This window comes from Podarcis raffonei, chromosome 6 (assembly GCF_027172205.1).
Source record: "Podarcis raffonei isolate rPodRaf1 chromosome 6, rPodRaf1.pri, whole genome shotgun sequence".
NCBI classification, from domain to species: Eukaryota; Metazoa; Chordata; class Lepidosauria; order Squamata; family Lacertidae; genus Podarcis; species Podarcis raffonei.
In genome coordinates this window covers 94,874,666-95,163,023 of record NC_070607.1, presented here as the reverse complement: position 1 = coordinate 95,163,023, position 288,358 = coordinate 94,874,666, and the positions used below count along the sequence as shown (strand labels likewise).

The following is a 288,358-nucleotide window of genomic DNA, read 5'->3' as shown; positions in this document are numbered from 1 at the left end:
GCAGTCCATGGGACTCTCAAGAGTCTCCTCCAGCACCAGAATTCAAAAGCATCAATTCTTCGGCAATCAGCCTTCTTTATGGTCCAGCTCTCACTTCCATACATCACTACTGGGAAAACCATAGCTTTAACCATACGGACCTTTGTTGGCAAGGTGATGTCGCTGCTTTTTAAGATGCTGTCTAGGTTTGTCATTGCTTTTCTCCCAAGAAGCAGGCGTCTTTTAATTTCGTGACTGCTGTCATATATATTAATAGTTTTTTTAACATATCATTTCCAACAATCATTTGACATAATTTCTTATCTTATACAATATTTTAGACCTCCGTCAACAACCTCTGATGATTTTCCGTTCTTTATCACTTATTCTGTATTTCTTAATTTCTCTATTACTCTTAATTATCCTTAACTAATCATTCTCCTCATAGTCTTTCTTGAAATACTTCAAATAGTCCTCCTTACAGAACTTCTTGCAACCCGACTAACGTAATCTGTTCATTACAATTGCTTTTCAAATAATTCATATATTTACTCAGAGTAGCCTTTCACCTCTCAGTCTCCTCTTCCTCAGGCTAAACATACCCAGCTCCCTCAACTGTTCCTCATAAGGCTTGGCTTCCAAACCCTTGATCATCTTAGCTGCCCTCCTTTGCACATCTCCCAGCTTGTGAAGATCTTCCTGGACACCACAGTTGTGGGAGGATTTTGACAAGCTGTAATGTGTGCAGAGGATTACAGATTACCAAGATTACAAATTCCCTGGCCCAGAATTTGTATGCAAGTCAACATGCAGCTATCAATTGGATTGGGTTGTTCATCTCGATTCCTGCATTGTAGGGTGTGCTGGTCCAGGGGGCTAACCGAGAGGCGAGGTCCGAGTCCAGTCCGAGGTTGAGGGTGCGGTATGGAGGCTGTCCATCAAAGCTGTAGCTGGGTCCAAGGCAGGGAGTTGGGTTTGGTCAGGAACTCTGGCAGAAGAGCAGGACAGGGTGCAGGCAGGAACAGGCTACCAACAATGTTGCTCCCGCAACCTGGGACTGGGGCTGGCCGGCTTTTTTTTTTTTAAAAAAAAAGATATTTATTGAAGTTTTACAAAAAGAAGAAAATTACAAAATAAAAAGAAAGCAGAAAAAAGAAAAAAAAATACATAGAAAAAAGATAAAAAATACAAAAATACATAGAAAAAAAGATAAAAAATACAGAAAAAGTAGATAAAAAAATAATTAAAAACAAATCAATTTTTTCGTATCTTAGATTTCGTTTGCTTATTTCCCTGACCTCCTCACACCTCCCTTTTTTGTATTCCCGTTCACATGGTTAATTCAGCAAATCCTTACCCTCTTTCTTTTATCTTAACTCTATATCTCAACATATTATAACTTTATATTTTCATCCGTTATCAATCCATTTTTACATATTCTTATTAACCTTGTTGCTAAGGCCGCTTGATTTCAATCCAACATCATTTTAACATTCATTAATTTTACAATGTTTCTGTAAATAGTCTTTAAATTTCTTCCAATCTTCTTCCACCGACTCTTCTCCCTGGTCTCGGATTCTGCCAGTCATTTCCGCCAGTTCCATATAGTCCATCACTTTCATCTGCCATTCTTCCAGGGTGGGTAAATCTTGTGTCTTCCAATACCTTGCGATGAGTATTCTTGCTGCTGTTGTAGCGTACATAAAGAAAGTTCTATCCTTCTTTGACACCAATTGGCTGACCATGCCCAGGAGAAAGGCCTCTGGTTTCTTCAAGAAGGTATATTTAAATACCTTTTTCATCTCATTATATATCATCTCCCAGAAAGCCTTTATCCTTGGGCATGTCCACCAAAGGTGAAAGAATGTACCTTCATTTTCTTTGCATTTCCAACATTTATTATCGGGCAAATGATGGATTTTTGCAAGCTTGACTGGTGTCATGTACCACCTGTATATCATTTTCATAATATTCTCTCTTAAGGCATTACATGCCGTAAATTTCATACCTGTGGTCCACAACTCTTCCCAGTCAGCAAACATAATGTTATGTCCAACATCTTGTGCCCATTTAATCATAGCAGATTTAACCGTTTCATCCTGAGTATTCCATTTCAACAGCAAGTTATACATTCTTGAAAGTATCTTTGTTTTGGGATCTAACAGTTCTGTTTCCAATTTTGATTTTTCCACCTGGAAGCCAATTTTTTTGTCCAAATTGTAAGCCTCCCTTATTTGATAATAGTGAAGCCAGTCTCGCACTTTATCTTTTAATTTCTCAAAACTCTGCAATTTCAATTTGTCTCCTTCTTGTTCCAAAATTTCCCAATATTTCAGCCATTTGGCCTCCATATTGAGCTTTTTCTGAGCCTTTGCTTCCATCGGTGACAACCACCTTGGGGTTTTATTTTCAAGTAAGTCCTTATATCTTATCCAGACATTAAACAATGCTTTCCTGACAATATGATTTTTAAATGCTTTGTGTGCTTTAACCTTGTCATACCACAAATATGCATGCCACCCAAAAACATTATTAAAACCTTCTAAATCCAAAATGTCTGTGTTCTCAAGAAGCAGCCATTCTTTCAACCAGCAGAATGCTGCTGATTCATAATAGAGTTTAAGGTCTGGCAGGGCAAATCCGCCTCTTTCCTTTACATCAGTTAGTATTTTAAATTTTATTCTGGGCTTCTTGCCCTGCCAAACAAATCTAGAAATGTCTCTCTGCCACTTCTTGAAACAGTCCATTTTGTCCAAAATTTGCAATGATTGAAACAAAAATAACATTCTTGGCAATACATTCATCTTTATAACAGCAATTCGACCTAACAAGGAAAGCTTCAAATTTGACCATATTTCTAGATCCTTTTTCACTTCTGACCAACATTTCTCATAATTGTCTTTAAATAGGTTTAAGTTCTTAGCGGTCATATTAACCCACAGGTATTTTACTTTCTTAACCAATGTTAAACCTGTCTCCTTCTGAAACCTCTCTTTCTCAATCAGTGTTAAGTTTTTCTCAAGAACTTTAGTTTTTAACTTGTTTAACTTAAATCCTGCCACATGACCAAATTCTTGAATCAGTTCTAATACTCTTTTAGTACTAGATTCTGGCTCCTGTAACGTCAGCACTAAGTCATCTGCAAAAGCTTTCAATTTGTACTGTTTAGCTCCGACCTGTATACCTTTAATCAAACGGTCCCTTCTGATCATATTTAGCAAAACCTCCAGGACCGAAATAAAAAGCAATGGGGAAATTGGGCAGCCTTGTCGTGTCCCTTTCTCTATCTTAAATTCCTCTGTCACCACGTTATTAACTATTAGTTTAGCCTTTTGTTCTGAATAAATTGCACTTATACCATTTTCAAACCCTTGACCAACCCCCATCCCCTGAAGATTTTTCTTCATAAAACTCCAAGAAATATTATCAAAGGCTTTCTCCACATCTACAAAGATTAAAACTGCTTTAGTATTAATGTTCACTTGCAACTTCTCCAAAATGTTAATTATATTCCTCGTATTGTCAGACAAGTGTCTACCCGGGAGAAAGCCAGCTTGGTCTTTATGTATCTCCTCCACTAATACTTTTTTTAGCCTTTTAGCCAAAATATCTGCAAAAATTTTATAATCCACATTAAGCAGGGATATGGGGCGGTAGTTCTTAAGTTGTGTCTTTTCAGACTCATTTTTCAGTATAAGTGTAATATAAGCTTCCTTCCACGACTCTGGCGCTTTTCCCCCCTCCAAAATTTCATTGCAGACCTCCTTTAGTGGTTGAATTATCCAATCTTTCAAAGATCTATAATATTTTGAGGTTAAACCATCCGGCCCTGGAGATTTGCCCAACTGCATATTCTGGATGGCACCTTCCACCTCCTGTTCTGTTATTTTATAGTTCAACATTAACTTATTTTCTTGAGAGATTTTTTGTAGTCCATTTGTTTTCAAGGGGCTGGCCGGCTTTTATCTGCCTCGAGGCATAGGGCGCCCTGGTCCACAGGTGACTCGCTTCTCCTGGCCTGGAGGTGAGCACTCCTCCTGCGGGAACTTAGTTCCCTCCGCTTCTCTGCCCTGAGCCTCTGCAGCTCAGGAGAGGCTGGAGGGTTACTGGACCCAGAGGCAACCTCAGCTTCCCCTGACGGGGCTGAGAGTGGAGCACCTGCAGGCAATGGGTCCTCCATCACCTCAGGGGCCAGAGCAGACTCAGGTGGTGCCTGCACCTGAGGACCCGGCACAGGTGAGGACCCTTCAGCTCATGCCCCAGCCCCGGCTCAGCTGGTTCTGGAGGCGGGGACTCCTGTGCAGGCTGGGATTCTTCAGGTTCAGCCTCTGAGTCCGAATCCCAGGCCATCACACAGGGGGTTGGACTAGATGACTCTGGGGGAGCCTTGCAACTCTACAGCTCTAGGATTCTATGATCTCCAGGTTATGCAATGCCGTTTGGTAAACACACAGAAAATGCATACAAAGATGTGTATTTTAGGGGACGAATGTGCACTCCGCGTCTTTAACCAAAATGCATTGATTTCAAATCAAATTTTATTAAACGGTCACAGACCAGATTAACTCGTACAGCTAGTCAGCAAAGCATAACACCGGAAAAATATGCAAAGCTGATGCAGAGTGGAAACAGACCGGTCCATCCATCCCCTAACTCTGCCGCGTTACCATGACAGAACTTGGGGCGAGGGATGCAATATCCACCGTGTCTGCGCTCAGCTTCGCGGGTCGCAATTTGTGCTGGCCTGCATGAGGAGGTGGGCTGACCTGTCCCACATATTATTAAGCCATTCCGCACCATATAGCAAGCAGGTACGCTTTCTAATTAAAGCAGATCTTGTTCCCTCTTCACCTACTGACCCTCTTTCTTCCAGGAGCTGATTGGAATCCCGGTTTCATTAGCCACGCTTGTAGTGATTAAAAAATAAATAAAGATCAAGCGCGTATTGAGCGGTATTATTTCTTGGATGGAAATATCATCCTCCGTGGGTGATGGGCTTTTCAAGTCCAAAAATACCTGCCGAACAGTATGACTCTTACCTTTTCTCTTTGGCTGCCTGTTCCATACAATTATTTTAAAAAGAGCCATCGGAGGACAATGGCTTCAGTTCACCTTCCTTAAGCCCCATCGCCTTCCTTTATTTTTACCAATCCCCTATGAAGTCAAGGCCTTTGGTGACAGCCCTGAGTGTGACCCTTCCACCCTTTTTTAAAAAAAATGTACTGATTTAATTAGACCCACTACCTGGAATTTTGCACCTTGTGTATCAGTTCCTCCTGACAGGTGAATGGTCTGGTTGCAGCACCTGAAACTGCACACTGTTCTTAATATGAAATCAGGGGAAAGCCAGAAAAGGACAATTCCCAGCTGCTGCCTTCCTGCCCACCAGGAAGCATCGTGTACTCCGGAAACAGAAAGACAGCTCCCATTTGCTCCAGTGTTTCCTGAGTGCTCAGGAAACAATGGAATCTGGGGACAAACCATCGCTCAGTGGTGGAGCATCTGCTGTAAATGCAGAAAATCTCATGTTCAATCCCCAAATTCTCCAGGTAGCGTGGGAATGTTAAGGATAGTAGGGAAGGATATATTGAATAAGTGTTATCCTTCCTTCACTCACGCTAGCGAGTGACGTAGCAGAGCAAATGCCCCTCAATATAGCTGGAAGCTAGTTTGCAGATTCGTTTGAATCTCTTAATTAAGATTATTTCCTGGTGTCTCCTTTGATCCCTCTTAAAAGAATAAGGACACAAGAGCCTTTCTGAGCAAAGTAACAAAAAGTTTACTCACATTTCACTTCACAATATGATTCCTGAAAGGCAGGCTTTTCTTAATACAGTGGTACCTCGGGTTAAGAACTTAATTCGTTCTGGAGGTCCATTCTTAACCTGAAACTGTTCTTAACCTGAGGTACCACTTTAGATAATGGGGCCTCCTGCTGCCACCGCGCCATTGCTGCACAATTTCTGTTCTCATCCTGAAGCAAAGTTCTTAACCTGAGGTAATATTTCTGGGTTAGCGGAGTCTGTAACCTGAAGTGTATGTAACCCGAGGTACCACTGTATTTCTGGGTTAGCGGAGTCTGTAACCTGAAGCGTATGTAACCCGAGGTACCACTGTATTTCTGGGTTAGCGGAGTCTGTAACCTGAAGTGTATGTAACCCGAGGTACCACTGTATTTCTGGGTTAGCGGAGTCTGTAACCTGAAGTGTATGTAACCCGAGGTACCACTGTATTTCTGGGTTAGCAGAGTCTGTAACCTGAAGCGTATGTAACCCGAGGTACCACTGTATTTCTGGGTTAGCGGAGTCTGTAACCTGAAGTGTATGTAACCCGAGGTACCACTGTATTTCTGGGTTAGCGGAGTCTGTAACCTGAAGCGTATGTAACCCGAGGTACCACTGTAGTTGCACAATAAACCGTGAGTTCATCTGATAGGGAGACTGAACTCATGAGCTGATGGCCGAGAGCCAGCAGACAGCAAAATTACATTAAGGCAACAAAATGGCGGGAGGAGAACAGCATGGCAGCAAAAGAACGACAACAAGACAGTATGGAGAAGACAGACGAACTGAGAACATGGCTTTGTGACGTGGCTCTTTTGTGGAGCCTGCCAGAGCCACGCTCATCTCCCAGGTCACATGCAGGGTGAGGAAGCTAAGAGGAAGTTACCCTGACTAGATGTCCCCCTGCCTGTGCCCACTCTAGGGAAAGAAGGAATGCTGCATCTGACTGCACCAAAGCCACTTCCAGGCCTGCCCCAGGAGGTGGGGTTGCGGGTATCACGCCCTCCCCACGTGAGCGGGGGCTGGTTTCAACCCCCGCGAGAACAGGGGAATCCCAACCGTCCACGCCTCCCAGCCAGCCAATCGGCTGGCTGGGGGGCGTGGCTTGCCCTATTTAGGGCCGGAGCGGAGGGGGCTCGCCCTCTCTTCTCCGGCTAGCCCCCACGTTTTCCCACCCTCCCTCCCTTTAGTTGGGCTTTAGGTAGGTCTGACTTTGCTATGGACTTCGGTCTGTCGCCGCAAGGGGCATGGTAGGAATTTTTCCCAATTGGCAATTTACAGCCTTTTGGTTTTTCGCCTACCTCGTAGCAACTCGTCACAACTCTTCGGCATTGGCGGTAGGCATTGGTAAGAAGGGGTTAAGAGGATGTGGGGGGGGGAGGAACGCCATCACCTCCCCCCAGTGAACGAAGGGTGGTCCATTAAAGGACTCCGGGGGGCGTGGCCCTGTCCGAAGCCTATGGAGGTGTGGGCCAAAGGCACGCCCCAGAGCGGTGACCCGGGGGAGCTCCTAGTCGACGTGCCTCGGCGGGAGACTCCCCCGATTAGTGTTAACCCTTCCCCGTGTCTCCAGCAAATGGGCTGGAGCCGGATAGTCGATAGGACCAATGCCTAAGCCAATGCCTCTCATTCCTGAATTCAATAAAGTTGTGGCCTAATTCACCCAATTAACCTTAATTATGGTGTCTCGTGTGTTTATTTATCTTGGTGGGGGGCGGGAACTCGCCACGCAATGGATTACATCCCACAAGTTGGACTTGGAGAGCTGAAATCCAGAAGAGCTGCTTCCAGTCATAGAAGAGTTGGCAGGGACCCTGAGGGTCTTCTAGTACAACCCCCTGCAATGCAGGGATCAATTTCCACTTTTTTTTAAAAGAGACAATTGCAACCTCCCTCGGCATATTGCATCCTGGAGCAGATGGGAGCTGGTAGTTCTGCAGAGTCTGGCTGGTTAATAGTTCCCCACACTCTTCCTGGAGCATCAACACTCAGATAATTGAGGTGCGGTTAGTGTGGGCTGCTCAGAGGCAATACCTGGACTTGACAAAGGAGCGTTAATAGCCTGGTGTTTCCATGGGAACGAACTGTTAGGCCATTTCCATGAATGGCTAGGAAATACCTGAAAGGGGGCCAAAACAAAGACCTCTCCCCTCTCCCCCCCCCTCACTGCCCAGATAAGGATGCAATCCAGGTTTCTCTGCATTAAAAAAGATGGCAGCTTGAGAGGCTGACTGAGAGAGGCACCAATAACTGAACCTGGGCTCTGTAAACATTTCAGGGACCCTCAAGATCTGAAGTAGGGCCAGGAGACTTTGGCTGATCATTGGAGTGTTTAAGCTGCACTTCTGCATAGGTTCAATAGGTACAAATATGTTGTTTAGTCGTTTAGTCGTGTCCAACTCTTCATGACCCCATGGACCAGAGCATGCCAGGCACTCCTGTCTTCCACTGCTTCCCGCACTTTGGTCAAACTCATGCTGGTACCTTCGAGAACATGGTCCAACCATCTTGTCCTCTGTTGTCCCCTTCTCCTTGTGCCCTCCATCTTTCCCAACATCAGGGTCTTTTCCAGGGAGTCTTCTCTTCTCATGAGGTGGCCAAAGTCTTGGAGTCTCAGCTTCAGGATCTGTCCTTCCAGTGAACACTCAGGGCTGATTTCCTTCAGAATGGAGAGGTTTGATCTTCTTGCAGCCCATGGGACTCCAGCACCATAATTCAAAAGCATCAATTCTTCGGCGATCAGCCTTCTTTATGGTCCAGCTCTCACTTCCCTACATCACTACTGGGAAAACCATAGCTTTAACTATACGGACCTTTGTCGGCAAGGTGATGTCTCTGCTTTTTAAGATGCTGTCTAGGTTTGTCATTGCTTTTCTCCCAAGAAGCAGGCGTGTTTTAATTTCCTGACTGCTGTCACCATCTGCAGTGATCATGGAGCCCAAGAAAGTAAAATCTCTCACTGCCTCCAGTACATACGTATGTACATATGCCTCCAGTACATATGTTCATATGTATATGTACAACATACAAGTAAACACAAATATTACCAAACACCAGTAGCAGACCCTCCAAATGTCCCTATTTTTTAGGGACAGTCCTAGATTTACAGAAGCCGTCCCGGTTTCTGATTTACTAATCCTGGAATGTCCCACTTTTCCTTAGGACGTCCCTATTTTCATTGGAGAAATGTTGGAAGTTATGGAGTTGTGCAACCCCTGAGGCAAAGAGATTAGTAACTATACAACCTTTAGAAGACATCTGAAGGCAGCACTGTAAAAGGAAGTTTAATGTTGTTGTTGTTGTTGTTGTTGTTGTTGTTATATGTTGGAAGCTGCTCAGAGTGTCTGAGACACCCAGAGTCAGATGGGTGGGGTATAAATATTTGTTGTTGTTGTTGTTGTTGTTGTTGTTGTTGTTGTTGTTGTTGTTGTTGTTGTTATTGAACAGGACATCTCTATTTTCACTGGAGAAGCAGTGGAGGGTATGCAACAGGCCACCCATGATGTGCTTCCAAAAGGAAAAGAAAGTCTAAGCCAGATCTGCACCCTTGGAACTGTTTTCCAGTTATCCTGTCTTAATGACAGTTAAACCTCTAGGAAGGAGTGGAGCCACTGTAAAACACTGCTTCCAATACCCATCCCACAGAGTTGGTCTAGGAGGACACCACGGTCTATGGCACTGGTTCCCAATCTTTTTGGTATGGTGACCCACAAGTCCAAATTCACTTGTGTTGATGACCCATCAGTTTATCATCACATGAAATTTGGACCTTGGGTCTTTGGCAGTCATCAACTGCATGGAAGTTTACCTGTTTTTTAACCATTACTTCAGGTATCAAAGCAAAAAATTACCTAACACCCCTATTAATGTGGGATTTGTTGGAATATTTATAGTGCTTACAAAATTATTTAGCGGGTTTTTTTACGGGAATGCAAGAACACCAGTCATCTGATTGCAAGATGTGTGTTTCATAAACTATAAAAAGTATTCTAAAAATACATGGCTACACAACCGCCATAGCTGTCAACGTTTTCCTTTTTTAAAGGGAAATTCCCTTATTCCGATTGGATTCCTCACAAGAAAATGGAAAAGTTGACAGCTATGCAACCCATGTAAGATATAACTAAATATTTTTAATAGTTGTATTTGTGATAAGGCGATTGATAGGGTGGCATGGTCAAGGAGTTCATAAATGATACAAATTACCTCCATCTATTTCAGTCTGGGTTCAGCTGTGCTTCTGGGACTGAATCAGCCTTGGTCATCCTAATGGATGGTGGCAGATAACTCAATGAAGATGGCAATCCATTGTGTGGCAGCCGTAAAAAAAAAGGCGAATTCCATCCTTGGGATCATTAGGAAAGTAACTGAGAAGAGCACTGCCAATATTGTAATATCATTTACAAATTTATGGTGGGTTGGCAGTTGGCATATTCTGTACCTTTCTGGTAACCTCACCACAAAAATGATATTGCAGAGTTGGGAAAGGTTCGGGAAATGGGCACCCAAATGCTAGTGTATGAAGTCATTGACGTTACATGTCCTGGTCTGAGCAAAGCAAATTAATTTTGTCCTATTCGCATATGTCAGCTGTGATGTGATGCTGAGCAAAGTCTGAGAACACAGAATCATGGAATCATAGAGTTGGAAGGTACCTAAGGGTCTAGTCCAGCCCCCTGCAATGCAGGAATCTCAACTAAAGCATCCAAGACAGATGGCCATCCAACTTCTGCTTAAAAATCTCCAAGGAAGGAGAGTTCACCACCTCCTGAGGGAGACCATTTCACTGTCAAACAGCTCCTTTTCAGAAAGTTCTTCCTGATGCTTAGTCGGACTCTCCATTCTTGCAACTTGAAGCCATTGCTTCAAGTCCTATCCTTCAGAGCAGGAGAAAACAAGCCTGTTCCCTCTTCCATGTGACAGCCCTTGAGATATTTAAAGATGGCTCTCATATTTCCTCTTAGTCTCCTCTTTCCCAGGCTAAACGTACCCAGCTCCTTCGATTGTTCCCCATAAAGCTTGGTTTCCAGATCCTTGATCATCTTCATTGTCCTCCAATGCACATGTTATGGCTTATCGGCATCCTTCTTAAATTGTGGTGCCAAGAACTGGACACAGTATTCCAGGTGTGGTCTGACCAAGGCAGAACTGAGTGGTACTATTACGATTACAGTCATACCTCATGTTACGTTCTTTCAGGTTACGTCCCGTGGTGACCCGGAAGTACCGGAAAGATTACTTCCAGGTTTCACCGCTCACTCATGCACAGAAGTGCTAAATCGCGCTTCGTGCATGCGCACAAGCGCCAAATTGCGCCGCGCACCTGATACGGCGCTTCAGGTTGCGCTCGTTTCATGTTGCGAACGGGCCTCTGGAACGGATCTCATTCGCAACCAGAGGTACCACTGTACTTCCCTTGTTCTGGACACTAGACTTCTGTTGATGCAGCCTAGAATAGCATCTGCCTTAGGAGACTTATCTGTAGCAAGTGTATGTGTGAGTGGGTGTGTAATCACTCAATATTAATCAACGGGTGACCCTCGTGCATTTGAAGCACGAGGAAAAATGGTGCCTTGTTGATCTTTTGAAAGAGGATTTCCACAAGGAAGAAAATGAAGGCTTTACCTGCTCCGACTGCCTGATGCCACTATGAACATGTCCGCGGCTTTTGAAAGCCATTGCTCGACCCCCTGCCACCTCATTAGCTCACCCACCTACCTGAGGGGGTCAACATCCATGGAATTGTCTTCTGCAAACCACTCTGCCTGGAGTTGCTTGGCATGTGTCAAAGGCTAGCCATGCGGAGGAGCAAAGTGGTGCAGTTCAGAGCTGCCACCCCTCGCCTTTCTTGATGGGTTTCATGTGACGAGAGAGAGAGAGAGAGAGAGAGAGAGAGAGAGAAACACGTCGGATCTAACTCTCCAATTTGATCATAGGGGAATCTGACGGCACGCCGACGCTCTCCACGTTGCAAACAAGCCCAGCTGTCACTTGTACTGCTTCTCCCAGAGACGCCCCAGTTACTGCATAATTGCATTCTTAACAACACCGTATTAGATACGGAGGCTGAGCACCCAACGTCTGCGACTGTTATCTCTGCCAGTAATAGAGTTGCCGTCCCCTGCTAATATCATCCCGCCGCACGACACAGTGACAAAACACCCCGTGCCAATCCCGGGTTCACTCAAGCGTCGGCCATGTCATTTGATGGTCAGGCGGAAGTTGGAAGTGAAATGATACACTCTTCAGAGTGGGGTGGGGAGAAATTGCTGGGTTTCATTTGCCTCCGTTGTGATGGCAGGAGAGAAGTGAGGGTGAAAAGGAAAGGGACTGGTCTTCCTCTCTTCACCCCAGTACCTCCCCACCCTCCAGAATTTCACGTGGGCATCTGGGCAGGGTTACTATTAGGCTATAAAGCCCTTAACAACTTGGGACCCTAGAATCCTAGAGTTGGAAGCGAAACCCAAGGATCATCTAGTCTGAAATATACTCAGAGTCAAGAGTGGATTTCATGCTCTTTATTCTGCTCATATTGGTAAGGAGGAATGGAAGTTCCCCCAGAATGTCTGCTTTATATACATTATTTACACAATGGGCCCCATGTGATTGGCTAATTCTGGGATTCACTTGTAGGCCAATCAGGTTGCGGATTCACTTCCACCTGGAGCTGGATGGGGTGGCTCCTGTGGACCAATCAAACTGCTGCATTCTGAATCGTATTGTTCTAGGACCAATCAGACTGCTGCCTTTTGGGTCCTATTCAACTCAGTACATAACATAGTCCAACCCCCTTGCAATGCAGCGAGGGACTAGTTCACCAATAAGATCGTCTTACCCATATGCGCCCACTTAACTGCTTCAGTTGTTGGAACTGGCACTGTTACAGCTTCTGCATAATGCCCGTTCTGCATTTGAACTTTTAGTGTGTCAGCACCAGAGGCAGATATTAGGGTGACACAGCAGGATGCTGAGCCGGGGGGGGGGCTGCTGTCCCCCTCCTACCCAAACCCTGATAAGCCCAGCTTCAGGAAGGAAACGGGAGGGCTCTAGGACCCTGCCAGAGCCCTTGTGCCTTCTTCCCAAAGCCCGAGGGCTGGGATGTGTGTCAAATTTTGGCCTTGTTCTGGGCACCGTATTACCAAGGTCTGCCCCATGCCAGCACCTACATGCTGGAACTCCTACTGATACCAGGCAGGCACATTCATTGTCCTCTTTTCAGTGCCTGCTGAAACCATTTGCCTCCTCAGATGCTTAGGAAGTTGGTGTGAGTTTTAATCTGTTTGTAGTTGTTATTCTATGGGACACGGGTGGTGCTGTGGGTTAAACTACTGTACCGCTTGGGCTTGCCAATCAGAAGGTGGGCAGTTCGAATCCCCGCGACAGGGTGAGCTCCCGTTGCTCGGTCCCTGCCCCTGCCAACCTAGCAGTTCGAAAGCACGTCAAAGTGCAAGTAGATAAATAGGTACCGCTCCGGCGGGAAGGTAAACGGCATTTCCGTGCGCTGCTCTGGTTCGCCAGAAGCAGCTTAGTTTTGCTGGCCACATGACCCGGAAGCTGTACGCCAGCTCCCTCAGCCAATAAAGCGAGATGAGCGCCGCAACCCCAGAGTCGGTCACGACTGGACCTAATGGTCAGGGGTCACTTTACCTTTACCTTTAGTTGTTATTCTAACTTTTTAAAGGTTTAAATCAGTCTTACTGATACAGTGATACCTCGGGTTAAGAACCTAATTCGTTCTGGAGGTCTATTCTTAACCTGAAACTGTTCTTAACCTGAGGTACAGCTTTAGCTAATGGGGCCTCCTCCTCCTGCTGCTGCTGCTGCCGCTGCGCCACCGCCACACGATTTCTGTTCTCATCCTGGAGTTCTTAACCCGAGGTACTATTTCTGGGTTAGCGGAGTGTATAACCTGAAGCGTATGTGTCAGGGGCTCAGGAGCAGAAGCACAGGGGAGAGAGGAAATGGAGAGCGAAGGGGAGGAATCCGAGGGCAGCGTAGGGGAGTATGACAGTGACCCGAGAGATTCCATGAGCTTCTCCAGCGAATCAGAAGATTCCCAGAAGGGGGCGCCGATGGTGAGGGCAAGGGGGGTCCCAGGGGGGATGCACCAGAAGCAAGGGGCCAGCGGGGACTCCCAAAGCAGCAGTGGGAGATCAGGACCAGTTTCCCCACCAGAGCGTAGTGGGGGGGAAGAGTCCCATGTGTCAGGACCAGCGTCTCCTCCAGCGGGGAGAGAAGATGAGTCAGGGCTGACCACGCCTCCATCGGAGAGTGGGGGAACGGAGGGGAGGTCAGTTCCAGCTAGCCTCCCCGAGGGGGGAAGCAGTGACAGCAGCAGTGTAACGGTCAGGAGGAAGGTTGCCGGCTGGGCGCGCGCGCCAAGTTCGAATGTACAGGCGCGCGGGACAGCAGGAAACCCGGATTGGGAACCAGGTCCTAAAGCCCGCCGGAGGCAGGGGGAAGACTCAGGGGACTCAGCGTCAGAAGAGTCTAGGAAGGGCGAGACCCCGACGGACAGGTGGAAGCAGAGGAGGAGAGAGCAAAGGAAGAGGTGGAGCAAGGCTAGAGTCTTAAACTGGTGTCTGGGGGGAGGAGATTCAGACGGAGCTTCAGCGGTCTAGAGTTTGAGACGTAGAGCTGCACGCTGCGGCTGTGAAAGCGAAACTGAACTTCAATAAAGACTTTCGTACTTAACAACGAACCGGCGTTGGTCCTTTGTGAGCTGGGACCTCGGGCAGCTCTGACAGTATGTAACCCAAGGTACCACTGTACTTCTTACTGATAATATTACTGTATTCGTAAACCGTTCTGAGTGTTTTTTGTCTTACAATCAAGTGTGGTGTGCATTTTATGAAACAGACAAACAAATTTCTATATCCTTGGTCACCTTGCCAGCTTGACTGTGTGGAAAGAAGGTGCGAGGTTCGATCCCAGCTGAGGACCTCCAGTAGCAAGGGCTTCCAAAATTGTCTCAGCCAGTGGCGGTGCTGGAGTCAGGCATAGGTCCGCAGTAAAACACTAAAACACCCAAGACCAGTGAAGTTAACGCTTAATTGAAGGAAACAAAGCACAGCTCAGGAACTCTTCCCAGGAGGTCTTGCTCCAATTAAGCAGTTTCAAGGACTGAAGGCCCCCACCTTCCTTCTGCCCAGGACAGAAGCTTGCAACATCCCATTTTTCCCCAGGATGATGGGCATCAGGATGCTGTCAGCGGCTCCCGGCTGGTTGCCCAGGAAAGTATAATAATAATAATAATAATAATAATAATAATAATAATAATAAAAATTCCCGGTTCAAAAAACAGGCTCAGGGCGGCTAACAACAAATTTAAAACACTTAATTGTAAAAGCAGCATAAAATACAGTATAAAAACACGAATAACAATAAATTCAAAGTTCAGAAATCAATTTAGGGAAAATCCATCTAATAAGCATTAGATAATCACCAGGGCTCGCTGGCTGAATTGGTCCTACTTGGGCCAGCGAGGAGGCCAGGGGAGAATTAGCTGTGGGGTCTCAGAGCGGGTAATGTTCATAAAAGGGGAGGGGGAGGGAAGAGAAGGGAAATAAAAGATCAGGCTGAATTCAAATTAAAGACCAGGCGGAACAGCTCTGTCTTACAGGCCCGACAGAAGGAGGTTAAATCCTGAAGGGTCCTAGTCTCATGCGACAGAGCATTCCACCAGGTCAGAGCCATCACTGAGAAGGCCCTGGCCCTGGTGGAGGATAGTCTGACTTCCTTAGGGCCCGGGACCTCTAAATTATGGTTATTCGTTAAGGTCCTCTGTGGGGCATACCAGGAGAGGCGGTCCCATAAATACGAGGGCCCTAAGCCACAAAGGGCTTTAAAGGTCAAGACCAGCACCTTGAACCTGACCGATACTCCACTGGGAGCCAGTGCAACTGGTAAAGACAAGGGAAAGTTTCTTACCATCCTTTTTTATTTCAGTCTTTACAGAGAGAGGCTATAGAACCCAGCCTCTTAGATAATGTCATTATCCTGAGTGAATCTCCACCCCTCCCCATCTCTCCCACTTCCTTGTTCATCATTGTCATCGTCTCTTCTACGGGTCCTGCTGCATGCCCTCTGTCTTTGAGCTCGTTGCTCTCCTACTTTCAAGGCTCGCCAGGTTCTGGGAGATGGAGGGTCTGGAATGCTTTCTAATGACAGTGTGTCAGCTGTCTGTTGTTCTGGCTGTCTCATGATTTCCCAGCTTTTCCCCTCTGAGCTGCTACCTCCCTCAAACCCCTGCTATAAATCTATACAGTGGTACCTTGGGTTAAGAAGTTAATTCGTTCTGGAGGTCTGTTCTTAACCTGAAACTGTTCTTAACCCGAGGTACCACTTTAGCTAATGGGGCCTCCCGCTGCCGCCGCGCGATTTCTGTTCTCATCCTGAAGCAAATTTCTTAACCCGAGGTACTATTTCGGGGTTAGAGGAGTCTGTAACCTGAAGCATCTGTAACCTGAGGTACCACTGTACTGTCTTCCTCTTCTTCCTCTCTGAAAGGGTCAGAATGGGGAGGCAGTCTCCACCATTCCTCCTCTGCCCAGTCCCTGACAACGAGGAACCATTGGTGAGCACTCTTTGGGTTTGGTCAATCCACCAGCTTGAAATCCACCCAACAGCCTCTTCATTTAGACCACATTTTACCAGCTTTTCCACAAGAATGTCACAAGGAACTTTGTCAAAAGCCTTCCTGAAATCAAGACGCACCACATTCACAGCAATTCCCTGATCCACGAAGCTTGTAACTCTATCAAAAAAAGAAATGAGATGCGTCTGGCATAACTCGTTTTTGAGAAATCCATGCTGGTTCTTAGGAATCACAGCAACCTTTCTTTAATGCTCCCAGACTGACTGTTTAATTATCGGTTCTGAGACCTTTCCTGGTATCAATGTCAGGCTGACTGGTTGGTAGCTACCTGGTCTTATTTTCCCTGTTTTTGAAGATGGGGACCATCTTTGCCCCCCGGCAGTTGATCAATCCATTAACAACCTTGTGTCCTTGAAGATTGTCTGACTATTTGATATTTCCTCCTCCCCTTGATCCAAATTTATTTATTCATTTAGAAACTTTTCTGGTATCTAACTAGTTACAAATCTGAGATCATTATAAGCTATTAATAAGCCTGGCAATCTCTTCGGTGAAGTTCCGCAGGATTACGGTTTTCATATTTGGGGAATAAAGGATTCAGAGAACTGATTAAAGATTACTCAATTTCCAGTAGTCGAAGAAGCAATGCAGAATGATAAGATACGTTGTTGTGAATATTTACAAGTCTGAAATATAATATTAACTTTTATAAGGAAGAATAGGGTGCTGAGAAAATCACCAGACTTTGAAAATGTAATCGTAAAGAAATTACCTAAGATGTGTTGTTAAAGTTCATCGCAAATGGGAATGAGCAAAGGATTCTATGATAAATTGGTCTCAGAACATAGGAAATAAGCATGGGCATGTGTGAGAAATTATGGAGAAAATATCATACATTTTCTCTGAACACAAATATAAGACAAAATTGTTTCACAGTTATGGTACGATGGCATCTGACTCCTGTAATTATTGGAGCAATAAATAAATTGCATTCAAAAATACGTTGGAGGTGCAAAAAGCAGAACGGAACACTTTGCCATATGTGGTGGACATAGAGTTACACAAAGAAATCCTGGAAGGTTATTATTTTTAATTTTTTAAGGAAAATATATCATCTGCTACACCAAAGAGCTCCCTAAGCCTTGTATAGAATAAAACCTGTAGATAAAACTCATCTTAAATCCACAACACTATTTTTTTAAAAGCCTATGCATTAAATAATTATCCTTCACAGATAAAATAAGTAAACCTTTCTAAGCAAATATAACTTTTTAAATGAATATATTTTATATAATATGCCTAAATTAATTGTCTCAGTAGGCATGCTGAAATAAGCAAGTTTTCAGCAGGTGTCTAATACAATTTAGCAAGGGCACCTGCCTAAGATTATTACAGAAGCTGTCACAAATTGAGAGCAATGAAGGGGCATGATAAAAGTAACAAAATCCTAATAAATGTATTCGTGATTCCCCATTTGCTAATATGCTTAATAATTTGTCTCCTATCTCTGTATGTTAACTCATGTAAAGCTTTATTGTGAGGTCTGTTGGTTGAATCAATTGATTGATTGATTGATGGATTGATTGATTAAAGTGCCTGGATTCTTTCGTCTGAATCTCTGCTTTGGGTCCCTCAGTCTTGTTAATCAGGTGAGAAATAGAAAGAGATGGGAGCAGATTGCCACAGGCAGGATCCAGTAAGAATGTGTCTTAATTAAGGTAAGAACAAGACCTCGTCAATTGTCCCGGTGCTGTTGACCTTCCTGGACTAGAAGGCCAGAAGGCAGAAGCAGAATAATTGAGCAATCTAGTGGAATTCCACCTATGCAGAACAGCTGTGTTAGACAGAAATCCAACCGATGCAGTTTTCGCTGTGACACCAGAAAAGTGAAGGATACTGAATTTCTGCCAGCTGCATGAATGAGGAGGGGGAACAGAATGATGCCATGGGGGTGGGTGGGCCTGAGGCTGGATAAAGAGGATTCCCATTTCTCCTATTTGCTCCCAGGGGAGACAACACAGCAACAGAATCTAGGAAGGGAGTCAGCCTAGCTACAAGTGCAGCTTTCTCCCAATTGAAGCATATGTTTGAGGACCAGGACATTCGCAGGGAAGCAAAAATGCTTGTTTACAAAGCTGTTGTATTACTAGCTTTACTGTATGCTTGCGAAACATGGAACACTTATAAACGCCATCTCCAACTCCTCAAAAGATTCCATCATCGGTGTCTCCGAAAAATTGTATACATCACTTGGGAAGACAGGCAAACTAATACCCGTGTACTGGAAGAAGCAAAGATCACCAGTGTTGAAGCAATGAGCCTTCAACGTCAACTTTGTTGGACTGGTCATGTTGTGCTGATGCCTGATTATCGTCTTCTAAAGCAACTACTCTATTCCGAACTTAAAAATGGAAAGTGTAAAGCTGGTGGTCAACAAAAGAGGTTTAAAGACTGTCTAAAGGCAAATCTTTAAAAAGGTAGTATAAAAACCGACAACTGGGAAACACTGGCCTGCAAGTGCTCCAATTGGAGAACAGCCTTTACTAAAGGTGTCATGGACTTTGAAAAAGCACGAACTCAGGACACATGGGAGAAACGCGCTAGGAGGAAGGCACGTTTGGCAAGCCCTCACCATGATCAACTCCCGCCCGGAAACCTATGTCCCTGCTGTGGAAGGACGTGTGGATCCAGAATTGGCCTCCACAGTCACTTACGGACACACCGCTAAGACTGTGCTCATAGAAGACAATCTTACAAAGCTACGAGGGATCGTCAAAGAAGAGATGAGAAGAAGTGCAGGAGCCAGAGAAAATGAGAAGGCACAGCCTGGCCATCCAGGACCTATCAAGGTCCCCGTTGCTGGAAACAGATGCATTATTATTACTGTTATTATTATTATTATCATCATCCATATCCCACCTTTCTCTCAGACCAGGACTCAAGACAGCTTCCACAAATTAAAACAACACAGATAATATGCAAAAGCTAAACTTATTCATTCATTCATTCAATATGCAAAAGCTAAAAACATATAACAGATAATTTTTAAAAAGCAATTAAACTCAAACAGAATTAAAGCAATATACAGTAAAGAAAACTAAATCTAAGCTAATAAAAAGAACACAGCCTTCTCCTTGAAATACACTCAGTTCCTAAGGGCCTGGTGGAACGAGAAAGTCTTCTCTGAATAGCAGAAGGATAGCAAGGAGGGAGCCAGTCTGGCTTCTCTAGGGAAGGAGTTCCAAAGTCTGGGAGCAGCCGCTGAGAAGGCCCTCTCCTGTATCCTCACCAAGGATACAGACACACACACCTTGCCCGCCCACAATACAGTGAGCATCTGCAGACTTGGCAATCTCAAGAGGCAAGGGAATCTTGTGAGTAAGCACATCTTGCCCTGTCTTTAAAAGCTTGGCGAGTGGATATGCCTCACCCATTGGGACAGCTCCATTGCTTCTGTGCAGATCTGAACATCCTTTGGACCACTGCCCTCAGCCCGGCTGGCCTCACTTTTCTTGCGGGGGGGGGGGTTGGTCTAGATGGCCTTTGGTGATCCCTTCCAACCGCACAGTTCCATAGTTCAATGATCTTGCCTGAGCGTAGCAGCTGCTTTGACTCATTACCTGTCTCCAAGCCTGTAAGTCTCCTCTGCCCCTACAAAGACCTCTTCCTTATTCTCGGGGAAAGGCCTCTTTTCACCATGGTCTGGGCAGCTGCTGTTAAAAGGCAGGGAAATAAATATATCAGCCCTGATTGACTGGGGACCAACTTGGCTCTTGTTGGAAGTGCCCAATTGAACAGCTGGGCGAAAGGTTGCGCTGCTGTGCAGGCGCCCCGGAAGAGCCACTTGGGGACAAAATAATTTCACCGCTCTCACTTGTCATGGACCAATCAACAGCTGTCATCTGCAGATCCAAGCTGCTGCTACTGCCTATACCAAGCAGCGAATTTGCTTTCCAAGATACCTCCCTGTCGCCACTAGCAGAAAAAGCGTCCCTGTGTAGGTGGTGGCGAGACATTGATAATTCTGTGCAATCAACATCAGCCAGCAAAGGGCCGTGGCTCAGCGGTGGAGCATCTGTTTCACACGCAGAGGGTCCCTGATTTAATCCCCAGCATCTCCAGGAAGGGCTGGCATGAGACTCCCTGATTTATCTGCTGCCCATCCTTGCAAATTGGCCGATGGCCTGACTCAGGCAGGTTCCTATGTTCCTAGGTAACTGCAGCAGAATTGGGAATTAGCTGAAAACCTTTATTGCTAAAACCTGGCGGGAGTAAGTTAAAACTGGCCAAGTCAAGGGGGAGTTAGAAAAGAGCATTATCTGCAAAGTTGATAATGGAAGCACTTTCGAGATAACACTTTGCAATTCAGGATAAATTCAGCGCGCAGAGAGGAAAAGGGAATCAAGGTGTTACACACAGACAAGGCACTGGGCTTCCCTTGGTGCAGCACAGCTTCAGTTGACAGACAGATGGATGCATAGTTCCAGGAATGGAGGAGGAAGTGGGTTTGGTTTGCATTCTGCTGCCAACCCACTGAACCAATGCATCTCAAAACAATAAGCCAACCAAAATAAGCAGCAACCCTTCAAAATCCAGATTTCCCTGGATTTTGGGATTCAGTTTTCCAGCCGAATAACACGTGCAACAATGAGTGATTGGGGGAAAGGGAAAAATGCATTGCATTTGGAGAAATTGTTAAGCAAATATGCAAACAAAAATGTGCAGATTAAGAGAAATGTGCTCTGCAAGACTGAAGAATTTTCACAATGGGTGGATCTACACACGGGGGGGGGGGGGGACGACGCGATAAATAAGTCAGAAATTAAATTGCTATAACACAAGAAAAAATGCTTTGGAAAATCACAATGAATTTTTCTTTGCTCTCCAGCGCCATCTGGTGTTGAATATAAAACTTTCAAAACACGGTTTTTTGACTAATGTAATTAAATAATTATAAATAATTATAAATAAAACAAGTTCTGTTTACAAACAAAACATTTAAATAGTTATCTTTCTACCACTAGGAGAGGGGCATGGGCGTAGCCAGGATTTTTGTTAGGGGGCAGGCTTTTAAATAATAATAATAATAATAATAATAATAATAATAATAATAATTTATTTATACCCCGCCCATCTGGCTGGGTTTCCCCAGCCACTCTCGGCAGCTTCCAACTGAATATTAAAAACAATACAGTCAGACATTAAAAACTTCCCTAAACAGGGCCGCCTTCAGTTGTCTTTTAAAAGTAAAATAGTTGTTTATTGCCTTGACATCTGCTGGGAGGGTGTTCCACAGGGTGGGCGCCACCACCGAGAAGGCCCTCTGCCTGGTTCCCTGTAACCTCACTTCTCGCAGCGAGGGAACCACCAGAAGGCCCTCGGCGCTGGACCTCAGCTTCCGGGCAGAACGATGGGGGGGGCAGAACCTTAGATTTGTATTTATTTTTATTTATTTGGGAGGGCAGCTGCCCCCCCCACCTTGCCTACGTCCAGGGGCGGGGGGTGAGCACAGGAAGGAAACGAGGTCGGAAGGGGGCCACGATCGGAAAAAGGTTGGGAAACACTGGACTAGCGAAGAGCGGAGCAAGTTAAAAGTTCCAGAGGATGGATGGGGATATTGAATTGAGATGAATCCCCCTCCCAATCACTTCCAGTTCTCCTCTGCAAATATTGATAGACATATTCCCCCAAGTGTGCGAATACCTGCCAAACATCTGATAGTCACCTTTGGCACGGAACGCTCGGTGCTTTTGCAATAGCAGCCAAGGGTCTCTGACAACTGAGGCGAAGGCACAATCAAGACCTGATTGACAGCATCTGACAACTGATGCACAACAGCAACAAAGAGCGCAGAGGGCAATTGGCAGACTGGGTGGCCGGCCGGCCGGCCAGTGGGAGAGCCTTGTTGCTTTCCAGAGCAACAAGCTGACCCCTGTTGAAGTTATGGATCTATTGAATGCAAGGCAGGTAGGGTGTGCGGCTTTCTGGCATCACCTTTCTTCCCAGGGGTCTCCTAGCCTTCAGTGTTACTGTCTCAGCAGTTTGCAGCACTGTTATGGAAAATCTAGGTGTGAGGCTGCTCAGTCACCCAGCTCATCAGGCAGAACCCGCGGGTCCTTGCGGAATAAAGGAAGGAGCCCAGCCACCAACCGGAGCAAATAGCTGTAGACCAAAGTTTATTGCGCAACAGGTTCAAAGAGCAAATTTGAACCCCGAGGATGGGGTGACAAAGACTTTTAAAACTTTCCCACCATATCCCAGAATACAGTTCATACAGCATCATTGCTACATCATTGCTACATTGCTGACATGTCACAAAAGGGGAGGGGTTAACCTTGACAAACATGTCCAGACAAGTCCTTGGTACAAGATTAGCATAAGCAGACATGGTAGGGCAAGACTCAGGTATAAGATTAGCATAGACAAATATGTCTTAAGTACCCACCACCCAAAAGTACAATAGAAGTTCCTTTGCATGTCTGGAGCCTGAGGCGAGTCAGGTGATGAGATTTGGCTTCCCTTGGCTAACAATGAGCCCAGCAATTGTCACCTCTGGGAACTTCCTGGAGTCCTTTTTCAAGGGGAAAATAGCTTTGGAATGGAGGAAACTGGGAAAGGAGATGATTTTATATTATTTTTAAGGCTAGGTAACTTCCCTGAGCTGTCAAGTTGAAAGGATACATTCAGGCATAATATCTGTAACATTTAACTTTAAAGATGTGCCCCCCCCCCCGGTAATTTCCGTAACAAGCACAAAACCAGCAGCCCTGTTTGCACGGGGAACTGGGGCCTGGTCTGCAGGGCTGTTTGTTCAGCGCTGTATCTGCTTCTTGAAATTTCGCATCCATATACAGCACTGATTGGTTCAAAATTGGGAAAGGAGTACGACAAGGCTGTATAATGTCTCCCTGCTTATTTAACTTATATGCAGAATTCAACATGCGAAAGGCTGGGCTGGATGAATCCGAAGCCGGAATTAAGATTGCCAGAAGAAATATCAACAACTTCAGATATGCAGATGACACAACCTTGATGGCAGAAAGTGAGGAGGAATTAAAGAACCTTTTATTGAGGGTGAAAGAGGAGAGCGCAAAATATGGTCTGAAGCTCAACATCAAAAAAACGAAGATCATGGCCACTGGTCCCATCACCTCCTGGAAAATAGAAAGGGAAAAAATGGAGGCAGTAAGAGATTTTACTTTCTTGGGCTCCATGATCACTGCAGATGGTGACAGCAGTCACGAAATTAAAAGACGCCTGCTTCTTGGGAGAAAAGCAATGACAAACCTAGACAGCATCTTAAAAAGTAGAGACATCACCTTGCCAACAAAGGTCCGTATAGTTAAAGCTATGGTTTTCCCAGTAGTGATGTATGGAAGTGAGAGCTGGACCATAAAGAAGGCTGATCGCCGAAGAATTGATGCTTTTGAATTCTGGTGCTGGAGGAGACTCTTGAGAGTCCCATGGACTGCAAGAAGATCAAACGTATCCATTCTTAAGGAAATCAGCCCTGAGTGCTCACTGGAAGGACAGATCCTGAAGCTGAGGCTCCAATACTTTGGCCACCTCATGAGAAGAGAAGACTCCCTGGAAAAGACCCTGATGTTGGGGAAGATGGAGGGCACAAGGAGAAGGGGACGACAGAGGATGAGATGGTTGGATGGTGTTCTTGAAGCTACCAGCATGAGTTTGATCAAACTGCGGGAGGCAGTGGAGGACAGAAGTGCCTGGCGTGCTCTGGTCCATGGGGTCACGAAGAGTCGGACACGACTAAACGACTAAACAACAACAACAACATACAGCACTGAACATTGTGTCTGGGAGAAATCCGAAGGGTGAAAGGTGTCCTGCATCAGCGCGTCCACGGGGGCGTCATCGCTTTTCCATCATGTATCTGCACGGCAGGAGAGAGAGAGAGCAAGCGCATGATTTCAGCATTCCCTCCCACCTCCGCCCCCTCTCTGTGGACACGGCTCCGAGGGTCTCAGCTGCAGCTGCCGGAGAGATCGTGATAAATATGTCAGGCGTCCCTGGCAGTACAGCCATCCTCTTATTAGCACCTGTAAAACAAAGGAGAGGGACGTGACAGGACTGAGGATTTGGCGTCTGGCTGTGCATTGTGGGCTCCAGCTGGGGCTCTGGGAAGAGAGCAGAGAGCAGCCCATGATCGCCACACGCACGAAAGTCTGTTTTCTTGTTCGTTGTTCTGGTCCAGCCGCTTACATCACGTTGTGTTTACTGGTTGTGTTTTTCATCTCACGCTTTTCTCTCTATTCTTTTTCTCTTTTTAAAGCCAAAGCCAGCTTTGGATACCCAGCTAGAGAGAGACGTATATTCACAGTTTGCACCCAGAATCAAGTAAAACAGGCAACGCAGAGGGGAGAAACTGAAACAGAGCCCCGTCTGCAGGGTTTGAAATCCCTCTTGGGATTGGCAGGCAGGGCTTCAGATGGACTGAAAAGAGTTTGCCCAAGCAATGGGCTCAGTCCATGACGTGTTATTGCAGGGTCAGGTACCTGCGGCCTTCCAGATTCAGAAAAGGGCAACCAGGGATATATGATAAAGGAGGAGGAGGAGGAGTTTGGATTTGATATCCCGCCTTTCACTCCCTTTAAGGAATCTCAAAGCGGCTCACATTCTCCTTTCCCTTCCTCCCCCACAACAAACACTCTGTGAGGTGAGTGGGGCTGAGAGACTTCACAGAAGTGTGACTGGCCCAAGGTCACCCAGCAGCTGCATGTGGAGGAGCGGAGACACGAACCCGGTTCACCAGATTACGAGTCCACCGCTTTTGACCACTACACCACACTGGCTCTATATATATATGATAAATGGGGTGGAGCGACTCCACTATATTTGCAGCATTCAGAATTTTTTAATTTAGAGAAAAGAAGAGCAAGGGCTCGTCCACACCTCTGTCCGCCCCTGGGAAGACCCAGTTTAAAGGTAAAGGGACGCCTTGTGAGTATGCGCAATGTAAAGAAGACGACACAAAATGATTAATTTAAAAGACTGTTTCATTTTTGTACATTTTACTTTTTATTCTTTATGTTTTTTCTTTTTTTTTGTTTATGAAAAATCAATAAAAAGCATTAAAAAAATAAATAAAGGTAAAGGGACCCCTGACCATTAGGTCCAGTCGTGGCCGACTCTGGGGTTGCGGTGCTCATCTCGCTTTATTGGCCGAGGGAGCCGGCGTACAGCTTCTGGGTCATGTGGCCAGCATGACTAAGCCGCTTCTGGTGAACCAGAGCAGCGCACGGAAATGCCATTTACCTTCCCGCCAGAGTGGTACCTATTTATCTATTTGCACTTTGACGTGCTTTCAAACTGCTAGGTGGGCAGGAGCAGGGACTGAGCAACGGGAGCTCACCCCGTCGCGGGGATTCGAACCGCCAACCTTCTGATCGGCAAGTCCTAGGCTCTGTGGTTTAACCCACAGCGCCACCTGCGTCCCATAAGACCCAGTTTACCACAGACTAAATGACAACTGGGTTCTCCGCAGACTGCCATTTGTTCCGATTCAGCTGAAAAGAGTGTGTTTTCCAGGGGGAAGCTGTGAGGCAAATGCAAAGCCGGCCCCTCAGGCCTGTGTTTCCTAGGCACAGGACAAGTAAGAACAAGCCCTAAAAAGTGGCATGATAGAGGTTTATGAAAAGCATGCATGGCGTGAAGAAAGTGGACAGAGGAACGTTTTTCTCGCTCAGTTCTAGAACACCTGGGCATCTAACGAAACTGGATGTTGGAGGTAAAATGTATTCCTTCTACACAGCGGCAGAACATATGCTGCTCAGTGCAGGCGTGCTACTGAGGGGCACAGAGGGTGCCCTCCCATGTGCCACCATTCAGGGTAGGAGAGGGTCGGGCAAGCTGATTCTCACGCACCTCCTGCTCTCTGCAGCCTGCTCAGACATGACCCGGCAACGTAGCTGCTGCAGCCGGGTGCACCTCGCCACGGCTGAGGAAGGTTGCTCTCTGCCGCCAGGTCAGAAGAGCTGCTGCTGGCGCCGGGCGCGAGGTGTGCTGCTCACTTGTCTGCCATTTTGTCACCCTCCCCTCGGTCATGATACCCAGGGTGGGCCACACCCACCACACACCCCTTCCTACGCCTCTCTTCACACAGTGCGTTTTTTAAAAAAATATTTTTATTAAAGATTTTCTTGATTTACAAAAGTGTGTGTAATGCCTCTCTCTTGTGTTTTTACTATGTAACGTTTTTACAAATCAGTTTCATTTGTTGAGACATTAGGAAGAAAAGGGGGAAAGAGGTGGAGGGGGGGAAAGATGGGTGGGGGTGGGGTCAGGTGGCGATGTTTCTATTTCACTTACTACATGTAGGGTTTGGTGTCAGCGTTGCTTGTGCACGTCCTTTGCTGTTCACTTGTGTTCCTTTGGTGGTGAGAGAGGTTGGGGTTGGCCTGGGGTGTGGTTGTTCATTTGTGGTTGGCTGTGGTGGTCTTTGTTTTCGTGTGTGAGTGGGGTGGGTGGGTGTTTTGGATCAGGTTAGCCATATTGATTTGTATGCTGTCGGTGGATTTTTGTCATTGTCTTGTTGGGCTGTGCATGTGATAAAGGGGAGCCATACCGGGGTGAAGGCGTCTTCTTCTGTTTGTCCCCATGTCAGTTTCAGTTTATTGGTTAATTTTTCTAGTCAGGCTGTTTCCCATACTATTTGCTACCATTGGTCCATGCTTACTCCTGACAGGTCTCTCCAGTGTCTGGTTATGATGTTTCTGGCTGCTGAAAGTAGGTGGGTTATGAGTTCTTTGTGGTGTAAATGGGCATTATTGTCTTGGAAGATGTTTAGTAGGGCCAATTCTGGGGTGATTTCAGGTTACAGACACTTGAGGTTACAGACTCCGCTAACCCAGAAATATTACCTCGGGTAAGAACTTTGCTTCATGATGAGAACAGAAATCGTGCTCCGGCGGCGTGGCGGCAGCAGGAGGCCCCATTAGCTAAAGTGGTGCTTCAGGTTAAGAACAGTTTCAGGTTAAGAATGGACCTCCGGAACGAAATGAGTACTTAACCCGAGGTACCACTTCATTCTGCAGGGCTCTTCTTATTTTTCAGATGTTTTGGGGACTCCAACTGCCACCACCGCTAATTGGCCATGCTAGCGAGAGCTGATTGGAGCAACAACCCCCCAAACACATTCTGCATTTGAATTCACATATTAATCATAACCATCAATATTTAGGATTCCCTGAATCTTTAGACTTCCCACCACCCTTTCATAAAGTCTATCATCAAACTTTTCCCGCTGCATCACATAATTCCTCATTTTTCTTTAAATAGTCCATTTTTATCTTCATTTTTAATACATCACAAGCGTTACGCAAATCCTGCCAAAAATGTTAGTTGCTTACAGTGTTCTCTTAGATAAATAATAATTTTAAAATTCCCATTCCTTCTTAAAATTTCTATCTTCCTGGTTTCCGATTTCCCCAGTCATTTTTGCCATTTCAGCATAGTCCATCATCTTCATCAGCCATTTCTCTCTGGTTGGGACTTTATCTTCTTTCCATCTCTGGGCCTATTCTCAAAAAACAGAGGCACCATTGAGTTCTTGGTGATGGGTGTTAGAATTCCTGCTCCGTGATTGCAGTCATGGCATTGTTGTCTTTCACATGACGGTGTATGTTTTGACTCCACAGAGTGGAAAGTCACAGAGACAGGATGTGTGTGTTACTGTGTTCCATGAAGTGGGACTATTGTCCTTTGTTCTTTCTCTCTTTGCTGTCTGATGTTAGAGAGAGAGGGAGCCATGTTGCAGTGCTCCGTGTGTATTTATATGTAAATAAAGTAGATTAGCCAAAATGCTGAGTTGCTGAGGTCTGTTACGCAAACTGTGAACACTGCGGATCCCTAAGTGTGCCGGTGTCAGTTGTCATCGGTCGCTGTGATGTTCGGGCTGAAGAAAGCTTTTGAAGCTCCTGAACGATCAACCAGGAGGGAGGGAACATGCCAGTCGGGCATATGTCTCTGCCAGGGTCCTACTCGAGTGTAGGCTGAACTCCTGACAATGGGATGGAGGTCAGTCCCCTCTGGCTTCTCCATCACCTCCAGCTGTTGAGTCTCTCTTCCTGGCTGATCAATGCATTATTCCCTCATGGTTAGGGTACCTCTCCGCTCCATGGTTACAGCCAGACAGGGAGACAGCAGGACTGTCTTCCCTACCCAAACTGCTGGTGGCACAGGGGCAGGGGCCAATGGCATCCTCCAGGCCCTCATCATCATCATCTGGCAGCAACACCAGACCCAGTGGCAACTTCTGTCTCCATCTGCTTGAGCATATTATACCTTCCTCTTTCTTTTCTTCGGCAATCACTCGTAGCCAAGTAAGATGGTCTTCCATGACCACGGTCTTAACAGTGAGTCCGTAAGTGATGGTGGAGGCCAATTCTGGACCCACACGTCCTTCCACAGTGGGGACATTGGTTTCTGGGAGGGAGTTGATCATGGTGAGGGTTTGCCAAGCGTGCCTTCCTCATAGCACGTTTCTCCCTTTCGTCCTGAGTTCGAGTGTCTTCAAAGCCCATAACACCTTTGGTAAAGGCTGCTCTCCAATTGGAACGCTCATAGGCAAGTGTTTCCCAGTTGTCAGTGTTTATACTACATTTTTTAAAGATTTGCCTTGAGACAGTCTTTAAACCTCTTTTGTCGACCACCAGCATTACGCTTTTCATTTTTAAGTTTGGAATAGAGAAGTTGCTTTGGAAGGTGATAATCAGACACAACATGACCAGCTGGAAGAAGTCCTACTTTTTGTGTGTCCTGAATCTTTTGTCGGGTGGGCTCAGGTTTTACTAGTATGAGAGAGGGAGAGAGAAAAAGCTCCTCTCTGTCCACTTCCTTTACTCCATGCCCAATTTTACATACCTCTACCCTTCTGCCCCCTTCTCACTCTTTTTCTAAACTAAAAGGCTATTTTGCTGCCTGCCTGAAAAATCCACACCATTAAAGACCTTGCACTTCTGAGGCTACTCATGGACAATTACCTAATCATTCCATTAAAAAACAACAACACAGTCTGGCTCCTCAGTTATCCAGGGCACTAAAAACAGAGGCTCAGACCTGGAAAGTCCTTGGGTGATGAGGGCAGATGAGATTGACTAACACACCAGTCCTACAGATATAGGAGCAGGAAGGGTGTGGGACTGGAGTGCGTGCTTTGCATGCAGAATGTCCCCGGTTGGGTCTCTGGCATCTCCAGGTAAAAGCATCTCACATGGCAGATGATGTGGAAGATCTCAGAAAGCCGCCTCCCAGAACAGGCATCACTAGACTAGCTTTAATAGTGGTCTGGTTATGACAACCACATTTGATTGATTGATTTGATTTATAAACCACCCTTCATCATAACATCTCAGGGCAGTTGACAGGGTGGATCTACACACGGGGGGGGGGGGAAACCCTATAAATAAGTCAGAAATTAAATTGTTATAACAAAAGGGGGGAAATGCTATGGAAAATCGTAAAGATTTTTTTTTGCTCTCCAGCGCCATCTGCTGTTGCATGTGTGTGCATAGAAATGCATATAAGTGAAAATAACATAGAAGGATGAATTAGAAGGGTCCCTGTGGAACGCCCTCCCATCAGATGTCACAAAGATTAAGAACTACAAAACTTTTAGAAGACATCAGAAGGCAGCCCTGTACAGGGAAGTTTTTAATGTTTGATGTTTTGTTTTTGCTGGAAGCTGCCCAGAATGACTGGGGAAATATTATTATTATTATTATTATTATTATTATTATTATTATTATTATTATTATCATTATCATCATTCTTATTAGGGAAATGGCTTTGCAAAACTGTGCAGAATTTAACACCAAAACACCAAGCTTTCACTCAAAAAGTTTTCACAAGGACTTTAAAAAACAATGCAGAGAGCTAGATTTAAGATGGGGAAAGTGAGAAACTGGCAGAAACTGAAAATGACAGATTTGTCCATTCCTGAAAGTGAGAGAGGAGGCCGCCTGTGGCTTCTCCCTCCAAACCCCTTCTCAGTCTTTTTATCTTCTGTTTGTTATAGCAACCACGACTCTCAACAGGTGGGAGAGGGGCAGATTACAAAATCTGGGTGGAAACCTGCTGGTTCAATTGTGAATTTAAAAGGTACAAAAGGTTGCAACTTAACAACTCTACAAAGGGCCTTTTCCCTCGCATCTTCTTTCTGGAACATTAACCTGACAAGCAGCAATAATGATGGTGATTTCCCTGGGCATTTTGGACAGTATTATCAGTTTTATAATGGCTGTTTCTGGTGTTCCTCCTAGCATTGGGTGGGGGCAAATATTCATGTCTTCCTTAATTTTGGATAAACACTTTAATTACAGTTTCATTATGTTTATGGATATTTTGGGACAAACACTTTTCTTCTATTTGTATTGCGTTGGTGGAAATTTTATTATGCACATCTCTCTTTTACATTTCTTGCAAATCCCTTTGGACCAACCCCTTTCCGAAGCTTAGAGCAATAAATAAATTTGATAGGTTGAATCCTGACAAGACAGAAGTACTGTTTTGGGGGACAGGGGGTGGGTGGGTGTGGAGGACTCCCTGGTCCTGAATGGGGTAACTGTGCCCCTGAAGGACCAGGTGTGCAGCCTGGGAGTCATTCTGGACTCACAGCTGTCCATGGAGGCGCAGGTCAATTCTGTGTCCAGGGCAGCTGTCTACCAGCTCCATCTGATACGCAGACTGAGACCCTACCTGCCCGCGGACTGTCTTCACAGAGTGGTGCATGCTCTGGTTATCTCTCGCTTGGACTACTGCAATGCGCTTTACGTGGGGCTACCTTTGAAGGTGACCTGGAAACTACAACTAATCCAGAATGCGGCAGCTAGACTGGTGACTGGGAGCAGCCACCGAGACCACATAACACCGGTCTTGACTTGGCTCCCAGTACATTTCTGAGCACAATTCAAAGTGTTGGTGCTGACTTTAAAGCCCTAAATGGCCTTGGTCCAGTATATCTGAAGGAGCATCTCCACCCCCATTGTTCTGCCTGGACACTGAGGTCCAGCGCTGAGGGCCTTCTGGCGGTTCCCTCACTGTGAGAAGCCAAGTTACAGGGAACCAGGCAGAGGGCCTTCTCGGTGGTGGCGCCCGCCCTGTGGAACGCCCTCCCACCAGATGTCAAAGAGATAAACAAGTACCAGACTTTTAGAAGACATCTGAAGGCAGCCCTGTTTAGGGAAGCTTTTAATGTTTGACAGATTCCTGTATATTAAGATATTGTTGGAAGCTGCACAGAGTGGCTGGGGAAGCCCAGTCAGATGGGTGGGGTATAAATAAATAAATAATAATAATAATAATAATAATAATAATAATAATAATAATAATAATAAATTTTATTTATATCCCGCCCTCCCCAGCCGAAGCCGGGCTCAGGGCGGCTAACAACATAAAATAGTGCAACATTATAAAAACATTATAAAAATTAATTATTATTATTATTATTATTATTATTATTATTATCAATTGAAACTCGGAGCAATGTGGCAGCAAGCCTTGACACACCTGGGGCTGAAAGGCAGAGGGTGGAGATTGCAGAAGGATCTGAGCCCCAGACCCGGTCCTTAATTTATTTATTTTTTAATGAACAGAGCTCCTAGGTTTGCATCGAAATCTCTCTCATAAAAGGCCTGTGTGCCGCACAAGGTCAAATACTTCTGCAGGAATCCTTTATGCATCTTTACGGCAGACGAGCCAAAGGGCTATTCATGTATGGATTGGTTAGTGTAATTGTCCCTGTGGTGTGGGTACAGGCAGCCTAGAATAGAAACTGCAAATTATACTGTTTCACAGCTCCCGTTTCTTTCAGGAGCAGGAAGCTTCAGGGATGGAGCAGGGAGCCTGCGCCGAGCCTGTACTGGCAGCTCTGCAATATGTGTTTGTGTGCAGATATGAAAGTTGAGCCTGGAAAGACAAACACTCGCTCTGACAGTGCTAGTCTTTAAAGAAACATCACTACCCTTGCCCCAGAGCAAGAACCATGTGGAGCTCTTCGCAGGGGCTGCCAAACTCAAGCTTAGCTGAATTTATTATATTTGTATCTTTATTTAAAGGAGCTCAAAGCGGTATGCACTGGGCTGTCCAAGAATGGAGCAGCTCCAAACCTGCTTAGCTCCTGCTGCCCTGGACTCAAAATATCCATCTCTATTTATCTCTAGCCCTCTGTGTCATAGCTAGTAGCCACCAGCCATCAGTGCTCATTGCAAGTAAGCATCTTCGAACCATCAGAGATTAATGGTAAAGAGCGTTTAGTAAACTAATCAAATAAATTCTAAAGGTCATTCTATATAGCTGATTACAATGTTTAAAACAATATTCGTGCACTGGGCCTTGGCGAATGTTTCTCTCAAGAAAAGCCTGTTTGTGGATTTTCCAGTCTGGTTCCTGTTGTGTAGAGACTATTGAGCTAGGCTTTGGCCCAGCTCCCCCATGGAAATGCTTGCATCCTTAAGGGTTGCCATATGCCCTCTTTTTCCAGGACATGTCCTCTTTTTTCATGTAAAATGAGAGCCATCATAGCAATCCATAGTTAAAAGTAAAGGTAAAGGGACCCCTGACCATTAGGTCCAGTCATGACCGACTCTGGGGTTGCGGCCCTCATCTCGCTTTATTGGCCGAGGGAGCCGGCGTACAGCTTCCAGTGCGTGTGGCCAGCATGACTAAGTTGCTTCTGGCAAACCAGAGCAGCGCACGGAAATGCCGTTTACCTTCCCGCCGGAGCGGTACCTATTGATCTACTTGCACTTTGATGTGCTTTCGAACTGCTAGGTTGGCAGGAGCAGGGACCAAGCAACGGGAGCTCACCCCGTCGCGGGGATTCAAACCGCTAACCTTCTAATCAGCAAGTCCTAGGCTCTGTGGTTTAACCCACAGCGCCACCCGTGTCCCTGTAGTTAAAAGTAGAAGTCGGCAAATGTGTCTTCTTTTTTGCTCTTCAGAATATGGTGACCCCAGATGCACACACAGACACGCACAAGTGTCTGCTGATTTTAACAAAAACAAACAATATACAGTGGTACCTCAGTTTTTGAACGTAATCCGTTCCGGAAGACCGTTCGAGTTCTGAAACGTTCAAAAACCGAAAACTCGATAGGTGACAGCTAGGCCTCAGGATATTGCACCCAGCAGAAGCTGCGTGGCATGTTCGACATCCGAGGCATGTTCGAAAACCAAAGCATTTACTTCCAGGTTTATGGCGTTCGAAAACCGAAATGTTCGTCAATGGAGGCGTTCGAAAACCGAGGTACCACTGTATATAATGAGACACACAGGATTAGCAGTGTCGGGATTCACAGAAAGCTGTGTGAGATAGTAAGTCTGCAGGCTTGAGTTTGCTAGCTGATGCAACTGGCTGGTACAATCAGCCTGCAATATTTTCTGTGGAAGTTCTGAGTCAGAAAGACTCAGCAGTAAAGTGCTGACAGTTGATGGGCGGTCATCGGTTTGAAAGGGAAACCTGTCCAGCAGTAAGTGTGGTGGCGCAGAAGAGTGTGGTCAGAGAAAGAGAGATAGAAAGGTCTTCCTATTTGCCTTAAGGTGCAGCCAGGTACTCTGTTTGGCTGTATGAACTGCTCGTGTATTATTATAGCCTGTAGATATTTGTATATATAGCTCACAATAAATATACTGCACAGAAGAACCTGGAAGAACCTGAGCATTTCTGCTAAAGCGCCGTGAAGAATTTGTGACAAGCAGACAATGCCATATGCTTGGAAGAATAGCATGACAACATGGAATATAATGAGATTCTATATGACTCAGATATACTGTCTTATTTATTTTATAGTACAGTACATTGATTATTGCTTTTATTTTATAGATCTCGTTAGATAGTAAAATTCATGCTAAATTGCTGTTTTAGGGGTTTTTAAAAGTCTGGAACGAATTAATCCGTTTTGCATTACTTTCTATGGGAAAGCATGCCTTGGTTTTGGAATGCTTTGGTTTTGGAACGGACTTCCAGAACGGATTAAGTTTGAGAAACAAGCTACCACCGTAAATAGTTTTCATTGGAGTTTGAATAAATGTGCAATTAATTGTTAATGTTTTGAATTTTACTGTTTTACTATTTTCCTTAGTGGACACTTAGCAAATTGCTATTCTGAATAATGATCTTTATATGGTACGGTAGCAGACATTGGGGGTGAGCTCATGAAACCAAGAGGGCAAAGGCCCTAAAATGTTGGAGAACCTGTGAGCTAGATTCGCTAATGCAAGGATCCTTAGCCACAAGAAGAATTATAAAGAACTTTCGGAAATCTTGTGTGTACATTCCAGTAGCATGTCTGACTCTTGTTTATGCTGAGTGGGACTCATATTTTCTCATCTCCCCCCCCCCTTTCTGGGTATGGGGGGGGGAGTTGTGGCCACTCCCGGGTCTCTCTTCAGCTGAATCAGAGTCTGGAAACTTGAATATTTCAACAGGAGATGTGCTTGTTGAACATCACTCTCTGAGAGGAACTTGCCTTTACCCTGCGCCAGCAGTCTAAAAGGGAATTCCCAACAGAAGGGGATTCTGGCCTGTTATGTACTGAGTTGAATAGGATCCAAACTGCAGCAGTCTGATTGGTCCTAGAACAATAGGATCCAAAAGGCAGCAGTCTGATTGGTCCTAGAACAATAGGATTCAGAATGCAGCAGTCTGATTGGTCCTAGAACAATGCAGCAGTATGATTGGTTGGCAGGAACTACCCAATCATGCTCCAGATAGAAGTGAATCCACAACCTGATTGGCTTACAGTAGAATTCCGGAATTAGCCAATCATGTGCAGCCCATTGTGTAAATAATGTATATAAAGCAGATACTTTGAGGGGACTTTCATTCATTCCTCCTCACCACTATGAGCTGAATAAAGAGCATGAAATCACTTTGCGACTCTGAGTATATTTCATGGCCTCTTTTAAAACTGCCTGAACGATAGGCAATCCCTCACTGTTTCAGGGCAAACTTCCTGGAAAACTTCTCTGTTTGCCTCCCCGTATTTCAATTCGCCAAAATTGCAGAGTGCCTTAAAGATGTGGTCTTTAATGCTCAAAATGTATGACAATGTCTGGGGGGAAATGGCCTCACTAGACCTGTGACTTTGTGCATCCTTTCAATATCCTCTGATAAGCTGTCCTGAGGTTCATGCTGTTAAGCCAACGGACAAAAATAGGTTCCTACTCCTCTTCCCCCAGGACTCTCCTCAAATGATTTATTTTGATCTTTGAGTTTTTAACTTCAGATTGCTGACCGCCATTTTCAGAAGTTCGACTTCAGACTGGAAGCCTGTGCCTAGCGCCATAGTTTCCTTGGCTGTCTTGGGCCATGTAGGAACATCAGAAGAGCACTGCTAGATCTGCCCAATAGCTCATCTAGTTCAGCATCCTGTTCAGCCAGATCCCTGGAAGAAACCCATGAGGATTCGAACACAAGAGCCCTCTCTCCTCCTGGGATTTCCAGCAGATAATGTACTGAAGCACTGCTGCCTCTGATCATCGGGGCAGACCATAGCCATCATGACTAGTCACTGATAGCAATATCCTTCGTGAATTTGTCTAACCCTCCTGAGTTCCATAGTTTAACTAAACGGCCTTGGCCCTGTATACCTGAAGGAGCGTCTCCACCCCCATCGTTCTGCCCGGATGCTGAGGTCCAGCTCCAAGGGCCTTCTGGCGGTTCCCTCCCTGCGAGAAGTGAGGTTACAGGGAATCAGGCAGAGGGCCTTCTCGGTCCTGGTGTCCACCCAATGCCCTCCCTTCAGATGTCAAGGAAATAAAAACCATATAACTTTCCAAAGACTTCTGAAGGAAGCTCTGTATTGGGATGTTTTTAAAGTTTGACGTTTGCTGTGTTTTTATTATGCTGGAAGCTGCCCAGAGAGGCTGGGGCAGCCCAGTCAGATGGGTAGCGTATAATAATAATAATAATAATAATAATAATAATAATAATAATAATATATTAGTATTACAGTGGACCCTCTGGATATGAATGTAATTTGCTCCAGGGGTCCGTACATACCCCCAAAAACCTGCAAGTTGAGGCGCCGCTTCTGCACAGTAGAGCGCTTCTGCGCATGCGCTAGTTGCGCAGAGTGCTTCTGTGCATGCGCACACGGCGAAACCTGGAAGAATGCACTTACTGGTTTGCTGCGTTCGCAACCCGAAAGTTATGTTATCCAAAGGTAACATAACCCGAGGGTCCACTGTATTATTATTATGTTAGCTCATAAAGTTTCAATCTTAGTTTCCAGAGGCTGTAACGCTGCCAAGCAGTCTGCCTCCAGAACTTGCTGGACTTTCAGAATGTAATTGTCACTTTCCTCAGGCTCTATGGACACATTAGTCAGCTTCACACCCTGACATACGCCCACCTCATGCCATTTTGACAGGAGCTTCATGGTCAGACGCTTCTGGGGGTCACTGGTCAGTGACCAGCCCTGGATTTCATCTTCGCTGTCCCCACATGCTTGTCTGCTTCCCTAGCAGTGGAGCATATGCCCTTGCTGCCCAGGGCAGGTGTGCTCCTGAGGGGGGCGAGGGGCAAAGGGTGCCGCCCACTCGCCTGCCATTTTGTCACCCCCCTCAGTCATGACACCTGAGGCGGGCTTCACCTACCACACCCCTCCTTCCTATGCCTCTTGTCCACCCCTTTTCTGCTCCCACAGATGTTATGTGGCGCTTTGCCTGCTCACAATTGCTTCGAAAGCTCGCGGTCGATGAAAAGAAATGATCAGGTGGCCTTGTTAGCCTTAATAACTTGGGACCAGTTTCCTCACGGGCTTGCCCCATCCCAAATGCGCCCATTTTGCCACTTCGATGAGCAGAACTGGCGCTACAAAGGGGTCACATAATAGTCGTACCTCGAGTTGAATGTGCTTCAGGTTGAGTGCTTTCGGGTTGCGCTCTGCGGCAACCCAGAAGTAACGCAGCACATTACTTCCAGGTTTCGCCACTCGCGCATGCAGATGCTTAAAATGACGTTGCGTGCATGAGCGGAAGCGGCAAATTGCGACCCGCGCATGCGCAGATGTGCAGTCGTGTCTTACGTTCTATTCAGGATGTGAACAGGGCTCCGGAACGGATCCCATTTGCATCCCAAGGTACCACCACTGTACCCGTAAAAACTCAGTCATTTCGTGCGGCAGCAGCGACACTTTGGAACTCCCTGCCGATTGAGATCAAGCAGGCCCCTTCGCTGGTCTCTTTTTGGTGCCTGCGAAAAGCATTGTTGTTTAGGCAAGCCTACCCCGTTGCTTGGAAATGCTGGCGTGAATTTTGACCTGCTTTCAGTACTTTCCGTACGTCTTAAAATACTGCGCATCTCTCTTGCTTTTCTTGCTTGATCTTCTTGTAAACCGCTTTGAGGAGGGGTGTCTGAATCTAGCAGTGCATAAATTTTATGAAATGAATGAATGAATGAATAGCAAGGCATGCCCCACCCCCAATCTCCTGGCATTGAGCCAATAACCTCCAGTCCTGTATCCTCCCAAATTCTAGAATCAGGATTCCTTCCTTGCCAAGACCTCAGAGGCAGCCCTGTGGTCTCTAAGCACATTGAGCAGCATGCCAGGAGTCACCCAACATGTCATATCAGCTGGCGCAAGCCCATGGGCAGACACTGGCATGCTCACCAGACATTATCTGTCTCCCGCTGCATCCTTGCTGTCGTCAGAGAGCTTGTGCCTTATTTTTGCAATTACCACCGGGGTTGATATTCCTCCTCTTCCTCTGTGTTTTTTGGGGTCACAGGATCTCATCTACCTTATAGTAGGATTTCCCTCCTCTTCTTCTTCAGCTTGGAAGAAGAGGAAAAAATCAAAGCACAGGGCGGCAGCTGCTGTTGCAGCAGCAGCAGCAAAGAAACACATTCCCGAGAAGGCAGGCTGGGCTCAGCGAGGCATCAGGAACAATTAAGAGCCGTTTGCGGGAGATGGGACTTGTGTGCGAGGCGAGAGCAGCTTGAAACCTGTGGCAAGTTCATCCGTCTGCGCCTCTTCGTCTCAGGAAGTGTCTCGCTGTCGGTGTTGGCAGGCGTGAGGTTCAACATCTGCCAAGGGCGCGCCAACCTTCTTCCAACTGTGCAAGAGAAATTACAGGAAGGGGAGAAGGGCTTGCATGCTCTGCAGAGCCGGAGTGTCTTGTTCCTCCCCGGGGTTGGCTTGCTAGGAAGGAACAGGAAGCAGTTCCTTGGGGCGGCAGTTCTCATTGCTGCCTCCATTACCCTGCCTCCAATCTCTATGTTGGAGTGTCATATGAGAACTGTTGTTGTTTTTGTTGTTGTTGTACTCCACCCATCTGGCTGGCTTTCCCCAGCCACTCTGGGCAGCTTCCAATAGAATATTAAAAATACTATAAGACACCAAACATTAAAAACTTGAGTGATGGGGAGCTGGTTGGAGGCAGGAGCTAGAGAGACAGAGCCATGCTTGATTTCTGCTTGATTCCAAGGCTGTGACTATGAAAGAAGCAAGTCCTTTTGGATGTTAATGCTGTGAGCCCCTCCATATTTCGTTCAGGTTGCATCTATGTGTAAATACAGTCAAACCTCGGTTGTCAAACATACAGTGGACGCTCAGGTTGTGAATGTGATCCATGCAGGATGCATGTTCACAACCCGCAGCATTTGCAATCCACGTGTGCACATCTGCACACGCGCGGGTTGCGATTTAGCACTTCTGTGCATGTGCGGCCACCGAAACCCGGAAGTAACCCGTTCCGGTACTTTTGGGTTTCAGCAGGCCACAACCCAAAGAAACGCAACCTGAAGCGGCTGTAATCCAAGGTATGACCATTCTGGAAGACAGTTCGGCTTCTGATATGATTGACAGCTGAAAACTGAAAGCGGAAGCCTCAATGCAATTGTTGTTGTTGTTGTTTAGTCGTTTAGTTGTGTCCGACTCTTTGTGACCCCATGGACCAGAGCACACCAGGCACTCCTGTCTTCCACTGCCTCCTGCAGCTTGGTCAGACTCATGCTGGTGGCTTCGAGAACACTGTCCAACCATCTCGTCCTCTGTTGTCCCCTTCTCCTTGTGCCCTCCATCTTTCCCAACATCAGGGTCTTTTCCAGGGAGTCTTCTCTTCTCATGAGGTGGCCAAAGTATTGGAGCCTCATCTTCACGATCTGTCCTTCCAGTGAGCACTCAGGACTGATTTCCTTAAGAATGGATCGGTTTGATCTTCTTGCAGTCCATGGGACTCTCCAGAGTCTCCGCCAGCACCATAATTCAAAAGCATCAATGCAATAGGGAAACTCAAAACGGAAACCGCGTAGCACATTCAGCTCCCGAAAATCATTCAGAAACCGGAGCAGTTACTTCGGGTTTTTGGCGTTGGGGAGCCGAAACATTCCAAAACGGAGGTGTTCAGGAACTGAAGTTTGACTGTAAAACCAAATACCATAAAGATGCCAGCTTCCACTGTCCGTCATTCCAAAGAAAACCGAACCCTGGGTAAGTGCCTGGGACCCCTGGACTTTCACACTCCTTGGAAGTTGGGGTGGTGTGTGTTTGTATGTGTGTCCCTTAAGCACACAGGTACAGAGTTAACATATAATCTACTTTGGGCTGACAATACCTGGAGGCGCCGGATTTATTTAGACTTCAGTAAAGGACATTCTCTTTCTCAGTTTCTGCAAAGCCTTCAAGTGACAAGCCATCGCATCTGACGATGTGGGCTGGGGCACATGAAAGGCAATGCCATAATAAGTCCTTTAGTCTTTATAAGGTGTTGCATGACTCCTTGTTGTTTTTGCTGCAGGAGGCTCGGCGCATATGCCCCTCTGGATGTTGAAGCAACAAGACAGTAGGAGGAAGATGTAAGGGAGATTCCCTGTGCAGTGGCACTATTTTAGAAACTGATGCAGTTTGCTCCGACCGGGATACATCAAATAGTCCCTGCTTCAAAAGCTTCTGAGAGAGTGTCATCCCCAAACTCGGGACAAATAGTTCAGAAAAGCCTGGTTTCACCACTAGGGATGAGGAACGAGATTGTGGGGGGAGTGGAGGGAATAAGACTGACACCTCATACCTTTAAAGGCTGTACTGAGCCTTGCTAACTGACAGAGAGAGATATATACACGCTGCTGGGTTTTGTGTGTGTGTGTGTGTTGCTATAATGAGCTTGACATAAATTGGAAGAGAATGGCCAGAGAAGCACTCCAGCAATGATTGTAAATATTTGCTTTGATGTGATGTCCAAAGGACTTAAATTCCCAGAGGCACCACACCTGGGCTTCGCGCAGAAGCACGGAAGGAGTTTCCTGAGATACAGGTGCCACAAGATGCCCACTCACGCCCACCTAGCTCTACAAAATCATGAAATATCTGCAGTTGGTCTTGCCACTTTTGTAGACTGTGTTCCAACCTGGTGCCTTTTGGACTACAACTCCCATCAGCCCAAGCCAATGCGCTGCTGCCCAGGCTAGCTGCACACCCTCCAACATTTCTCCAAGGAAAATCAGGGCATCCCAAGGAAAATCGGGACATTTTGAGATCAAATCAGAAACCGGGAAGGCTTCTGTGAATCTGGGACTGTCCCTGGAAAACAGAGACACTTGTGCGGGGGTCTGTAGCTGGGGCTGATGGGATTTGTGTGTTTGTGCATTTTGCAATTTAATCTTTATTGATTTTAAATATTGAATCCACTCAGCACAAAAAGAAAAAAAGAAACAAACAATTCACATCCTGTGCAAAGAAAATGTTGCTTATGAAATAAATTTCTTCCATGCGTTGAAACTTCCGTCTTCCTCAGTGTGGGTCCTTCGTTTCCTTGTTGACTGCGTAAAATAAATATATAAATAAATAAATAAATAAATAAATAAAGGTTTTATTATTTATACCCTGCCCATCTGGCTGGGTTTCCCCAGCCACTCTGGGCGGCTCCGAACAGAGGATGAAAAAAATATTATAGGGGCTGATGGGATTTGTATTCCAAAACAGCTGGAGGGCACCAGGTTGGGACAGGCTGCCTGCCGATTGTGAAAACATCTCTCTCCCCCCCCCCGGCACCCTCCTCTGTAACACACACCTGGATTTTCTTGCTCACGTCATTCTGAGTTATTTGTTCTCCGATTGTGGAAAGCGCTCTTGCCCAGATGGCTTAAGTTCACTTGCAAAGAACTGATTCTAGTGGACAGTTTGTCCCAGCAGGGGAACTGAACTTGGTCACCTTTGACTCCTTCGGGATCTACTGAGCTAGAATGGAAAGGGCTGTTGTGCTCATGTCTCCTTCATAGAGGATTCCCATAGGTATCTGGTGGGCTCGGTGAGAGCATGATGCTCGACTAGGTGGGCTCAGATCCAGGGCCGGATTTAGGTTTGATGAGGCCCTAAGCCACTGAAGGTAATGGGGCCCTTTATATGTCCAGCTGCCCTTTGTCCACAACAAATTGTCGCTGTTTTTTGTGTTGAATATATGCTATATGGTAATTTATGGACCTAATAGGTATCTCAAGCCATTTGCACATAACATAACATGTACAGTATTTTATCATAAAATACATATTTTATGGAGGCACCCTATATATAGAAATGAGCAAACCAGTGATATTTTAGGGAGCAGGCTAGCAGGCAGGGCCCATGACTTACATCATAGGAGCCTACACAACACAAAACACTGTTGCTGTATATAGGTTTTATTTTATTTGTTTTTTTATCTTATATTTTGGAAATGTACATCCAGGGTTTTTTTCCCTTTAAATTTTTGTTGGGGGCCCCAAAAGAGTGGGGCCCTAAGCTATAGCTAGTTTAAAGGTAAAGGGACCCCTGACCATTAGGTCCAGTCGTGGCTGACTCTGGGGTTGCGGCGCTCATCTCGCTTTATTGGCCGAGGGAGCCGGCGTACAGCTTCCGGGTCATGTGGCCAGCATGACTAAGCCGCTTCTGGCGAACCAGAGCAGCGCACAGAAACACCGTTTACCTTCCCACCGGAGTGGTACCTATTGATCTACTTGCACTTTGACATGCTTTCGAACTGCTAGGTTGGCAGGAGCTGGGACCGAGCAACAGGAGCTCACCCCGTTGCGGGGATTCGAACTGCCGACCTTCTGATCGGCAAGCCCAAGGCTCTGTGCTTTAGCTTATGCGTAAATCCGGCACTGCTCAGATACAAAAGGAATCGCAATAAGTTCTTAAAGCCTTGCTGGGGAGGGGGTGCTGAAGGACGAGGCCATGGTTCCTAGCATGCGCTGCATTTAGAGCATCCTTCGTATTTCAGAATGAGGCATGTGTCAATAAAGATGTGCTAATTGATGACAACCTAAATGTGAAAGTGTGTTTTTTACGGGCTGTGAAGGAGTGGAAGGGGCATCTAGTTCCCTCATTGGCTTGTTAGACAATAAACTGTTTTGGTCATTAAGCACCGAATGCAGATCTTTCCCCCCCCACAGAATGCCAAGAGGGTTACAAGTTGCAACCGGTCAATTCCCCCTGCAAATCGTTAAATCTGCTACTTAATTGGGAGACTCAGCATCGACAGCCATTTCCGTCCATGTCAGTCACCCAGTCTCCTCTGATGCTACAACTTAAACACAAGAACATAAAAACAGTTCAGGCCAAGGTCTCATTCACTCCAACATTCTGTCCTCATAGATCAGGGGTCGGAAAACTAAGGTCCGTGGGCCGAATCAGGCCCAATTGCCTTCAGGATCTGGCCCTCAGACTGTCTGTGGATCGGTGTTGGAATTGAATCTCTGCCAGGGTCCTACTGGAGTGTAGGCTGAACTCCTGACATATATTGGGCAATGGATCTCTTCCTCCCCACCTTGCTGCAGAAGAGAGCATTTCTCCCAGGGCTGTGCATGCAAATTTACCCTGCCCACGACCTCTTTTTCACAGGCTGGTTCAGCAGTTGCTCTTTCCTCCGCTTCTCTGTATGCAGCCTTGGCAGTTTCACTCTGAGCTGAGTTCTTCCCACCGGCATTGTTCTCAATGTTCGTTTTGGCACTTGAGCTGGGAGATGCCAACCATCTGGGAACCAGCTAATTCTGCAGGGAGTGCAAAGGGCGGGGTAGAATTATTTGTTGGGATGCTGTGAGTAGGGTTGCATTCTTGCATGGACAACCTCCCAAGAGCCATATTCCAGGGGCAAGCAGGGCCAGAGGGAGAAGTATGCATAGCGAGAGGCAAGAAATGGGTGAAGATGAACAGCCCTCTTTCAGGGATGATTTAGCTGAGATTCCTACATTGCAAGGGGTTGGACTAGATGACCCGTGCGTGGGTCTCTCCCAGCCCTACAGTTCTATGATTCCATGATGTCTGGATAACAGTGGAGGCTGGTGCCACCTGTCGAGACTGGATAAGGAGGCCACCAGTAGGGGGCACCAGTGAAACGAGTGAAACTCGGAGACAATAATTGGAATGGAGAGGCTGTGGCTCATCAAATGCTTTCTCCCATAATCCTTCACTGCTGGTCATAACGCTGGGGCTTATGGGAACTGGAGTTCAACAACACCCAGAGGGACTTGGATTTGCTCCTGTCTCTTTAACATAGCTTTGAGAACTACAGACACCAGCAAGTGAAACTTTTTTATAGCATGGAGTGAAACATGAGCCTTCTTTATGGTGAAAGCACTGGGGCACATCCATAAAAACACCTATTCTATCTGGGGATTATTTCACCAGCCACACTCCTCCACTGTTCATTGACTCTGCAGTGGCCTGCCTTCGACACTAAGAGGGCGATTGTTCTCTTAGTTAAAGATATACTAGGAAAACTTAATTGTCCTACAGCGGGTTACTGAGAGTTCAGAACGAACCCTGGCAGCTCCTGTGTGTCAAAGGACAGGCTGTGCACTGTGTGATCTGACCAGGGTCCTGGGCATGCGTTTCCATGCTTGTGCCCCGGACACAAGATGAAACGCAAAGAGGGATTTAACTTCCAGAGATCTGAAGGGTAAGTGGGCTAAACCCTGATGATGACGGACAGGAACTTGAGCAAATCACAGCAATGTTTCCAAAAGGCACCTGTCCTGAGACCAGAGGTCTCGTGATGAGGGCAAACAGGAGGGTGACTTAAAGGAAGAAGTTGAAAGCAAGGGACAGAAGCTGGGGAAAGTGAGTGCTTCGCCTTCTCAGGAGACAACTGCCCCAGCTGGGCAAGTAGGTCCCTCATCTCCCCTCCTGGGGAGAAAGAATACGGCAATTTATAGCACATGACTCAGACCCTCCAAGTGTCCCTATTTTCCAGGGACAGGTCTGGATTTACAAAAGCCACCCCAGTTCCTGATCTGATCCCGAAGTGTCCTGCTTTTCCTTAGGACATCCTTATTTTCATCGAAGAAACGTTTAGGGTATGGAGTTTTGCGACTCCCGAGCCATCAGAATAGGGAAGGTTTTTTTAATGCTTAATGTTTTATTATGTTTTTTATATACAGTGGTACTTCGGGTTAAGTACTCAATTCGTTCCGGAGGTCCGTTCTTAACCTGAAACTGTTCTTAACCTGAAGCACCACTTTAGCTAATGGAGCCTCCCGCCGCCGCTGCGCTGCCACCACGTGATTTCTGTTCTCATCCTGAAGCAAAGTTCTTAACCTGAGGTACTATTTCTGGGTTAGCAGAGTCTGTAACCTGAAGCGTCTGTAACCTGAAGCGTCTGTAACCCAAGGTACCACTGTATGTTGGAAGCTGCCCAGAGTACCTGGTGCAACCCTGTCAGTTGGGTGGGGTATTAATAGTAAAATTGTTGCTGTTGTTGAATAGGCCAATCCTATTTTCATCAGAGAAACGTTGGAGGATATGCATGCCCCCCCAAAAAAATCCTGGGAACTATAGTTACCCCTTACAGACCCAGCACCCACAACACAAACTACAGTTCCCAGCATTCTCTGGGGGAAGCCGTGGGCTTTAAATGTATGGTGTGCGTGTGACCTTCCTTCCGAGTAGACGTGTAGGAATGCGCTGTATGGTGTAGGCAGCCCTGTTCAGGGAAGTTTTTAATGTGTGACATTTTAATGTATTTCTAATCTTGGTTGGAAGCCGCCTGGAGTGGCTGGGGTAACCCAGCTAGATGGGCGGGGTAGAAATAATAATATATTATTATTATTATTATTATTATTATTATTATTATTATTATTATTATATAATTTTAATTAGTTTTTTTAACATATCATTTTCAACAGTAATTAAACATACTTTTACATCTTATTCAAATTTTTGACTTCCATCAATCCTGTCTGAAAATGTTCCAATCTAATCTCTCAGTATGCATTTCTTATCTTCCCTATTACATTTCAAACCCATAACCAATATCTCTATCTTCTTCTACTTTGTAACACTGCGTATATTTCCCCTTACAAAACTTCTTGTAGTCCTGCTAGCGTAATTTGTTGATTACAGTTGCACTTCAAATAATTCATATACTTCTTCCAATCTTCTGTAAATCTCTGGTCCCGCAGGCTTTGAATCCTTCCTGTCATTTTGTCCAGTTCTGCATAGTCCATTAATTAATTTAATTTAATTATTTTATATTAAATTAATAAATTATTATTATTATTATTATTATTATTATTATTATTATTACTGGGGGAAAGCTCTTGGCGATTGTGTGGAAATGCTCTGGACTCGCGGTTCCCTGCCGAAATTTCAAAAGGAGAAGGAATCAGCTGAGAAGCCCAGTTTGCAAAGGTTGCAGAACCTCCTCTTAGCAAATTTTCTGCTGACGGCTGTGGGATTCCCCTTTATTGTGTCTTTTCCCCCTGCCATGTATGGGTCAGGACGGAATGGCCTGCTGAGCACTGAGCAGGATATGCCCACCTTTCCTGCTGTGACAAGGGCCAAGAGGAATTCCCCTCGTGCCTGAGTCCAGGAAACAGAATCAAAAGGCAGTGGGGACTTTCTGGCTCCCAAGGAGTACATAGGGTGACTCAATTCATTGGGAGACTTTGCAATCTTACCCCACCCCTCTCCCTCTCCCCTCCTGCAGTTTCCAGCAACTCGTATTCAGAAGTGCTGCTGCCTCCAACTGCGAAGTAGAATATGCTCATCAGGATTAGCGGCCATGGATAACTCGTAAGTCCATGAATTTGTCCAATCCAAGGACAGGGCCTTTTCAGTACTGGCTCCGACTTGGTGGAATGCTCTGTCACAAGAGACTAGGGCCCTGTGGGACTTGACATCTTTCCGCAGGGCCTGCAAGACAGAGCTGTTCCGCCTGGCCTTTGGTTTGGACTCGGTCTGACCCTTATGTTTCCCTCCCCTTATGGTCTTGATTTACGGGCTACTTTTAAAATGAGGCTCCATTTTAAATTGCATTTTGACCTGTATTTTAAATTGTTGTTTCCCCCCTCCCCTATTATGTTTTTTACTGTAATTTTAATGATGTTAGTCGCCCTGCCCCCGGGGCCATCACTGCAGGAGGGAGTTCCAGTGTTCAGCTACGCGCCGCTTCTGGCTGGAAAAAGTTCCCCACCCTGCTTTAAATGAGCAGCGCAGGTGGTGCTGTGGTCTAAACCACCAAGCCTCTTGGGCTTGCCGATCAGAAGGTCGGTGGTTCGAATCCCTGCGACGGGGTGAGCTCCCGCTGCTCGGTCCCAGCTCCTGACAACCTAGCAGTTCGAAAGCACATCAAAGTGCAAGTAGATAAATAGGTACCACTCCTGCGGGAAGGTAAACAGCGTTTCCGTGTGCTGCTCTGGTTCGCCAGAAGCGGCTTAGTCATGCTGGCCACGTGACCCGGAAGCTGTATGCCGGCTCTCTCGGCTAATAAAGCGAGATGAGCACGACAACCCTAGAGTCGGCCACAACTGGACCTAATGGTCAGGGGTCCCTTTACCTTTACCTTTACCCAGATATTTAGAGAATTTGTGTGAGTTTTAATTTGTTTTGGTGTGGTTTCAACCTTTGGTATGTTTTAAATTATGGTTGTAGATTTATTAGTGATGATTTTATTGTTTTATCCTTTTCGAAAGCCTCTTTGAGGGTCCTGCCCCCATTATTTATTTATTATAATTAAAAAATTCTACGCTACCATTCATCTGAATATAAATCTGAATATATATATATATATATATATATATATATATATATATATATATATATATAAAATAGAAAAACACAAAATGTGTGCCATAATAACAAGCTAAACCATTTTAAAGGCCATAAAAATTAAAAGTTTAAAAGGTCATGAATTGTTTAAGACCTGGGAGAAGAGAAATGTTTTTGTCTGGTGCCTAAAGATATGTAAGGAAGGCCCCGGGTGCGAACATCCCACAAACGGAGCCACCATAGAAAAGGCCCCGTTCTCATGTTGCCACTCTATGAACCTCTCATGAAGGAGGCACATGAAGAAGAGCCTCAGATGATTATCACAGGGTCCAGGCCAGTTCATTTGGAGAGATATGGTCCTTGAGGTATTGTGGCCAAGTGTACAAATTTTATGAAATAACTAAAAAATAATGCCAGATCATGCAAAAGGCATTTTTGCTGCTTGCCAAAAAGCAAGGATTTGGGGCAGTGTGAGGAATAGGGGGGAGCAGGCTTTTCTAGGGAGAATGTCCTATGATTTAAATGTCCCCCACCTCAATTTATCACACTACATTGAGTATATTCAGGTTCCTTTACGTAAGAGAAGGTGGTGCTTTCAAAATTCTGGTCATGGAGGAACATTAGAGGGCTTTAAAGATCAATACCAGCACTCTGAAGTCAGCCTGGGAAGAAACAGGCGGCCTCAGAAGGTGGAAGAAAATTGGTTTTATGTGCTCCAGATGGTGCCCACCAGTTAACAATCTGGCCAATCGTTTCTGGACACTTTTCAGAGGTTGCTTCATGCAGAGCGCAGGGTGATAATCCGATTATTCATTACAGTGTTGCATTTCTCAAAGGCACAAGAGCAGCCCTGGCCATTTTTTTCCCTGGTCAGTTGGCAATGTCCGTTCTAATAATCAGAAAGCATTTCTGACGGCAGTTGCTTTATAAAATCACCACTTATTGCCCCACGAACAGATGCTAAGCAGGGTTTTGGTGCTCGCATAAGCTGACCTGAGCATCATTTGAATTGTGCCTCTTTGCATAGCCTGTGATAACCACTAATGGCTGGGTATCTAACCCAGGGGTAGGGAACTTGGGATAGGTGGGGCAGGTAAAATGAGGCCCCTGGGATTCTCTGACCAGCCCTTTGAACTTTTACCAAGCCAAATCTCCTCATTGGCACATCCTCCTTGAGCATTGGAAGATTCAAGACAGATAAAAGATAGTCCTTCTTCACGCAGTGCTGAGTTAAACTGTGGAACTCCTTCCCACAGGAGCCAGTGATGGCCAACAAATTGGCTGGCTTTAAAAGAAGATTTGAGAAATTTATGGAAGAGAGGACTATTGCATAGCCTCCAACATTTATCCGATGAAAATAGGGACGTCCCATTCCATAATGATAATTTTACTATTTATATCCCACACATCTTACTGGGTTGCCCCAGTTACAGGTAGGTAGCCGTGTTGGTCTGCCGTAGTCAAAACAAAATAATAATAAAAATTCCTTCCAGTAGCACCTTAGAGACCAACTAAGTTTGTTATTGATATGAGCTTTCGTATCTGAAGAAGTGTGCATGCACACGAAAGCTCACACCAATAACAAACTTAGTTGGCGCTACTGGAAGGAATTTTTTAATAATTATTTTGTTTGGGTTCCCCAGCCACTCTGGGCAGCTTCCAACATATATAAAAACAAAATAAAACATTAAACTTTTTTTTTTAAAAAAAAACCTTTCCTATACAGGATTGCCTTCAGACAGCTCGGGGGTCGGATAACTCCATTCTCTCCAACATTTCTCCAATGGAAATAGGGACATCCTAAGAAAAAGCAAGGGACACGGGTGGCGCTGTGGGTTAAACCACAGAGCCTAGCGATTGCCGATCGGAAGGTCGGCGTTTTGAATCCCCGCGACGGGGTGAGCTCCCATTGCTCGGTCCCTGCTCCTGCCAACCTAGCAGTTCAAAGCACGTCAAAGTGCAAGTAGATAAATAGGTACCGCTCCAGCGGGAAGGTAAACGGCGTTTCCGTGCGCTGCTCTGGTTCGCCAGAAGCGGCTTAGTCATGCTGGCCACATGACCCGGAAGCTGTACGCCGGCTCCCTTGGCCAGTAAAGCGAGATGAGCGCCGCAACCCCAGAGTCAGCCACGACTGGACCTGATGGTCAGGGGCCCCTTTACCTTTAAGAAAAAGCAGGACATTCTGGGATTAAATCAGAAACTGGGACGGCTTCTCTAAATCAGGGATGTCCCTGGAAAACAGGGACACTTGGAAAATCTGCTGTTGATGCACTGGCGGAGGAAAAGGGGAGGGGGAGGGAGGAGAAGGGAAATAAAAGATCCGGCTGAATTCAAATTAAAGGCCAGGCGGAATAGCTCTGCCTTACAGGCCCGGCGGAAGGAAGTTAAATCCTGCAGGGCCCTGGTCTCATGGGACAGAGCATTCCACCAGGTTGGAGCCATCACTGAGAAGGCCCTGGCCCTGATGGAGGATAGTCTGACTTCCTTAGGGCCCGGGACCTCTAAACTATGGTTATTCTGAATACCATTTGCTGGAAACCATAGGAGGTGAGAAGGCTGCTCATGTGCTTGAATCCTGCCTGCAGGTTTCCTACTGGGGTATCTGGTGGGCCACTGTGAGAACAGGATGCTGGACAGGATGGGCTATTGGCCTGATCCAGCCACCAAACCCTTCTTAAGTTCTTATGCTATGCCTGAACAGATCAAAGGATAGCTCCGTTGGTTCAAGCATGCACTGATACCGCCATGGTTGCAGGTCCGATCCCCATATGGGCTAGCTGTGTGCTCCTGCATTGCAGGGGCTGGACTAGATCAGGGTTCTCCAAACTTGGGTCTCCAGCTGTTTTTGGACTACAACTCCCATCACCCCAGTGGTCAGGGATGATGGAAGTTGTAGTCTGGTGGTTCCCTCGCTGTGAGAAGCCAAGTTACAGGGAACCAGGCAGAGGGCCTTCTCGGTAGTGGTACCTGCCCTGTGGAACTCCCTCCCACCAGATGCCAAAGAGAACAACAACTACCAGACTTTTAGAAGACATCTGAAGGCAGCCCTGTTCAGGGAAGCTTTTAATGTTTAATAGGTTTTTGTATTTTAATATTCTGTTGGAGGCCGCCCAGAGTGGCTGGGGAAACCCAGCCAGATGGGCGGGGTATAAATAATAACTTGTTGTTGTTGTTGTTGTCCAAAAACAGCTAGAAACCCAAGTTTGGGGAACCCTGGACTAGATGATCCTCAGGGTGCCTTCCAGCTCTACAGTTTTATGATTCTGTGAAAGGTGGTTTAAAATCAAGCATCCTTCTTCTCACAGTGGCCAGCCAGATGTCCCCAGGAAGCCACAAGCTGAGCAACTGAAATTCAGAGGCAGACTGCCTTCCAACACTGGATATAGAAGGTCACCATCGTAACTAGCAGCCGATAGCTTTAGGCCCCAGGAATACGCATAATCCTATTTGAAACCCATCCAATTTGGTGGCCATTGCCACCCCTGGGGGAATGAATCCCATAGTTTAATTATGGGCCATGTGACCTGGGTCTTCCAACCTTCAGCTTCATCAAATGGTCTCCTGGGCCCTTTTCAGCTGTCATTTGCCCTGCAGGGGAAAGGCATAATTTAGGCTTGCCATAGTCAGAATTCCTCACCTATCCTGGCTTTCAGGTGTAAAAATGGTGTTGGGGGAATTTTGCCGAATTGGCAAAATGTCAGGGGAAACCCGGATCTATGGCAACGCGATGGAAGAAGCTGGAAAAACTGGAAATCACTAGTTTGGGGTTGGGTTTGTTCCCAAAAAAAGCTTAACAATTCTGGTGGGTTTCTTTTAAAAGCCCAACAAATAAAGCTCAACAGCTCTGTGCGGGTGTCAGGAATTTCACTTTGTGAAATATGGCAACACTACATAATTATTTGTACCAGTCTATTTTCTCCTGCTGAGCAACAATAGTTTGCATCGCAGGGGATTTTAATTTAGGAAATGGCGAGTGAGGGGGTTAAACTCCCCTTGTTGCAGCGCTGCAGCTCGCATCCAAATTTCACCCCCCACGTGGCTGCATTTACTTTCTCGAAAACCCTCAGGAGGGCGTCGCTGATAGTCCACTTTAGCTCTCAGATTGGGGGGCTTTTGCAACTCTTTGGCAGAAAATCCATCTAGCAGGCAATGCTGAAGAGCAAACCCAGGACATTCTGTCTGCCAAGCAGCTGATCTGCCATTGTTTTCAGGGCCGTCTTACCCATAGGTGCTAGGGGTGCGGGGCATCTGGGCACCGGGCTCTCAGGGGCGCCAGGCCGAGAGTCCGGGGCCCGAGATTTGAGTCCGGGGAAGAGCCCGCCCGTCGGTCGGAGCGCCATGGCGGGCTCTTCTGCTACGGGTGGCTCTGCGCCGTGAGTTTGGGGGGGTGACTGAGCTAGTGAGATGCTAAGGCGGCTGGCTGGCTCCGCCCTCCTGCGCACCTGGGACTGGGCAACTTGGGGGGGGGGGCGCCAGGCGGATCTTTGCACCCTGGCGCCACATATGCTTAATATAGCCCTGGTTGTTTTACTGTTTTATATATGCTGTAAGCCACCCAGAGTGGCTGGGGAAGCCCAGCCAGATGGGTGGGGTATAAATAATAAAATTATTATTATTATTATTATTATTATTATTATTATTATTATTATTATCACCACTACCATCTTCCTTCTGCAGGCAGGCATCAGACACAGCCCTTGCTTAGAAAACACACACAAGACCCTTTAAAGGCAAATGGCTCATAAAGGCTTTGATGTTTTGTTGCAGATGTGTTTTGTAGCATGTTCTTAACACAATACAGTCATACCTCAGGTTATAGATGCTTCGGGTTGCGTTTTTTTGGGTTGTGGACGCACCGAAACCTGGAAGTACTGGAACAGGTTACTTCCGGGTTTTGGCGGTTGCACATGTGCAGAAGCGCTAAATTGCGCTTTGTGCATAAGCACCGAATTACAACCCGCGTGTGCGCACACGCGGCATTGCAGGTTGCAAAAGCTGCGGATTGCGAACGTGCCTCCCGCACGGATCACGTTCGCAACCCGAGTGTCCACTGTACTGTTATGAGTTTGTGGGGGGAGGGTCGTGATACCTTGTCTACCTTCCAATTCTTTGGGTCCTGTATCTGCGAGGGTAGAATGTATAAGAGCAAGCATGCCAAACCGGTCCCTTTGGCCAACTAGTTAACTACCATCATTTAGCATATCCAAAGAAGTTTCTCTGTGCCAAATGAGTCTGGTTTCCGCTGCCTCCCCTAGCTGCTATGTAGGAGAACGACAGCCAGAGTAGTTCGTGACCAATTAGAAAGCAGGCTGGAAGGTGGAGATACAGAAATATGCTTGCTCTGTACTGGATTCAAAGCGCTGGATAACAGAGAACCGAGATCCATTGGGGTGTTCATGCTGCAAGCCACTCTATCCTATGCTCAGGTTGTAAAGGTAAAGGGACCCCTGACTATTAGGTCCAGTCTTGGCCGACTCTGGGGTTGCAGCGCTCATCTCACTTTATTGGCCAAGGGAGCCGGCGTCAGTGGCGTAGCGTGGGTTGTCAGCACCCGGGGCAAGGCAAGTAATTTGCGCCCCCTAACCCGTGGATTTTAGCACTCGAGTGCGAACGCGCCCCCCCCAGATGTTGCGGCCGGTGCGGCCGGCCCCCCTGCACCCCCCACGCTACGCCACTGGGGCTGGGGGCGAGCGAAGGAGCCAAGGACCCCCCCAAAGGCTCAGCAGGAATTTATTAAATTTATTATTTGCGGAGCCCCCGCGGGCCGAGGCAGCCGAAGCCCCCTCCCCTCGGGCGCCTCCCCGCCCCCTCCTCTCCTTGGGCTGTAGGTGGAGCCCGCGCTCCGAGGCGCTCCAGATCCGGGCTTGGCAAGCGCCTCTCCTCCTCCCGGCCGGGTCCGGGGGCTTCCAACTGTGCTCCGTCCTCGCCCCCCCCCGCGGCTGAGACTTGCGCTGAGAGCCGGAGCCAGCTGCGCCCCCTTCCGCCGGGAGACCCTCGCCCGCCCGCTGGCTTCCTCTCGGAGGGTTTTGGGGAGGGCAGGGCGCGTCGAGGCCCCTCGGAGCTCTCCTCCCTTCCAGTCGGCAGAAGCAGCCGCCACCTGCGGCTGGGCCGAGGGGATGGCGTCGGCGTCGGCATCGGGGTGCGGAGGCTGCCCGTGCCCGGCCAGGCGTCGGTGGCGGCGGCGGCGCTGCTGCAGCGGCTGCTCCTCCTGCGAGCAGTGAGTGGAGTGCAGCCGCAGCGGCGGCTGGGGGCACGCGCGCGCTAGGGCGCAAGGCTGGCAGTGGCGGCAGGGAGCCCGGCAGAGGAAGGAACTTGTCCCTTCCCTCTGGACTCGCGCCCCCCCAGATGTTGCGCCCGGTGCGGCCGGCACCCCTGGCACCCCCCACGCTACGCCACTGGCCGGCGTACAGCTTCCAGGTCATGTGGCCAGCATGACTAAGCCGCTTCTGGCGAACCAGAGCAGTGCACGGAAACGCCGCTTACCTTCCCGCCGGAGCGGTACCTATTTATCTACTTGCACTTTGACGTGCTGTCGAACTGCTAGGTTGGCAGGAGCAGGGACCGAGCAACAGGAGCTCACCCGGATTCAAACCACTGACCTTCTGATCGGCAAGTGCTAGGCTCGTGATTTAACCCACAGCGCCATCCGTGTCGCATGCTCAGGTTGTATATTTGTGTAAATAAAAACATATCTCAGTAGTGACTCACCAAAGAGATACTCCTGGTTCCATCGCAACCAACCTTTACATAGCTGTCAACTTTCCCTTTTTTTGCAAGGAATCCTATTCAGAATAAGGGAATTTCCCTTAAAAAAAGGAACACATTGACAGCTATGAACCTTTAGGTGCCTGGTGTAGAAGAAGAAGAAGAGTTTGGATTTGATATCCCGCCTTTCACTCCCCTTCAGGAGTAGGAGTTCTTTTTTAGCCAGGGATTTGGCTCTCAGCTGGTGTCCATCTTTTAGTTGGCTGGCGTAGGATGTGTCACTTTTCTGTGATTGCAGGATAATCTCTCTTCATTAAATGATGCTTTTAAATCAGGCATCCCCAATCTGCGGCCCTCCAGATGTTTTGGACTACAATTCCCATCATCCCTGACCACTGGTCCTGTTAGCGAGGGATCATGGGAGTTGTAGGCCAAAACATCTGGAGGGTCGCAGGTTGGGGGTGCCTGTTTTAAATCTTTTGATGTATTTTAATTTGGTATTATATGTTTTTTTTTCTCAGAGACCAGAAGCCGATTTGAGACTTTTTTGTATTAAGTGACATATAAAGATAATTAATAATATTTAGAAATCATAAGATCGAGCAACCTGAACCAATGGATTCAAATGACAAGAAAGTCAATTCCGACTTAATATCAGGAAGAGCTTTCTGGCAGGAAAAGCATTTTGACAGCGATAGGGATTCCCTTGGAAGGTGCTGTTTTAAAGCAGGGGTTGGATGGCATGTGTTAGGGATTCCTTAACTGCAATTCCAGAAGAAGAGGAAGAAGAGGAGGAAGAAGAAGAAGAAGAAGAAGAAGAAGAAGAAGAAGAAGAAGAAGAAGAAGAAGAAGAAGAAGAAGAAGAATTTATAATTTATACCCCACCCATCTGGCTGGGTTTCCCCAGTCACTCTGGGCAGCTTCCAACAAAATATTAATATACAGTAATCTGTCAAACATTAAAAGCTTCCCTAAACAGGGCTGCCTTCAGATGTCTTCTAAATGTCAGGTAGTTGTTTATCTCTTTGACATCTGGTGGGAGGGCGTTCCACAGGGCGGGTGCCACTACCGAGAAGGCCCTCTGCCTGGTTCCCTGTAACTTTGCTTCTCGCAATGAGGGAACTGCCAGAAGGCCCTCGGAGCTGGACCTCAGTGTCCGGGCTGAACGATGGGGGTGGAGATGCTCCTTCTGGTATACTGGACCGAGGCTGTTTAGGGCTTTAAAGGTCAGCACCAACACTTTGAATTGTGCTCAGAAACGTACTGGGGGCCAATGTAGGTCTTTCAAGACCGGTGTTATGTGGTCTCGGCAGCCACTCCCAGTCACCAGTCCAGTTGCCGCATTCTGGATTAGTTGTAGTTTCCGGGTCATCTTCAAAGGTAGCCCCACATAGAATGCATTGCAGTAGCCCAAGCGGGAGATAACCAGAGCATGCACCACTCTGGCAAGACATTGCAGGGGGTTGGACTAGATGATCCTATGGAACCCCCACAACTCTGTGTTTCTGTGACAATACTCCTATCTTGCTTCTTTCCTGCAGGCGTCTGGTTGAGAGCTCAGAGATGGGCTTTTGGTCTCCTCCAGCAGGTTCTCATGTGGATTTTTGATCATCATGGCAACTCTGTGCAAAACTGTTTGTTCTGGCAAGCTTTTGTTGCACCAGGCAGATGAGATGTGAGACGGCAAAGCTTATTTCAGGCTCATTGTCTCCTGTTTCTCTATAATCTTGTTTGTTTATTTGTTTATTCATACATTCTTACAGCCCGCCCCTCCTGTGAGTGCTCCTGATGGGGGGGGGGAAGAAGTGTGACATAAAATCTCACCATTTAAAAACAATATTCAATTAATTAGCACTGTAAATTAAAACTACAAAGCTAAACAGCCACAGGAGCAGCAACAACACAGTGTGGCAATCCAGCAGTTGGGAAAAGACTAGGCATTGTTTGATTATGGAGAGGGATGCTTCAATTGTTGTAAGCTTCTCCGACTAACTAGGAAGGCGAGACAGCAGCCCTTTGAAATATAAATAAATTCATTTGTCTCCACCACTTGCATTCCTGCCTACTGGTAAATGTGCAGCAGCCAACGTAATTTGCATGCAGCACTGCTGTTTACAGGAAATAAGAGCTTTCTTCTTCTGTAACCAGACTCTCCTGTATATCAGTCCCAAATTCATTTAATGTAAATTGGTGCAGATTAGGGATGGGCTAGCCAGACTGTTTAAAATGTGGTAAGAGGAGCACTCAGCTTTCACCTTTCATCAATCCTGCATGTTTAGAGTGGGCAGGTGCAGAAGAGGACCGAGGGAGAATCCTGCACCTTTAATGATTGCATAGAAGAGGGAAAATCTCAGCAGGTGAAGCCCACCATGAAAGTGGACGTCTACTGAAATTCCCTCTTCTATGCAACTATTAAAGGGGCAGCAGCCCCACCCCACCCCGGCCCTCTTTCGCACCTGAGCATCCTATTCATAAGGGACGCGGGTGGTGCTGTGGGTTAAACCACAGAGCCTAGGACTTGCCGATCAGAAGGTCGGTGGTTCGAATCCCCACGACGGGGTGAGCTCCCGTTGCTCGGTCCCTGCTCCTGTCAACCTAGCAGTTCGAAAGTGCATCAAAGTGCAAGTAGATAAATAGGTACCGCTCTGGTGGGAAGGTAAACAGCGTTTCCGTGCGCTGTTCTGGTTTGCCAGAAGCAGCTTAGTCATGCTGGCCACATGACCCAGAAGCTGTACGCCGGCTCCCTCGGCCAATAAAGCGAGCTGAGCGCCGCAACCCCAGAGTCGGCCACGACTGGACCTAATGGTCAGGGGTCCCTTTACCTTTTTATCCTATTCATGGTTGTTGTTTTTCCTTTTAAATATTTGCATGCCGCCCTTTCAGGTGTTAATTAAATAATTTAATAGATATTAAGCTCAGGGTTGCCAAGTTTGCACCTTTAAACAGAAGTCTGATATGCAGAAATGTCCCTAGCAAAATAATAATAATAAGGATAACAATAACAATAGGGATGATGATAATGATAAAAATATCGCTGCGTACGTTTGTACATGCTAGGCTGCTCTTAAAGGCCCAGAAGCATCACCAGTGAGCAAACCTATACACTCGGTGGTTTTGTCTTTCCAAAAAAATGATTTGCCCTGTGATAATAATCCTGCCTTTACCTACGAGGACCCAGTAAAAGACAAGAAGCACCTAGCCCATGGGTAGGCAAACTAAGGCCTGGAGGAATCAGCGTGTTTTTACATGAGTAGAATGTGTCCTTTCATTTAAAACCCATCTCTGGGTTATTTGTGGGGCATAGGAATTCGTTCATTTTTTCCCCCAAAATATAGTCCGGCTCCCCACAAGGTCTGAGGGACAGTGAACCAGTTCCCTGCTGAAAATGTTTGCTGGCCCCTGATCTAACCTCTTCTGGATTCTCTTGCTCAGTTCTCTATGCTAATCGGTCACTAACCAAAGGAAAACTTTTTGAAGACTCGTTGCCACCCAGTTGCTTGCCAGAGGAAGAAGGACTGGTTGTTTTTCAAAAAATGTATTTTTTATTAAAGATTTCTTGGTTTACAAAAGTATGTGCAATGTCTCTTTTTTCAAGTTACATTTTCTACAGATCAGTTTGATTTGTTGAGACATTAGAGTTGCATTAGGAAGAAAGGGGGGGGAGAGGTGGGGTGGCGATGTTTCTATTTCACTTAATGTATCTGTGGGGTTTTGTGTCAGTGTCGCTTGTGCAGGTTCTCTTTGCTATTCGCTTGTGTTCCTTTGGTGGTGAGAGAGGTTGGGGTTGGGCTAGGCCCAGTGTGGTTGTTTGTTGACACCTCTTTCCTTGGCCCAACCCTATTCTTTTAATTATAATTTGCTTTTAAACTGGTTTTAATGTCGATGTGACTCACCTTGGGATTTTAGAGTGAAGGTCAGGTTGTTGTTGTTGTTGTTTTTGTTAATGCCCTGGTACCAGCAGATGTCAAGGCAATAAGCAACTATTTTACTTTTATTTATTTATTTTTATAAGATATTTATTATAGTTTTAAAGATTTGTATAAAATAGAAAAAACAAAAGAACATACAGAAACAACAAAAATACATACAAAACAACAACAAGTATAATTTCAATCCCCTATATTCATAAAACTTACTTTCCCGACCTTCTCATACCTCCCCTTTCTGTATTCCAATCTCTAATTAGTTCAATTCAGCAAATCCTTCCCCTAATTTCTATATAATTTTTGACCTTTCTTTTCTTAATTACATAATCATTACAGCTAAAAACCACTTAATTTCAAAATCAACATCGTTCTAACATTCAATAATTTTACAATGTTTCTTAAGATAGTCCTTAAATTTCTTCCAATCTTCGCAACTATTTTACTTTTAAAAGACAACTGAAGGCGGCCCTGTTTAGGGAAGTTTTCAATGTTTCATGCTGTATTATTTTTAATATTCAGTTGAAAGGCGCCCAGAGTGGCTGGAGAAACCCAGCCAGATGGGTGGGGTATAAATAAATTATTATTATTATTATTATTATTATTATTATTATTATTATTATTACACTAGCATATGACATCATTACTTCTGCTCTTAGGGAGAAGAAAGGGGAGCGGTGAAAGTCCAGTGGTACCCTCGCCCTCTTAGTCATCCTGGCCACATGACCTGGAAGCTGTACGTCAGCTCCCTCGGCCAGTAAAGCGAGATGAGCGTTACAACCCCAGAGTTGTCCGCGACTGGACCTAACGGTCAGGGGTAAAGGTAAAGGGACCCCTGACCACTAGGTCCAGTCACGGTCAACTCTGGGGTTGCGGCACTCATCTCGCTTTATTGGCCGAGGGAGCCGGCGTACAGCTTCCGGGTCATGTGGCCAGCATGACTAAGCTGCTTCTGGCGAACCAGAGCAGCGCACGGAAATGCCGTCTACCTTCCCGCCGGAGCGGTACCTATTTATCTACTTGCACTTTGACATACTTTCGAACTGCTAGGTTGCCAGGAGCTGGGACCGAGCAACGGGATCTAACCCCATTGCGGGGATTCGAACTGCCGACCTTCTGATCTGCAAGCCCTAGGCTCTGTGGTTTAGACCACAGCGCCACCCACATCCCTAACAGTCAGGGGTACCTTTACCTTTTAAAACACAAAAAGCTCTTCTCATCTGCTAACTTTCCAATTTATGACCTGCCATTAAAGGCAGAGGAGCAGAGTGGGTAAAAAAAAAGTTGGCAACCCCAAGCATAACCCACACGCACCTGCTACGCATAATGCAGAACTCCCCCCCCCTGCAAGTACGCGAAGAAGTTTCTTTCAGAGTTTCCTTGCTAAGAGAACTGTCAGCCCAGAAACTTTGGCTCTACAGCGGCTTATGGTTTGTAAATATAGAAGGAGGAAGACCAGCGCTGAAATCCCCTATAGGGAGAGTGCTGCATTAAGAAAAAGCCCTATCTGAGCTAAGTCATAATCAAACGGATCTGACTGCTTTTGGCTCCAGGCTCCTGCAGAGCTGCCTTTAATAGGCAGGTGAGGCTTTGGGGTTGTATTTGATGAGAGACGCAGACGGCTGCCTCTCCTTGCAGTTGATTAACCCTATATGGCTCTCGGAGACGGCGGGCCATAAATAGATGCTGTCCGCCTCTCTCCTTCCTTGGGTTGCGCAAAGGGGGCTGGAAGTGGAGCCAGGAAGGCGCGCTGTGGGGTTTGTTAAAGAAATCCAGGCAAGTGTGATCAGCAGTAGCTATTTCTATTTTGTGGTTGCGAAGAAAGTATCTCGTCGTCTCCTCCCGCACCTGGGGGGCTGTGCGCATTTTCATTCCGAGATGGGGAGAGGAGTGCCAGACTTATTAAAAGAGAGGCGCTGACACACTCGAGCTTATTTCGGAGCTAGGCTTATTTCGGATGCGCAAGATTGGCAGGCAGACCTTCTGGGTGGTTTAAGCACTGGCTGGGCTTACTCGGTGGGGAGGAGGAGGAGGACTTTAGGAGATGAGGCCATTTCCCCAAGCAAGGTGGGGATCTTCGTTCACGCGCCAATAAGGGTTTGTTTGCTTTGGAAGGGGGACCTAAATCGCACTTTTTGAAACCGTAAGAGGATGGGAACGCAGCCGTTTGCACTTACCTGAATTAGGCGTTTGCACTTACCTGAATTTTCCTGTGCAACCCTCTGCCCAAGTAGTGTGAATGGAAATGCATTTGCCGGGGTAAAGTCTGCATAAAATTGCATATGTTTGTGAATGTAACGCACAAGAATGCATTTTATTAGGGGAAATTGGTTTGCAAAAAAAGGGTGCATTTTAGAAGAAATTAGTAGTAAAATGCTAATGTATTTCCATGAGGGGTTTTTTAGGAGGGCATGGAGGGGGGTGTTGCAAACTGATGTGGGCATAACTGAACTAAAGAACTAAAAAATGAGAAACTGAGAAAAGACAGTTGTTTGCCCATCCTGATTCTTATTATAACCCATGTGGGCAGGGTGCTTTTCTCAAAAGCCTACCTAGGACGGAATTTGCAGGTGCATGAAACATACGTGTGGCTCATACCCAATCTCCTGCCAGGGAATGAAATGTTATTTAATTATATTTGCACTGCTGAATGGGTTTTCTGTTGCGCAGTTGCTAAAGGCTCAGGAGCACCTATCCTACTAAAAAGTTGGCAACCCAAACTTTTGGCATGTAATTAAGTTCCTAAAATTTCAAAAATCTTAAACTGCTTTTGTCACGGGGTGTGTGCCAACCAAAAATGGGAAGATGGACTTCCTTGGGCAGGAGGAAATGTGTACTTTTGTGAATTTAATGAGCAGGCTGCCACTGGCTCACACAATTCTTGCAGCAAGTTACTACTGCTAATACTGCTAGTAGTAGTAGTAAAGAACAACCAGCAATAACTAAAAGTATAAAAAAGTTAAATGGCATATTGTCTTTCTGAAATGAAAAGAAGACTGAATTGCACTTGACCTGTTAATGACTGGGGGCAGGGATCTAGTCTCCTATGAACAGCAGCTTTCCTGCACAAAGAGCATTTGAAGTTTTTTGCAGCAGTTTCAGTGTATAAACTAATAAGGCATTCAATTCTCTCTGTGTTGCTCCTGATCTGGCCACAATGGCGCCATCCATGCACTAGAGGGAGCTCTCAGCAGGCTTGGGGAAAACCCCGAGTTTTGCAAGGACCAAAAAACTTGGTAAAATTCTTAAGTGGGTGAGAGAACAGCCCCGTGGGGACCAAGCTGGCTCAGTGGCCACAGAATAATGGCTGCCTGCTGGCAGGGAGGACAGAAGGCCCTGGTGATGGGGAGGGAATGGAGTATCGTGGAACAGGGCACAGATTGATGGCTGGCCACCTGAATGCGAGTGCCCTGCCTTGGAACGCTCTGTTGCACTTGCATTAAAATAATGTCGCTAGAGCCGTAGCTGTGCAAAGCTATGGCTACTTGCACACTCTCTGCTCTAAGATGGTGCCCTTTGCTGCCGGCGCCACATTCCCTGCTGCCTTCCTTGCTAATTGAAAGAGAATCATTGGAGAGGCAGCCACCGCCATTGTCATGTCATGCAGCCTTGTTTGTTGAATGTGCCTGTTTGTGTCTAAAACCTGGGGTGTGCGTCGGGAAAGAGTTCTGATTTTTCATGTCAAATGGGACATGCAACAGAGAAGACCATAGTTCCTTGCGGTTGCTTGCCTGAATTCTTCTTCCCCCGTTGCCAGGGCCGGCCCTAACATGCGACAGGGTGAGGCAACTGCCTCAGGTGGCAGATACTGAGGAGCAGGCTGAGATTCGTGTGCCATTTGGCCTGCCCTGTGCCTGCTACATTTGCCTACTACGCTTGGGCCCAGTGAACAATGCTGTCCCACAGCCAGCGTGGAAGTGAGATTCAGATACCAGCCTGCTTGGGTTTTGTATGTGGAATTGGTGGTGGAAGAGGAGGAGGTGCCATTTTGTCCTTTGCCTCAGGCAGCACAGTGAATTGGGTGGCCTTTCCAGCTCCATTCACAATGCAACTTGGGCTGAGTGCAAAAGGTGCCTGGCCTGGAGCGATGGATGCTGGAGAGGTCAGGTGTGGAATGGTTGGGTCTCCTTTACCTTGAACTCTCCATAGAATTGTAGAGCTGGAAGGGACTGCGGTGGTCATCTAGTCCTGCTGCAATGCAGGAATCTTTTTGCCCAACATGGGGCTTGAACCCACAATCCCAAAATTAAGAGTCTTGTGCTCTTACGGACTGAGCTATCCTCTGTCTATAGCAGGCTTCCTCAACCTCGGCCCTCCAGATGCTTTGAGACTATAATTCCCAGCATTCCAGACCTCTGGTCCTGCTAGCTAGGGATCATGGGAATTGTAGGCCAAAAACATCTGGAGGGCCGAGGTTGAGGAAGCCTGGTCTATATTGTTAGGAAACTAATGAACTGCTTTTGTTAGTTTGTTGTCGTTTAGTCGTGTCCGACTCTTCGTGACCCCCTGGACCAGAGCACGCCAGGCACTCCTGTCTTCCACTGCCTCCCGCAGTTTGGTCAAACTCATGCTGGTAGCTTCGAGAACACTGTCCCACCATCTCGTCCTCTGTCATCCCCTTCTCCTTGTGCCCTCCATCTTTCCCAACATCAGGGTCTTTTGCAGGGAGTCTTCTCTGCTCATGAGGTGGCCAAAGTCTTGGAGTCTCAGCTTCAGGATCTGTCCTTTCAGTGAGCACTCAGGGCTGATTTCCTTAAGAATGGAGAGGTTTGATCTTCTTGCAGTCCATGGGACTCTCAAGAGTCTCCTCCAGCACCATAATTCAAAAGCATCAATTCTTCGGCAATCAGCCTTCTTTATGGTCCAGCTCTCACTTCCATACATCACTACTGGGAAAACCATAGCTTTAACTATAAGGGCCTTTGTTGGCAAGGTGATGTCTCTGCTTTTGAAGATGCTGTCTAGGTTTGTCATTGCTTTTCTCCCAAGAAGCAGGCGTCTTTTAATTTCGTTACTTCTGTCACCATCTGCAGGGATCATGGAGCCCAAGAAAGTAAAATCTCTTTTGTTGGTTAGAAATAAATAAATCAACCTCCCATACAGATAGACTGACACATTCTTCTTGCTTTGCAAATGAATAGCAATAATATCCAAATGCAACACAATGACCAAGTAACACAATGCAATGTCAATATAAACTCTTTATATAATCTATACAGAACACTGAACAATATGAAATATATGAAATATGCACTCTTCAAAACCAAATAAACAGAAATCTTCTAAATCTCTGAAAGTCACAAAATATGCACTCTTGATGGATTCTCTTGAAAACATAGAACCAAACAAACATAAGACTTATAGGTCTCTGAAAGTCTTTGTGGGCTATGCAAGTCTCTGAAAGAAGCAGTGGTTCAGATTCTTATCAGGTGAAAACAAGCCTTAAAGCTTTGTTTTATGACGTCCAACGCTGCCGAAGTGGTCGCAAGCAGACGTATTGAACAGTGATTCCAGATATACCCAGTGTTTTGTGGAATTCTTCTTCATCACAGCAGAAGGATACAGAAATGCTTCACAAACCCATCTAGACAGTGAATGGAATTGTATAACAACAATTGCTACAGAGCAGTGGTCACGAAGTTAGGTAACCACTGCACATGAAGAGAGCAGAAATGAAAGCCACAAACATGGCCGCAGTGGAACATGTCTTGATGGCACCTGGAGTGGGCAGGTGGGCACAGGGTGGAGGGATGCACCAGCCCAGCCCTCGCCGTTGATGTGATGCCAGCCCTGATCTGCTTTGTGCAGCTGGAATGATCCCAGCCTTGTAGAGCGGCTCGGGGACACTGGTGTGAGGAGGATACAACAGTCGTGCACCCTTTTTTTCCAGCTTCGCCCTTGCTTTGTGAGGCAGGGGTCAAAGGGCACGTGGCTGTTGCATCCTCCTCGCGCCGCCCTGACAGCGTGGGCTGGAAGGGTGGACACAGCAGGGCAAGCAGGTGGCCTTCTATCAGTCCTCCTGGTGCCCTGCCAGCCCTGTCTGCTTGGTGCTGACCTTTAAAGCCCTAAACAGCCTCGGTCCAGGATACCTGAAGGAGCATCTCCACCCCATCGTTCAGCCCGGACACTGAGGTCCAGCTCTGAGGGCCTTCTGGCAGTTCCCTCATTGCGAGAAGCCAAGATACAGGGAACCAGGCAAAGGGCCTTCTCAGTAGTGGCACCTGCCCTGTGGAACGCCCTCCCATCAGATGTGAAGGAAACAAGCAGCTATCTTATTTTTAGAAGACATCTGAAGGCAGCCCTGTTTAGGGAAGTTTTTAATATTTAATGCTGTATTGTTTTTAACACTCGATCGGGAGCTGCCCAGAGTGGCTGGGGAAACTCAGCCATATGGGCGGGGTATAAATAATAAATAATAAATTATTATTATTATTATTATTATTATTATTATTATTATTATTATTATTTATTGTTGTTGTGAGGCTGGGATGTGGGATCTGACTCGCAAAATGGCACGGGGCTGGCAGGGGTGGCATGGAGAGCAAAATGCGCCCTTGAAAGAACTGTGCCCGGGACAATGGGCCCCCTTATATAATAATTATTTATTATTTATACCCCGCCCATCTGACTGGGTCTCCCCAGCCACTCTGGGCGACTTCCAACCAAATATCAAAAACAATACAACGTCAGACATTAAAAACTTCCCTAAACAGGGCTGCCTTCAGGTGTCTTTTAAAAGTAAAATAGTTGTTTATTGCCTTGAAATCTGCTGGGAGGGCATTTCACAGGACAGGTGCCACCACCAAGAAGGCCCTCTGCCTGGTTCCCTGTAACCTCACTTCTCACAGCGAGGGAACTGCCAGAAGGCCCTCGGTGCTGGACCTCAGTGTCCGGGCAGAACGATGGGGGTGGAGACGCTCCTTCAGGTATGCAGGACCGAGGCGGTTTAGGGCTTTAAAGGTCAGCACCAACACTTGCCCCACCCATGCGATGCCTCTGAACATGGTCATCTTCTTTGACAGAAAGACAGAGGACATTAAAGCTTCCTAGTCCTCAAGACAGTTTACTAATCTTTGTGGAAATTAGTGACACCAAATGGGCCTGATTTGGTGCACTCAGTTCTTCTGTTTAGGAACCTAAGCACATAAGTAGAGGAATGTTGGGTCGGATATAACAACAGAAGAGTTTCCAAGATGCTTCTAGGAAGGCTACAACTTGGACATGAAGGCAAAAGCCCTCTCCTGTACAGTGGTACCTTGGGTTATAGACGCTTCAGGTTACAGACCCTTCAGGTTACAGACGCTTCAGGTTACAGACCAGAAATAGTATCTCGGGTTAAGAACTTTGCTTCAGGATGAGAACAGAAATTGCACAGTGGCGGTGTGGCGGCAGTGGGAAGCCCTGTTAGCTAAAGTGGTACCTCAGGTGAAGAACAGTTTCAGGTTAAGAACGGACCTCCAGAACTAATTACGTTCTTAACCCAAGGTACCACTGTAGTTGCTCTCCTGCAACTCGTGTTTTGTGGCATACTGGGCCTAGAGTTTCCATACCATCATTTTGGCGAAGAGCTGTTAAACATGGACCTCTCCTCCATGAATGACCCATGTCAACTGTTCATAAGTGGTGACATCACAATGTGGTTACCGAGAGCAGCGAATCGGTGGGTCTGTTTCCTTCCCCCTCAGCCCTTGCCGTAGGGGATTCCGGTGCATCTTATTAAGCAGGGGAGGGTGTTGTTCTTTTGATGACTTAATTTGATACAAGGCTGGTTAGAAATGAGGTTACACTCCATAAAGTGAAAATACAACAAAAACTATAAAATCACCAAACTTGGCACTCCGCATAAAATTCAATCACTGCCTTATATCAAATTATCTCAGGGCGGGATACCATCCATAAAACAGCCATACAACCTAAACCCATAAAACCACAAAAATCAATACTACGCACAAAATCCAATCAATCTTCAAATCTTGCCTCCAGCTATGTGTTTGCTAGGTATAACCCAAAGAAGCCTGTGTTTGCTTTTGGCACCGGACCTCTCTTCCTCCAGGAGATATGGGGGTAATCTTGGCCTACATTCCAGGGTTATTGCAAAGATTATGGAGATAATGAATGCAAATTGCTTTGAACATTTGAAAACCGTCTGTGCTGGTCATTGTGAGCGTGGGAGAAAAGGATGAGGGTGATTTTGGATTCATAGAATCATGGAACTGTAGAGCTGGTCATCTGGTCCAACTCCCTACAATGCAGGAATCTCAGCTAAAGGATCCAAGACAGATGGCCATTCAACCTCTGTTTATAAACCTTGAAGGAAGGAGAGTCCACAACCTCCTGAGGGAGACTTTTCCACTGTCAAACAGCTCTTACTGTCAGAAAGTTCTTCCTGATGTTTATAGTTGGAAACTCATTTCTTGTAACTTGAAGCCATTGGTTTGAGTCCTACCTCCAGAGTAGGAGAAAACCTGTTTGTTCCCTCTTCCATGTGACAGCCATTGAGATAATTGAAAATGGCTGTCATATCTCCTCCCAGTCACCTCTTAACCAGGTTAACAAACCCAGCTCCTTCAACCATTCCTCATAAGGCTTGACTCCCAGACCCTTGATCATCTTGGTTTGTCCCCTTTTGCACACGTTCCAGCTTGTCAATATCTTTCTTAAATTGTGGTACCCAGAACTGAAACACAGTATTCCAGGTGTGGTCTGACCAAGGCAGAATAAAGCAGTACAGTGGTACCTCTGGTTACGTACTTAATTCGTTCTGGAGGTCCGTTCTTAACCTGAAACTGTTCTTAACCTGAAGCACCACTTTAGCTAATGGGGCCTCCTGCTGTCACCATGCCACCCCTGAGCGATTTCTGTTCTCATCCTGAAGCAAAGTTCTTAACCCGAGGTACTATTTCTGGGTTAGCGGAGTCTGTAAGATGAAGCGTATGTAACCTGAGGTACCACTGCACTGTTACTTCCCTTGGGACGCGGGTGGCACTGTGGGTTAAACCACAGAGCCTAGGACTTGCCAATCAGAAGGTTGGCGGTTTGAATCCCCGCGACGGGGTGAGCTCTTGTTGCTCGGTCCCTGCTCCTGCCAACCTAGCAGTTCGAAAGCACGTCAAAGTGCAAATAGATAAATAGGTACCGCTCCGGCGGGAAGGTAAACGGCGTTTCCGTGTGCTGCTCTTTTTCGCCAGAAGCGGCTTAGTCCTGCTGGCCACATGACCCAGAAGCTGTACGCTGGCTCCCTCGGCCAATAAAGCGAGATGAGCGCCGCAACCCCAGAGTCGGCCACGACTGGACCTAATGGTCAGGGGTCCCTTTACCTTTACCTATTACTTCCCTTGATCAGCACACTATACTTCTGTTGGTGCAGCCTAGAATAGCATTAGCTTTTTTTGCTGCTGCATCACACTGTTGACTCCTGTTAAGCTTGTGGTTTACTAAGATCCCTAGATCCAGGTGCCCACCACCTTAAATTTGTACAGCTGGTTCTGCCTGCCTAACTGTGGAACTTACATTGGTCCCTACTGAAATTCATGTTCTTAGATTGGGCACAATTCTCCAATCTGTTCAGGTCATCTTGAATTCTGATTCTCTCTTCTGAGGCAGCAGCTGCCCCTCCCTGTTTGGTGTTATCTGCTAATTGGATGATCATCCCCTCAGTTCCTTCATGCAAATTGTTTAGAAAGAGTTTCAACAACAAGAAGCCCAGGACCCTGTCACTTTTCTCCAAGATGATGAGGGACCATTAGTGAATACTCTATAGGTACAGTCAGTCAAGTAGCTACAAATCCACCTAACCGTTAGCTCGTCCAGCCTACATTTTACCAGCTTCTCTGCAAGATTAGCATGGGGAACTGCGTCAAAAACCTTCCCAAAATCAAGATACACTACATCCACAGCATTCCCCTGATCCATCAAGCTTCTATCAAAACAAGAAATTAGATTTGTCTTCCAGGACTTGTTTTTGAGAAACCCATGCTGGGTCTCAGTAATCACAGCATCCTCTTCTAGGTGCTTACAGACCAACTATTGAATTATATGTTCTACGACCTTTCCTGGTATGGTGTCAAATTGACCAGTCAGTAGTTAGACTCTGAAATTAGATCCACAAGCTCATTTAGATGAGCCCCTTGTTGCTTCTTCCACCTTTTACGAAATGAAATTGTCAGCAACGCAATGGAAAAATTTGTTGGACCTTACAATCTTGGCAGAGTTTGAGTTCCAACTACCCAGGGTAGTTGAAGTCTCCCATGACTGCTGTCTCTCTCCTTTTTGAATGTTTGGTAATCTGCTCTAGCAAGACATCATCCAAGTCTTCAATCCGGCTTAGAAGTCTATAGCAGACACCCACAGTAAGATCACTGTTTTTCTTTTTTTTTATAAATATAAATATTTATTGAAATTTTCAAAAAATAAAGAAAAAACAAACAAAAAAACAATTAAAAACACATAAAATTTACATTTCTTACTGTCAATAACCAATTTCCTTGACTTCCCCACACCTCCCCTTCTTGTATTCCAGTTCCAATTTTTAGCTCAGCAAGTTCTTGTCCCCAAACTTTACCTTATTTTCTCTAATTCATTTTAATTAACCAATTTTAACTTATAAACCTCAATCTTTATACATCAGTACTTATTCTTAAAAATCTTTTTCTAAGGTCGACCCCAATTCCCTTCCACGAATTCCCCATTTTTATGTTAGTAGCAAAACAAAATTAAATGAAACAGAATATAATTGTACACCCTTTGGATTCCCAAAGCCCCACCCCCCCTTTCCCGGTTTCGAACCCCAACAAAAGTCCATCTGCTGTCAGCCTGGTGACCTCACGTCTGAGGCTCTTAATTCTCTCTCAATTCCTCTCTGCCGGTTTTTTTGATAGTCCTTTATATTAAACACCAAATCTCGAAGAAGCTCTGTCCCAATAAGGTCCATATTTCTTCCAGCCAGGCCTCCATATTTAAAAGTGGAGCCAAAATCTTGTTTCTTGCTTCTCTTAAGTCCAAATGTCCCAAAAGCTCCAGTTTCCACTTTAGCCAGGTTTGTATTCCATAGGTCTTCAGATCTCCACATAAGGAGATCTCTCCATTCTCCATTCTTCAATTCAAACCAGATTTTCATCATCCTGATCTTATTTTCCTTTGTATCCATCTTAACCGGCCTCTGGCTCTCCTCAATCATCTGTGACATTATAGATCCTCCTTCCTTTTCCTTCAAATCATCATGTTTCTCTTTCATCACATTCTCAAATTTCTCCGATTTCTTTTCTTGTTCAGCTGCAGAAATTTTTAGTTCAACTGCAAAACTTTTTTGAGCTGCAAAGACTTGAGTCAAGTCCCTCCCAGGCTCAGTAACTTTATTTACTGTTCCATTCAATATTGTAACATTTGTAGCCAAAACATCGCTCTGTTCCTGCAACTTTCCCAAGAGAAAAAAAGTCCTCTCCAGTTCAGCCAGTGTTTTTCCACTTACAGCCATTTTTGTAATGTCCTGAACCCCCTCTAGAGGGATTCTGGTTTCTTAGAATCATAGAATCATAGAATCATAGAATCATAGAGTTGGAAGAGACCACAAGGGCCATCGAGTCCAACCCCCTGCCAAGCAGGAAACACCATCAGAGCACTCCTGACATATGGTTGTCAAGCCTCTGCTTAAAGACCTCCAAAGAAGGAGACTCCACCACACTCCTTGGCAGCAAATTCCACTGTCGAACAGCTCTTACTGTCGAACTCTTACTCTTACTCTTACCCCCTTAGTATCTTCCAGTTCCAACCCAAAAGTCAAGTTAGCCTTTTCTTCTTTATTTTTAACAATTTGTTACCAAATTGTAACAAATATAACCAGCAAAGACAACGGGAACAAAGTTCTCCTTTTTTCCCAACTTTGACAGCTAGTTTGACAGCTGTCAAAGTCTTCTATATCTCTTCCGCAGGCTCTCTCACCGATCGCTCCCGGGTCTGGGGGGAGGGGTGACAATTCCGCTCTCAATATTAGCTCTTATCCTCCAGCACAATCACTTATATTGCCAAAACGTGGAATTAATTGCTTTTATCCACAAAAGAGAAAGGTGTTCTCTCAACCTTAGTTATAAAATCCTTGCTTTAAGATGTTTACAAGGCGGGTAGGCGGACTTCCTCTTTGCACCTTACCCGGTCGTACCTAATTCCCCCCCCCCCAAAATTCTCTTTTTAAGTCCAATTTCCGTATTACTCACGGATTGTTACTTTTAGTCCAAATGTTCAGAGAAAGAAGTCAGCGCTCTCCGTCCATGGCATGCGGCTTCACTCAGTAGGGGAAGCAGTCGACTCACAGGACCGCACCGCTCTCCGTCCCCCATTCCGGAGCCTTTAAAAAGGCTCCTTCGTGGGTCGGGGGGGCGCAAATGGTGCCCGCCGAGTCACCAGGTCCACAGGCTTCAGCGCCTGTGGTTTCTGAGGGTCTCCGCGTCGCCGCCGCGGCAGGACCCGACCCCTACTAAGCCGATGCCCTCCGGAGCTCGGAGGGAATCCGCCATTAGGTGATGGCGCTAACCCAGAAGTCGATCACTGTTTCTCTTTCCTACAATTTTTACCTATATACTCTGTCTGCCTTCCATGCTCCCGGTCATGGATCTCTTCACTAGTGTACGCATCCTTTACATCTAACGCTATCCTCCCCTCCCCTGGCTGTTTGGTCTATTCCTTTTGAACAGGTTATACACCTCAATTTCTACATTTCTGTCATGAGTCTCATCCCACCAGCTTTCAGTAATGCCTATTAGGTCATGTGTATTAAGAGCTCAAATTTGTCTTGCTTGCTTCCCATACTCTGTGCATTAGTACAGAGACAACTGTTGCCATGAGTCATTCCCTCCAGCTGCCGCCTCCTTGTAGTTTTCGGCCCTTTAGCAGGTTTCAGTAGCACTACCTCAGTTTCCTGCGCATTAATGAAGCAATTATCCCTAGTACCAGGTGTTTCCATGTTGTCTGTAATGTTGTCTCCCGCCCCCGCAGGATTTAGTTTAATCCTGATCAGGATTAATGAGCATTGAATGATCTTGCATAGATAGTATATGAAAGGTCCCCAACTGCTCCTGCAAATGATGCTCTCCTCAACTCGAGGCTCCATCGTAATTGTCACCTCTCTCTCGTGCTTTCTAAATCTGGGAGAAGGGCAATTTTTCTCATCAAGTAACGTATTGTTTAGTACGTGCTCCCACCGCAGCAACTAATTTAAGCTGTGCACCTTCTGCACACCCCAAGCATCAGTTAGTTGAGCTTGGCAAGGTCCCTAATGAGGCTGGAGACGCATGCTTTCAACTCGTGTTCATGTGCGCGAAGAAGCTTGCCATGTGGAATATTTTAAGAGGCAGCTTCCACATAGCAACTGTATCTTTGCACCAGCTTGAAGAAAGATTTGCAACGAGTACAGTAGCACCTCAGCTTACCGTACATTACCCTCAGGTAACGTAAACTTCGGGTTGCAAAAGCGGCAAACCTGGAAGTGTTTCGCCGCACGCATGCGCAGAAGCAGTCCCTCCGGTTGCGGAAACCTCGGGATCCGACTGGAGCTCCGGAACGGATCCTGTCCGCAACTGGAGGTACCACTGTAGTTGCAAGTCTTCGCTAGGGCTATGTGCAAAAATGGCTTTCCAAAGCTCTCCATCCTATTTGTGGGTAGAGAAACTGGGAAGATAATTTCATGGAATTTCTCCAAGGGTTTCCTGGGGGTCATGGGTCACCATTAGCTGTGGCACAACACACACAGCTGCTATTAGTTACACAATAGTATAGTCATACCTCGGGTACAGTCATACCTCAGGTTACAGACACTTCAGGTTGCATTTTTTCGGTTTATGGACTGCCGAAACCCAGACGTACTGGAACGGGTACTTCTGGGTTTCGGCGGTCACGCATGTGCACAAGCGCTAAATCGCGCTTTGCGCATGCGCGGAAGCACTGGATCGCAACCTGCGCATGCGCAGACACACCGCTGTGGGTTGTGAATGTGCATCCCGCACAGATCACATTCGCAACCCGAGCGTTCACTGTCTTACCTTTACTGCAAATAATTATAGTCCTCAGAAAAATTCACCAGCATTTTAAAACAACTTCCCCATAATAGTATAATTATGTATTTATTTATACCCCTCCTTTTTCCCCTGATAAAAACAAAACTCACTAAAGACATAGAAAAATCAAAGATTAAAATGCAATTAAAGATTAATAGACTTAAAACTATAGACATAAAAAAATCTGTTTAAAATATACCAATAATTACATTGAAAACAGCATGGCACAGGCTTTTAATTAGTCGATTCTCAAAAGCATGTTGGAACAAGAAAGTCTTTTACCTGTCAGCAGATGGAGAGAAAGGATGGAGCCTGTCTAGCTTCTCTAAGAAGGGAGTTCCAAAGTCTGGAAGCCCACTTTTTGCAAGTAATTTCCCCTAATACAATGAATTTTTGCATGCTATTTTCACTAATATAGGCACAGATTTATGCACACTTTTCCTTGGTGCGCGCATTCCTGTACACATTGCTTGGCTGGAGAACTGCATTGCATAATTCAGAGAAGCGTAAACTTAAAAGGGCGGCTCCTCATCTATTCTTTTGGGAAGTGCAAATTTGGTTGGTTTGCCTTTAAATGCAAACTGAACTGAATTTCTCTCCAGTCCCAAGTGGCCACTTATGCATCACCGGAAAGTATGAAAGAAAATGCATCATTTGTTTGTAAAGGAGGAAAAAAACAACACACACACACACAGAGAGAGCAATAGAGATATGAAAATAATTGTTCTGACTTCTAGAAAAAATATAATTTAAAGCAGAAATGTACCACGTCTCATAATAGCGTGGAGGACTGCAACCAGATAATGTGGATACCTGCTCAATGTACAGTCCAGGTGTTCAATTTGGATGTGTGTCTTGCAGCCCACCACCCAACTCTCCTTCCTTTGTTCTTGTTGTTTAGTCGTTTAGTCGTGTCCGACTCTTCGTGACCCCCTGGACCAGAGCACGCCAGGCCCTCTTGTCTTCCACTGCCTCCCGCAGTTTGGTCAGACTCATGCTGGTAGCTTCGAGAACACTGTCCCACCACCTCGTCCTCTGTCATCCCCTTCTCCTTGTGCCCTCCATCTTTCCCAACATCAGGGTCTTTTCCAGGGAGTCTTCTCTTCTCATGAAGTGGCCAAAGTCTTGGAGCCTCAGCTTCAGGATCTGTCCTTCCAGTGAGCACTCAGGGCTGATTTCCTTCAGAATGGAGAGGTTGGATCTTCTTGCAGTCCATGGGACTCTCAAGAGTCTCCTCCAACACCATAATTCAAAAGCATCAATTCTTCAGCAATCAGCCTTCTTTATGGTCCAGCTCTCACTTCCATACATCACTACTGGGAAAACCATAGCTTTAACTATACAGGCCTTTGTTGGCAAGGTGATGCCTCTCCTTCCTTAGGGTTCATTATCTTTAACCTGGAGTTGGACCCAACATTCCTTCAAACAGAGGACTGTCCTCTGTAAAATAAGAGACATAGCTGCCTTGACACTGACTAGGATGCTTCCAGGTGGCCTGTTTCTGATTGATTGATTGATTGATTGATTGTGTTTAAATCCCACCTGATGAAAAACCCATCTTCCTCTGTTTGCAGGGAGATTAGATGACACTGCCTACTTAATGAGCCTTCCCGAAGATTTGTTTGCAGGAAGGTTAGATCAAGTTGCACTCAAGCCATTGTTATCCTAGTGCACTTTTCTGTCACCTTCCTTATATCGCAATAAGTCCAATCTTTGGCTTTGTTCTGCAAGATCCCCCAAAGAATTATGATTGTACAACCTTATATGTGGGGCCAGATTTTGGTTTATGAGGCCCTAAGCTACTGAAGGTAATGGGGACCTTTATATGTCCAGCTGTCCTTTGTCAACAACAAATGGTTGCTGTTTTTTGTGTTGAATATATGCTGTATGGTCATTTATAGACCTAATAGGTATCTCAAGCCAGTTGCACATGTTGCCGTGCAACCAGTCCATGCAGAATGTAGGTACCCTATATACAGAAATGAGCAAACCAGTGATATTTTAGGGAGCAGGCTAGCAGGCAGGGTCCATCACTTACAACATAGGAGCCTACACAACACAAAACACTGTTGCTGTATGTAGGTTTTATTTTATCCGTTTTTCTCTTGTATTTTGGAAATGTACATCCAGGTGTTTTTTCCTTTACATTTTTTAGGGGCCCCCAAGAGAGTGGGGCCATAAGCTGTAGCTTGTTTAGCTTATACATAAATCCGGCACTAAGGGACGCGGGTGGCGCTGTGGGTTAAACCACAGAGCCTAGGACTTGCCGATCAGAAGGTCAGCGGTTCGAATCCCCGTGACGGGTTGAGCTCCTGTTGCTCGGTCCCTGCTCCTGCCAACCTAGCAATTCGAAAGCACGTCAAAGTGCAAGTAGATAAATAGATACCTCTCCGGCGGGAAGGTAAACAGCGTTTCCGTGCGCTGCTCTGGTTCGCCAGAAGCAGCTTCGTCATGCTGGCCACATGACCCGGAAGCTGTACACCAGCTCCCTCGGCCAGTAAAGCGAGATGAGCGCCACAACCCTAGAGTCGGTCATGACTGGACCTAATGGTCAGGGGTCCCTTTACCTTTACCTTAAATCCGGCACTGCTTGTATGTTGCTTTGTGACAGAATCCCACCCAAAAATGGTGACAGACTGGAAGCGCCTTGCAGAAGGCAAGGAGTCCTAAAATGGACATGCAGTTTCACGTCCGTCCCCCCCCCCCGCCCCGTTGTTTTGCTTACTGCCTGGACACTAACTTTAGCCTGGCTTGGAAGTTGAAATGCATGTATATTTTTGCTTTGGGGTTGGGAATGTAAGTTCTGTAAGCAGGGAGTTAAACCCATGACAAGGGAGAGTTCAGAACTGTTTCATTTTCTGGAGAGTTTCTGCCACTTCAAGTGTGCTCGAACTTTGCCATAAATTATGCTCCTCGGGTCCTGCTGAGTGAGAATAGAAAGCTTCCACGAGTTCTTACTGTACGTGCCGTTTTAAATCTGTACGTCTGCAATGTGTGATTGCCTTTCAAGCTGAGGCTGGTGTGCCCCTGGCTGGCTGACTAGAGAATGATAATCAGAACCCCGCTTCAAAAGTTTAAGGCTTTCCAAATTTGACTCTTAACTTGTTTTTGTTGGTCTTCTATTTTCCCATTGTCTGAAATGGCCGAGAGGATCTGAAAGAGGAGGGTTTCTGCCACAAATACGGGATGAGGAACATCTGGTTGGACAGCAGCCCTTGTGAAAAGGATCCAGGGCTCTTTGTAGACGTGAGCCAACGGTGTGATGCAGCAGCGAAAAAGACTAATGCTCTTCTAGAGTTAATCAATGGAAGTATAGGATTAGTACCAGTCAACAGTACCACCTCCAAGCCTGCCTGGCCCAACTGTCAGGGATAACAGGTGATGCAGTTTAGGAACATCTGGAGGGCCACAGCTCCCTCAACCTTGCAATAGGCCCTTTTCCTGACCCAAATGAGCGCTTCTTATTCGCTTAAAACAAATGAAATACTGTGAAAATCCCTGAAACGAGATGTAATCGACTATAAATATTATCTTGTGGAAATCAACTAATTAATAAAAATCAAAAAGCTTAAGAGGGGGAAAAGAAAAACATAAAATCGAACAAAGCCTTAACGGGATGCCGGTTACAAACTTCGTTTCACTGAACTATTCAGTTTCCTCAGAAGGAAATAGAAAAATCATAAACTGTAAATGACCAAAATTCAAACAAGGGTGGAACCCCAAAAATTCTGATGTATTATAATCCTAGCTCAACCTTCTTATTCACTTAGCTGTGATTCCTTCATTGCAGGCGGGTTGGGCTAGATGAGCCTTTCGCTGCTTTCCAACTCTACACTTCTACGATTCCTAGGTAAAGTCTGGAAAGCTAGAAGATGCTTAAAGGCAGACCCATGCACACAGCTTGTCTGAGGCCTGGAGCGGGAGTCTTCTTCAGTTCCCTTAGAATGGCAGTGGCGCCCACTTGAGAGGAGCCGGAACTGAGTTCCAGCAAGTTCTGGCTGAAAAAAAGTCCTGAATAAAGTTATAAACCAAGGATCAGCAACCTTTTTCAGCCATGGGCTGGTCCACTGTCCCTCAGACAATGTGGTAGGCTGGGCTATATCTGGGGGGGGGGGGGTTGAATGAATTCCTATGCCCCACAAGTATAGTGGTACCTCGGGTTACAGATGCTTCAGGTTACAGACTCCGCTAACCCAAAAATAGTACCTCGAGTTAAGAACTTTGCTTCAGGATGAGAACAGAAATCACACGGCGGCAGCAGGAGGCTCCATTAGCTAAAGTGGTGTCTCAGGTTAAGAACAGTTTCAGGTTAAGAACGGACCTCCGGAACAAATTAAGTTCTTAACCCGCGGTACCACTGTAACCTAGAGATGCATTTTAAATAAAAGCACACATTCTACTCATGTAAAAACACGCTGATTCTTAGACCGTCCGTGGGCCGGATTGAGAAGGCGATTGGGCCGCATCCACCCACAGGCCTTAGTTTGCCTACCCATGTTATAAACGCAAGCAAAAGAAGCCAGTCCGGTTTAGCAAGGTAGCTCAGATAAACCTGGGATTTTTTAAAGAAAAATTGAAGTTCTAAAGAGCTACTGACAGTCTACTCTACACTGATTTATTGAGTTCCATGCAGTTTTCGACCTTGCTTGCAAAACTAATTCTGCACGCCTCATTCTTACCCAAGCTCTACTGACGCAAGATAACAGCGGCACCAGACTTGTGGCTCCGACAGACTCGCAGTGCGCGAGATGCGCCACCGTGGCGCTGCTGCCTAATCTGATCTGACACTATGTGCTAGTATGCAGTGACAGGAGTCCAGATTTTACGATCGAAGCCTTGCAGTGCATCTGGACAGGCATGGGAGTTTGCCCATGGCTGTTTCGCCCATTAAGTCCCCGGTCACCTGGGAAGCACGGGATCATTCTTGGCATGGTGCTGACCTTTAAAGCCCTAAACGGCCTCAGTCCAGTATACCTGAAGGAGCGTCTCCACCTCCATCGTTCTGCCCAGACACTGAGGTCCAGCACCGAGGGCCTTCTGGCGGTTCCCTCATTGCAAGAAGCCAAGTTACAGGGAACCAGGCAGAAGGCCTTCTTGGTAGTGGCACCCGCCCTGTGGAACGCCCTCCCACCAGATGTCAAAGAGAAAAATAATTACCAAACTTTTAGAAGACATCTGAAGGCAGCCCTGTTTAGGGAAGCGTTTAATGTTTAATAGGTTATTGTATTTTAGTGTTTTGTTGGAAGCCGCCCAGAGTGGCTGGGGAAACCCAGCCAGATCGGTGGGGTATAAATAATAAATTATTATTATTATTATTTATTATTATGACAGTGTAAGTCCGGCTTAGTGCTCTGAAGCCTGGGGAAAGTGTAACCGGCTGCCTCCTGCCACTCTGCGCAGGCCAACTTAAAAATATCTTATCTGAATTTTTTAGCCTAGCAGGGCACTGGCCTTCAGAGCTTAGAATCATAGAATTGTAGAGTTAGAAGGGGCTTGAGTCATCTAGTCCAACCACCTGCAATGCAGAAATCACTGCTAAAGAATCCCTAACAGATGGACACCCAACCTCTGTTTGAAAACTTCATATGAAGGAGAGCTCACTATCTCCCAGGAGTCTGTTCCACTACTGAATAGCTCTTGCTGTCAGAAAGTTCTTCCTAATGTTAAGTCGGAATCTCCTTTCTTGCAACTTGAAGCCATTGGTTCAGGTCCTTGTTTCCACAGCAGGAGAAAACCAGCTTGCTCCATCTTCCATGTGACAGCCCCTTAGGTACGTGAAAATGGCTATCGTATATCCTCTGAGTCTCCTCTTTTCCAAGCTAAACATACCCAGCTCCTTCAACCGTCTCTCATAAGTCTTCGTTTCCAGACCCTTGGCCATCTTGGTTGCCCTCCTCTGCACACGTTCCAGCTTGTCAACATTGTCCTTAAATTCTGGTGCCCAGAACTGGACATAGTATTCCAGGCGTGGTCTGACCAAGGCAGAATAGATTGGGACTATGACTTTCCTTGATGTGGACACTAGACTTCTGTTGATGCAACCTAGAATAGCATTAGCTCTTTTTACTGCTGCATCACCCTGTTGGCTCATGTTAAAGTTGTGGTCTACTAAGACCCCTAGATCCTTTTCACATGTAAATGCTAGTAACATGACAAGGAATGTTTAATTTGGGTGTCAGTGACCTTTAAAGCCCTATACGGCCAAGGACCCTCGTACCTACAGGACCGCCTCTCCTGGTATGTCCCATGGAGGACCTTACGGTCTTCAAACAAAAACATCTTGGAGATACCAGGCCACAGGGAGGTTAGGCTGGCCTCAACCAGAGCCAGGGCTTTTTCGGCTGTGGCTCCGATCTGGTGGAACGCTCTGTCCCACCCAAGAGACGAGGGCCCTGCGGGACTTGACAGAGCTGTTCCACCAGGCCTTTGGCCAAGGCACAGTCTGACCCCCTCCTTCGGTAATCCTCATAGAACTCTAGCCCAATGGTTGCCATTAATTTGATTCTGAATAGATTTTAGAATGAACTGATTTTAGAATGTATTTCTATTAGTTGATTGTGATTTTATGTAAACTGTGTTACTTTTACTGTTGTTAGCCGCTCTGAGCCCATAGCTGTCAACTTACAGATTTGAAAATAAGGGACCAGCAGCCAAAATAAGGGACCTGCAGCCTCACCTTTTCCAGGCACTCCAGTCTTCCTGTCCTCCTGCAGTCTGGTCAAATTCATGCTGGTAGCTTCGAGAACACTGTCCAACCAACTTTGTAACCAGAGGTTCAACTGAATAGAATCTGAATCACATGCACCACAAGGCCTATGCAGCCTCAACTTAAGATGGCTCCCCGGCCTGGCTTTGCACTGCAAAGTTTGCAGCAGCACGTGCAACAAAATGGCGTCCAGCATTCAAAAACTCCCTCAGCTTGCACTAACTAGCCACACACAAGGCATGCAAGCTCCACCCCCAGTCGTTCTTAGACTTCTTATTGGGTGAGCAACACAGCCAAGCAACACAGTTGGAGCCTCCCTCTTCCCTGGCCGGCAGGGAGGGAGGGAGAGGAGCTGCTTCCTTTGAAATTTAAGGGACATCATTTAAGGGACATCCATCAATAAGGGACAGCAGCGGGACATGGCGCTGGAATAAGGGACTGTCCCTTCAAATAAGGGACACTTGACAGCTATGTCTGAGCCTGGCTTCAGCTGGGGAGGGCGGGATATAAATAAAATATTATTTATTTATTTATTTATTTATTTATTTATTTATTTAGTCCTGCCTCTAGGAGAAGAGAAGGCAGAACTACCTGGAGCTCAGGCCCATAAGAATCTGCTTTGCACTGCATCAGACCATTGGTCCATCTACCTCTGTACTGTCTACACTGACTTGGCCGCGCTTCCCCAGGGTTTAATATGGGGGGGACAATTCCCACCCCCACCAAAATATGCCAGGGATTGGACCTGGGCTTACGAAGCAGATGTCCTACCACTGAGCTCTGGCCCTTTCTCCCCAGCTGGGTGTACAGATGGCGAAGACTATAGTCAGAAGGAGGAAGGCAGACACGGGCAGAAAATGCCTTTAAATAAATGGTTGCTCCATGCAGCCTGGGTAGGCCGATAACAGTATTTGATGTCTGGCAGGGCGAACCCACCCAGATGCTGAATGCAAGAGCAAGTCGCTTGAGAGCTGTGGGTGTTTGATTCCTGGGGGAAGGTACTAATTATGGCATTATATCTCCTGAAAGACGCCACACTCCTCTCTGGTGCAGCACCAAATAACTCTTGCTTTCATCTCGAACTGCTTATTAAGAAGGGGCAGAGAAACCTCCCAAACTGAGCAAGAGATCTTGAAATGAAGGCTTGAGTTCTGCCCTCTTAAGTCACGGGAGGAGCAGAGAGAGAATCGTCCCGCACTTGGCCTCTTCCACGAAGGCTCCCTGGGGCGCTGGGGGTGGGTTTTTCGCTTGCTGTTTTTTATTTATAAATGCAAAAGCGGGGCCCTTTTAGTCTTGATCCCACGGACGAGGGATAAAATGGGTTCGGTTCGCATTGAAGGGTGAACTCAACTCGTTTGTGCGCTTCCCAGAACTGTACAGAAACCAAAAGTCAGCCATCCTTCTAGGTCTCCACTTGTCTGCCTTTTGCCAAGTTACATGAGGAAGGATGCATATTCTGGAGTAAAGGGTGCAGGAAAATGCACATACAGTGGTACCTCGGGTTACATACGCTTCAGGTTACAGACTCCGCTAACCCAGAAATAGTGCTTCAGCTTAAGAACTTTGCTTCAGGATGAGAACAGAAATTGTGCAGCAGTGCAGCAGCAGCGGGAGACCCCATTAGCTAAAGTGGTGCTTCAGGTTAAGAAAAGTTTCAGATTAAGAACAGACCTCCAGACCGAATTAAGTTCTTAACCCGAGGTACCACTGTATTGGTGAAAACAGCATCCCAAAACACATTGCATGAAGGCAAGTTGCTTTTTAAAAATGCATATTTTAGGCAAAAGTGCATACAAAAATGTGCTTATTTGTTTTGAGGAATTCGCACTAACATGCTGATGGACTGTTCACGAGGGCTTTGAAAGAAGAACTGAACATAAGATGGGAAAATGAGAAACACGAATGTTGATGGTCAGGAGCGTAGGGTTAAAAATGCAGATGGGCTCAGCTATGGGAACCTGATAGTTAGCAGGATCACAGCAAGAGGATAAGTGGGGATTTAACCTGTTCCTTCCCTGCTGCAGCAGTGGGAGAGGGCTAATGCCAGGGCTGTCTGCAGGGTTGAAGGGCCCTGTGGCAGATATCTCAAATGCAATTGATGGTCTATTCAGTGGAAACGTAGATCTGAACCGAAAGCATGTTTTTTGGATATCTAAAAGGAGTTGGGAATGAGTGAAATTTAGAACACACGTTGGCATGATCAGTAGCAGCAAAGCCAGTAATAGCGTTAAGTACATTAAGTATCGAAGGCCAAGCTGATATATTTATTAGAATTTCAATAGAATTTGAAATTTCAAGGTAACATTTGAATATTTGGTTTAGTTCTAAACAATTAGAAGTGTTGGTATATACGGGTAGGGGTGTTTCTGTTTTTACTCATAACATGATGATTAATATACATGGCAGTATTTGCTGACAATATTTATGGATATAGTAGAGTTGTCATTGATGATGAAGATTATGGCGATAGGCCCGCTGGGAACGGAGGCTGATACTGGTTCTGGCTTCCATTAGGGTTTCAAAAAGTGAAAATCCAGACATAAAAGCTGTTGAGCTTTTTTGGCAAAATCTCAAAAAATGTTTTTGAAGGAAATTCACCAAAATCTACACTTCCGAAATGGGATGCCGTATGTCTGAATTTTCCGGGACATTTCGGCGATTTCCGCCTGGGCACTGTTTCTGACTGCTGAATCCCAGTTACGTCCAGGGAATTCAGGACGTAGGGAAAACCCTATTGTGGGATGTAAGAATCAGGTGCAGTCAAACACAACATGGCTAGAGTAGACATGAAGGTTGTCTCAGTGCTCCAGCCAGAACTTCCTGCTTTCCAGGACTGAGATGAAACTTCCTATGTGTAACTTGAGACGGGCGAGGCCTCTTCTGAAGTAAAAAGAAACCAGAACCACAGGCTGGCGACCATCTTGTCTCTCTTGTCTCTATTGATGCCATATCTGCTGTGTGTGTGTGTTTAAATAAAAGGGGAATGTTAACTCTGCTGATTTTGTTGAACTTGTAAAGACAAGTTGGGATAGGATATCTTAGACAATATATTCTCCCCCGCATCCCTAAACATTCCCACAAAGGGTTATGGGCCCAGTGATGCGTATTTTTGTGTATTTTTGTGTATTTTTGAAGGATTGCATCAGATTGTCATTTTGAGTTGAGTGGAATTTTCCTGGTGAGCACATGGCCCACTGTCTCCATTGTGCTGAAGGGGGATTAGCGACCCCCTCCCTCAGTGTTCACAGTACTTCCATTCCTCATGGTGTCCCAGGTCAACCCTATAGCCCCATGTGCACCAAGCATTTAAAAGAGTATCATATCACTTTAAAGAGTCACAGCCTCCTTCACGGAATCCGGGGAGCGCTTTAGATCCCTCTTCTCAGGAAACTCTGGGAATTGTAGCTCCGTGAGGGGGAATTGGGGGCGTCTCCTTACATCTCTCGGCACCTTGAACAAACCGCAGCTCCCAGAATCCTTTGAGGCAATGCGTGACTGGTCAAAGTGGTTTCATTGTGCATTAAATTTATGGTGTGGGTGTGGCTTATGTTGGAGGCAATGCACAGAATGCTAAAATGAGAGAGAGCCAGATTTAAGGGGAGGCAGGGTTGGAGTCAGAGGGACAGGGGTCTCAGCAGCTGCCCAAGGATCCTGGGTGCTGAGACCAGCCCTGGCTACTGCTCAGGGATAGCTATGGGGGGGGAGGCATGTGCCCCCTTCGAGATGAACCCTAATCCTCAAAGTTCCATCTTTCTTTCTGTTTTCAAAAAGCGAAATGTTTCTAGCAGGCATAGAACTTGGGATAGGGGGCAAAATGTGCAGTGGGGCATCGGGATGTGTGATAAACTGGAATGTGCCCCCTTCGGAAACAGGGGACTGAACTGATGGATGCCTTTGCTTTGCTTCCGCTGAGCTACTGGCTTCTGTTTCCTAAGCAGAGATCTCTGACCGAAGGCCCCCCATTTGTTTGGAGTGCTTTGAAGCTGCCAACAAAGTTACTGTGTGCGACTGAGTGTGTAAAATGTGTTCTTGTACTTGGTAACAGGCTTAGCGACAGTTGAAACTCCCAGACTTTTTAGCTGCCTGAGGCAAACTCTCTCCACGCCCAAGTCAAGATGCAACAGTACCAGAGGCTGATCCTTCGTGGCTTTTTTTCTTTTCTCTTTTTGGTTTTGTTACACCTGAATCAGAAAACTTCCGAAGCACCTTTCCCTCTCTGCAATGGTAAAAATACAGCGCCAATGGATTTAATAGCTAACAATTGCTGCGGTTTCATGACACTCAACTCGTTCTGTCCGAAGGTAGGGCCGGCCCTGAGACCTCACACACACATGCCATATGCCAGGTGTGGAGAACCTTTGCCTACAACTCCCATCAGCCCCAGCAAGCATTGGCAAGGGCCGGGGATGATGGGAGTCGAAGTTCAGCAACATCCAGCGGTCCAAAAGTTCCCACACCTGCTTATAGACTCTGCACTGTCAGATTTGATATCTTTCCCGACTCCCCAAATTAGTAAAATATTCACAAACTTCAAATGGAGGTGGATTATAATTGGGCGGACAGGGAGAGGGCGGGTATTTCCCGAGCTGAAAGTGTGTGTCCACGCATATGCACGCCATAATCAGTGGCGGCGAGCCAGCGTGGTGTAGTGGTTAAGAGCAGTAGACTTGTAATCTGGTGAACCGGGTTCGATTCCCCGCTCCTCCACATGCAGCTGCTGGGTGACCTTGGGTCAGTCACACTTCTCTGAAGTCTCTCAGCCTCACTCGCCTCACAGAGTGTTTGTTGTGGGGGAGGAAGGGAAAGGAGATTGTTAGCCGCTTTGGAACTCCTTTGGGTAGTGATAAAGCGGGATATCAAATCCAAATTCTTCAAGCTCCGGCGGGGGGGCGGAGAGCAGCTGACAGTGTGGCTGGCGCGCATCCTGGGGGCGTGGCGCCCAGCGCAGGGGGGCAGCTGTGATGGCACCCCACCGGGATCGTACCCTCCCCCGCACCCCTGTTCCTCCGCCGGTGGCCATAATGATCACATCTTATGTGGGGGTTAGATTTGAAGGGTTCTACATAGACATGAAAACCACGAGGCTGGTAGCTAGAGGGAGAGAGCTCTCATGTACCAAGTGGGCCTTTCCCTGTAAGCAAAGCAGAGAGCTTAAAAGCTCTTTTTGCACCAGGTAACCCAGAGCGGACCTGGCACAGAAAGAGCCAGTGTGGTGTAGTGGTTAAGAGTGGTAGACTCGTGATCTGGTGAACCGGGTTCGCTTCCCCGCTCCTCCACATGCAGCTGCTGGGTGACATTGGGCTAGTCACACTTCTTTGATGTCTCTCAGCCCCACTCACCTCAGAGTGTTTGTTGTGGGGGAGGAAGGGAAAGGAGAATGTTAGCTGCTCTGAGACTCCTTAGGGTTGTGATAAAGTGGGATATCAAATCCAAACTCCTCTTCTTCTTCTGCTGCTGCTGCTGCCTTGCCTTGGAATTAACCCGTGCAATTTCAGCCACATTATGTGATCATACTGTGTGTGTTTGGTGCAGTGTGGATATATATGAAAAATAGACACTTTCGTCCTGTGCAAAACAATTTCCTTTGCTTTTGCATTATTTTGATAGTCAGCAAAGCCCGTTTTGAGCAGGGATGAGAGTGGAATGAAAGGAAATGTGTGCACACTCCGGGTAGTGAAGACTCTCTCTCGGAACATTTCCAGTTCACTTTCAACTCCTGGATCACTTTCAACTCTCTTTGGCTAGAGACAGTTGTCTTAAATGCGTTTCCTATCTTGTCATCGCCTTTCCTTTCCACTCTCCCTAGCTGATGAGAATCTCTCCGCTAAGGTTTTCTCCTCAGAAGTGCTTTTGCACAAGCCTCCCTCCCTCCACCCACCCTATCTTGCAGGGTGTTAGCAAGCAATATTCCCTGGAGCTCACCCACCCTCCTGCGCTCAGTGAGATTCCGTTTCCAAATCGTCCTCTCCGCCAGCACCATCTTCCCGCTTTCTAATTGCTGCGGCGCAGGTTGTCTGAAACTTTCAGTGTGGCATGCAGGGAATGGCCCAGACATGCCGGAGTCAAACAGGCCTCTTGGAATTCTCAATTGAGCTCCCTTTCTATATATAACCCTGGGAGGGTTGGAGACAGCTGGTGTTCTGCTCCGATGGCACACCAACCCTTCCAGTTATGGCCAAATTGGGCCAAACTTGAGAAATCCATAATCGGACCTTCTCAGTCCTATTATTATTGCAGCGTGTGTGTGCAGTGGAGGGTGACCAGGATGAGAGAGGGCCTGGCAGATTTTATTTTATTTTACAGACCAGGTGCAAAGAATTGCATTTCAGTTCTAAAAACTGTGTGCACATTCACCCACTAAAATAGACGTATTTGTGTGCATCTTCTGAAAGGCAACTGCACAACCTGGAGATGAACCCGATCCAACTGATAGCTGCCCGCTGATCTGCTTACAAATCCTGGGCTGGGGAATTTATCATCTTGGTCGCCATCCTCTGCACACATTCCAGCTTGTCAAAATCCATCTTGAATTGTGTTCCCAGAAAAGCCTTATGAGGAATGGTTGAGGGAGATGGGTATGTTTAGCCAGAAGAAGAAGAAGAAGAAAAGAGGAGGAGGAGGAGGAAGAGGAGAAGAGAAGAGAAGAAGAGGAGAAGAAGAAATGAGGAAGAAGAAGAAAAGAAGAAGAAAGAGGAGGAGGAGGAGAAAAGAAGAAGAAGAAGAAGAAGAAGAAGAAGAAGAAGAAGAAGAAGAAGGAGGAGGAGGAGGAGGAGGAGGAGGAGGAGGAGGAGGAAGAAGAGGAGAAGAAAAGAAGGGGAGGAGAAGAAGAAATGAGGAAGAAGAAGAAAAGAAGAAAGAGGAGGAGGAGAATTATTTACATGATAGCCATCTTCAAATTTCTGAAGGAATGTTGCTCAGAAGACACAGCAAACTTGTTTTCTCCTGCTGCCTAGGGTAGGACCCAAGCCAATCGATTCAAATTCCAAGAAAGGAGATTCCATCTCTATATTAGGAAGAACTTTATAATGGTAAGAGCTGTTTGACAGTGGAACGGACTGCCTTGGGAGGTGGTGGACTCTCCTTCCTTGGAAGTTTTTTTAGCAGAGGTTGGATGGCCATCTGCCATAAATTCGTCAGCTGTGATTCCTGCATTGCAGGGAGTTGAACTAGATGACCTTTGGGGTCCTTCCAACTCTACAGTTCTCTGAGTTGCATAATATCAACCTCGGGGAGGGAGCAATTTGGACTGGTGTCAGGAAGGGAGGTGTTGATGAAACTTAGGTTCGTTTTGGCTTGCCTTCTCTCAAAATCCAACTTGGGTGGGGATGTAAGGAGGCAATAATTTCTCTCACATCCTGGATTCATCTCAATCAGTGCCGTTTCCATTCTGCAACAGTTCAGTTTCCACTAAAACCTGTGCTACATGCAATACCAGCCCAAAATATTATGGCACTTGAGTTGTTGTTGTTGTTTAGTCGTTTAGCCGTGTCCGACTCTTCGTGACCCCATGGACCAGAGCACGCCAGGCACTCCTGTCTTCCACTGCCTCCCGCAGTTTGGTCAAACTCATGCTGGTAGCTTCGAGAACACTGTCCAACCATCTGGTCCTCTGTCATCCCCTTCACCTTGTGCCCTCAATCTTTCCCAACATCAGGGTCTTTTCCAGGGAGTCTTCTCTTCTCATGAGGTGGCCAAAGTCTTGGAGCCTCAGCTTCAGGATCTGTCCTTCCAGTGAGCACTCAGGGCTGATTTCCTTCAGAATGGAATGGCACCTGAGGCAAACCACAAAATGGCATCCCCCTCGCCCTTGGGGAGGAAGGGGTGAATGAAGATCTACATAAGGAACAAGGGAGGAATAATGATCTGTATCAGGATCTGCTGCCTCTGTGGATTCTGCCACCTGAGGCAGTTTCCTCACCTTGCCTCATGGGTGAGCTTGCCCTGGTTACATGTCTTGTTATCTTGCTATGGCCGAAACAATGCATTTAAGTATAATAATAATAATAATAATAATAATTATTATTATTATTATTATTATTTATTTATTTATTTATTTATTTATTTATACCCCGCCCTTCCTGGTTCAAAAACGGGGCTCAGGGCGGCTAACAACAAATTTAAAACACTTTAAAACACTTAATTATAAAAGCAGCATAAAATACAGTATAAAAACATGAATAACAATAAAAATCAAAAATCAATTACTGGTAGATAGAAGGGAATATTCACAACCAGTGCAGAAAATAATTTGCATAATGTTTGCAGCCTAAAACAACGATGACTACCGCTCTTATTCTCTTGCATTTCCAATCTTGGCCTTGGACAAAGTGTAAATTGCAGGAATATCCTCCCCCGTTCTCATTCCTAGCAGAATTCTTTGACATCCCTATTATTATTATTATTTTTGAGGGACGGCTGAGAACATGCTGTACATACAAATGGTCCTGTACTCAATAATCCCTCCCCAGAATCTCCAGGTTATTATATTTTTTAAGAGATCAGGTAGCAAGCGATGGGGACAGACCTCTATCTGATCCCCTGGTGAACTACTGCTAACTGGAGCAGACAGTACTAATGTACCTGGCGGAATCACTGGGAGATTCACAGACTCTAATTTAAACTGGGAGGCACCATAGCGCAGTTCAGGAATGGAGCACTTGATCTGTGTGAAAAAGGTCCCTGGTTCTGTCACTTCTTCTCCTGCGGAAAGGGATTTAGGATTTATTGCAAGAGTCGGGCTAATATTGGTACCCACCAACTACTGTTCTGTAGCTAACCATCATTAGCCAATCCTTGAATAAGCCTATCCATTTCATTTTCTTTGATAACAAGACGACTTTGGTGGAGCAGACAAAAAGCCAATCTACTTCAGCATCCTATTCTTTCCGTGCCTATTGAAAGCTCGCAAGCAAGGCCTGAGAGCAGGAAAAAAACAAACCCATTCTCTTCATTCTCGTTCCCAGCAACAGGCATTGAAATGAATGCTGCCTCTGCCAGTTGAAATATTCAGAAGCGCAGTATTTCTGACAGGTTTCTGCCTAGATCAGGCAATACTGCAAAAGGAGGGCTTCACCCTAAAATTCTGATTTGCCTTCTCCACCCCCCCTTTTTTTTAGAGGATTGAGATCAGTGAAAAAGTTATATTCAGTAGTTTGCCCCTTGGGCTACCACAGAAATATCACCTGGCCAAAATGACACTTACAAATAGTTTGTGCCTTTGAGTCCAAATGGAAATCTGAAAATCTGCTTTTCAGAATCAATGTAAATTCATAAACTACATCCTGTATAGGTGGCTTATCCTACAGCAATACTAATTCAGGCTTACCTGCACTCGGTAAAGGGTTCCGGGTCAGAGCGCTCTAGCACTGCATTTTCACAAGCAGCTGAGAGAAATCTTTGTATGGCTGTTAATATAGCTCTGTGTTACCTGGCAACACCTGTTCCCATGGACAAGATCCCTTTATAACGTTTACTCAGAAGAGAGTCTCGTATAGCAAAGCCAAATGAACTAGTAGCTCTCTCCTTGTGGAGTTTGCCCCAGTAATTGCTTTCTGTTCAGTAGGAATGGGGCATTCCTAAATTGTCCTTTAATTAGTCAATTCCTGTACTGCTGGAAGGTCTTTATTATGTCTTTCCTTTCTTAAAAAAAAAATAGAAAAATAGGCCATGTCAGAATTTTTTTAAGCAGAGAGAATAACAAGATATTGCTTGTAATTAAAGGTTCCTCCTGGGAGCAGGAATTGGCTGTGTTCCTGCTAAACAAGAAAAAATTCAGAAAGCAGGAACTGCAAGAAGGAAGCTTCTAAGTAAAGGCACAGAAGCCCTGAATGCCTCACTAATGGCTGCAGAAGGACAGGGCTCCTGCTGCTGCTTTTTGGCTTTGCACCACAAGGAAATGGCAACAACAAGAAATCTGGATTCTCAGTAAACAGAAAGTAACTCCAGAATAAACAGCAGTATGGAATCAAACCTATTCTACGCACCGCAGCTCTGCACTCACTATCCAACCCGCCTCTATTAAATCTTTGGGTTAGTCACATTTTATTACGCTGAATTATGAGTGCTTTGAGTTCCCGGAGAATAGCAGTATAATTTCTTTTTTTTACATTAAAAAAATGTACAGGTTTCTTTTTGAATAACAATAACATTGAATAGTAATATGTGAAACAACAAAGGGGGGATGCTATGGGGGGAGCGTGAAGCTGGAAAATTACAGACAGAGGATGTCAAGGACTCGCGGCTCTATTCATATAGAGACGATACCAGCATCATTTTCTGAAATTTTCAATTGAGATGTTAATACCATCTTCCCGTATCAGGCAGAGCCTTGAAATGCTGCTTCAGTGGCAAATTGGTTTGAGGGTGATTTTGCAGATAGTGTTGGTCTTGATCTTATAGTGCCATCTCCTCCTCCAACCCTTCCCTCCCTCCCTCCCTCCCTCTTCTGCCTGACTTTTTGGCTATGCTTCTTTCTTGAAACGATGGAATTTGCTTCCAAACGATGAGGAGATGGACACTAGCTTGGCTGGCTTTTGGAGCCGTTTAGATGTGTCCATGGAACATCAGGCTGTAGAGCAACTGGCTACTAGCCAGAATGGCTGTGTGCTGCCCCCAGTTTTGGAGGGGCTGGGTCTCCGAATACCCCTCGCTGGGGACCAGAAGCAAGCAGAATGGCGACCCACCATGAGAACATTGTGCTGGAACAGATGGAACATGGGCTTGATCTAGCAAGGTTCTTCCAATGTGCTTTCCAATCAACAACTATCCTAGAAGAGTGTACCTCTGACCATGTGCAAAATGCCCACTGGCGGCCTGTCGCCACATGCTTTTTCAGCAAAGAGGAGGGCGATCTTCCAAAGCGCTGAGGGCAGGGTTCCCAGTCAACCTTTGGGCTCAGCTTCTCTTCTTAGAAATTGCTGCTCCCACCAGCTTATTTTCACCTTTGGACATTTCTTTTAGAAACGAGGGTAGCAAGAAACCCTGAGGTTCAGGCCAGAGAAGTTGCAGGGTGGAGTTCAGTATTGTCCACACAAAGCAGTGGCTCTCTGGGGTTTTAGACTAAGGTTACCAGATTTTTTTTCAAAGAATCCGGGGACACTTTTCTTTTTTTTTGAAAAGAGAAAAAAAAGTTATTAAAAAAGAAGTAGTATCTTCTCTTCTGTGCTCTCCTCTGTCGCACAGCCTTCCTCTGGGCACTGGCCTGCTCTCTTCGAGCGCTAGTCAGCGTGGAGTAGGTTTGGGTCGGGCCTGGGCTTGGCCACGTGTCCTTGCCCTCCTAGTGCTCTCCTACCTCTCCGCAGCGGCGTGGCAAGGTCAGGGCTCCCCTCTTTTTTCTCCTTCCTCTTTCTCTCTCTTCCTTCTCCTTCTCCGCTCCACCTTCTCCCTGCATTGGCTCCAGGGTTTTCCTGGCTCCAGAGCGCTGCTAGGCAGTTGGCCCGGTGGCTGGGTGCTCTCACTCCCAGCTTGATTTGGGTCATGGGGGGGTCATCAGTGGTTCCCCCAGTTGACGCGCTGGGTGCCCCTAGTTCCCTCCCAGCAGCAGCGGCGGCGGCAGCAGCAGCCTCAGCAGCCCAGAGCCAGCCTGATAGCGCAGTTGGCTCTGGCTGGCTTCAGGAGCTGCTCACTGCCGTGGCATCCGCCATTTTGCCTCGCCGGAAGTCCCCATATGATGTGTTTTGTGCCGTTGATCCAATCACACAACATTCATTCCCTACTAATAAATCTGCAACACTTAAAATATAAATCCAGAGACATTAAATGAAATCCGGGGACGGATTTTGTCCGGGAACGGATTTGTAAATCTGGGAACTGTCTCTGGGAAATGGGGACGTCAGGTAACCATATTTTAGACTGGGGATATTCTTAACCCTACCTGGGGAGTATGGGATGTTAGGGGAAGGGTTGGTGGCCGACACATTGTGATCCTTCTGGGGTAGTTTGTCCACCTTTGGTCCCCACCCTGCATTCACCTGTGGCTCCTAGAAGCTGTCAGCATGCGACACGGTTGAATGGAGCCTCGGATGTCTCCGTCCAGCAACTGCTGCAGCCAAGCTGGTGCCAAATGCATCACTCTGCTTTTCTTTGGGCCACTCCATTGTCTCTCAAGACAACCTGAAGATTGATCCCGGGACCTTCCGCTCTACCACTGGGCTATGCCATATCTACAGGACCGCCTCTCCTGGTCTGCCCCACAGAGAAGGTCCATGAATGACCATAGTTTAGAGGTCCTGGGCCCTAAGGAGATCAGATTATCCTCCACCAGGGCCAGGGTCACTTTTCAGTGATTGCTCCAACCTGGTGGAATGCTCTGTCCCAGGAGACCAGGCCCCTGCAGGATTTAACCTCCTTCCGTTGGGCCTGTAAGACAGAGCTATTCCACCTGGCCTTTAATTTGAATTCAGCCTGATCTTTTATTTCCCTTTTCTTCCCCTTTTATGAAGATCACCCGCTCTGAGACCCCACAGCTAATTCTCCCCTGGCCTCCTCGCTGGCCCAAGTAGGATCAATTCAGCCAGCTAGCCCTGGGGATTATCTAATGCTTACTAGATGGATTTCCTCTAAATTGATTTCTGAATTTTGAATTTTATTGTTATTCATATTTTTATACTGTATTTTATGCTGCTTTTACAATTAAGTGTTTTAAATTTGTTGTTAGCCGCCCTGAGCCCAGTTTTTGAACCGGGAAGGGCGGGGTATAAGTAAAATATTATTATTATTATTATTATTATTATTATTATTATTATTATTATTCCCTTCCCAAAGAAGGTGGGGAGGGCATAATTTCAAAGAGGAGACTTGTTTGGGAAATACCGCATTGGCCCGAATATAAGACGCACCTGCAAATAAGCCATGGATTTTTAAGGTGCCATTTATTTGCGGGTGCGTCTTATATTCGGGCAAATAAACGGCACCTTTAAAATCCATGGCTTATTTGCAGGTGCAGCCCGCGTCTTGGCACTACTGCCCTAAACAGGGGGCAGCCGGTGCCCACGCTTAGTGCCCCACTCCCCAACAAATTAAAACAACAAATTTTAAACACTTAATTGATGCAGCAAAAAAACAGCATAAAATACAGTATAAAATGTGATTGACAATAAATTCAGAATTCAAAAATCAATTTAGGGGGGAAATCCATCCAATTAACATTAGATGATCACCAGGGCTAGCTGGCTAAATTAGTCCTATTTGGTAGGTATGCTGGGGGAATAGTTCCCCGCTCTTGCTTCTCATTTCTCACTCTGAGATTTAATTCCTTTCCTCCGGAGAACCCCAGGAAAGGGGGCTTTGGGAAGGGTAGCCTCCTTGAGTCTGCAGCAAATGCAACAAAGGGGGACACCTTAAAGGCTCACAAGTTTATTATCTCATAAGACCTGGTAATCCTACTTAGGAAGAAAGCTCCCTGCCACTGCCTTGCGCTGAGCCTGTCATTTCAGCAGACCCTTAAACCATCCCCAACATATGCACCTCTGGTTTTCTCTTAAGTGTCTGCACAAGCACATGCTTCTCATGTTCATCCACTATACTCAGATGTGTGTTTTGCTTGGGAGGTACCGGAGACCATTTAGGAAAGCTTTTAATGTTTGACCGACTATTGTATTTTAATATTTTGTTGGGAGCCGCCCAGAGTGGCTGGGGAAACCCAGCCAGATGGGTGGGGTATGAATAAATTATTATATTATTATTATTATATTATTATATTATTATATCATTACAGTGGTACCTCGGGTTAAGTACTTAATTCATTCCAGAGGTCCGTTCTTAACCTGAAACTGTTCTTAACCTGAAGCACCACTTTAGCTAATGGGGCCTCCCGCTGCTGCCACGCCGCCGGAGCATGATTTCTGTTCTCATCCTGAAGCAAAGTTCTTAACCCGAGGTACTATTTCTGGGTTAGTGGAGTCTATAACCTGAAGCGTCTGTAAACTGAAGCATATGTAACTCGAGGTACCACTGTATTATTTTTATTTTTTCCGTGTATAAGATAAGGTTATTTTATTTAAAAATTTGGTTTAAAATTGGGGGTCGTCTTATACACGGATAGTGTATAGGGGGGATGTGGGATTGGTTGCTGTCACGAGCCGGAGATGGTCAGCGGCGATTCGGTGTGTTATTGGTGGCTGCGGCAAGGGCTGTTATTGATTGTCTGTCGCTGTGGCAATAGGGCAGGCGATTGCTGGCTTCTGCTGGTGTGGGGACAGATGATAGGTGGCTTTTTCTACATGTGTGAGTGGCAGCGTAGGTCAGGCGGGTGAGTGATATTCAGCCATGCCCCCTAAAACAACCCTGGTCTATTCTCCCCCAGAAAGCTCAAAAACTCTGGGCAATCTCCCCCCAATTTCTTAATTGGGAGTCCCCAAAATAGGGAATGTCTTATAGAAGGGGGTGTGCTATACACGGAAAAATACGGTATGTACTGTGTCCTCCTATATCCACCTTGCTCACAGGACTGATGCATCAAACAGGCCTTGCTTGGGCAATTAGTGGCCCCCCTTTAAACCACGCAGGGCAGCCATCTGGGGAATTAGCAAGCCTCCTTGCATTTGGTTGCTTGCCTGGAGATTGCAAAAGGAGGATATTTTTAAGCAACCGGTAGAAATATGATTGTCATCCATTAATGTTTGTTGCAAGCGGCACTGTTCCCTTACTGCTGCAGTTTGTCTTCTGCCCCAAACTAGGTCATTTGTCTGGCTTTCTGCTGCAGCAGAATCACACAATCACAATGTGATTATGTTATTGTGCCCCATTTGCTTCAGTGCAAAGGAAACACAGAGCTAATAAATTACAAGTCATCTGCAGACTGAAAGCAGCAACAGCAGCAAATACCGATCATATTTGCAGGATTGATTTCCGTAACAGACAGGTGTCAAATAACCGAGCATTGGCAATATCCTCTCCAGTTTCTGTTTTCATCAGAATCCTTTGACATCCCAAAATAGGTATGGCTGATGCACTGCAACACTGACTGCTTCCAGGCTGTCAGTATTTTACAGGAAAGGATTCCAATGCATAGTAGACTTTTCGGACTGTGTGATTAAAGTTAGTGAATGCTCCCTGTCTCCCTAGGGCAGTGTTTCTCAAACTTGGGTTCCCGGCTGGTGTTGAACTACAACTCCCATCATCCCTAGCTAGCCAGACCAGTGGCCAGGGGTGATGGGAGTTGTAGTCCAAAAACAGCTGGGAGGGAAACAGCACTGCTTTGAGGCTGCAAATCTTCTCTCTCTATATATATACAGACTTTTGCAGTTAAGAAAGTGATGGAGAAATGCATTGAAACTGTGCGATGGACAAATGTCCAACAGGAAGACATGTACATACCCTATAAGCAAATCAAGAGGAATATCCATTGCCATATGACTGCTCTGTTAACAAATCAGAGCAATTGTATGATAATGACAACAATAATGATAACAATACTTTATTATTTGTACCCTGCCCATCTGACTGGGTTGCCCCAGCCACTCTGGGCGGCTTCCAGCATATATAAAAACATAGTAAGGGCTGCCTTCAGATGTCTCCTAAAAGATATATAATTACTCATCTCTGTGACCTCTGATGGAAGGGCATTCCACAGGGTGGGTCAAATATAAGCCACATTCACAACATACATTTAAAACACTATACTACTTTAAACAGTCATGTAAACTCCAAATAATTGTGGCAACTGCAGTTTGTTGAAGGTGCTGACAGTTGTTCACTGTTCCCCACACAGAGTTACAACTCTGAGTGGTTTTACAATCAATCTCTCTTCACAGGGAATTCTGGGCTGCTGATGGCTACTAGCCGGGATTCCTGTTCTCTGCCTCCACACTGGGAGGCAGCAATGCCTAAAAGGTAAAGGTAAAGGACCCCTGACCATTAAGTCCAGTCGCAGACAACTCTGGGGTTGCGGCACTCATCTCGCTTTACAGGCCAAGGGAGCCAGCGTTTGTCTGCAGACAGTTTTCCCGGGTCATGTGGCCAGCATGACTAAGCCGCTTCTGGCAAAACCAATCTGGCACACAGAAACGCCATTTACCTTCCCGCTGGAGTGGTACCTATTTATCTACTGGGCTGCATCAATAGGAGTATAGCATCTAGATCAAGGGAAGTAATAGTGCCACTGTATTCTGCTCTGGTCAGACCTCACCTGGAGTACTGTGTCCAGTTCTGGGCACCACAGTTCAAGAAGGACATTGACAAACTGGAACGTGTCCAGAGGAGGGCAACCAAAATGGTCAAAGGCCTGGAAACGATGCCTTATGAGGAACGGCTAAGGGAGCTGGGCATGTTTAGCCTGGAGAAGAGGAGGTTAAGGGGTGATATGATAGCCATGTTCAAATATATAAAAGGATGTCACATAGAGGAGGGAGAAAGGTTGTTTTCTGCTGCTCCAGAGAAGCGGACACGGAGCAATGGATCCAAACTACAAGAAAGAAGATTCCACCTAAACATTAGGAAGAACTTCCTGACAGTAAGAGCTGTTCGACAGTGGAATTTGCTGCCAAGGAGTGTGGTGGAGTCTCCTTCTTTGGAGGTCTTTAAGCAGAGGCTTGACAACCATATGTCAGGAGTGCTCTGATGGTGTTTCCTGCTTGGCAGGGGGTTGGACTCGATGGCCCTTGTGGTCTCTTCCAACTCTAGGATTCTATGATTCTATTCTATGATTCTATACTTGCACTGGCGTGCTTTTGAACTGCTAGGTTGGCAGGAGCAGGGACCGAGCAACTGGAGCTCACCCTGTCACGGGGATTCGAACCGCCAACCTTCTGATTGGCAAGCCCAAGAGGTTCAGTGGTTTAGACCACAGCACCACCCACTTCCAGCAATGCGCATAGTTGCCATATGTCAAACAACCTAGGCAAAAACAGCGCGGTCGACATGGGCTGCCATGCATCCGGATTTTCCTGGATGCTTTCCCAATTTCCGCCCAGACACTGATGCAGACACCTGGATTCCGAATATGTCCCGGAAATCCTGGACATATGACAACCCTAGCAATGCCTCTGGATGCCAATTGGGGAGAGTGTTGCTCTTGTCTTGTGCTTGAATCCTGCTTGCTGGTTTCCCACAGGCATCTAGCTGGCCCCTGTGAGAACAGGATGCTGGCCCAGACCGGGGGGGGGGGGGCACTGGCCTGATCCTGCAGGCTCTTCTTGTGTTCTTGTGAATTGCAGCTCTCCAAGGGGGGGCAGAGGCCTCCTAACAGCTCTCAGCACCCTTAGCAAATGACAGCTCCTTGAATTACAATGGTACCTCGGGATGCAAACAGGATCCGTTCCGGAGCCCCATTCGCATCCTGAATAGAACGTAAGACACGCCTGCGCATGCGCGGGTCGCGTTTCGCTGCTTCCGTGCATGTGCGTGACGTCATTTTGACCATCTGCGCATGCGCGAGCGGCGGAACCCAGAAGTAACGCACTCCATTACTTCCAGGTCGCCAGGGAGCACAACCCGAAATTACTTATCCTGAAGCATACTTATCCCGAGGTATGGCTGTATTTGGGGGGAAACCACGGCTGTTAAATGGGTATTGCAGCTCTTCAGCTACCTAGTGTGAATGTGGCCTTTAGTCTGTTGAATCTTTGTTCAAGCGAAAATGAGGATAAGTGCTTGTTGGGTTGTCTGGAGGAGCCCCGAGTTTTCCTGGCTCCCCAGTGTTGCCACAATCTGAACACCAGGGAGCATCGAATGCTTCGCTCTTGCTTAAATGGAAATGGTGTCACGCTCTCATTCGCTGCTGCCTCCCTTCCAAGAGGAATAGGAGCATGACGAATGGACGGACACAAAGGAGCTGCGGGAAGGGGCTGGTGGAGGGAAGCAAGGTTTTTATTTTATTTTTGCAGTGGCCAAGTGGTACAATGGGAGGCGAGGCTTCAGAGAGGAAATCTGTTTCTGCACGGTGGCCAAACTCCGAGGCCTATGTTGATTTTATTTTAGTTTTCGCCTTGTTGGGACACTCTCTGCCGTTGTTGTGGCTTTTGCTCCTTCTGTCTCTCATCATTCACACGTAAGGACCATAGCTCAGAGCTAGAGCACCTCATTTGTATGCAGACGGCTCCGGGTTCAATCCCCAGGGGTACCGCCAGACAGGGCTAGGAGAAACCTCAGTCTCAAATTCTGGGAAGTCACTGGCATTCGGCATAAACAATACTGAGGTAGATGGATGCTGAAATATACCGTCTTTTTCGCTCTATAAGACGCACCAGACCACAAGACGCACCTGGTTTTTGGAAGAGGAAAACAAGAAAAGAAATGTTCTCAATCTCAGAAGCCAGAACAGCAAGAGGGATCGCTGCGCAGTGAAAGCAGCAATCCCTCTTGCTGTTCTGGCTTCTGTGATAGCTGCGCAGCCTGCATTCGCTCCATAAGACGCACACACATTTCCCCTTACTTTTTAGGAGGGAAAAAGTGAGTCTTATAGAGCAAAAAATATGGTACTCAGAGTCGAGTGTGGATTTCATGCTCTTTATTCAGCTCATAGTAGTGAGGAATGGAAGTTCCCCCAAAACGTCTGCTTTATATACATTATTTACACTATGGGCCCCATGTGATTGGCTAATTCCGGGATTCTCCTGTAGGCCAATCAGGTTGCAGATTCACTTCCACCTGGAGCTGGATTGGGTGGCTCCTGCGGACCAATCAGACTGCTGCATTCTGGATCCTATTGTTCTAGGACCAATCAGACTCCTGCATTTTGGATCCTATTCAACTCAGTACATAACAGATGCCTTGCTTAGCACTGTGTTGAATTCCACCCGAGGGATCTCAGAAGAGCTACCCTTCTAACAAGACAGGTACTAGGACTTGCCCCCTCTTGCCAGGAAGCGCCAAGCCCTGGCCTGGAGTCCCCTTCTATCAATAGCTGTGTGGGAGCAGGACCAGCCCTACCAGTTGGCAGAGTAAGGCGACTGCCTCGGGCGGCAAATGCCGTAGGAACAGTGGCAGCTCTACAACCATTTATCTCACTGTCTCTGAAGTCCAAAACTAAGCATCCCTCCCCTGTAGCCTGCCCTGCACCCCCTCCCCAAGCTGGCCAGCTCCCCTCAGGAGCAGCGGAGGCCACTTTCCCACGAGCAGTTTGAAATAAGCTTGCTAGTCCACCCAACTTTCGTAGGTGGCGGAAGGTACGTGAGTCACCTTCGCCTCAGGAAGAAAAATGTCCTGGGTTGGCTCTGGGCAGCTAGCTCTGGCTGTTCACTGACAGTGGAGCAAAATGCTCTTTGCACATGCTCAGATGCACGTTCATTTCCTAGCACTACTTGACATTCCTGCACACACGCACACCCCATACATTTAAAGCACATAGCTTCCTCCAAGGAATTTTGGGAACTGTAGTTTGTTTAGGGTGCAGGGAATTGTTGCTCTGGGGGGGGGGTAAACTCCAGTTCCCAGGGTTCCTTAGGGGAAAACAGTGTCCTTTAAACATACGGTTCAAAAACTGGGCACTTTTCCCCTTAAGATTTTGCCAGCTATTAATTCCATAATTTCTGCAGCCGCATCCTCGCTCGTGCCCTTCTTGCGATCAATAAGCACTCGCATCTCAACTTTCCTCCCTTCCCTTGGGCTTATTTGGTCTGTGTTGATCCTGCTCCTTGCCAGCTTCCACATGACCTCCAGGTAAAGCAGGGACGGCTGGTCTCTCTCCAGATGCATACATCAGAGTATCCCCAAAGTGGCTGCCTGCCGTTAGCCGCTCAATTAATTGATTTGCTGGCCGTCTCTTTTCCGGAATCAGATCTGTGACCGAGCCCTTGTTTGCAGCTCCTTTATCGCGAAAGGGCAGGGATAGAGCTCGCAAGTGTTTCTTTGTCCTTTCTCCCGAGGGGGGACCTGTTGTGTCTGGATGGAAGCACATCAGTATGCCGCGTGGAGGTTGCTGAGTCCCTGGTGCCGTCAGTCTGGTACCCAGAAAGAATCTCCACTCTGCTTAAACCGAAGACGTAAGAAAAGGTTGCAATAGGCAAAGAGGCCTTTTATCTTCTTGAAAACACCTGACTTCTTCTTTGGTGTCATTTTCCTCCGCTTTCTTCTCCTACGGCATCTTCAGCTTGTCTTGACTATAAAAAAAGAATAAAAAAAACCAGCTGGATCTCTTAAAGCTTTTAATTGCTTTGGCTTCTGTTCCATGTTGCAGGAAGCTCCCTGCTCCGATAGGGTTGGCAGCCACTCTTTGAAATGCTCGCTTCTCCAAATTTTGTGGTGTAGTTCTCCAGCTGAAAAATGTGTGGACTAGGGGAAAGGGTGCCTAAGAAGCGTACGTTTCTGAAAACAGAATATATACATGCATTATATTGGGGAAAACTGCTTACGGTTATGTGTATCGGGCTATATTGTATAGCAAAATACAGTGGTACCTTGGTTCCCTAATGGCTTGCCTCCCGAACAAGTTGGCCCCCGAACCCGGAAGTAACTGTTCTGGTTTGCAAATTTTTTTTGGAAGCCGAATGTTCATTTCGGCTGTCATTGTTTCCAGGGCCAATCAGCCAATTAGAAGCTGCACCTTGGTTTGCAAATGTTTTGGAAGTCGAACGGATGGTGCTGTGGATGACGCTGTGGTCTAGACCACTGAGCCTAGGGCTTGCCGATCGGAAGGTCGTAGTTCGAATCCCCGCGATGGGGTGAGCTCCCATTGCTCGGTCCCTGCTCCTGCCAACCTAGCAGTTCGAAAGCACATCAAAGTACAAGTAGATAAATAGGTACCACTCCGGCGGGAAGGTAAACGGTGTTTCCGTGCGCTGCTCTGGTTCGCCAGAAGCGGCTTAGTCATGCTGGCCACATGACCCGGAAAAACTGTCTGTGGACAAACATCGGCTCCCTCAGCCAGTAAAGCGAGATGAGCGCCGCAACCCCAGAGTCATTCATGACTGGACTTAACTGTCAGGGGTCCTTTGCCTTTACCTTTTTAGTCTAGAGAGCTCCACGTTTCCCCACTCCTGGTCTCATGTAACACACAGTCCCATGATCCCTGTCTTTTGCGCAAAACTCTTTCACCATGGGATAAATGCCAAAACAATACAGTGGTACCTCGGGTTACTTACGCTTCAGGTTACAGACTCCGCTAACCCAGAAATAATAGTTCGGGTTAAGAACTTTGCTTCAGGATGAGAACAGAAATCGCACGGCAGCAGTGGGAGGCCCCATTAGCTAAAGTGGTGCTTCAGGTTAAGAACAGTTTCAGGCTAAGAACGGACCTCCGGAACGAATTAAGTACTTAACCCGAGGTACCACTGTACATTGCGAGCATAAGATGTTTGCTGTGGCTGTGCCTCTGCGATGGATTGCCTCCTGCTAGGTCGTGCCCATTTGCACAATCGCTGGGCAGTCTGCGATGGAAATCACGTATCAGGGATGCTCTGCTGGGGGAAAATCTTTCTGCCTATTCCTCTAGCCAGACAAAGCTGCCTTCTTATCTCTACATAACCAAGGAGGGAGTTGGTACCACCCAGCAAACAAGCCCCTATTAAGGACCCGTGTTGTCAGATGAGCTTGAGAGATGTGTTGGCAGGATGAATGTGCCCTTTGCATCTGGGGAGGGGGGGGAGACTTTCTGTGCCAAACACTTGTCTCGGTTCTAAAGTAGCAATCTTTGGTCTAACTGCTCTGAAATCGCTTCTTAGATGGATCCTCAATTGTCATGTAATGCTTGCAGCACTGTCAGAACTTCAGCCAGCTTTGGGTATCAAACTTGGGACGCGGAGAGGATTCAGCCTGGGTGCCACAACCAACTCTGGGTGAAGGGCAGGAAGGGCAGCCAAGCCTACCAAAAAAGCATCATTGCACCAATAGGCTGGGGCTGGCCATGTGGTGTTCCTTAAAGGTAAAGGTAAAGGGACCCCTGACCATTAGGTCCAGTCATGACCGACTCTGGGGTTGCGGCGCTCGTCTCGCTTTATTGGCCGAGGGAGCCGGCGTACAGCTTCCGGGTCACGTGGCCAACATGACTAAGCCGCTTCTGGCGAACCAGAGCAGCGCATGGAAACGCCGTTTACCTTCCCGCTGGAGTGGTACCTATTTATCTACTTGCACTTTGACGTGCTTTTGAACTGCTAGGTTGGCAGGAGCAGGGACCGAGCAGCGGGAGCTCACCCCGTCGTGGGGATTCAAACCGCCGACCTTCTGATTGGCAAGTCCTAGGCTCTGTGGTTTAACCCACAGCACCACCACCCTTATAAAAGTTCCTGAGTTGGGCTAGATGGTCTGAGCAGAAATGATTTTCATCAATGTGCATTGCAGAGGTCTGTCTCTTGCCATATGGACCTAACAGGTCCCTATGGATGTCATCAGAGGCCCTTTTCCAGCTGCCTCTTCTAAGGAAAGTGCAAAAGATGGCAACAAGAGAACGGTCATTTTCCGTGGTGGCTCCCAGATTTAGGTGTGCTCTCTGCAGGGAAACGTACCTGCCACCAACATTGTTAGCCTTCAGCCGCCAGGTAGAATTAGTTAAGTTATAATATGGTATTATTCTAGCCTTTTAGTAGGTTGGGATTTGTCCTTTGTGTTGATGGATGAACAGTTTCACTATTCTTGTTCCTGTCTCTGTTGTGGATTATAAATGTCTCTTAGCTTGTTCTGAATTTTAGCACTTGCACTAGCTGCTTTGAGGCTTTTTTGTGTGTAAAAAGCAATGAACAAATATTATTGTAACAGCAAGTACCTTCAATGCGGGCTCTCTGCTGGATGGTGTTGCTGCAGCTGTTTTGAGTGGCAATGGATGGGGGGAAATGGCTCTAGGCGATCTGCTTGTTGTGAGGTCCTTTTAGCTGCAGAAGCTCTTCCTCCCATTTTATTATAGAAACATAGAACTGTAGAGGAATCTCCATGGCAGAAGGGCATCCAACCTCCATTTAAAAACCTCCAGTGAAGGTCCAGGACCTTCCATGGTTTTCTGTTCCACTGTCAGAAAGTTCACCCTAAAACATTTAGTTGGAACTTGAATCCATTAGTTCGGGTCCTACCCTCCAGAGCCGTAGAAAACAAGCTTGCACCCTCTTCCATGGGACAGCCCTTGTGAAATATACTTGGAGTCGAGAATGGATTTCATGCTCTTTATTCAGCTCATAGTGGTGAGGAGGAATGGAAGTTCCCCCAGAATGTCTGCTTTATATGCATTATTTACACAATGGGCCCCACATGATTGGCTAATTCCGGGATCCTCCTGTAGGCCAATCAGGTTGCGGATTCACTTCCACCTGGAGCTGGATTGGGTGGCTCCTGTGGACCAATCAGACTGCTGCATTCTGGATCCTATTGTTCTAGGACCAATCAGACTGCTGTATTCTGGATCCTATTGTTCTAGGACCAATCAGACTGCTGCATTCTGAATCCTATTGTTCTAGGACCAATCAGACTGCTTCATTTTGGATCCTATTCAATTCAGTACATAACACCTTGAGATATTTGAAGATGGATATCATATCTTCTCTCTAGGCTAAACATACCCAACTTCCTCAACCCTTCCTCATAATGCTAGCAGTGGACCCCGTCGCCCTCTGCTGCTGCCTCTTCATTTTCCTGTCTGTGGCTTTCAGACTTGAGACTAAGGGGCCACCTTCTCTATGGCTCTCATCATTACAACTCTCCCAATGAGGAACATCTTGAGAAATCTCAGGGGGCCTGGAGGGCTTTCTAAGAGGCACAAAGAGCAGCCCCATCTAGCACAAACCAAAGGGATGTTGTGAAATGTGCCGCTAGATCCCACTGGAATGCATGCAGGCTTCGTTACAGGGTTTCCCAGGTCCTGGAAGTGGATTTACGTGAATGTGGTATCATGACAGTGGACAAAGCTGTAGGATGGCTTTTGAATAAATGTGTTTAAAATAAAATTTTAAAGGAAGAAGAAGTGCGCTGTTGGGTCAGGCCAAAGTCCAGCTGCTTTCCCATCAGTTAACCCAATGCCAAGGGACGTGGGTGGCACTGTGGGTTAAACCACAGAGCCTAGGACTTGCCAATCAGAAGGTTGGCAGTTTGAATCCCTGTCACGGGCTGAGTTCCCATTGCTCAGTCCCTGCTCCTACCAACCTAGCATTTCAAAAGCACGAAGTGCAAGTAGATAAATAGGTACCACTCTGGCGGGAAGGTAAACGGCATTTCCGTGCCCTGCTCTGGTTCGCCAGAAGCGGCTTAGTCATGCTGGCCACATGACCCAGAAGCTGTACGCCGGCTCCCTTGGCCAGTAAAGCGAGATGAGTGCCGCAACCCCAGAGTCGTCCGTGACTGGACCTAACGGTCAGGGGACCTTTACTTTTAACCCAATGCCTCTGCAAAGTTTGCAGGCAGAGTCTACCTCATTTTCTGTGAGTTTGTCTAAGCCTCCTTAAACGCCACCCAAGTTGGGGGCCACCACTGGGTTTTGTGCAAGTTTCAGCTATGTGCTTTTTGGAGAACTTCATTCTGCCTGGTCCAAATCGTCCAACACTCAGCTTCATTGGACGGCTCCCAAATTCCAGCATCTTGCTTGATGGAATGATGGTCTGATGCCCCTGGACACATTTGAACACAAGGAGCGCGGTGTTTGCTGAATCGCCCCGTGCCCCATGCAGTCTGACATCCTGTTCTTGTGCTGGCAAACCACATTCCCCAGTGGGACACCACCCACAGACTTCTCAAGAGACAAGTGTCTGAAAGTGGTTTCTCAAAAGTTTTTTATTTTTTAATTTTTTTAAAAACCAACCCACTGGCAAGAAAGGGAAGAGGAAGAAGCAGAGGGGAAATGAGGGTAGCTCAGGCAGCCAGTGGTGGAGTGGCTGAGGGTGAACAAACTGAACTTGAATCCTGGAAAGATGAAGGCCTTGTGGGTGGGTGGTTCTTGTATCTTGGAGACAGGTCAACTGCCTGTTCTGGAAGGGGTTGAACTCTCCTCTGGTGGAGCAGCCATGCTGTTTGGAGGGTACTTATCATCTCTATGGCCTCTATGGAGCATCTCCACCCCCATCATTCTGCCCGGATACTGAGGTCCAGCTGCAAGGGCCTTCTGGCGGTTCCCTCGCTGCGAGAAGCCAAGCTACAGGGAACCAGGCACAGGGCCTTCTTGGTAGTGGCACCCGCCTTGTGGAACGCCCTCCCACCAGATGTCAAAGAGAACAACTACTACCAGACTTTTAGAAGACATCTGAAGGCAGCCCTGCTTAGGGAAGTTTTTAATGTTTGATGGACTATTGTATTTTAATATTCTGTTGGAAGCCACCCAGAGTGGCTGGGGAAACCCAGTCAGATTGGCAGGTTATAAATAATAAATTATTTTTTTATTATTATTGTTATTATTTGCAGCCAGGAGTGCCTTTTTACCAGCTCCAACCAGTACACTAGAGGTGACCATTCCTGGACCATGACAGCCTGACCACAGTGGCTCATGGACTGGCAACCCCAAGGCTTGATTACTGTTCCATGCTTTATAGGGGCTGCCCTTGTATCTGGTCCAGAAGCTTCCAACTAGTGCAGAATGCAGCAGCCAGGTGGCTCACAGGAGCAGATTCCTGGCAACGTGTTTCTATAGACTGTCTGATTCATGGTGCTCGACCTCGATCCCTGGGTAGTTCCACTTTGGTAGTTCCCCCTGTGGCTTGGTGGGCCTTCACCAGGGACGGAGCCCTTGGTGCAGCACGCCCTGCCCTGTGGAATTCCCTGCCAGTAGAGCATTTCAGCAGAAACCGCCCCTCCCTTCCCTCTGACAGTGTCTGAAAACTATATTGTTAGGCCTTTGCAACATGAATTTTCTCTTTGTAGCCATTTGGCGTTTATTGATGTTTTTACGAATGCTTTCTGCTGGTTTTATTCTTTCATGTTGCACAGTGCCTTGATATATATATTGTTTTGAAAGTGTAAATATGTAAATGCATAAATCTAGGTCAGTATTTTTACACTAACTGGCAGCGGCTCTCAGGCAAGGAGCCTAACAGGAGATGCTGGGGATCAGACCTGGGGTGCTCTGCTGCTGCTTTGAAGCAGTGTGTCTTACTAAGGAGGTTAGAGAGACCCACCAAGTGCCACTGACCTCCTTTGACTACTAGCTCTGTGCCTGGGGCAGAAGGAAGTGGGGGGGGGACAGGCTGACAGGAGGAAGTGATGTCAAAAATGAAAGTTGCAGGCCCCTAAGCTCATGAATGAAGTCTTGTGGGCAGAGCACAGGAGCAGAACTGTTTGCAGCCTTGGAAGCCGTTGTTGTTGTTGTTTAGTCGTTTAGTCGTGTCCGCCTCTTCGTGACCCCCTGGACCAGAGCATGCCAGGCACTCCTGTCTTCCACTGCCTCCCGCAGTTTGGTCAAACTCATGCTGGTAGCTTCGAGAACACTATCCAACCATCTCATCCTCCATCGTCCCCTTCTCCTTGTGCCCTCCATCTTTCCCAACATCAGGGTCTTTTCCAGGGGGTCTTCTCATGAGGTGGCTAAAGTCTTGGAGCCTCAGCTTCAGGATCTGTCCTTCCAGTGAGCACTCAGGGCTGATTTCCTTCAGAACGGAGAGGTTTGATCTTCTTGCATTCCATGGGACTCTCAAGAGTCTCCTCCAGCACCATAATTCAAGCCATAGGATGCTTCAAAAACCCCATCGCTCTGATCTTGGAAAGCGATGGAGATGTAAATTTGTACACTAAACTGCGTTAAGGAGCAGACTGATGTATGCAAGGAAGGGGCAAACATGTATGGCCTGGCACTGCATGGAGTGGGGACAGGGAGATGGTGCAAGGGCTGTGAATTTGGGGGGAGGCAGCTTCTCAGAGACAGGTGACTGGGAACTGTGGGTACAGAACTTAGAGGTTTTGGTCTGATCCACTAGGGTTCCTTTTATATTACTCTTGCAATAAAAATAGGTGTCGAAGGAAAAGGTTAGGAGGGCCCACTGGCTGGGTCCTTAAAGGTAAAGGGACCCCTGACCATTCGGTCCAGTCACAGATGACTCTGGGGTTGTGGCGCTCATCTCACTTTATTCGCCGAGGGAGCCGGCGTACAGCTTCCAGGTCATGTGGCCAGCATGACTAAGCTGCTTCTGGCAAACCAGAGCAGCGCATGGAAATGCCATTTACCTTCCCGCCAAAGTGGTACCTATTTATCTACTTGCACTTTGACTTGTTTTCAAACTGCTAGGTTGGCAGGAGCTGGGACTGAGCAACGTCGCAGGGATTCGAACCGCTGGCCTTCTGATCAGCAAGTCCTGATGATTTATTCGCCGGGAACCAAATTCCAAAAGTTGCATTTATTTGCTTTAAAGAAACACACTACTTTGGCTTTTGAATTTATTCTTGGACTTGTGATTCCTGATTCTCTGTTGAAACCAGCGTTGGGGGGAGGAGATGAAAGATGTTGGTCAGGTCAGCCTGGACAGTTTGGTCTCTACCCCCTCATCCTTTTCCAAGACGCATGAGGGTCTGGCTGCAGTTGCTTCTTTCCTATATTCTGTACATGCTCAGGTGCACTCTCCTCCCCAACCCCCGTTTCCAAGTCTGAAGCTTAGCATCTAAAGCAGATTCCTAAAAGTTTAGCTCAGTACTTGCAAGAAGAGAGGTACTGTTCTATGAAGACTATGGGTGTGGTGTTGCGCTACATTTTACTGAAATGAATAAGCATGACTTAATGGGGTCCCTTCATTTCCCTAGGTCTCCTCTGTGCAGTTGAATACCACCCTATGCCAGACACAGGCTCATAGCTGTCAACTTTTCCCTTTTCTTGCAAGGAATCCTATTCAGAATAAGGGAATTTCCCTTTTTAAAAAGGGGGAAAGTTGACAGCTATGCAGGCTGTACAGTCATACCAGGCTGCCTTAAGGTAAGGTAAGGTATGGTACCCCTGACCATTAGGTCCAGTCGTGGCCGACTCTGGGGTTGCGGCGCTCATCTCGCTTTATTGGCCGAGGGAGCCGGCGTACAGCTTCCGGGTCATGTGGCCAGCATGACTAAGCCGCTTCTGGCGAACCAGAGCAGGGCACGGAAATGCCGTTTACCTTCCCGCCGGAGCGGTACCTATTTATCTACTTGCACTTTTGACATGCTTTCGAACTGCTAGGTTGGCAGAAGCAGGGACCAAGCAACGGAAGCTCACCCCGTCGCGGGGATTCGAACCGCCGACCTTCTGATCAGCAAGTCCTAGGCTCTGTGGTTTAACCCATAGCGCGTCCCTTACCTTAGCTAAAAAGAGATGATACGCATTTTGCGAACAGAAGCCCCCAGATCCATTCCCCAGCACTTTCCAGCAGAAAGTAGCCTAGATATGGGAGGGCTGGTGGAGAGTTTTTCCTGCCTAAATCCTTGGGAGGCCCCTACCTCAGCGCAGTAGTAGACCCTACTAAGCTAGAGCTAGGTTCAGGACCCTATCTTCAAAGGTAGCTCCCTCTCTTCTTATTCAGGAATAAATATCTATTAGCCCCTCTCTCCTCCTCCTCCTCCCTGGAATGAAATCCTTCCTGATTTCTGTGCTTCCTGTTTATTTCCTGCCACCATCATCCGCTCACCTCCTTCCTGCATCCCTTGTCTGACAGTCCCATCCTAATTCCCCGGGCAGGCTTTCCATTCATTTCACCGAAGCTTTTATCAGCTTTCTCTCTCTCTCGTATTTTCCTTGGGGAAGAGTTGGAGTGGTAGCTGGGAATGCAAGAGGACCAGGGCGGGGGGGGGTGTAGGTTGGTGGGGGAGAGGAGAGAGAGTTCTCAGACGGAAGCACTTTGCAGAAGCCAGACTTTGTGCAACAGGGAGTCTCCAATTCTCCCCCTGACCCCTCCCTCTCGGTCTCATTTTCAGCCTTCTTTTGAAAGCCTGGGGAGAAGAACCCAGGAGTGTTTTTCAGGAGACAAAGCTGCCTCCCTTTGCAAAGGGAAGGGCAAGCAAAGGGAGGAAGTCTCTGAATTCTCCCAGCCCACCTTAAGAAAAACAATGTGTGGCTGATTCCAGGCAGGCAGGGGTGACCTTACAAAACACAAAAAAAGCAAGTTGGCTTGGAGCGAGGCAGGCAGGCAGTCGTAGTGGTACAGCCTCCCTTGTGCTCTTTCTACACCCCCCTCCAGCCTTTTCTTCCGATCGCCTCTGTCCAGCTTGCTTTGTGAAAAGCTAGCTGAGGGGAAAAGAGAACTAGGACTGCGTGGAGCCGTTCCCAAAAAGCTGGCTTGCCTACTAGAGAGAGAGAGAGAAGGGGGGGAGACGACTCTTTCTTTTCTCCTGAACTGGTACATTGTTGGGAAAAAAACAGAGCCCCATCAATGCTAGGCAACGGGAGGAGGGTGGGATGTCTCTGAACCACCAGCAGCAGAGAGCAAGAAGGCGCTGCAGAGAGACACAAGCAGACTGACAAGCGCAGCTAGGCAGGGTCCAAGGGCTGCAAAGGTGACACAGAAGAGACCACCTCCCTTGTGTCCGCAGGGGGGGGGGTCGTCTCCCTTCTCCCCTTTTCCTGCAGATTCTGTCGCCCCGTCTCCTCCTGGCATTGCTGCTTGGGGAGGCGTGCAAACCCCAGCCCCGTTCCGAGGAAATGTTTTTCCTCTGCAAAAAAGGGAAAAAAAACATCTCCCCTTCTTCTGGTTTCTTGTGACTCTTAAGGTTTCCTAGTGCGACTGGTGGAAAGGCCTGGAAGAGGAGGAGGAGGAACAGGGAAGGGAGGGGGGCACCCCAGCAGCCTTGGCATGTGACTGCCTGCCTGAGCAAAAAGTGGCGATTTTTTTTTCCGCCGGTCCCGGGGCGAGCGAGGAGCGAATTCTCGAGGTGCGCGCGTGTGTCGGTGTGTCTGGGGCGCTGCGCGCTGCAGCGGATGCTGGCCAGGTGAGTCTGTGCCCGGCTGCGTGGCTGTGTTTGCGTACGTGCTTTGCCAGGCACCCGGGAAAGGATGTTGTTGCACAGTCCCCCCCCCCCCCCATGCGCCTTCCTCCCGTCTCCCTGCCGCTTTCCCCGCCGCTGCCCTGATGTCCTCTCCGTAAAATATTAATCTCCCTTTAACCGTTTTTAGCTGGAGATGTTTCAGGAGGAAGGAGATGGAGGGAGGGGGGCATAGAACGACTGATTTCATCGGCTCTGGAAAATAGGTTGGGTTTGGGCTCTCCCCCACCCCCACCCTGCCGATGTCTGTAGACGAGGAAGTAAGGTTGGTTTCCTCATTTTGGGGATGGAGTGATGCGGGGGTTTGCTTTCTTCATCTTCCTTGGCTTCGCCTGCCCTTCTCTCAAAGAGAGAGAGAGACAGAGAGAGAAAGCCGCTAGAAGCACCCTCTGATTTCCTCTTCATGAAACTCTTTTTCTTTTTCCCCCTTCTTCCCTCCAGTAGCAAATGACCATGGACGCTCCCGGGCTTTCTTCCAGAGGTTTGCTGACCTGTCTCCTGCCTCCCCTGCTGCTGTTCTGTAGCTGGTCAGGTAAGAAGAGCTTCTTTCCTTTTCCATCCAGAGCATCTTCTGCTAAAGGACATGTCTGGGTTTTGACTTCGATCTGTTCGCCTCCCTCCCCCCCCCTTCTCCTTGCAAAAACCAGTTGTCTGGTCTTGGCATGGTCTTCGGTTGTCGCAGCTCCTTAACAGAGCAAAAGGACGGATTTGTGTTTTTGTTATTACTTGGTTTAAGGGAGCATTTGCAGGGCTGATGAGTTGGTTAGGAAAAAGACCTTGATCCCTCTCCTTCCTTGCAAGATCCCCCTCCCCCCCTCCAAACACCACCTACGTATGGTTTCTATCTACGGTTGTGCCAGGGCACGCTCAGGAAATGTTCCCTAAAAAGCCGGAGCTATGCAAAGGCTTCCGAATGATATAATGTTGAGCTCTGTTCGTGAAGGTGGTGGTACTGTTGCAGAAGGCGCTGAGTCCGCCTGGCATTTGGCTGGCATGCACAATGAGGTGCCAGAGGAGAGGAGAGCTTCGGAGATTAGATGGGCATCTTGTGACTTCACTGCCTGTCTGCTTGCGGAGTGAGGAGGTTGTGCTGCTGGTGATGTGATTTAGCACTTGTGTCGCTTTTTAAAGACTCGAAAGCACCTGCTGTCTCCTTACAACAGTCCTATAAGGCGGGGCAGCATTGTCCCAGTGTGGTTTATATGGACTGTGTTTAGCAACAAGTATGTGTGTGTGTGTATGCGTGCAAACAGTTCTACCTTCATAAATCCCTGAACTGCTCAAGTCTTTCATACTTCAAGAGATCATCTCTTATGTTTGCTGCAAACTTGGGTTCGTTGGCAATGCCCTCTCTGGAATGTGGCTTGACCTATTGCCAAAGGCAGAAGATGTTCCAGCGGTTTAGTCTTCGCTGAACCTCTTTTTCACCAGAGGGTCACCAAAGTCTGGGCTCGGGGGCATCTTTCTGGAGGCTGTGGGCAACTTGTCTGCTCCAGCAGGCGTTGAGTGATGGAGACAGCAGGAGCTCTGCGTGTTCGTGTATCTTTATCCCATTTATATTATTGACTGGCTGGCTGTTTTACCTGAAGGGATGGAAACTGTACGTTTCAAGGCACCGCTTCTCAGCTTGAACAGCTCTCTTTTGCTCTAGGAACTGTTCCTTGAAGTCCGTTGCTCTTCCCATTTTACAGATGGACACCGCTAGGTTGAGAAGGGTGTGTCGTGAACGCCCCACTGTCACCACTACCCTGGAACTGTGTATTCTCAGCTGAGCTGCCTTAGATCCTGTCCTGCCAATATTTTGGGGGCAACCCTGTATAATGCCAACAGCACATCCCTTTTTAGGTTTTGATTCTTAGAAAGAGATAGTTACAAAATACAGCCCTGCACCTTGAAGATGACCTCCAGCTCTTCTAGGAGAACCAAAATGCATTTGTGCCTGCTATCAAAACCTCTCTCCAAGTCTCAGCCTCTCATCCTCAAAATGGGAGTACTGGCCTGGCTTTGATGTGGCACTTGTAATGGCAGGTTAATTGGAGAGCTGGCTAGGATCCAGCTGGCTGTGTACTGCAACAATTGCCCGAAGGCAAGAGGATATCCTATACATCCCCAGCATGTCCTTGCCCAACCTTTTTCTTGGAAAGTTTTCAAAAAGGAGGTTCTGCTGCCTCCCTGGCTTCCTGATAGGTGCCTATCCAACCTTCGCTAATTGCCATCGTAGGCAGCTTCATTCTGTGGCTTAGATGCTGCTTAAAAGTTACGTTTTTGGTTAAACCGTAGGGAGGGAGAGAATATATAGAGACTTGCCTTATATGAAGATCATAGGTCCATAGCCTGCAGTATGGCAAGGCTGGTAGAGCAGAAGACTCTTAATGCCAGAGTTGTGGGTTTAAGCCCTGGCACAAAAGGATTCCTGTATTGTAGGGGGTTGGACTAGATGACCCTTGGAATCCCTTCCAACTCGACAGTTCTGTGATTCTATGAAGCTCAGTATCCTCTGACTGGCAGCCTCTTTCCGGGGTTTCAGACAAGAGACATTCCCAGCCCTAACTGCAGATGCCAGGGATCAAGACTGTTGTCCTCTGCATGCAAAGCAGATGCTATGCTGCCGAACCAAGGCCCTATGCAAACAGAGAAAGCAGCTTATGCAGAACGCTGCTTCGCGTAGCTCATTCAGTACGATCTATACTCTCCACGGTTTCAGGCAGAAGCCATTCCTGGCCCTACCGGGAGATGCCTGAAACCAAATATGAGACCGTCTGCTTGCAGATGTTCAAGTGCAAAGACAGCGCTGCGAATGAGTGTTCCTGCAGGAAATGTGTGTGCTTCAGCCAGTGTTTTCCACAGGACCCTCGCAAGCAGCGTATGACTGTAGCCCGACTGTGCATGTTTTCTGGGAAGCTTATTGAGGCAGCGTTCCCAAACGGGTGCTAAGTGCTAGGCTCTCTTTTGTGACTTCCACGGCACAGCCGAGCAAACAATGGTAACCTGTAAAGCAGAAAAGAGTTGGCATGTACGGTGAATGCACACAGCCTTTGCACACCTATGTACGTGAGAATTCAGACAGAGGTCGGGGTTCCCAGCTGCACTAATCTGCCCAGCCGCTTAAACATGTGAGTGTGTGTCATAAACGATGTCCACACTTCACAAGTATCCTGCATTGTAATGTGTGAGAACAATGCTCTGCATTTATTCACACTTCCAACTCCCCAAACTGCTTGTTGTTCCAAAATCCTTATGCCTTTTAATAGACCAGGCATCCCCAAACTCGGGCCTCCAGATCAGGCATAGGCAAACTCGGCCCTCCAGATGTTTTGGGACTACAACTCCCATGATCCCTAGCTAACAGGACCAGTGGTCAGGGATGATGTGAACTGTAGTCCCCAAACATCTGGAGGGCCAAGTTTGCCTATGCCTGCTCCAGATGTTTTGGGACTACAATTCCCATCATCCCTGACTACCGGTCCTGTTAGCTAGGGATGATGGGAGTTGTAGTCCCAAAAGATCTGGAGGGCTGAGTTTGCTGTGAATGTTTTTGGTTGTGCTGATGGAAAGCAGTGGCCTAATAAAGATTTTGGACTTTTCACACCATCCAGCAAAGCTGCTGTTTTACACCTTTTTCCTATACCTTCTCATTGTCAGCAGCAACCTGACAAAGGCGGCATAATGTGGGGAGGAGGCCATGAAAGAGGGGTTTGCTTAACCCTCCCCACTCCCCTTGGCCAATTCATAGTTGAGGTGAGTCATAAGAAGCGCTTGGCTGCAGGATCAGGCCAAAGGCCATCTGGTGCAATGTGGACATCCCATGAAGCTGAGTGTTGGTGGATCAAAGGAAGTCCTTCTTCAGGCAGTGTGTGGTTAATCTCTGGAACTCCCTGCCACAGTAGGGAATGCTGGCCACCAACCTAGGTGGCTTTTAAAGAGCATTCAGCCAATTCATGGAGGAGACGTTCTGCTCTGCCTCCACAGTTGGAGCAGCGATGCTTCTGAATACCATTTGCTGGAAACGACAGGAGGGGAGAGTCGCTCTGGTGCCCGGATCCTGCCTGCGGATTTCCCATAATGGGCATCTGGTTGGCCACTGTGGGACCAGAATCATTGGACTAGGGCAGGGGTAGGCAACCTAAGGCCTGGGGGCCGGATGCGGCCCAATCACCTTCTCAATCCGGCCCACGGACGGTCCGGGAATCAGCGTGTTTTTACATGAGTAGAATGTGTCCTTTTATTTAAAATGCATCTCTGGGTTATTTGTGGGGCATAGGAACTCATTCATTATTATTTTTTCCCAAAATTTAGTCCGGCCCACCACATGGTGTGAGGGACCGGCCAATGGCTAAAAAAGGTTGCTGACCCCTGGACTAGGGGGACTAGGCTAGTCCCTTAAATGTTCCCTTGGAGTCTCCAAACCCCAGGAAGCTTCTGTCTGGCTTAGGGAGGGAAGTGCGATGCTCTGATGGGTCCAGGAGCCCTCCTGCCACCTCCCCAAAGCCTGGGAAGCTTCGGCCCGGCTTACGGAGGAAGACAAGATGCTCACACACATGACGTCAGGACACCGTGACGTCAAACCCCTGCCCACCCCCCCCATCACCCTTGCAAGCTGGCACCTCTGGACCTAACTGTTTCCCCTTTGTAAAATTCACCGCACGCCCCTGGACCCGATGGGTCATTGGCCTGATCCAGCGGGCTCTCGTTATGTTCTTATGCCCAGGGGCTAAGCAGAGGCCGTAAGCAGGACCCGAGTGGAACAGCTCCCTCCATCACTCTGTGCCAGCCTTTGCCAGCCTAAATGCCATGCAGATCTTTTGTGCCCACAACCTGGGACTCAAAGGTGTTGCAGCTCAAAGCATCTGCCTGGCACACAGTTGATGAAGGGCTGATCTGCTCTCCGGCCTGCGAGGAGCCTGGAGAGAGTCGCTCTTGCTTTTCTCTCTTTCCTTCCTCCTCCTCCGTGACAGCCGCCCCTCCCCATCCCTTCCACGTCGCCACAAACTGTCAACATAATTTCTTTAATCTAGTCTCTCCGTCGGCTAAGCGCATCCACAGGCGTTCCTCGTATGATTTGCTCCATCATCCCCTCTGATTCACTCACACGCGCGTGTAAGCGACTCCCAGCCCAGTGTGCGATCTCGGTTGGAAAGGGAAGTTCTATGGGTGGGGCAAGGCTGAATCTCACCTCCCCCCCTTCACCCTTTGCCAGGCATCCAGTCGCCAACTGATGCTGTGGCAAAGGATGAGCATGTGGAATCAGCTCGTGGTTCGCATCGCCCGCACTCTGCAATTCTTGTCATTGCTGGCAACCGTCTGTCTCGTGCGCCTCCTGGGGTGAAGTCAACCCCCTGCGTTGGCAGCACAAAAGTGACTTCTCTGGGCCACAAGCCTGGGCAGTGTGTATGGAGGTTCTGGGCAGCCTGGGGAACAGTCAGGGTATAAATAAGTATAACGATGACCCTAATTACAGAGCTAAGGAGTAAATTCTACACAAACCCAGAGCAGAGTCCCTAAGGAAGTTGGATGGAGCCTTGTATGCCTCCTTCTGGGGGCAGGGGGCAGGCAGGTGTGGGGGTTTCCCTGGTCCTGAATGGGGTAACTGTGCCCCTGAAGGACCAGGTGCGCAGCCTGGGAGTCATTCTGGACTCACAGCTGTCCATGGAGGTGCAGGTCAATTCTGTGTCCGGGGCAGTTGTCTACCATCTCCATCTGGTACGCAGGCTGAGACCCTACCTGCCTGCAGACTGTCTCGCCAGAGTGGTGCATGTCTGGTTATCTCCCGCTTGGACTACTGCAATGCGCTCTACGTGGGGCTACCTTTGAAAGTGACCCGGAAACTGCAATTAATCCAGAATGCGGCAGCTAGACTGGTGACTGGGGGTGGCCGCTGGGACCACATAGACCGGTCCTGAGAGATCTGCATTGGCTCCCAGCACGTTTCCGAGCACAATTCAACTTGTTGGTGCTGACCTTTAAAGCCCTAAGCGGCCTCTGTCCTGTATACCTGAAGGAGCATCTCCACCCCATCGTTCAGCCCGGACACTGAGGTCCAGCTCTGAGGGCCTTCTGGCAGTTCCCTCATTGCGAGAAGCCAAGATACAGGGAACCAGGCAGAGGGCCTTCTCAGTAGTGGCGCCCGCCCTGTGGAACGCCCTCCCACCAGATGTGAAGGAAATAAGCAGCTATCTTCTCTTTAAAAGGCATCTGAAGGCAGCCCTGTTTAGGGAAGTTTTTAATATTTAATGCTGTATTGTTTTTAACACTTGATTGGGAGCCACCCAGAGTGGCTGGGGAGACTCAGCCAGATAGGCAGGGTATAAATAATAAAAATTATTATTATTATTATTATTATTATTATTATTATTATTATTACTGCTACTATTATTATGGCAACTGCTGCAGCCAAGCTGGTGCCAAACCGATTGCTCTGCTTGCCTTTGGACCACATTAGCCAGGCTGAAAAGGTGGGCAGGTTGTCACCTGGGCAGCCCAGGACCTCTAGACACACCGCCCAGGCTTGCTCCCTGGGGAGGTGACGTTCGTGCTGCTTACCCAGGGGTTTGACTTCACCCTTGGAGGAGCACTCCATTGTCTGTCGAGACAGATGGATGCCAACAGGTTTATCAGGCTGTAGAACAGGCATCCTTAACCTCGGCTCTCCAGATGTTTTTGGGCCTACAACTCCCATGATCCCTAGCTAGCAGGACCAGTGGTCAGGGATGATGGGGATTGTAGTCTCAAAACATCTGGAGGGGTGAGGTTGAGGAAGCCTGCTGTAGAAGCTGTGCACCCCTTGCAGTTCTAGTAGGCGAGGCCTAGCCACCCTTCAGATTTTCCCCAAGAACTCATTGCATGGAACTAAAAATGTGGCTAAAGCTACAGCAGCGGCAGCAGCTGAAGGATTCTGAGCTGGCCCTGAAAACACCAAGCAGAGAAAGGGTTAAGCACCCTTTCCTTTCTAGCCACAAGTAGTGCCAACACCCTCCCAGTGATGCTTCATTTTGGACCCTTCCCAGAGTGACAAATTGGTTAAGACTAGGAAATGAGATAAATGAGGGTTCCCTATTTGTTCCCTATTTGGCCCCTGAAGCTCACTGAGTGGCCTTGGGCCAGCTGCTTCCCCTTAGCCTACCTCGCAAGGTTGTTGTGAGGAATAACTGAGAAGGGGAGAAGAAGCATTTATTTCTTTAGCGTGTTTATATTTTGCCTTTCTCCCAAGCAACCATTTACACCACTTTGAGCTCCTTGGAGGAAAAGGTGAGATATAAATGCAATCAATAGAAGGCTTGCCTGGGTTTAAAAACATGTCTCTGTGAAAAGCAAGTCACTTCCCATCATTTCATGTTGTTGATTTGGGGGGGGGGGCCTTCTGTGAGGTGCAGAGCAGGTTAGCGTGAGTGACCTGGTGGACCTGTGTCAGAGTAGTACCATTTCAGACTGGGAAGGAGGAAAGGTTAGTAAAGCAGAATGTTCCCCCTGAATAAGGTGTTTCCAGACGACCAGGTTATGTAGCATTTTCCCTGGTCGGTTTGCAGGGAAATTAGACTGCACTATTTTCATGAATCTGTTTGCGGGGAGGTTAGATGGGTGGTTGCCAAACTTGTTTGGGGCACTGCCGCCCCCTTGGCTCCATACGTTCATCCCCAGCGCCTTCTACTCTATAAAAAACATCGTTCAGAATAGCACTTTCATGACCCACTAAGGAAGATAATAGCACCATAAAATTCAAAACTGTAACGATCAACTGCACATTTATCCCAAATCCAATTAAAACTATTTAGTTTAACGAATTAAACAAAATTGATGGACTTGATACCAGATTTCCAAAGCATGGTAGTCGTTTAGACCTCCAGTGTTCCTCTGAAACCCACTTGCCTCTTAGCATCCCACTACAATTCCCATCATCCCTGACCACTGGTCCTGCTAGCTAGGGATGATGGGAATTGTAGTCCCAAACATCTGGAGGGCCAGAGTTTGTCTATGCCTGGGATGTTGCATCAAAGCAAGTCTTATCTCACCTCACCTTCCTCATTGCAAGAAGTCTAGCCTTCGGGAGAAATTGGGTTTGTTGTTTAGGATCCTGCAAAGCACTCTAATTGCCCAATCTGACTATTGCAGCATGTGATTGAATCTTGCCCCCAAACAGCGGCAGGCTGGAAATTCCCTTATTTGCACATAGAAAACTACCATGTCAGGGAGGAGAAGGCTAGTCTAGTCTTCAGTGTGTGGTTCTCTGTCTGCAGGGATATCCGTGTGTTTTTCTTCCTATTTATCTTGCTTTTATAAACCACCTTTGAAGCTTTGTTCAAGGATAGTATATGAAAAAGGGAATAAATGAACAAGTGCCGTCCAGTTATAGGTTTATCCTGCCTCATCACCTGTTTTGTGAGAATCTTCATATCATATCTTCAGAATTAGGTCTTTAAAATGTTCACATCTTCCTCTGGCTTCTTGTTTCCTGTTTCCTCCTGTCCTCAAAATGCTGATAATCTGCCAGTCATGCTTTGATTGCACAACTGCCATTTCTGTGTAAAAACCGTTCTGCTTTACTTTTGGGCACTTCACATTTAACACATTCAAGGTTGTTAAAAGGAAGGAAAAAGGATTATGGAGAGCTCCAAAAAGGGTACAGTATCTCCAAACTGAGTGAAAGGACAGTAAAATGGCAAAGGCAGCTCCAAGTAAAATGTAAAGTAAACTTAAAGGACCTCTGGATGGTTAAGTCCAGTCAAAGGTGACTATGGGGTGTGGCACTCATCTCAAATTTTCAGGCAGAGGGAGCCGGCGTTTGTCTGCAGACAGCTTTCCGGGTCATGTGGCCAGCATGACTTCTGGTGCAACGGGACACCGTGGCGAGTGCCAGAGTGGTACCTATTTATCTATTTGCACTGGTGTGTTTTCAAACTGCTAGGTTGGCAGGAGCTGGGACAGAGCAATGGGAGCTCACCCTGACACGTGGATTTGAACCGGTGAGCTCCCAATAGGCAAGCCCAAGAGGCTCGGTGGTTTAGCAGCTCCAAGTAAACCAGTGTAAAGGGGTGCATGTCAGAATAAAAGTGTTTAACAGGTATGCTGGCGGGGTCTGAGCTGGTGGCAACTGACCAAGAATGAGATCTTGGAGTCACAGTGGGTATTGTAGAGCTGGAAAAGTCTCAAAAAGAGGGAAAGGGGGGTGTCGCAACTTCCCTATGAACAAAGGTTGCAGCATTTGGGACTCTTTTAATTTAGAGAAAAGACAATTAACAGCAGATGTGAGAGAGATGCATAGAATTATTCATGGTGTGAAGCAAGTGGCGAGGTCTCCGCTCTCTCAGTGCACCAGAACCTATGGACTTCCAATGAAGCTGGTTGGAAGATTCAGGAAAGGAAGGAAGACAAAGGAACTTCTACACACAGCCATAGTTAAACTATGGGACTCCCTTCTTGATGGCCACCAACTTCAACTTCTTCTTCTTCTAAACCACAGAGCCTAGGACTTGCTGATCAGAACGTCGGTGGTTCGAATCCCCACGACGGGGTGAGCTCCCATTGCTCAGTCCCTGCTCCTGCCAACCTAGCAGTTCAAAAGCATGTCAAAGTGCAAGTAGATAAGTAGGTACCGCTCCGGCGGGAAGGTAAACGGCGTTTCCGTATGCTGCTCTGGTTCGCCAGAAGCAGCTTAGTCATGCTGGCCACATGACCCAGAAGCTGTCTGCAGACAAACGCTGGCTCCTTCGGCCTATAGAGCAAGATGAGCGCGAAACCCCAGAGTCGGTCCCAACTGGACCTAATGGTCAGGGGTCCCTTTACCTTTACCTTATACCCGGGGGTCTCAGGGCAGTTCACAGAATAAAATCAAAATATAAAACCACAAAATACATACTCAAAAACAACCTAATAACCCCCCACCCACCCCCCCAAAACACATTTTTAAAGGGCATAGGGTCCTCACAACATTTAAAGTAAGACAATTTACAAACCTGGACAGGAGCCACTCATTGGAAACTTAGGTAAAGGTAAAGGGACCCCTGACTATTAGGTCCAGTCATGACTGACTCTGGGGTTGCGGAGCTCATCTCGCTTTACTGGCCGAGGGAGCCGGCGTACAGCTTCCGGGTCATGTGGCCAGCATGACTAAGCCGCTTCTGGCGAACCAGAGCAGTGCACAGAAACGCCGTTTACCCTCCCGCCAGAGCGGTACCAGTTTATCTACTTGCACTTTGATGTGCTTTTGAACTGTTAGGTTGGCAGGAGCAGGGACCGAGCAACGGGAGCTCACCCCGTCGTGGGGATTCGAACCAACGACCTTCTGATTGGCAAGTCCTAGGCTCTGTGGTTTAACCCACAGCACCACCCGAGTTGGAAACTTAGATGGCTTTAAAAGAGGATAGGAGAGGTTCATGGGGGATCCAGCTATCAGTGGCTGCTAACTATTGTTACAGGAATTTATGTATAGGTTGGGGGGGTTGCCCCTCCAGCAGATATCTTGCACATGAAGCCCACTACCAAAACTGGCACAATCACTTTTGTGACTTTTGTGATTCGTTCCCACAAAACACTTCATCAGTTTCTTCCTATCTATTCAAAGGGCCTTTGCTACACAATACCAAATGTAACAATTCACTGATAAATGTATCTATGTACTGGCTCACTGGGAAAACTTCAGAAATTCATATAGACATGTGAGCTCAGCTACTCAGCAGCCCCTCTGCCTGAGTGATAATTCCTGCCATCCTGATACCTGAGTGCCAGACAGGTAGCCATTCCAGAAATAACAAACCCAGATGAAGACAAAAGGGTGTGATTAGCTTGGCTGGGAAACAGGGAAATGTAAATATATTTTTTGTTACACTTGATGGGTGTTTGGTGGAGGGCAAGGGGAACCATGGGGCAGGGTCCAGGATGCTCAGATTACTGCCACCAGACCTCCCCTTTCATCATGTAACCATGATGTATGAGTGATGTAGTTTGGGGGGGTGTAACATGGGGATTAGCAGCTAATAACAGTTTGGGGGCTCTTTTGTTGGGGGCTTCCATCTTGTTCCACCTTGTGGCAGGTGGGAGTCCTGTCGCGACAGTCTTCAATAAAGACCGAGCCTACTGGCTGCTGTTTTGCTCTGGTATTCCTGGCTGGTGTCCTTGTTTTTTGTCCAAGGGAACCCTCAGATTTCTCCATTAACACTATGTTGGCTAGGTACTATCTTCCCTGTTGAGGGGAGTAATTCTTCTTAATCCCAGTTGCTCAGAGCTGCAGGAAGGGCTTGGATCCTGCTTGCACAGCCATCTGGTTGGCCAATATGAAGACAAGATTCTGGGCTAGATGGGCAATTGGCTTGATTGGCTTATGTTTTTAGCATGCAGTGGTGAAATTCAGACCGTGACACTTACTGGAGACGAGTGACTGCATGACTAATGCATGCGCCTCCTTTTTTCTTTTTTGCTGCAAGTGTTGGCAAAAACAAAGCACATGCTTCTTGCAGCAGGCAAAATGGAAAGCGGTCAATAACACTTGGAAATTCAGCTATTAAGTAAGAGTAATCAGGCAGGCACCTCCTGGTCCAGGGAATAGGCCTGGTCTTAAACGGTGCGCCTAATTGAACTGCTGGTGTCTGGTGGATACTCATGACAGCATCTTGGTTCTCCTGTGGAAGAAAATGGTGGGAATGACAAAGTCGAACATTACGGATGCAATCCTAAACTGTGGGATGCGTTCAGACAACCAGGATCAGGAGTAGTCCAGAAACGAAATCCTATAAGGAACAGTATAAAGAGCTGGGTTTGTTTAGCCTGCAGAGGACAGTGGTCTTCAAATATTGGAAAGGCTGACAGGTTGAAGATGGAGTGGACTGGTTTCTCTTTCTAGACAAGAACCAGCAGGCAGGAAAGCTGCAAAGAAACACATTTTGGTTAAATGCTAAGGAGAAACTTCCTAGCAGGAAGAGCTGTTCAGCAGCGAAGGGGGTTGTTCCAGAAAGGTGGTTAGTTCTCCATTACTGGAGGGTTAAGCAGAAATTGACCATCTCTGAGAGGCAGTGGGCTGTAGTGGTTAGAGCGGTGGACTTGGGAGAGACCAGGTTTCAAATAATAATAAATAAAACTTTATTTGCATTAGCCAATGGCCATAGCAATAGTAAAACATTACAGTATACGCAGAAATAGAAATTTGATATAAAAGCGCAATTTAAAGTCCTGAATCAGCAGTCAGTTAGCGGCCCTTATTCTGACTGCCCCCGCTGTGAACCTAACAACCTTTGCTGTTATCTGCTCATTTTGATCTGATAGAAGAAACGAGCTTGTGGCAGTGGTTGAGCGCCCTGGGATGGTTAGTACGAGTGGGGTGATGATCTCGTTCCTCGGGTCTTTGTAGAGAGTACAGGACAGGAGGACGTGTGCCGCTGCTTTGGTGCTGCCATCTCCACAGGGGCAAAGACGTTTCTCAGGCGGATTCTTTTGGAATCGACCCTCAAGTACCGCAGATGGCAAAACATCCAGTCTTGCAAGTGTAAAAGCACGTCTGTATTTTGGGATAATGTTTGTGCAGATATGGGGCCAGAGAATCAAAATGGAGAGGTGGAAACTGAACATACCAAGGGCAGAATTTCCTAAAAGTGGCCAGGTTGTTCTAGTGCTCGATATCTTTTAGACGTTTACCAATTAGTCTGTTTGCTTTGCTGTTGTTGTTTAGTCGTTTAGTTGTGTCCGACTCTTCGTGACCCCCTGGACCAGAGCACGCCAGGCACTCCTGTCTTCCCCTGCCTCCCGCAGTTTGATCAAACTCATGTTCATAGCTTTGAGAACTGTCCAGCCATCTCGTCCTCTGTCGTCCCGTTCTCCTTGTGCCCTCCATCTTTCCCAGCATCAGGGTCTTTTCCAGGGAGTCTTCTCTTCTCATGAGGTGGCCAAAGTCTTGGAGCCTCAGCTTCAGGATATGTCCTTCCTGTGAGCACTCAGGGCTGATTTCCTTCAGAATAGATCGGTTTGATCTTCTTTCAGTCCATGGGACTCTCAAGAGTCTCCTCCAGCACCAGAATTCAAAAGCATCAATTCTTCGGCGATCAGCCTTCTTTATGGTCCAGCTCTCACTTCCATACATCACTACTGGGAAAACCATGGATAGGTTTGATCTTTTGCAGTCCATGGGACTCTCAAGAGTCTCCTCCAGCACCATAATTCAAAAGCATCAGTTTGCTTTAGTGGGGCCCATAGTGAGTAGGTGTTTTGGGGATAGGCCATAAGAGGGAAGTTTTGGGTCGACAATTTTAAGCCAGGCACTTTTATGGGAGTCTTGCCAGGTTTCAAATCCTTACTCAGCCATGAAGCTTGGGCCAGTTTCTTACTCTCAGACTAGCCTACCTCACAAGGTTGTTGTGAGGTCAAAATGGGGAAGAGGGTGAAACATGCATGCTTCTTGGCGGAGATGTGAACTGTAATAATCATCTTTCAGGAGTTGCAAGATTCCTGCCTTGAGCAAGAGCTGGTCTGCGTGACCATCTGTGTCCCATAGAACCCTGGAACTGTGTGATTCTGTTAGGGAGCAAGCCCCATTCTACTAAGCAGGAGCCTTACTCAAACATGCTTGCAGAAGAGGGTGTTTAGGCAAGCACGCATGTATCAAGGTGAACCCAGCGTGCCTGGGGAAGGAGCTAATTGCTGGCTTGTTGTTATTATATTTGAGCAAAAATTATATTATGTTTAACTTTATGTATGGGATTTAGAGTGTCTTCAGACTGCCAGTGTTTTGTGAGAGGGATTCGAGCGAATACCAGAACTTTAGCTTTTCACACTTAAAGTGGATTAAAGAGCTCTGTCGCTCTAGTGCAACAAATCCTCACTAAAAAAGCCAACAGACTTTTCCGTGCTTTGACAGGGACAAGGGAATGCCTTGGAAAATGTGGGATGAATGAATGATTAAGTGGAACACATGTAAACCCCCCGCAAGCAAATTGGAATGAAGGCTCATTCTCACATAACCGCCCTGTAAACAAATCGGAACTAAGGTTCAATAAAGACCAGATACAGTTTTAAGTTCCGCATAAGCTTTGCGCAAGCAAATCAGGAGGAATGCTCAACAAACAATTCATCTGCAGGAGCCCTTAATGACAATTTTACTTGTACACTTCATTGACCTTTAAGGAAGAAAAATAGAATAGTATAAGTAGCAGAAATTGGTGCAATCAATTTCATAACAGATGAAGGATTTTTTCTTTTTATAAGAAAATAATATGTCCTTTCCCCCCAAGCCTTAGTGGTTGGGCATTCTACATCATGACAAGTGTGGGGTGATCAGGATTTAGTGCTTAACAGTCCCAGGGTCTGTTTGAGAGGGAAGGAAAGAAGAGTTACTTTCCCAAATTCCAGCTGTTGCCTCTTTCCCCAGTCACGAAAACGCTAGTCCATGGAGAGAGGGCTTTGGCTAAATTCTTGGGCTCTGAGCAATGGGTTTGGGGAGCATGTTTAGGGCCTGATCCTGCACTTGGAAATATCTATGTGTGTCCCCTAAAGGTAGCTGTAGATTGTGTTGCCAGGTCTGTCAGAAAGGCAGTATCGACCTCACAAATGATCGGTTCCTCCATAGCTATTAACTAGTGAAAAATCCAGAGGCAGGGGCACTGGACCTCTCAACACCAGTTGTTAGGGGAGGGTTGATTTCTCTGTGATTGTGGGTTTCCCAGAAGCATCCACCTGTCCACTGTTAGAAATGAGGTGCTAGGCTAGATGGACCCTTCCGGTGAAGCACCAATGTCATTTGCAATGTTCTAATGGACTCAATGTATGGAAATGAGAGCTGGACCATAAAGAAGGTTGATCGCCAAAGAATTGATGCTTTTGAATTATGGTGCTGGAGGAGACTCTTGAGAGTCCCTTGGACTGCAAGAAGATCTAACCGATCCATTCTGAAGGAAATCAGCCCTGAGTGCTCACTGGAAGAACAGATCCTGAAGCTGAGGCTCCAAGACTTTGGCCACCTCATAAGAAGAGAAGACCCCCTGGAAAAGACCCTGATGTTGGGAAAGATGGAGGGCACAAGGAGAAGGGGATGACAGAGGACGAGATGGTTGGACCACTTTCTCGAGGCTACCAGCATGAGTTTGACCAAACTGCGGGAGGCAGTGGAAGACAGGAGTGCCTGGCGTGCTCTGGTCCAGGGGGTCATGAAGAGTCGGACACGACTAAATGACTAAACAACAACAGTGGACTCAATCTAATGGATTCCAAAACTTTCATTCCTGGGCTAGATTTGCAGGCTGCAGAGGAGGCTGACGAAAAAAGGATTTTTGGCTGAAGCTCGCCAATGTTTTATGGCAGCCATCGCCAGCCTGATGCTTTCCAGATGTGGTTGAGTTGCAACTACCATTAGCCCAAGCCAGCATCAGTTGTAAGCCAATGATATCTGGAGGATACAGCTTGACGAAGGTTGCTGTTTTGATCTCCCTTCCCCCCCCCCCCCGGTTCCCACATCCATCCCTCTCCAAACTTTAGCCCCTAACAATTCCTCTTCTCTTCCCAAGGATCTATTTATGTAGTTGTGATTTGCAGATCTGCTTTCCTCCCCCCCCCCTTCCCTCTGTAGCATTTTAATGTGGTGTGTTCCTATTAAATGATGATGCATTAGCTCAGCTCCCCCAAATCAATTTGGAGCCACCTGCAAGAGCAGAGGTCTGTGCCCTCGGGATTCTATTCTGAGCTGTCTCGTGACTGCAGAACCGAGATCAAGTTGGCGGGGGAGGCGTCTGCCAAGGGGTGGAGGCGGCTGGCATCTGCAGGAGTGAGGTGTCTGCTTTCGAAGTTGGCAGCGTTCTGTAAAAACAAAGTGAGACTGTGGATCGGGCAGAACAAAGGCAGAACAATTTTTTTAAGAATTTCCCTGTTGTTCTGTTAAATTACCATGCCACAAAATAAAGGGTGTGTTGTTGTTCTGCTAAATGGCTTCTGCTTCTGCTGTTGCTGCTGCAGGATAATGTCTGTGGTTTGGGCTTTGAGGGTGGAACAGGGCTGAAAATGCAATCAGCTGGTTGCAGTATGCTGTAGTTAGTTTTTAAGCTGTTCCCCGCCGTGGCGTTATTAAAGTTGGCAATATAGAGATTTGTGCGGAGAAATAAAGTGGGGAATGCAAGGAGTGGGGTTGCGGCGCTGGGCCAAAACCAACACCACACATCTCAATTCATTTGCATCCAAGGAGCTCTGAATAGTGTGCATAGAGCTGCCCTTCTCCTTCTCACCACCCTGAGAGTAAAGATGGGGTAAAGGTAAAGGTAAAGTGACCCCTGACCGTTAGGTCCAGTCGTGGCTGACTCTGCGGTTGCGGCACTCATCTCGCTTTATTGGCTGAGGGAGCCGGCGTACAGCTTCTGGGTCATGTGGCCAGCATGACTAAGCCGCTTCTGGCGAACCAGAGCAGCGCACGGAAACGCCGTTTACCTTCCCGCCAGAGTGGTACCTATTTATCTACTTGCACTTTGGCGTGCTTTTGAACCGCTAGGTTGGCAGGAGCAGGGACCGAGCAATGGGAGCTCACCCTATCGCGGGGATTTGAACTGCCGACCTTCTGATCGGCAAGTCCTAGGCTCTGTGGTTTAGACCACAGCACCACCCGCGTCTCTCAAAAAGCCCTAAATGCTGCAACAAAAACTAATTTTTTAAAAAATGCAGCAAACTTTCCTCCCATGGGGAGTTGCTGCTTCCCCTTGTTCATTTGGCCTGTCCTTTTCTGAAATTTCTCCAACCCTGCAATGTCCTTTTTGAGGTGAAGAAACCAGGACTTGTTCACTGTATTCCAAACGCAGTCATGCCGTAGATCTATGTTCCCTTCCTTTCCTAATGATCCCTATCATGGACTTTTTCCTGTTTCACAGCTGCTGCACGCTGCGTTGACATCCTTCCAGATGTCAGAAGTGCACACAGGGTCGCCATACCTGCCTCCGAACCTCGCAAATGTCAACCCGCCTCATTCCTCATCGTAGCTGCAGCCCCTCGCAGAATTGCTAAAAATGTTTTGACTGGGTTTTGACTGCAACAGAGGCAGAGATGGACACTTAACTTTAAACGTAGCACTCTGGTTAACACCAGGGATACTTCACAGATGATTCTGGGCAGGGGCTCAGTAATTTATGCTGCTCAAGACAGTTTTCTCCTGTAGGCTTCCTTTCCTGTCAATCAACGCCAGATGTCCCATCACCAGATGCCCACCGCATGCTGATAGCCAGACACAGGTCTTCTCTCCTTAGCCAGACGCCATCGCCAGTCAGTCAACCATATGATTAAAAAAGTGCACTGGTATTCAGTGTATCATTGAAACATAAACTAATAGCATAATCCATTGCAATATTCCTCAGAGAGCACGGCGGTATTTTTTGAACTATTTATAGGCTGGCTGTTATCTTTGTGGATCCCAAGGAGGGGGTGGGGGCTACACATAAAATAAACAAAATCATATAATACAGAATGATAAAAGAACACTTAAATCGGAATGGGACTCTCATAGGCCTCAAGCCAGCATTGTCACAGGTCAGGGTTGATGGGATTTGTAGTCTTATTGCCCATTCATTCAGTTTGGAGAGGTCCTTTTCAAGCTCTTGACGATCTCTCGTAGTTTTAATGCCCCTGAAGAACGTTGCATGCTTAGCAAATGGGGCCACCTCCCTGTTTAACCCTAGCACAAGATCATTTATGGAAAAATTAAAAAGCACAGGTCCCAGTACCAATCGTTGGGGGGAAACTCTACTTTTTACATCTTTTCATACAGAGAACTGGCCATTTATTCCTGCTCTCTACTTCCTGCCTAACCAATTCCTGATCAACAAGAGGACCTCTTCTCTTATTCCATGAAAGGGGAGTTCGCGTAAGAGTCATCAGTGAGATGCCTTGTTGAAAGCTTTTTCATGATGTGTATCTCAATGCTTGTTGACACACTCAAAGATAGTGTCCATGACACAGGATGTCCTTTGCAGATGCCATGATAGCTCTCCTTCAGCAAAGCTCTTCTGTATCCACGGTTATTTTATCATTAGCAATGGCTTCCGCCAGTTTTTCCAGGACAGACCCAACGCTAACCAGCCTGCAATTTCCAGGATCCCCATGATCCCATTAAAAAATAAAAGGTGTTACATTGGCTGCACTCCAGTCTTCAGGTATGGAAGCTGATCTGAGGGACACGTTACATAATTTTGTTAGAAAATCAGCAAATTCACATTTGAGTTCTTTGAGAAGTCTTGGGTAGATACCATCTGGACCCAATGATTTGTCAGCTTTAATTTTTTTCTTTTATTAGGCTTAAAACTTTATCTCTCATAATCACTATCTGCCTCTGTTGCTCAGACCTCCCTTCCTACAAAAGTTAGCTCTGGTGCTGGGGTCTGCCGTATATCATCAACCATGAAGACTAATGCAAAGAATCATCCAGCTCATCTGCAATTTCCTTATCCTCCCTTAGCACCAGTGCCAGATTTACGTATAAGCTAAACAAGTTATAGCTTAGGGCCCCACTCTCTTTAAAAAAATTTAAAGGGGGGAAAAAACTGGATGTATATTTCCAAAATATAAGATAAAAAACACTATTAATATACTTCTTCTTAATTGTATTTCACTATTAATATACTTCTTCTTAATTGTATTTCACTATTAATATACTTCTTAAATGTATTTCAGTTCAAAAAATACATATTTTATTATGTGCAAATGGCTTTAGATACCTATTAGGCCCATAAATTACCATATAGCATACATTCAACACAAAAAATAGTGACAATTTGTTGTTGACAAAGGACAGCTGGACATTTAAAGGGCCCCATTACCTTCAGTAGCTTAGGGCCTCATCCAGCCTAAATCCCGCCCTGCTTAGCACCTTTGACTCCTTTATCATCCCAGTGTCCAACCGCCTCTATAGACGGACTCCTGCAACTAACATGTTTGAAGAAGTTATTATTCTTGGGTTTGATGTTTTTAGCAATGTGCTCCTTACATTCTTTTTTGCATGCCTTATGTCTGCTTCCTTTTTCTTTTGCCAAAGTTCCTATTTTTATCTCTTCATTTGGACAAGACTTGCATTAGCGAAAGCACGCCTCTAGTTAAGAACAGTTTCAGGTTAAGAACGGACCTCCAGAATGAATTAAGTTCGTAACTAGAGGTACCACTGTGCTTTAATACCATCATGGTCACAGCTCCCAACTGACTCAGGAACACTCAAGATTAAGTCTAGCGTCACCATCTCTCTGGTTGATTCCAACTATTCTAAGGCACAGTCATTGAGGATACAGCCGTACCTTGGAAGTCGGACGGAATCCGTTCTGGAAGTATGTTTGACTTCCAAAACATTCGAAAGCCAAATCATGGCTTCTGATTGGGTGCAGGAAGCTCCTGCAGCCAATCAGAAGCCCCGGAAGCCCCGTCGGATGTTCGGGTTCCAAAATAACGTTCAAAAACTGGAACAATCTCTTCCAGGTTTGTGATGTTCAGGAGCCAAAACGTCCAAGTTCTGGGGCATTCAGGATCCAAGTTACGACTGTATCTAGAAATTTTACCTCTTTGTTATGTCCAGACTGAGGAAAGTTGAGCTCACCCTTTATTACAAAATTTATTTGGTGTTCCTCCTTGTTTTCATTCTTCACGTTAAGATCTCCCTGAACATTTTTGATCAGGGGGTGATAGCATGTCCCAAGTACATGGATCCTAATATCGCTAGCCACAACAATTCTGTGGCAGAGTCTGCACATTTTGGGGATTCATAACTAGTTGGATCAATGCTCTTTGATGTACAGAGCAACACCACTTCCAGTATCCTCTCCCATCCTTCCTGGTCAGGTTATAGAGTAATGCAGTTTTCCAACCAAATAATGTGTACAAAAACATGTGTATTGGTGGGAAAGCATACATAAAAAGGCATATGTTTCTGAGACATACAGTGTATATTATATTGGAGAAAATTGCTTCTAAAAATGTGCTTATCAGGAAAATTTGCATACAAAGCTGTGTATATTCAAAGAAATTTGAATTAAAAGTCGGACATATTTTTGTGCTAACTTCTTTTTTCTTTAAGGCATTGGTATCATGCAGGGGGGATGGGACGTGGGTGGCGCTGTGGTCTAAACCACAGAGCCTAAGCCTTGCTGATCAGAAGGTCGGTGGTTCGAATCCCCACCACGGGGTGAGCTCCCGTTGCTCGGTCCCTGCTCCTGCCAACCTAGCAGTTCGAAAGCACCTCAAAGTGCAAGTAGATAAATAGGTACCTCTCCAGCGGGAAGGTAAACGGCATTTCTGTGTGCTGCTCTGGTTCGCCAGAAGCGGCTTAGTCATGCTGGCCACATGACCCAGAAGTTGTACGCTGGCTCCCTTGGCCAATAAAGCGAGATGAGCGCCACAACCCCAGATTCGGCCACGACTGGACCTAATGGTCAGGGGTCCCTTTACCTTTACCTTTACCTTACCATGCAGGGGTGGGTGGGTATCTTTGGCAGTGAGTTTCATCCTGCTGTGACTCCTGAATAACCCTGCCCCCCCTCCAGTTTCTGAAATGCCCTGTTAAATGGGTCAGTGAAAGGGGTGGATGTGTCATTTTGCTTCAGAAATCTTTGCCTACAAGGTATCAGGTATTTTCCACCCTACCTTTGCTAATGGCTATTCAAGGCTGCATGTTCGGCTTTTAAATGCTCTTGGGGCATATAATACACTGAAAGGTCTATCAATTTTGTACTGGGTTAATGACTGTAGCTTCCCCCAAAGACTCCTGGGAGTTTCAGGTTTTTGTGAACCCTCTGTTGGAAATCTCTACTCCTATAGAACTAGAGTTCCCCAGGATTCACTCTAAAGATCATTTATCTATAGTGTAGACTACAACTTCCCAGGTAACTGGGTAAAGACTTGCAGTCTTATACTGCAATCCTAAGCATTTTACTCTGAAGTAAGTCTCACTTAGTCAAATATGATTATCCTCTGCAGGGTCAGATTTAGGTTTTATATGTCCAGCTGTCCTTTGTCAACAACAAATTGTTGCTGGGTTTTTTTGTGTTGAATATATGTTATTTGGTAATTTATGGACCTAATAGGTAGCTAAAGTCATTTGCACGAAACAAAATATGTATTTTATCGTAAAATATATATTTTATGTAGGCACCCTATACAGTGGTACCTTGGGTTACATACGCTTCAGGTTACATACGCTTCAGGTTACAGACTCCGCTAACCCAGAAATAGTGCTTCAGGATGAGAACAGAAATCGTGCTCCAGCGGCGCGGCGGCAGCAGGAGGCCCTATAGGCTAAAGTGGTACTTGAGGTTAAGAACAGTTTCAGGTTAAGAACAGATCTCCAGAACGAATTAAGTACTTAACCTGAGGTACCACTGTATATAGAAATGAACAAACCAGTGATATTTTAGGGAGCAGGCTAGCAGACGGGGCCCATTACTTATATCATAGGAGCCTACGCAACACAAAACACAGTTGCTGTATGTGGGTTTTATTTTATTTGTTTTTTATCTTACATTTTGGAAATGTACATCCATTTTTTTTTCTTTATATTTTTTTGGGAGCCCCAAGAGAGTGGGGCCCTAAGCTATAGCTTTCTTAGCTTATACGTAAATCCTCTGGTATGTTCCTGATTGTTCTCACAGTTTCCATTATGATGATTATTTCTTGCCTTTTTTCCTATCAAGGACTCAAGGCAGCTTACAGCTAAAATTTTATTTCTTTCCATTTATCTGCACACGATCCCTTCCGTTGCACTTTTTTTCCCCTTTACAACAACCTTGCGAGGTAGGTTTGGCAGAGAGGTTGTCCTTGGCTCAAGGTGACGTATCTGTGTACAGCGATATCAAACACAGGAGAAGCTTCCTGGTATATGATGTCCATGTTTTCATCTGAGGAATGTTATCTGAGGCTGCCCTAAATTAGGCAGCTTTTCCTAATATCTATCCTAAATCTGCCTTCCTGTCCAAGCCATTTATTCTTGCTTGCTTGCTTGCTTGCTTTGTCCTTGGTGAATACATTCCTTCCCCCTCCTCCCACATTCTTTTGCATATATTAAAAAGTGGCAGTAAATTTCCCTTTTTTATATATACCTCGTTTTCTGTGGGCCAAATACATCCTGTTTCTTCAGAGTTCTCTCACAGAAGTTTGTCTCCTGGATATATTGTACTCTCCTTCGTCTAAACAATTTCCAGGCTTGTCAACAACGTTGAAATGTGGCTCCCACTTAAGTATTCCAGAGCAACGACTTAGATAATGCTTTGCTGAATATCTCCGGTTTTGGTTTGATTGGTGCAGAAACTCTCTTTCTCTCCCCACACAAATCTTACATTATCCGATATAAACCTTTCTTTCCCCCAATTATCTTTGGAGCAATTTTTAACCCTGCCCTGTCTCTGCTTCCTCTCTCTTGAATTATTCAGAAACACACACATAAAAGAGTGAGCGTTCGTTTCATGGAATAAAAAGTGTTTCCTCCACCACCCCGACTGTTACTTTTGCTCCCCAAATCAAAACGGGAAAACATCTGATGCAGATCTCGCATTACAAAGCATTTCACATACTTTATTCTGGTAATCCTTGCAGTAATTGCGTAAGGTGCACCAACAATATTATCTCCACGACTCTGAGAAAAGGGACTTGTCAAAGGCCACCTAGCTACTTACGATCTGAGACAGGATTTGAACTTGAATTTTTGAGGGCTTGGCTTCTGTGACCCCTGTGCCGTATCTGTTCAGGAAAAGCACGTTGGCATCCAGCCACTGTTGCTGGCTTGAGTTCCCTTCCTTGTCTCTTGGGAGCTGCTTTTACACATTAAAAAGGGTAAAGGGACCCCTGACCATTTGGTCCAGTCTCGAACGATTCTGGGGTTGTGGTGCTCATCTCGCTTTATTGGCCGAGGGAGCCGGCGTACAGCTTCCGGGTCATGTGGCTAGCATGACTAAGCTGCTTCTGGTGAACCAGAGCAGCACACGGAAATGCTGTTTACCTTCCCGCCAGAGTGGTACCTATTGATCTACTTGCACTTTGACATACTTTCAAACTGCTAGGTTGGCAGGAGAAGGGACTGAGCAACGGGAGCTCACCCCGTCGTGGGGATTCGAACCGCTGACCTTCTGATTGGCAAGTCCTAGGCTCTGTGGTTTAACCCACAGCGCCACCTGCACGGAAAACCCCAGTTAGCTTGTGTGTGCATGTCACAGTCCCAAGCCTTATGGACTTGCTGTTTGCTCCAGTTGAGCACTAAAGCACAATTTTCCCCAGAAGAAAGCACTGGGGCAAGAGGAAGTGTAAAGGAACCCACAGTCAGGGGCGGAGGAAGGGGGTTCCAGTGGGGGCAGGCCGCCCCGGGTGTCACCACTGAGGGGGTGACAAAATGCCATGCTGCACTCACCGTGGGGCCTGCAGCATGCCTGAGCCACGTGTCTCTCCTGGGAGTGACACGGTGGCTTGGGCGCCCGCAGGCTCCATGCTGCCCCAAATTGGCTCCAATCAAATTGACTCCAAGCCAAAGGAAATCAAATTGGCTCCAAGCCAAAGGCAAGGCGGAACAACTCTGTCTTACAGGCCCTGCGGAAATAAATCAGATCCTGCAGGGCCCTGGTCTCATGAGGCAGAGTGTTCCACCAGGCCGGAGCCAGTGTTGAAAAGGCCCTGGCTCTGGTTGAAGCTAATCTAACTTCCTTAGGGCCAGGACCTCTAGGGTGTTGCTATTTATGGACCTTGAGGCTCTCTGTGGGGCAGACCAGGAGAGGCAGTCCCGTATGTACGAGGGTCCTAGGCCATGAAGGGCTTTAAAGGTCAAAACCAGCACCTTAAATCTGACCCTGTACTCCACCGGGAGCCAGTGCAGCTGGAAAAGCACTGGGTGAATATGCTCCCATGGCAGAGACCCCGTGAGGAGCCTCGCTGCAGCATTCTGCACCCACTGGAGTTTCTGGGACAGCTTCAAGGGCAGCCCCGTGTAGAGCTAATTACAGTAGTCAAGCCTGGAGGTGACCGTCACATGGATCACTGTGGCCAGGTCGGGGTGGGAAAGGTAAGGGTGCTTTCACTGACATGAATTTGTGTTAGGGGCACCAGGCACCCCTTCCTCTATTCAGAGATAAGATTCAGGGGCCCTGGGAAGACTCTGAAGAATGACAAGTTGAACACACTAGCACAGTTTTTAACAAGACACCCCCCCCCCCAAACAAAAAGGAGACAATGGCGAAGAAAGGAAATGGGAACTGCCCTCAGTACTGGAGCATATTCTGGTTTGGGCCTGCAAGACAGCCCTCTATGATGCTAAAGGAAGGTCACAGAAACACAGAATTGTGAAGTGTAGAATTATTAAGGTCATCCTTCCGACCCACGAGGAGGGAAGTAGAGCCACTGGCCAATCATACAGCAGCCCTGATCACACACCAGAAGTGGTGCTCAGGTTGAGGAAAATAAGAAATTCTCCGCTGCTGAAATTTTGCATGCACTTAAAGCAGTTGCAAATAAGTTGAACTTCTAGATGATTGGTATGTTTCACTCGTAAGACGTGATGCATTGAACAGCCAGGGTTATAGGCTGTGCTGTAATGACCCAAGATTATACGTCTCCAAAATGGGGAAAACATTCTGTAAGTACTAGGCTGCTACCTACGTAAATTGACAGAGGGAAATTGCTTTTGTAAATGGGAGCTGGATCTTTTTGAAGCTAAGGAACAGCTTTCTTCATTTTCCTCCGACTGATGATGAAAGAGGTCTATCAGCTATGGGGTTGTGCATTTTTTTGATTGGCGTGATACAGTCCTGCAGGAACAGTGACCTTTAAATGGCAAGTGAAAATGCCCCACCAACCATGTACACATAGACCATCCTTGGGGACCCATCTTTAAGAAGATGCAATATATAGTAAACAGTGAGGAAGCAAATTATTTGGCTGCAAATACTTTTTGGTTGTGCCTCTGCCCTATCAAGTTTGAAGGGTGGTAGCATATGATAGGGCCCATTCATTGGAGACCCCTAGACTTTGGATTTCTTTCCCCTAATGAAATGCATTTGACACCATTACTGTATACCTTCCACTGGCAGGTCAAACACACCTCCTTCCCCAGACCTCTCTTTATTTGTTGGCTGGGTGTGTTAAATATAGTAATTTAAGTTGCTGAAATTGTAAATGCTTGTACGTATTGCTGTGTGCTTAAATCTGATGGGTTGGTAGCTGAATTCTAGAGAGAGCTCTAGTAGTTCTCATGTTCTTGGCTATTGTTAGTCACATGGGAGGTGTCTAATGAAGGAGAGACTCCATTTTTTGTGAAGCAAGATGACTGTGTTTTAGAATCCACTGTGAACACTGCTAAGTTGAATAGAGTGTTGGAGTGCTTCTTCTCTGCTCAAGAAGAGAGCAAAGCTGCAGGAGAAGAGGAAAGTGGGAATCTCTCCTAGGAGCTGCAAGGCATGGCCTAATGGAGACATAGAAGGCTGAGTGCTGAGCTCTGCAAAGAGAGGAAAATGCAGTTGTTTGGAAGTTAGAATAAGAGACTGCAACCCCATGCTCGGAGAAGCATGGGACTGTAAATATTATATTTTAATTCATCTATAACTAAGTTTCTGCAAGTAAAGTTTTTGAATGTTAAAAGTCTGGACATTGGTTTAGTTTTAAAAAAAAGGTGTCAGTCATATATACCGTATTTTTCCGTGTATAAGACGATGCTTTTGCTAACAAAAAATAGGTAAAATTGGGTGTTGTCTTATAGACGGATAGTGAATGCAGAGAGGGGACACGTGATTAATGGCAGCAGCAAGCAGGAGATTGGCAGCGGTGATTGGGCGGGTGATTGGTGGCTGCGGTAAGGCCTGCTGGCAATTGGCTGCGGCAGTTTGGCAGGCGATTGGCGGCAAGTGGGCAGGTGGGCTTTTGGTAGCGGCAAGCGGACAGACAATTGGCAGCTGCAGAGAGGTGTGCGATTGGCAGTGGCTGTGGCAAGCGATCGGTAGTGGCGGGCAGGCGGGTGAGCGATTGGTGGAAGTGACCTCCCCCCCCCAAAAAAAGCTAAACAACTTAATTTCTTAATTTTAGGTTATAAAAAATAGGGGTCATCTTATACATGGAGGCGTCTTAAACACAGAAAAATACAGTATATATTTGAGCTTCTTGGCTGCGATTTTGCAACTTTTACTTCAAAGAAGGGGTGTTGAATATGTAAGATCATATAACTCCTTCTGCAGAGAAATGGAAGTCTGATGGCGGTGTTTTTCTTGCTGTCCTTGTTTATTATTTAACCGAAGCTTTAATGTAATGGATTCATGTTAGCAGAAAGGAGACTCTAACTAAACATTAGGAAGAACTTTCTGATCGTAAGAGCAACTCGGAAGGTGGTGGAGTCTCCTTCCTCAGAGCTTTTTAAACAGGTTGGACATCTGTCAGGAATCCTTTAGCTGCAATTCCTGCCTTGCAGGGGGTTGGACTAGATGCCCTTGGGATCCCTCCCAATTCTATAATTCTATGATTCTATTATCATTTTTTAATAATAATAATAATTTATTATTTATACGCCGCCCATCTGGCTGGGTTTCCCCAGCCACTCTGGGCGGCTTCCAACAAAATATTAAAATACAGTAATGCCTCAAACATTAAAAGCATTCAGATGTCTTCTAAAAGTCTGGTAGTTGTTCTTCTCTTTGACATTGGTGGGAGGGCGTTCCACAGGGCGGGCGCCACTACCAAGAAGGTCCTCTGCCTGGTTCCCTGTAACTTTGCTTCTTGCAGTGAGGGAACCGCTAGAAGGCCCTTGGCACTGGACCTCAGTGTTAGGGCAGAACGATGGGGGTGGAGACACTCCTTCAGGTCTACTGGGCCAAGGCCGTTTAGGGCTTTAAAGGTCAGCACCAACACTTTGAATTGTGCTCGGAAACGTACTGGGAGCCAATGTAGGTCTTCCAAGACCGGTGTTATGTGGTCTTGGTGGCCACTCCCAGTTCCCAGTCTAGCTGCCACATTCTGGATTAGTTGTAGTTTCTGGGTCACCTTCAGAGGTAGCCCCACATAGAGCACATTGCAGTAGTCCAAGTGAGAAATAACTAGAGCATGGAGCACTCTGGCAAGACAGTCCTCAGGCACGTAGGGTCTCAGCCTGCATACCAGATGGAGTTGGTAAACAGCTGCCCTGGACACAGAATTGACCTGTGCCCCCAAGGACAGCTGTGAGTCCAAAATGACTCCCAGGCTGCTTACCTGGTCCTTCAGGGGCACAGTTACCCCATTCAGGACCAGGGAGTTTCATTGTATTGTTGTACCATAGCCTGAGCCCCCCATGGTGAAGGGCAGGTAAGAAATAAACCAAATAAATAAACGGACTGAAAGATCCCTCCCTTTCTTTTTCATATTTTGTGACTATTTTGGTTCTCTGGAAAGTGAGTCTTGATTTAGTCATTCTCCCGTTTCCCAAAATCTCTGCCAGATGATTCAAGACACACACACACACACACACACACACACACACACTCGTACATATATAGGGCTGGTAAATTTTGGAAACTGGTTAAATTAGGCAGGATTGGAACACGACAGCTAAGAGAGATCTGTGTTTAATTTGCCACCTGCTCACAGAATTTGGATTTCCATTTTTGTCAAACTTTGCAAAAAGAGGAGCTAATCTGAATGGGGGTGGGAGGGGGTGAAGATCTTGGCTTGCTTGCAAGGACATTAGCTTTGTCCATCAGAGGTCCCAGGCATCTTCAGTTAAAGGGATCAGGTCCCCAATGATGGCCAAGTGACCTCTTCCCGAGCTTGTGATGCAGGCGGTGTCAGTGGCAGAGCATGTCCTATGCCCTTGGTCTGATCTCTGCCATCTCTGAAAGATCTCTCTGTATCAGGGCCAGGAAAACATCCTCACCTAGGGCCCTGAAGAGCTGCTACTGGGCAGGAGAAAGCACTAGGAGAGGTGGTCCAAGTGCTTTGACTCCCATCTAAATTAGCTTCCAGAAACAGCTTGGCTTGAGATCTGTCATGCCTTGTGAAGGATACCTCCCCCAGACTGCGGAGCAAGGTGTGGGAAGAGTTGTTTTGAATAGAGGACCCTTCTCTAGTCAGTGTGTTGTCATCTTCTGTCAAGTGACACTGATGACTTGTGTATGTGTGTGTGCTTGTGTATGGCGGCTTCCCACCTCCCACTTTGCACATGCCAGTGTTGGCGATTCCTGCTTCAAGAATCTGCCTCAAGACTGAATCAGACGGTTGCTCCATCTAACTTAGTATCATCTCCTGGTTCCCAAGCATCCGCCCCCACGGACCGCTTGAACATCTCAGAGGGTCTTGCCAGACCCCTTAATTCAGGGGTCAGCAAACTTTTTCAGCAGGGAGCCGGTCCACTGTCCCTCAGACCTTGTGGGGGGCCGGACTATATACCGGGGGGGGGGAGAGAATTCCTATGCCCCACAAATATCCCAGAGATGCATTTTAAATAAAAAGACACATTCTACTCACGTCAAAACACGTTGATTCCTGGACCATCCCTGGGCTGGATTTAAAAGGCCACCGGGCCTTAGTTTGCCTTGTTGTTGTTTAGTCGTTGTCAGGGAACTGCCATCGGAGCCTAGAGTGGAGGTAAGGCTCCCTAACGATGCAGGAGAAGGGACCAGCAGGGAGAGAGAGCAAGCTTCCTTTGAGGAAGGAAATAGGAGGGACACCAGGAAGCAAGGGGAGACTGCGGAGAGAGGGCTCCAAGACTCTTCCACAGAGAGCAGCGGGGAGAGCCCAGGACCTCCGTTGGGCACGCCCACTCTGCGCAGGAGACTTCCGCGCAGAGAGGCTAGGAGGAGACTTGGGGTCAAAGAATTTTTATGTTGGAAGAAGTTCAGAAAACGCCCACTGACTGATTCTGCCACCGACTGACACAGCCATGGAGAAAGGGCTGTCCCGCCAGGGAAAGGTTTAGCCAGGCAACGTTGCCTAGAGCTGCAGCACCCTTTACGCACAAGCAACCCCCAATTCCCTTTACAGTCATTTAGTTGTGTCCGACTCTTCGTGACCCCATGGACCAGAGCACACCAGGCACTCCTGTCTTCTACTGCCTCCCGCAGCTTGGTCAAACTCAAGTTCATAGCTTCGAAAACACTGTCCAACCATCTTGCCCTCTGTCGTCCCCTTCTCCTTGTGCCCTCAATCTTTCCCAACATCAGGGTCTTTTCCAGGGAGTCTTCTCTTCTCATGAGGGGGCCAAAGTATTGGAGCCTCAGCTTCAGGATCTGTCCTTCCAGTGAGCACTCAGGGCTGATTTCATTCAGAATGGATACGTTTGATCTTCTTGCAGTCCATGGGACTCTCAAGAGTCTCCTCCAGCACCAGAATTCAAAAGCATCCATTCTTCGGCGATCAGCCTTCTTTATGGTCCAGCTCTCACTTCCATACATCAATAGTGGGAAAACCATGGCTTTAACTGTACGAACCTTTGTCGGCAAGGTGACGTCTCTGCTTTTTAAGATGCTGTCTAGGTTTGTCATTGCTTTTCTCCCAAGAAGCAGGCGTCTTTTAATTTCGTGACTGCTGTCACCATCTGCAGTGATCATGGAGCCCAAGAAAGCAAAATCTCTCACTGCCTCCATTTCTTCCCCTTCCATTTGCCAGGAGGTGATGGGACCAGTGGCCATGATCTTCGTTTTTTTATGTTGAGCTTCAGACTATATTTTACGCTCTCCTCTTTCACCCTCATTAAAAGGTTCTTTAATTCCTCCTCACTTTCTGCCATCAAGGTTGTGTCATCAGCGTATCTGAGGTTGTTGATATTTCTTCCAGCAATCTTAATTCTGGCTTGGGATTCACCCAGCCCAGCCTTTCACATGATGAAGTCTGCACATAAATTAAATAAACAGGAAGACAATATACAGCCTTGTCGTACCCCTTTCCCAATTTTGAACCAATCAGTTGTTCCATATCCAGTTCTAACTGTAGCTTCTTGTCCCATATAGAGATTTCTCATGGGGCAGATTTGGTGATCAGGCACTCCTGATCACGTCAGGAGTTTGCCTACCCATGTCTTAATGTTTTCTTTCTGGATGTTGGTAACGATTGCAATGAGCTGTCCTAGATGTTTTGTGTGCTTCTTGGTTCTTTCTTATTTCTTCTGATATTTCTTATATATTGCATTCCACACGGTTCAAATTGTAAGACGGTAAAAAGCAATGTAAGAAATAAAGGAAGCAATGAAAAAGGCAATTAAAAGGCAATTTAAAATAATACCCAGTATGATGGATAGGCCGTATCCCATCTTCAAGAACAAACCCACTGACATGCCATGGATTTCCTGAATGAAACTCATTAGATCACTGGTGGTCTACCAACCATAATGTGTGTTAGGGCTGGGCGATATATCGCCCAAAACCGGTTTCAGGTCCATATAATGATACTGAATTCATAACTTTTGACCTGGCAATACAGTGGTACCTCTGGTCAAGAACTTAATTCGTTCTGGAGGTCCGTTCTTAACCTGAAACTGTTCTTCACCTGAGGTACCACTTTAGCTAATGGGGCCTCCTGCTGTCGCCGCATGATTTCTGTTCTCATCCTGAAGCAAAGTTGTTAACCCGAGGTACTATTTCTGGGTTAGTGGAGTCTGTAAAAATGAAGCGTCTGTAACCTGAAGCATCTGTAACCCAAGGTACCACTGTATATCGCAAATCATGATTTGTGTGTGTGTGTGTTATGCAAAAATCACAATGTAGGGATGTAGTGCATAGCTCCATCCTTATTTCAGACATTGTGATATATCAGTTTATCACAGTGTTTAGCTGGTGATACCGGTATATCACGAAGTTGAAAACCAGAGCTAGCCAGCGGCCTGTCTGATCCAGCATCCTGATCTCACAGTGGCCAACCAGAACTCTGTGGGAAACCTAGAAACAGGATTCGATCACAAGAGCCCTCTTCTCTCCTGTGGCTTCAGCAATTGGTTTTCAGAAACATGGCTCCCTCTGACTGTGGAAGCAAAACATAGCCACCAACAGCCCTCTCCTCCTCAATGAATTTGTCCAGTCCTCTTTTAAAATCATCTAAGTTGGTGGCCTCCAGTGGGAGGGAGTTCCGTGGTTTAACTAAGCGCTGTGCGAAGAAGTACTTTTTAAAAGAGTTGTCCTGTTATCTTCCAACGTTCAGCTTCATTCAATGTCCACAAGTTCCTGTGTCTTTTTAGAGAAAACACACACAATAATATTAGCAAAATGCTGCTTACAGTGTTACAGCGCTATTCACACTTTATTGCTAGCTATGAAATGCAAACTTGCATTTTAAAAAAGAAGAAAATTAACATTTCCGCCATTTTAGCAAGGTGGTTTATTCCTTATTCAACACGTCTGATCGAAAACAAACATCCAACACAGTGGGGGTTTTTGACGCTTTGTAGGTAGCAACGGGTGACCTGTGTTTAAAAGAACGAAGTGTTTAGCACTAAATCTATGATTACTCTTTTGGAAATTCAGGCTTGCATGGTTTCTTTTAAAAACTCAAATGGCTGTTGGGATGAATGGGACCTTCCTCTTCCCTATGTACAGTAGATAGGCCCTGCCCAATATTATGGGTTGCAGAGATCGGGATTAACATAAAGAAAAAGGGATTATATCCCTGCTTGTGTGGGAAGTCCAATTGCCATTCTACATAGGCAAAGGTATAAGGTAAAGGACCCCTGGACGGTTAAGTCCTGTCAAAGGTGACTATGAGGTTGTGGGACTATGAGGGATGCAGGTGGCGCTGCAGTCTAAACCACTGAGCCGATCAGAAGGCAGGCGGTTCGAATCTCCATGAAGGGGTTAGCTCCCGTTGCTCTGTCCCAGCTCCAGCCAACCTAGCAATTTGAGAGCATACCAGCGCAAGTAGATGAATAGGTACTGCGGTGGCGGGAAGGTAAATGGCTTTTCTGTGCGCTCTGGTTTCCGTCACAGTGTTCTGTTGTGCCAGAAGCTGTTTAGCCATGCTGGCCACATGACCTGGAAAGCTGTCTGTGGACAAACGCCAGCTCCCTTGGCCTGAAGGCGAGATGAGCGCCGTTCTACATATATCTTACAGCACAAGAGCAATGATTTATGGGTGCTAGGATTCCCCTATTTGGAAGCAGCCTATAGAGATGGCTGCTCTCCAACACTTCTGAGAGGCATCTGGCGGCGCTCGCCTAAGTGATGTTGGCAGATCATTGCGAACCCATTACGCCAGGACTTCAGAGTCTGCTCTGCACTGGGCATGATTGAAGGATCGGCACGAAGCACTAAACCGTGATATCCTCTACCAGATCACATCATCACATCTGTCGCATTGCGACCTCTGTGGTCTGCCTTCAAGAAGAAACATGCTCGCTCACTCTCTTAATAGAGGAGGGATCTGCATGATTCTTGCTGAATTGATTGAACAAAACAGTTATTGCCAGAAGAAAATAACTCACGGGGGCCTAGCATTCCAGGCAGGCACATCCCAATTCCGTGACCAGGATACATCCGGCAGATAAGATAAGTTGCATGAGATTTGCATAATAATGAAGCCATTTGTTTTTCGGGGTTTTGTGCTTTTTAAAAAAAGGATGTCACTGCTGTATGAACACTGAAAGAAGAAATGTGCAGTGCAAGACAGTCTACTGGAAAGAACGAGACTTGCAAAAATCCCACTCGTTTCTGTAAGGCACAGAATGCCAGTTATACCCCATTGCGTGGCTGCTCTGTCTAAACCACTGAGCCTCTTGGGCTTGCTACTCGGAAGGTCGGCAGTTCAAATCCCCATGTGGGCTGGAACTGGTCTGTGACGGAAATAATAAATTCATTCAATCCCTATGACAGGGTAAGCTCCCATTGCTCTGTCCCTGCTCCTGCCAACCTAGCAGTTCGAAAGCAAACCAGTGCGAGTAGATAAATAGGTACCGCTCTGGCGGGAAGGTAAATGGCATTTCCGTGCACTCTGGTTTCCCTCATGGTGTTCTGTTGCGCCAGATGCGGTTTAGTCAAGCTGGCCACGTGACCCAGAAAGCTGTCTGGAGACAAACGCCGGCTCCCTCGGCCTGAAAGCGAGATGAGCGCCGCAACCCCATAGTCGCCTTTGAGTGGACTTAACTGTCCAGGGGTCCTTTACCTTTTTTACGTAGTTGTGTCAGCACTCGCCCTTCTTCTGATGGGAAATGCTCTGCGTGGGGTGGGCAAAAAATGGGGGGCCCAAGGAGGTTCAGTTATGGGGGGAGAGAAATGTCACTATTTACATCTAAGGAATGTTGGAGTGTATGGGATCCGTGTAAGTGTGTGGCAAGACAATATTTGTAATAGTTTGGAGAGGGAAGCATGAAATGAATCTGGAGGAAGGATACTAAAATTTCCTTAGTCCAGAATGCTCGTTTGGAAAATCGAAGATTTGTTTTTTAAAAAATTATGTTGGCATCGTACATCTGAGCAAGTTTTCAGTTTTGAGTAGTAGTTCAGCTTTAGGTACAAAGACTCAAACGCTGGCTAGAAAGCCCTTCATTTGGAAGCCACCCTTAGATAAGGCTGCCACATGTCTGAGATTTCAAGTTGGAAGTGGGGGGCTGGATTTCTGGAAGGTGGCAATTTGCCCTGGATCTTTGCATTTTTTGGCATTTTTGTAAAACAAACAAACAAACCTCAACAACTTTCAGAGTGTCCTGGTTTTTACTTTTTGAAATATGGCAACCCTAGCCTTACCTGGGACATGGGTGGCGCTGTGGATTAAACCACAGAGCCTAGGACTCGGGAGCTTGTGGACTCTCCTTCCTTGGAGGCTTTTAAGCAGAGGTTACAGGTGCTTTTGGGGACACGGGTGGCGCTGTGGGTTAAACCACAGAGCTTAGGGCTTGCCAATCAGAAGGTCGGCGGTTTGAATCCCCGCGACGGGGTGAGCTCCCGTTGCTCGGTCCCTGCTCCTGCCAACCTAGCAGTTCGAAAGCACGTCAAAGTGCAAGTAGATAAATAGGTACCGCTCTGGCGGGAAGGTAAATGGCGTTTCCGTGTGCTGCTCTGGTTCTCCAGAAGCGGCTTAGTCATGCTGGCCACATGACCTGGAAGCTGTATGCCGGCTCCCTCAGCCAATAAAGCGAGATGAGTGCTGCAACCCCAGAGTCGGCCACGACTGGACCTAATGGTCAGGGGTCCCTTTATCTATACCTTTACCTTTACCATTAGCTGGAACTAAACTGTGGGTTTCTGCAATTGGTTGGTGAGAACAGGATGTGTAACTCGAAGGCCATTTGGTCTCCTGTCAGCCTCCTTGAGACATATGGCCCTGTATTGCCCAAGAAACCACATGGGACCTCCTCACTTCCCTTAGTCCTTCTTAGACATTTATTTTTATATCAATTCACCAGAAGACTGTTCCTTCTTTAGGAGGTACTTCTTCCCCTTTTATCACTCCTGCGGCTGTAAGGAAGGGTGGTAAATGCTTTTCCCTTCAAAATGTAAGGAGCAACACTCAGCTAAAATAAAATTACGTTTGTAAGCCTGCCTGTAGGCACCGAGACAAAGTGCTGATAAAGTAGGCTGTTGCCTACAAAAACTTGTGCTTCAATAAATCTCTCTTTAAGGGGCCACATCTCTGTTTGCTGACTTCTGGAATGTGTCCCAGTAGAAATTGTGCAGTCTGGAATGATTTCATTTAAAAAAAACCATGCTCTGTCTTCTGGTGTATTGTTTTCGAAATACGCATTCAAGAAGTATTTGTTGATCTGTGCAGAGATTTTAGTTGACACATGTATAATCGTTTGCACCGGCGTTGTTTATGCCTAGAGATTGATTGCACACTTTAAATAGGACGTTTGTACATTCCTGTTATGGGATGTGCTCTGAACTGAAGTAAATGAATGTGCTTGCAGTTTGGTTACATCAGGCTTTAGTGGTGCTTGCTAGCCAGCACTAGGAAAAGCCAGAGCCATTGCAACCGAGACTGAATAAAAACTGTGTACAGAATAGACCAATATGCAATTAGGTTTTTAGAAAGGAGGGGAGCTTACCTAGTTGTACAGAGAATGCTTTGCATGTAAAAAAGTCAGTGTCAACACTGAGCTAAGGGGATGGATACCTTAGTATAAGGCAGTTTCCTATGTTCCTTCTCTCCTCCCCCACATCCAGTCTGTGGCTGGGAAGGACCACAGTCCAGTGGCAAAGTGCAAGCTTGGATGAAGAAGGCCTCAGGTTTATTCTTTAGCACCTTCAGGTAGGTAGAGCGAGGAAAGTCCTCTCTGCCTGAATCCTTGAAACCAGGGCCCGGCTCTGCAGTAGAAAATACGGTGGTACCTTGGTTGTCGAACTTAATCCTTTATAATAATAATAATTTATTATTTATACCCCGCCCATCTGGCTGGGCTTCCCCAGCCACTCTGGGCGGCTTCCAACACAATATTAAAATACAATAGCCTATTAAACATTAAAAGCTTCCCTAAACAGGGTTGCCTTCAGATGTCTTCTAAAAGTCTGGTAGTTGTTTTTCTCTTCGATATCTGGTGGGAGGGCGTTCCACAGGGCGGGTGCCACCACCGAGAAGGCCCTCTGCCTGGTTCCCTGTAACCTGGCTTCTCACAGCGAGGGAACCGCCAGAAGGCCCTCGGAGCTGGACCTCAGTGTCCGGGCAGAATGATGGAGGTGGAAACACTCCTTCAGATATACTGGACCAAGGCCATTTAGGGCTTTAAAGGTCAGCACCAACACTTTGAATTGTGCCCAGAAACGTACTGGGAGCCAGTGTAGGTCTTTCAAGACCGGTGTTATGTGGTCTCTGCGGCCGCTCCCAGTCACCAGTCTAGCTGCTGCATTCTGGATTAGTTGTAGTTTCTGGAACATCTTCAAAGGTAGCACCACATAGAGCACATTGCAGTAGTCCAAGTGAGAAATAACTAGAGCATGCACCACTCTGGCGAGGCAGTCCGCGGGCAGGTAGGGTCTCAGCCTGGGTACCAGATGGAGCTGATAAACAGCTGCCTTGGACACAGAATTGACCTGCGCCTCCATGGACAGCTGTGAGTCCAAAATGACTCCCAGGCTGCGCACCTGGTCCTTCAGGGGCACAGTTACCCCATTCAGGACCAGGGAATCCTCCACACCTGCCCGCCTCCTGTCCCCCCCAAAACAGTACTTCTGTCTTGCCAGGATTCAACCTCAATCTGTTAGCCGCCATCCATCCTCCAACCGTCTCCAGACACTCACACAGGACCTTCACTGGTTCTGATTTGAAATATAATAATAATAATAATAATAATAATAATAATAATAATAATAATAATAATAATTTATTCTTTATACCCCGCCCATCTGGCTGGGCTTCCCCAGCCACTCTGGGCGGCTTCCAAAAAAAAATCTTAAAATACTGTACTACATCAAACATTAAAAGCCTCCCTAAACAGGGCCGCCTTCAGATGTCTTCTAAAAGTCTGGTAGTTGTTGTTGTCTTTGACATCTGGTGGGAGGGCATTCCACAGGGAGGGCGCCACTACCGAGAGGTAGAGCTGGATATCATCCGCATACTGATGGACACCCAGCCCAAATCCCCTGGTGATCTCTCCCAGCGGCTGCATGTAGATGTTGAAAAGCATGGGGGAGAGGACAGAACCATGAGGCACCCCACAAGTAAGAGCTCCGTTCCGGGAGTACATTTGTCAGTTTGACTCCTGAAACCATTTGAAAACCAAGGCACAGCTTCCGGTTGGCTTTAGGAGCTTCATTCACTCAAGCAGAAGCCGTGATGGCTGTTCAGCTTCCAAAGAACGTTTCAAAACCAGAACACTTACTTCTGGGTTTTCGGTGTTTGGGAGCCAAAACGTACGAGTACCAAGGCGTTCGAGAACCAAGGTATGACTGTAATAAGCTTGATGGCCCCACAGTATGATTTCTATACAAGGGCTCCTCTGGAGTAGCTGAGTCAGTAGAGCATGAGATTCTTCATCTCAGGGTCATGGTTCTGAGCCTCAAGTTGGGCAAAAGATTCCTGCATTGCAGGGGGCTGGACTAGATAACAGTTGTGGTCTCTTTCAATTCCATGATTCTGTTTCTTGAGCATCACTCCTGAACAAACACATGTGCACAAAGCATATGTGGAGGTTAGATTATGTCTAGCCAGACTTTTAGAAAACATCTGAAGGCAGCCCTGTTTAGGGAAGCTTTTAATGTTTGATGCATTACTGTATTTTAATATTTTGTTGGAAGCCGCCCAGAGTGGCCGGGGAAGCCCAGCCAGATGGGCGGGGTATAAATAATAAATTATTATTAGCATTAGTATTATTAAGCATTTGTTTGCAGGGTGTTAATCCTGATTTGATTGCACAATGTTCACACATCTTCCTGTTAATTATTCAGGCATCTCTCACTTCTCAAAGTTTCCAGGTCTTTTATAAGTGGGTTTGTCTTGCTAGCGGACTGGGCCCTTTTAATCCACTTTAATTGTGAAAAGTAATGCACTTCAATCTCTCCTGCAAGATACCGGCAGTCTTGAGAAATCTCTCAGGAACTTCGCTTTATCCGCCCCTCTTTAGTGACTCCCTTTCATGCAACTTCCTTCCCCTTTGCTTGATGTTTCATGAATGGAAACATTATATACATATCTGAAGCCGAGGCAAAGATCCATCCTTGTTACTCTTTTTTCCCCTCCCCTACTGGACCAAAGAAGTCTAGAGAGAAAAGGCAGTGGCGGGTGGTGCAATTTCAGCTTTGTGTCCATGGAGAAAGTGCATAGATGCATGATAACTCGGAGCATCTCGGAAAGACCTCTGGCTCAACAGCAGGAGTTTCTACTCCAATTCTGTGGGTAGCAAGCACTGGGAATAGATCCAGTTGGGATCTGTCTCTGGAAGATCAGCTTTTGAAGGATTATAGACAGGTGCAAAAATCTATCATTACTGAAATTGCGGTGCACATTAGGCCACATCAAACCATCTAGATATGCTGGTTTCCCTACCAATTAAAAACATTGTGCTGCATATTTGAGGAGCGGGGTTTGAATGCATTCCCCTTCCTCTCCATGTGGCCGCCGCTGCCGCCTTTTGTTTTTTTGTATAAGGGCTTTAGAAAGCAAATCTTACTTTGCAAGATAGGACTATTAAGTTCTACTTGCCATGCATGCAGCATTGATTATGAGAAGAAAATAGGAAGTAGCTGGTGTGGTGGAGTGGGAGAGACAGAAACAACAATGTTTCCAGTTGTGTTCCATTTCTAGTGTTCAGCTGTGCCTGCCATTGCTTACACAGGCAAAATGGCACCAACCCACACGCGAGAGGGAAGTGTCAGCAGACTTGGGGGAAACCACGAGGTTTGCAGAAGTATTTAAAAATAAAAAACCTTTAAGGAAAATCGAAAAGCGGATGGAGGCTCCAGAACAGTCGAATATGGGTTGAGTGTATTCAGTGGACATGAAATGGCAACTGAGTGTAGGGAGAGGGGAAACAGAAAACTCTGGGGAAGTGGAATGGAACGGAATGGCTGGAATCTTGGAGTAGCAGCGCTCCCACGCTGCAACATTTTGTTGCATGTCACACTTGTGTTACGTTGTCGTCGTTGTCTTTGGCAATCACTCGTAGCCGAGTAAGATTGCCTTCCATAAACACGGTTTTAACAATGCGTCCGTAAGTGACTGTGGAGGCCAATTCTGGACCCACACGTCCTTCCACAGTGGGGACATTGGTTCCTGGGTGGGAGTTGATCACGGTGTGGATTTGCCAAGTGTGCCTTCCTCATAGCACGTTTCTCCCTTGCGTCCTGAGTTCGAGTGTCTTCAAAGCCCATGACACCTTTGATAAAGGCTGTTCTCCAACTGGAGCGCTCGCAGGCCAGTGTTTCCCAGTTGTCGGTGTTTATACTACATTTTTAAAGATTCGCCTTGACAGAGTCTTTAAATCTCTTTTGTTGACCACCAGCATTACACTTTCCATTTTTAAGTTCGGAATAGAGTAGTTGCCTTGGAAGACGATAATCAGGCATCCGCACAACATGACCAGTCCAACAAAGTTGATGTTGAAGAATCATTGCTTCAACACTGGTGATCTTTGCTTCTTCCAGTACACTGGTATTAGTTTGCCTGTCTTCCCAAGTAATGTGTAAAAATTTTCATAGACACTGTTGATAGAATCTTTCGAGGAGTTGGAGATGGCGTTTGTAAGTGGTCCATTTTTCACAAGCCTACAGTAAGGTTGGTAGTACAAAAGCTTTGTAAACAAGCATTTTGGTTTCCCTGAGAATGTCCCGGTTCTCAAACACTCTGAACTTCAATCGGGAGAAAGCCACACTCACAGAGCTCAGGCGATGCTGGATTTCGGCATTGTGTTCCGTACACAGTAATTGAGAGTAGCTACAGAGTGTGATATTGGTGTGTCTGACACTCTTGTCTTTTCTTGCATTTGAGATTCCTGGCTATGGCTCAGCACTTACAGTGTGGACCTATAACTAGAAGCAGGGTGGATTTGATTTAAATCAAATCGATTTAAATCACGATTTAAATCACTAGTCAGTAAGACTTGATTTAAATCTTTTTGTTTTACAGTAAGACTCATTCCTGCTGGTATAATCTTAATATTTACAACCAGATGAAGGTTTCATTTTTGCAATAATAAATTTTCAGAGTAGTTTTTACAGTTATATCAAAAATTACTGATTTGGTTATACTAATAGAAATACAAAGACAGGTAATTATGAAATTATTGTTTATATTTGGACAACTTTTCTGCTGTACTTTATTGGAAGGAGAAAAATAATAATTTCCTTAATAACAATTTAAACAATTTAACTAAAACAATAACATTACAGCATATGTATCCATGTTTGTTAACTGATGTGGTTAAACAATTTTCTTTTTTTAAAAAAAACAACTTAGACTGGGTTTTAGCACACATGAAAAACTTAAAACAAATCCTTATTTCCTGATTATAGCCCTTAAACCAGGGGTCAGCAACCTTTTTCAGCCATGGGCTGGTCCACCCCCCTCAGAGCACACATTCTACTCATGTAAAAACACCAGGCAGGCCCCACAAATATCCCAGAGATGCATTTTAAATAAAAGGACACCTTCTACTCATGTAAAAACACGCTGATTCCCAGATCATCCACAGGCCGGATTGAGAAGGCGATTGGGCCGCATCTGGGCCCCGGGCCTTAGTTTGCCTACCCCTGCCTTAGACTATAATGTAACATAAATAGAAAACTATCTTTAGAAAGATTTTTCATCTGAAAGCATTTTATTTTAAAAAGCCGATTTAAAGCAAACCATTGATTTTTATCCACCTTGACCAGAAGCATGCACAGGTTATTGTTGCATGTTGTAAAAGACAAGAAGTGGTCTTATTCATCTTGCAAAACTCAATAATAAAGAAGAAGATGCATGCATGGGAAATATTGGCCCAGGCAGACTGACCTTACGCTAGAGACGCATTCCCCTATGCAGTCGTTCCAAGATATTGTGTAATCCCCAAAGCCAGCCAGCTGGTCTAGAGAGAGGCTGGACTTCAAGGAATGTCACGGCTAACTGGTGCTGAAAGATGAATCAGATAGGAGTAATACATTGGGGGGAGGGGGGCAGGGCTGGCAAAGAAGCTGATCTCCTGCTGGAAAGCCAAGGATGCGATGTGCTTGGCCTGCTGGAAGCTCAAAGGAGATTTGTTCATTGGGAATACACACAGAGAGAAAAGAAACACATGCTGCTAATTTTTATTTTTATTTTCAAAAAAAAATATTGGTTTTCCAGATTTATAACAAACATAAAAAAAGAAAAACATTACAATATAAAAAACAAACAAACAAGCAAACATTTATCCTAACTGTTATAATTCCACTTTTGTTATCATTGTTAGATGACTTCCTCAAATCCCCCTAGCTGAATTTCCATATAACTCATTGTAGCAGTTTTCCAATACAGTGGTACCTCAGGTTACATACGCTTCAGGTTACATACGCTTCAGGTTACAGACTCCGCTAACCCAGAAATAGTGCTTCAGGTTAAGAACTTTGCTTCAGGATGAGAACAGAAATCGTGCTCCGGCGGCGCGGCAGCAGCAGGAGGCCCCATTAGCTAAAGTGGTGCTTCAGGTTAAGAACAGTTTCAGGTTAAGTACGGACCTCCGGAATGAATTAAGTACTTAACCTGAGGTACCACTGTACTAGTTTCAAATAAAATTAACTTAATCAGTTAACATCTTTCTTTCTTATCATATTCATCTATCCATAATGTTATGCAATTTAACATATTTAACTCCTAAGCCAATTTGGTACTCACAAATAGTAGTACCGTATTTTTCGCTCTATAACATGCACCTGACCATAACACACACGTAGTTTTTAGAGGAGGAAAATCCGTAGGCATGCCACCCGTAGGCATTTCCTCCATAACACGCACAGACATTTCCCCTTACTTTTTAGGAGGAAAAAAGTGAGTGTTATGGTGCAAAAAATACGGTACTTATATTATCTTTGGCACGCTGGTGGTGCTGTGGGTTAAACCACAGAGCCTAGGACTTGCCGAGCAGAAGGTCAGCGGTTCGAATCCCTGCGATGGGGTTAGCTCCCGTTGCTCAGTCCCAGCTCCTGCCCACCTAGCAGTTCGAAAGCACGTCAAAGTGCAAGTAGATAAATAGGTACCGCTCCGGCAGGAAGGTAAATGGCGTTTCTGTGCGCTGCTCTGGTTCGCCAGAAGCGGCTTAGTCATGCTGGCCACACGACCTGGAAGCTGTACACCGGCTCCCTCGGCCAAGAAAGCGAGATGAGTGCCGCAACCCCAGAGTCGGCCACGACTGGACCTAATGGTCAGGGGTCCCTTTACCTTTACCTTTTATATTATCTTAGAATATTTAACTAAATAATCCTCAAATTTCTTCCATTCTTCTTGGCATTCCTCCTCTTTCTGTTCGTGGATTCTTCCGGTAAGGTCGGCCAGCTCCAAAAAATCCATCATCTTCATCTGCCATTCCTCCACACATGCTGCTAATTATTAATCAATCAATTAATTAGTTAATTATTAATTATTAATTGAAGCCCACCACCACCATTTGAAAGCAGTTCTTCCAGATGTTTTCCTTGCCTGTGTGCAAGCCATTTGGGGGCAGAGTCATAGTTCAGTTGCAAAGCACAGAAGAATCTCTTGTAAGTGGGAAGGGAGAGACCCCATAGCACCCTAAAGACTTAACCAAACAAACCCCCGTGTGGCAAAGAGAACGTCAGCAATGTCTAGGCAACACGATGACCATGTACATATGCAACAGACAATCTTTATAGAATACCTTCAAACCATAACAAGTCCAAAATGAAATCTTTAGCCTCAAAGTCTCTGAAAACCTTTAAATGAAGCGAGGTACCAGACTTCGTACGATGAAAGACAAGCTGTGAAGCTTTGTGTATTCAGCAAATACGATGTCCAACACTGAACAGTGATTCCGGATACTGACTACTGTTTCGTGGAATTCTTCGTCGGTGTGGTGGGAGGATATAGAATTGCTTCATAAACCCATCTTATTTCGAACAAATGTATGCAAATGAAAATATCAAATGCTGTGGGACAGTGCTCATGTGATAATGTAGTCACTGATAAGAAAGACACTGGAAAACGAAAAGAAACAACCGCTAGCAGTGCTTGAACGCAATTGCTTTATAACATGGTCATGGGCCATCCGAAAAGTATAAAGCAAAAGTATAACAGCATGCATCATTCCCAAAATATAATTATAAACGAGCCTCTTACATATGTCTTGGTGATGAGTATGTCTTGGTGATTAATGCCTCTCTGTGTAAACAAAAAACGATGAGTTTCAATGTTTCTTTGATTGTCCTTGAGTCTTCCTCCCCCATTTCCCATCCTCTCCTGCCACACGACACTCTTTGAGACCCAGGGTTCTAGACAGAAGAGCTGCTCAGCAGGATTCAAATGTGGACCTTATAGAATCATGGCTTTGTTGAGTAGGAAGGGGCCAGGGGGTCATTTAACCCAACTCTCTATAACGCAGGAATCTCAACTACAGCATCTGTGATAGATGGCCAGTCAACCTGCTTGAGAAGCACGTGTTTTTTGCCACGAGGACCAGTTGCTTCGGAACAACAGCCGGTGAATTATGTTGCGTGTCGAGGTCCCCAGGGCCACCCCAATAACTCACACATCACACAGAATTTTTTGTTTAAGATTTTTGGCATAATTTTGGCCACAACTTTATTAAAATACAAATTTGTGAGTGGTTGCTTAGGCATTGGTTGTGACTATCTGCCCCCACCATGGGGGACAGACTGACATTCCGCACGATGCGGAAGTCAGAATAGGGGAATACACTTGGGGGTAGCGACGGAGCAGGAACCTGCCCTCACCCCAAATGCAACCAGGAGCTCATTGCTATGGCCCAAGCCCCCTTGACAGAGTGGACAAGCAATAGTTAGCCCCCAATTCCTTTAAGGGAATCCCTTGCAGCAGCAGCATTAGAGGGGCAGGCACAGCCAATCCATGCCCCTCAACCAACCAAACCATAAACCAATGCCTAACTGCAACCTTACAAGTTGTGACGATTTGCTACGCAGTAGGCAAAAACCAAATGGCCCCAGCCAATCAGCCAGATGGACAAAATTCCTACCGGGCCCCTGCCCCAAGAGCAGACGACTCCATGACAGGCATAGCAAGGTCAAAGCGAACAACCCTAATTCTAGGGAGGGGGGGACGGGCAATCCGATGCACGGGCGAAAAGAGGAAGCCCTAGCCTCGTGCAAGGAGTTTTAGCATTTCTGGCTGTCAATCAACAAATGGCAAAATTAACTTCTTCCCAACAACAAGAGAGGCCCCAATTGCATCAGTGGCCAACGATCAATTAGCCCGCCCCCAACTTTGGAGTGTCCTGGCAGCCCCCACCGCAACACGTGCTCTCCATGAAGGAGAACACACTTTGTCATTGTGTTGATCGCTGTAGGAAATGGGATCCTAGATTACATCAGCCTTTGCACTGATCCTAGTAGGGCTTTTCTTAATTTCTTGGTGCTGTGCTAGAGCCATAAGAAAAAAATCAGCAAAATGTTGCACCACCTCCATGTTGCCTTTTATCAACAGAAAATATTTTTTCCTCCCAAGTTGCACCAATGCTCTTGATGATTATTATTTTTTAATAATTTTTTATTAGTTTTCCATTTACTAATATATGTTCACATCAATAATGTCCACTTTACATCTCTGGCTCTATAGGGCCCATCAACTCCCCCCCCCCCCCACACAGCTCATAGCTTTCAAAATTAACCTTTATGTTGTTGCATGTTGTTGTACTTTTTCAAATTCTAGATCACTCATTACAAAAAATATTGAGATTTAAATTAAAATGAACAGGGAGAAAGTTCATCATTACAAGTCTTCAAACAACCCGGCTAGTGATGTTAATTGCTTGCAGTAATCTTTCAAATGTTGAATAAATTCACTCCAGTCCTTGTAAAATACTTGATCTCGCTGGTTTTGGATTCTTCCAGTCAGCTTCGCCAGTTCCACAAAGTCCATCATTTTCATCTGCCACTCTTCTTTCGTCGGTACTTCAATGCTCTTGATTAAAGCATCGTTTGATTTTCTATCATTTCATTTTTTGGGACAAGGGCAACTGAACCAGTAATGTGGCGGATTCTCTGAGACTCTTCCTCAAACTCAATAATTGAGATGAAGATGTCCCTATTTATATTACTGCTTGCAAAATGCATTTGAGGCAGTCTTAATAAAATTAATGCTTTCCTCACTTAAAAAAACAACAACTCTTGCCAGATCTTTTTTGGGAAATGTGTCTGTGTATGTCAGCACCCCCTGACTTGTACTGTTGCTCCACCCACTTTTGCATGTGGTCCCACTCACCACTGGCATGTGGTCCCCAGAAGGCTATCCAGGAGCGAATGTGGCCCTCAGACCAAAACAGGGGCCCCATCCCTGTGCCTAAGCCATGCAGTGGCTATGTTGAGCTCTTCCTTTGGTTTCCATTTGGAATGTGAGGGATCTGATCAGATCTCCTGGCTCAACCCTGTGACAGGGACAACTCATGACCCTCCGAGTTGGCTGCATTCTGCCTGCCATTCTTGGTCCCCCAGGAGCTCAGTTAAGCAGTTTTGTTAGCTGTCTGCCTGTGCTCTACAAAAATGGGGGGGGGGGCGTTGACCACTGCCACCAGCAAATTATTGTTGTTGTTGTTTAGTCGTTTAGTCGTGTCCGACTCTTCGTGACCCCCTGGACCAGAGCACACCAGGCACTCATGTCTTCCACTGCCTCCCGCAGTTTTGTCAAACTCATGCTTCGAGAACACAGTCCAACCATCTCATCCTCTGTTGTCCCCTTCTCCTTGTGCCCTCCATCTTTCCCAACATCAGGATCTTTTCCAGGGAGTTTACAGCATTGGACTTTCCTTTCGCTTCCAGGCATATCCACAACTGAGCAACCTTCTGGCTTTGGCCCAGCCACTTCATCAGCTCTGAATCTACTTGTCCTCCACTCTTCCTCAATAGCATGTTGGACGCCTTCCAACCTGAGGGTCTCATCTTCCAGCGTCTTAACTTTTATATGCCTGTTGTCTTTGTCCATGGAGTTTTCTTGGCAGGGATACTGGAGTGGCTTGCCAGTTCCTGCTCCAGGTGGATCACGTTTGGTCAAAACTCTCCACTATGACCTGTCCATCTTGGGTGGCCCTGCACGGCGTAGCTCATAGCTTCTCTGAGTTATTCAAGCCCCTTCGCCACGGCAAGGCAGTGATCCATGAAGGGGCCACCAGCAAATAGGCTCCATTATATCGCTATTGGGATTTCCTGCCTGCCCTACCCCACAGTCAAGAGGCAGGTTGGTTTTCACAGTAGGTTCCAGCGGTTACGTTTGGAATTTTGTAAGCCTGCATTTTACCACTGCATTATCACTATGGCTGCACTGTTTGCATTGCCAAGCACCAGAATTGTCCTTAATGCTATTTAATTAATTACTTAGTTAATTCGTTAATAAAATTTATGCACCCCTTGATTGTAAGTTTTAAAAACCTGTCAAAACTGTTTACGAAGCATAAAGCAATAAAACGATCAATAAAAAAACCACTGTTTAAAACGTTCAGAAGATAAAATCAGCAATAAACTAAAAGCAGATTAAAACATACATCAGTATTCTGCAAGCTGGAAGGTGTGCAGAGGAGGGCGACCAAGGTGTTAAAAGGGTCTGGAAACCAAGCCTGATGAGGAACGGTTGAAGGAGCTGAGTAGCTTTAGCCTGGAAAAGAAGAGACTGAGGGGAGATACAAGAGCCATTTTCAAATATCTGAAGGGCTGTCCCATGGAAGATGGAACAAGCTTGTTTTTTCCTGCTCCAGAGGGTAGGACTTGAACCAATGGCTTCAAGTTACCAACTAAACATCAGGAAGAACTTTCTGACAGTAAGAGTTGTTCGACAGTGGGATGGACTCCCTCAGAAAGCAGTGGACTCTCCTTGCTTGGAGGTTTTTAAGTAGAGGTTGGGTGACCTTTTGTCATGGATGCTTTAGCTCAGATTCCAAGAAAAAAGCACACCAGTAGTCAATTGTAACAAAAACCACCGTATTTTTCGCTCTATAAGACGCACCAGACCACAAGACGCACCTAGTTTTTGGAGGAGGAAAACAAGAAAAAAAATATTCTGAATCTCAGAAGCCAGAACAGCAAGAGGGATCGCTGCGCAGTGAAAGCAGCAATCCCTCTTGCTGTTCTGGCTTCTGGGATAGCTTGCGCAGCCTGCATTCGCTCCATAAGACGCACACACATTTCCCCTTACTTTTTAGGAGGGGGAAAGTGAGTCTTATAGAGCAAAAAATACGGTAATCCTTTCAAAAGCATGTATTCTGACAAGGATTACAAACTCAAATAGAGATTACAAATATTTATGAGTTTGAGTTTGTATTTTCTGCTAGAGTTTGTAATCTCTATTTGAGTTTGTTCCAATTGATTTGCGAGTGGGGACTACGCCCATTATTGAAACTTACGTTGGCCTGAGTTCTTGGTATGCTTTTTTCTTGGTATATTTAATAACAAGAACTCCAATTTATTTAACGTTAGCTGAGATTCCTGCATTAAAGGGGTTGGACTAAATGACCCTCGGAGTCCCTTCCAACTCTACAATTCTGTGATTCTACATGTCTGGGGAGGCTTATCTGAACAAAAATGCTTTTAGCAGGCACCAAAAAGAGGACAAGTTGAAGGCACCTGCTGATAGGCTTGCCATATTTTGAAGAGCAAAAGAGAAGACTCTATGATGACTCTCATTTAAATACCCCTACTATTGTCAGGAGCAAAACATACAGCGTCATGTGATAGACAACAATCCCATGACTGCAATCATGGAGCAGGAAGTCTAACAACTATATGTAGGCTATAGGAGCTGTGATATACAGTGGTATCTTGGGTTACATACGCTTCAGGTTACAGACTCCGCTAACCCAGAAATAGTGCTTCAGGTTAAGAACTTTGCTTCAGGATGAGAACAGAAATCGTGCTCCAGCGGCGTGGCAGCAGTAGGAGGCCCCATTAGCTAAAGTGGTGTTTCAGGTTAAGAACAGTTTCATGTTAAGTACGGACCTCTGGAACGAATTAAGTACTTAACCCAAGGTACTACTGTATTGCTTAGGAGGGCAGGAAAAGAAAGAAAGCAATGTCTCACCCAGAAAGTATAGCCAGAGACATTTTGGCAAATTTTTAAAAAATCCACCTGGACAGAAATTATACCCCTGAAAAAGAGGGTGTGTCCTGGAAAAAGAGGACACATGGCAACCCTACAAATAGGGAGTTCCAAACTGCAAATGCTGCCACACTACAGATATGATGTGGCACTTGTAGCAGTGCCAGTTCCGGCAATTGAAGCAGTTCAGTGGGCACAAATGGGATAAAGCAGTCTCGCAGGTAAACTGGTCCCCTGCTGTTAAGGGCTTTATGTACAGTGGTACCTCGGTTTTCGAACATCTCTGAAGCTGAATGTTTCTGTTTTCGAAAGCTGAAGACTCGGAAGTAAATGCTTCCATTTTTGAACGTGCCTTGGAAGTCGAACGGCTTCCGCTGTGTGTTTTTCTTTTCTTTTCAATTTTCTCCATTGCATTTGTTTTTGTTTTTTTTAAAAAAATTATTCAAAATTAAAACAAAACATATTATCCAGAAACATATCATTCTTATCCCCCCCCCCATTTTCCTCCCTCGATTTGATTTTCTTTGCACTAAGGCCTTTTTAAAAAAAATTATTTAATCATTTTTTCGATACAAACAACAACCGCAAAAGACACACACAACAAAAACCATAATAACAATAACACAATTTGACAATTCAGATTTGAATACACTGATATACCTATGACTACACCTTTTTAACAATTCTTTCCCACTTCTATCTCCTCTCCCCACTTTCCACCGCTATCCGCCTTATCGCTTAAATATTCATTCCATATTTATCCATTCTTAATTTGTGTCGACATGCAATTTGTTCGTATGTAGCTAATCTGTCCATATTATCAATCCATGTGCTCAATGGAATCTTTTTGCGGCTCTTCCAATTCACCAAAACAAGTTTTTTTGCTTCTAATATAATATAAGGGCTTTGTTGACAAAGAGGGAAGGGTTTTTCTTTGTCTTGCTTTTACTCACGGGCGTTTTCACAAGCCAAACTTAAAGCCCTTTTTGCCTCCCTGCGCAGCACTTTCGAGTGACACTAATGTGGCGTATCTTGCACTAGAGAGTGACTCCTCGCTCAGTCAAGAGCTGCACTCTAAGATCGGTTTTTCGAATTCATGTTTAATGCTTGACATGGTGTTTCAGTCACCTGTGAATAGATGCAATCACGAACAGGTGCACTAGCGGTGCCTCTGGATTTTTGGAACCGAGGCATCTGGGCTCCTGCCCCAGGGTGGGGCTGGCATGTCTCTTGACAGCTTCAGCTCAAGTAGGGTGATTCATTTGGGTGAGGGGACAGGAAAGGGCTGAAGTGATGGAGCTGCGTGAGCTTTTGACTGACTGCGAGGGGAATTGTCCATGTCCTATTTTATTGCTTTCCTGTCACGGCGGCTGAAATAATAGACTTTTCAAAGCATCTTTTAAAGTTCATATGTGAGGCGGAATTGAAACGCAGTGTTCAAAAACGATAATTGTCAGTTTTGGTATATTTAAAAAAATGGAAGTGGGAAAGGAAGGGCTTTTTCTTTCTTTATTTTTACATGTGTCCTGGGAGCATAAATGTCTTCTTGTAGCCCTGTCTGCCCTTTGACGGCAGTGGGAATTAGATGCCAGAAAACCTTCAGGTTTCCCTGGCATTATCAGAAAGGTGTGTGAAATCCCAAAAACAAAGCGGGTATCTCCAGCTTGCTGTTTAAACTGTGCTCTATTTAAGTTAACTTAACTTACTCCTTTTCTGTCTCTTGCCTCTTGCATGCAAGGACCGGCCGGCTTCCAATAATTAGGGGTGAAATTTTCTGGCAGTCTCGAAGCTGAGCATGGATTTGTGTTTGGGGAGGTGTTTTCTCCCCCCCCCCCGCTCCTTAATCTCAGTGACATGCAATTTCTCTCTCCCTGATTCCCCTAAAAATATGAGAGATTCTTGCACTGGCAGATACATAATATTATACCGTACAGCTTCCAGGTTTCCTAAAGTGACCATACACAGATAAACACGACACCTGCAACTTGATAAAAATACATATTTTTATGGTCAGCGAATTTTCAGCTCTTTCATTTGCTCATTGAGTTCAGCATTCTGATTTTGTAATGGCCAGCAAAGGCATATGGGAAACCCATAAGAAGGTTTCTAGCACAGGAACCCTCTCATCTCCTGTGGTTTCCAGCAACTGGTGTCTGAAGTCTTACCATCTCCAACTGTGGAGGCAGAACATTGATATTGTGAATTAGTAGCTGTCAATAGCACTTTTCTCCATAGATTTTCCAGTCATCTTTTAAAGTCATCCAACTTGGTGGCTATCTCTGTCTCCCATTGGAACAAGTCCCATAGTTGCATGGGTAGCTACCGTATAGAACAGGAATGTCCAACAGGTAGATCATGATCTACTGGTAGATCGTGGGGTGTTCCTGGTAGATCCTGGTCGATCTCTGGTCCCTCAGAGATCTCCTACCCCAAAAATAGAGAATAAAAAAGCATAAAAAAGCTCAACAACTTGTTGTTATCGTTTAGTCGTGTCCGACTCTTTGCGAGCCTGGCTTCCTGCAAAAAGTTGAACTTTGCAAAAAAGTTCAGCAACTTTTGATTCCTAGCAAAAAAGTGGGCTGTCAGATTAAGTTCCACTGTCGGATGGTGGACTCAGGGCCCTAAGCTGTGTTTTATATAATCAACTTTTGATTATGTTCTGTGTATAATGCTCATTCAGTCTCATTCATTCATTTGCTCCCTAAAAAACAGCTCAGCCACTTCGGCTTCCCAAATAAACTTTCCCAACAACTTTGATCCATGACGATGGGTAGATCATGGCCAGTTTTTTTATACTGTGAGTACAGTGGTACCTCGGGTTAAGTACTTAATTCGTTCCGGAGGTCCGTTCTTAACCTGAAACTGTTCTTAACCTGAAGCACCACTTTAGCTAAAGGGGCCTCCTGCTGCTGCCGCACCGCCGGAGCACAATTTCTGTTCTCATCCTGAAGCAAATTTCTTAACTTGAAGCACTATTTCTGGGTTAGCGGAGTCTGTAACCTGAAGCGTATGTAACCCAAGGTACCACTGTAGATCGCAGTCTCTTGGGAGTTGGACGTCCCTGGTATAGAATATACAGATTCGATTCCGCACCCCCTTTTTTAGTTGGGGGTTAATCAGTGGACCAATGAATCCTATCTGAGGGGGAGAATCATGGAATCATAGAAGTGGAGGGGACTCTAAATGCCATCTAGTCCAACCCCAAATTTAGTGCTTGTGCATCCTCAGCTGATGGCTGTCCAACCTCTCTAAACACCTGCAGCAAGTGAGAACCCGCTATAGCAGTTGGTTCCCTTGTCATCCTGTCCTTACAGTTGAGAAATGACTCCTGCGACTTTTCCAAATGACCTGCATAATGAGCATTCATCCTGATTTGCTTGCACAAAGCTTTTGTGGAAGTTAGATTGGACCCATTATTTACGGAGCGTCCCTTCTCATTTGTTTGTGGGGAGGTTATACAGCGATGAGCATTAATCCTGCACTTATCCTTATCTGCTTACGAGGTGCGTACACTGTCTTTCTTCCTGCTAATCATTTGTTCATTCCTCAGTGTTCAATGTGTCGTGTCCCCATGGCTTTCTAAACCGCAAAATGTATGCCCCTTGTTTTCAAGTGGATTTGTTGTGCGAGGATCGCAAAGTGCTTTAATCGTCTTTCGTTGCGGAAACTTAAATTTCCCAGGATGGGCTCGAATCCCTTCGCAAAATACAGACTTTCCAGAGGCGCCGCTACATATATTGTCAGCTGAAATCTTTCCTGCTGTAATTTGGGCAGTTATGCAGCTAAACAGACCTACTAGTGCAAAGATTTTCACTTGTGCAATTCAACTCCTCTCTCTCTCTCCTTACATGCCCCCTCGCCAAATGTGTTCCAAGGGTTTTGGGGAAAACACAGTACAGATTTAAGTGGGGCGGGGTGCTCATGGGGAGATTAGAGGGAGGGAAGTTCCTTTGTGGAGCCCAGTGTCCTTGCATGTGTGGGTCTGTGGCTCCCTTAATTCCATTATAGTGCAATCACAGCTTACATGGATTTTACTTACGTGATCACACCTGTGTGCGCTTGGCTGAATAATAAATTTTAAAATAAAACAGGGGTAGGAGAGCAAGAAACAGCTATCCAAAGTATGTGAAAATCTCCAGAGCCCCTTCAAACCCTTTCCAGAGCCTGGTAGGCAAGCCAGAGGGTTTAAAAACTCTCTCAGTGGCAGGGAACCCCAGCATGGTAATATACAAGAATAATAATATAATAATTTATTATTTATACCCCGCCCATCTGGCTGGGTTTCCCCAGGCACTCTGGGCGGCCTCCAACAAAACACTAAAATACAATAACCTCATAAACATTAAAAGCTTCCCTAAACAGGGCTGCCTTCAGATGTCTTCTAAAAGTTTGGTAGTTATTTTTCTCTTTAACATCTGGTGGGAGGGCTTTCCACAGGGTGGGTGCCACTACCGAGAAGGCCCTCTGCCTGGTTCCCTGTAGCTTTGCTTCTCACAGTAAGGGAACCACCAGAAGGCACTCGGCGCTGGACCTCAGTGTTCGGGCAGAACGATATACAAAAATTTGGGGGTTGCTTTTACAGGGGACTGTAGGGTGGCGCTGTGGGTTAAACCACAGAGCCTAGGACTTGCCAATCAGAAGGTCGGTGGTTCAAATCCCCGTGATGGGGTGAGCTCCCGTTGCTCGGTCCCTGCTCCTGCCAACCTAGCAGTTCGAAAGCACATCAGAGTGCAAGTAGATAAATAGGTACCGCTCTGGCGGGAAGGTAAATGGCATTTCCGTGCGCTGCTCTGGTTCGCCAGAAGTGGCTTAGTCATGCTGGCCACATGACCCGGAAGCTATACGCCAGCTCCCTTGGCCAGTAAAGCGAGATGAGCACCGCAACCCCAGAGTCGGCCACGACTGGACCTAATGGTCAGGGATCCCTTTACCTTTACCTTTACCTTTACAGGGGACAGGGAGTCCGCTAAGTCAAAGAAGAATGGATGGAGGCAGGAACCAGTAGATGAGAAGCAAAGAAGGCCTTTATTTTTCTGTTGCAACACAGTCTCCCCCCCCCCCCCAAAACACATACACACAGCAAAGGCATGTAACAGCTTTTAAAGAGTTTAGAAATTGCCCAACCCCTTAGCCAAAAACCACCCAAAAGCATCACAGAAAAAGGCAGCCCATAACATAAATTTGAGAGTATGGCTTCTCTCCTGTTTGTCAAGACACCTGATAATGCTTTCTGATTGCATTATCCTGGCCAGTCTATGCCATTATTTTGAAACGGTAAATAACCTGGTTTCTGAAACCATTGTCAAAGATCTCCCCTATTCATACACAAAATGTGCTCTTTTGAGTGGATTTGAAGCATTTGTAAATGAAAAGAACTATTGAGAAAGGTGTTTTGTTCCCCAAGATTTCCTTCTGCAGAGAAAATATTTGGAGACATTAAAAGTCAAGGTTGCTTCCCTATTGTTCTCCTGTACTATTTCAGATGCGATTTAGGTACTTAGCATGTGTGTTTACCTTGGGCCCCTATGAACATTCAATTCATTTATGATACCTTGCAATTATTATAATGCTTTTTGTAGCCAAATGCCCTTGCAGGAGCGGAACTGTGGATCCCTTAATTCTATTACAGTGCGATTGCAACTTATGCCGATTTTGCTTACGTGGTCGCAGCTGCTTGTGCGTGGCTGGAAATAAAAGAAAAGAAATAAAAAGGAAAAGAAATAAAAAAACAAAAGGGTGCAGGAGCGAGAAGCAACCGTCCAAAGGGGCCATCCGAGATCTTGCTAGAGTCTCCAGACCCCATACAAGCACTTTGCAGAACCTGGTAAGCAAGGTTAAGGTAAAGGGACCCCTGACCATTAGGTCCAGTTGCTGATGATTCTGGGTTACGACGCTCATCTCGCTTTATTGGCCAAGGGAGCCAGCGTACAGCTTCCAGGTTTCGTGCCAGCATGACTAAGCCGCTTCTGGCGAACCAGAGCAGCGCACAGAAACGCTGTTTGCCTTCCCGCCGGAATGGTACCTATTTATCTACTTGTACTTTGACGTGCTTTTGAACTGCTAGGTTGGCAGGAGCAGGGACCGAGCAACGGGAGCTCACCCCGTTGTAGGGATTCGAACCGCCGACCTTCTGATCAGCAAGTCCTAGGCTCTGTGGTTTAACCCACAGCGCCACCCATGTCCCCTGGTAAGCAAGGTGAAGGGTTAAAAAACTCTTTAAGCAGTGGGGAAACCCAGCATGGAAAAAGCTTTTCAAGCTTCTCGCCTTGTTTTCCAGGCTCTCTGGAGGTCGCTAATAATAATAATAATAATAATAATAATAATAATAATAATAATAATAATAATAATAATAATAATAATTTATTTATACCCCGCCCATCTAGCTGGGCTTCCCCAGCCACTCTGGGCGGCTTCCAACAAAATATTAAAATACAGTAATGCATCAAACATTAAAAGCTTCCCTGAACAGGGCTGCCTTCAGATGTCGTCTAAAAGTCTGGTAGTTGTTGGTCTCTTTGACATCCATTGGGAGGGCGTTCCACAGGGCGGGTGCCACTACCGAGAAGGCTCTGGAAGGTCCTTGGAGTCTCTTGCAGGATCTCAAAGAGCTCCATCAGATCTTGCAGGAGACTCTCGGGCTGTCCATAGAACAGATTCCCCAAACCCATTAAGCAAGGCAGAGGGTTTTAAAACTCCACCTTGCAGGGCTGGGGGCGAAGCCCACTTGGTGTGCCAGCTTCAGAAAGGTAGGGGCTGGGTTGCCATACATCCTCTTTTTCCAGGACATGTCCTCTTTTTCACAGGTATGTAAAATGAGAGTCGTCCTAACGATCCATAGTTAAAAGGAGAAGTTGGCAAATGTGTCCTCTTTTTTTACTTTCCAAAATATGGCAGCCCTTATGCGGAGGCAGTTCTGGGATCATTCTGACTTTACATGAGATATAAGTTTAAAAAACTGCTCCTTTACCCTTATGGGGTACCCAAGAGCCCATACAGAGTCCTTTTGTAGGTTCTCTATCGGTAGGAGAAAATAACAGAGGCCAACCAGAGAATATTGAGAAGCAAAGCAGCTAGTAAGCCTGGTCTTTATTAACTGTTGCAACAGGGTGCTCTCCTCACACACAGGAAAGGAGGAGGACCCAGAACCAAGGTGTGCCCGCCCTTATATAGACATTTTAAATTGCCCGCCCTGGAGTCCAAGACCACCCCCAGAAACATCATACCTACATCACAGAAAAGGCGGTCTACAACAGAAATCTGAGTGCGTTGTTTTTACCCTGTGCCAGGTTACCTGTTAATGGTCACTTGACTGGATTACCTGGGGAGCCTGGCCATTCTTTTGTAATGATAATACTTAATTCCTGAGCCAGGTCACAGGCTCACCCTATTCACACCTTAAATGTGCCCTTAAGGCAGGATTTGTGAGGACAGAGACAATGGGGAGGTTTTGACCTCGTGGAGAAATATTTGAGGTGACAGAAAGAGTCAAAATGGCTTTAGGACTTTTTTTGTGGGTTTTGGACATGTGGTTTATATATTTATATATGTGTTTGCTTGGTACATTTATGAACATTTATTATATACTGTATATATAAGACCTAAAAATTCTTATAACACATGCGATCCCCCGGAATGCAACCCCCATCTAAGTGTTGACTGCACTGTATTTGGTTATATCAAAAGTATGGTATTATAAAAGGATAAAGAGTTAATTCAGCATTTCTTGACAGAGGCACGAATGTCTGTTTGTAAGCATTGCAAGAAAATGAGGACAGTATTCATAAAGAACTGGATAATTAAAATCTGGGATATTGTGTGTATGGTAAAGCTTGTGGATAAAAGAGAAGCCAGGCAACGCAATCAATTCCTTCTAGAAAAAAAATAGTTTCTTCATCATAAATTATTGGCGCAATAAGATTCAAGACAATGTAAATTCGTTCGTATTACTCAGAACGTTATGATCTCAATGCATACACACTTCTAATATCCAATTTGTCATCTGTTCCGGATATGATTATCCTTTTCTTCGTTACATTTTTGGGTATTTCTGTGTTTTGCAAGTTCTCAAATTTTAAATAAATGTTAATAAATAAAATATTCAGATGGATTCCACCCATTGACTCTAATCTGGGGCAACAGGGAACAAGTGTTTGCCCTCTTCTACATGAAAAGCACTTTATGGAATCATGGACTTGCAGAGTTTGAAAAGGGACACCCACGGTCATCCAGTCCAACCCACTGCAATGCAGGAATTTCAACTCAAGCATCTATGACAGGTGGCCATCCAACCTCTGCTTAAAATCCTCCAAGGAATAATAATAATTATTATTATTATTTATTTTTTATAGCCCACCCATCTGGCTGGGTTTCCCCAGCCACTTCCAACACAATATTAAAATACAGTAATGGATCAAACATTAAAAGCTTCCCTAAACAGGGCGGCCTTCAGATGTCTTCTAAAAGTCTGGTAGTTGTTGTTCTCTTTAACATCTGGTGGGAGGGAGTTCCACAGGGCGGGTGCCACCACCGAGAAGGCCCTCTGCCTGGTTCCCTGTAACTTGGCTTCTCGCAATGAGGGAACCGCCAGAAGGCCCTCGGCGGTGGACCTCAGTGTCCAGGCAGAACGATGGGGGTGGAGACGCTCCTTCAGATATACTGGACTGAGGCCGTTTAGGGCTTTAAAGGTCAGCACCAACACTTTGAACTGTGCTCGGAAACATACTGGAAGCCAATGTAGGTCTTTCAAGACTGGTGTTATGTGGTCTCGACAGCCGCTCCCAGTCACCAGTCTAGCTGCCGCATTCTGGATTAGTTGCAGTTTCCGGGTCACCCCCAAAGGTAGCCCCACGTGGAGCGCATTCCAGTATTCCAAGTGGGAGATAACCAGAGCATGCACCACTCTGGCAAGACAGTCTGCAGGCAGGGAGGGTCTCTGCCTGTGTACCAGATGGAGCTGGTAGACAGCTACCCTGGTCACAGAATTGACCTGCACCTCCATGGACAGCTGTGAGTCCAGAATGACTCCCAGGCTGCGCACCTGGTCCTTCAGGGGCACAGTTACCCCATTCAGGACCAGGGAGTCCTCCATACCTGCCCACCTCCTGTGCCCCCAAAACAGTACTTCTGTCTTGTTGGGATTCACCTCCTGAGGCAGTCTGTTCCACTGTTGAAGAGCTATTACCATCAGAAAGTTCTTCATAATGTTTAGTCAGAATCTCCTTTCTTGAATTCATTCATTTGGGTCTTTGGGAGCAGGAGAACTCACTCTATCAGTGACTCAAAGAGTGTTATGAATGGATAATAAACACCCAAAGCTTTGTGTGGTGCTTTAGGAAGGCGGACAACTTAGAAATCAACACAGTGATGGGGTTTGATCCTGCTGCATGAGGCTGGTGACCCAGACAGTGGCACTGGACAGCTGCCACTCTACAGCCACTGCTCCCTCCTCTCTTGCAAGCCCTCAATCCTGCAGCCTCGGCACCCCATTCATGCTACTTCCTAACCTCCCACATCAGTAATATCTGTCGGTTTTGCAGAGAGTCCATATTTCATATATTTCATACCGTTCAAAGTTCTGTATAGATTATATAAAGAGTTCATACTGACATCGCATTGCTGTACTTGGTCATCATGTTGCCTTGGATATTACTGATAATTGCTTGCAACACAGGGGTTTAATTGTTTGGTTACTTATTGTCCAACCTCCCACATGGCAGGGCCGGCCCTGAGAATACAACCTGCCCTTTTTGGCTGCAAAGCTGGCCTTGCCCTGCAGCGGAAGGTCTGCAGTGGGCAGTTGCCCTCCCCAGCAGTGGAGCAAGCCGATTGGGCACCTGGGGTGGCGCGCGTGCCCTGCGCCCAGGGCCAGTGTACAATGCGTAATGGATTTCAGAGCATGGTACCCTTCCTCGCTTCCTCCTCTCCATCTGTCAGCTGCTTATGGAGGGAAAGGATGCACAGGCCAGCCGCCTGTGTGGGCGGGGCCAGCTGGGGCAGGATGCTCCACAGGGCCTCCAAGGAGTCTGCCTGCCTCCTCCCACTCAGCCGCCCTGAAGCCTTAGATTAGCAGTACCCGGAGGTCCAGCGGTCCGCCAACCCCGTGGCCAGAGGGGAAAAACAATTCCAGAGACTTCTTGGTCAGAGAAAAGAGATTTATTGAGATCTGCGCAGAGGCAGCCAGTGGAGTCCTCTCCAAAGACTGGCTACGCCCAATTTCACATTTGCAAACTTTCTTATACCTTGAAAACACCCTTCCCTCCCCCAAGCTTCCCCAAAACCTCCTCCAATCAGCTGGCAAGTTTTAGCTTACTTCCTTATATGGCATATGGCTATCTAAACGCCCCTCCTTCCCTTGTTCGTGTGTTCTTCTCTTGCATTACTGCATCAGAGAGCATGTGCAGAGAGTACTGCAGTTTCTACTTAGCTGAGAGAAAAAAACAGGAAATGAGCTTCCCTGCTAGCCAGCAGAAAGAGGAAGTAGCTCCCAGCTTGCAAAGCCGCTGCTCGCTGTCTGCTAGCCGGCAGAAAGAGGAAGTGGGCCTCTTCCCAATTCAGCAAAGCAGGATAATATGCAATTTTAACAGAGCAATTTAGAAAAGAATTTATCAGAGCAGAACAATTTACTTAAATATAAAATACAGGGAATACCTTCCCTGTCCCTTCATTCCCTCCTCTTCTTTTGGGACAACCTATCTCCTAGGTTCGTCCTGGTCTCTCGGGTTTATAATCCTGGGGAAGAGCAATAAGGGCCATGATTCTTTTTGCATCACACCTTGTAAGCATTGCACGAAGCAGGATATACAGAAGCAAAAAAAAAAAAAAGCAGAAGGATTAACAGCGGCCCTGCTAATAATACCACAATATGCCTGAGCCAACTGCCATGAGGCAGCCAGGAATATAACCAACCCCATAGATCACCTCCTGTAGTTTTCAGCGGGTTCCTGGCTATCATTGTTTCCATGTGATCAATGGTGACTGAAATATTATCTAGGACATATCTATTTTATTGCTGAAGGGCCCACTGATACTCGTGCTCTATCAGCTGCCTTGCTTTTTGGGAGGTTGTGTCCCACCTCTCTGAGGAGGAGCTTATTATCTTAACCAATTTTCCCACCTGTCCTTGTGGATGCTTAATACTCTCATGATTTCCTCCCAACACACTGTATCCGAAAGGGGCTTCTCCCTCTACATATATTAACATATACCCACAGGAATATATATATCCACCCTTGCAGAGGCCTGACACACGGAGTGACCATATCAAAGAGTTCTGGCCCCAATATCAAAAGTCCTGGCGGTGCCTCAGAATTTGCTGGAAAAAAGTCTCTACGTTGGGGACGCTGCCCGCGGGCGTCCCTCCCATCCACTTGTCCAACCGTCTGGCGCTCTTCTGGAGATGGTTAGCTTCAGAGGATCATCAGGATTTGGTGTAACTGTCCAATCTAAAATAGCCTTCTTCACTTAAGTGTGGTGGACCCAAGGGGTGAGGTCAGCAACTTTAACAGCAATGGGCCTGGGTCCACCTGTTAAGACAGAGAGAAAATCTCGGGAGAATTACTGCACATAATTATTAAACTGCACATTTTGACTAGCATGGGGGGGGGTTATTGCAAAACTGAGTGGACAAAAGCTGGTCCATTGTCAGATCCTATTGACCTAGGTAGCCCATAGCGGGGAATGATCTCCCTAAGCAGGCACCTGGTTACTTCAAATGCCTTTTCAGTTCTGGTGGGCCAGGCTTCAACCCATTCTGTATACGTGCAGATCGCCACGAACAGGTAGCGGTATGGTCCACAGCGGGGCAATTCAGTGAAATCCACAACAAGGTCTTCCATGGGTGCAGTTCCACTATGCTGAATCCCCGGGGGAGCCAAGGGTCCGGTTCTGGGATTATTCTTTTGACATAGCGGGCACTTCCTGGAAATCTGGGCTGCCAGTTGATAAAGGTGGGCTATGTAGAAGCACTGCTTCAGCTGTCTGGTTGTGGCATCTGGTCCCATGTGGGTGGACTCATGGTATCTCTGAGTAATCTGCCGAGAAAGGGACTCTGGAATCCATATTCTGTCATCATGAGTAAGGTACCATCCTTCTTTGGACATGGTCAGCCCCTGGGCATCTGCAGTGTCCCTTTCCTTTTTGGTGTATATTGGCTTATCAGCGGTGTTCAAGATCCTTCCAGGGACCAGTGCTCCAATAACTGACGCGGGAGCTGGTTCTCGGGCTGCTTCCTTGGCCACCCTGTCTGCTAGTCGGTTTCCTCTGGCCACTTCTCCTAGTCCAGTTTTGTGTCCATAACAATGGATAACTGCCACTGCCTTGGGCTCCCATACAGCATCCAGAAGGTTCAATAAGGCTTGTGGGTGGGCCACCTGGTTTCCTCTGGAGGTAAGCAAACCTCTTTCCTTCCATAAGGCTCCATGGGCATGTAAAGTCAGAAAGGCATACTTAGAGTATAAATGTTTATCTTCTGTCCCTTTGCTAGGGTCAGGGCTCTAGGTATGCCACTGGCTGTTGCCAGCTTCCCAATTTTGGCACAAAACCCTTTTCGCTGTCCCTTGGTCCTCATCCACGAATAGAGTAAAGGGTTTCTCAGGGTTTGGGATGCCAAGCGCTGGGGCTTGCTGTAGTGCCCTCTTCAAATCCACGAAGGCTTGCTGTTGTTCTGTGCTTCAAACAAAGGGGTCTCTCTCAGTTCCTCTGGTTGACTCATGTAGAGGCTTGGCAATGATGCTGTAATTAAATATCCATATCCTACAAAATCCTGCAGACCCCAGAAAGCCACAGAGTTCTCTGCAGTTCTTTGGCTCTGGTATCAGGATAATAGCCTGCTTCCTTTCTTCACTGGTAACAAAAGGGTGTTCCACTGTGATTGGCATTGCCTCAAGATCCTATGTTGGAGCAGTCGCTCTAGATGCACCTACACTCCTTCAGTCGCCCTTCGTGGGATGGGATACTTATTTACTGCAACAGGATTGACAAATGGCTTGGGCTTCACAATTATTGGTGGGATATTCTTTGCCATTCCTGGGGGGTTCACTTGTTCCAGAATACTGGCGGGGATGGGTCCCTCCTCTTCTTTTATTATCATGAGGCGCCAGTACTCCCTCAGGGGTGCCTCCACAACCAGTTCCCCAAGTGACATAGTGGACAATGTGGCTTCTCCCGATGGCTTAAAAGTAATTTGGGCTTGCAACTTTACCAACAAATCTCTTCCTAATAATAGAATAGGGCATTCTCTCTTCCAGTGCCCTTCCTGTCGGCAGATGGCGCACTGATTCCTCCCCAGACGGCTTCGCCCTCCTCCCCGGGCACTTCCTCTTTTCTGAGGGGTGGGGGCGGCTGCCTGTAATGTCATCAACTTCCTTGTTTGATACTTCTCCTTTTTTCTCTGGGCCTCCTCATCTCTCTGATTGTAAGTGGTTTGAGCTATTTCCAACATCTATTCCAGCCCATGGCCGATGCACCCCTCATGCTTCTGGATTTTTTCTTTTGGCGAATATTGGACGCTGCTTGAGCTACAAAGGCAGCCTTTATAATGGGGCGTTGGCAATATCATCTGGGTTCTCCTCAAAGGTAGGGTTCTAATTTCTCCAATTGCACACATCAGCACTTGAAAAAGGCACATGTTGGACTGTATAAGTGCATGGTGGTGCTTCCCCACCCTGTCCTGGGGGGCTGGTGGGTCATACACTCTGCATAGAGGCATCATTGCAGTCCCACCCTTTTTCTGTGCCTTATGGGACTTATGGAGGGACACCCTGGTTGCTGCTAACAAATGGGAACTAACATCCACTTCTTTCACATAGGGTTGTACATACTGTTGCAATCTCAATTGTCTGATACTGTGTCCACATTTTTCCTTTCTTTGCTAACTCAATTAGTCCCTTCATAAACTCCTCATCATCCTCTTCCTCTTCGCTCTCTAATTCATCAACCTTGGAGGGTTCAGGCTGAGGGCCGGCTCCTCCCTAGTCCTGGGGCCCTGGGCCTGGGGGATTCGCTAGAGGGGCAGCTGGTGGAGCATAGGGTGGCGGCGGTTTAATGACTTTCCCCTCTTCTCCTTCCTCTCCTTCCGGCTCTGATATCACCGGAGGCTTTTCTGACTTCCCTGCCGGTCGGACTGCACATATTGTATTTTGTGGGGCGTCGCCTCGGCAGGCTTTCAGCCACGGTGGATTCTTTTCTACATTGATTTTCCAGGTAGAAATATAAGGGATCTGGTCTGGGTGGACCTTCAAGATATTTTGATATAGTGGGTTGATTAGTTGCAAATTAAATCTGCCCTCCAAGGGCCAATTAGTTCCTTGGGTGGGCCAATCAACCTCACATCCTCTCTCTTCTCAATTTGAACCCAATCATCATGCTTCGTAGCTGCTTTCCAGTTGGTTAAAAAACATTTCAGAGGACTACGTTAGCTTGCCCCAGACCCCATTTTTTTTTTTTTTTTTCAGATACTCCGCTCCTAACCGGGCTTAAGATCCTTTCACACACCAACCACTACAGACTGTGACTTGGCGAACTCTCGTTGCTAAGAAATGCACAGCCCTGCAATCGCTCGGCCAAGGGGACGCTAAGCCCCGGCCCACACTTGACAATTCAGCCACTGGAGTATCTGACATGCAACATACAAAACACACCCCAATATAATTCCAACATGCAACACACAAAACACACCAAAATAATTTTCCCTCTGTTTCCCCTTTCCCCAACCTTACTGGCGGCACTCTACTGCTCACAGCCAGGGGAAGCTGATCAGGCTTCCTACCACGCCCTTTCCCTTGGGCTTACCTGTTCCGCTGCGGACCCCTCCTTCGGCCGTCCTCTTTTCTCTCCCGACTGGGTGTCTCGGCTCAGGCACAGCGTGGCGATCTCCCCCTACGAACTGGCAGGGTGCGCGCTGGAGATTGCGAGCGCTGGTCCTGGTTGCTCACCCGGTCGAGTCTGGCCCCTCGGTCCACCTTTCGTGGGGTGGGGACCCATCCCGGACGAGCCCCCAAAATGAAGCCTTAGATTAGCAGTACCCGGAGGTCCAGCGGTCCGCCAACCCCGTGGCCAGAGGGGAAAAACAATTCCAGAGACTTCTTGGTCAGAGAAAAGAGATTTATTGAGATCTGCGCAGAGGCAGCCAGTGGAGTCCTCTCCAAAGACTGGCTACGCCCAATTTCACATTTGCAAACTTTCTTATACCTTGAAAACACCCTTCCCTCCCCCAAGCTTCCCCAAAACCTCCTCCAATCAGCTGGCAAGTTTTAGCTTACTTCCTTATATGGCATATGGCTATCTAAACGCCCCTCCTTCCCTTGTTCGTGTGTTCTTCTCTTGCATTACTGCATCAGAGAGCATGTGCAGAGAGTACTGCAGTTTCTACTTAGCTGAGAGAAAAAAACAGGAAATGAGCTTCCCTGCTAGCCAGCAGAAAGAGGAAGTAGCTCCCAGCTTGCAAAGCCGCTGCTCGCTGTCTGCTAGCCGGCAGAAAGAGGAAGTGGGCCTCTTCCCAATTCAGCAAAGCAGGATAATATGCAATTTTAACAGAGCAATTTAGAAAAGAATTTATCAGAGCAGAACAATTTACTTAAATATAAAATACAGGGAATACCTTCCCTGTCCCTTCAGCCCTACAGATTGGGGTTGAGGCAGTCGGTGGACCATTTGGGCAGTGTGGAGCCTGCGGGCGCCCAAACCACCATGAAGAAGAAGAGTTTGGATTTGATATCCCGCTTTATCACTACCCGAAGGAGTCTCAAAGCGGCTAACATTCTCCTTTCCCTTCCTCCCCCACAACAAACACTCTGTGAGATGAGTGGGGCTGAGAGACTTCAGAGAAGTGTGACTGGCCCAAGGTCACCCAGCAGCTGCATGTGGAGGAGCGGGGAAGCGAACCCGGTTCCCCAGATTACGAGACTACCGCTCTTAACCACTACACCACACTGGCTCTCTGACACTCCCAGGAGAAACGTGTGGCTCGGGCGCGCTGCAGGCCCCGCAGTGAGTGCCGCCCTGCATTTTGTCACACACCCCCAGTGGTGACACATGGGGCGACCCGCCCCCACCGCACCCCCTTCCTCTGCCCCTGCCCCTCCCCGCTTCCTTGTTCGATGGCTCTGTACAAGCACGTCCACAACTAGAAGCATGATGAGAGGAGTTTGAGACCCTGCCGTAGAGAAGGGCTTTCTATAGGGAAGAAAGGGGATATCTTCGCAAGCTAAGGACGCCATTACCCAGTGGGTATTGTTTGGGTGTCCAGTATGAAATTCTGCTATTGCATTCTCATTGTTTCTGCTAAGTTGATTTCCTTGCCATTGTTGAGGAAGCTGCCGTGGCCGCCTGTGTGTCTATTCACAATTCTAATAAGATAATTAAAATGGTGTGGAAAGATTGCGAAGAAGCGAGCCCTCTGCTATTGGAGATGGGGCTTGTGTGCGCGCTCCGAGTCCAGAGTCTCCGAGATCCGTTATCTCCCCATAGATTTCCTGCTACAAATCAAACCCAGCCAGAGCATTCCAGCTCTTGCCTGAGGAGCGTCCATCTTCCCCAGCACCCTTCAGGCTTTGCATATTCCTCCATCTCCACCCCCCCCGCCCGCCCCCAGCTCTGTGCATCCTTTCCCTCCATAAGCAGTTGACAGATGGAGAGGAGGAAGCGAGGAAGGGTAGCATGCTCTGAAATCCATTACGCATTGTACACTCTGCCTTGCCTACACACTAGCGCTGCCTGGAGTGATTGATGCATTCAGCAGGATCCGTACCTCTCCCGGGGAGTCCTTTCTCCAAATAAGTTTTAACAGGGGCTTGTGGGGAGGGGGGGAGATGAACACCACTATTTTACCACTTCCTTTTTGGATTATTTGGAATAAGGATGGACCACCCACCCACCCCTCTTGCTTTGCAGTTTATTTGTTTTACGCAGATGTTATTGAATTAAATTGCCGCTCTTGTTGCAAGTGGGTGATGGGGGGGGCAAACGACCCTCTTGGTGAACTTCTGTAGGCGAAAACGTGGGCAGTGAGTCTTGTTATTGCTAAACTCCATGTGCTGGTGTGTTTGAAGGAAAAACAAACAGTGCTTTTTTCTCTCTCTCTTCCAAATCCACAGCCCAGATCTGAGCACCTGTTTTTGCTTGGATGAATATTCACAGCTACAGGCAGCGTTGACATATGAATTCAAATTAACTTGGAATTATTGCAGTTTTTCCCCTCTCCCGTTTTCGTGCACAGTGAATCAAAATTTCAAATTCACAGGAGCCAAATTACCTGGATTTGGAAATAATTGGACAAGTAGGGCATTCACTAATCAAGCAACGTGCCCTGCAGGGTAACGGCAAAGGCTGCCGCGGATTTCATAAATAATGGGAGTAAATTAAGCACAAGGAGTAAATTTTGAATTCATGAATTCTGAGTTAGCAAAATTAAATCAGCCTGCATGTTTTCATCTTTGAAATGTGTATATTTGAGGACGACTTTTGGTTCTCACCTTTTCAAAGCTGTTGTGCTTTTGAAGTTCTGAATATGCAAAAGTTTTTGCTTTGAATATTGGGGTTCTTTGTTTATAGCTTCTTTGTGTGTGTGTGCAGTGTGGTGGGTTTTTTTAAACTCCCATCACTGAGTTACTCTGCTGTTGTGCTGATGCTGATGTTGAACTTTAAGAGGCTTTCTCCTCAAACCTTCTTCAAAAGACTCTGCGATCTCCACCCAAATAGAAACTGCAAGTTTTAGGGCTGCTAATTTATTTTGGAGGCTGCAGATCTGGGGTCTGTCTGGTAGTCTTGCCATCAAACTGGAAGCCCTGCACCCAGTCCCAGGTGTGTGGGTAAAAGGGCTATGGTAATTGGTGGGCATTAACTATACGGACCTTAAGGTCCGTATAGTTAAAGCCATGGTTTTCCCAGTAGTGATGTATGGAAGTGAGAGCTGGACCATCAAGAAGGCTGATCGCCGAAGAATTGATGCTTTTGAATTATGGTGCTGGAGGAGAATCTTGAGAGTCCCATGGACTGCAAGAAGATCAAACGCATCCATTCTTAAGGAAATCAGCCCTGAGTGCTCACTGGAAGGACAGATCGTGAAGCTGAGGCTCCAGTACTTTGGCCACCTCATGAGAAGAGAAGACTCCCTGGAGAAGACACTGATGCTGGGAAAGATGGAGGGCACAAGGAGAAGGGGGCGACAGAGGACGAGATGGTTGGATAGTGTTTTCGAGGTTACCAGCATGAGTTTGGCCAAACTGCGGGAGGTAGTGGAGGACAGAGGTGCCTGGCGTGCTCTGGTCCATGGGGTCACGAAGAGTCGGACACGACTAAACGATTAAACAACAACAAATTGGTGGGCATCTATCTGTCTCGAGAGACGATGGAAGAGTGAGCCTTTAGGGATGATGTCATAGAGTTGGAGAGTTACAGCGCCTGCTGTGGCTGTAGAGACCAATACAGGAGAGACATGTTTTGTTGCAGCTGGGGCAGAGGAAGGCGTCCAGTTGTGGTGCTGCAGATGCACCGTGGCATTTCTTCTCTCTGCGCTCCACCCAGCGGTCATTCCTCCTCTGGCCACTTCGATGGACACATAACCTGACTATCCCATTTCCAGACACTGGGGTCGTCTGCAAGGGTAATTAATGGTGCAACAGGATTCCACATGTCCTCAGGTACACATGTTCCTTTGTGGACCAGAGGGCAAGCAAAGATCTAGATTCAAATCACTTTGTAGCCATGTGTGCAGTGGGGGCTTGTGGGAACATCACTGCTACTAACATCTCGTCAGCCTTATCTTCAAAATGGGGGTAAAAGCAGCCTTGTTTCGCCGAGTTGTTAAGACTGGACAAAATAAAGGCTGTAAAATACTTTCCAAATTCAAAGCATTGCATCTCAGCAGTGCTTGAATTACAAGCCCGGCTCGCTTTTGCTGCTGTTTTTAGAAGCTACAGGTGGGCTGTGATTTTGCTAAAAGCTGGAGGAGTAGGGCTTATGGATTTCATTAAGTCCCTTCGAGTCGCCTGTGCATAGCTCAGGGCTGTATCCAACACAGTAGTAGGACTTTCGGCTGTGCAATGGAATTTCCCCTCCCTCTCCCCCCGCCACTCCAAATCCATTCTGGGGGTTTCTGCAAGCCCTCTGGAACAGATTTGGAAAGGGCACCCAGGAAGATGAAAGGGAGAAGAAGTTCTGCTGCACAAGCAGGAATCCTTGTCCCAGCAGAGCTACATTATCGGATACCACCCTCGATGTTGGACCACCTGCTTTATCTGTGGAAGGGTTCCAATTCAATTCCTGGCATCGCCAGGTAAAAGATCTCCGCAGGGTTAGGGGGAAAGTCTGCACCTAAGACCTCGGACAGCTGATGCCAGTCAAAACAAACAGTTGTGTTGGGTGTCTACTGAGCTGTCTCAATGCAAGACAGCTTTATACACTGTAATTTTAGTGATGGAGCCGCCCAAGCAAAAGAGGGTAGCCTCACTTTGTCATTCATATTTACACATCTCTGCTCTGCCTCCCAGGAGATTTAGGGTGGTTCCTGAAGAATGCAAGTTGGTTGTTTTCCATCTAGGCAGTTTGCAGGCCTGAGCGTCTCTTAGCTTCAGCAACAGAAAGCAGATACCTTCAGCAGATCATCTCTTGTGCTTTCCTCCACCCCTGTTTTCTTAAAATATAAGAATAATAAACCGGATCATTTTAAGAGGATAATATGGTCAGTGGTATGAAAAGCCTGAGACTGAGTAAGAAAAGCAGAGTTGCACTCCCTCTGTCCTTCATTGGAGGTTTCTAAACAGAGGTTGGGTGGTCATCTGTCCTGGATGCATTAGCTGGGATTCCTGAATTGGACTGGACTACATTCGCTTTGTGGGACGCAGGTGGCGCTGTGGGTTAAACCACAGAGAGCCTAGGACTTGCCGATCAAAACGTTGGCGGTTCGAATCCCCGCGACGGGGTGAGCTCCCGTTGCTCGGTCTCTGCTCCTGCCAACCTAGCAGTTCGAAAGCATATCAAAGTGCAAGTAGATAAATAGGTACCGCTCCGGCGGGAAGGTAAATGGTGTTTCCTGCGCTGCTCTGGTTCGCCAGAAGCGGCTTAATCATGCTGGCCACATGACCCGGAAGCTGTACGCTGGCTCCCTCGGCCAATAAAGCGAGATGAGCGCCGCAACCCCAGAGTCGGCCACGACTGGACCTAATGGTCAGGGGTCCCCTTTACCTTTACCTTTTACATTCCCTTTGAATCCCTTCCAACTCTATAATTCTGTGATTCTCCTGACAAGATTCTCCTGATAAGAGTGAAACATCAGGGTGACTGGGGCTGAACTCAGTTGGAATGGTGAAAATGGTCTGTTTCCACCAAAGAGACTTGCAACGCTTTCAGTCACTTTTTCCAGGAAGGAGGTATTTGTGATCAGATAGTATAGTGGTACCTTGGTTCTCAAACTTAATCCGTTCCAGAAGTCCGTTCCAAAACCAAAGCACATTCGAAAACCAAGGCGTGCTTTCCCTTAGAAAGTAATGCAAAATGGGTTAATCCGTTCCAGGCTTTTAAAAGCAACCCCTAAAACAGCAATTTAACATGAATTTTACTATCTAACGAGACCACTGATCCATAAAATGAAAGCATTAAACAATGTACTGCAGTCACATAATCAATCAATCAGTAGCTGAACTGGGTTCCACACAGTCAGAAAAACAAAACAAAAAAGCCGCAAAAACAAAAACGCAAAATAAATAGCCAAAACAGACAGAACCCAGCATAACACTGAAAACGGAAGTGTGGCACTCAAAACGGAGCGCATTCAGCTTCCGAAAAAAGTTTGCAAACTGGAACACTTCCAGGTTTGCAGTGTTTGGGTTCCAAGTTGTTTGAGTACCAAGGTGTTTGAGAACTGAGGTACCACTGTAGTTGTTTGATCTGTAGTATTGCCTGATCAGGACTAAGGGGTCCCAGGTGGGCTTTTTCAAGAGTGATCAAATAACAGTCTCTTTCAAGACAGCCCAGTGGAGACTGTTCTCATCCTGAAGCAAAGATCTTAACCCGAGGTACTATTTCTGGGTTAGCGGAGTCTGTAACGTGAAGTGTATGTAACCTGAAGTGTATGTAACCTGAAGCGTCTGTCACACGAGGTACCACTGTATATTGAGATTTTCTCACATGAGAACAAGCTTGTTTTTCTCCTTCGCTGGAGGGTAAGACATGAACCAATGGCTTCAAGTTACAAGGAAGGAGATTCTGACTAAACGTACGGAAAAACTTTCTGACAGTAAGAGCTGTTTGACATTGGAATGATCTCCCTCGGGAGCTTGTGGACTCTCCTTGCTTGGAGGCTTTTAAGCAGAGTTTATAGATGCTTTTGGGGATGCGGGTGGTGCTGTGGTCTAAACCACAGAGCCTAGGACTTGCCGATCAGAAGGTCGGCGGTTCGAGTCCCTGCGACGGGGTGAGCTCCTGTTACTCGGTCCCTGCTCCTGCCAACCTAGCAGTTCGAAAGCACGTCAAAGTGCAAATAGATAAATAGGTACTGCTCCGGCGGGAAGGTAAACGGTGTTTCCGCGTGCTGCTCTGGTTCGCCAGAAGAGTCTTAGTCATGCTGCCCACATGACCTGGAAGCTGTACGTCGGCTTCCTCGGCCAATAAAGCTAGATGAGTGCCGCAACCCCAGAGTCGTCCGCGACTGGACCTAACAGTCAGGGATCCCTTTACCTTTATAGATGCTTTAGCTGAGATTCCTGCATTGCAGGGGATTGGACTAGATGACCCTCAGGTTCCCTTCCAGCTGTACAGCTGTATGTTTCTATGACTCTGAGGTTTCTTCCAGCAGCTACAATTCCGTGATTAGGCTACCCAAACTCTTCCCTCATTTGAATTTCAAACTGCTGCTGCTCATTCCTTTGGTATACATGAATATGGGGTTCTGTAGGGTTCTGTCTTATCTCTCGTACTTTTTTACATAAAATTGGCTGAGTGACATCACCCAGAGATTGATTTATTTTTACCGGTGTGTGCAGAGTGAGGGCGAGAGATGTGAGTTGGGGGGGGGGTTAATCTGTGTGTAGTGCCCAAGTCCAACTATACAATTCTATGATTCTCCAGATTCCAGCAACTGGTATTCAAAAGCATTGCTGCCTCCAACCTTGGATACTGGGGAAACCCAGCCAGATGGACGGGGTATAAATAAAATTGTTGTTGTTGTTGTTGTTGTTGTTGTTGTTGTAATCATAATAATAATTTATTATTTATACCCTGCCCATCTGGCTGAGTTGCCCAAGACACTCTGGGCGGCTCCCAATCAAGTGTTAAAAACAATACAGCATTAAATATTAAAAGCTTCCCTAAACAGGGCTGCCTTCAGATGTCTCTTAAAGATAAGATAGCTAATTATTTCCTTCACATCTGAAGGGAGGGCGTTCCACAGGACAGGAGCCACTACCGAGAAGGCCCTCTGTCTGGTTCCCTGTAACCTCACTTCTCGCAATAAGGGAACCGCCAGAAGGCCCTCGGCGCTGGATCTCAGTGTCCGGGCTGAAGGATGGGGGTGGAGACGCTCCTTCAGGTATACTGGACCGAGGCCATTTAGGGCTTTAAAGGTCAACACCAACACTTTGAATTGTGCTCAGAAACGTACTGGGAGCCAATGCAGATCTCTCAGCACCGGTGTTATGTGGTCCTGGTGGCCGCTCCCAGTCACCTGTCTAGCTGCCGCATTCTGGATTAGTTGTAGTTTCCAGGTCACCTTCAAAGGTAGCCCCACGTAGAGTGCATTGCAGTAGTCCAAGCGGGAGATAACCAGAGCATGCACCACTCTGGCGAGACAGTCTGCAGGTAGGTAGGGTCTCAGCCTGCGTACCAGATGGAGCTGGTAAACAGCTGCCCTGGACACAGATTTAACCTGTGCCTCCATGGACAGCTGTGAGTCCAAAATGACTCCCAGGCTGCACACCTGGTACTTCAGGGGCACAGTTACCCCAATCAGGACCAGGGAGTCCTCCACACCAGCCTGCCCCCTGTCCCCCAAGAACAGTACTTCTGTCTTGTCAGGATTCAGCCTCAATAATGTTGTTGTTGTTGTTGTTGTTGTTGTTGTTGTTGTTGTTGTTGTTGTTGTATTATTATGCAGAGCACAGCCATCCTGGCTAGTGGTCACCCATGAGCTTCTCCTCCATGAATGTGTCTGATCTTCTTCCAAAGCCATCTTGGTTGGTCGCCATCATTGCCTCAAGTGGGAGGGAGTTCCATAGCTTAGCAGTAAAGAATTACTTTATTTTGTCCTGAATCATTCTTAGGAGTCTTCTGGTCCATAATCGAGTTCAGGAATATCAAACTGGGTTGATGCACTGTCAAAATAAAAAAGGACAATGCAAATTCCTTCTCCATCCCTGATTGTAAGTGCCTTGTGAACAGAGACCCGTGTATGTATTTAGTTGACTTATGAAACATAAAAGCAGCCTTGTAAGCTTATGGTGCTGTATTAATGAACAATAATTAATCATAAAAAGCTGTTAACAAAAGCAATTTTTATCCTTCAGTCCTTCTGTTTCATTCTGTTTTTAGGTTTGCTGTTTTAATTGGGTGTGTTTTTCTAATCTGTTTGCTTTTATGGTGTTATTGATTTGCGTGATAATCGTGCAAAGGCTTTGTGTCTATGAGTAGCAAGGTGATCCATAAATGTCGAGAACAAAAGGCTGGCATATGTAGCAAGTCGGGTTTATTAGCAGCTTTAAAAGGAATTGCCAGACGGGGACAGTCCAAGGGATCTTGCTGCCCAAGGCAAAACCAGCAAATGGTGGCACGCACAACAACAATTTATTGCTATCAATTATTAGTTTTTATTATTAAATTTATGACCTGTTCTTCCTCCCAAGGAAGGCTAGGGGCAGCAAACAGCAAGTGGTTAAAAGAAAACTCTTTAAAACAATGCAGACTGGGAAAGAACTCAACTGTTAAAAGCCTTGTTGGAAGAGGAAGATCTTTTGCGGGCACCAAAAGACAGCAATGGTGGCACCTGTCTAATATTTAAGAGGAAGACATTCAATGAAGACCCAGAACCAGCAGGGGGAGGCGCGCTCACACACACACACACATATACACACACACAGTGGTACAGTGGACGCTCGGGTTGCGAACATGATCCATGTGGGAGGCATGTTCACACCGTGCTGGTCACAATTCGGCGCTTCTGCGCATGCGCAAAGCGCGATTTAGCGCTTCTGCACATGTGCAAGCGCCAAAACCCAGAAGTAACCCATTCTGGTACTTCTGGATTCGGCGTGGTGCGCAACCTGAAATCACGCAACCTGAAGTGTCTGTAACCCGAGGTATGACTGTACCTTGGTTTTTGATAATCTCAGAAGTCGAACGTTTCGGCTTTCGAATGCCGAAAACCCGGAAGTAACTGCTTCGGTTTCAAAACGCTTTTCTGGAAGCCGAACATGCCACACAGCTGCCGTTTTGAGTTTTCCAAGTGGAAATGCATTCTTTGTTTTTTTTAACATTTCAGAAGTTGGACAGTTTTTTGGAACGGATTATGTATAAGTAAATCTCCAGCCCCCTGTAGAATGAGATTTATGAAGCAAAATGAGGTGATCATTTTGAGAGCAATTCTGTTGAGAGGTATGAGGCTGCTGTCACCTTTCACTGTTTGTAGTCTTCGTTTTTATTATGTATTTTTTTAAAAATATGTTGTAATGTTATGCTCTGAACTGCCCTGAGATCTACGGGTATAGGGCAGTATACAAGCAACAACAACAACAACAACCGATGAGTGCTAAGGAGAAATTTGGGCAGTGAGACACTTCCCCCCAAGCCACGCCCACCCATCCCATACTGGACATCATATGCAATGTGAGGTGAGGGGCTGGAAGAGATGTGGCTGGATTGGCTGTGCAACCAAGAAAGCAGGTTTGATGCTTCCACCCACCAGCTGGGGCCGGGCTCGATTCCAAACCTGCCAGCCAATAGCGCTTCAAAACACCACACAGGCGTCTTTGACGTACCAGCAACCATCAGCTGACATCACTGTGAAAGAGAGAGTTGACTCACCAAACCCAACCCCTGAGCATCCTGATTCAGCAGGTCCCTAGCTAATCCATGTCCCCAGGTGCCACTGACTCCTTGATTGCAAATAATAATAATAAAATTTTATTTATATCCCGCCCTCCCCAGCCGAAGCCGGGCTCAGAGCGGCTAACAACAATAAAAGTAACACAGCATTCTAAAATCAATTCAAAATCAAATTAATGGCAACCATTGGGCTAGAGTTCTATGAGGAGTACCAAAGGAGGGGGTCAGACTGTGCCTTGGCCAAAGGCCTGGCGGAACAGCTCTGTCTTGCAGGCCCTGTGGAAAGATGTCAAGTCCCGCAGGGCCCTAGTCTCTTGTGACAGAGCGTTCCACCAGATCGGGGCCACGGCTGAAAAGGCCCTGGCTCTGGTCGAGGCCAGCCTAACCTCCCTGTGGCCCAGGACCTCCAAGATGTTTTTATTTGACGACCATAAGGTCCTCCGTGGGACATACCAGGTGGTCCCGTAGGTACGAGGGTCCTAGGCTGTATAGGGCTTTAAAGGTTAAAACCAGCACCTTCAACCTGATCCTGTACTCCACCGGGAGCCAGTGCAGCTGGTATAGCACCCCGTAAGGAGTCTCGCCGCGGCATTCTGCACCCGCTGGAGTTTCTGGGTCAGTCTCAAGGGCAGCCCCACGTAGAGTGAGTTACAAAGTGACTGCCGTACATATACGCTATGGCTCCATGCATTTTTCAAAGCTGCGGTAACCTGGTTGGAGGAAAGCTCTTGATTTCTTTGCCACAACAGAAGCTTCTCTCTTGTTATCCCTGAACGTTCCTGGAAGGGAACAGCTGTGCTAGCAAATTACAGCTCCTTCCTTTTTTCCCTTTTTTTTCTCACAGCCTATGGCGCGCACCGTCTGCCAAGGCCCAAATTTAATATTTATTTTTTATGTAATCACTGTGCCCTCGTTGCCATGGCTCCTGGGCGCACGGTAGATGCATAAAACCCCGCAGTGTGCCATCTCTGCCCCTCGCCATCCCCTTGGCGGCGCCACACCCTTGGCTCTCCTCAGCCTTCCAGGTGGAAAATGCTCCTCTGTATTTCACATGGACCGTTGGGTGGTTGGTGCTGCCTAGAGTGAAAAGCGTTAAGAAGCAGGGCTTTCTGATTGTTATATTGTTACCTCCCTTCTATTAAAATAAAACAGAGTTGCATTTTTATTTTTATGTTTTATTATTCATTTCGTTTCTGTATTGCTTTATAAGAAAATATAAGCAGCACAAATTTGTCAGTCCGCCTGCGGAACTGGCAGTCACAGGTGCCATGTAATGCACACTGAATTTGAACGAGCTGAATCATTTGGCGTGGCATCACCTACACCAGGGGTCTTCAAACTAAGGTCTGTGGGCCAGATAAGGCCCGAGGGACTCGTTTATCCGGCCCACGGCGACCCCCGCCGCCCGCTGTCGCCACCCACTCTTACCGACACTGCGCTGCACAGCTGCCGACTTCCAGGTCGGAAGAGCACCGGAAATAGCTTGAGCACATGCTCAAGCGTTATTTGCACATGCGCAAGCATTATTTGCACATGCACAAGCGTTATTTCCGGTGCACATTCGGGTCGGAGGAGGCCCGTGCATATGCGCACAAGCTATTTCCGGTGCTCCTCTGACCCGGAAGTGCGCCGGAAATAGCGTGTGCGCACTCATATGGGCACACTCTCCCCTACCCTCCAGCCCATCATGCGATCAGCACTGGAGACACCGGCCAGAGGCGCGGTAAGTTTGCTGACCCCCGACCTACACTTTGGAACTCCCTGCGTATTGATATCAGACAGGCACCTTCGCTGCACTCTTTCAGGCATTGACGCGTGCATAGGGAAAGGGGACAAGGTCCCTTTGGGGACCCCCCATAAAATATTTGAGGGGCACAGGCCCCCTCAAAAATGATGAGCATTGCCTTTAAAATGGTATGTGTGCTGGTCCCGTGGGTTACCCGAGAGGCGAGGTCCAAGTCTGGTCCGTGGTCGAAGGTGCAACATGGAGGCAGTCGGTAGTAGCTGAAGTGCAGGGCAGGGAGTCAGGGACAGGCATGCAAGCAGGGAGCCAGGGCGGGTCAGGCAGAAAAGCAGGACAGGGTTCAGGCAAGAACTAGCAACCAACAATGTTGCTCCCGCAACTTGGGACTGGGGCTGGCCGGCTTCTGCCCTGAGGCATAGGGCAGCCCCGGTCCACAGGTGACTCGCCTCTCCTGGCCTGGAGGCAAGCACTCCTCCTGCGGGAACTTGGTTCCCTCCGCCTCTCTGCCCTGAGCCTCTGCAGCTCAGGAGAGGCTGGAGGGTTACCAGACCCAGAGGCCACCTCAGCTTCCCCTGACGGGGCTGAGAGTGGAGCACCTGCAGGCAATGGGTCCTCCATCACCTCCGGAGCCAGAGCAGACTCAGCTGGTGCCTGCACCTGAGGATCCAGCACAGGTGAGGACCCTTCAGGCTCATGCCCCAGGCCCGGCTCAGCTGGTTCTGGAGGCGGGGAATCCTGTGCAGGCTGGGATTCCTCGGGTTTAGCATCCGAGTCTGAATCCCAGGTCATCACAGTATGTGTGCAATGGAGGGCGCTCATAAGGGAAGTGGCGGCTGGGGCAACCTGTGGGCTGGAGGGCCGCTGAGAAAGGCAGTCGCTCTGGTGGCGCCCCCAGCCCCACGGCGTGCCCTGGTCCCATGGTGCTGCACGTGTGCCAGGTCACATGCCTGCCCGTCACGGGCACCAGCGGGGCATGCTCCACCGCTGTCTGGAGGGCACCAGGTTCCCCACCCCAGTGTTGTTTTTGAATGAAAACATGTTCTAATAGTTGTCCTCATTCAGCCGGGGGAAGTTGTGGAAATGATTTGTGATCTTGCAATTAATAAGAGGTCAGAGCGAGATGGTTTTCTCCGGAGAGTTGTATATAACCCTTCTCTTGTCAGTCTGGCTGAACCGTCGTGTTTCATTATGAATGAATCTGGAAGCGAAGACCACTAATGGTTGCATCTCTGGCTCGGGCTCCTTTAGCTTTCAGATACTGTCCAGCCTCGTTCCACGATGAACTTCACTCAATCTCCTTGCTTGACATATGCTTTAAAAGTGCCCTACATGTCTTTATATTGCACGTTCATAATTAGTGCTCAAGATGGTATCGGAGGCCCTGTTTTGCTAGGATTCAAGCCCAGTTTATTCCACCACCACCCAGCTGTCAGAGTTTGTGAGGTGGGTCCTTCCCAGTTTCAGCAAGACCCCAGCTTAGCTGCTCAGTGCACCCCAAACTCAGGAGAATTGGGTTGCCTTGGCAAGAAGAGTGCATTTCTACAGAGGCTCCTTTCCTCAATGCATGGGTGTCTGGGCACATCAGGTTTAATCAGGAACATAAATGGAGCTACCATACTTTCCCATTATTTGATGCTCAGTATGGCAGAGTGCGGGGGGACGCGGGTGGCGCTGTGGTGTAAACCACTGAGCATAGGGCTTGCCGATCAGAAGGTCGTGGTTCGAATCCCCGTGACGGGGTGAGCTCTCGTTGCTCTGTCCCTGCTCCTGCCCACCTAGCAGTTCGAAAGCACGTCAAAGTGCAAGTAGATAAGTAGGTACCGCTCCGGTGGGAAGGTAAACGGTGTTTCTGTGCGCTGCTCTGGTTCGCCAGAAGTGGCTTAGTCATGCTGGCCACATGACCCGGAAGCTGCATGCCGGCTCCCTCGGCCAGTAAAGTGAGATGAGCGCCGCAACCCCAGAGTCATCCGTGATGGGACTTAACTGTCAGGGGTCCTTTACCTTTTTTATGGCAGAGTGCACAGTCCTCTTAAAAGTCTGGGAAGAGCTCCCTTTTGCTCCCACCAAATGAGGCATTAGAGAAATTCATGGAGACGTAGGCTACCGATGCCTACTGACCATGACAACTACATTCTACCTGGCATAACCCATCCTGTTTTACCACTTGAGGTAAAATGGGAATATGCCATGTTCCCCCCCTCATGATCTCATGATATTTCAGGAAGATCTTGGCAGAACTTGCCATGGTCACATGACCCAGGTATGGGAGGCCATACTCCCATACCTGGGTCATGTGACCATGGCAAGTTCTGCCAAGATCTTCCTGAAATATCATGAGATCTCCCTGGAAGCCACTGCAGTCCCTGGTCCTACCACCACCTCCAAACAGAGGCAGTATGTCTCTGAATGCCAGTTTCTGGTAGGAGGAGATAGTGCTGTTGAACCCAGGTCCTGCTTTATTTGATTGGTTGCTGGACTTGATGGGCTATTCAACCGACCTGTCAGGGCTCTTCTTCTTACGTGGAAGCAACAATAAGGAACAGATGCTAAAGTAGGGTTACCAGACGTCCCCGATTCCCAGGGACAGTCTCCCGGATTTGCAAATCTATCCCCAGACAAATTCTGTCCCCGGAATGTCCCCGGATTTGCAAATTTGTCCCCGGGAAACGTGGCAGCGGCAGCCTCAGCAGCCCGGAGCTAGCCTGGTAGTGCATTTGGCTCTGGCTGGCTTCAGGAGCTGCTCGCTGCCGTGGCGCCCGCCATTTTTCCTGAGCAGCAAGCAGTTCCTGAAGCCAGCCAGAGCCAACTGCACTACCAGGCTGGCCCCTCCTGGGCAATGGCCGCCCTCCTATGACCCCCTAGCCTCCCCTGATCTGCCAAAACAAAGGGGGAAGAGGGAAGGAGATAGGGGAAGGCTCGGGAGTCACAGGCAGGCGGCGCACCGTTGCCTAGTTTTTTAAAGAACTGTGCATTTATGTTTCACAGGGTTTGAAAGAAGGGCTTTGCACCTTTATACAATATGCATGTGTGCTTAGGCCCAGGGTCTTTTGCCTCACCATCCCCACTACTGACTCCCTGTTGTTGTTGTTGTTGTTGTTGTTGTTGCTGTTGTTGTTGTTTAGTTGTTTAGTCGTGTCCGACTCTTTGTGACCCCATGGACCAGAGCACACCAGGCACTCCTGTCTTCCACTGCCTCCTGCAGTTTGGTCAAACTCATGCTGGTCGCTTTGAGAACACTGTTCAACCATCTCGTCCTCTGTCGTCCCCTTCTCCTTGTGCCCTCCATCTTTCCCAACAACAGTTTTTTTTTCCAGGAAGTCTTCTCTTCTCATGAGGTGGCCAAAGTATTGGTGCCTCAGCTTCACGATCTGTCCTTCCAGTGAGCACTCAGGGCTGATTTCCTTCAGAATGGATCTTTTTGCAGTTCATGGGACTCTCAAGAGTCTCCTCCAGCACCATAATTCAGAAGCACCAATTCTTCGGTGATCAGCCTTCTTTATGGTCCAGCTCTCACTTCCATACATCAGTACTGGAAAACCATAGCTTTAACCATTCGGACCTTTGTCGGCAAGGAGATGTCTCTGCTTTTTAAGATGCCCTGTTGCTACTCAGCTTAAAAAAAAAAGTGTCCCCCAGATTCATTGAAAAAAATCTGGTAACCATATGCTAAAGTGGGGTGACCAACCAGGTTGTCCCACTGTTGGTGATGGTTTTAGTTGCTCTGACATTCACTATTGGGGGGGTGGGGAGAAGAAGTACTGGCTCTGTTAAACGTACATCTCTTAGGCTTGTGAATGACAGCTTCATTGTGTGCCGACAACTGCATGGCATCTGTTTATACAACCAATTTCATCTTTATTTGAATTTAAGAAATTAGTAATGGAGATCAGAGGAGTCTCTTGATGAAAGGTTAATGAAAGCAAAACAGAATGAAAGCAAAACAGAATAAAACAAATGCAGGCTGTTAAAAACCATGAAGACCTTTCTTCCCTACCGAGCCCAATTTAAGATGATAAAACGAAAATTGGTCAGGACACACCTTTTTAACCAGGGCTTTGGCTGAGCAGAAATCGTCTCTCCTGCATTGTTCTGTGCCGCTGTTCCAATAATGGTTGTTTTTTCTGATTTTATTTTATAATTTTAATGTATTTTATGTATTCTGTATTTAATGTGTTCCGATTTTATTTCACCATTTTAAAGTATTCTGGTTTTATTTTACCATTTTAATTGTACTTATTTGATACCTGATATTTTTTTTACCCACCCCGGGACTGTCTGATTTTGAAGGGTGGACTGTAAATAAGTGCGTTAATAAGTATTATAGAGGTAAGCAAACAGGCATGTGGCATACGCCCCCCCCCTCCCCAAGTTTTCAGAAAAACTTTCACAGATACTTTTCTAATGCATTCCATCGTTACTAAAAGGTTGAAGTAAATAATCCACAGACTTGTGTATTAGAGCAAACTACCGTATATGGATGCTTCTGCAGAGATTCCTGCATTAGATGGCTTCGGTCCAGTATACCTGAAGGAGCGTCTGCACCCCCATCGTTCTGCCCAGACACTGAGGTCCAGCGCCGGGGGCCTTCTGGCGGTTCCCTCACTGCGAGAAGCCAAGTTACAGGGAACCAGGCAGAGGGCCTTCTCGGAAGTGGCACCCTCCCTGTGGAATGCCCTCCCATCAGATGTCAAAGAGAAAAACAACTACCAGACTTTTAGAAGACATCTGAAGGCAGCCCTGGTTAGGGAAGTGTTTAATGTTTAATAGATTATTGTATTTTAATATTATGTTGGCAGAATTATTATATAGATGGCTTCAAAAGAGGATTGGGCCAATTTGTGGAGGAAAAGGCAATTGATAGGTAATATCTGCCTCCATGGTCCGAGGCAGTAATGCTTGTGAACGCCAGTGATTCGAAGCCACAGAAGGCTGGCCCCTTGTGCTCAGGTCCTGTTTGCAAGTTTTCTGTGGAAGCATGTGGTTGGCCTCTGTGAGAACAGGATGCTGGACTAGATGGGCCATTGGCCTGATCCTGCAGGCTCTTCTTTTGTCCTGCAGTCCCAGGGCAACTGGCACTTGGAGCGGTGTGTTGTTGTTGTTGTTGTTGTTGTTGTTGTTGTTGTTGTTCTCAGGGAGGCTCTCTAGAGCAGCTCTTTCTAAGGTCAATGGATGAGGTCCGGCTGACTTTCCGCTTGCTATGATGTTCTTCCTGGGAGTAGGAGGGTGCAATTTTCCAGTGGCCTGTTTTTCGTCAGTAAGTGGAATGGGATTTAGTTCTCCCCGCAACTCAGTAACCCTCTCCAGCCTAGAACATAGGGAGCAGAATCATATCCTCTCACACAAATTGGTCCATCTATCTATAGAGCACTTTGAGTCCCGTCCCCCCCCCATTGAAGCAGTATATAAATTTTGTTAAATAGCTCAGGATTGTCTACATCAAGGTTTCCCAAACTTGGTTCTCCAGCTGTTTTTGGACTACAATTCCCATCATCCCTAGCTAGCAGGACCAGGGGTCAAGATTGATGGGAATTGTAATCCAAAATCAGCTGGAGACCCAAGTTTGAGAAACCCTGGTCTACAAAGACCGACCGTGACTCTCCAAGGTTTCAAGCAGTAGACATTCCTAATGCAACCTGGAGAACCCAGGGATCAAACATGGGACCTTCTGCATGCAAATCAGATGCCCTATGCCTGAGCTACAGATCCCAGACGCAATGCACAACTCTGCCTAGATAACTGCATTCAACAGCAAAACATATTCATGGCCCTAACTGGCATTTGGGGTCAGCAAGTCTGTAGGCCCAAGAGACACCAAATTGCCAGTCGGCACCATCTATAAAAGCAAAACAACACGCCAGAAGCAAAATAAAAAAATAAATAAATTGTCAGCCCCTAGGGGAACAAGGAGCAGGCATCACACACCCACCAGCCAGCAAGCCGGCACTTCAGCACATAACCTTGAGCTAGAACATCGATACGAATTTTCCTCAGTTCAGATTCAATAATTCCATTGGCGTGACAAAGCTGACAACTTGTGCCAAAGTTAATACGTCAAGCGAGATGTGCCTAGACTTTGGCGGGTTCCTTGTTAAAAGCTCAGGATGCTTCTGGCGGTGTCCTTTGCTCCCCTTTCCCTACAAGGTCTTTTGTTTCGTTTATAAAATTATTTTTATTATTATTATTAGTCTGGTGGAATCCCAGCCTCTCGTTTATTTGCCACTGCGGATCTGCAGCCCTGCCTCTCCAGTCCTTTGCAATATTCCGCAGCCTGAGCATCGACTGGGCATTGTCGCAGGAGAGGCTAGAAATGGGATTTCAATCATCGCAGAGTGTTAGCCTTTTGTTTAATTCAGAGCTTCGGGGGGTGGGGAAGAGCAACCGTTGAATGTGTGTGTGTTGAGTAAAGTTCTTTAGGTCATTAATAATGATGACTTCAGCCGGGCTTAATTGATTTATTAATAATGAATCAACGCCGCCGTCTAGTCTAAAATCCTGCAAGGAGCAATTTTTCAGCAAGTACCTTGTAGCCCTCCGGAAGATACAAATGGGCAGCCTTTTCTAGCAGCTTGATGGTGCGCCAGAGAAATGTCAAAACAGAGGCTGTGTTTATTATTTAAAGGGCCTTTTCACACATTACACAGCAACAAACCTGGGTTTGCCGCAAAACATGTACTACCAATGAGTCGCATCCCATCCTGGCACAATGCTTGTGTTTACAAAAGCATACTTCTGTTGCATTTATGCTTAACCTTCTAGTACACATTAAATGGGACGCGGGTGGCGCTGTGGGTTAAACAACAGGGCCTAGGACTTGCCGATCAGAAGGTCGGCGGTTTGAATCCCCGCGACGGGGTGAGCTCTTGTTGCTCGGTCCCTGCTCCTGCCAACCTAGCAGTTCGAAAGCACCTCAAAGTGCAAATAGATAAATAGGTACCGCTCCGGCAGGAAGGTAAACGGCGTTTCCGTGTGCTGCTCTGGTTCGCCAGAAGTGGCTTAGTCATGCTGGCCACATGACCCGGAAGCTGTACGCTGGCTCCCTTGGCCAGTAAAGCGAGATGGGTGCTGCAACACCAGAGTCGGTCACAACTGGACCTAATGGTCAGGGGTCCCTTTAACTTTACCTTACACATTAAATATATAGCAAAAAATCACACTTTTTATACTTCTTTCCCTTCATCATATTCTGCTGCTTTTGATCAATAACAGGCCACTCCAACCACTTCATTTCTTTTCTCTCACTACATTTCTTTGCGTTTTTAGATCTGACTCTTTCTGCACCTCCTCTGCTTTCTTTCTCATTGCCTGAATGATGAAAAAAGAGGCAATGAGGTCCCTAGTACTGCTTGGCTTTACTCCCAGAATCCTTTGCTCCTATCTCTGTTTATAGCACTGCAGCCTTCCGACAACCTCTCAATCTAGATCTGATTGTGGTTGTTCAAAAGGTACTAAAAATATAAATAACTTACCATTGATCTTTTTTATTATTTTTTAAAAAGGGTTCAATATGTCCTTTCCTGATAAAGCAGGTTAGCAGACTCGCATGCTCACTTAGCCGTTCATGTCCTCCCTTAGAGACCCCGCAATGTCGTGAGAGGAACCACATGCAGTGGTGGTGATTTTATTTACCATACCACAGCTCCACAGGGTCGGGGAAACTTCTTCAGACCAAAGACCTCATTCCATTCTAGGCAACCCTCCCAAATGCACATGGCTTGGTAGAGAAGGATCAGAAACCCAAGAGGCTAGAGCAATGAATATGACTTCTACCTTGATAATGTAAGTAAAGGTAAAGGGACCCCTGACCATTAGGTCCAGTCGTGACCGACTCTGGGGTTGCGTCGCTCATCTCGCTTTAGTGGCCGAGGGAGCCAGCGTTCAGCTTCCGGGTCATGTGGCCAGCATGACTAAGCCGCTTCTGGCGAACCAGAGCAGCACACAGAAACGCTGTTTACCTTCCTGCCGGAGCGGTACCTATTGATCTACTTGCACTTTGACGTTCTTTCGAACTGCTAGGTTGGCAGGAGCAGGGACCGAGCAACAGAAGCTCACCCCGTTGCGGGGATTCGAACCGCCGACCTTCTGATTGGCAAGTCCTAGGCTCTGTGGTTTAACCCACAGCGCCACCCGCGCAGTAAATCATGCTGTGCATATTGGAGTGAACACTTCATTAGCAAGAACAGGATCTGCACAGACTTAGAAAAGTGCCAGGCCTGATGAGCACAGGAACTCCTCTCCAGTCGGTCTTGTCCCTATGGATCAGTTGCCAAGACTAAAGATCCCTGCCTCCTCACAGCCATCTATGTCTCCTCCTCTCCAGGGTCTCTCCAAGCAATCAGAGACTGCCCCTGTGTGTCTGTCTTTGCTCCACACACTTCATGCGTCTTCTGGTTCTGGGAGACCAGAAGAAGCAGGGACAGAGGTGCCGAGTTCATTATATTCATTATTATGCTCACATTTAGATGCATTTTTGCAATAATTGGTTGGCTGGAGAACTTCATCGTGAAATTCAGATGAGTGCGAATTTTCTGAAGGATGGCTGTGTTTTGGTTCTCATGCAGTTTCAGAAGGTGAGAATTTGATGGACTCAAATCTCAATGTGAACTGATCTGAATTTCTCCCCTAGCCCTACTGTGGAGTTGGTTGAAAGATGAGGAGCTAAATGTCAAGCCAGGGTGCCTAATTTTATCTGGGGGTGTCTGTCAGCTCGAGGGCAGTTGCTCAGTGAGGTTTGGAGGCGACTCCCGTGGGCAGGATCTGCTGGAAGAAAAAGCAATTATTGCTGGCAAGGCACCTTTGTAAGGCGAGAAGTGGGAAGCAGAGAAGGCTAGGATTTTCTGCCCGGCAGAAATGTGGAGTCAGAAGTGCTGGCTTGGTACGTGACTGGAAAGACATGATTAGCAGACAGCGTCTGCATTTCCAGACATCTCCTATAGAAAATGTAAAAGGCCAGTCTGGGTAGTTTCTGAGATTTGTGACAGCTGTCTGGACCAAATCTGGCGTAAAGGACCCTTAAAGAGAGCCGGTTAGAGTTTTGGACTACGACCTGGGAGACAAGGGTTCGGATGCCCACTCCTCGATATGGGAGGATAGCTCAGTTGGCTTGAGTGTGGTGCTTACGACGCCAAGGTTGCAGGTTCAATTTCCCTATGGGGCAGTTGCAAATTCATTGCAGGCGGTTGAACGAGATAATAATAATAATAATAATAATAATAATAATAATAATAATAATAATAATTAATAAATAAATATAATAAATATAATAAAATTTATTTGTACCCCGCCCATCTGGCTGGGTTTCCCCAGCCACTCTGGGCGGCTTCCACAAAGACCAAAAAATACACTAAGATGTCACACATTGAAAACTTCCCTGAACAGGGCTGCCTTCAGATGTCTTCTGAATGTCAAGTAGTTGTTTATCTCTTTGACATCTGATGGGAGGGCGTTCCACAGGGCGGGCACCACTACCGAGAAGGCCCTCTGCCTGGTTTCCTGTAACCTCACTTCTCGCAGTGAGTGAGGGAACCGCCAGAAGGCCCTTGGAGCTGGACCTCAGAGTCCGGGCAGAACGATGGAGGTGGAGACGCTCCTTCAGGTATACTGAGATGTTCCTCAGGGTCCAACTCTTCGATTCTATGGTTCATCAACAAAGCTCCCTGTGCCAGGCCAGAGGTGCTGCCTTGTGCCCAAGATTGGGGGAACGGCACACAGCACATGCAGGGCGTTATGTGCACGTTGCGCATTGTACGTGTCTGAAATATGCACGAAACACGACACAGACGTGCAACAGCTCGTCGGGAAGAGGCCAATGGCAGAGCCGAGCATGGCGCAGCTTTCTCTGTTGCACTCAGGAGGACCCAGCCACTGAACCACGCCGCAAACGGCTCCGCAAATGCCCTGTCAGTATTGAGGGGGCTCAGTCCCCTGCCAGAAGATATTAAGGGGACTGAAGACAGCTCTGCCCCTAGCAGAGGTCCAGCGCCGAGGGCCTTCTGGCGGTTCCCTCACTGCGAGAAGCAAAGCTACAGGGAACCAGGCAGAGGGCCTTCTCGGTAGTGGCACCCGCCCTGTGGAACGCCCTCCCACCAGATGTCAAAGCAATAAACAACTACCTGACATTCAGAAGGCAGCCCTGTTCAGGGAAGTTTTTAACGTGTGATATTTTACTGTATTTTTGGTTTCTATGGAAGCCGCCCAGAGTGGCCAGAGCCGCTCAGCCAGATGGGCGGGGTATAAATAATAAATAATTATTATTATTATTATTATTATTATTATTATTATTATTATTATTATAGCAGTTGACATGCCTGAGCCAGGCAAAATAGCCACCAAAAGATGGAGTCAAAAGTGCCTTGAGTCTGTTGCCTGGACTGAAGGGAGCGGTCCTGCCTTTTCGACTCTCCCTCCTAGGCCTCAGCTGTTGAGAGATCCAAATACATGCTCCTGCTATGCTAATTTTCAAGCGCTTGGTGAATTTAGCGCAAAAACCTAAAAGTAGGCCACACAGGCATGCATTTGGCCCACCCTTAATACACTAGAGCAAAGAGAACTTTAATGATCACAAGCCTTTCCAGATCACATCCTTAGATGTATATTAAAGCTAAAAATGTAAAGCTGCTTCATGTTGCTGGGGTGTAATTTTTTTTTTTTTTAAGAAAAGGGACAGAAATATTTACTGGACTCTTTTGTTTCGCTTTAAGTGCTAATCTTCTGGCAAAGCTTATCTTGTTTATCTTAATTAAACACTCCGAGCTCTTGCAAGGCCTTTGGTTTGATCTAGCAGCTCAGTGCTTGCAATACTTAATTGCCAATTAGTGTTGTTTAGGAAAACCTCAAGAAGAAAGGAAATACTTGGCTGCACTTGAGATAGAAACAAAAGCAAATAAAGAGATGGTAGATCACTCCCCAGCAGCAATAGCCTACCTCTCACATCCGCAGAGTTGGCACTTTTGCTAAAGCTGGCAAGCAGAAAGCGGAGTTTTGCTTGGCTGTCTGTGCTACATCTTTGCTCTTACGCGGTGCTTGCATTAATAATAATAATAATAATAATAACCTGCCCATCTGGCTGAGTTGCCCAAGCTACTCTGGGTGGCTTCCAACAAATATAAAAAGACAATTAAACATTAAAATCTTTCCTTAACAGGGCTGCCTTCAGATGTCTTCTAAAGGTCCGATAGTTGTTTATTTCCTTGACATCTGATGGGAGGGCGTTCTACAGGGCAGGTGCCACTACCGAGAAGGCCCTCTGCCTGATTTCCTGTAACCTCACTTCTCGCAGTGAGGGAACCACCAGAAGGCCCTCGGAGCTGGACCTCAGTGTCCGGGCAGAACGATGGGGGTGGAGACTCTCCTTCAGGTATACTGGACCGAGGCCATTTAGGGCTATAAAGGTCAGCACCAACACTTTGAATTGTGCTCAGAAACGTACTGGGAGCCAGAGTAGGTCTTTCAAGACCGGTGTTATGTGGTCTCGGTGGCTGCCCCCAGTCACCAGTCTAGCTGCCGTGTTCTGGATTAGTTGTACTTTCTGAATCACCTTCAAAGGTAGCACCAGCCAGCGTTAGAAACTGGGACAGAAAAGCTAGGAGCCAAATGGCTTCTGGGACCTGGGTTGTGGGTGCCAAAACAGAATGCCTAGTCGCCACCGGTGGGGGGAGGGGCCAGCAACACTTTTTATTTATTATTTTGATAAGCATGAACTAAGTGACACGTTGTTAATATCACATTTTTAGCAGAAATTGTTAATACATGTTTAATTTGGTTTCATAATAAAAAATATGGGTACTTCCGTTTTCAAAACACTCTACTCTTTATTAAACTCCTTAACATATAAGTCTATCCTTAACTTATACAGTCATACCTCATGTTACATTTGCTTCATGGTACGTTATTTCAGGTTGCGTCCCGCAGCGTCCCGGAAGTACCGGAAGGATTACTACCGGGTTTCACCGCTTATGCATGCGCAAAAGTGCTAAATTGCGCTTCGCGCATGTACACAAGCACCTAATCGTGCTGCGCACTTGCAGGTTGCGGGCTTTTCATGTTGCGAACGGGCCTCCGGAATGGATCCCGTTTGCAACCAGAGGTACCACTGTACTTTGAGACTTCAAAGCACATACATTCCAGTAATCCTCGAGTGTCAGCCAAGTGCAAAAAAATGGCACCTAAAGAATCTTTAGGCGCAAAATGTGCCTGGCGCCCTGCTAATTTTGTGCTTCAGGTCTCTAAAACCACAGCAGTACCCCAAAACCACACACCTTTGGGGAACCGTGTGCATTGTGGGAGGCTTTGTATAGTAGTTTGCTGTTCTGGGCCCGGGAGGCGGCATTTTTCGCCCAGCGTGTTATTGGAATGCAACCTGCAGCGCTGCCTTAATTAAAATTCCATTCTAAATGCACTGATTTCTGTCACTTTAAAAATAGCTCCTGTACTTTCCTACTATAGCCTCTTGATGATGCTCAGTTCCTGAGCAGGTGTACCAAATGGAGCAGGAAAGGCATTTTGTCTTAATTGCGGGTCTGACGGGCTACAGCCCTCCTCTTATGAAAGATTCATAGATGCTGGAGAGGACCAGAAATCTATACCCTTCCCTACCCAAATCCTGGGGTGAGGAACCTCTGGGCCAGTAACTGAATGTGACCCACCAGTCCTCTCTCTCCAGCCCTCAACACTCTCCCTAGGCCACGCCGAATGCTCTGCTCAAGTGATTTTGTGTGCCTGAAATGTGACCTTGAAAAGTGACCTTGTCTCTTGCTTGCTTGGATGAAGAGATCTGTGAGAGAGAGAGAAAGAAGAGGGGGGACACCCCTCATTTCTGCACTTGGGATTATAGCCACCTGTACAAAGGTTGAGCGGGATGCGGCTGGCGCTGTGGGTTAAACCACAGAGCCTAGGACTTGCCAATCAGAAGGTCAGCGGTTCAAATCCCTGCGACGGGATGAGCTCCCATTGCTCAGTCCCTGCTCCTGCCAACCTAGCAGTTCAAAAGCACATCAAAGTGCAAGTAGATAAATAGGTACCGCTCTGGTGGGAAGGTAAACGGCGTTTCCGTGCGCTGCTCTGGTTCACCAGAAGCGGCTTAGTCATGCTGGCCACATGACCCGGAAGCTGTACGCCGGCTCCCTCAGCCAGTAAAGCGAGATGAGCGTCGCAACCCCAGAGTCGGCCACGACTGGACCTAATGGTCAGGGCTCCCTTTACCTTTACCTTACAAAGGTTGAGTATTGCATCAATGGCTCCTCCCACTTTGCATCTGGCCCCGCCCATGCCTGTCACATGACCCTCTGTCAGGGAGCCAGCCAGCAATAAATCACACGGAGTACATTAAATTAACTCTTTTATTTGAAAAAAATATTTCCCACTCATGGGAACCAGGTCTTTGTTTGTGGAGGAGGGGTTATTGGGGTTTTTTTTGTATTTATTGCATTTTTGTGTTCTCGTTTGGTATTTTTATATTGCGAATCTTTGGATGAAGGCTGGTGTACTAATTTAATGCACAATAAATAATAATAAGTGACAGATGGGGCTCGGCCACCTAGGAAAGTAGCCCATCTAGGAGAATGAAAGCTCTGATCCTAAACCTCCACTGCCTTGCGGGATATCTTTGGGAGAAGAAAAGACCACGTCATAAACCCTACATAAATCCAGAGTCCCTAAGACTACTGGATGCTAAATGTATTGCTCTGCTTTCCTTTGGATCACATCAGTGAGGCCAAGAGGAGAGGTCTTGTCATCTGGGCAGCCCAAAGGCCTGGTTAAAGAGAAAGGTTTTCACCTGGCAGAAGAGATCATACCCTCCAACATTTCTCCAATGAAAATAGGGACATCCCATTCTATAAAGATAATTTTACTATTTATACCTCACATAACTTACTGGGTTGCCCCAGACACTCTGGGCAGCTTCCAACATATATAGGTAAAGGTAAAGGTACCCCTGCCCGTACGGGCCAGTCTTGACAGACTCTGGGGTTGTGCGCCCATCTCACTCAAGAGGCCGGGGGCCAGCGCTGTCCGGAGACACTTCCGGGTCACGTGGCCAGCGTGACAAAGCTGCATCTGGCGAGCCAGCGCAGCACACGGAAACGCCGTTTACCTTCCCACCAGTAAGCGGTCCCTATTTATCTACTTGCACCCGGGGGTGCTTTCGAACTGCTAGGTTGGCAGGCGCTGGGACCGAGCAGCGGGAGCGCACCCCGCCACGGGGATTCGAACTGCCGACCTTTCGATCAGCAAGCCCTAGGCGCTGAGGCTTTTGCCCACAGCGCCACCCGCGTCCCCCCGTCCAACATATATAACAACATAATAAAACATTAAACATAAAAAGAAAAAATCTTCCCTATACAGGGCTGCCTTCAGATGGCTTGGTGGTCGGATAACAACTCCATATCCTCCAACATTTCTCCGATGAAAATAGGGGCATCCCAAGGAAAAGTGGGACATTCTGGGATCAAATCAGAAACCAAGATGGCTTCTCTAATTCAGGGACGTCCCTGCAAAACAGGGACACTTGGAAGGTCTGAGAGATGTAAGGAAGAGATGTAAGGAAGGCACCAGGCAAGCCTCCCTGGGGAGAGCGTTCCACACATGGAAAGCCACCACAGAAAAGGCCCGTTCTCATATTGCCACCCTCTCATGGAGGACACGATGCCATCACATGACATAAGTGGAGAACCTGGTGCCCTCCAGATGTTTTTGGACTCCAACTCCCATCACCCGTGACTATTGGTTTTGCTGGCTGCAAAGGCTGATGGGAGCTGGAGTACGGCAACATCTTGTGGGAATGTTCAGGGTGGCAGGAGAGGATATATAGTGGTACCTCGGGTTACAGACACTTCAGGTTACAGATGCTTCAGGTTACAGACTCCGCTAACTCAGAAATAGTACCTCGGGTTAAGAACTTTGCTTTAGGATGAGAACAGAAATCGTGTGGTGGCGGCGGCAGGAGGCCCCATTAGCTAAAGTGGTACCTCAGGTTAAGAACAGTTTCAGGTTAAGAGCGGACCTCCAGAACGAATTAATTTCTTAACCCAAGGTACCACTGTATTGTTTATTAATATCCTTCCTAACTTGTGTCAGCAAGTTCCTTTACTTAGCAGAGTGCATTCCCCTTTACACAGCAGAAAACTAGTTGCAAACTCGTGTGAGTTTCTTAAGACAATACGCAATTCAATCTGGCTTGTCCAGATTGAAATGTGTCCTAATATTTTCCTGGTAAGACCCCTTGAATCCCTCCTAAAAGAATAAAGACACCGCAGTCTTATTGATAAGCAATAAAAAGAAAGCTTACTCACGAACAGGCAGAGCACAGTGTGATCCCTGAAGGCAGGCTTTCAGGCTTAAAGTTACAAACTTATAAAAACAGGTTTACCCCGTAAGGGAGATGACCTGGGGCACTGCTTGGCTGGCAGCCAGCTGTTCATTCCAGGAAGTTCGCAGGATGAAAGGAAGATGGAAAAGAAGGAGAGTGGCAGCACACCTTGTCCTTTTACCAGGTCTGGAAAGGTCACGCCCACCCACTAGTCACATGCAAGAGGAAGGATGCACCAGGCCAGGAGGAACAGGAAGTTTTGACTGGCTGGACCAAACATTTCCTTGCATGTCCACTCTAGGAAAACAAGGAATGTTGTACTTGACTGCTCTTGGTGGATTACATCCCACACATCTAGAGGGCTGCAGACTCCTCCCCAGCCCTCGCAGTCTGTGTTCCCTTTTCCTGCTCTGTGTTATTGACTGCTGCTGGGCCACAGAAGCAGGCAGGAGGAGAGTGCACATTGAGGGAGATGTATCATCAAGTATTTTGGTAACTAGGCATTCCCAGGAGAAGAGGGGAAACTGAATGCAGCAGGGCTTTCTGTTTTTGATGGCAAACTGAGCTCGACGTCACAGCTACTTCTGTCCCAAAGCACTGGAATGTAAATTGCAAGATAACCTTCAAAAACATAGAACCACTAAGAGGATTTTTTTGTTCCTCTGGTGCTTAGGGAATTTGTTCCTCAAGTTTGCACTGTGAAAGATACACACACACGCATACACAAACAAACACGGATTGGTTGAGATTTGTTTTTGTTTGCATTTCAGTGAGAAATTGCCCAGTCTGCGCTTCTCAAACGGAGACATGAACTAAAACATAACTATGCTTTGGAATTCGCACTTCTCTGAATTTTGCATTGCAGCTTTGTGGCCAGTGTGTATGAAAATGCATACGTTTAGGAGATGAGCATTAAAACGCATTTATCAGTGAAAATATCGTGCAAAAATAAATTCACTCTATTAGGAGAAATCCCATGCAATCACCGCTGGACAAAACCGCATACGAAATTATGTTCATTAGGCCACACTAAAATGCGGGTGAATTTTCGTAATGGTTGTACTTCATTGCAGATTGCACCTGGAGCGACGAGAAACAGATGGCAACCAAAACGGACAGATTTGCCAATCCCAACCCAGAGCGAGAGAGTTCAGTGGTTCATAACAAGAGGGAAGCAAGCTCTAGAGAACTAATTATATTCTTAGAAAATATGCTTTAATGCAGTGGGGGCCAACTTTTTGAGGCCAGTGGGCTCACTGGGGGTTCTTTAATAGAGTGCTGTGGGCACCCACCCATCTCTGGCCAATTCTCTTCTCCCCTGATAACCCCCTCCAGGAGAGACAGAAAGAGAGGTGTATTTAATTGTTTTAAATGGTTATTTCCCACCCCCCAATGTTTTAGCCATTCTTATTTTTACCTGTAAGCTGCCTTGATTCCGTCAGGGAAAGTGGCAGGGTATAAAGAAATGTTGTTGTTTAGTCGTTTAGTTGTATCCAACTCTTTGTGACCCCCTGGACCACAGCACACCAGGCACTCCTGTCTTCCACTGCCTCCCGCAGTTTGGTCAGACTCATGCTGGTAGCTTCGAGAACACTGTCCAACCATCTCGTCCTCTGTCGTCCCCTTCTCCTTGTGCCCTCCATCTTTCCAACATCAGGGTCTTTTCCAGGGAGTCGAGTCTTCTCATGAGGTGGCCAAAGTCTTGGAGCCTCAGCTTCAGGATCTGTCCTTCCAGTGAGCACCCAGGGCTGATTTCCTTCAGAATGGATAGTCCATGGGACTCTCAAGTATCTCCTCCAGCACCAGAATTCAAAAGCATCAATTCTTCAGTGATCAGCCTTCTTTATGGTCCAACAACTTCACACTTAAACCACTTCAATTTCTCCAGGGATCTGGATTTAGGTCCAGCAGAATTCACCTGAGCCTTGAAAAGTGCTTTGAACTGAAAGAGGAACTGGGAAGAAGTGACGCTCTTCCAACTTCCTCCTTCAGCTCTATGGTCATCACCTTCACCCCCTCATGGCCAGCCCAGTGTGTGTGTGTGTGTGTGTGTGTGTGTGTGTGTAAGTGTAATCTTCACAGGTACCAGGGGAAGACTTCCAGGATGCTCAGGAGTGTATCACATTGATTTAATGGAACAAAGGATACATTTCTTGATGTGTATATATAATCACCCTTTTGAAAAACACATTTAACTCTCTCTAGCTCCCCTGAAGATGTGAACCACTCAACTGCTCTGTGGCATTCTGGTCCATTTAGCCATTTTGGAACTGTCCCTTAATGACGAGACGTAGGCATGTGAAATCTCCTGGAGGCGATCGATGGACGCGCCACTCACTCCTAATTAACGAATATCCCATCATTTCCCCAGATGAGTCAATTTCCTCTGGCATTTCGTAGATAACCTGCATTGCTCTCCCTGCACTAGCAATATTTGCATAAACTATCCCTTTGCAGCCTCAGTTGATCCCAGGATTTCAGCAGGATTGGTGCTGGCGGTGCTTGCGGAGAGAAGAGATCAAATGTTACTCCTTTTAAAGCCCTATTGATTTCAGTGAGGAAGATTTAAGCAGTGCTTAACCCCTCCCACTTCCAGATCCAAGCTTAAAATATTTGACTTCAGCTAGGTTGTGTGTCCTGAAATCCACTGGGTTGTTTCTAAGTTTTATTTATTTGTTAAATTTGTTCCCTGCCCCACATCTGTAGATGTCAGGGCTGTTCACAACATAAAATTATGATGTAAAAAAACACAAAAATAGATAATAAAAGTAAGAACAAGAATAAACCAAACCTAGGGCAAGGTATACCAAACGACAAGAAAAAATTATTTATGTATGCGACAACAGCGGCCAGAATTCTATTAGCGCAAAGATGGAAAAGTGTTGAAATACCAGCGAAAGAACAATGGCTAGAAAAGTTGATCTAAAGTTGACTAAAATGGCAAAATTAACTGAGAGACTCAAAGATAAAGATAATAATGACTTTTTAAAAGATTGGGAACCTTTTACGACGTACATTCAGAAGCAATGCATTGAAATGAACTCACTTGCAGGATTTGAGTAATACACTTGCAATGGATAAACATAAATAGAAAATATAAATATGAAGTAAAAATGTTAAGACCAGATAAATGATACAAATCTAATTTTAGCCTGTGCGCCTATGAGCCCTCGGTCTCAGCGTTTGTAGAATTGGAAGGGGCCTAGTCCAACCGCCTGTGATGCAGGAATCTTTTGCCCAGGGTGGGGTTCAAACCCACAACTCTGAGGGTAAGAGTCTCATGCTCTACCGACTGAGCTATCTCTTCCCTTGTAGAACTCATCAGGCAGGAGGGTGGGGTGGGGACCAGAATTAGTCAGCTCTGCCTGTCGCTGGGTCTGGCGCCACCTACTGTTGGCCTCCCAGCCTTTCACCCAATGGGTAAAACCCTCTGCTATCCAGGCCTTTCATGACTATTCACTCCACGGCTGTAGGTAGTGACCTGCTGTCTCTTCTCCTACCTGTTTGCTGAAATAGCTACAGGGTTTTCCAGCTGTGTTATTAGCTACGGATATGCCTCTTATAAAGATTTTTTTTTTTAACCCTCTACGTAGAATTGATTTGGAAGTGGAAAGTGTAGTAGCAGTCTCTCTGCAGCTTCTCTTGTTTCCATTTACACCCTGCCTATTAGCAGAGTTGGCCCAAGAAATTCCATGTTTTTCTTGGCTGTGAAAACTGCTTGCAAAAAAAAAGAAAAAAAATCCCTTAGTTCTGTTACTTATCTTTATGGATTTGGCCAGTTTCTGAGCTTGTGGTAATATTAGGGAGACAGCTGTGAACTATTTTTATAGATTTTTTTTGTCTAGCTCACAAGCAATTAGCTTAATATAAAGGGATGTAAAAGCAATTATGCTTTCAGTGTATACAAAACTGGAGAGCTCGCATCCCGCTAGCCTAGCTTCCCCCCCCCCCCCCCCGCAAAATATGTCATCAAATTGGATTGTAGATATGTGTAAGCAGAAGAGAACCAGATTTCTTTTTGTGGGGTGGGTTCCCAAATTCTGAAGTTTCAGCTTCAACTTTATTTAGGCGACAGCCTAGAAGGGTATAGATGTGCATTCAGGACCAAGCCAGCAAAATATCACATTTCTAGGCATCTGCGTCAATTTTCTAGGCAACTGTCTCTTCTTTTTCTGCCAGCCCCTGCCTTCCCTCCCAGAAAGGTGATGATATCTGGCACATTAGCTAAACTGGCATGACTCCTTTTTGTTTTTTATTTTAAAAATGAGTTTCAAAAAAAGCCACTTAATAGAGAAAAATGAACATCCATTACACAGTGAGGAAACAGGAAGCTTGAGGTGTTAGACAGTAAAATTGTACACTTACCTGCAATTAAGGTGTGCAATTTTTTTTTGTACCAAACAATATGCCCAGAATAACTTGTATCAGCAGTGCATAAATCATTTGTGTTCTCCTGTATCTGAGTACGTGTTAAAACATTGCCAACCTGGTGCCCTCCATATGTTTTTGGCCAACATCTGGAGAGCACCTGGTTCGTGAAGTCTGCCTGGAGGGGGGACCACAAATGTACATTTTAAAAAGACAACATCCAAAAATGTATCATTGCGAGGAGTAATTTGTGTGTGTTTCTATCATATTTGGTGTAAAGTGAGCAAAAAATACTGGTGATAAGTGTGGGGGAATGAAGGGAAATATGTAACAGGCATCAGCAGCCTTCAAGAAGTACCCAGGCTGCAACAAAATTAGGCTGTTACTTGAGTTTGTGCTGCGTTTTTGACAGGTGAAACTTGAATTCATATTATGTCACTTACGGAAAAGTAAAACTTCCATTCAAATGCCGGGCCAATTTCTGTAGGTTCTTTTATCCTACTGCTTGCGTGAGTTCAGCCGTCTGAGAAAGACTTTTGCATTTCAAGGTTGGGAGTGAGGGGAATCTGACAGATTTTTTTAAAGAGGGTACTGTGAATCAATTTTACGATCCATTTAAATGCCACTTCTGCAAGGAGCCTGAGGGAGCTGCCTTGCTGACACTTAGGAAAGTATCAGCAACGGGAACCCAAACTCTGGAAATGGCTTTCCTTCTGCGTTCGCCAGATTTAGATTAGCATTTGCACCATGAGCAATAGTAATATCTATGACCTTTTAAGCTGTAGGAGGGGTATTGTTTTCATTTGTTATTTGGCATGTATTTTGTGTTGTATTGTAAACCGCCCTGCGATTTTCAGATGAAGGGCGGTTTAACTAGACCCGGCCTCAGCTGTTTGTGTGCTTTACTCACAACATATTACAGTACAGTGGTACCTTGGTTTAAGAACAGCTTAGTTTATGAACAACTTGGATTAAGAACGCTGCAAACCTGGAAGTAGGTGTTTCGGTTTGTGAACTTTGCCTTGGAATGAGAACATGTTTCGCTTCCTGTTGAGTGTGTTCCATTTGTAAATTGAGTCCCCCGCTGCTATGGGAAAGCATGCTTTGATTTAAGAACGTTTTGGTTTAAGAACGGACTTCCAGAATGGATTAAGTTCGTAAACGAAGGTACCACTGTATTGCAATATAGCAGATCTTAATATTGCACAGTTTAAAGCGATTGGACACATGAAAACAGACTCCTTTTTGGAAATAACGCATTGGCAAGGCCCATAGGTTTAATTAAAAGTTTACTTGCATAACTTTCTTCAAAACAAAAACATACATCCAGATAATTCCATAAGGCATCTTGTGCTGTCCAGCACAGGCTCAGCATCTTAGAAAATATGAAATTCTCGAAACACACCTGTAAGCGGAGGTCTGTCTCTGCCCACAACCTGCATCCTGCCTGAGGCTGTTTGCCTGGAGAGCTTCATCCTCACTTTCACAGAGTCTGAGAACAAAGACTCAAAGGCAACTCCCTTCAAAATGGAGATTTGCAACCAAATGCCTTTGTGGCCTGACCTAAAGTTAAACACCCAAGTGTTAACTAGCAGAGAACAACAGTTAATCATCAACTCAGTTAAAGCTCAGAGTCCGTTAGAATACTGCAGTGCAATTTCCCCAGAGATGGACCTTTTCCAGCAATAAACATTTAGCTATTTGGCGCTGTGGGTTAAACCACAGAGCCTAGGACTTGCCAATCAGAAGGTGGGCGGTTCGAATCCCCGCGACGGGGTGAGCTCCCGTTACTCGGTCCCTGCTCCTGCCAACCTAGCAGTTCGAAAGCACTCCATTGCAAGTAGATAAATAGGTACCGCTCTGGTGGGAAGGTAAACGGCGTTTCCGTGCGCTGCTCTGGTTCGCCAGAAGCGGCTTAGTCCTGCTGGCCACATGACCTGGAAGCTGTACGCCGGCTCCCTCGGCCAGTAAAGCGAGATGAGCGCCGCAACCCCAGAGTCGGCCACGACTGGACCTAATGGTCAGGGGTCCCTTTACCTTTACCTAATAATTATACTTAGCATGCAGTCAATGTGGGGCCAACACTGAAGATGGCCCAGAAGCTTCACTTCCTTCAAAACGCACCTGCTGGTGCTCTGATTGCACCTTGTTGGTGCCATGGTTATGAGTCTCACTTTGGCTGTGAGAGGTCCTGGGCTCAATTTCCGCACAAGCCCATCTCTCTGGGGAAAGGGGGGTAAATTTGCTCAGTAGGAGACCATGTGCGGTGCCAGCAAAGGGCCCCTACACTTTGAATTAGGATCAAGTTGTACAGCAGGAGGTGGAAAAAAATACCTGCATGAGTCGCTACTAATCAGAAATCAGCTATTGTGAAGTGGATGGCCACAAAAGTCTGATTCAGTAAAATGCAACTCCTGTTGTTCATGTTCCTATATCTGTTGGAAGTCTTGGCATGAGACTCAGTTTGTATCAGGTGTGGTTTGCATGGGGAGAAAGTAGAGAGAACAGACTCCAAACTTCCTAGGCTGTATTTCTGTTCTAACCTGGGCTGACCTTCCTTCTGATGTCAGATGGATACCTCTAAGGGTTGCTGACTTCCTTACCTGTTCCTCCCTTCTTCTCCGTCCCACCTTGGAAATCTGACTCTCTCCTGCGGAGATGAAAGAGCAAAAATGGCTCTTTGCATCTCCAACTTAGCTACAACTAGGATTTCTTTACCCTCTAAGCATGTGTTGCAAGTCACTTTTGAGTTGCCATGGCAAAAAAAAAAGTGTGATTCACAGATTTAATTAATAACCACAATGTATTTCTTCTATTTCATACTTAAAGTCTCAGTGAGATTGTGTTAGGGCTAAAGAGTGCTCAACAGCAAGAATTCCGTATACAGCCAGCTTCCAAGCTGTGTGCTCGCTCTGCAAACTTCATTCACCAATATCCGTGTTAGAACATAACATAACAACACAAGAATTGAGTCCTGCTAGATTAGACCGTAAGGGACGTGGGTGGCACTGTGGGTTAAACCACAGAGCCTAGGGCTTGCCGATCAGAAGGTTGGCGGTTCGAATCCCTGCGACGGTGTGAGCTCCCGTTGCTCGGTCCCTGCTCCTGCCCACCTAGCAGTTCAAAAGCACGTCAAAGTGCAAGTAGATAAATAGGTACCGCTCTGGCAGGAAGGTAAACGGTGTTTCCGTGCGCTGCTCTGGTTCACCAGAAGCGGTTTAGTCATGCTGGCCACATGACCTGGAAGCTGTACGCCGGCTCCCTCGGCCAATAAAGCGAGATGAGCACCACAACCCCAGAGTCAGCCACGACTGGACCTTATGGTCAGGGGTCCCTTTACCTTTACCTTAGATTAGACCGTAGGGGGCGCATCTATTTCAACACCCGATTCTCTCTCCGGCCAACCACATGCTGATATGGGAAGCCTGCAAGCCAGACCAGAGGGCAACAGCACTTTCCCCCAATAATAATTTCCGGCAACTGGTATTCAGAGGCATCTCCCCTCCAACAATGGGGCTAGAACATAGCCATCCATCCAACCACATCAGTGGTATTGACCTGTTCTTTTACTTGTCAGTCTTGTGCTCCACAATCACCTCCTGTCTCCAGTGATGGGTGGAGGACCTGCATGGTCTCTATCAGGGCCGGCTCAGAATGTTTTGCCACTCCAGGCAAAACTGGAAATGTCCCCCTGCTCCCCTGTCAGCTTGTGCAGGGGAGCAGCCCCTCCTAGCTGACTGGGGGCTGTTTCCCTGAGGCCACAGCTTCCCCTCACCTCATGGGCAGGCCGGCCCAGGTCTCTATCTTCCTACATGCTATGGAATGGAACACACAATAAATGGGCAACTGGCCCTTGAGATGCGCTTTTATGGAAAGCTGCCCTGAGTGAGAAAGGGAAGCAGCACTGCATTATTATTATTATTATTTAGTACTTATTCAATTTATATACCACTCTTATCTGAAAATCCCAGGATGGTGTACAATTTCTTTCTTTCTTTCTTTTTTATTAAATATTTTCTTGATTTACAAAAGTGTGTGCAATGTCTCTCATATTTTTTCCCTCATGTAACATTTTTACAAATCAGTTTCATTTGTTGAGACATTAGAAAGAAAAGGGAGAAAGAGGTGGAGGGGGGGAGATGGGTGGGGGTAGGGTCGGGTAGCGATGTTTCTATTTTATTTACTATATGTAGCGTTGCTTGTGCAGGTTCTTTGCTGTTCGCTTGTGTTCCTTTGGTGGTGAAAGAGGTTGGGGTTTGCCTGGAGTGTGGTTGTTCATTTGTGGTTGGCTGTGGTGGTCTTTGTTTTCATGTGTGAGGGGGTGTGTGTTTTGGATCAGGTTAGCCATTTTGATTTGTATGCTGTCAGCGGATTCTTGTCGTTATCTTGTTGGGCTGTGTATGTGATAAAGGGGAGCCATACCGGGGTGAAGGCGTCTTCTATTTGTCCCCATGTCAGTTTTAGTTTATTGGTTAATTTTTCTAGTAAGGCTGTTTCCCATACTATTTGGTACCATTGGTCTATGCTTACTCCTGACAGGTCTCTCCAGTGTCTGGCTATGATGCTTCTGGCTGCTGAAAGTAGCTGGGTTATGAGTTCTTTGTGGTGTAAGTGGGCATTATTGTCTTGGAAGATGTTTAGTAAGGCCAATTCTGGGGTGGTTTCTAATGCTTGCTTGGTTATTTTACTTATTTCTCGTATGGTTGCTGTCCAGAATAGTTGGATTTTGGGGCACTCCCACCACATGTGGAGGTATGTCCCTGTGGAGGTGCACCCTCTCCAGCATTTTGGTGAGGTTCCTGGGTGTATTAGTGCTAGTTTTCTTGGTGTTAGGTACCACCTGTAGGTGAGTTTCAGAGTGAGTTCTTTTCTTTTCGTTGATATGGATTTAAAGGTGGGTTTAGACCACATTTTGTTCCATTGAGTGGGGTTAATCTCATAGCCTATGGCATCCTCCCATTGTTTTTTGATTGCGTCTAGGGAGTTTGTGGGATTTTGTAGTAGTATTTTGTATATTGCGGGATGGTGTACAATGTTAACAATTTAATTTGCATAGCATAACAACAACAACAACAACAACAACCAATAAAACAATCACTGAAAAAAATCATAATACAGTCCTCCACTTTTAAAGGGCCATGGATTGTTTAATGGCCAAAGACCAGTAAAGAGGGATGTTTTCATCTGGCACCTAAACACAGAGTGTGGTGATGAGAATGCCAAGGTTGCAGGTTTGATCCCCATAAGGGACAGCTGCATATTCCTGCAATGCAGGAGATTGGACTGAATGATCCTCAGGGTTCCTTCCAACTCTATGATTCTGTGAATCTATGACATGCAATGATGGCACCAGGCAAGCCTCTCTGAGGAAAGCATTCCACAGATGGGGAGCCACCACAGGAAAGGCCCATTCTCGTATTGCCACCTTCCAAACCTCTTGGGGAGGGAAGGACACAGAGAAGGGCCTTGGATGACAAGTGCAGGGTCCGGGTCGGTTTGTATGAGAAGAGGTATCCTTAAGGCACTGAAGTCCTGAGCCATGCATTTGCCACAAGGAGAAGGGTGATTAGTCTTTAGAGGAAACCTATAACAATTTATTTTTTGCTGCAGGTGCCAAAGGCCAAGATTTGGAAATTCTGCAGCCCCCAGGACCCTTGTCTGTGTCAGCAGGAGAGACCCTCACTCTGACATGTACAGTAAGAGGAAGTGGTCCACCAGGAGGTGTGAAATGGCACAAAGGGTCGGACAGAAAGCAGGCCATTTACAGTGAAAGAGGACAATATCCTTCCCGCGTGACCAGGGTTGTTCCTGGATCAGAAACAGACTTCAGCATCCGCATCAGCAACATCCGACCTGAGGATGCTGGGACCTATTACTGTGTCAAGTACAGGGCAGGATCCCAAGAAACAGAATTGAAATCGGGAGTGGGCACTGAGGTTTCCGTGATTGGTAAGTATCCCTCAATTTCTCTTTGTTTCCTAGGAGGATAATCTGCCCCCCTCGCCCCAGAAGCTCCACATTAATAGAAATACAAGAGCATCTAATGAGGCTGGGACCTTTTTAAAAAAACAAAAAATAGCCTTGTAGGTCACATGTTTGAGTAGTGGAGCAGTGGAAGGAGAAAGGATGCATAACTCTTTCAGTGCTAGGCAATATCCTGCTCAAAATCTCCTTTCTCCCTCCTCCTACAGCTGCTTTTCATATTTTGAAAACCTAGATGTTATTATAAGCATTTATCTGTAATGTGTAAGGTAAAGGTAAAGGGACCCCTGACCATTAGGTCCAGTCGTGGCTGACAATGGGGTTGAGGCGCTCATCTTGCTTTACTGGCCGAGGGAACTGGTGTACAGCTTCTGGGTTATGTGGCCAGCATGACTAAGCCGCTTCTGGCGAACCAGAGCAGCGCACGGAAACGCCATTTAGCTTCCCGCCAGAGCGGTACCTATTTATCTACTTGCACTTTGACGTGCTTTCGAACTGCTAGGTTAGCAGGAGCAGGGACTGAGCAACGGGAGCTCACCCCGTCGCGGGGATTCGAACCGCCGACCTTCTGATCGGCAAGTCCTAGGCTCTGTGGTTTAACCCACAGCACCACCCGCGTCCCTCTATCTGTAATGTGTACTTAACCCCTTTGGCAAGTCAGCTACGTGGAGAGCCTCTTGTGAGGGGGATGGGAATATTTGATCTGCCAGGGAATGGGACAACTCAGTTAATCACCTGGGAATTTCCTAGCTATCAGGACTCATTCTTGAGCCCTTGGACCGGGCTGCAGAAATGGAATTTACTTTATCTACTTATTTCATCTGGAGCGGAGAGTTTGTGGCACAGGAGACATTGAGGCAGGGGCGTACGAAGTGGGGGGCGGAGGGGCCGTCCTCCCCGGGTGCCACTCTGGGAGGGGGTAACAAGATGGCCCCTGCCTCACCCCAGCTGTAGAACGGTCAAGGGCGCGCACAGTCCATATGGGCGCCACTCACGGGGCATCTGTATGGGCTGCCGCTCTCACGTGCCATCCATACAAGCTGCCTCTCACACGGCAACTGTACGGGCTGCCGCTCTTGCATGCCGTCCATACGGGCATCCGTACGGGCTGCCTCTCGCATGGTGACCATACGGGCCCACAGCCCATACAGAGTGAGCACGCGTGAGCGGCAGCCCGTACGGATGCCGTGCGTGGGTGGCAGCCTGTATAGTCGCTGCGGGTGTGTCACTGGGCAGTTTGCTCTGCCCCTCAGCGTCCCACCCTGGGTGCCGGAGAGGGTTCGTCCGCCACTGCATTGAGGCAGCACCTAGAAGCATCAGTGAATCAACCAACGCGTCCTATGGTGCCATGAAAGGTCACAATAAGTATTCTCTCAAAAGGCCACAATAAGACCTTTGGCTCTTCCTGCTCGGTTCCTGTTTGCACTGCCTCGGCCACGCCTTCATTCAATACACCCCTTTACAAAGAGCCACAGTGTATTGGATGCCAGGGATATGGACCAAGGGAATAGGTGGGCCTGACTCTGTCCCAGCCTGGTCTAATTTCCTAGTTGGTTGATTAATCATTTGGGCAGTTGAGGGAAGAGAGAGAGGTGGAAAGAGCTTCTCACTGGGATCAAGCATAGTGCTGGCTGGTGTAGGGGCCTTTTTCACCATTGGTGGAAGAGGGATGTCTACACCATTTTGCACTCTTCTCTATAGATGTGGCAGGCGTTGTGTTCTACCACACACAAACCCCAAGGCACCCATGGCACTCTCTTAAAATTCCAAATGTGCCCACTGGCCCAGAAAAGGATTTCCCTTGGGATTGGTGATGGGTCCTATCCTGCAAGGGTCACCAGGTGATGTGTCGATGCTTCCTCCCGCAGCCACGCCATCCCAGCCATCTATCGAGGGTCCCACGAGCAGAGTGTTATCTGGGACCTCGGCGACTTTCAGCTGCACGTCGGATGGATTCTCCCCCCGAGCCATCAAAGTCACTTGGCTGAAGGACAACACCAGGATCGGGTCCCCAGAGCCCACCGTTCTGCCAGAAGGAGACAGCATCTCCTACCAAGTGCTGAGCACTGTGCAGGTGCCACTCACAAGAGACGATGTGAAGTCCCAGCTCATCTGCCAGATTGAACACGAGACCTTGCGGAGTCCCCTGCGGGAGTTTTTCAAACTTAGAGATATCCTACGAGGTACAGAGACTGGTGGGGGTCTGGCTGTGGGGTGGCGGATCATTGCATTTGATGGGGTGGCCGAGGTATCATGGTGTTTCTCACCTGCCTTATGAGCAGCAAGCTTCACTGCTGGTTCCTGAGAGGGAGGGGGTAGGGAACAAGCAGAGCTTTTTTCCCCAGCCAGAAATCACTGGAACTAAGTTCCCGCACCGTTGCCAGAATGGTGGGCGCCATTGCCATTATAAAAGAACAAGGCATCATGAAGACAGCCGCACTGATGTTGCTAACCCAAAGATGGAAAGAAAACAAGGTCCCTACCAGAGAAGAATGTCAAACTAAACTTTTGGATTATTCCGAAATGGCAAAACTGGCCAGAAAGCTCAGGAACCAAGAAGACCAAAACGTCAACAAAGAATGGGGAAAATTTATAATTTATCTTGGAGACCGCTGTAAGCAGATGAAAACATTAGCAGAATCGCATTAACACTTGTAATGTAGCAAGTACTATGGAGATAATGGAGTAATATACTGTATTTTTCGCTCCATAAGACACACTTTTTTCCTCCTAAAAAGTAAGGGGAAATGTCTGTGCGTCTTATGGAGTGAATGTGTGGTCGATCGCTAGCTCCCTTTCCGGCTCCTTGCCCAGGCCTCCATTGCTGAATGTTCTGCAGAAGGAGGCTGTTTGTTACCCCAGCGACATGTGACTGGCTGATGATCTTGTCTGGAAACTGTAGAAACGGCTCCCTTTCCTTTCCTAAAGAAGCTACAGAACTGTGAGTTGAACCCCCCAAAAAGCAGGATTTTTTCCCTTTGCAAAGTAAGCTCAACAACTTTGAGCTGATCCCCCAAAAAGGGGGCTTTTCCCCTTTGCAAAAGAAGCTGCACAACTGTGAGCTGATCCCCCCAAAAATGGGGTTTTCCCCCTTTTCTCCTTTAAAAACTAGGTGCATCTTATAGTCAGGTGCGTCTTATGAAGCGAAAAATACGGTAAAACATGGATTATTGAATAATATGCAGTTGAAAAGGTTAACAAAAGGACTCATGGAGGGGAAGGTGGGAAGTCCAGAGATTGGAGGAATCTACAAGTGTGGATATGTATGGCTGTAATTTTTAGACTTGCAAAATCAAATAAAAAATATTTCAAAATATATATATAAAAGAACAAGGGAGGTGCTCATGGTGCTCATGCAGGTGGAGCCAATCCTGCTGCCACGCAGCACCTCTCCCCTGCACCATACGCTTCTCCTTCTCCAAAACCGGCTGCAGTGCTCAGTGTTCAGAAGGCAGATCAGCAATGCTTCCCATGCTGCATTGCTACCAAGTGCAAGGATGGGGAAGGGGCTGCGGATCTGGGGTGCCAGGGAGAAGAAATTGGGAGAGGGATTTAACGCTCTGGGGTCTTTGGGGAGAAAGGGCAGGAGATCAATTGAACTAATAAATTAATCTCCACTGTGCATTGCCATGCTTCCAAAGGCTGGTCCAACAAGGGTGTTTAAGAGTCTACTAAGACTTTGAGCAAGATTTGAAAAAGGGGCAGCGTGAAGGCTAAGATCCAGCTTCTCATCTGTGGCTTGATTTGCTTTCCTTCTTCATAGAGTTGAGAATAGTGTATCCAGGTGTAACTTGGAGGGTTTTAGTACATATGAATGGGTTCGCCTGGCTTACCAAGGACTTGGGGTTGATTTACCAGGAGACTTGGAGGCCCCTGGTGGACTTTGTTGCCAAAGGGATTTCTCCATGTCTTCAGCATGCAGAGATGAACTTTTTCTCTAAAGGAGAGGTGGCAACTTTGAGCCAAGCTAGACATCACCTTGCCGACAAAGGTCCGTATAGTTAAAGCTATAGTTTTCCCAGTAGTGATGTATGGAAGTGAGAGCTGGACCATAAAGAAGGCTGATCGCCGAAGAATGGATGCTTTTGAATTCTGGTGCTGGAGGAGACTCTGGAGAGTCCCATGGACTGCAAGAAGATCAAACCTCTCCATTCTGAAAGAAATCAGCCCTGAGTGCTCACAGGAAGGACAGATCGTGAAGCTGAGGCTCCAAGACTTTGGCCACCTCATGAGAAGAGAAGACTCCCTGGAAAAGACCCTGATGTTGGGAAAGATGGAGGGCACAAGGAGAAGGGGACGACGGAGGACGAGATGGTGGGACAGTGTTCTCAAAGCTACCAGCATGAGTTTGACCAAACTGCGGGAGGCAGTGGAAGACAGGAGTGCCTGGAGTGCTCTGGTCCAGGGGGTCACGAAGAGTCGGGCATGACTAAATGACTAACCAACAAAAAATACATTACACGCAGGCACTTGCTGGTCCCTTTGCTGGAGAAGCTCCATTGCAGGGGGACAAGTGGGAAGGGGCAGGTGCCCCTTCTGCCTCCACCATACTGCTTCTTTGCTCTCAATTGCTCCATGAAAAAAATTGCCACTGGTACATAAGTAGCATGTCCTTAGGTACATTAATTTAAAGGAGGGAAGCATTTCCTGCTACTAAGATGGAAGCCAAGACACAGCTAGCTACACACCAGTTTTGAAGGAGATCAGATGTGTGTTTGATGTTTGTCCAGTCTCCACAGTCCACACGCCCACCAGCGCCCAACCAAGAACAATTGATAATGAAATCTGAGAGGAGCCCTATACTCGGAGTAGACCCATGGATAAAAGGGACTGAAGTTTTCCCATGTCCATTAATTTCAATGGGTCTACTCTAACATTGGATACAACCCAATAGGTTCAAAGGACAAAATTTTGAGCTGATGGGATTTAGGAGGTTGCTTTTGAGGAACATCTGTCCCTTCCCCCTTATACTGCAAATCAAAACCACACAGGCCATAAGAGGAGCCTGGCTTCTGGATCAGACCAAAGACCCACCTCATCCAGAATTCTCTTCCCTTAGGGGCCAACCCAGTACCCCAGTGGGAAGCCCACAAGCTGGGCATCTCCCCACTTGAGATTCCCAGCAGCTGGTTATTCAGAGACCTACTTCCTCCAAGAGGGATGGGAGAACAAAGTCATTGTGACTTGTCACCATTGGTGGTCTTATGCTTCATGAATTTGTCTAACTCCCTTTCAAAGCCATCCAAGTTGGTGACCATCAGTTCCCCTTGCAGATATGAATTCCATAGTTTACAAGCTGTGTGGAGAAGGACTTTCTTTTATGTGTCCTGAATCTTCCAATATTCTGCTTCACTGGTTGTCCCCAAGTTCTGATATTATGTCTACCAGGAATGCAATGCTAGCCCGCACTGGAGTCTGGCAACCACTTCCCCACAGGGGTATTGAGGTCCTCATTCTGATTTCTTTCCCTTTGTCCACACAGTTCCACCCAGAGTGAAGCTGGAAGCCAACCCAGCCAACCCCGTCCCGCTGAACGAATCGGTGACCTTCAGCTGCAGCGCGGAAGGGTTTTACCCAGAAGACACAACCTTGGCCTTGACTCTGAACAGCAGCCTGAGTGAAACAGGAACGGCTGAGCCCATGGCCCAGAACGGGGATGGGACATTCACCCTCAGGAGCTCCCTGAAGCTGAATGCCACGGAAGAAAGGAACCAGTCTGCATTTACTTGCCTGGTTATGCAAAATTCTCAGCCTGTAGCAACTGAAACGTCAGTGCTGAACATCAGGGTGCTGACTGAAGGAAGTGAAAGCGTCAGTATGGAGCCAGGTAGGTGTTCACCTGTCCTCCGTCCCTCGATCCGTGTTGACTTAAATTTCTCATTTTTGTCTGTCTCTCTGTGTGTAGGCCTTCTTGCCTTCAGACCTCTTCACACCCTAACGGGTAGCAGCTATAGCTCACAGGAAGAGCATATAGACTCTGCATGCAATAGATCCAAGTTTCAATTGCCAACATTTCCTGGTAGAGTCATAGGTTTCCTGGACAGTCACTGCCAGTGAATGTGAATGTGAGGAACCTTTGGCCCGCCACCTGTTACTGAACTACAGCTTCCATCTGCCCCAGGAAGCATCACCAAAATGGCCAGGGATGATGGGAGTTGTAGTTCAGAAACATCTAGGGAGCCAAAGGTTCCCCACACCTGGGACAGAGCAAGGGTTTAAAAAGTGAAATTGGGGTTAGTATGGGGTTTTGGTGCTGCCTGTTTGTTTGGTAGGTGTTCTGCCTGTTTTAGAGGGGAAACCTGAGCATCGCCAGCAATTTTTTGTGGGAGAAATGTGTGTGTTTTTGGTGGCCCTAAGCCCAAAAGGTTAGGAGGACTCTTGATGTAGAATGTCCAGGCCTGGAGGGACCAGTGAAACGACTCCGTCTAAGGCTGCTTCATATACTGCTATGCAGACATCCTCTCCTGTCCCCCAGGGAGGAACCCTTGCTAAACCCCACCAGATGCCTGCTAAAAACTTTTCCTTTTGTATCAGCAAGGCTTTCCAGACTCATAATTCAGTTACGTGCGCTTGTTTTCAATATTTGCCTATTTTCTCTGGGCATTGTTGCTAAGTGCTTTATATTAATAAATAATATAATAATTTTTTATTTATATCCTGCCTTCCCGGTTCAGAAAACCAGGCTCAGGGCGGCTAACAACAAATGTAAAACACTTAATTGATGCAACAAAAAACAGCTTAAAATACAGTATAAAACGTGAATAACAATAAATTCAGAATTCAAAAATCAATTTAGGGGGGAAATCCACCCAATAAACATTAGATGATCACCAGGGCTAGCTGGCTAAATTAGTCTTATTTGGGCCAGCGAGGAGACCAGGGGAGAATTAGCTGTGGGATCCCAGAGCGGGTAATAAAAAGGAGAAGGGGAGGAAGGAAGAAAGGGGCATAAAAAATCAGGCTAAGTTCTAATTGAAAGCCATATTGTTTTATGTACACCTGCCTTCGGGAGAAGAAAAGGCTAAGGAGGAAACCCTACGCAAATCTGGAATGGAGTCCCTAAGATGGGTTGGTTGGCGCCTTGTACACCTGCTTCCAATGGGACACGGGTGGCGCTGTGGGTTAAAACCACAGAGCCTAGGACTTGCCGATCAGAAGGTTGGCGGTTCGAATCCCCGTGACAGGGTGAACTCCCATTGCTTGGTCCCTGCTCCTGCCAACCTAGTAGTTCAAAAGCACGTCAAAGTGCAAGTAGATAAATACAGTATTTTTCGCTCTATAACACTCACCAGACCATAACACGCACGTAGTCTTTAGAGGAGGAAAATCCGTAGGCATGCCACCCGTAGGCATTCCCTCCATAACACGCACAGACATTTCCCCTTACTTTCTAGGAGGAAAAAAGTGAGTGTTATGGTGCAAAAAATACAGTAGGTACTGCTCCGGCGGGAAGGTAAACGGTGTTTCCGTGCGCTGCTCTGGTTTGCCAGAAGCAGCTTAGTCCTGCTGGCCACGTGACCCGGAAGCTGTACGCCGGCTCCCTCGGCCAATAAAGCGAGATGAGCGCCACAACCCCAGAGTCTGCCACGACTGGACCTAATGGTCAGGGGTCCCTTTACTTTTACCCTTACACCTCCCTCCAGCGGCCAAGCTGGTGCTGAGTGTCTTGCTCTGCTTCCTTTGGACCCCACCAGTGAGGCTGAGGGGGGGTCTTGTCATATGGGCAGCCCAGGACCTCTCTACACGCTGCCCAGGCTTGTGCCCCAGAGAGGTCACTTTGGTGCTGCTAAGGACAAGGTCTGACTTCAGTCCCAGAGGCAAACTCCATTGTCTCTCAAGACAGACAGGTACCAACAAAAAAAACCCCTAAAGTTGTTGTTATTATGCAGTTTGTAATTCCCCCGATAAAGGGGTTGGTCCTTCTAGCCTAGTATTGTCCACACTGGCTGGCAGCGGCTCTCCTGGGTTTCCAGCATGAGTCTCTCGCAGCCCTGCCTGGAGATGCTGGCGGGGATTGAACCCAGTTCCTTCTGCATGCAAAGCAGATGCTTTGAACCACTGAGCTACGGAGATGGGGAAGCAGGACGCCAGTTGCCAGCTAAATCAATGCAATCTCTTTGCAGATGAGAAGAAAATCTACATCATCAGTGCCGTGGTTTGTGCCCTCCTGGTGGTATTGGTGGTGACTATCATCTACTTCATCCATGCAAGGCATAACAAGGGTAAAAAGGATATTTGTTGCATGTGTGTCATAGAATTGGAGTCCAACCCCCTGCAATGCCATTGGGTCAATTGGGGCCAGTTCAGATCACCCACAGGGGTACATAGAGGCACACAAACTGGATGAACTGGTGGCTCTGCATGGGGTCCCTACCCCCAATGCCATGGCTGTGGGACCCATAGCAGCAGGTGTGGGGAGGAGCCCCTGGTGGTTGGATCAGATTAAATCCATACAATTTAAGTTCGCACAATTTAAGTGCTTCCAGAACGTCATGGCACTTGCCATCCTTGGCCTCTTGTGATCCCATCAGCAGTCGGCTCAAGTTCATTGCACTGAGTGGCCAAACTGGACTTTGGGGTCCCCCTGACTTGATACATAATCCGATAAGAATTTGCTGGGTCGTATGTTGCCCGTAGGGACGCGGGTGGCGCTGTGGGTAAAAGCCTCAGCGCCTAGGGCTTGCCGATCGAAAGGTCGGCGGTTCGAATCCCCGTGGCGGGGTGCGCTCCCGTTGCTCAGTCCCAGCGCCTGCCAACCTAGCAGTTCGAAAGCACCCCCAGGTGCAAGTAGATAAATAGGGACCGCTTACTAGCGGGAAGGTAAACGGCGTTTCCGTGTGCTGCGCTGGCTCGCCAGATGCAGCTTCGTCACACTGGCCACGTGACCCGGAAGTGTCTGCGGACAGCGCTGGCCCCTGGCCTCTTAAGTGAGATGGGCGCACAACCCCAGAGTCTGTCAAGACTGGCCCGTACGGGCAGGGGTACCTTTACCTTTACCTATGTTGCCCGTACAAATAAATACGGGTTTTCTTTTGAAAGTGTCAGCGTCGAAAGTTTTGGGAGAAAGTGAGAATCTGGCAGTTCTAATTATTGAGTCTTTAACTGGTGGCAAAGAGGAGGGAGAGACTTGTGAAGGTGCTTTTCCTGATGCTGTGGGAGGTGAGGGATCAGGCTGCCTCATGGTTGGGTTAACTGGCACCCTGGCATCTGCTCAAGATCATGTTATGATCACCTGGCTTTGTTTGATACAGATGTACTGAGGAAGCTGGTGGTTGAAAGGGACTGAGAGTCAGAAAATATTTGGGGGCTGTTGGGACAAAGGAATGGTCAACGTAAGAAGAACCAAGAACCTGTAGAGGAGAGGGCTCTTGTGCCTGGGTCCTGCTTCCTGGTTTCCCACTGTGAGAACAGGATCCTGGACTCAATAGGCCATTGGTCTGATCCAGCAGGCCATTCTTATGTTCTGGCAGCTAGTTCGGCCAAAAGGACAATAGTCCACCATCTGGTTCTCACAGCGGCCAACCATAGACCTACAAGCAGGACCCCTGGGTGTTCTCTCCCCACTTGTGATTCCCACCCAGTGGTCTTCAGAGTCATACTGTCTCTGACACTGGGCAAAGTTGATAGCCACCGTGCCTTACCCTCCATGAATTATCACGGTCCTCTTTTGAAGCCACCAAGGTTAGTGGTGATCATCTTGGCAGAGTCAGTTTCATAGTTTGACTAACTGCCATGCCTGATGTGATGGAGCATCTCCTTTTATCTCTCCTGGATCTTCCAACACAGCTTCATTAGATGGTCTTCTGAGCCATCTAATGGGAAAGGTATCACTACTTGTACCTGTCTCTGTTTTCTCCTGCTGGGCAAGAATTCCTTGCATGGTGGAAGGTGGGAGAGATTTTAATTTAGCAAACAAATGTGTGAAAGAGTTTTGCCCAATATCACGGTCTCCAATAGTGCAGATAGGTTCTAAAGCTCCAGCAATATTTGCACACACACAGGAGTAGTGGTCCAACCCAGCCTACCACCTCCTCAGCGCCCCTCCCTCTCCATCACTATGTCGTGGTGCTCAGAGACTGGTTTCCACCTTCACGACCAGCATCGAGAGACTTCAAGCTTCCTGAATCGACTTGGTTGTTCCCTCCCGCCTCCTCTGAGAGCTGCAACAACAAAGCCAGGTCCACAGAGGTTCTCAGAGGACTGGAGTAGATATTTGAACTATTTAAAAAGCAATTGTAATAAACAGATTACGCTAGTAGGACTGCAAGAAGTTTTGTAAGGAGGACTATGCGAAATATCACAGAGAAGATTGTGAAGAGAATTATTAGTTAAGGATTATTAAAAGTAATAAGGAAATGAATGAAATGTAGATTAAGGGATCAAGATTGAAAAATCTTCAGATGTGGTTGATGGAAGTCCAAAACATTGTGTAAGATAAGAAAATATGTTATATGATCTTTGGGAATGATATGTAAAAATCAATAATAACAACAACAACCAAAGCCAGGTCCAAAATAAGAACTGGGACATGGTAGGCTGAAATATAAAATGGGGCAAACTTGATTATCTGCTCTAGCTCATAAGCTACGAAATTGAGAAGAACTGCATAAAAAAAGCACAAAATTACCTTCTGAGTTATGAGACACAGCAGAACGGGGAGTCTTAACTCAGGCAGGGGGAGGTTGTTTTGTTGTCGCTGTTGTTAAATGATTGGAAGAAGCCCATGCATGCACACAAACACACAATTGGCAGGGTCTGCACCTATAGTGGAACAGGCATTGCTTGGAACCCAGGTAAAAATATATATTCCATCTTACGTGGGATTTTTCTTCTTCTTTTCTCTAGATAAAGAGCCCACATCTGTGAGGTAAGTCTGGGCTTTTGCCTTGAACAGGAAACTAACAAACTAGTGTAATGGTTAGAGTTTGGGTAGCTAGCTGGTTGTGTCTACCAGCTCCATTTAACAAAACCTTCCTCTGGCTTTTTTACAACTCACGTCATCAAGGTTCCTCTCCTCTGTTGAGCAAACTGAGAGGTGGGGAAAGAATTCCCATTGGGAAGGAAATTGCAGGAGAGTTTTCAGCAGTGCACATTCCCCTTGCAGGTCCAAGAGGCCTCAGTAGAGGACTTAAGAAGCAGGAAGTGGTGCCATTTATTTTACTTTATTGAAGAAACAACTGTGTTAGGCTTGCCTTTTACTCTCTGGTGATTTGTTTGACTTTCTTTGTCCATTTTTCTTTAGGCTGCACGAATCTGAGAAGGCTTCTGGGGGAGCAAATCAGGTAAGTTCTTCTAAATTTCTTCAGATGTTGAGTGGAGGCAGTGTTGGTGTTTGAAGCCAAGTGCACATGAAATTAGCCATTAATCCACCTGTACCCTGTAGTTTCTTGAGAAATGCCTCTGTTTGATGCACTTTCTGTCCAATGAACTTCCATCTGAAGCGGTGAAGCTGAGGTGTGTCCATTTGAGATAGCCATTGCACATGAGCAGGTTAGAGCACATGCATAGATGGCAGCTTCATCTGAAGTTTGGTGCAGGGAGACAAGACAGGTAATTATAGATTCCTAGAACTGTAGAATTGGAAAGGACCTCAATGGTCATCTACCTGTAGTCCAACGCCCTGCAATTCAGGAATCTCAACTAAAGCATTCAGGACAGATAGCTATCCAGCCTCTGCTTAAAAACCTCCAGTGAAGGAGAGTCAAACAGCTCTTACTGCCAGAAAGTTCTTCCTGGTGTTTAATCTCCTTTCTTGAATCCATTGGTTCGGGGCCAGAGCAGGAGAAAACAAGCTTGCTCCCTCTTTCCTGTGACAGCCCTTGAGCTATTTGACGATGGCTCTCGTATCTTCCCCTCAGGCTCTTCTTTTCCAGGCTAAACATCCCTCAACCGTTCCTCATAAGGCTTGGTTTCCAGACATTGATCGTCTAGATCACCCTTTGGGCAGATCTGTCAATTTCAGATATTAAATTCAGTTTAAGAGCAAAAGAAAGAAAGAAAGAAAGAAAGAAAGAAAGAAAGAAAGAAAGAAAGAAAGAAAAAAAAGCATCTGCTGGAACAGTGGCCGACCAGATGCCTGCAGGAAAACACATTTCCTCATCAGTGAATCCCTCACTAAAATTCATCAACTCTTTAGTGCTCATTTATTCTAATTTATCCTAATTCGCACTTTATCCTAATATGAGAGCGCATAATAATATAGTGCATGATAATGACATCCACTGTATCCTAATCTGCCCATTTTTGCATGGCATTTTGCTGACATACACACTTTCGCAAAGCAGTCTACACTGGTGATAGACATTTCTATACACCCTTTTCCCCAAATATATTTATGCAGGTTTTTTTTTTTTTAGTTAGAGTAATGCATCGCAAAATTTGAAGAGAAGTGTGACTTTCACAGGATAGATGCCTTTCGGTGTGCTTGCCGTTTCAGGAAGTGCAAGATTAGGGATGTTTGCATTGACATGTAAACCAATCTGAATTCCTCCGCTTCACCCCCAGCCTCAGAGGAGGGCTAGGTGTGTTCTGAAGTTCACTGTCCAAGAGACTCAGGATACCGTGAGGTGCAAGAATCAGGGCAAGCACACTGAGTGCCCCAGAATTCTCTGCCAAGCACAGGGGTTCCATGTTGAACCAGCTGGTATGAGAATATTCCCTGAAGGTTTCATATTTTTAAAAACTTTGAATCCACTTTCCAAAAAGGTCTCCTTCTGGGGAGGCTAGAGTAAAACAATCACCCTTTTCCTATAAACGGACATAAATCGGACATCAAGAATCACAAGACAGAGAAACCAGTAGGAGAACACTTCAATCTCCCAGGACATTCTATACAAGATCTCAAAGTAGCTGTTTTACTACAAAGGAATTTCAGAAATAGACTGGAAAGAGAAGCTGCTGAATTGCAACTCATTACCAAACTTAAAACCATGGAGAGACCTGGTCTGAACAAAGACATTGGATTCTTATCTCATTATACATGACAAAGCCATTTTTCACCTTCTCACCCCTTGCTTTTTCCTGTAAGACCTATTGCAGTCGTTAAGAGTCGTCAACAGGCTCATCACAGCTATCTGCCAATCACCCATTCCCACCACCCTTCTGAGTAATACCCCTCCTCACCTTCTCACTATATAGAAGGATCTGGCAACTTCTGTTTCAGTGTATCTGAAGAAGTGTGCATGCACACGAAAGCTCATACCAAGAACTAACTTAGTTGGTCTTTAAGGTGCTACTGGAAGGAAAAAAAAATTTTGTTTTGACTATGGCAGACCAACACGGCTACCTATCTGTAACCTTTTCCTATAGCGATCACAGGCTTATAGGGTTAGAATCATAGAGTGGTAGAGTTTAAAGGGACTTGTCTAGTCCAACTCTCTGCAGTGCAAAAAAGCTCAGCTGAAGAATCCCTGTCTGAATGCTGATTAAAAATATCCAGCTTTGAAGGGAGTCCATTCCTATATCCATTTAAGTCATCATGCCAGCATAATGGTGTTTGCTTCCTCTCCTGCTCCCTCCCCCAAAAATTTGCCCTGGGGGACGGTTCCTCCAACCTTCCAGAGCAGATTTGAGCGAAGGATGGACACACCAGAAAAGAGGAGAGGGAAAGAAAGTTCTATTGACCTTCTACTTGTGCAATGGGATTGTAACCTGCCCTGAGGTCTTAGGGGGAAGGATGCACAAACAATAATAATGTTACACAATCTCCGAGGGGTGAGAAACCCATGGATTCCAGGTGCTTGCCCAGGTTTGGTGTCCTTGGAATGAAGGTCAAAGGAGACTGCAGTGTCTTTTGGACATATGGTTTTATTTACCATATGAGTGTCTGGAGGCGGTTGGAGGATGGATGGTGGATAACAGATTGAGGTTGAATCCTGACAAGACAGAAGTACTGTTTTGGGGGCACAGGAGGCGGGCAGGTGTGGAGGACTCCCTGGTCCTGAATGGGATAACTGTGCCCCTGAAGGACCAGGTGCGCAGCTTGGGAGTCATTTTGGACTCATAGCTGTCCATGGACAGTTAATTCTGGGTCCAGGGCAGCTGTTTATCAGCTCCATCTGGTACGCAGGCTGAGACCCTACCTACCCATGGACTGCCTCGCCAGAGTGGTGCATGTTCTGGTTGTCTCCCGCTTGGACTACTGCAATGCGCTCTACGTGGGGCTACCTTTGAAGGTGACCCAGAAACTACCATTAATCCAGAATGCGGCAGCTAGACTGGTGACTGGGAGCGGCTACCAAGACCAGTCCTGAAAGACCTACATTGGCTCCCAGTACCTATGTTTCTGGGCACAATTCAAAGTGTTAGTGCTGATCTTTAAAGCCCTAAACAGCCTCAGCCCAGTATACCTGAAGGAGCGTCTCCATCCCCATCATCCAGCCCGGACACTGAGGTCCAGCTCCAAGGGCCTTCTGGTGGTTCCCTCACTGTGAGAAGCAAAGTTACAGGGAACCAGGCAGAGGGCCTTCTTGGTAGTGCAGCCCACCCTGTGGAACACCCTCCCATCAGATGTCAAAGAAAAAAACAACTACCAGACTTTTAGAAGACATCTAAAGGCAGCCCTGTTTGTTGTTGTTGTTGTTGTTGTTGTTTAGTCGTTTAGTCGTGTCTGACTCTTTGTGACCCCATGGACCAGAGCACGGCAGGCCCTCCTGTCTTCCACTGCCTCCCGCAATTTGGTCAAACTCATGCTGGTAGCTTTGAGAACACTGTCCCACCATCTTGTCCTCCGTTGTCCCCTTCTCCTTGTGCCCTCCATCTTTCCCAACATCAGGGCCTTTTCCAGGGAGTCTTCTCTTCTCATGAGGTGGCCAAAGTATTGGAGCCTCAGCTTCATGATCTGTCCTTCCAGTGAGCACTCAGGGCTGATTTCCTTAGGGAATCTTTTAATATCTGAAGGACTATTGTATTTTAATATTTTGTTGGAAGCCGCCCAGAGTGTATGGGGAAACTGGTGTCTCCACCTGGCAGCCTAGTGATGTGAAGGCACCTCTTTGCCCATCACTCAGTTGTCACTCTTGCAACCCAGCTCATTCTTTTGGGATGCTGATGACGACACTTAAGTGGCCAGCAAAGGTCATTTTCTTATGAAGAAACCTCTCCGACTAGCTCAGCAAACTCCACTTGTCAGATTCTAACCTCACTGGGTACATGACCCCATGACAAAGAAGGTACTCAGGGCATCATCCAGAATGGCACCCCAAAAAAAAACCTACAATAACAACCCATAGCACAATCAGGAAAGGGTTTTCCAAAAAAGCAGGGTTTGAGAGGAGGTCCTGCCTGCCGTTCCATGGCAGAACCCCTGTTTTTATTTGCAAAAAGCCTCCAGCTCAATCCTTGGGTTTTCTAGTTAAAGAATTTCAGGTAAAATACCTGCCAGGAACCCGATGCCACTCAAAACAACCTTTATTGGCTTGGTGGATTATTTCTCCGACTCTGGCAGCTTCGTCCCTCCATTGGCTTGTTTGCTGGAATTTGTACCTTTGCGATTCTTTTCACTGTGCTTCCGTGTCCCCGCATCTGTATCCCGTACTTCCAAGGCAACATTTGCACTCCCACCCCCTAGACAATAAGGACTAGAACCCTGCTTTGTCTGCGACGGAGTCTCTCCCCCACTGCCTTACAACAGGGGTTGTAACCACCGCCCTTGAAGACTTGCTGACGGCCACCCTTTTCTGTTGTTGACGTTCTTGTTTGTTTCCTTCGCAAAATAATCACAAAGTGTCGCTCCCTTCTGAAAAGGCCCAGCTGCACGGCAGCCAGGCGAGGGCTTATTTTTAGAGACCCCCTTTTGTGTGGCGCGATTGTGCGATTTCGCTGAGCAAACCAGGCCCCCTCCGCCCAGCGCGTGGCTGTTTTTCTTCCAGCCTCGTAGCTGCTCACGTACGTACACAGCTGTCCTTGCATCGGGAAGATGTCATTCCTTCGGGACAATGGGAGAAGTGATGTCTATAGCTTCATCTAGGCTGCCAAAAACCCTAAACCCAGTCTAATGCTCACATTGCTCTGTGTGTGTGTGTGTGTTTAATTATTATTCTGAATTCATAGCAGCTGTTCTCGCATCTCCCAGCACCCCCAGTAAGCTTCCTTTTATTTATTTTTCCTTTGGAGCCAGTCTTGCAAAAACAACAGATCACATGGTGAAATTGTTCCCGAGCCGAAGCCTTTTCAGTCCACAGGTGGGGGTGGGGTGGGCAGGCATGTGGTGCTGCCCCTTTGGAGAAAGGGGGGGAAGAAATCCCTGCACATAGATATCTAGCTGGTCAGGGAGGGGGCTAAACCAGGAGACCGTCCCCTACATCTCTAACTAAGAAAAAGCACATTCTGCCACTCTGCAAATTGCTTTGTTAAATATTTAAAAAGTGGCTCGCACAGTCTAAATTGAATCAGACGGTATGAAACTAATTTCGCCATTCCGTTAATTAGTTTGTTAATTTTTTTTTAAAAAAAGGCTTGCGGACTCTTAAACAATTAAGCAATTAAAACAAATAAACCTGCTGAATTGAAAGTTATTGACACCTATTAAATTAAGACAGATAGAGATGGATAGGGCTTCAGGAAATATGGTGGGACACAGTCTCTGCCCCACTGTGAACCTGGCCTGGCATCACAGCCTGCTACCCTGAGCAGGCGAGGGCAGGGTGGTTCAGAAACATCATCACAAACCATCTGGCGCTCCCACTGCTGCTCTAGAACCCCATTGAGCTGCCGCTGCCTGCCTCCTCCTGGCCACTGCGACAGGCAAGCGTGAAGGCGGCAGCTGCCTTGGCAGGGCAGCCAGGCACAGAGGAGGACAAGGTGGGAGGCAACGTCTTGTGTTTCACCTGAAGCACCTGGACCAGCCCCAGTCTCACCATCCCAGTAGATGGTAGATGCCAGGCTGCCAGGTCTTCAGAGTCTTCCCTGCTCGCCAGCCGATCCTGGTATTGGTCACTGCCAGAAACAGGATGCCAGACCAGAAGGACTTTTTGACCTGATAGGAAGTGGCTGCATTGTGGATCAGACCTTTGGTCCATCCAGGCTGGTATTGCCTTCCCTGGCTGGCAGCAGCTCTCCAGCTGTTTGAGGAAGGGAATCTTCCTCAGCACTTCTTGGAGATGCCAGGGATTTAACGACGACAATTATAATTTTATTACTTATATCCCACCCATCTGACTGGCTTGCCCCAGCCACTCTGGGCGGCTTCCAAGACATATAAAATCATAACATTAAAACATTAAAAACCTCCCAACAGAGGACTGCCTTCAGGTGTCTTCTAAAGGTTGTATAGTTACTTATCTCTGTTAAGGTTGTATAGTTACTTATCTGATGGGAGGATGTTCCACAGGGAGGGCGCCATTAGAGAAGGCCCTCTGCCAGGTTCCGTGTAGTTTCACTTATTGCAATGAAGGAACTGCCCAAAGGTGGTGGACTTCTGTGTCTGGGCTGAGCGATGGGGGTGGAGACGCTCCTTCAGGTATACTGGGCCAAGGCCACTTAGGGCTTTCAAGGTCAGCACCAACACTTTGAATTTTGCTCAGAAACGTACTGGAAGCCAATGTAGGTCTTTCAGGACCAGTGTTATGTGGTCTCGGTGGCCACTCCTGGTCATCAATCAAGCTGCCACATTCTGGATTAGTGTAGTTTCCAGGTCACCTTCAAAGGTAGCCCCACGTAGAGCGCATTGCAGTAGTCCAAGCAGGAGATAACCAGAGCATGCACCACTCTGGTGAGACAGTCTGTGGGCAGGTAGGGTCTCAGCCTGCGTACCAGATGGAGCTGGTAGACAGCTGCCCTGGACACAGAATTGACCTGCGCCTCCATGGACAGCTGTGTGTCCAAAATGACTCCCAGGCTGCTCACCTGGTCCTTCAGGGGCACAGTTACCCCATTCAGGACCAGGGAGTCCTCCACACCCGCCCGCCCCCTGTACCCCCAAAACAGTACTTCTGTCTTGTTGGGATCCAACCTCAATCTGTGAGCCGCCATCTGTCCTCCAACTGCCTCCAGACACTCACACAGGACAATCACTGCCTTCACTGGTTCCAATGTAAAGGGGAGGTAGAGCTGGGTATCATCCAAAACAGTGCTTCTGTCTTTGGACCTGAGATCTTCTGCCTGCAAAGCAAGATGCTCTGCAATGGCGCTGTGGCAGGTTCCCATGGTCCCGCGGGCCTTCTCTCGTGCTTCCTTACTGACTTCTCCCTCTCCTTCCTGCCTCCTCAGGAGCCTGATCCCAACAACGTCACCTATGCAGACTTGAACTTCGAAAAGGCGCCCAAGAAGAGCCCCCAACAGGTGGTTGAGATCAGCCAGCAGTCTGAATACGCCAGCATCCAGACTGTCCCGCCAGCGCCCAACGACGAGAATGTTACCTATGCAGATTTGGACATGGTCCACCTAAGCAAAGCTCCCAAGAGACCTGCCCCACAGCCGGAGGAAACCAGCTCAGAATACGCCAGCGTACAGGTTCGGGGCAAGTGATCCCTGGCTGCCGCCGTCGGCTCTCTGTGGCTTGCCGGCCCTCTTGCGGGGTTGTCGGAGACCTCCCTTGCTGGGGTTGGATCCTTGGCCTTGTCTCCAGACTGGGTCTCAACTGAGGAGCAGTGGGATTTGCCTGCCAAGAAGCGGTTCCTGCAGTTTCTTTGAGTGGAACTTAATGTACGTAGCCAAGGTCAAGGAGGAAACTAATTGGTGCTACACACAATTGCATCCTGGTACTTGGGCTAGTTCATGGCGCCTCTTCATCCCCTGGTTATCAGGTGGACGGGAGGTGCCTAGACCAACTAAGGATCTAACACAGCTTTTATCACTGGGACCATAACTCTCTTCTTTCGGTTCATTTAAGCACGTCACACGGAGCAAGTGGCGAGTTGTCACCTTGGAGGCAGGCGGGCCTCTCTCTTCAGCTTTGGCCAGCTAAAGGCCTTCTCTCCACTTCCTTCTGGGACAACCAAACCCTCTCAGATGCCACTTTGAGAAGCTTTTCGTTCCTCCACGGGGGCTGAACAAAGCCAAGATGGCAGCCCCAGCTAGCTCTGTGGGGTGGGAAGAAGCAAGTGGACGCTACCCACATCAAGACTTGGTGGTCCTTAGGAGAAGGAAACACCCACTTCCCCAGGTCCTCCTGGGAAGAGGAGGAAGAAGAAGCCTACTTTCTTGCTCATGGTGGCATCTGATTCACTTTGTATCTCTCTAGTCCACAGATGTATTTTCCTCCCTCTCCCCCTGACAGTACGTCTTGGGACAGTGCCTCTTGGAGATACAGCAGTTTGTTCTGGGCTAGCAGTTGCCAACCTGGTGTCCTCATGATGTTTCAGACTATGACTCCCATCACCTGTTGATCTTGGTGGAGGTTGCCGTCCAAACACATCTGGTGGCACCAGGCTGGTGAAGGCTGTTCCACGACAACCCATCCATCTTGCCTAACCCCAGGGGCCGATCTCTGGCAAAGCCAAATCTGTAGAACGCATTTTAGGTGTGTCAATCTGCTCCTCATTTTTATTTCTTTTTAATCCGCCTTTTTTATTTCATCCCTACGTGTGTCTAGAATTGGGGAGGGGTGACCTCGGACGTGTCTTGCAGCCTCTGTGATAGGCCTTAGGAAATACGAAGCCACGTTGAAGAATCTTGTCCACTCCCGTCTCTGCCATGTTCTGCTTGGTTCCTCGGCTGACCCCTCCCAGATTTGGCTAAGTAGGGGCAGCAACCTTCACAACAGAACTAAGGCCTGCAAGAGGTGTGTGGGAGTGTGTGTGTGTGTGCTTCTGAAAGCTGATTCTTGCCGCCGCCACCACCACTGTTGCGGTGTAGGATGCCTTGCGTGGTTAGAGAAGAGAGAGTTTCCAAGCCAGCCATTCTCCACCCTGGCAGATCTCCATCTGCTCGTATCTTTCCTGCAGAGCCACTCCCTAACACGACACAAACACACTCACAAGCCCAACCTGCTACTCTGCTTGGGCTCCATTGTGGCTCGTTTTTCTTGCGGCCATTTTGGTTTCGTTATCATTGTTGTTTTGCACAGTTCACAAATGTGCAGTAGCCCAAGCAAACATTGGGGGGCCCCACCCCAGGACCACAGGGGAACAGCAGCGAGTGATTATGGGGCAATGACTGTTGACAGAGGAGGGGAAAGGTGGTTTGGGGTCAATGCCAGTAGAGTGGCTTAGCTGGGCTGATACCCCCACGGGGGCGCGGGTGGGGCGAAACTTCTCATGAGGCTACTAAAACAGGCAGCTCATTGCAAGTATAGAGTTTACACCTTTTGGCAGCCCAGATTGCTCCCGCCCTCCCCATGATCTCACCGCCCGCCATGCCAAGGGAACTTCCTCTTGCCTTTCAGTCTTTCCTTCTTGGCCGAATCCATGCTGTTGTCCTCCCTTCCTCTGGTGGTCTTGCTCACTTTTCTTTCCGAAAGAGCCTTTGGGGCAGGGTTGGGGGAGCACTTGGGATAAGGAATAGCACCTCTCTGCCCCCGTGGGAAGTAGGGCTGCCCCCACCCCACCCTGCCCGAAACACCATCGTACCACCTGTGTTGACTGTTCAGCATTATAACTGTTTACTCCTTTTAGAACTAAAAAAACCGAGAAAAAAATACCAGTATTTGTGTGTGTTCTTTGTAAGTGGGTGTAGTACTGTGTACTTAGCACTAGTGTGACAAGCACAAAAGCAAAGTTTAAAAAGGGATAAAGTGCTGGGGAAGAGAGAGGGGGTCTCTTAAAACTTGTCCTCTCCCCCATGGTGACTTGACCCACCATAACCTACCCTGTGTGACTCCTGCTGCCAGTAACCAAAATTCCTCTTCTTGTTTTTATTTTATTTTATTTGTGGCTCTGTGTTCCTTTTAAAACAAAACAGAAAACTAAGGCAATTTAGGAACTAACTGGCACTCTGCGGAAATAGAAGGAAGTCGGGGGACCAGAACAGGAGGCGAGGGTTGCAGAGAAGTGACGTCTTCCAAATTCTCTACTGCAGATCTTCCACCTTAAGTTTGACCCAAGCGGATCGCGAGATCCAGGATGAAGGCAATCGAAACTCGGGAGAGTTTAGCCCGATTTGCTAATTCTTCAGGAAGATGAGCAAATCTCAATGGGTCTCACATTGAAAAGACACAGGGCAGGCCTCTCTTGTCACTTGCGTGTCTCAAAAATGTGCCAGTGTCTTCTGGTGGGGACACAAAGTGGAGCCATCCAAGAGCACCTTCTCCTTTTTCCAGAAGGTGCCTGTTCACAATGACGCTTCGGGACATGGTAACAACTCCTCTTTGGGTCAGTAAAGCAGGGATGGGTGATAATTGTGACCCTCCTGATGCCCTTGGATTCAAAACTCCCATCAGCCCCACCCAGCATGGCCAGTGGGCTGATGGGAGTTGCAGTCCAGAAGCGATGGAAGGACCACAGTTTCCTTCACCCTTGCTCAAAATAAATGTGTGATGGGAAGAGTTTTGGGACACTGATGACATCGCGCTTAAAATTTTTAAAAAAATGCCAGTAGGCACTTGTATTGCTAATATGAGAAAGGGGAGGTATGAGTGTGGTTTGGGCAGATACGGTTCTGGGAACGGCAAGCCATGGTGGCATCTCACCCTTCTGAGGTCACAAAGACAAGTCCTTTCGGCCACATTCTCTTGGCTCCTTCCGTACATCATGCATAAGGACGTGGAGGCCAAAGCCAATGGTTCAGGAGGCAAACAGACGCTGTCCAAAATGGCGGTCACACGTTCACAACTCTCCTCTCCCTCAGTAACTTCCCCTCCAACTTAAGACCTGTCCTGACATCGCGATGCTCTATGGTTCCTCACATCATTGGCTGCTGGAAGATGCAGGTTGCCATGACACCAGGATGTTCGTAAGCTAGCTGGATGTTATTTGGGGAGGAAGGAAGACCTCTGGCTGCCATTTTTGGCTTCCACAGCTTCTCCTGACATTTACTTTGGTCCTTAGTCAAGGCAGAAATGTCATACCAGCTTCTGGGTTCCTCTGTTTCCAAACACTCCACTGCCACCCTCCTCCTCAGTGGTGTCGGGTGGGAATGTGTAGAAGTTCAATGGTACCCTAGCTTGGGAGATGGAATGCCAAGAGCTTTAGCCCATAGTGGGAGGCTACAAACCACTCTATTGAGCCTAGTCTCTTGGCCCTGGTTTTGCAGGGAGGAAAATGGGACCAGGAAAAGAAAGAAAGAAGAAAAATGAAGACGTATTGGGATATATTTGTTGTGGATCAAAAAAATTATAGGTGACTGTTTGTATGAATTGCACCTTAAGTTCGTTTGGGTTTTTTGTTGTTTGTTTTTGTTTTTCGCTTGCAAGATATTTTTGTAATAAAAGCATTCAAAGTTCTGCACCAACCACGCGTGTGTGTCAGTGGTGATAATAGAAGTGGCTTCAGGCGGGTGGGTCTTCTGGGCAAAATATCAGATGCCTTCGGCTCTCTTGTTGGGGAAACAGAAAGCTAGTACTTGAGGAAAGTCCAGTATTGGTGGCCCACCCAAATACTTGAAGGCAGCAATTAAATATGAAAATAGCTGGTGTTGCAAAAAAGGAAGGGGAAAAAATCTGTCCAAGCACGAAGCAATAATTATCAAAAGAGGTAATCTACAATCACACGGGACTGTTATTAGGAATGGAAAGTCCAATTCCCAGATTGTTCTTCATGCTGAAGGAGAACAATAATTCTAATTATTATTGTATGGACTTTGGCGACAGCTGTGTTAGAGCGCGGCGTAATCATTTGACTACCAGCCAGTGCTGTCATGGAAGGCATAGTGGTTTGAGCTGGAGCGATGCCTTACTTACCCAACCACCCAAAAAAAATATGCAATTTTGATTTGAGTCTTTTTGAAATGCGCTTATACAAAAGCTTGACATAATTGTAGATTGCATCTGTTTGCATAATTACTGGCTTATGAACTGATAGATTTTTGCATTGCAGGTTATTTTCGTATTTTGGTATGCATACGATGCTAGCCAACCCAACGCAACTTTTCCAACTTTCAGCAATTAGTAGTGTGAAGGCAGGTCCCTGCCCCTTGGAGCTTAGGGGTCTATATTTTGACACTGGGCAAAGACAGCTCATCAAAAGGCAGAGACTGGGAGTGGGGAGAGGCAAGAAAGACGAATGAGGATTGAATGCGTACAGAGATGCAGTCTGGGCCTTGCTGTGCAAGGAGACGAGGTGAATCGTGGGGAAAGGGTTCAAGGGAGGATCTGAAGAGGGAGGGAGGCAGAGGAGCACCATGAAGATGTCCTGGATGGGACTTCCAGGAATAAGAGAAAGCAAGGAGGCATTGGGAAACACCATCCCAGAGACCACAAGGCAGCTCTTGTTGTGATCCCTTGTGCCCTTTGGCCTGATCTTGTGTTGACTCAATTATGGCCATTCTTGAATTGATGACTACAGTCATACCTCATGTTACATCCACTTCGTGTTACGTTCTTTCAGGTTGCGACCTGGAAGTACCAGAAAGGGTTACTTCCAGGTTTCACCGCCCGCGCATGCACAGACGCGCAAAATGACATCACGCGCATGCGCAGAAGTGGCAAATTGCAACCCCCGCGCGCGCAGACACGCCGCTGAGGGTTGCGTTCTTTTCATGTTGCGAACAGGCCTCCGGAACGGATCCCGTTCGCAACCAGAGGTACCACTGTATAGGGGATTTTGTTTATTTATTACATTTCTATTCCACCTTTCCTCCCAAAGAGATCAAGGTGGTATACGTTCTCAGCCACCCCATCTTATCCTTGCAACCACAACCGCCCCTGTGAGGTAGGTTAGGCTGAGTGCGAGTGCGCCAATTTGAACCCTGGTCCAACCACTGCTGGCTCCATCTTGTAGCACACCCTCACCTCTGGTCAAAGAAGATTATTGCAAGGAGATCAGCCACCCCCACCAAGGAAACCGGATCCTAATAGGCTAGACAGGTCAGGTGTGTCCCCTGGCTTCCTATAAAAGCTCCCCGGTGAGCTTGCTTGCTGTTCCAAACAAACAAGGAGGTGAGCTCTGAGCTGGTCGCAGAGAGATGCCATTCCAACCCAACTTCCCGATTCGCACATGTTGGGCTTGACGAGGAAATAACACGCGTCCTTAACCCATCTCCCCAAAGGCTGTCACAAGCCTGTGGTCTTCCTCTCCCCCGCCCCCCCCGGGAACCTGATCAAGGGTTTGAGGAACTGAAAGGACTTTGGGGGAGACGATGGTTGTAATAAAATGCTTGTGACCTCTGATTCTTTGCATTCTGCTTCTTTCGGACTGTGAACAAAGGAGAAAAGCAAGAGCGGTGCCAACAAGGCTTTCTGAAATCATTTCTGGTGTTTTGCACACAAATCTCTTAACACCTTGGATTCCATTAACCTTGACGACTCCCGTGTTGGGTGGAACTGGCACAAAGGATCCCTTTGCCTAATCTTGAGTCAATGTGAACTCTTTATCCACACATTGACTAATTCATTTGCAATGTGTCTTAAATGCCTCGGATGTGTTGCTGCATCTAAATGCTGTTGCCTTTCTCATTAGCCTTCTTCCTTTGGTCTCTGCAAGCATGGAGGTTAGGATGCTAGTTATAAAAAACACCTTCTTGGTCCATGAAATGCACCACAAAAATGCAACTCCCCAAGCCGTCCTTTACATACAAACACTTTGCAAACTTTGGTGAGGCAGCCTGGGTGTTAAAGGTGCACCTGAGCAAGATCTAGATTTTAAGCATGCCCACCTGAAGGAAAACTGGAGAGTTGGCTTCTTTTAAAATGAAGGAGAGAGACATGTGGTATCATATGCTGGGAGGTCAGATTATTGCTCATGGAAAGGAGGTGACAGTCATTGGCCCATGCCCTGTCCAGCAGACAGAATAATACAGTGGTACCTCTGGTTGCGAACGGGATCCGTTCCAGAGGCCCGTTCGCAACATGAGCAGAACGCAACCCGCATCTGCGCGTGCATGGGTCGCGATTCGCTGCTTCTGAGCATGCGCGTGACATCATTTTGCGCGTCTGCGCATGCGTGAGCAGCGAAACCCGGAAGTAACCCTTTCCAGTACTTCCGGGTTGCCACCGGACACAACCTGAAAATGCTCAACACGAAGCAAGCGTAACATGAGGTACAACTGTACAACTAAAGGCTGGCTTCAGGATGCTTTGAGGGATGGGACCTCAAAGCAAGGTGAGTTAAGAACATAAAAAGAGGTTGCTAGATCAGGCCTGTGGCCCGTCTAGTCCAGAATCCTGTTCTCACAGTGGCCAGCCAGGTGGGGAAACCTGCACACAGGATTTAAGCACAAGAGCAACTCTCCTCTTCTGTGGTTTCCAGCAACTGGTGTTCACAAGCATTGCTGCCTCCAGCTGAGCACAGCCTTTGTGACTAGTAGCCACCACTAGCCCTGAGTATCCCTGCAATGTTGCAAGATGTCCTGAAGCAGAGCTTTCGGGTGATGTGCTACACCAGGAGTGAGGGACCTGTGGCCATCCATATGCTGTGGAATAGCAACTCCAAAGGGCTCCAGACAGCACGGCCAATGACACTTCTCTTTACCCGGGAAGCAGGGGTGGCCACCCATTTGGATGGCTCTAAAAGAGGATTGGACAACTTCAAGGAGGAGTGGCTCTCAGTGGCTCCTCGCCACAGTGGCTGTGCACTGTCTCATTGACCCGGCTTCACATCCTCCTTCAGCATTGGAAGATTCGAGACAGATAAAGGAAAGTCCTCCTTCACTCAGTGCATTGTTAAACTGTGGAACTCCCTCCCACTGGATGGATGGCTTTAAAAGAGGATGAGACAAATTCATGGAGGAGGAGAGGGCTACCGAAGGCTGCTAGCCATGGTGGCTCTGCGCAGTTTGAGACAACAATGCTTCGGAATATCAGTTGTTGGAAACTTCAGGGAGAGAAAGTGCTGGTGCCTGCAGGTAAAAAAGGTAAAGGATCCCTGGATGGTTAAGTCCCGTCAAAGGCGACTGTAGGGTTGAGGCACTCGTCTCGCTTTCAGGCCAAGGGAGCCGGCGTTTGTCCACAGGCAGCTTTCCGGATCATGTGGCCAGCATGACTAAACTGCTTCTGGCACAATGGAACACCATGGTTGAAACCAAAGTGCATGGAAACACCGTTTAACCTTCCCACTGGAGCGGTACCTATTTATCTACTTGCACTGGCGTGCTTTTGAACACACACACACACACACACACACACAAAATGCTGCAGAATATTAGTGGGAGGTGAGGAGAAAAAGTTGCAGGATTTCAGGCGTAAGTTACACGACATGCACTGATGGGAAACAAAGCAAGGTATCTGCCCCGAAACATTTGCAACGTTGAAAGTGGGATCATGTGTAACCTGCCCTGATCCCACCACGAACACAAATTCTCATTAATGAACAAAAAGGCTGTCTGGCGTGGTCCATCAGATATAGAAGTGTGCATGCACACGAAAGCTCATACCAGTAACAAACTTAGTTGCTCTCTAAGGCGCTACTGGAAGGATTTTGTTGTTGTTTCGACTACGGCAGACCAACACGGCTACCTACCTGTAACTAATATATAAACGTCAGCTTTCAATTTTACACTCAGCTTGTTTGTATTCAACCTTCCCACCACCAGGCGGCGCTCGTGCACCAGCTATAGCTGAAGTGGGGGGAGAGAGAGACCCAGAAGCGCCTCTCTGCCTGAACAGTGGTCCTCTACCACTTCTGATGCTGCTCTGGTTCCTTGCCCTTTGGCTTTCTGACAATTCCATCCTTGATTTCCCCCTCTCTCGTGTCCCCTTCCTATTGAAGAAAGGACAGAAGAAACCCTAAGGGGGGGGGAGAGAACCTCTTGAAATCGTGGGAGACACAGATTCAAAGTTCTCACCAGCCTAAAATCAGCCTTCCCCCATAGCTCAGTGCTAGAGCATCTGTTTTCCATGCAGAAGGTCCCAGGCACAATCCTTGGTCTCTTTTCCAGGCTAAACTTACCCAGCTCCTTCAAGCATGAGTCAGATCTTTGGACCATCTAATGCAGCAGCATCTACACTGAGTAGCAGCACCTCTGAAAGGCTTCAGGCAGGGCTGTTCCTACCTCGAGAAGCCAAGAATTGAGGTTGGGACCTTCTGCATGCAAAGCAGGTGCTTTTCTGCTAAGCTACAACCCTTCCTGTAATGGTTCTAGGGGTTGCTCGTGCGTAAGTTGTCGCCACTCCTGGCTAGGTTACCTGGGTGAACCCTTTCTGTCTGGACAGCCCTTCACTTCATGGCTGTTTCAGTCGCTGGGAGAATCCGTCAGTGGGCGTTTCTTGAACTTCTTCCAGCAAAGAAGTTCTTTGACGCCTAGTCTCCTCCTACTCTCCCTGCGCGGAAGTCTTCTGCGCAGGGAGGGTGTGGGCAGCGGAGGACCCGTGCTCTCCCCGCTGGTCTCCGGCGAGGAGTCCTGGAGCCCCCTCGCCGATTCCCCCTTCTGCCCCTCTTCTCCACTGGTGCTACGCTGATTTCCTTCCCCAGCAGATGGGCTGCCTCTCTCCCTACTGGGACCCTCTCCGGCATCCCTCTGGAGCCTTCCCTCCGCCTCTGGCTCCGATGGCAGTTCCCTGACACTTCCCTCCCCAAATTCCAGCACGGCTCACCTAGTAAGGGTCCTGTTTTGCCTTGGAACATGTCACGCCAGTGTTTCCCAAACCTGGGTATCCAGCTGTTGTTGGACTGCAACTCCCGTCATCCCTAGCTAGAAGGACCTATGGTCAAGGGTGATGGGAGTTGTAGTCTAACAACAGCTGGAGACTCAAATTTGAGGAACACTGTGGTACACCAAATGCTTTTGAATTATGGTGCTGTAGGAAGCTCTTGAGAGTCCCATAGACTGCAAGAAGATCAAACCTCTCCATTCTGAAGGAAATCAGCACTGAGTGCTCACTGGAAGGACAGATCCTGAAGCTGAGGCTCCAAGACTTTGGCCACCTCATGAGAAGAGAAGACTCCCTGGAAAAGACCCTGATGTTGGGAAAGATGGAGGGCACAAGGAGAAGGGGACGACAGAGGACAAGATGGTTGGACCGTGTTCTCGAAGCTACCAGCATGAGTTTTCACCAAACTGCGGGAGGCAGTGGAAGACAGGAGTGCCTGGCGTGCTCTGGTCCAGGGGGTCACGAAGAGTTGGACACGACTAAATGACTAAACAACAACGTGGTACACCAAACTCCCCCAACCTAATGCCCTCCAGATGTTTTGACCAACAACTCCATCAGTTCTAGCCAGTGTAGTCAAGGGTGATGGGAGATGTGGTCCAAAACACCTGAAGAACAGCAGGCTGGGGCAGGCCACCCTACCCACCTCAAAGGCGATGAGTTTTTAGCTCCAGTTCCCTTGAAGTTCTGGCGCCAACTTTCCCCACCTTTTAAGTTTTGCACCAGCTGGAAATTATGTTTCAGCTGTCACCATAGTAACTGTTTGTTGTTTGCCTGCTGTTGTCTCTGAATTGGAAGGTTACCAGAGGAGAAGGATGAATCTTCTCCCCATTAGGGGAATAACCCTGAGATGGAGGCTTCGGTGAGCCATCGAAGATGTGGATAAAAAATAACTCCCACTGGAAACTCTCAGAGTTGTAACCATAACTACTGACCTGAAGCCAGTGCTCTAGAACCACAGTTTTCTGTTGAGTGGAGAGCCTCCCACACCCCAGAAGGAGCAGGTGTGGTTGGAAAGGTGCAGCTCCCCCTTTAGATCACTGCATAGGAGAAATTTAGCACATGCTTTTGCTGGGCAAGGCAGCAAGGGAATGGTACTTTCCCCCCTCCCCATCCCATATTTGTGCAGGTAGGGGCACAGCTGGGCCACCAGCCAAAGCTGATGGAAGGTACTCTGCACCACCAAGGCCACCTGAACCTCAAGTGACAGCAATGGCTCCAGAAATACCCCCAAGCTGTGTACCCGCTCCTTCAGAGGGTGTGTAACCACTGTCGACATTCAGAGGGCCAGGAGGCCAGCTGGGTAGCCCCAGCCTGGCCGTTCCCTTCCAGCCGTCCCGCTGCATGGACCATCGGCCTCTGCTCTGACGTAAATCAGCGACCCGGGCTTCTAAGCCAGGGCACACTATCAGCAGATAGAACTGCGCACACAGTATAGGCGTGAGGCTTGTGGAAGCATACTACAACTACAGATTTATTAATCATAAATCAGGACAATGAAACATGTCGTCTCTCTCTCTCGTTGTCTCAGAGAGAACAGGAAAAAGCAAAAGCTATACACAACGGAAGTTCCCAGCAAGCTGTGCTGGAATGTAAACAGACATGTGACACGCAATAATTCCACACGTCTGCTCCTTAAGGTGGAATGGAAATCTCAGCATTCTCCCCCTTTCCATGTAACCTGTGGCACAGTATTTCAACCCAACTGCAACCACTGTACATACACCTCAAGTTGTTCTCTGTTAACAACCTTAGACAACAGATCTGCAGGAATCTCATTTCCTGGCATGTAGAACACCTGAACTGAGTCCTTCCCGGATACACTCCCTTGCACGATGTAACGTTATCTGCAAGTACTTGGTTCTTTGCTTGCAACTCTCTGAAGCAAGCAAAGCCAAACAGGACCTGTTGTCTTGATAAACCTGTATAGGACATTTCACAGTAACCCTGACGTCCTTAAACAGTTGCAACAACCATTCACAATCCATAAGTGAATATGACAGTGCAAGAGCAGGCCACCTGCCAGCCATCCAGTCTAGAGAACCACCCACTAACAGTACCTCAGACTTATCTGGATTGGGCTTCAGTTTGTTGGCTCTCATCCAGTCCATTACCAGGGTAAGACACTGGCTCAGCACTTCCACTGCCACACCTGTAGAAGTAGAGCTGCGTGTCATCGGCATATGGCTGACAATGTACTCCAAAGCTGTGGATGACTCCACTCAGCGGTTTCATGTAGATGTTAAACAGCATGGGGGATAAAATCAAACCCCGAGGAGCCCCACATTGAAGGCTCCATGGGGCCAAAGAGCACTCCCCAAGCATCAACCTCTGGAAGCAACCATCCAACTAAGACCAGAACCACTGCAAAGCAGTGCCCCCCAGTTCATGACTAAGTCAGGCAATTGGCAAGTGCTGCCTTCCGTCAAATTTTACCCAGGAGAGATCAGGATCTAGCTCACTGTCTTAGGCAGACCTGCTGAAAGGCAGCTCTCTATTCCTATGTAGGAAATACCATTTATGTCCGGGTTAGAAAAGTCTTCTTTTCCCCAACTAATCAGGAAAAATGACAGTAGCCTGACCTGCTCTTATGACTTGAACAGCAACTGGATCTGCAGAAACCAGCAAATTAAGTTTTTCACAGCATGGAGTTAAGTATGAGTGCCCAGCCATGCCTGCAGAAGGAACTGTTGTTAAAGCCGCAGGAACAAGGCCTGCTTAAATCAGTTGGCAACCCTTAATCTTAAGAATGTTAGGTGCTTGACTTGGCTGCCCAACTCACAGTATTCTGTAGTCTCACAGTACTCCGAATACTGGTGAACATATAGTACGTATTCCCAATGCAGGATGGATTTTGATGAGTAAGAGAGGATATATTATTAAGTAATTATTCTTCCTCCTCCTCACTTGTGTGAGAATGCAAATACATATTTCAGCAGAGTTAAAAATCACCATCCATGCACAGCTTATCTCTAGAACCTATTAGGACAACGTTTGCATAACCTTCTAGAACAATTATCTCCAATGATCTTTTAGGCAGACTGAGAATATCTTCTCCCTTTTTATGTTTCCCTCTTTACAAAAAAAAAATCACTCTCAGATTCATAAGTAAAGAACGAAAAATACAAGTATTACTCACATCACAAGTCTTGCCAGGATTCAACAAGTACAGTGATGGAAATCAGGCAGGAAATAATAAGAAGAAGAGTTTGGATTTGATATCCCACTTTCTCACTACCCAAAGGTGTCTCAAAGCGGCTAACATTCTCCTTTCCCTTCCTCCCCCACAACAAACACTCTGTGAGGTGAGTGGGGCTGAGAGACTTCAGAGAAGTGTGACTAGCCCAAGGTCACCCAGCAGCTGCATGTGGAGGAGCGGGGAAGTAAACCCGATTCACCAGATTATGAGTCCACCGCTCTTAACCACTATACATAGTCCAGTTCAAAATGGAGGTTGTTCTCTGGAGGAGAGCAAAGAGGCAGGTAGGAGAATAGTGTGTAGTGACAGAAGGAAATAGAGATTAACCTTCTATTGTTTTCCTTCCCACCACAAAAGTTTAGAATAGAGGATATGACATCATGAAGTCCCATGTCTGTGACTATCTACCCTCCTTGAATTACATACACACACACAATCATTTCCATGACCCAATGCTCTTGGTTCATTGCCCATCAGTGTTGCCTCCTGGCAGGCTGAAATTCATACTGGGGCTGTCACACCGTTGCGGAAATCTTAGTCAATTTATCATATGAGTTTCAGTTGATTCGCCAAACTAATCAAAGCTGAACAGGGAAAAAGCAGCTATTCTGAAGGGTAAAAATAACAAAAGGCACATCATTCTTTGGCCTTTGCGTGACACATGCATGCATCACAGCAAGCACTCTCTTGGAATGGGAAGGACCATTGTGTAATGTTGCATCTTCATGCACACAGCGCCATGATCAGTCCTCAGCATCTCCAGTTAGAAAAGACATCTCTCTGCTAGAGACCATGAAGAGCTTTTTCCCATCAGAAGATAATGTGGTGGCAAAACCTTCCACCCAGCTTCTCTCAAGTTCTCGTCTCCTGCAACATTCTGCTTTTCTCCCTCATTCTCAGGGTGCTTCTGAATTTCTTTCAAATTTGCTGTGTGCAGGGTTGAGTTCACCTTAACATTACAAGGTGGCCAAGTGTAGTGGTGTGTGTGTGTTTTCCTTCCCACGAAACATTTCCCCAGCACTCTGCAGCCTCCCCAGGTGCCCACTCTTCCGGATCTCAATAGACGTCATAGGAGGAATTGCCTCGTGACATCTTCCTCTGGGCTTTAACTGAAGCACAAGAATCAGTGGAGATGAATTGTAGAATGAAGGCAAGCCTGGCCCATGACAACATGGGCTTTTCACAGGAAGAGCAGGCACCCAGGAAGGCTGTAGAATGCAGACCACCAGTGAGATGATTTGCAGAGTGAAAGAAAGTGCACCTGGGAAGGCTGCAGAATGCAGACAACCAGGGAGAAGATCTGTAGAACAAAGGGGGGAAAACCCTCACAAAAACTCTCAGCCTGCATCCCTATGTTTTTTTGTAGGTACCTATATTATAGTTGGGGACGCGAGTGGCGCTGTGGGTAAAAGCCTCAGCGCCTAGGGCTTGCCAATCGAAAGGTCGGCGGTTCGAATCCCTGCAGCGGGGTGCACTCCCGTTGCTCAGTCCCAGCGCCTGCCAACCTAGCAGTTCGAAAGCACCCCCGGGTGCAAGTAGATAAATAGGGACCGCTTACTGGCGGGAAGGTAAACGGCGTTCCGTGTGCTGCGCTGGCTCGCCAGATGCAGCTTTGTCACGCTGGCCACGTGACCCGGAAGTGTCTCCGGACAGCGCTGGCCCCCGGCCTCTTAAGTGAGATGGGCGCACAACCCTAGAGTCGGACACGACTGGCCCATACGGGCAGGGGTACCTTTACCTTTATATTATAGTTAATTGGTTATTTTACTTCTTCTTTTTTAAGTACTCTGCTGTCCAAATAATCAAGAGCACCTTTTGAATCGACCAAAAGGGTCAATTAGTCTAGCTGATTAATTGATTAAACTTTGCAGACTGCACTCTAACACTCCTTCTCAATACTGAAATAAAACCCTGCCTCGTTATTGCTGAGCCAGTTGAGAACCGAGACTTTGTGCAGAATTGGATTTGAGCCTCGTTAATCTATAAAGCAACCCCCCTCATTCATTCCTCTTCACGCTTCTGCGGCGGCGGCATTTGTCTTCCCCCAGAGCTTGGTGCGCTGTGTTATATGTCCCGGCGCTTGCAGCTGGGCAGCGATGACGCATGGGGTGAATAGGAGGGAAGGCTAAGGAGCTCGCTTGGGCTCTTGTGGGGTGAACCTCATCCCCATGGAGATGGAATGAGGGCATGAAGGGGTCTGCGTAGGCCAGGCCTTTTGCAAAGAGTGAGCTTTACAGGCAGTGAGTCACGGGGAAAGGCTGGGAATAGAAGCAGGAGACCAGCTTCCCAACCAGGGCCACACATGATTCATTCCTAGCCTCAACCTTGGACAATTTATCCCTCTAGCTTGCCAGCAAAGGCTCTTTTCAAAGCAAAGGATTTCTGAAACTGCCTGCAATCCTATGCACAGTTACATGGGAGTACAGCCCACTGAGTTTGGTGGGGCTTACTTGTGAGTAGACATGTACAGGATTGCAGGGCGAGAGTCTTCGGGATGTAGGAATCTCCCTTGCACCAAGCCAGACTGCTGGTGCATTTAGCTCAGTGTTGTCTACAGGCAACTGCTCTCCAGCAGGGAGCCTTGAATGCTTCTAATATCCTGCCATATCGCAAAATGTTGCGCTAGAATGCCTCTGCCTGGCATTTGGTATCCAGTATGGAAGGGATGCATGTGTTGAAAGCGAGGGAGGATTGAATTATGTTCAAGTTACAGGGAACCAGGCAGAGGGCCTTCTCGGTAGTGCCACCCGCCCTGTGGAACGCCCTCCCACCAGATGCCAAAGAGAACAACAACTACCATACTTTTAGAAGACATCTGAAGGCAGCCCTGTTTAAAGGTAAAGGTAAAGGGACCCCTGACCATTAGGTCCATTTGTGACCGACTCTGGGGTTGCGGCGCTCATCTCGCTTTATTGGCCAAGGGAGCCGGCATACAGCTTCCGGGTCATGTGGCCAGCATGACTAAGCCGCTTCTGGCGAACCAGAGCAGTGCACGGAAACGTCATTTACCTTCTCGCCGGAGCGGTACCTATTTATCTACTTGCACTTTGACATGCTTTCAAACTGCTAGGTTGGCAGGAGCAGGGACCGAGCAACGGGAGCTCACCCCATCACGGGGATTTGAACCACCGACCTTCTGATTGGCAAGTCCTAGGCTCTGTGGTTTAACTCACAGCGCCACCGGCATCCCAAGTTTAAGGAAGCTTTTAATGTTTAGGGAAGTTTAGGGAAGCTTTTAATGTTTAATAGGTATTTTAGTGTTTTGTTGGAAGCCACCCAGAGTGGCTGGGGAAACCCAGCCAGATGGGCGGGGTATAAATAATAAATTATTATTATTATTATTATTATTATTATTATTATTATTATTATTATGCAAAACTCTCACACATTGCAAGCCCTGCAGCCTGGTGTGATATACATTCCAGGAACAGTTCAGCCAGCTCCTCCACAGCTGGTATGAAATAGGGCTTCATATCTCCTGCATGAGGTTGCAGGAGGGGGGGTGCTTACTTAAAAGAAATCCCTGTGCTGCACATGCAACCCTGGTTCATTCCAGTCATGCAAGCAGTGGAGGCTTGCCATCGGGGCAAATGGGGCACTGCCCCACTGGATAGCTCAGTCAGTAGAGCACAAGACTCTTGATCTCATGTTCGGGAATTCGAGCCCCACACTGGGCAAAAGATTCCTGCATTGCAGGGGGCTGGACTAGATGACCCTCGTCGTTCCTTCCAGCTCTGTCATTCTATGATTCTATGATCTGCCCTCCCTCAGCCCCAACCGTCCTGCCTCCAAGGCGTAACCCCTCCTGTCACCTTCCTCAAGTAACACCTTGTCGAACTCTGCAGGAAAGAGGATGGGGACAAAACCAGAATTAGATGGCTCTTCCTGCCATTGGCTCTCTGGTGCCACCTACTGTTTGTCTCCCTGCCTTCTGCCCAACAAGCTCTGGAACTTGCTGGGGAAGCAGCATACAGACACTTTGCATCGACCGCCTAAGAGGGCAAGGGGCAAGACGAAAATTCTTACGTGATGTGCATCTCAGCGACCTGAAATGCAGTGAGGTCATTTCCCCAACCCACTGAATTTCAACTTGTAGCTTTGCATAGCTGTACAGACCACCGGGGGGTGGGATATCTTCGCCCCATGCTCATCACCTGATTTGCTTCCCTGTGCTGAACTCTTAGTTCAGTGAAGCAGCCATCTGCGCATGTGCTCTTAGTTGTGCATGCATGGCAGCTGTCTGGACTGCGCGCACCTGAGCTTGTTTAGGGAAGTTTTTAATGTGTGACATTTTAATGTATTTTTAATGTATTTTTTGCTGGAAGCCGCCCAGAGTGGCTGGGGAAACCCAGCCTCTCTCGCCTTGAACTAGCCACTGTGATCCACGCGACAGCCACCTCCAGACTTGATTATTATAACTCACTCTACATGGGGCTGCCCTTGAAGCTGACCCAGAAACTCCAGCGGGTGCAGAATGCCGCAGCGAGACTCCTTATGGGGTCCTCGCCATGGGATCACATTCACCCGGTGCTATACCAGCTGCACTGGCTCCCGGTGGAGTACAGGATCAGGTTTAAGGTGCTGATTTTAACCTTTAAAGCCCTATACGGCCTAGGACACTCATACCTATGGGACCGCCTCTCCTGGTATGTCCCACGGAGGATCTTACGGTCTTCAAACAAAAACATCTTGGAGATCCCGGGCCACAGGGAGGTTAGGCTGGCCTCAAACAGAGCCAGGGCTTTTTCAGCCGTGGCCTGATCTGGTGGAACGCTCTGTCACAAGAGACCAGGGCCCTGTGGGACTTGACATCTTTCCGCAGGGCCTGCAAGACAGAGCTGTTCGCCCAGGCCTTTGGCCAAGGCACAGTCTTAACCCCCTCCTTCCTTAATACACATAGAACTCTAGCCCAATGGTTGCCATTAATTTGATTCTGAATTGATTTTAGAATGCTGTGTTACTTTTATTGTTGTTAGCCGCTCTGAGCCCGGCTTCGGCTGGGGAGGGCAGGATGTAAATAAAATTATGTTGTTGTTGTTGTTGGATCAGGCCAGTGGTCTATCTCGTCCAGCATCCTGTTCTCACAGTGGCCAGTCAGATACCTGTGGGCGTCCATGTGCTCACAAACAAGGCCTGAGCCCAATAGCACCCTCTCCCCTCCTGTGGTGTTCAGAAGCATTGCCAGCTGTGGAGGTGGCGCATGTCCTGGCTGTTCCAGGTTAAGAAGGGACCGCTGGGTGTCTCCGAATCTTGGCACCGAGAATACTCCTTCCCACCAACCCACAAGCACCCCATCACCACACAGGAACGCTTCGCTCATTTCTAGTGGGTAAAGAACAGATCATCCAAAGCCACGGTCACATTTTTTTATTATTATTCATCACGGAGAAGGAGAACAAGGGGAGAAAGAACAAACCCGGTTGCTGGGCATGCCAAATGCTTTATTGATCCTTGAAAACTCGAGGGCAAAATATACCCAAAGCAACCAGTACACAAAAGAACAGCACAAGAGACAAGGAGAGGGATTTGGCAGGGCCAGTGCTGAGCCAAAGAGTGCATCGTCCAGAATCTCATCACACCATACATGCAGCGAGAGCTCATTTCCCCCATTCAACCCGTCTGAGCTTCCCTGCGAAAATCTGGTTTTATTTTTACCCAGGGTTAAAAGTTGTTTCAGCATTCCCGGTAATGTATGCTGTCGGGAGCAGGCAGGGTATGGTGGGAGGGCTGGAATATTGAAGTGGGGAAAAGCAAAATGATTACTAATTTTGTTGTCTTAGAACGAATCAGCAATAATTAGACATTAGGGCTTTTGTGAGGTCCTCGCTGAGACTGAATTTCAAATGTGAAACCGGAAGCATGTTTTGCCCTTTGAAATGTGAATCCTGTCATTTTGTTAAACGCATGAGGTTTACGTGAAACTTTGTTGTATGTCAAAGTAAAATTCAGGTTTCCCAGCTGTGCTAGCCTAAGAAAAAAAAACGCTTATTTAATTTCCACACAAAACTAACCTGCCCTGGGGTGTAATTATGGGCTTATGCTGAGAGATGGCTTTTTAAAAGGATTAGGCAAATTTAACTGTGAAGAGGGGGAGGTTTGTTAAGGTGAGAAAAGAAGTATCCATGTTACAGGTGACATGCCTCTGAATACCAGGTCCTGGGGGGGTGAGCAAACAGGGGAGGCAGCGCCCAAATATACAGAGTTTCTCCCCCTCTAAGAAGAAGTAAGGTTTAGCTGCCAGACGCAAAGGGCAAGATGCACATTCAGAATCTCAACACTGACAGTGGGGCAACATCCTGCACCACACCTGAGGACAACAGCCTAGCTTAAGGGATGCAGGGCAAGCCAGGTGGGTCACACACAGCTCTGCTCTCCAAAATGACACGTTCGCTGCTCCCCATCCTTCCACATCTGTGGCCTGAGGTGACTGGCTGACTCTTGCGAGGGGTAGGACCAGCCTTAGGGGTTGTCAGTCCTCCCGGTTCAAAGAGGATGGACGATTTAAAGCAGAACAGCTGGCCGTTGCCTGGAGCCAAGAGGCTGTACAAACAGGTGAGAGGAAAGGAAGGATGTGGCTGATTTGCAGAAGGCCAGACATTACCCAGTTGGCTAAGGAGAGGGAACCTGGAAGGTAGGTTGACTGAATCTGTGATTATTAGGTAGGTGGGGGTCATTTGAGGGGTCATGGGTTTTACCTGCTTGGGTGGAGGTCACGGGTGTCATGGAGCAATGAACTGGAAGGTGGGAACACCACAGGGAATGTAAAACAGTTGGAACATTGTAGGATCAGTGGCTGTTGAGTAGCTGGTCTTGATGGACAGCAGTCACCTGGGCTCCTCATTCCAACTGGGATTCCTGCGCCAAACATTCCACTCTGTAGGTATGGTTAGTGAATCTTCTAAGTTGATACTAGAGCTGGAGGCCATTTGGAGCTTTGGCTTGGGGTTGGCCTTTCAGTCCCCTTCTAGTTCTACAGTTCTATCCTTCGCCTCGAACCTGAACTTGTGTGCAGCAGGTTAGAATTTCTATTCACCTGGATTTTACTATTCACCCCTAATATGGATGATGTTGAATTTAGGGAAATGGTTTGGCTCACCAAGTCACTTCAAAATGATCAACGCTATTTAATTGTTTAAGGGTTGTTGTTCTTCACAACCATAAAATTACACTCAAAAGCCAAATGTTCAACTCGAGCAATTTTCAGATTTGAACCCTGGTGAATTCTGAATTTAGGGGACATTTGGGTCGGGAAAGGTACAAGTGTGCTTAGCTAAGACCCGCTCAGCCTTCACAATGTAACAGAACCTCAGACCATTGTCTGGGCATGCAATATCAACGGACACTGACATAGGATGCAAGTCATTGCTTGGTGCTACAGTCAAGAACTGAGGACACCCTCAGACTTGCTAGACATTTCTCTTTCACCCAGAACTCTGGATCTGCAATAACAGGAACATACGAAACTGCCTGATCCTGAATCTGATCATTGGCCCATCTAGCTGCGCCCTGAGGAACCTGTGTGCACAACACACCTCTTTGCTTGCACAGGTTTGATCCCATGTGCTAACACTGTGCATTTTCATGCACACCATTAAAAACCTTTGGTGCACCCCTGCAAGGGGGGGGGGCTATATCTAAAGCAGTGATGGCCAAACTTGGCCCTCCAGCTTTTCTGGGACTACAATTCCCACCATCCCTGACCACTGGTCCTATTAGCTAGGGATGATGGGAGTTTGGCCATCACAGATCTAAAGAGTGCTACTGGAAGGAAAAAAATTTTTTGTTTAGATCTAAAGAGTGTTAAGGTTCCAAACAGTTGAGGGGAAAGAAGTCGTTTTTGTACTGTTAATTGCTTGAGCATAAATGAAAAGGGTAAGGACATAATTTTTAATTGGGTGGGGGGAAACAGCTTGTTAGTATTGCAAATACTGTATACATGCTGTGGAGCAACACAAGAGTCTTTATCTATTATCATTAGCTGTGTTACTTTTATTGTTGTTAGCCCCTCTGAGCTCAGCTTTGGCTGGGGAGGGCAGGATATAAATTTAAAAAAAAATTATTATTATTATTAATACTTGATGTTTTGTTTTGTTCCTTAATTTTTTTGGGGGGGGGTTATTGGGTTGTTGTTTTTATTTTGATTATATATATTGTGGTTTTCATGTTGATCCTTTCTGTGAACAGCCCTGAGACCTCCAGGTACAGGGCGGTATATAAAGAATAAGAATAAGAATAAGAATAATATTTTGTTGGCAGTCACCCAGAGTGGCTGGGGTGACCCAGTCAAATGGGCAGGGTATAAGAAATATTTTTTTAAAAAAATAATATTATTATTAATCAGACTGCATGCAAAGACCGCTTGTTAGTGGCAGTTTACCAGGCAAAGAAGCATCTTCTAGAGTACCTTTCACTGTTCCTGAGGTCGATCAACCCAGTTCAGGCAGCCTGGGCTCTTGAATCGTGCCTGTCCCTCACAGCCAAAGAAAGCAGACTGAACAGCACCTGCAAATACGATGGTGGAATATCAAAGCCCAAGCGGCTGCTGAGCCAACAAATTGCAGGTTACCTCGGGATCACTTCAACAATGGGGCAAAATTGTTATTTTGCTGCGCCTTATATTCCTCATTGCGAAGGGTCAGAGCCGCAATTTAGCTTGAATAGAAGCGAGCCGGATCTGAGGCTCTCCTGGCAATGCACCCCATTATGCCAGGTGAATAGACGTCCTAATTCAGGGGGCAGCCAATAGGTGGCTGTGGAATAACAATGGGGAAAGGCGGGGCCGAATGGGAAAGAGGAGATTAATGGCGCTTCCCTTTGTTAGGAGGTTAGTATATTGCGAAAAGACCGCTTTGGCGCTGATGAGGGTGACCTCCAGGCAAGTAAGAGATTCTGGCTCCTCCACTAAAGCAGCACATTTCTCTTGCAAATAGGGAAGTCAGAGAGAGTGAAGTATTATTAGAGGTGTGGGCCCCTGACAGTCCTGGGTCCCGTCTTGCCCTGATCCAGGAAGAGAGAGCTACTCTAGTGAAGTTTGCATAGGCAGATCTGCCACCCAAGACCATTTGTAGGGGCTGGATAATATCTCAGTCGACGGGGGTGGAGAGGGACATCTGCCCATCAAGCCATAAGTGGCACTCAGGGACTGGCACACAAGTAGAACTGGAATCGGCCCTGCTTCTCCTAACAAAGCGTAGGGAGGTTTTCTCCTGCTTTCTAGTCTGATGCTTCAGTTGTGGGGTCTCAGGGGGGTGGGCAACTGTACCTTGGCTTGATGTGGAATGTGTGACCCCTCAATTCTCCTTTGATTCACCCTCGTCCGTGCAGCTTTCTCCTCCAACTACTGCTGCTCCTCCTGGATTGCACCCTGTTTGTTGCTGTTTAGTCGTTTCGTCGTGTCCGACTCTTCATGACCCCCTGGACCAGAGCATGCCAGGCACTCCTGTCTTCCACCGCCTCCCGCAGTTTGGTCAAACTCATGCTGGTAGCTTCAAGAACACTGTCCCACCATCTCGTCCTCTGTCGTCCCCTTCTCCTTGTGCCCTCCATCTTTCCCAACATCAGGGTCTTTTCCAGGGAGTCTTCTCTTCTCATGAGGTGGCCAAAGTATTGGAGCCTCAGCTTCAGGATCTGTCCTTCCAGTGAGCACTCAGGGCTGATTTCCTTCAGAATGGAGAGGTTTGATCTTCTTGCAGTCCATGGGACCCTCAAGAGTCTCCTCCAAAAGCATCAATTATTTGGCGATCAGCCTTCTTTATGGTCCAGCTCTCACTTCCATACATCACTACTGGGAAAACCATAGCTTTAACTATATGTACCTTTGTCGGCAAGGTGATGTCTCTGCTTTTTAAGATGCTGTCTAGGTTTGCCATTGCCTTTCTCCCAAGGAGCAGGCGTCTTTTAATTTCGTGACTGCTGTCACCATCTGCAGTGATCATGGAGCCCAAAAAAGTAAAATCTCCCACTGCCTCCATTTCTTCCCCTTCTATTTGCCAGGAGGTGATGGGACTGGTGGCCATGATCTTAGTTTGGTACCTGCTAAAAACATTTTCATTTAGACAACCTAAGAAGTACGTTGATGCATGCTTTGAACCGTTTTTAGCTCATTGATTTTATCCCTTGAACGTTTAGCAGAGTTGTTCTTACTAAATGATTTTACCAATAACTTACTGGTTTTATTCCGCTTTGAGGGTTCTTGGGTTTGGTTGTTTTTCTGCAATCAAGCAGGGTATAAATTTTAAGAAATAAATAAGCTAAACCTGGATGCTCCCTATGCCATCAATGCAGCTCTCCTATATGGATCTTCAGGACAAGGGGAGTCTCCCGGTTTGGGGAGGAGAAATTGTGGGGCAGCAGGAATTGGAGGAGAGTGAAGGATGGGCAAGGAGAAACTGAAGGATGCAGAAAGGGTTCGCCATCCACATTAAGTTGAGGCAGAGGCATCAGCTTCTCCAAAGGATTGAGGGGGCCCTGTGGGACGTGAAACGCAAGAGCAGTCAAGTACAACATTCCTAGAGTGAACATGTTTACACATGGGGAGGAATGTTTGTCCAGCCAGCAGGTAAACTTCCTGTTTCCTTCTGGGCTGGGACAGACTTCCTCTGCATGTGACTAGAGGTGGGCGTGGCCTCACCTGCGCAGGTAACGACAAAAGCACAGGGCATGGCAGCCATCACTCTCTCTTTGACTACATGCATCAAAGAAGCAACATCTGCTTAGCCAAAGATGCTCTCTTGTAGCCAAGAGATGACAAAGGGACTGTCTCCTTATGAGATAGTTTCCAGATGTATGTAACTTTTCTAAGCTAAGTCTGCCTTCTGGGATCCGATTGTGAACAGAATGTGAGTAAACTCTTTTTATACTTTTATAGAAGACTGTGTTGTGTCTTATCTTTTATGAGGGAATAAGGGGAAAATACCAGAACAGTTATTATAGAGGCTTTAGCGAGCCTGAGCTAACGCATCCGCTGTGAGTTTAAAAAGGGGAATATTACTCTGCTAAATTGTGAACTTGTTTACACAAGTTGGAAAGGCCATAATCCAATCATATATCCTCTCCTGCATCCATGAACATTCCCACAGGCCCAACGTGAAGTCACACAACATCCTGATGTCACAAGGAGGCAAGGGGTGGAGTCAAAAGCCCTCTGAAAAAAGACATTGGGGGGCTGAAACTGCCTCAGCTCCTAGGAGTTGGCACCAATGAATCGAGACAGGGCCAGCCCACCAGTGAGGCAATGTGAGGCAGTTGCCTCAGGGCGGCCAGATCCGGACAGCTGGGAGGGGTGACCTACAAGGAGCGTGCCAGTCACCTTCTCCTGCTCCTCTGCCACTGCCATGTGCCCACCCTCTGCAGCCAGCTCCTCTCTGGCCTCCTTCTGCCCCCCAGCAGGTGGGCAGGTGTACAGCAGAGGAGCAGGAGGGTTGGTTGCAGAAGTGAAGGCGATACAGGCATGGCGTTTTCTGTTTTGACTATAGCAGCAAAATGTCCTGGGCTGGCCCTGGGCCAAGGTATGGACAGGCCCTAGGAGACTATTGTGGCCTGACATTTCCTGCATTCCAGGAAAGCACTGTTTTGCTGCCTGTTGAAGACCTTTTAAGTGGATGTCTCTATCCCAGGCTGCACCTGTCCTGGATTTGAAATGGTTTTTCATTTTCGAAATTGCATTGCGTTGTTTTTGCATATAAAACTGGGGTTTGTCAATTGTTAGAATTGTGAAGGGTTTTGTTTCATTTTGCCGATGTTCTTGTCGCAATGTTACATCCTTGATGGGAAGCAATTCATAAATGGAATTAAATATATTATGTGTTTGGTATTTTAATTTAAAAAAAACACCTTTTGAAGAGTACCCTGCTTTGTCCTGAGTACCTTGTGCTGAAAGGCAACTTAATCATTTGGCAAATAAATTGAAATGGCCAGGCTTTCTTTTTTTCTGTGGGGGTGGGATAGCAAAAGGGGCTGCAGAGGGAACCACATGGGAGATTAGGAAAAACTACTACTGATTGATTATTGTAATACCAATGGTGAATGGACTGTGCAACAGGAAAAAACACAATAAAGATTGATTTCCCATATGCACATGCTACACTCTTTCCAAGGACTGTTTTCTAGTAGATTGGCCAAGTCTACATTAGAGAAGGGAGTGGGAGAATGGGGTGCATGAGAGAGAGAGAGGGTGATTGGGTGGGTCCAGCCCCAAATACGTTTTCCAGCCCCACCCACTGCTAGACTGCAGCATCCCTGCGAGAAGTGAGGTTACAGGGAACCAGGCAGAGGGCCTTCTCAGTGGTGGCGCCTGCCCTGTGGAACGCCCTCCCATCAGATGCCAAGGAAATAAACAACTATCTGACTTTTAGGAGACATCTGAAGGCAGTCCTGTTTAGGGAAGTTTTAATGTCTGATGTTTTATTGTGCTTTTAATTTTTTTATTGTCAGACTCAATGGCGCCGGGGCGGGGCTAAACTAAATTTGGGGGCGCTGGGCGGATCTTTGCACCCCTGCGCCAAATATGCTGAAGACGGCCCTAGTGCCAATGTTGCAAAGTACAAGCACGATGGGCTTGGGGCTTGGGGGGGGGAATGGGTCTGAGTCAAGTCGGACACAGAATTCACTCCTCACCCCCCACATAATAGATAGGCAGGCCCGGGGGCCGGATCCAGCCCAATCACCTTCTCAATCCGGCCTGCGGATGGTCCGGGAATCAGCATGTTTTTACATGAGTAGAATGTGTCCTTTTATTTAAACTGCATCTCTGGGTTATTTGTGGGGCCTGCCTGGTGTTTTTACACGAGTAGAATGTGTCCTTTTATTTAAAATGCATCTCTGGGTTATTTGTGGGCCATAGGAATTCCTTCATTTATTTTATTTTTCAAAATATAGTCCGGCCCCCCACAAGGTCTGAGGGACAGTGGTCTGGCCCCCTGCTGAAAAAGTTTGCTGACCCCTGCCCTACATCATGTGAAAGGCAGAGGAATTATTGTGTGATCTGTGAGCCACACGCTTTAATTGGCTCTGGGAAATGGATGTTTGGGGTAGCACTTAGGAAACTGCACAAGCAGAAGAAAGAAAAATGCAGACTTACAGGGTGCAAACGCATCTATCACACCACATCTGGCTCAGCTAGGCGGCACGAAGGTTTTTACTTAATTTGAAGCTGGCATGATACAACATCGGTCCCCATGGGGCACGCACTCTTTTCTCTGTTTTTGTTTGGGTTGGGTTTTTTTGCCCCACTGTCCTCTCGAGTCCTACAGGTCCTGCATGACAGATTCCTTGCAAAGCCTGTCCACAGAGGGTGATTTCAAACATTACAAAGCAAACTGGCTTGCCAGTCGCGACCCTGGGAACGTGTGTGCCTGTACGATGCGCGTGTTTTGAAACACCTCCTTGTCACATTTCACACTTGACATTTCAAAGGGAACACTTAAAGTAAATCATATAAGCACAGTGTAACAAGAGAGGGCAGCAGCCAGATTTTATCATACTTAGAGCAAACCCATTCGCCTGCTCCAGAGGTTCACAAAGTGGGCAAGATCACCCCCTGAGGGGCACTAGGATTATCTGGTGGGGGGCGCTGAGAGGCAAGGGGTGGCAGCTGGGCACTGGAGGTGCAAATGCCTATCGTAAAATCCTAGAGTTGGAAGGGACCAGGGGGCTCACGTTGTCCAACCACCAACAACACAGGAATATTTTTGCACAAAGTAGGACTCGAATCCACCACCCTGAGATTAAGAGTCTCATGCTCTACTGACTGAGTTATCTATCACTCTGTTGGCTTTGAAAAGCTGTCATCACTGGATCAAGTTCATCCATTTTGTTGAATTAATTAAATAGTTTTGATTTTGAATAAATGCCCAATTGATAGCTCAGTTGGTTAGAGCAGGGTGCTGATAATGCGAGGGTTGCAGGTTTGATCCCCGTAAGGGACAGCTGCATATTCCTGCATTGCAGGGGGTTGGACTAGATGGTCTTCAGGTTCCCTTCCAAATCTGTGATTCTAGGATTCCTATTGTGAACGTTATTATGTTATTATCTTCCTTAGTGGGCTGTGCAAACCACTATTCTGAATACTGCTTTTTATAGGATGGATGGGACACTATTTAAAGTTTTTAAAAAGTCTTGCTGTTTCCATTTGACCTTTCACCAACCAGTTGCTTTGCAGCTGTTTTTGGACTACAAATCCCATCACTTTCAGACTGCACAGCCATACAGGTTGCGGCTGATGGGAGCTGTCGTCCGAAACATCAGGAGGGCACGAGGTTGGGGAAGGCTGCTTTATCCAGCCGAGGTTTGGACTGTGATTGCTTTGTACCAGCAGGTGTTTCCAAGCTATTACTCTTCAATGAGGTTTGATTGCTGCTGTTTTCACCGTTTAAATTTGTTTACAGGCTGCACTTCTAAGCACGCTGGCTAGGAATTCAGAGGGATTTTACTTCTAAGCAAACAGGCTTAGGTGTGCACTTTTGGTGCGTTCCATTGATGTGGTTTTGTTATTGTACAGGCTAATTAGATTTGTTAGCCAGGCTAGATTCGTTTTTTGGCAGACAGGGAAACAAAATATTAATGACAGATGAGAACAAATCTCTTTAGAGGCTGCAAGCAGACAGCATCTCCCTACATGCACCCCTCTTTCTAGAGACTGAGGACAGCACCAGAAAGCTGCATCTCAGGCCCTGAACCCCCAAACCCTGGCTTCCCTCCACCTCAAAATCCATGCTAAGGTACCCCATGATGTCGATTCATTCCTTCTCTATCAGGCCTGCCGATGGCCCTTGCACTACTTGGCTGAGCACTGGGGTGAGCGGTTGGAGTGACCCACACAGTCCATATTTGGGGGCGTCGTGGCCGGAGGACGCCTTGGGTTTCTGCCCAAAGCGGCTTCTATAGGTCATAGGCCTCCTCTGAGTAGGCGTTGGGCTCTTCCTCCGACCTGGTGGTCACCTTGTACTGGCGCCTCAAGAACCCCCCGTAGCGCTTCTGATTGTCCCACTTCAGCTTGGGTCGGATCCTGCGCATGAAGCCCCCGTAGCGCTTGCGCAGGTCCCCCAGCTCTTGCCTGCCCTTCTCGCCGGCCGCCGTGTCAGAACCTCGCTTGGGGTACTTGCGGAGGAAACCCCCATAGCGTTTCACCTCATCCTTGAGCAACCCCGCATCCGACTCTTCCCCATTGTAGGCCAGGTCTCCAGTCTCCAGGGCTGCCGGGTATTCCTCCTCAGCACCCACCTCGGAGGCTGCCCTCTCCCCCACCTTCCGGAAGAATCCACCGTACTTCTTTGCCACGCTCCCCTTGGCAAGGGCGTTCTCGCGGAGCAGAGAAAAGATCTTGTTCTTGTCCAGCTTCTTCATGAAGCCTCCGTAACGTTTGGCCGGCCCAGTGTACACCTCCCTGGGTCTGGGGTCGCCTTCCTGTTCAGTCTCCTCCTCTTCATCACCCTGGGATGGTCTGTCGGGCTCCCCCTCGATCAGGAAAGGGGCGAGGAAGGACAGCGCTCTCTTGCACTTCTCCCACTCAGCGCTGGACAGCAAGGAGCCTTGGCACTCCAGGGAGCATATCTGTAAGACACCAACAAAAGGGGCAATCTGGTCAACATTCCCTCCGTGGCCCAGAGATAGAAATTCTGTAAAACCCATCATCAGTGAGTGCCAGCATTGCGTATGCAAAAGGGAGGTTCATCTGTAAAACTAGTAAGAACCAGTTTAGGAGGAATCTAACAGCTGAATGTTAGAGCGAAAAACAACTCCAGATAAGGTACAAGGAGAGCTCTGCACATCCAGTAACAATGGGCGGAGTAAAGTTGTCTTTGAAGGACTATGGTTGGATGAGGGATGATGGAACAGTGGAGTGTTGGAAGGTGATTGGCCGGGGGATGGATCAGCTGATGTTAAATGTAGATATCCTCTCCATAGACACAGGAGAGGTGGGTCTCGTGCGATGTAATCCACTGGGAGCAGTCAAGTACAACATTCCTTGTTTTCCTAGAGTGGACATGCAAGGGAATGTTTGGTCCAGCCAGTCGAAACTTCCTGTTCCTCCTGGGCTGGAGCATCCTTCCTCTTGCATGTGACTAGTGGGTGGGCGTGACCTTTCCAGACCTGGTAAAAGGCCAAGGCGTGCTGCCACTCCTTTTCCATCTTCCTTTCGTCCTGTGAACTGCTGGACTGCTAGCCTGCAGTCACTAGGTAAATCTCTCTTATGGGGTAAACCTGTATGCATATGTTTGAAGCTTTATTTTCTGTTAAATTGTTTTTATTAATTTCCCAATAAAAAACATCCAATCAACATATCAAATCATAAGCCAATAAAAATAAAATAAAAAAGATCGAATTATCTTCCAAATTGTAATTACTAATTTTTGGGACTTCCCATAGCCTGGACCTTGAAGCATAACTCCAAATCTCAATCCTGCCTCTCGTCCTTATTTCCATATTTCCACATCTCGATTTTAGCACTCTAAGTATGTGTTTGAAACTTTAAGCCTAAAGCCTGCCTTCAGGGATCACACTTCAGGGATCTGCCTGACCATGAGTAAACTTTCTTTTTCTTGCTTATCAATAAGACTGTGGTGTCTTTATTCTTTTAGGAGGGATTCAAGGGGTCTTACCAGGAAAATATTAGAAGACATTTCAATCTGGACAAGCCAGATGGAATTGCGTATTCTCTTAAGAAACTCACACGAGTTTGCAACTAGTTTTCTGCTGTGTAAAGGGGAAGGCACTCTGCTATGTAAAGGAACTTGCTAGCGTGAGTTAGGAAGGGGATTAATAAACAATATGTCCTCTCCTGCCACCCTGAACAACAGCCCACAGGTCTGAGACCAAGATAGGTTGCCAACAAAATTATGTTTCCATGTATGTTTTGCTTGCATAAACAGCATCCCAGATCAGATTAAGATTCAGGTGGGCAAGGGTAGCCAAGTCTTGACTGGGCCTGCAACTTACCAAGGGGCTGACCAGCTTCTCCACATCCTGGCTGTGAAGAGCACATACGGAGCACTGAGCGGAACAGTCCGCCGAATTCGAGGTAGCCAAACTGAGGCAAATGGCAAATGCCAGAAGCTGCCACTCCATTCTTGATAGCAGGCACCTGAAGGAATTGGGAAGAGAGGTGAGTGAATGACAGAATGACTTTCCAGGGGAGGAGTGAGTCTCTGAAATACCAGCACTGTTGAGAGCTCCATGCCTTTGGGGGGGGGGGACAGGAGGTTGGAATCATAGCTTTGCATGCAGAATAGAATAGAATTTATTATTTATACCCTGCCCATCTGGCTGGGTTTCCCCAGCCACTCTGGGTGGCTTCCAACAGAGTATTAAAATACAGTGGTCTGTTAAACATTAAAAGCTTTCCTAAACAGGGCTGCCTTAAGATGTCTTCTAAAAGTCTGGTAGTTGTTTTTCTCTTTGACATCTGGTGGGAGGGCGTTCCACAGGGCAGGTGCCACTACCGAGAAGGCCCTCTGCCTGGTTCCCTGTAACTTGGCTTCTTGCAGTGAGGGAACAGCCAGAAGGCCCTCAGAGCTGGACCTCAGTGTCCAGGCAGAATGATGGGGGTGGAGACGCTCCTTCAAATATACTGGACCGAGGCATATAGGGCTTTAAAGGTCAGCACCAACACTTTGAATTGTGCTTGGAAACATACTGGGAGCCAATGTAGGTCTTTCAAGACCGGTGTTATGTGGTCTCGGTGGCCGCTCCCAGTCACCAGTCTAGCTGCCGCATTCTGGATTAATTGCAGTTTCTGGGTCACCTTCAAAGGTAGCCCCACGTAGAGCGCATTGCAGTAGTCCTAGCGAGAGATAACTAGAGCATGCACCACTCCGGCGAGACAGTCTGCAGGCAGGTAGGGTCTCAGCCTGTGTACCAGATGGAGTTGATAAACAGCTGCCCTGGACACAGAATTGACCTGTGCCTCCATGGACAGCTGTGAGGATCCCCAGGGGAAATCCCTGGCATCCCCAGAGAAACTACACAAGGCCTTTGGTCAAGAATTTGGAGCCTGAATAAGCTCCACCGAGTTCCTCAATCCAAAAAGCAATTCAATTATTTTTACACATGAAATTATATCTTGCTGATGTTTCCCATTGTTAGATTACTTTGAGATGCATAATGGGAAATGACTCATGATCGGAAGGAAGGAAATAAATAAAAGCGAGAAGGGAGAGGTTTAAGCAGTCTCAGCCACCATTTCTTTGCACAAAAGCAGCAGGCTCATGCAACTGCCCTTTCCATTACTCCTTCCTCCCAAGTCAGGAGGCTGCTCTGGCATTCCCTGTGCAATGGCCGCTTGATTTAAGGCACCTTCGAACATGGCCTCAGGCAAGAGCAACCTAATGGCCCATTAAGAAGGCAGCTATTTGCCATCAACAACCAGGCTGTACAAAAACCAGGAGAGGCAGTTATCTCAGTCAGCCTTAACAGGATATATGTGCTATTTTTCTAGAAAAAGAGGTGTCAGAACTCACCATGAACATCTCCCTCGTTTTAGCAATGGCACCCACCTGAGAGGAGCTGGGACTGAATTCCAGCAAGTTCCAACTGAAAATACACTTTGTGTGTGTATTCCAACCTATAAGTAAAGGTAAAGGGGCCCCTGACCGTTAGGTGCAGTTGCGGACGACTCTGGGGTTGCGGCGCTCATCTTGCTTTACTGGCCAAAGGAGCCAGCGTTCAGCTTCCGGGTCATGTGGCCAGCATGACTAAGCCGCTTCTGGCGAACCAGAGCAGTGCACGGAAACGCCGTTCGCCTTCCCACCAGAGTGGTACCTATTTATCTACTTGCACTTTGACGTGCTTTCGAACTGCTAGGTTGGCAGGAGCTGGGATCGAGCAACGGGAGCTCACCCCATCGCGGGGTGGAATATCCCAGGGCGCATCTGACCTCATCTTTGAATACTTTTCAAGATCAGGTCAAGATGCGCCTTTTCACCCAGGTCTTTGCAGGCGTATGATGGCATCGGAATATCTCCCGTATTCCCACTTCCATATTGTCACCGGGCTGCGAGCTTTGGCAGTGGGATTTTGGTTCAGCTGGAAATGAATCCCCCCCCAAAAAAAAGTACCAAAAAACTTTCAGGCAAACACTCTTCCTTTGTCTCTCCCCAGCTGCTAAGCCCCAGAGGGGTCCCTGTTCTGAATCCCTGGGGATCTTTTACGCTTGCTCTCTCCTCTCTGCTCCAGCTGACTTTCTCCTTAATGTCCTTTAATTGGGGCTGATGGAGAAATATGCTAATCCTCCCATATTCATTTGTGCTAAATTAAGCTGTAATTTGAATGATATGCATTATCATATGTCGAATTATCGACGTTAGCAGAACATAAATTCCACCGAGCTGCCGTGGCTCAGAGGCATGATTCACTATCTGATTACAATACTTTGCGATCTTTTGGCACCTTTCATCTGCTGATCGCAAATTGCCTTAAGAGCATTAATTAATAGCGCCTCCCAGAATGACTGCAGAGCCAAGTGCAGCTTGAGGGGGGAAAGGGAGTTAAAGGAGATAATTCTTTCCAAGGCTAAAGAAAAATAAAATAAAATTTCACCTCTACAAAAGAGAGGATATTGGTGGACTTAAATTCACAGCATGCTGTGCGTTGAAGGAGAACTATATGAAATGGATGTGCCGGTGGTATTTAACACCTATAAAGCTAGCAAAGATGTATAGAACTGCTTCAGATGTATGTTGGAAATGTAAGGAGAAGGAAGGCACGTATGACCACATGTGGTGGACGTGCAAGATAACAAAAGCGTTCTGGGAAATGATGAGTTGGAAAAAAATGTTTAAAATAACGTTTGTTTAAAAACCAGAAGCCTTTTTTACTAGGAATCTTAGACACAGAAATACCAAAGGAGCAGAAACAATTATTTATGTACGCGACAACAGCAGCACGGATACTACTGGCCCGGAGATGGAAAGAAGATAATGTCCCAACCAGAGACAAACGACTGATGAAGATGATGGACTATGCCGAAATGGCGAAAATGACCTGGAAAATCAGGAACCAGGAAGACAAAAACTTTAAGAAGGAATGGAAAATTTTTACAATTTATTTAAGAGAACACTGTAAACAACTAAAAACTTTGGCAGGGTTTGAGTGACGCTTATATTGCATTAAAAACTAAGGTTAAAAAAAGATAGAGGGGGCATTGGTTCATGAAGCCCAGAGACTGCTCAAGGGGCAAAACTGTAGAGTTGGAAGAGGACCCAAGGGTCATCCAGTCCAACCCTCTGCAATGCAGGAATCACAGCTAAAGAATCTCCCAACCTTTGCTGAAAAAAACTCCCAATGGAGAAGAGTTTGCCACTTTCTGATGGAGGCCATTCCACTTTCCTCCTGCTCCAGAGGCTAGAACCCAAATCAATGGATTCAAGTTACAATAAAGGAGATTTGGACTAAGCATCAGGAAGAACTACTTCTTATTATTATTATTATTATTATTATTATTATTATTACTACTATTATTATTATTATTAAATTTTATTTATACCCCGCCCTCCCCGGCCAGGGCCAGGCTCAGGGCTGCTAACACCAGTAAAATCACAGTAAAAACATTATGGGGGGGGCACACCCCCATTTAAAATACAGGTTAAAATGCAATTTCATATGCAGCCTCATTTTAAAAGTAGTCCATAGATCAAAATCATAAGGGGAGGGAAACGTAAGGGTCAGACTGAGTCCAAACCAAAGCCCAGGCGGAACAGCTCTGTCTTGCAGGCCCTGCAGAAAGATGTTAAGTCCCGCAGGGCCCTACTCTCTTGTGACAGAGCGTTCCAGCAAGTCAGGGCCAGTACTGAAAAGGCCCTGGCCCTAGTTGAGACCAATCTAACCACCTCCAAAGTGTTGTCATTTGTGGACCTTAAGGTCCTCTGTGGGGCATACCAGGAGAGGCGGTCCCGTAGGTGCGAGGGTCCTCTGACAATAAGAGCTGTTTGACAGTGGAACTCTGCTGGAGTGTGGGCAAGGAAGGAGGAGAGACTAGCTTACCACAGATGTTTCATCAACTGCTCTGGCAGCCTTTTTGGCTAAGGTTTGGTGGGGGCAGATGCATTGCATAACTAAACAAATTTCCCACGGGTCGTTTTTGGTGCAGAATGCTCCGCGCACTTGCCAGTCCACAAACAGACAGCCAGCAGTGAGGGATGAGTGGCTTGATAGGTTCTTATATCATCTCCGCCATTCCTCTGAATCAGCTTTCTTCTATCGATTTCTCTCAGGATGATTTAAACGCTCTTATTAAAGCAGGAGGGGAGAGAATTAAATTTCTCATTTTGCTGCTGCCGGGTTGCGGAGCGCAGAGGCAGCTCTTGAACGGTGTGCCAAGGGCTAGTTTGGATGCGCAAATAACGATAGAGACAATGGTGCAATTAAAGATAAAATGCACTTAGAGAAGGCAGGCTTGTTATATATATATATATATATATATATATATATATATATATATATATATTAAATCACACGCCGACAGACAGAACGAAAGGGACTTTTGCATGCAACTGCAAACTTGCATGCAAGCAAAATCCGTGTGTGTGTTTGTGTGTGCTGTGAATTCAGGGATTTTTCTCACCTCGTTGCAAATGATAACATTTGTTCCACTCCTAATAACCCCAGCATTGTCCTAGTGCAGGGACGGGGAATCTGTGCCCCTCCTGATGTTGCTGGACTACAACTCCCATCATCCCCTAACAAATGCTTTAGTTGAGATTCCTGCATTGCATGGGGTTGGACTAGATGACCCTCGGGGTCTCTTCCAACTCTTACAGTGCTATGATTCTGTGATTCTATGAGTCTGGCTGAGGGTGGTGGGAGTTGGGAGTCCAACAACAGGTCTCTCAGCCGTGCCGTAATGTGCCAGGCAGCTCTGCAGAGTCAGTGCTGCTGCTGTTAGTGGAAACCTCATTCAGATATGTCCAGGTGTCTGCAAACCTCAAAGGGAGGCTGTTCCACCACCTCTTGCTTGGACTGGGCATAAGGAGGAAGGTGGAAGCACGCTCTACTCTATAAAAGGCTAAAGCTTACTCAGATGGGAAGCATATTATTATTGTTAGAATTCCTGCTCCATGGTTGCAGTCATGGGATTGTTGTCTATCACATGACGGTGTATGTTTTCATTCCACAGAGTGGGAAGTGATGGAGATAGGATGTTTGTGTTACTGTGTTCTGTGAAGGGGGACTATTGTCCTTATTCTTTCTCTCTTTGCTGTCTGATGCTAAAGAGAGAGAGAGCCATGATGCAGTGCTCTGTGTGTGTTTATATGTAAATAAAGTAGATTAGCCAAAATGCTGAGTCGCTGAGGTCTGTCACGCGCAAGTTGTGCAAACTCTGCGGATCCCTAAGTGTGCCGGTGTCGGTTGGCATCGGTCGCTGTGATGTTCGGACTGAAGAAAGCTTATGAAGCTCCCAAACGAACGATCAGGAGGGAGGGAACATGCCAGTCGGGCATGTGTCTCTGCCAGGGTCCTACTCGAGTGTAGGCTGAACTCCTGACAATTATTTCATCATCATCATCATCATCATCATCATCATTATTATTGCAAATATAGCCAACGTGGTGCTTTTCAGATATTATAGACTACAAATCCCATCATCATTGGCAATTAGGCATGTTTTCTGAGCCTGATGGGAAGTGTAGTCCACAGAATCTGGAAGGTGCCAAAATGGGTTAAAGCATTACAGTGGTACCTTGGAAGTCAAATGGAATCCGTTCCAGAAGTCCATTCAACTTCCAAAACATTCAGAAACCAAGATGTGGCTTCTGATTGGCTGCAATCAGAAGCTGCTGGAAGTCACATCAGATGTTCGGGTTCCAAAGAACATTCGAAAACTGGAACAATCACTTCCAGTTTTCGATCATTCGGGAGCCAAAACATTTGACTCCCAAGGCGTTTGAAAACCAAGGTATGACTGTATTATTGTGTGTGTGTGTGTGTGTGTGTGTGTTTGTTTGTTTGTTGTGTTTGTACCCCACCTTTTTCCCTGATGCGACTCAAAGCATTGGGGGCTTTTTAGTTGTTTTCCAAAAGGGCGGGGGGGAGACTGACAATGCAATTCTAAGCACACTTACTCAGAAGTAAGTCCCATCATGTTGGGCTGACTCCCAGGTACATTGAGACGTTGGTTAGAAGATATAATTATGCATGGCTTATTATGTTACTCTCTCCCATAATACTAGAACCCAGTCAGCTAATAAAATTCACTGGTTTGCCCATGTAACTCCAGCATCCTGTTTTTGCAACAGCCTGCTAGATGCCTACGAGAAACCCCCAAGGAGGACCCAAGAGCAACAGCATTCTCCTGCCATTTGCAGCCATTCAGAAGCATAACTGCCTCTCGTGAATGCAGAACACCATGCACCCATCCTCGTTAGTAGCCATTAATACCTTTGTTCTTTGTCTAATCCTCTTTTAAAGCCATCTGACTTGGTAGCCATCACTGCCTCCAGTGGGAGGGAGTTCCACAGTTTAACAATGCACTGGGGACAGAAGAACTTCCGTTTTCTGTCCTAAATCCTCCAATATTCAGTTTCATAGGACGTCCACGAGTTCTAGTGTTATGAACAAGGGAGAGAGAAAATTCTCTATCCACTTCCTTCATAACATGCATAGTGTTATACAGGTGTATGGGGTGTTAGGGGTAGTTAATAATGATGATGATGATGATGATGATGATGATGATAATGATAATGATAATGATAATGATAATGATAATGATAATAATAATAATAATAATAATAATAATAATAATTTATTTATACCCCGCCCATCTGGCTGGGCTTCCCCAGCCACTCTGGGCGGCTTCCAACAAAACACTAAAATACAGTAACCTATTAAACATTAAAAGCTTCCCTAAACAGGGCTGCCTTCAGATGTCTTCTAAAAGTCTGGTAGTTGTTGTTCTCTTTGAATTCTGGTGGGAGGGTGTTCCACAGGGCGGGCGCCACTACCAAGAAGGCCCTCTGCCTGGTTCCGTGTAACCTTTGGTCCCCATCCTGCACTCGGCTTCCACCTGTGGCTCCCAAAAGATGTCAATATGTGACTGGCTGGCTAAACCAGGTGAGGATAGTCGACAAGTCTCAGACCCTTGGTGAGTTAGGGGTTTCCCCTACATGTGAAGACAGGCTCCGGCAGATTGAGAGGATGAGAGCAATCGTGGGTCCAGCGGTCAAGAAGGCTGCAGAGGGAAGTGAGAGGCAGATGGGCTCATCAACCTGGAAAGGGAGCCCGTCTAGGAGAAGGAAAACTCTGGTCCTAGACCTCCGCTGCCTTGCGGCTATACCCATTCATGAGAAAGGCTTAGGGTGTAAACCCCAAATTAAAATCCATACCTACTCCCTTGCTGAACATTTTCAGGAGCAGAACAGACAAAGAAGTAAATCCTACAGAAATCTGGAGTGGAGTCCCTAAGATGGGTTGGTTGGACCCTTGAATGCCTCTTTCTGGCAACTCCTGCAGCCAAGCTGGTGCCAAACGCATTGTTCCGCTTTCCTTTGGGCCACACAAGTCGGGTCGAAAGGGGGGTCTTGTTGTCTGGGCAGCTCAGGACCTCCATCCACACTGCCCAGGCTTGTGCCCCGGGGAGTTAATTTCGGTGCTGCTAACACCACAGTTTGACTTCACCCCTGGAGGCGCACTCCGTTGTCTCTCTCAAGACAGACAGATGCCAACAACATCAACGACAGGTGTTCTTATGGATCAGGAATTGGTTGCATATCAGGAAGCATGGAGTAGGGACAGGGCTGGATTTAGGTTTGATGAGGCCCTAAGCTACTGAAGGTAATGGGGCCCTTTACATGTCCAGCTGTCCTTTGTCAACAACAAATTGTCACTGTTTTTTGTGTTGAATATATGCTATATGGAGGGACGGGGTGGTGCTGTGGGTTAAACCACAGAACCTAGGGCTTGCCGATCGGAAGGTCGGCGGTTCGAATCCCCACAACGGGGTGAGCTCCCGTTGCTCAGTCCCTGCTCCTGCCAACCTAGCAGTTCGAAAGCACGTCAAAGTGCAAGTAGATAAATAGGTACCACTGCGGCGGGAAGGTAAATGGCATTTCCATGCGCTGCTCTGGTTCGCCAGAAGCGGCTTAGTCATGCTGGCCACATGACCCGGAAGCTGTACGCCGGCTCCCTCGGCCAATAAAGCGAGATGAGCGCCGCAACCCCAGAGTCGGCCACGACTGGACCTAATGGTCAGGGGTCCCTTTACCTATATGCTATATGTGGTAATTTATGGACCTAGTAGGTATCTGAAGCCATTTGCACATAACAAAATATGTATTTTATCAAAGTAATTGTTGAACTGAAATACAATGAAGAAGAAGTATATTAATAGTGAAATATTGGGGGGGGGGCAAAGAGCGTGGGGCCCTAAGCTATAGCTTGTTTAGCTTATACGGTCTCATTCCTGGGCATTCACAATCCAGGAATTCACTACTGTAGGAATAAATGGACAATTCTTCTGATGGAGGGATGTAGCGTCTCCCCACCCACAAGGATCAATATTTGGACTGTGCTTTTTAACTTGTTTATAAATAATATTGCATTAAGGGAGAGCAGAGGGGTCGCCAAGTTTGCTTATGATGCTTAATAGTTCCAGGTCCCTAAACCTGGAAGCGTTTGCAAAGCGCTCCAAAAGGACCTCTCTTAATTGGCCAATAAAATGGCAAATGCAACTCAAGGTAAACAAATGTGAAGTGATGAACAAAGGGGGCAAAATGAAATTTTAATTTCACATATATGCTTATGGGGTGTGAACTGGCTGTGAATGCCCAGGAATGAGACTCTTTGGGGTCGCAGTTTATTCACCCAGATTTGCTTTTACAAAGCTTACACAGCGTTTATTTGATGTACAACGCTGACTGAGCATCTGTTCCTATTTGTTTCAGGAATGATTATATAGGAATGAGCATTCATCCTGCTTTGATAGTGGGGCGGTTTATACGTCTTCCCATAAATGGCTCATTCATTCCACTTTCCAAGCCACAAATAAAACAAGATGTTTGTTTAAGTGGATTTTTTTTATGCTAGGGAGACAGAGCTTTTTCATCCACCATCCTAAAGTTCTGTTATGCACTCGAATCCCTTCCACAAAATGTTGGCCCTTCTGGATCACAATCTCTCCTCTCCATTTTACATTCAGACAGCTAACCAGATGAAGATCAAATTGCTCCGTATAGTAAAAGCTATGGTTTTCCCAGTAGTGATGTATGGAAGTGAGACCTGGACCATAAAGAAGGCTGATCGCCAAAGAATTGATGCTTTTGAATCATGGTGCTGGAGGAGACTCTTGAGAGTCCCATGAACTGCAAGAAGATCAAACCTCTCCATTCTGAAGGAAATCAGCCCTGAGTGCTCACTGGAAGGACAGATCCTGAAGCTGAGGCTCCAAGACTTTGGCCACCTCATGAGAAGAGAAGATTCCCTGGAAAAGACCCTGATGTTGGGAAAGATGGAGGGCACAAGGAGAAGGGGACGACAGAGGACGAGATGGTGGGACAGTGATCTGGAAGCTACCAGCATGAGTTTGACCAAACTGTGGGAGGCAGTGGAAGACAGGAGTGCCTGGAGTGCTCTGGTCCATGGGGTCACGAAGAGTTGGAAATGACTAAACAACTGAACAACAAAAAAGGGGGTTGGCAAATAAGCCGCTGTAGGTTGTCAAGTGTAAGGTGAGAAAAGTTGCAGGTGTAGAACTTGAATGTTTTGCACCACATTTGAAATTCCTATCTCCTTTGCACCTGGTCATCCTGCTTCAGAGATGGAGAACCTGTGACCCACCAGATGTTGCTAGACAACAAATCCCTTCATCCCTGATGATTGGCCAGGCTGGCAGGAGCTGATGGGAGTTGGAGTCCAACAACCTCTGGTTCTCCAGCCCTACCTGACGTGCTAACATAAAACAGGATTCCGTAGGCACACCTGAATCGTCAGAAGACACAGACCCAGCAGAATGTGAAGCCAGAGAAATGGCCAGGGCACTCGATTGCACAACAGTTGTAGAACTGCATGCACCAGTCGCACTTTTTATTGCAATGCCACTCCTTAGGAGCAAATATTTATTGAGAAAAAGGAAGGACCATTGCTCATTAGAGCAGAAGGTCCAGGCTCAATCCCTGGGATTCCCAGGTAGTGCAAGAAGAGACCCTTGTCTGAAACCCTGGAGAGCTGCTGACATTACTGTTGCCTCCAGGCTGCTAGTATTTTGCCGGTGCAATTCAATATATACCAGAAATTTGGGGTTGCACTGTTGAAGTAAGTTAGAGAGCTCTGTCATCCTAGCACCATTAAAAAACAACAACTAACTTTTTAAATCAGATTATCTAAGGAAGTCAGATTATCCTCCACCAGGGCCTTCTCAGTGATGCCTTCAACATGGTGAAATGCTCTGTCCCATGAGACCAGGGCCCTGCAGGATTTAACCTCCTTCCGCAGGGCCTGTAAGACAGAGCTATTCCGCCTGGCTTTCAATTTGAACTTAGCCTGATCTTTTATTCCCCTTCCTTCCCTCCCCCTTCCCTTTTTATGAGGATCCCACAGCTAATTCTCCCCTGGTCTCCTCGCTGGTCCAAATAGGACTAATTTAGCCAGCTAGCCCCGGTGATCATCTAATGTTTATTGCATGGATTTCCCCCGTAAATTGATTTTTGAATTCTGAATTTATTGCTATTCACGTTTTACAGTGGTACCTCGGGTTAAGTACTTAATTCGTTCCAGAGGTCCGTTCTTAACCTGAAACTGTGCTTAACCTGAAGCACCACTTTAGTTAATGGGGCCTCCTGCTGCCGCCGGAGCATGATTTCTGTTCTTATCCTGAAGCAAAGTTCTTAACCTGAAGCACTATTTCTGGGTTAGCGGAGTCTGTAACCTGAAGCGTATGTAACCTGAAGCGTATGTAACCCGAGGTACCACTGTATACTGTAATTTTGCTGTTTTTTGTTGCATCAATTAAGTGTTTTAAATTTGTTGTTAGCCACCCTGAGCCCGGTTTTCTGAACCGGGAAGGGTGGGATATAAATAAAAATTTATTATTATTTATTATAATTAGGAAGGTGATGGGGAACCACACTGCAAATTGTGGGTTGAAGGAATCCTTAACTGGGAAACGTATAAACACCATGCAAGAAAATTAGGATGCACGCTCATTGCCACTGTTCCTGCAAACAAATCAGAATGAATGCTCACTGGTTTTGGATAGAAAAGGAAGGGACCTGTGTGAGAGACCAGCCAGAGTGGTCTTCCTCAGAGGTTGAGGCTGAGGAAGGGGGAAGCTCCCCAGTGAAAGCTGGGGGCGGGATTCCCTTCTCTATATGGGGCGATAGGAGGCTATAGATATATTATTAATAATGAAACACAAAATTATCGTACTTTTCCATGTATAAGACTATGGTTTTTTTTACTCTAAAATAATGTTCAAAATCGGGGTTCTTCTTATACACAAATATCTTTTCCCCCCTTTTCTTAAATTGGAGTCCCCAAAAATAGGGGGCGTCTTATACACTGAAAAATACAGTATATGTTATTGTTATTTTATTACTGTTCTTTTTCTCTCTCTTTCCTTCTCATCTTATCTCTTTTTCTTTCTTTTTCTGTATTTTTTTTTTTGTTATTTCTCTTTAGACCACTTTGGTTTTTACTCCATTATATGTTGAAAACATTTAATAAGATTAGTGGTGGGGGGGAGAGAAGAGAGAATGAATGCTCACTGAAGACTAGACATAGTCTAACCCTCTGGTATTGGATGTTTTAGCTGAGTTTCCTATGAGTCTATGTTTGTCTGCTTCAACAATATTTCATTATGCTTCTATCACTTTATGTAATTGTATTTTGTATAAATTATAAAAAAATTATAAATAAAACATGTTCGATTTACAAACAAAACATTTACACAGTCATCTTTCTAATGCTAGGATGGAGGGGGGCATGGACGTAGCCAGGATTTTTGTTAGGGGGAAGACCCTCAAATTTGTATTCATTTGTATTTATTTTTACTTATGGGGGGCAGTTGCCCCTCTTGGCTACGCTCGGGGGGGGTGGGAACCACATGAAGGAAACAATGCGGTCGGGAAAAGGTTGAGGAATATTGATTTAGAGGAGCCCTTAGTGGACAATTATGAGCAGTTGGACCAATGGTCTGAGTCAGTATAAGACATGAGTAGGCAAACTAAGGCCCGGGGGCCGGATCCGGCCCAATCGCCTTCTCAGTCCGGCCCGCGGACGGTCCGGGAATCAGCGTGTTTTTACATTAGTAGAATGTGTCCTTTTATTTAAAATGCGTCTCTAGGTTATTTGTGGGGCATAGTAATTCATTCATTTCTTTTCTTCAAAATATAGTCCGGCCCCCCACAAAGTCTGAGGGACAGTGGACCGGCCCCCTGCTGAAAACGTTTGCTGACCCCTAGTATAAGACATGTCTTGGGGCAGGATTTGGGCTGGAAAGAGGTGCAAAGGGGAAAGGTTATATTCTGCACAATGCACTCCTGATCCAGTTCAGAACCCCTCACAACCAGTGCCGGATTTACGTATAAGCTAAACAAGCTATAGCTTAGGGTCCCTTTCTCTTGGGTGGCCCCCAAAAAATTAATGGGGAAAAAACCTGGATGTACATTTCCAAAACATAAGATAAAAAACAAATAAAATAAAACCTACATACACAACAGCGTTTTGTGTTGTGTAGGCTCCTGTTTGTTATGTGCAAATGGCTTTAGATACCTATTAGGTCCATAAATTACCAGATAGCATATATTCAACACAGAAAACAGTGACAGTTTGTTGTTGACAAAGGACAGCTGGATATATAAAGGGCCCCATTACCTTCAGTAGCTGAGGGCCTCATCGCACCTAAATCCGGCCCTGCTCACAACTGCTTTTTTAAAATAAAAGAAAACAGAAGCAGCTTGGGATAAGCACACTCAAAAACAAAAAAAAAACCCTAACATTTGAGAAAGCCCTAATTTTACACCGGGCTTTACACTGTTGTGTAAAGGCGATGTCTCAACAGGTGCGCCCACAATTTTGCTGCATGAATATTGGTATATGCTGTAATGCTTAAACTTGCCCCACACACAGTTTAATTTCTGCAAACGCAGCTTGGGTTTGAGAAAACCCCAAAGTGGATGATGCCCCATGGCTGAGCTTTGTCGATGTTACCTCTGGTGTCAAGCCGGGAAAGGAAAACGGACAAGTGTGTTTGTGTGTGGATTAATGTATCTGCCGCACTGGATAGAGCACCCACAACACAGCATAAAATAAACACTCTTTTTTAAAAAAGGAAAAAAGACCACATTGCAGCGAAAGGTTGAAGGCATCACCATAAGAGATTTCATAAAGTTCACCGGTGTTTACCGCTTTTTTATTATTATTGCTTTTTAAAGTGGTCAGAAGAGCATTTTTCTCAGGTAAAAATAATATATTGAATCTGGGGGTGGGGGCAGGAAATGCAATTTGTTCGCAGTGGAAATGCTGCTTTGGGGAAACGCTTGAGAATCACCCCCCACCCTCGGTGAAAATGGAGTAATACTTGCCCTGCTTTTATTGAAAACATTTGAGAACTCTATCCAGAAAAAAATCAACTAAAGCAAAGCGGTAATGAGAGGCAATAAAAACATTGCAGAGTCTTCCATATTCCAACAATTGTATATGCCAGGCTTCATCAACCTGGTGCTCTCCAGATGTGTTGGTTGTGTTATAGGATTTATAAGGTCTTAAATATATAAATACACACACACATACACACACACACACACACACACACACACACCGTATTTTTCGCTGTATAAGACGCAGCAGACCACAAGACACACCTAGTTTTTGGAGGAGGAAAACAAGAAAAAAAATATTCTGAATCTCAGAAGCCAGAACAGCAAGTTGTTCTGGCTTCTGTGATAGCTGCGCAGCCTGCATTCGCTCCATAAGAAGCACACACATTTCCCCTTACTTTTTAGGAGGGAAAAAGTGAGTCTTATAGAGCAAAAAATACAGTATATAATAGTTGTTCATAAATGTACAAGGCAAACACATACATAAGTATATAAACCATGTGTCTGAAATAGTACAGAAGAACAATCCTGAAGCCATTTTGACTCTCTCAAATTGACCTCAAATCTTTCTCTGCAAGGAGGAAGGAAATGGGAAAAGCTTTCCGGTTGTCTTTGGACTGTAAGGGCTTACACCTCCCTTTAAATATAGTCTGGCAAGTGGAGCTGACAGAAGATGAAGTCCAAAACATCTGGAAGGCACTGAGATGGCGAAAGCCTGCTTATTGACTCAGCATCCGTGTTGGACTTCACGGCAATAAGGGTTGTTCAACAGTGGAACGGACCACCTTGGAAGTGGCAGACTTTTCTAAACAGAGGTTGGATGGTCATTTGTCTTGTATGATCTAGTTGAGATTCCTGCATTGCAGGGAGTTGGACTAGATCACGGGTAGGCAAACTAAGGCCCTGGGACCGGATCCAGCCCAATTGTCTTCTAAATCCGGCCCACAGACAGTCTGGGAAGCAGCGTGTTTTTACATGAGTAGAATGTGTGCTTTTATTTAAAATGCATCTCTGGGTTACAGTGGTACCTCAGGTTAAGTACTTAATTCATTCCGGAGGTCCGTACTTAACCTGAAACTGTTCTTAACCTGAAGCACCACTTTAGCTAATGGGGCCTCCTGCTGCCGCCGCACCGCCGGAGCACGATTTCTGTTCTCATCTTGAAACAAAGTTCTTAACCTGAAGCACTATTTCTGGGTTAGCGGAGTCTGTAACCTGAAGCGTATGTAACCTGAAGCATATGTAACCCAAGGTACCACTGTATTTGTGGGGCCTGCCTGGTGTTTTTACATGAGTAGAATGTGTACTTTTATTTAAAATGCATCCCTGGGTTATTTTTGTGGGGCATAGGAATTCATTCATATATATTTTTTTCAAAATATAGTCCGGCCCCCCACAAGGTATGAGGGACAGTGGGCCAGCCCCCTGCTGAAAAAGTTTGCTGACTCCTGGACTAGATGACCGTCGGGGTCCCTTCCAATTCTACAATTCCGCGTGGTATTTCAGCAGCCTAAAATGGGAGGGGGAAGAAACCTCCCCGATTTATTAGAGTTTCCATGTCTGGCTTTCTAGAGGTGATCTTTATTGGCCACCGGTTATGTTATATTGTTTTATTTGCCTCAGCTTTTTGTGACTGTGGTGTAAAAAAAATTGATTTGAAGTTGTAGAGAATGTATTGTTTTGGGCGCTTGGGAAAGGGTGTGACCGCGGAGCCCTGGTTTTCAAGAGACTTTTCTTTATGGGAATACACAGCACGACACACAGCAAACATGGGAAGAGCCCCACTGGATTCGACCAAAGGCTCATCTTCTCCAGTCACATGCTGCCGGGGGGGGGCGTCTCCCACCACTGTTGTGTCCCTTGGGCAGGGGTACACTGCTTTTGGACATGGAGGTTCCACTGAGATAACTTAGCTAACGGGAGACTTATCCTCCATGAATTGTTCTGTCTGTTTGGAATATACCGTATTTTTCGCTCTATAGGACGCACCTTTTCCCTCCTAAAAAGCAAGGGAAAATGTGTGCGCATCTTATGGAGCGAATGCAGGGGGGAGGCAGGCGGGAAAAGCCCCCAAGAGCCGCACACAAGCTCCGTGCGGCTCTTGCGGGCTTTTCCCCAGGAGGGAGAAGGGACTGACTGGCCGCATCAGTCCCTTCTCCCTCCTCATAGAAAAGCCTGCAGGAGCCATGTGCTCCTTAAAGGGTGCACGGCTCATGTGGGCTTTTGTGGGAGATGGGGGAATTCCCCCAACTCCCGCAAAAGCAGGGAGAAGGCCTGTGCACTGCTCCGAGAGCTGGGGGGGGACATATTTTTTTTCCTTGATTTCCCCCTCTGAAAACTAGGTGTGCCCTATGGTCAGGTGCGCCCTATGGAGCGAAAAATACGGTGTGTATGTATATATATATATATATATATATAGGCCACCTACTTTGGACAGATGAAATTTAAGTAAAGATCACAAGTGGTCTGCCAGGGCAAAGACAGTTTTCTGAAGTCGAAATATCCATTGCTGATGGTTCATTTTGTGATAATTTCTCTTTGTATGTGTAGCTAGGGATACAGTACTGAATATATAACTAGTGACGAAAATGAGAAATGAGAAATGGACCTTCTATGAATACCATTTCTAGAGGTGGGAGGTGAGGTTGCGGAGGATAGATAGCTTTGCTCCCTGGGGATTTTTTTAAGCCCTCTGATTCACAGGGAGGAGGACAGTAGTCTCCAAGAAGTTCTCCTGTGTTAAGCCTTGTGCAGGAGAATGTCCCAATCAGCGCCGGATTTAGAGCGGTGCAGACAGCTCCCTCGCAAGGCCAAGGGGTGGCAAAATTGAGAAGCTCCATCATTGAGAAGATCAATTTGGGGGCGCCAGATTTTGGGCTCGCTCAGGGTGCCATACTACCAAAGATTACCAAAGTCCCCCTCCCAATGGATTCTCCCCCCAGATGGCTCTTATTACAGAAACAGCGTTGTGAATGAGCAGCAAAGATATGCAAATCAGTGAAGAAAGCAGATTACAACCTGCTCCTCTTAGAATTAACCCAGTTTGGTTTGCCTCTGTGGCAAATGGGAGCAATATGAATCATAGCTGTCAATGTTTCCCTTTTTTAAAGGGAAATTCCCTTATTCCGAATAGAATTCCTTGCAAGTAAAGGGAAAAGTTGACAGCTATGCATAGATATGATCCATCTCTTCTCATTGCCTGCCTGTTGCTACGTTTGAAGAATCTGCCATGAGTTGTTTTGAAGGTGTCCCAAAATGGTTCAAGGAGCACACCCCAAAAAATATATAACAGAAACACACACACACACTTTTATCTCCCCTTTTGTTTCTACCCCATCCCTCTTTCTAATGAATCCCCAGGTGTACCAAGGGGTTGGCTAGCTTGGCCCCCACCAAAGGTGCAGGCCTAGAGGGCAGCACAAAGGAAGGAAGATGGGGAGAGCTGGAGATTGTCAATGGAGCAAGGGATGGTGGAGGTGCCAATGCAGGTTGCCAAGGCAGCGCTGATACAACTGCTTGCCAAGAGGACAAGGGAGCCAAGGTGTGCCTCTGATCCCCAGTCTTTCACACCCTGGTGCCAGTTGAGTGGCATCATAGTCCCAAACATCTGGAGAACACCAGGTTGGCAGAGGGCAAAATCCCTGTTCATTCCAATAGAGATTTGCACAAAAGAACTTCCCAGTGCAATGTTGGTGCACAAAGCATCACCCATTCCCACCACCCTTCTGAGTAATACCCCTCCCCACCCTCTCACTATATATAAAGGTCTGGTGGCTTCTGTTTCAGTGTATCTGAAGAAGTGTGCATGCACACGAAAGCTCATACCAATAACAAACTTAGTTGGTCTCTAAGGTGCTACTGGAAGGAATTTTTTTAATTTTGTTTCGACTACGGCAGACCAACACGGCTAACTACCTGTAACTAAAGCATCCTTTGTTCTCACTCTTTTAAACGGCTTCTAGACAATCAGCCTTGAGGCTGCTCTGTCAAATCCAGTGGACTGGGAAACAGTAGCAGAGCTAGAGAAAAGGGAGAGGTAAGCTGCGGTCTTGGATGTGTCTCCTCAGAAGTAAACCCCATTTAGTTCAATGGAGCTTACCCCCAGAGGCTAGGACCAAAACAAAGGCTTCGAGTTACAAGAAGGGAGATTCCGACTAAACATCAGGAAGAACTGTCTGACAGAAAGAGCTGTTCCTCCAGGGAACAGGCTTCCTCGAAAGGTGATGGACTCTCCTTCCTTGGAGGTTTTTAAGCAGAGGTTGGATGGTGATCTGTCATGTATGATCTAGTTGAGATTCCTGCATTGCAGGGGGTTGGACTAGATGACCTTGGGGTCCCTCCCAACTCTACAGTTCTATGATTCTATGATAGTTAAGTGCGCACTGGGCTGCAGTCATAAGTGCTTTAGGCTGCCAATCAAACCCCAGTTACCAAGCCGTAAGCGCCACTGAATTTTATGGGACTTACTTCTGAGCAGAACTGTGCTGTTAAAAGTCCCATTGACTTCAGCAGGCGTGTGCCCGAAATCAAACTGATTCGAGTTCTTAATTCTGTCTGGATTATGCCCACTATTTATTTCTCCTGGCAAAAAATCACAAGAAATGCACGCAGATTTTCTCCAGCAATAGAGGAAACCCCCATCAAATGTGCCCACAGTTCAAAGGAATCACTTGTAGCAAACAAGCGAACCCGAAAGGAACTTTTGTGGTATATAAAAAAATGCACATTCTTTAACAAAAAAACCCATATAATTTTATCTCCTTTCGGCTGAAAGTTAGGAATGCATGGCAACAAGACTGATCTTAACGCACTGGCAAGATTTTCTTCGCTGGCTCCCCCTGAGTTGAAACTGATGCGTGCTTCGAAGTGGAATGGATATAATAAACAGGCAGAGTTCAGAAATCCACTGCTAAGGAATGGGGGTGAGTGGAGAATAGAGACTCATCTCTCTATATATATATCATTTAATTGCTTCTGGTTTTCGCAGTACAGTCTCACACGCACCTACTCAGAAGAAAGCCCCGCTGAGTTTCAGTGGGACTTACTCTCAACTAAGTGTGTGGGTGTGCCGAATCGGAGCCCTGCTGAACGCAAAGCGGGCAAACGCAGCCAGATTAAAGAGCGTTCCCTGGTTGCCAGTGGCGAAACTGAGGCTGAGGTGGTGAAATGGGTGGAGAAAGGAAGAAGGTTTTCGAGGACGACAAAGGATTGCACAGCAGCCGGCATGGAAAAGGAGGCAAATGACACACAGAGAGAGGGAAAAGTGAAGGTGTTACCTGCGCAAAGAACTCCCAAAGTTCATGGAGACGCTTCTTCAGAGAGTTGGCCTCAGGTGGGTTCTCTGGGCAGAGACGCGAAAGTTGCAGGTTCCTCTTGCAGGTGTGCGCGCAGCCTTCTTTGCGCTTTAGTTCATCCTTGGGGGGCGGCCGATGGAGCGGCGGTGAAGGTGCTGCGACCCCTTCTTTGCTTCGTAGCTCGGGTTCTTTCTTCCCCCTTTTGCAACGGGTTCCTCCCCTTGCCCCTCTTTTTATTGACACGCCGCCGCCTCCTGCCACACAGCCCCAGCGCAGCTCAAGCTCTCCCGAGCCAATAGGGGAAGACGGAAGCTCTGAATAATGAGAAGCATCATCCGGCTCTTCGACACCTCCATAGGGGGAAAGGAAGGGCACCAGCAGATCCTTGCTAGAGAGACTTTCTGCAGGAGTTGGGGGGCAGCGGAAAAGAGCTGGCGAGGCGCAAACTTCATTCTCCAAAACAAAACCCCTAGATCTCAGAAGCAATTCCCTCTGGATGCATAGGGTGTCCATCACAATAAGGGCCCCTTCACACGTTACATTTCTTAGGCGACCACTACGGAGTTTTAAATCTATACCCCCAAAATGGCCAAAAAAAAAAAAGGGACTGTGCAGCAGCAGGCAGAAATCCCTGCCAGGGTCGCAAGACTGGCTCCCTCCCTGCTAAAAGGACACAATCCTGGCAAACCCAGGTCAGTGAGAAATGTCCCCGAATGTGAAGAAAAAGAAATGCATATCCACAGACATTTGGGAAACCACAGCAAACTTGCTTTGGGGAATTAAGGGGGAGTTTGGGAGAGCCTTCCTGTTGCCCTCTGGCAGTGGTGTAGCGTGGGGGGTGCAGGGGGGGGCCGGCCGCACCGGGCGCAACATCTGGGGGTTAGGGTTAGGGGGCGCAAATCCACGGGTTAGGGGGCGCAAATTACTTGCCTTGCCCCGGGTGCTGACAACCCACGCTACGTCACTGCCCTCTGGTCCTGCTTGCACGGCTTCCCATAGACATCCACTTGGCCTCTGTGAGATCAGGAATTTTTTATTATTATTATTATTATTATTATTATTATTATTATTATTATTATTATTACTTCGCCCATCTGGCTGGGTTTCCCCAGCCACTCTGGGTGGCTTCCAACAAAGTATTAAAATACAGTAGTCTGTTAAACATTAAAAGCTTCCCTAAAGAGGGCTGCCTTCAGATGTCTTCTAAAAGTCTTCTAAAAGGAAACTGGACTAGATAGGCCTTGGGCTATTCTATAATTATTTGTTTTTTTTATTATTTAACAAATTGATATACCATTTGATTGTAAGTTTAAAAAAGCACACCCTCTAAGTGGTTTACAATAATATAAAATAAAGCATTAAAATGATAAGTAAAAGCAGTTAAAAGCAGGCAGTATAAAAAAATTAAAGTTGATTTAAAATCAACAGGAGCTTTAAAAAAAATACAGCACATATAACTTTTACAGGTCCCTGGCTAGGCTTTCATGAATAAAAAAAGTTTCACGTAGGCATCAAAAACAGTACAGTGAAGGCACCTGTGTGATGTCGATAGGCAGGGAGTTCCAAAGATCGATTTCTTACAAAGGGGGAATGGGTTTTATTTGACACCTGTAGCAGCGACAGTACCGCAGATCAAAGGAGTCGAGCGGGCATATCTGGGAAAAGGCAAACACATGGAGACTCAAAGAATTGGTGCATTAAACTCAGCCTTGTCTTCTCTAGCCTGAAGCATCTCCCAGGATCTAAGGCAGAGGGTCCATCCCACTCTCTTCCCTCCCACTGACCCATTTAATGGGTGGTAGTATCAAGGAGCTTTTGCATGGAAGCCCTGTGTTCTGCTACTCAGCTGTAGCTGTAACTCGTCCCTCTTTGTTGCAGCAAATGCACGACAAGCACAAATGTTTCTGCCACGTGTGTGAGTGAGTTGGCTCTCGGACCAGCTTTGCACACTGCAAAATCCCTACGTGGAAAGTGCCTAAAACCTGCAGCCAGAACCCATCACATCTAAAAATTGTCACATGCACTTTTTGAAGGAAGAGCTGAACAGAGGTTGAACTGTCTGGTAGATGAATGAACTGAAATCAAACGGAACACTGCATTTATCCAAGCAGCGCTGCCTGTCACGCTGCAAGCAGTGAAAGTCTATAGACGAGATTGTCAGATCTGCACAAACTCAAACTTGAAAGTGGGCATTTAGTGGTCCTGGCCACCGAAGTTTCAAAATCAGGCTGGTTTAACACCGTCAAGCTGACCTAAGCCAGGCATGTCCAAAGTCCATTTCAGGGGCCTAATCCGGCCCGCTGGTCGATATAATCTGGTCCCCTTGGCAGTATATGTCCTGGGATAAAATCCTTTAAAAAAGCTCAGCAGCATTGGTCGGCCCTCATGCATGTTCACTTCATCAAATCTGTCCCTCTATGGAAAAGTTTGGGCACCCCTGGCCTAAGCAAACCAGCTTAGAATCTGCATTACATGAGAGATTCCCTCCTTTTGGCTATCTCTTAAAATGCTTTACACATAAGGTATTCAAATGCTCTTTTACGTTTCTGTCATCCAAACAAAGGAAGTGGGCGGGCCACAGTTCTGAATCCACACTGTATATTTAAAAGCACGTTCAATGCATATGGCTCGAAGAATCCTGGGAACTATAGTTCACCCCTTCACAAAGCTACAGTTCCCAGCACCCTTAGCAAGCTTCACTTCCCAGGGAGAGTCTGCCATGTAGCTCACTGGGCCAGTCACCGCCTCTCAGCCTAACCAACCTCACAAGGGTGTTGTGTTGATGCAATTAGAAGGGGGAGGACTGTTTATGCCACCTCAAGCTCCTAGGAGGAAAAAGAAGGGATACACAAGCGCACACACACACACACACACACACACACACACACACACACACAAAAAGATAATAATAATTTTAAGGGAGGGCGTTCCATTGCATAAGCAGAAATCCTTGTGTTGGATTCTACCCTAGAATATATTTCACTGTATGATCACGGGATGGGACGTGGGTGGCGCTGTGGGTTAAACCACAGAGCCTAGGACTTGCCAATCAGAATTTCAGCGGTTTGAATCCCTGCAACGGGGTGAGCTCCCGTTGTTCAGTCCCTGCTCCTGCCAACCTAGCAGTTCGAAAGCATGTCAAAGTGCACATAGATAAATAGGTACCACTCCGGCGGGAAGGTAAACGGCATTTCCGTGCGCTGCTCTGGTTCGCCAGAAGCGGCTTAGTCATGCTGGCCACATGACCCGGAAGCTGTACGCCGGCTCCCTCGGCCAGTAAAGCGAGATGAGCGCCGCAACCCCAAAGTCAGTCACAACTGGACCTAATGGTCAGGGATCCCTTTACCTTTATGATCATAGAGTGCTATATGGCGTATCATATAATCACAGAATTGTAGAGTTCGAAGGGAGCCCAAAGGTCATCTAGTCCAACCCCCTGCAATGCAGGAATCACAACTATAAAGAATCCCTGGCAGGAAGCCATCGAACCTCTGCTTAAATGCCTCCAACGAAGGAGAATCCACCACCATCTGCTCTGCTTTTGCCATCAGAAAGTCCTTCCAAACATCAGAGCGCACTCTTTTCCCTGTTTGCTTTGTTTCAGTTTTGATCTGCCTTTTGTTGCTGTTGTCCTCTGCTCCGGGTTCAAGAGAGAACTGTACACAGATGGAAGTGATGGTCAGTTGGTGAAGGGCCCTGGGTGAGAGGCAGGGAAGGGGAGATGCCCCCAGGGTGAGAAGCTTGGGGAAGAAAGGGATGCTCCCAGGTGAGAGCTGGGAGAGGCAGTGTGGTGCAGTGGTTAAGAGCGGTGGACTCGTAATCTGGTGAACCACTTTCGTTCCTCCACATGCAACCGCTCCTCCACATGCAGCTGCTGGGTGACCTTGGGCCAGTCACACTTCTCTGAAGTCTCTCAGCCCCACTCACCTCACAGAGTGTTTGTTGTGGGGGAGGAAGGGAAAGGAGAATCTTAGCTGCTTTGAGACTCCTTCGGATAGTGATAAAGTGGGATATCAAATCCAAACTCTTCTTCTTCCTCTTTTTCTGTTTGGTGCAAAAGTTGAGATATACCTGTGAAAGAAGATTTTTCTTTCTTTCTTTTTCTTTCTTTCTTTCTTTCTTTCTTTCTTTCTTTCTTTCTTTCTTTCAATGGCTTTGTGCTTAGCTCAATTTGTTATACACACACACACACACACACACACACACACACACACACATATATATATATATATATATATATATATATATATATATATATGAAATATTAGAGCACATTGATGCCCCGTTTCTAAAGCTGCCAAAAGATCAATACCAAACGCAGTTCAGCATTAATGGAAATAACAGGGTTACCGAAGGGATTAACAATGGGCTGGCTTCGTTTTCACTTCTCCTTCGCTTTGTTCTCTCACTCTGCATGTGTTTGTGGGTGGGTGTCTATGTATGAGAGAGAGGAGGGGGATCCATTTACCTCCCCCTTGCCTTGACCTTCCGGAACGACGCGTGGGAGGTACTCTCAACCGCGCCACCCACTCCTTTTGAAAAGCGTGGGCCGTCCATTATCCGCCATCCCATAAAACCTTGCATGCTGCCAGTGCTGGCCCTTCCCTGTCCACCCACATGCGTACCCACCCTGCTGCACCTGCCCCCTCCCCCGCTTCAATTCAGTCACTTCCTCTCCTTTCTATATGCACATCATCATCCTATTGATAACTCACCTTGAGAGAGACACAATAACAATGAGAGGAAAATTCACCTTCTGCAGAGAAGGCATCTGTATGGCGGAGAAAGAAAGAAAGGAGAGGGAAAATGATAGAATCGTAGACTTGGAAGGGGCTGTGAGGGTCATCTAGGGCCACCTCTGCAATGCAGGAGTCTTTCTCCCAGAGTTGGACTCAAACTCAGGACAATCTCAGGGCTCTACTCACTGAGCTATCCAAGGTCTACTTCCAGCACCTTGGAACTCCAAAATGCTGTCATGTGCCAGGTTTACATGTACAGTGGTTGTTGTGGTTCAGTCGTTTAGTCATGTCCGACTCTTCGTGACCCCCTGGACCAGAGCACGCCAGGCACTCCTGTCTTCCACTGCCTCCCACAGTTTGGTCAAACTCATGCTGGTAGCTTCTAGAACACTGTCCCACCGCATTCTGGATTAGTTGCCGCATTCTGGATTAGTTGTAGTTTCTGGCTCACCTTCAAAGGTAATGAGCAATGGCCCTTCCTTTCTCCCAATAAATAAGGAGTGCCATTGCAATAAAAAGTGTGACTGGTGCACTGGAGTTCTGCAACTGCTGTGCAATCGAGTGCCCTGTCCATTTCTCTGGCTTCACATTCTGCTGGGTCTGTGTCTTCTGACGATTCAGGTGTGGCTACAGAAGCCTGTTTTATGTTAGCACGTAAGGTAGGGCTGGAGAACCAGAGGTTGTTGGAATCCAACTCCCATCAGCTCATGCCAGCCTGGCCAATCATCAGGGATGAAGGGATTTGTTGTCTAGCAACATCTGGCGGGTCACAGGCTCTCCATCTCAGATGCAGGATGACCAGGTGCAAAGGAGGTAGGAATTTCAAATGCGGTGCAAAACATTCAAGTTCTGCACCTGCAGCTTTTCTCACCTTACACTTGACAACCTACAGCTGCTTATTTGCCAACCCCCTCTTTTGTTGTGTAGTCGTTTAGTCGTGTCTGACTCTTCGTGAGCCCCTGGACCAGAGCACGTCAGGCCCTCCTGTCTTCCACTGCCTCCTGCAGTTTGGTCAAACTCATGCTGGTTGCTTCGAGAACACTGTCCAACAATCTCGTCCTCTGTCGTCCCCTTCTCCTTCTGCCCTCCATCTTTCCCAACATCAGGGTCTTTTCCAGGGAGTCTTCTCTTCTCATGAGGTGGCCAAAGTCTTGGAGCCTCAGCTTCAGGATCTGTCCTTCCAGTGAGCACTCAGGGCTGATTTCCTTCAGAATGGATCGGTTTGATCTTCTTGCAGTCCATGGGACTCTCCAGAGTCTCCTCCAGCACCAGAATTCAAAAGCATCAATTCTTCGGCGATCATCCTTCTTTATGGTCCAGTGGTACCTCGGGTTAAGAACTTAACCTGAAACTGTTCTTTTTTTAAAAAAAAAAATTTTTTTATTAAGAATTTAAACAAAACATATTGTCTTAAAACATATCATCTTTGATTTCCCCTCCATTTCCCCCCTCCCCATAAAATACCCCCCTTCCCCCCTCACTTCCCTCAGTTCCAATCTTTGGTTTCTCTACAAATGCTATTCTCTGCATGTTACAAAACTATACAGATCCTTAATTTATCTGACTGATTATTGTCAATAAAAAGTCTGTGAGTGTTTATTCAAACCTGCCAAGGAGTCCAGTTCACTTTGTTGTTTCTTTAAGTACTTTGTAAAAGGTTCCCATTCATCTTTGAAATCACAGTTATCCTTGTCTCATAGTTTATGTGTCAATTTTGCCAATTCTGCATGGTCCATCAATTTCTCTTGCCATAGTTCTTTAGTCGGGATTTCCGCGTTCTTCCATCCTTGTGCTATTAAGACTCTTGCTGTCGTTGTCACATACATGAAGATATTTTTCAACTTCCTTGGCAGGTCTTTTCCTACAATCCATAACAGAAATGCTTCGGGTTTCTTAACAAATGTTAGATGGAACATTTTCTTCAATTCATTATTGTCAGGGAACTGCCATTGGAGCCAGAGGCGGAGGGAAGGCTCCAGAGGGATGCCGGAGAGGGTCCCAGCAGGCAGAGAGGCAGCCCATCTGCTGGGGAAGGAAATCAGCGTAACACCAGTGGAGAAGGGGGGCAGATGGGGGAATCGGAGAGGAGGCTCCAGGACTCTTCACCGGAGACCAGCGGAGAGAGCACGGGTCCTCCGCTGCCCACACCCTCCCTGCGCAGAAGACTTCCGCGCAGGGAGAGTAGGAGGAGACTTGGCGTCAAAGAACTTCTTTGCTGGAAGTTCAAGAAACGCCCACTGAAGGATTCTGCCAGCGACTGAAACAGCCATGAAGTGAAGGGCTGTCCAGACAGAAAGGGTTCAACCAGGAGTGGCGGCAACTTACGCACGAGCAACCCCTATAACCATTACAGCAATCCGTCAGTCCCCGACGTTGCTTGTGCACAGCTACAGGGAGGCAGCATAATGAGCCAAACCAGAGAAGCCGGAGAGACGGAGCAAGCAGCTGGAGTGCAAAATCTGGTAGAGAGGAACCGAGATTTGGAACAGCATGTGGCTCTCCTGACGGCGCGGCTGGACGAAAGACGGACTCAGGATGCACAGGTCAGACCCACCCCCGTCGCAAGGAAGGTACCGGGACTGGTACACAAGTTTGGGGGGAAGCCCCAGGACTACAACGCGTTCCGAACGGAAATAGAGTACGCTTTGGAACTGCAGCATAATGACTTTGCTGATGATGGGGAAAGGGTGGCCTATATTGTGGGGCATCTAGAGGATGGGGCACAGGAATGGATCAGGCCCCTAATGGCGACGCAAAATGCTGCCTTGAAGGACCTTAGGAAATTTTTCCAAGCGATGGATGCGATGTATTCCAGTGAAGTGGAGCAAAGTGTGACTCGATGGGAATTGATGGGGTGCAAGCAGGGGAGCCAATCAGTTAGGGACTACTGATCGTGCTTTGCGATGTTGATCCACCGGCTCGGGTGGGATCTGGACTCTGAACCCATTCAAATGTTGTTTGAGGAGGGGTTGTCCCCAACTGTGAAGGACGAGCTGTCCCGCGCGCCCCGCCCGCAGTCGATGGATCAGCTGACCAAGGCTGTGCTTGCAATTGGAGTGCGGCAGGAAGCGCGGGCTCAGGAGAAACGCGAAGTGAGAGGGGAACGTTGCCATGACTACCGCATTCCTGAAATACCGAGGCAGCTTTCCCAGGCGGCTGAGCCAATGGAAATAGATGGCTGGCGCGCGCTCGAGGTTTCAAACTCCAGTGAAGGTCGCAAGAGGGAGGGAAAGGATTGGAAAACCACCAAGAAGTGTTTCCTCTGCCAATGGCCAGGACATTTTGCCAGGGTCTGCCCTCAAAGAAAGGCCTGGCAAGGGATGGTGGGAGCTGCTGGGTGTGAGGAGAAGGGGGAAGAAGGGCAGGCGCAGGGAAATGACAACGCCTGGCTGCCAACCAGCGGGGCCAGCAGCCAGGCCAGCAACCAATAGAAGTGCCCCAGCCTGACCCTCCCAGGGCAGCTATAGCCATAGAAGTGGTGCTAGAACTCCCGAATGGGCACCCAGTCAAGGTGGAGGGGCTGCTGGATTCAGGCAGCTCCTGCAATTTCTTCAGCAGGGACTTCGCTTTAGAGCACCAACTCCACCTGCTGCCCCTGGATTTTCCCTTGCAAGTGACCACCATCGATGGCAGGGAACTTCTGGGAGGGGAAGTGACACACCAGACCCCACCAATGAGAATGAGGGTTTCCAGGCACACGGAGACCATTGCCTTTCACGTGGCCACACTGGCAGGACCCCCAATAATACTGGGGATGAGCTGGCTGGCACTGCATGATCCAGTAGTGTCATGGCATCAGCGGTCAGTCACCTTTGGGTCAGCTTACTGCTTGGAACACTGTCTGGGGGGGAAGAACCCAAGGATGACAGTGGCCAAGGTGGCTGGGTTGGCTGTGGAGCCAAAAGGGGAGGTGCCACCGCAATATGCTGACCTGAAGGAAGTCTTCAGCGAGAAGGAGGCGGATAGACTACCCCCCCCATAGGCCCTTTGACTGCCAAATCAACTTACTCCCAGGGGCTCAGCTGCCGGTGGGTAAGCTGTATGCCATGTCTGACCGGGAGATGCAAGAGTTGCGGCAATTTATTGACAAGAACCTGAAGAGAGGGTTCATAAGAGAATCAAAGGCGGTGGGGGGCAGTCCGGTGTTCTTTGTGGACAAAAGGGATACTAATCAGCCCAGGCTCGTTGTGGACTACCGGGGCGTCAACCTGGTGTCAGAACCCGTGACCTTCCCAATGCCCAGGATTGACGACATTTTAACACGGGTGGGAAAGGGGAAAATTTTTACCAAGATGGACCTCAGGGGAGCGTACAATTTGATTAGGATGAGGGCGGGGGACGAATGGAAAACCACCATGTTCACCCCCCTGGGGGCCTTTGAGTACTTAGTTATGCCATTTGGATTACAGTCGGGCTCTGCCTGCTTTCAAGCTTTCATGCACCACGTGTTGGGGTCCCTGCTGTACAAGAACTGCGTAGCCTTTTCGGACGACGTCTTAATCTATTCGGACAATGAGAAGCAACATGTCAGAGACGTCAGGGAAGTGCTAAAGAGACTGCAGAAGCACCAGTTGTGGGTCAAGCTGGAAAAATGCCAATTTCACGCCAGAGGGGTCGAGTTTCTGGGGTACAAGTTGTCAGACAAGGGCCTAGCTATGGACCCAAGCAAAGTGCAGGCGGTGCTGGAATGGAAGGCCCCCAAAACCCGGAAGGACATGCAGAGGTTCCTAGGGTTCAGCAACTTCTACAGGAAGTTCATCAAGAACTTTGCCCACTTAACAGCGCCCATTACAGATTGTCTCAGTAGCAAAAAGAAGTTCGCCTGGACAGAAAGTGCTCAGCAATCCTTTGAAAGACTGAAGAAGGCGTTCGCTTCAGAAGAGCAGCTCCTGCACGTTGATCTGGAGAAGCCCATGAGGCTGGAGACCGAGGCGTCAGACCGAGCCATCGGAGCGGTACTATTGCAGCCAGGGGCCCAGCAGGGCTGGAGGCCGTGTGCCTTTTTCTCGAGGAAGCTGAGCAAGTCGGAGCAAAACTACACGGTGTATGACCGCGAACTGCTTGCGATCTATGCAGCGTTTCGCCGATGGAGACATCTGTTAATAGGGGCGCAGCACAAGATCCAGGTTTGTACGGATCACAAGAACTTGGAATACTGGAGGACTGCGCGAGTACTCAACCAGAGACAGATTCGATGGGCACAGGAGTTCTCCAAGTTTTCCTTCGAGATCCGATACGTGCCGGGAGAGGAAAACGTAAGAGCAGATGCTCTCTCCCGGAAGCCGGAGTACATGGAAGGAGAGGGACCGCCGGAGATCCGACACGTGTTCCCCGAGAACCGATGGGTGTGGGGGGGAGCGTTGGTTGGGAAACGAGAACTGGCCGGGCTTACTAGAAACGACGGGTTCGCTCAAACTAAAATCAGGGAACTCCGGGATGGAAGGGAAAACCATGGAGGGTTTGAGGAAAAGGAAGGGCTACTGTACTATAAGGGGGCGCTGTATGTACCGGGGGAGACCTTGAGGGGGAAGGTACTCAAACAACTCCACGACAACCCAACAGCGGGGCACTTTGGACAGCACAAAACCATGCTGCTTGTCACCAGGCAGTTCTGGTGGCCAAGGGTGAGGGAAGATGTACCGGAATATGTACGGGGGTGCGACCGCTGCCAGAGGGCAAAGGGGGAGAGGGCGGCCCCCGCAGGGTTACTGGAACCCTTACCCACGCCGGGAAGACCCTGGAAGGTGGTGTCCATCGATTTTATGACAGATTTGCCCAAGTCAAGCGGGAAGACAGCAGTCATGGTAGTAGTCGATCTACTGACGAAAATGTGCCATTTCATAGCTTGCTCACATGCGGTGATGGCAGAGGAAACAGCCAGGTTGTTTGTGGATCACATCTTCAGGCTGCATGGGGCTCCCTTGAGGGTCATCTCAGATCGCGGGAAACAATTTACTTCCCGGTTCTGGAGGAAGCTCATGAGCTTGCTGCAGGTCGAGGTGGGCTTCTCGACGGCGAGACACCCGGAAACCAACGGGCAAGCAGAAAGAGCGAACAGTATACTCCAGCAATACCTACGCTGCTACGTCAGCGAGAGACAGAATGATTGGGTAGAGAAACTAGCGCTGGCTGAATTTGCGTACAATAACGCTGAACATGTGTCCAAGGGAATGAGCCCGTTCATGGCCAATTATGGGTGTCACCCCAGGGCCTTCCCGGGGAGGGGGGAGGAAGGATGGAGTGTACCTGCGGCAGAGCAGTTTGTGGAAGGAATGGAGGCCTTGCACCAGCAACTCAAGATGAACTTGGAGCGGGCCAAGGAAGTTTACAAGAGGCAGGCAGACAAGCACCGTCGGGAGGGGGAGGCCATACGGGTGGGAGACCGAGTGTGGTTGTCAACCCAAGGGTTACCCCTTAAGGGAGGGTGCAAGAAGTTGCAGCCGAGGCGGCTGGGACCTTTTGAGGTAACACAGCAGGTGAACCCTGTGGCATTCAAGCTCAAGTTGCCCGACAGCATGAAGATACATCCGGTGTTCCATAGGTCCCTACTCTCACCGTACAGGGAGGGGCGGGAATTTCCAGGGCAGGAGGGAGGAGTCACCACCCACCCACGGGTAGAGGAGAGGGAACACCACAACCAAGCCACGGAAATACTCGATTCAAGGTGGCGAGGGCACCAGGTGGAGTACTTGGTAGCTTGGGAGGGAGAACCCAGGTCAGAAAACACGTGGGTTCCCGCTGAGGCAATCAATGACAGGTATCTGGTGGAAGAGTTCCACAGCCTGTTCCCAGATAAACCAAAACCACTAGCGAGATTCTGGGAGGAAGAATTTGGAACCACAGACGACGAAGAGGACTTTGTGGGTTTTCCTGCTTCCGAAGAGGAAGGAGGGGAGGTGTCAGAGGGAGAAGAATCAGACTGGGAGGCCCACCCCGCGGGAAGAGATCGAAGCGGGTGGGAAGCGGGTTTTGAATCCTCAGAGGAGGGCGACAGCTCCTTCCGGGGATTCCCCGCATTTCGGCCGAGGAACGGAACGGGGTTGAATCAGAAGGTCAGGCCGGGGGTGAAGGGGGTCCTGGGGGGGAGGTGGATGTCAGGGAACTGCCATCAGAGCCAGAGGCGGAGGGAAGGCTCCAGAGGGATGCCGGAGAGGGTCCCAGCAGGCAGAGAGGCAGCCCATCTGCTGGGGAAGGAAATCAGCGTAACACCAGTGGAGAAGGGGGGCAGATGGGGGAATCGGAGAGGAGGCTCTAGGACTCTTCACCGGAGACCAGCGGAGAGAGCACGGGTGCTCCGCTGCCCACACCCTCCCTGCACAGAAGACTTCCGCGCAGGGAGAGTAGGAGGAGACTTGGCGTCAAAGAACTTCTTTGCTGGAAGAAGTTCAAGAAACGCCCACTGAAGGATTCTGCCAGCGACTGAAACAGCCATGAAGTGAAGGGCTGTCCAGACAAAAAGGGTTCAACCAGGTAACCTAGCCAGGAGTGGTGGCAACTTACGCACGAGCAACCCCTATAACCATTACAATTATATATCATTTCCCAACACTTTTTAATTTCATTACATTCCCACCACATATGGTAAAATGTCCCCTCCTTTTCCTTACATTTCGAACACATATTTGAACTGGTTTTATACATTCTTCCTAACTGCACTGGTGTCATATACTATTTATACATCATCTTCATATAATTTTCTTTCAACAAAGAGCAATGTGTGAATTATAAGTCAATTTTCCATAGCTTTTGCCAGTCTTCCAACATAATATTATGACCTATATCTTGTGCCCATTTAATCATAACTGATTTTACCTCTTCAACTTTCGTCTCCCAGAAACTGTTCTTAACCTGAGGTACCACTTTAGCTAATGGGGCCTCCCGCTGCTGCCGCCCCACAATTTCTGCTCTCATCCTGAAGCAAAGTTCTTAACCGGAGGTACTATTTCTGGGTTAGCGGAGTCTGTAACCTGAAGTGTCTGTAACCTGAAGCATCTGTAACCCGAGGTACCACTGTAATGCAAGCCTCTGTTTGGAAGCAAACGGTCATCACATGCAGGAGACACAAACAGAGATGGAGGCGAGAGGAGGTAAGGCCAGCAGTTAAAATATCTGACCTTAAGAGTCCTAACTGGCCTAGAAGCAGAGCCCATTGCGACTGAAAGGCAGGAAGCCCAGACAGTAGGTGGAGTCAGAACAAATGTAGAATAATAGAAACATAGAATAATAGAGTTGGAAGGGACTCCAAGGTTTAGGGAAGTTTTTAATATTTAATGCTGTATTGTTTTTAACACTCAATTGGGAGCCGCCCAGAGTGGCTGGGGAAACCCAGCCAGATGGGCGGGGTATAAATGGTAAATTATTATTATTATTATTATTATTATTATTATTATTATTATTAACCTCCTGCGATGCAGGAATCTCAGCTAAAGCATCCATGACAGAGGGCCATCCAATTTCTACTTAAAAACCTCCAAGGGAGGAGAGTCCACAACTTCACAAGGGAGAAACGCCTTCTCCCTGATTGTAAGGAGGTGGCTGAGGGCAGGCAGTGTGTCCTTTTG

At 47.0% G+C, this 288,358-nt stretch overlaps 2 protein-coding genes across 7 annotated transcripts; one reads left to right on the top strand and one right to left on the bottom strand.

The window, feature by feature from the left end:
* Positions 1–107,619: 107,619 nt before the first annotated feature.
* On the top strand, positions 107,620–230,751 carry LOC128416613 (tyrosine-protein phosphatase non-receptor type substrate 1-like). Of its 6 annotated transcripts, none has more exons than XM_053394597.1 (9): positions 107,620–108,004; positions 108,935–109,022; positions 208,054–208,392; positions 210,294–210,608; positions 213,908–214,252; positions 216,549–216,647; positions 219,271–219,292; positions 219,668–219,707; positions 226,633–230,751. In XM_053394597.1, exons 2-9 carry the CDS (start codon positions 108,938–108,940, stop codon positions 226,888–226,890), a joined length of 1,503 nt encoding a protein of 500 aa, XP_053250572.1. In that variant the 5' UTR covers positions 107,620–108,004; positions 108,935–108,937; the 3' UTR covers positions 226,891–230,751. The 6 variants fall into 6 exon arrangements, with proteins under 6 accessions (XP_053250572.1, XP_053250569.1, XP_053250567.1 ...); XM_053394594.1 differs by having other exon boundaries at positions 108,932–109,022; XM_053394592.1 differs by lacking the exon at positions 107,620–108,004 and adding an exon at positions 108,011–108,436.
* Positions 230,752–251,161: 20,410 nt separating this feature from the next.
* PDYN (prodynorphin) lies at positions 251,162–275,322 on the bottom strand. The gene is made up of 3 exons (XM_053394603.1): positions 275,041–275,322; positions 256,179–256,323; positions 251,162–254,792 (listed from the first exon to the last, which is right to left on the bottom strand). The coding sequence occupies exons 1-3, from the start codon at positions 275,064–275,066 to the stop codon at positions 254,121–254,123; spliced, it is 843 nt and encodes a 280-aa protein (XP_053250578.1). The 5' UTR covers positions 275,067–275,322; the 3' UTR covers positions 251,162–254,120.
* Positions 275,323–288,358: the final 13,036 nt, after the last annotated feature.

Excerpts from the sequence above, each read along its gene's own strand:
- LOC128416613 (XM_053394597.1), top strand. The coding sequence starts at position 108,938 with ATGACCATGGACGCTCCCGGGCTTTCTTCCAGAGGTTTGCTGACCTGT. Across the intron at positions 210,609-213,907 it reads ACTTAGAGATATCCTACGAG|TTCCACCCAGAGTGAAGCTG; the intron begins GTACAGAGACTG and ends TTGTCCACACAG. Across the intron at positions 219,293-219,667 it reads AAAGAGCCCACATCTGTGAG|GCTGCACGAATCTGAGAAGG; the intron begins GTAAGTCTGGGC and ends ATTTTTCTTTAG.
- PDYN (XM_053394603.1), bottom strand. The coding sequence starts at position 275,066 with ATGAACTTTGGGAGTTCTTTGCGCAG. Across the intron at positions 256,324-275,040 it reads TTTGGGAGTTCTTTGCGCAG|GTGCCTGCTATCAAGAATGG; the intron begins GTAACACCTTCA and ends CAATTCCTTCAG. Across the intron at positions 254,793-256,178 it reads AGAAGCTGGTCAGCCCCTTG|ATATGCTCCCTGGAGTGCCA; the intron begins GTAAGTTGCAGG and ends GGTGTCTTACAG.